Source organism: Bos mutus, chromosome 8, assembly GCF_027580195.1.
Source record: "Bos mutus isolate GX-2022 chromosome 8, NWIPB_WYAK_1.1, whole genome shotgun sequence".
Taxonomy (NCBI): Eukaryota; Metazoa; Chordata; class Mammalia; order Artiodactyla; family Bovidae; genus Bos; species Bos mutus.
This window is the reverse complement of record NC_091624.1, coordinates 82,842,033-83,130,390: the sequence shown is the minus strand read 5'-3', so window position 1 is coordinate 83,130,390 and position 288,358 is coordinate 82,842,033. Positions and strand designations below refer to the sequence as shown.

Sequence of the window (288,358 nt, the reverse complement as noted above, 5' to 3'; positions counted from 1 at the left end):
TGTTTCCATGCAGACAGATTGAGAGCTGGAGCAGCCCCGCGGGGACAGGCGCGGAGCCGGAGGGGCTGTTTCCAGGCCCTCAAAATAACTACGCTGTCACGCAGGGAGGCGTGGGCTCCGAATGACCTAGGTGAAAGAGAAGTGCTAGCCGGAGCTGACTCGCGAGTACACGGGAGATGCTGTCTGGAGAACGGCAGAAAGAATTGCAAGGAACTTTGCAAAGGACTAGATTCTGTTTGAGCAATGTGGCTAGGCATTTCGCCATCCACACTGCGGTACCGCAGGCCCTCTTGCCCTCCATATATGCAGGTCCAGCCTCCTGGAATTCAGGCAACTGGGAATGGAAAATATTAAGGGGGAAAAAGAAAAAGCTCTAGAAAGGTTAAAAAAGCAAAACTTGAGCTTACCAGATGCCAGCAACTATTTATTCCCCTTGTAGGAGATATTCTAAGTAATCTAGAGATGATTTTGGGTATGCGGAGGAGGTATGTAGTTTATATGCAAAGAGTATGCCATTTTATATAAAGGACTTGAGCACCCTGCAGAGTTTGGTATGTGAGGGAGTCCTGGATCCATTTCCCCCATTGATACCAAAGGATGACTATGTTGGTGCTGATGAGACCTTGGGTGTGTCCATAGGCTGATGAGGTTGGGGCTCATTCAGGTGCTTCTGGGAGCCTTCTTTCCTCCTAGCACTTTCAGCTCACTCATTCAACAGGCAAGCTTCACAGTAGATGTTAGATGCACAGTTGAAGATTCCAAGTGCCTTACCTTTAAATTACTCCTGAGTCCATGGGAGGAGCTGTGTGTGTAAGACCGTGCAGTGGGGTCACCAGCAGGGTGGCTCCTAACACTGCCTGATGAGGGGAATGGTGGTCAAGGAGGGCTTCCAAGAGGAGTTTTGAGTTGGGTTTTAAAGGAAGGACAGGAGTTCAGCAGGTTCGTGGTTGGAACAAGTGCTCAGGAGCACAGTTTCCTCTAAACAACAAATACAGTAACAATCTGAAACTAATACAATGTTATAAATCAATTATATGTTGTTATTGAGTTCTTAAGTTGGTTCTGACTTTTTTGTCCCATGTCCCTGCCAGGCTCCTCTGTTCGTGGGATTTCCCAGGTAAGAATACTGCAGTGAGTTGCTATTTCCTTCTCCAAGGGATCTTCTTTTAAATTTATTTATTTTTTAATTGAAGGATAATTGCTTTACAGAATTTTGTTGTTTTCTGTCAAATCTCAACATGAATCAGCCATAGGTATACATATATCCCCTCCCTCTTGAACCTCCCTCCCATCTCCCTCCCCATCTCACCCCTCTAGGTTGATACAGAGCCCCTGTTTGAGTTTCCTGAGCCATACAGCAAATTCCCGTTGGCCATCTATTTTACATATGGTAATGTAAGTTTCCGGAGAAGGTAATGGCATCCCACTCCAGTACTCCTGCCTGGAAAATCCCATGGACGGGGAGCCTGGCAGGCTGCCGTCTATGGGGTCGCATGGAGTTGGACACGACTGAGCGCCTTCACTTTCACTTTTCACTTTCATGCATTGGAGAAGGAAATGGCAACCCACTCCAGTGTTCTTGCCTGGAGAATCCCAGGCACGGGGGAGCCTGCTAGACTGCCGTCTATGGGGTCGCACAGAGTTGGACACGACTGAGGCGACTTAGCAGCAGCAGCAATGTAAGTTTCCATGTTACTCTCTCTAAACATCTCACCCTCTCCTCCCCTCTCCCCATGTCCATAAGTCTGTTCTCTGTGTCTGTTTCTCCGTTGCTGCCCTGCAAATCAATCTTCTTGATCCAGGGATAGAACTGGTGTCTCCCACATTGGCAGGCAGATTCTTTACCTCTGAGTCACCTTAGAAGCCCCAGCTATATATCAGTTTAAAACAAGTGTGTTGAAAGTTTCAGCAGGTGCCTGGCATTTTTCTAAACACTTTACAGACATTATCTCACTTTATCAGAACCCATAGACTAGAAGCTGCTTGGAAGTAAATGTTGAGTGGAACTGTATTTTGGTGTTTACCCTAGCTTTTTTCTTGGACCCTTTTATTTTTTACTTTATTTATTTATGTTTGTTTTTAAAATTGAAGTATAGCTGATTTACAATGTTGTGTTCATTTCTGGTGTATAACCAAGTGATTCAGTTAAACACACACATACACACCTATATATATATATTCTTTTCCATTAGAGTTTATTATAAGATATTGAATACAGTTCTCTGTGCTATACAGTAGGGCCTTATTGTTTATTTTATATATATGTGTGTGTGTGTGTGTATCTGTTAACCCTAAACTACTAATTTCTCCTCCCCTACTGCCCCTCTTTCCCTTTGGTAACCATGAAAGTGAAAGTGGCTCAGTCGTGTCCAGCTCTTTGTGACCCCATGTACTATACAGTCAATGGAATTCTCCATGCCAGAACACTAGAGTGGGTAGCCTTTCCTTTCTCCAAGGGATAATCCCAACTCAGGAGTCAAACCGGGGTCTTCCTGCATTGCAGGCGGATTCTTTACCAACTGAGCTATGAGGGAAGCCATAAGTTTGTTTTTTATGTAGATGAGTCTGCTTCTATTTTAAAATACGTTCACTTGTATCGTATTTTTGGATTCCATGTAAGTGACATATATGATATTTGCTTTCTCTGTCTGATTTATAGTATGATAGTCTCTAGGTCCATCCATGTTGCTGCAAATGGCATTATTTCATTCTTTTTTTAGGGCTGAGTAATATTTCATTGTACACATGTACCATGTGCTTTTTTATTCACTCATTCATTCATGGGACACTTAGGTTGCTACCATGTCTTGGCTATTGTAACTAGTGTTGCTATGAACATTGGGGGGGCATGTATCTTTTCAAATTAGAGTTTTTCCTGATATTCCCATGAGTAAGATTGTTGGACCATATGGTAATTCTATTTTAAGTTTAAGAGACTTCCATACTGCTCTTCATAGTAGCTGTACCAGTTAACATTCCCACCAACAGTTTAGGAGGATTCCCTTTTCCCCATACCCTCTCTGGCATTTATTATGTATAGACTTTTTTGGTGGCAGCCATTCACTGTACTTTTGATTTGTATCCTCCTGATAATTAGTGATGTGGAACATCTTCTCATGTGCCTATTGGCCATCTGTATCTCTTCTTTGGATAGATTCTATTTAGGTCTTCTGCCCATTTTTTTGATAAGGTTGTTTGATTTTTTGTTATTGAGTTGTATGAACTGTTTGCACATTTTGGAAATTAAACCCTTATTGGTTGCAAATGTATTCTCCCAGTTGGACACTTATATTAATGGTTTAATGAAGGCATTACTTTTCCTATTAATTGCCCACTGTGTGACATTTTATACCTCTTGGCACTTACATACACATCTGTTTTATCAGTTACCATCTAGCCCACGCTTTGGACAATTAACCACACTCCCAGAACATCTCTTGAATGATGGAATTTTTCAAGTTTGTATCTTTTCCCTCCAGTAAGAATATAGCCCCGCCTTTTTTCCCCTGTGATCCCAACTCAGGGTGCGTGATCCCAACGCACCCAGGGTATGTTGCTTTCTTAGTACTTCTTAGCATTTTGTCAAATGTCTAAAAACTGTGGAGCAAAGGAGTGTGATGTTTTTCGAGGCTCAGAACAAAAACTTCACGTGTCTTACACAGCAGCCATGTGGTATACGTCAAGTGCCCAGTTTACAAACTCTAATATAGAACATATTTGAAAAGACTCCCAGCTAATCCACACTGAGAATATCTATGCGCTTTTGGGGGGATTTTGGCATGAGTGTTTCTTTTCCGGAACAGGTGGTGAAGCTAAATTTGTTTGGTGTGCTTGACATACTTGGAGCCTGATATTAAAAGACTTCAGTGGCTGCAATAAACAGTTCTTCCTTTCTTTGTTTACAGGGAATTGGGACTTTCTCTGGGGTGTTGGGTTTCTGCTGCTGCCCGCAGGCAGGCTGGAAAGTGTCCTCAGCATGTTCTTCCACAGGGACGAGCAGCTGGGCTGACTTGGTTTGGAAGCCTTGTTGCTTGGCTCTGAGACGTGGCCCCAAGTCCTGACATTTGGGGAATAACTAGTTTGAGTGATTCCTTCAGGTTCGCAGAAACTAAAGAAATGTATACCATTTCTTCATAATGCCCATATTTGCATATACATGCTTCCTCACAGAGTTTCTAGGTTACAAGATGGTGGGGAGGGGATGTGGGTGCAGGAAGAGACATTGGTATAAAAACATGGGAAGATTTGCTAGTTGCTGGATTTGAGAACCTTTCAGGTCTAAAAGCAGATGATTCAGTTTTTGTTTGTTTTGGCTAAATCAGATGACTGTCCCCGAATCAGCTATGTGATGAAAAGCAAGGCTTCCTGCTGAAGAGGAAGGTGGCTTGCTCAGTTATGTCCTTGAGGCAGGGCAGCCCTGATTCTTTCAAAGCATATGGTTTGGATGGACAGCTCTTCAGTTTAAAGTTCCAGGCTGCTACCGGGATTGGCTGTTAGAAACACTTTTGTTGAGTGGGGTAAGCAGAGGCCACAACCAAAGTACCTTCGCTCTACCACATGCGACTTCAGCTGGGAAGTGTCACTGACACTGTGTTATCTCTATGGATTGTTTATGATGATTGCTTTCTATAGCAAACCTCAGTCCAACTGTCAAAACTATCTTATCTGCCATGGTCAAAACTAGTGCTTGCATAGTCAAGGTTGGTGGAAAGCCTTCCATCCTCCCAGCTGTTTATTGGTGTTTTCTTTCAAGATCCAGAAGCCTGACCTTTCAGTGTGTGGTCGTTCAGGCTTGTTGCAGGCATCAAAGAGCTAAACTGAGTTTGCATTTAGAATCTGCTCCAGGTGCAAGTTTGAACTCCTTCTGGTACACTTTCCCCTTTTGCTTTTTGCAGGTGCTACCATATGGTCTGTAAGAAAATGAGCTTTAAATTCTCAGGTTTGGGTTCAGATAACAAACTGTTATTTACTGAGACTGTGACCTGGATAATGAATTACTTACGACATAGGTACTGCTGTGGTAGTGGAGGACAAAGTACAGTGGCTTCACTAGGAGAGAAGCTTCTAGCTCTCTCACATAACAGAGTCCATGCTTTAGAGTTGATGTGACAACTTCATGGTATCTGGTTTCTTGTCCTACCATCGTCAGCACACAGCTTCTGGATGATTGCTTCAGCTCCCAAGGTCAAATCTGTATCCCAGCCAGTGGGAAGAAAAGAAGAGAAGTGTGTGTGGAAGGTGTCCCTTTTAAGGGAACGACCTAGAAATTACACACGTCACTTTCACTCAGAGCCTGTTGTCCAAGAGTTAATGGTATGGCCGTTGTGCTATGTTTATATCCATCCAAAATTCGTTTGTTAAGCCATAACTCCCAATGGCAGTTAGTGAGGTTAATTCTCATTAATTAGTTAATCAGGTTAATTTCTTTGGGAATTAATTAGGTTTGATGAGGTCATGAAGATGGGATTCTCATGATGGAATTAGCACCCTTAAAAAAGAAGAGACCAGAGAGCTTGTTTTTTCTCTTTTTCTGTGAGGATACAATTCAGCAGTCTACAAGCCAGGAAGAGGGCTCTCGCCAGGAACAGAGTCAGTGAGTACCTTGATCTTGGACTTCTTAGTTTCCAGAACCATGAGAAAGAAATTTCTGTGGTTTAAACCAATCAGTCCATGGTATTTTGCTAAAGCGATCCGAGTGAAGACAGTAGCCATGCAAAGGAGTTGGGAAATGTTGTCTTTAGTCAGGTGACTATGTGCCCAGCTATATTTGGATGTTTATTTCTAAAACAAGAAGAGGATAATGGGTGTTTGGGACAAATCACCTATTCCAAGGACAAACTATTTACATTTGCTGTATCTAATCTTCTTCATCTGGAAAGTGAGATCAACCGCATAGAATTGGGAGACTTAAATGAGATGATGCTTAAAAAGCTTTTAATATGGTATCTGGGACAGGATAACTGTTTAGCTGCTGCTGCTGCTGCATCATTTCAGTCGTGTCTGACTGCGACCCCATAGACGTCAGCCCACCAGGCTATGAGTAAAAGAAAACATGTGGGTTTAGTTGGATTCTTGCCTTTTGTTAGGGTAGCTTTTATTAAACTTTTTTTTTTGGCTTTTATATTTATCTTAAAGCTTTATCCCCAGAAGAAGATTCACTGTATCACAATGGCAAAGTGATGACTTCTTCTTTTGCATCACTTTAGAGCTTTATCTGGACTTCTCTTGTGGCTCAGTCAGTAAAGAATCTTCCTGCTTTAGGAGACCAGGGTTCGACCCCTAGGTTGGGAAGATCCCCTGGAGAAGAAAATGGCAGCCCGTTCCAGTATTTTTGCCTGGAGAATTGCATGGACCGAGGAGCCCTGTGGGCTACAGTCCATGGGGTTGCACAGAGTCAGACACAACTTGGTGACTAAATCACCACCACAGAGCTCTATCTAGTGGCAAAAGAGCAAGATTTGAGGTGTTTGTGAAGGAGACCTTGTATCATTATGAGTGTTTACCACTTCCCCTTCTATTTCATCAAGAATTGCCTCATTTGCAGCCTTCATCAGAAATGCCATAATTTGGAGCTCTAGTTTCTGAAAATGAGAAGAGAGGTTGATTGCTTATGAATCTCAGAGAATAGTTGCTAGAGCTTCTAAGAGAGAGGCAATTCCTGGAACCCATCGAAGGGTACCAAGGCCTTTGTCCACTTGTGATGGACACTGACACTTGGTATCTAATAAAGCTTGGATCTCATATTTCTGAGTTGCTCTAGAGTGAACTAATTAGCTGAATTTGAGGTTTTGATGTAAAATTTATACCTCTTCCCTAAGGTTTTCATCATTTCAGCTGATTTTAAATTGTCATCCATGCTTATTACACAAATTTTGCATTTAACAATTAAAGACTTACTGTCATTGGACTGCTTTGAGGCACAAACCAGATTACAACGTTAGCACAGATTACCAACTGGTTTCTGAGTCTGTGGTCTGAGGAGACAAGGGCACAGCATTGGGACCACACAGGGTGGAGGCAACCTCCACAGACTTGCTCATGTGGGAAGGAGCAGTGGAAGGTCAAGGAAGTTCTCCCTAGCCCTGAAAGGTACGGAAGCTGACAGCCTCCAAGGCTGCAATGCAACTGGTAGCTACTTTTAAAAAATATATATAAATATCTTATTTATTTATTACTGTGCTGGGTCTTTGTTGCTGCTCAGGCTTTTCTCCAGTTGGGGTGAGCAGGGGCTTCTGTCTAGCTGTGATGTGCAGGCTTCTTTTTCTGGTGGCTTCTCGTGCTGCAGAGCACAGGTTCTAGGTCACCTGGGCTTCAGCATTTGCAGCAGGTGGGCTCAGCCTGGGCTCTAGAGCAAGGCTCAATAGTTGTGGTGCATGGGCTCAGTTGCTCCATGGCATGTGGGAGCTTCCCAGAACAGGGATCGAACCTGTGTCTCCTGCATTGGCAGGTGGATTCTTTACCACTGAGCCAACAGGGAAGTCCTGGTAGACACTTCTGATCTTACTCTACTGAATTGTGTTACAAACTGCAATTGTGAAATAATTTGGTAAGCTATGATAATTATTCTTTAAAAATTGAAATAGAATAGAAAATACCAGAGTGTATCACAGGTTAACAAAAGAAGTATGCAATATTTATTTTAATTATCTATATCTACATGTGCATGTTTTTGCTGTTGTTAGCCATGGGCAAAGACGTTTGAAAGCTATTGTTCTAGCGTAAAATGCACCAGTACTATCACTGTAGAGCTGATTTTCTGTGGTTGTTTTTATTCCTCTGATAGAGTCAGACTATGGTGATGGGGATATAGGCTTTTCTAGGTTTTGTGATCTGTAGCTCCCCCTTTCACAAGATGGGCTGAAATCATCATAAAGGCTAGATAGCTCAATCAGTTCCATTCCACAAATCATTGTTGATCATAAACTGTACAGACACTGTGCTAGGTGGTGTGAGAGGTACATAAAACCCTTTATTGCCCTCCAGGGGCTCATAAACTAGTAGTGGTGGCAAAAGATAAACGAATATACAGATAATCCAACCACAAGACTGATTGTAATAGCAAATATAATTAACTTTGATCCAAATATTATGAATTAACTCTCACAATTTAATTTAGATAATTAAAATAGTCTTATTACCCAAGAATCAATTATTTTGTATTAATACTCTTTCAGTTTTAGAAGTTTTGAAATTCAGTATATGCAAGGGTTTGGTAAGGTGGATACTCATGCATTGCCAGCCAGAATGGAAGTTGGTATTTTTGTGGAAAGCAATTGAGGAACAATAATTGGCTTAAAAATACAGTATTTTTAGTAATTCCACTTCTGCTGCTGCTAAGTCGCTTCAGTCATGTCCGACTCTGTGTGACCCCATAGATGGCAGCCCACCAGGCTCCCCCGTCCCTGGGATTCTCCAGGCAAGAACACTGGAGTGGGTTGCCGTTTCCTTCTCCACTGCATGAAAGTGAAAAGTGAAAGTGAAGTCGCTCAGTTGTGTCTGACCCTCAGAGACTTTTAGGTATCCTTTAAAAAATCAGAGACTTGGACAGAGATTTTGTCCAAAGATGTTTATTGTAACTTCATTTTTTTTAAAGTAAAGATTAAGAACTTAAAATTTATAGGAGGAATCTATACAACCTGGGTCTCCTGCATTGCAGGTAGATTCTTTACTGTCTGAGCCAATAGGGAAGCCCAAGGAAGTGTTTGTCATGTTTGACTCTGAGATTTCATGGACTGTGGCCTGCCAGGCTCCTCTGTTCATGGAATTCTCCAGGCAAAAATACTAGAGTGCGTAGCCATTCCCTTCTTCAGGGGATCTTCCCAATACAGGGATTGAACCCAGGTCTCCTGCATTGCGGACAGGTTATTTACCATCTGAGCCATGAGGGAAGTCCAAGAATATATTACATATTGTTAAAAGTCACACTTTCAAGAAATAGATAAAAATACTGGAAAGTGTTTACATGAATTAGTAAATGAAAAAAGCAAGAGTCAAATACTGAGAAGTATGACCATAATTCTAAAAAACTGTGCATTGGTGGAAAAAAAAAAAAACAACCAAAAGGAAACCCATCAATATGTTAAGTATTCAGTCTTTAAATTGTAGCATTTGGGTGACTTTTATTATCTTCCTCAAAAGTTTAATGTCTTTTCTACAGTATGTAATTTTCTGTTTTATAATCATAAATAAAAATACCATTTCATAAAAACTGTAAAAATTACATCAATTCTAACATGCTAAATTGAATATATTATTTTTAGAAGAGCCTTTCTTGGACTATAATGACATCTTTTTGAATTTAGTGTGTAGTCCTAATCTTTGCCTCCTTCCCTCACTTTGCCGGTTGGGGAGATGTTTGCTATGGCAACAGAAATGATTAAACAGTCTTAACTTTTAAGAAGATTAGAATGTAAAATGTATTCTAAGCAGTTGGCCCCATCTATATACCCATTTCTATTTCCTGGGGTCCCTTTAAATTTAGCCTCCTGCTGCTACTGCTCTTAAGTCACTAGCTTAGGGATAACCCTGAAGACCTTTACACTCAGTCACGGGACAAAAATGAGTGGCTGGACATATCTATGCTGCTGCTAAGTCGCTTCAGTCGTGTCCGACTCTGTGTGACCCCATAGATGGCAGCCCACCAGGCTCCCCCGTCCCTGGAATTCTCCAGGCAAGAACACTGGAGTGGGTTGCCATTTCCTTCTCCAATGCAGGAAAGTGAAAAGTGAAAGTGAAGTTGCTCAGTTGTGTCTGACTCCTAGCAACCCCATGGACTGCAGCCTACCAGGTTCCTCCATCCATGGGATTTTCCAGGCAAGAGCACTGGAGTGGGGTGCCATTGCCTTCTCCGGACATATCTATGGATGTATTTAATTCATCCATGCTATACCTAGTTTTCCTCTACCATGGGCAATTTTGACCCAAGAGAGATTAAACTGCCTTTGAAAGAATATTTTGTATTAGAATCTTTTGGTAAACTCTCTAAAGACAGGAAATAATAAGTACTAACAATTACTAAGTGATTCTTTTAAGTGTCGTGCCTTAACAGTCCAATGTAACTTAACTTGCGTTATCTCATTTAATTTTAACAATAACCCATCAAGTAGTTTGTTTTATTACCCCTGTTTTATACATAAGGCATCTGATCTCTAAAAGCATTAAATAACATGTCTAGAGTCATATTAGCACTTGTACAGAGCTGGGTCCAAGCCTATGGGGTGGGGCAGAATCGATGTTCTTAGATTCTATGCCATTCAGTGTTCCATGCATTCCCTTTTCTGCCCTCTGAGATCCATATTTCTACATAGGCTAGGTGATTTTAAAGAATCCCAATGTCAGAAGAGACGTTCTATCAGGACTATTACTGTAATGGCAAAATTATTCTGAATTGATTTTGTCATGCCAGCTGCCTTTAGGTTCATTCTATTAAAATTAGCTTTGCATATTTCTGCCCTACACTCGGTGAGACTCATGTTTTAATCTCCTTGCAAATCCAGAAAGAAAAAAAAAAAAAGTAAAGTCATTTTCTTGCCAGTAAAAATCTTTTAGGTTTAGTCAAAGCAAGTTATAATTTCTGGCACTCCTTGGCTCATTAGCTCTTCCAGATGGTGCGTGTAAACATGGCAGGAGCCGCAAATTGTGTGAAGGCCGGTGCGTAAATCAAGAAATAAGTATTCATTATAATTTGTATGACAAATGGAAAGCCTATAAAGCGAAACAGTGCATTGCTCAATCAATTTCATCCCATTACTTTTGGGATTCCCCAGGGACTATTTTCAGAAAAGGACTTCCCTGATTTTGTCAAGGTCAGTTGTCATTCCAGTGTTTAGAGGAGGAGGCCTTAGCTTGTATATGTTTGGGAGCATCGCAGCTGCATTCTTCTCTTGAAGATCTATGGGCTGATTTTAGTTATTTAAGAAAAACTAGAGAGAGAGAGAGAGAGAAAATGGAACCTTAAAAATTTGAGGGTCATATGAGAAGGAAAAGGAGGCTGGTTGCAAGTGTTCTCATGCCCACTGTAGTGGATGTGGTGCTGCCTGGTCCAGGTTCCTCCCCTCTCAAGGACAAAGGTACTCATTCCACTATATGCTGCTGGAAGAGTTCGTGGCAGATGACTCTCAACTGAGATTCTGAAGAGATCTTCCTGGTCCAAGGTCACATGCCTTCTGCGCAGTCCACATCTATGGGCTGGTTAGTGTCGCCATGTAAAGATTCAGTTTCCCCTCCAGCCCCCCGATTCCACCCTCCATCTCCCTCCTCAACTCAGAACAACTACGAATGGCCCCCCAGCACCCAAGATCCTCATAGGATTGGCTGAGGACTTTCTTGCTACTGAATTGCAATCCCACTTTCTGTGACATTTTAAAATATATTTTTATTTGTAAATTTTTTCTGTGAAAGTTTTAGTAATAGTTTTGCACCCAACATAAGAAGCAACAGCATGAGGTGGTAGAGAGGGCACAAGACTAGGAATCAGGAAACCTCGGGTCTAATGAAAGTGGTGCCACTATTAAGCTCTGAGATATCAGACAAGTGATTTATCTTCTATGTTCCTTATTTTTCTTATGTTTCCAATGTAAAGCCTGTATGGGATTCAGCAATTCTTCCCCAAGACTCTCCCCAAGGGAGTGTCCTTTCACTCCAAAATTCTGAAATTGTATGTGATGTCTATGCATTTTTTGTAGCAAGAGGGGCCATAACTTTCATCAGGTTCTCAAAGTGCTCCACAGAAGTTCAAAAATCAAAGCACCAGGTGATTAGCAAGTCATCTGCCTAACTCAGGCTAAAAACTGATGCTTCTGTGAATACTGTATGAATTAAGATGAAAACAATAGAATCTATAGTGAAGAGGCATCTTTACTGACTCTAGCTCCTAGAATTTGGGACTAAATAGGGAGATAAGAAACTTCAATCTAGTGAGAGAAGTTACAAAAATAGGCAAACTTTGCAGCAGTTCACAGTGGGAATTTCTTGAGAAAGCCACAAAGAACCCTGGTTCATGTGATCCTTGGGAAGTGGAGACTCTGAGAGATCACCTTCAGCAATCTGAGGGCATCTGGCTGCATATTTAAAGTTATGGGCTTCCCTGGTGCTTCAGACAGTAAAGAATCAGCCTGCTATGCAGGAGACCCAGGTTGGATCCCTGGGTCAGAAAGATTCCCTGGAGAAGGAAATGGCTAGCCACTTCAGTGTTCTTACCTGGAGAATCTGCTGGACAGAGGAGCTTGATGGGCTATACATTCCCTGAGGTATTCAGCTGCATATTGAAAGTTATACCTGTGACAAAGGCAAGCTGACCTCTGTGCTGGGGGAGATTTGAAGAGCACTCTTTATGCAGCAGCTTATGGGAAAGGATGACAGAAGTACCCAAGATACTTGCTTCCTAGGAAGAAGAGATGAAGCTTATTCTACAGAAGGGAAAATGTAAAGTAAGCATCAAAATATAGCACAGCTGGGAGGGTTTTCTTCTTTGCCAGTGTTTAAACAAGGCAGAGAAATCTCTCTTGACATCAATGGGGAAGGATTCCTATCCTAGAAGGAAGACTGGACTAAGCTGTCTGGATCAGGGTTTTTATGAACTTGGTGAAGGATTCTGATTCATGATTGCTGCATGTGGAAGATACAGTTAGTAGAATATCATGTAATGATGAAAAAGAAATAATGAAACCAATCAAGAGATAATCCAAAATTTCCCCAAGTGGAAATATTGTCTGTATAATTCAAACCTGATGGATCCGGCTGAGGCTCAGAGTTGCTTTTGTTTGTTTGTAAAACATTTGTAGAATTTTAAACACACTTTCAGTTAAGAGAGATTACTATGCATATCTAGAAGGTGGCTGACAGTATCTTAACAGAGGATGGATCAGACAAAATAGATGAGAAGAATAGCTTCTTCTGGGCTTTCCTGCATACGTCACATCAAACGCTCCATGTTGTTGATCACGGACCATCATGGAGGTGTCTTGGCTGATGCTGAGAAAACATCTGCTCTACCGTGCTGCAGTGCGTCACCGTCCCTGTCGGACTCATTGAGTCTTGACTTTTCTTGAACGACAGTTCAAGAGAGTTGAGCTTGTGGAAACTTTTTATTTAAAACTGAAGGTGTGGTTTTCCAGGCTCCAATTTGGTGCCTTGGTGAACCATCTTAAATCTCTTGGGGGCACTCTGAGTTGTCTTTTTTTCTTATTTTAAATAGTTTGCATTTGTATTGAAATTGGCATTAATGAAAATTATTGGAGGTACGGAGATAATGCCTTTCCACGCACTTGGGTCCACAATAGTTAGTAGTTTAAACAATGCGGTATGCTTGTGTATATTATGTGTTTTGGAAAAAAAGAAAATTCCTTATACAGGATTCCTCTGACAGTGGAAATTTGATTCTCACACTACCCATTATTATTGCCAAGAACTGACATGCCTCAGAACACAACCCTGGAAGTGGTGGTTTAATCTCACTGCTGTATTTATGTAACTGTTGAAAAAAAGTAACAAAATATGCTACTAGCACATTTCCCACTACCCGTGGATAGAGCTAAGGGCCCTTCACTATCGTCTTTGTCATTAATTGCGCATGTTTCTGGATCACCAAATTTACCCAAATGTTTTTGTCTTTCTAGCTGTGTCTGTCATTGCTTGTGTTTCACTGAAATAGACTTCTTTGAACACCTCAAAAATTTAAATTGCCTATTCCCACAGCAGGCTGGTCTTTCTTCTTTATAATTTTCAGTATTGCTTAATTTTCTCTTTGTAAGTTCATCTTAAGACAGACAGGAATGGTCTTTTTCTTTTTAAAATTAAATCTACAAGAATTCCTAGAAATACATCATTTATTTTTATCAAACTTGATTCTTTTATCCTTGGATATTACATTACGAGTTAAGTTTAAATTATTAAAAAACTGTTCATCAATATAAAATTTTTGCTTTAAGCTATGAAATAATTTTTAATATTTTTTCACAATCTGTAGTGACATGATCTTACTGGTAGATATGAAAAAAAAAGTGTTTCTCCCTGAAAAGTTCATTAGCTGAATTCCTATTTCATTGTCTTTTTTTTTGTTTTTTTGCAATATGCCTCAAAAATGCATCATATGATACTTGAATAAAAAAATGACTGGAAAACTGCCTGCAGAACCAAAGACACCAACAATATATCTATCATAACTCAAGTTATCATTTACATTTATCATGATTACTAGTGACTGTGGAAGCATATTCTTTATATATATGGGCTTGTTAAGTCCTTCCTCATGAGGCATCATCCCATTTTATATACAGTAAGCATGAAAGGAACATTTGCATAAATCCATCACATCTTGTTTCTTTCACCATTAATCAACCCCCAGACATCATGGTGAGGCAGTTCTGTTCCTGCTACCCCTTCTCTCTCTCATCACATCCTCACCATTCCCACACCTAGCTGAGCTCTTGGTTATTTCTCACCCCTAGATTACTCTAGTATCCTCTGAGCTGGTATGTCATTCACTGTGCAGCTGTCTTCTTTTAAAATACAAGAGTGCTCTTGTATTAGTCAGGTATTTTGCTTGCAAGTGAGTGAAACTCAATTCAAACTGTATTAAGCAGGGCTTCACTGGTGGTCAAGTGGTTAAGAATCTGCCTTGCAATTAAGAAGATACCGATTTGATCCCTGATCCAGGAAGATCCCACATGCTGAGGGGCAACTAAACTGTGTATCACAACTCCTGAGCCCATGTGCCACAACTCCTGATGCGAACTCTAGAGCCTGTGCTCTGCAACAGGAGAAGCCACTGCGATGAGAAGCCCATACTCTGCAACTAGTAGCCTTCTGCTTGCTGTAACTAAAGAAAGTCTCCATGCAGCAAGAAAGACCCAGCACAGCCAAAAATAAAAGTAAGTAAATATTCTGTTTGGAGAAGGCAATGGCACCCCACTCCGGTACTCTTGCCTGGAAAATCCCATGGACAGAGGAGCCTGGTAGGCTGTAGACCATGGGGTCGCAAAGAGTCGGACACGACTGAGTGACTTCACTTTCACTTTTCACTTTCATGCATTGGAGAAGGAAATGGCAACCCACTCCAGTGTTCTTGCCTGGAGAATCCCAGGGACGGGGGAGCCTGGTAGGCTGCCCTCTATGGGGTTGCACAGAGTCGGACACAACTGAAGCGACTTAGCAGCAGCAGCAGCAGCAAATATTCTGTTAAAAAACTATATTAAGCAAAAGATGTGGGATTTATTGGCCTGTATCATGGGGAAATCCAGGAGATGGGTCTGATTAAAGGCCCAGCATGGTGTAGGGTTTCGAATATACACAATGTGTATGTTGGTCACTGGCAGCCCAGGACTCAGATTCTACCAGCTGCATAGTCCTGCAAAAGCAGGTCATCTTCCCACATGGTTTTGGCAGGATGCTCCCAAGGAGGGTCACAGGTCTATGAAGCTCGAGCCACGCACATCTTTCTTTGGGCGGGAGCTGGACTTGGAGGACAGAGTCAGCCCCACCATAAACCCATGAATAGCTTCTATTATTGCTAGAGGGGAGAAGAGAGACTTAGTAGGTGAACACAACAGATGTACAATGACATTCCATGTTGAAAGTCTTGCTACCACTCCCAACTGCCTTTGAGTAATTGGCAGACTCCTTAACATGTTATATATGTCTTGTCTACCTGTATGGTTTTATTTATGCTTCTCTTTGTTTTTGACTGACAACTTGTCTAAGGTTCGATTTGGATAGCACATCATAACTTCCTTCTAACTGTCAAGTTGGGTTGGGGAGTCCTTACCTGATTCCAGAGCACCCTAAACCCTGAACACATTTTTTTTTTTTTTGGTAATTAGTGCTTATTATGGGGAAGGCAATGGCAACCCACTCCAGTGCTCTTGCCTGGCAAATCCCATGGATGGAGGAGCCTGGTGGGCTGCAGTCCATGGGGTCGCTGGGAGTCGGACACGACTGAGCGACTTCCCTTTCACTTTTCACTTTCATGCACTGGAGAAGGAAATGGCAACCCACTCCAGTGTTCTTGCCTGGAGAGTCCCAGGGACGGGGGAGCCTGGTGGGCTGCCGTCTCTGGGCTCGCACAGAGTCAGACACGACTGAAACGACTTAGCAGCAGCAGCAGCAGTGCTTATTAACCCTGAAATTACTAGAGAAGCCTCTGCTCAGGAGCTTAAAATATACCTATGCCTTACCCCTGTGTGTGTGTGCTCGGTTGCTCAGTTGTGTCTGACTCTTTGCAACCCTATGGATTGTAGCCTACCATGCTCCTCTGTCCGTGGAATTTTCCTGGCAAGAATACTGGAGTGTGTTGCCATTTCCTTCTCCAGGGGATCTTCCCGATCCAGGGATTGAACCTGCATCTCTTGTGCTTCCTGCATTTAGGCATGTTCTTTACCACTGAGCCACCTGGGAAGCCCCATGCCTTAGCCCTTCCCTACCTCAAATCCATCAGAATTTTGTGATGGGAAATGGCGGGGGGCTGGGGTGGGTAGCCTGTCTCTCTATCCTCCCCATCATCAGCACCGTCATTTATCTATCCATCTATCATCAGTCTACTTATATACCTGTTACATATCTATCTATCTCATTTTTTCTTAAGCTCTGTAGGTGATTCTGAGGTACAGTAGACTTAAGGACAATAAGGATGACTGGGCTCCATCATTAATGCTCCATCCAGATCTAAAATTCTGTAATTCTAAGTCAGATTGACTATATTCTTTGCAGCCAAAGATGGAGAAGCTCTATACAGTCAGCAAAAACAAGACCAGGAGCTGACTATGGCTCAGATCATGAACTCCTTATTACCAACGTCAGACTTAAATTTAAGAAAGTGGGGAAAACCACTAGACCATTCAGGTATGACCTAAATTAAATCCCTTCTGATTATACAGTGGGAGTGAGAAATAGATTTAAGGGACTAGATCTGATAGACAGAGTACCTGATGAACTATGAACAGAGGTTTGTGACATTGTACAGGAGACAGGGATCAAGACCATCCCTAAGAAAAAGAAATGCAAAAAGGCAATATGGCTGTCTGAGGAGGCCTTACAAATAGCTGTGAAAAGAAGAGAAGCAAAAAGCAAAGGAGAAAAGGAAAGATATACCCATTTGAATGCAGAGTTCCAGAGAACAGCAAAGAGAGATAAGAAAGCCTTCCTCAGTGATCAGTGCAAAGAAAGAGAGGAAAACAATAGAATGGGAAATACTAAAGATCTCTTCAAGAAAATGAGAGATACCAAGGGAAGGTTTCATGCAAAGATGGGCTCAATGAAGGACAGAAATGGTGTGGACCTAACAGAAGCAGAAGATATTAAGAAGAGTGGCAAGAATACACAGAAAAACTGTACAAAAAAGATCTTCATGACCCAGATAACCACGATGGTGTGATCATTCACCTAGAACCAGACATCCTGGAATGTGAAGTCAAGTGGGCCTAGGAAGCATCACTATGAACAAAGCTAGTGGTTGATGGAATTCCAGTTGAGCTATTCCAAATCCTGAAAGATGATGCTGTGAAAGTGCTGCACTCAATATGCCAGCAAATTTGGAAAACTCAGCAGTGGCCACAGGACTGGAAAAGGTCAGTTTTCATTCTAATCCCAAAGAAAGGCAATGCCAAAGAATGCCAAACTACCACACAATTGCACTCATCTCACACGCTAGTAAAGTAATGCTCAAAATTCTCCAAGCCAGGCTTCAGCAATACGTGACCATGAACTTCCAGATGTTCATGCTGGTTTTAGGAAAGGCAGAGGAACCAGAGATCAAATTGCTAACATCTGCTGGATCATGGAAAAAGCAAGAGAGTTCCAGAAAAACATCTATTTCTGCTTTATTGACTATGCCAAAGCCTTTGACTGTGTGGATCACAATAAACTGTGGAAAATTCTGCAAGAGATGGGAACACCAGACCACCTGACCTGCCTCTTGAGAAATTTGTATGCAGGTCAGGAAGCAACAGTTAGAACTGGACATGGAACAACAGACTGGTTCCAAATAGGAAAAGGAGTATGTCAAGGCTGTGTATTGTCACCCTGTTTATTTAACTTATATGCAGAGTATATCATGAGAAACGCTGGACTGAAGAAAGCACAAGCTGGAATCAAGATTGCCGGGAGAAATATCAATCACCTCAGATATGCAGATGACACCACCCTTATGGCAGAAAGTGAAGAGGAACTAAAGAGCCTCTTAATGAAAATGAAAGAGGAGAGTGAAAAAGTTGGCTTAAAGCTCAACATTCAGAAAATGAAGATCATGGCATCTGGTCCCATCATTTCATGGGAAATAGATGGGGAAACAGTGGAAACAGTAGCTGACTTTATTTTTCTGGGCTCCAAAATCACTGCAGATAGTGATTGCAGCTATGAAATTTAAAGACACTTACTCCTTGAAAGGAAAGTTATGACCAACCTAGATAGCATATTCAAAAGCAGAGACATTATTTTGCCAACAAAGGTCCGTCTAGTCAAGGCTATGGTTTTTCCTGTGGTCATGTATGGATGTGAGAGTTGGACTGTGAAGAAATCTGAGTGCCGAAGAATTGATGCTTTTGAACTGTGGTGTTGGAGAAGACTCTTGAGAGTCCCTTGGACTGCAAGGAGGTCCAACCAGTCCATCCTAAGGGAAATCAGTCCCGGGTGTTCATTGGAATTACTGATGTTGAAGCTGAAGCTCTAATACTTTGGCCACCTGATGCAAAGAACTGACTCATTTGAAAAGACCCTGATGCTGTGAAAGATTGAGGGCAGGAGGAGAAGGGGATGACAGAGGATGATATGGTTGGATGGCATCACCGACTCAATGGACACAAGTTTGGGTAAACTCTGGGAGTTGGTGATGGACAGGGAGGCCTGGCATGCTGTGGTTCAGGGGGTCGCAAAGAGTTGGACATGATTGAGCGACTGAACTGAACTGAACTGATCCCAAGATTCGATAGGATGATGACCTACTCTTCTTTACCCCTTCTTTTTCTCTTTCCTGTATTCCCCTTCTCTCCTTCTATATCTGCCTTTTGCCTACAAGATATCAAAGCTCGAGTTTTATTAAAAAAAAAATACAAAGTGTTTTCTCTTTATTTTAATTTTAATTGCCCTTAGATGCTTGGAGGCCATCTCAGTGATGCTGAGATTATCTGAATTATTAAAAAATGAGTTACTTTGTCTGTTGCCTCTCTATCCTAGCTCAACCCAGGGTCTCCTCCTAATGGGGCCAGCTCTGGAGCTGTGCCTGTGGGCCCCTTATAATTATGTCTCAACAGCACGGCCAGTCAGGCCTACAGTGAACAGAGTCATTTGAGGCTCTTTCTGTAGTGTTTCAAACTGTTGTGTTGTTGACATTCAGTGCATGTGTTTGTCATTGACACACAGGCTCCCATTCCAGCTGGAAAGCTTTTCCTTTCATGTTGAAACTCTTTTAAGGAAATGTCCCTACTTATCTCCAAGCCAGAGAGTGGATGGGAGGGAGGCGTGTGTTTAAACGCCCTGCATTTCGGGGATGCCAACAGGACTGTTTTCATTTGCTCCCCACAATGGGAGATCTCTGCTGCTCTTCCTGAGATCCTGACAGAAGCGTGTTTGTCTTTAATGTCGTGAGGTGAGATAGAGCAGCTGTGTTTATGGTGGGAGTTACCTGTAATTTATGTTCTAACTTAAACATCTGGGAAGATTAGCTGTTTCCTTTAATTTAAAGACCTGAACTCTTTCTTTCTTTTTTTTTTTTAAAGCTCAACTCCTCAAAAATTTTTTAAGCACCAGGAAGGCAGTTGAAAAATCAGACTTTTGGTGTCTAGTACAGAGTTGGTAGCATTTTAGATGTGAACATATACTTAATTTCAATCCAGAAAAGCATCTGCAAATGAGGAAAAACTCAACTGGTTGTCTGTGTAAGAGCAGGACATTTCTTAGGGGCTTTGTGAGACCCAAGCTGATCATATTGTGTGCTTCCTTTCTCACTAGTCAGCTCCCTTACTTTTTTTATGTCATTCAAATCATGCTAAATTTTATTATCCTGGGAAATTGGCTTCCAGGGACATTGGGGAAAGTGAGGTGGGTCAACACAACTCATGTCTGGGGACTGGGAAGACGAGTGCGGGGGATAGTCACTGCGAACTGATCATCTAATGGAATCCCAAGTGTTTGTTTTATAAACACCAACAGATGGATTCCTCCCCTTGCCTGACCCAGTGAAATATGGTTTGCTCTCATCTGGGACCTTGAAAGGAAAAATCTATTTGTTTCTCCTCTGCTAAGGGAAATCAGATGATTTGTTCACACTTATCTTTAGGACTATTTCTCTAAAAGCTAACCTGAAAAGTTTACCAGAATCTCCAAAGAAAATTAAAATGTAGCATCATTTATTTACCAACTCAGCAAACACCAAGTACCCACTCTATGTAGGCATTATGGAAGGAATAAAAAGACATCTGCATCTATATAAATACATCGAATAAGTTACGATAAGTGCTTTAATTATCCCAGGATAATTAAAATGCTTTAATAAGTGCTTTAACAAGTCATTAGACAGAACTGCTACAGGTCACAGACGCTAGAAAAGACATAAAGTACTTGAATGAGATCTAGGCTTAGTCTATGATGTTTTCGTGTTCTGTGAATCTTGGGACCCCTTGACAAGAGTCAAAGGGAGTAATCTGACCAAATTCATTTTTGTGAGCCTTCATTGTCTCATGGTGTTGCTGATTTCTTTACTAAAATTTTCTAAATTCTGATTAGCAATCAGTTATAGAATTTTTCTGAGAGTTGACTGCCACTGGTTTGTACTTTTAAAAATTTCTTTCTATCTGAATATTATTTCAATCTTTTATGTTTCTCTAACTTTCCTCTACAGGTAGTACCATCCACAGGGAATGGAGAATTAGTATTGCAATCTGTAATCAAGGTATCAGCCTGGTCAAAGTCAACATGACTTTGAGTTTCTGAGATTGCACAGAATTGTACCTAGTCCACATTCTCCCCACAAAAGACTTTCAGAATTGGTCGACAAATTCCCCTAGCTACTCAGAAAGCACCCACCAGGTTTTATGAATTCAGTTTGAATTTGTTCCAAAGTTATTATAAAGATCTCTTTGCACTGCCAAACACCTTTTAGTAAGTCTAAAATTATTTTAAAATAAAGTTAAAAATAATATAGTTTATTTAACTAATTATTGATTGTGATCCCTTTAGATTGTTTTCTTTTTTTGAATAATTTTATAGTGAATATGTGTCATAAATTTTGGTGTATAATCTATTTCCTTATAATACGTTCCTAGAAGTGCAGATGTTGGGTGAAAGTATACATGTATATTTTCTCTCTTTTTTCCCTTTCAATTTTATTGAGATACGATTGACATATAGCATTGTATGTTTAAGGTGCACAGCATAATGATTTGACTCAAATACTTCATGAAATGATTATCATAGTGAAATTTAGTGATCATTTGTCATTTCATATAGATACAAAATTAGAGAAATAGGAAAAAAAACTGTTTTCTTATGATGAAAACCCTTAGAATTTGCTCTTAATTTTCATATATAACATATATGAAAGCAGTGTTAATTATGTTTATCATGTTATACATTACATTCCTAGTACTTACTTATCTTATAACTGGAAATTTGTTCCTTTTGATTGCCTTCATCCAATTTTTCCTCTCTCAACCCCTCACTTTCTGGTAACCACAAATCTGATCTCTATTTCTATATATTTTTTTAAAATAATTTTATTATTTATGTAGATTGTGCTGGGTCTCCATCACTGCACAGGCTTTTCTCTAGTTGTGGTGAGTGGGGGTCTCCTCTCCACATGTGGTGCGCGGGCTTCTCGTCCGACAGCTTCTCTTGTTGCGGAGCAGGGGCTCTAGGGCATGGGGGCTTCAGTAGTTGCTGTTCCTGGGGTCTACGGCACAGGCTCAATAGTTGTGGTATATGAGCTTAGTTGCTCTGAAGCCTGTGGCATTTTCCTGGATCAGGGAGCAAACCCATGTCTCCTGCATTGGCCGGCAGATTCTTTACCACTGAACCACCAGGGAAGCCCTCTGTAATTTGATTTTGAAATATAGTTGACCTGCAACATGGTGTTAGTTCCTGTTATATAATACAGTGATTTGATATTTCTAATGATCAAATTTCAAAATGGTAACTGTGAAATTCTAGTTACAATGCATTGCCATAGAAAGATACTATATTCCCCATAAAATATAACTCATTTATATTTTATGATTGGAATTTTGTACTTCCTAATCTACCTCACCTTTCTTTTCTCCCCTCACTTCCCTTCCCTCTGGCAACCAACTGTTTGTTTAAAGTGTATTTATATTTTTGATACATATTATCACATTGTTCTGTAATGTTTTTCAACACTGTGATTGGCTGTTTTAATTTTTAAAGTACTTTTTAGTTTGATAGAAAGCAATGATACTTCATTGTTGCTTTAATTTTCATTGCTTCTATTCCTGAGGAGAGTAGCAATCTTTTTATGTTTATTACCCATTTGTACTTTGTGTGTGTGCGTAAATTACCTGCTTATGATTTCTATGAATTTTATTTTTGGCAGTGCTCCCATTTATCTTAGTGATTTGTTATCAGGTCTTTAATGCGGTTCCAAGTCTTGTCCCTTTGCGTTGAGATTCTTTTCTCAGTTGACAACTTTGGAGTTTTATGTTTAATTTGTTAAAGTATGAAAAATTTATTTAAAAAATATTCTCTCTTCAAGAATTGGAAGCATAATGGTATATAAGCAGCAGCATCTAAGTAACATCCAAATTGGTAACTCCACAGGTAATCAATCTTTATCCTTAGACTTAGCTCAGGCACTCCAACTCTTTCTAACCAGATGAGTTTCTGATTAATCCTGTCTCTTGGAGCATGGTACAAAGAAGGCAATGGCACCCCACTCCAATGTTCTTGCCTGGAGAATCCCATGGATGGAGGAGCCTGGTAGGCTACAGTCCATGGGGTCGCTAAGAGTCGGACACGACTGAGTGACTTTACTTTCACTTTTCACTTTCATGCATTGGAGAAGGAAATGGCAACCCACTCCAGTGTTCTTGCCTGGAGAATCCCAGGGACGGGGAAGCCTGGTTGGGCTGCCATCTATGGGGTCGCACAGAGTCGGACACGACTGAAGCGACTTAGCAGCAGCAGCAGCAGCAGCAGGGCCATGGTAAGGGCATGAAAATGAAATACATAATCTTTGTTCTATCAGCTCATTGGTGCAAAATTCAACACAGGACTCTCCTCTCTTTCCAAACCCTACTTTCTCTCACTAGTGGTTTTCTGAGAATTTAAATAAGACCTATTATTTAATTTTCCACCAGCCCTGCTCATGGATGGACACCTCCTGTGAGTCAGACTTCTTTTCCCCCGAATCTTTTTTTTAATAGCTTCATGTCATTGCTCCCATCTTCAGTCAGTTTGTCCAGAAAAGTCCCCTCCACTCCCAGCCCCACTTATCCTCTTGGAAAGTCTCTATACATTCTTAGGCCCTCAGCTAAAGGCTCATATGTAACCCTGATGCACCATGGAGTTCTTAAATATGATAAGTCTGACATCCCAGATGAACAGCAACTTGACATGGCTTAACAATTTATGAAGGTGATTTCATTGCTGACATTTCTATCATACTATACATATAATTTATTTATTTATTTTCCTCTGAGAAGTTGGAGGACACGTTTCCTGAGCCCTGGGGACTCAGACTGCTGTTCCCTTCAGTGGAGCCTTCTCTTGCTTCCTGGGCAGGTTCCCAGCCTCTGCTGGGCTTGTAGTGTTGTGCGTGTGTCTTTCTTAAAATAACTGCCTGTTGTCCTGACAGTTCCCCTTCTATACTTTCTTTTTTGGCCTATTCTGCTGCAAGCTGAGTCAGAGTGCCCTTGGGGTCTTATTCCTTTTTGTTTATTTATTTATTTTTACCCCCAGTGATGCCTTATATATAGAATGTACTTGATAAAAGCTTAGCGTTGTTGGTCGTCTCTTTATAGAAATTATACTTGTAGCATGCTACAATTGAGAAATACAAATTTTACTTTATAGCCAATAGTTTGTTAATCACACAGTACATATATATTAGAAAAAAGTAGAAAATATTGTTAAATAAAAGGAAGATGTTCTGTAGTTACCCTTCTCAGAAGTTGCCACTGTTGATATTTGGGTATATATTCTTCCAGAATTTGAAGAAGATGGTGAAGAAACACATTTATTGAGTTTTTATTGAGTCCTACTGTGTGCCGGGCACTGTGCTAAGCAGGCCGTGTAGACGTTCTCACACCATCCACATGTTCACACTGTGAGAGGGCAACTCTTACTTTCTCCATTTCAGAATGGGAGACACTGAGGTTTAGGGAGGTTAAATAACTTACTCAAGGTCACGTGACTGACAAGTGGCTTAGCCTGGATTTGAACCCACACAGTGTGAGCCCAAGCACATATGAGTCAACAGAGCATGGTGACGAAAGTGCATGTATCCAGAGCCAGGCTAACTGGGTTAAAACCCAAGTTCCTCACTAACAAGCTGTGTGACTACAGGCAAGCTAATTAGTCTTTTTGTGCCTCAATCCCTATTCCTTTATCTTTAAAATGGGGTTAATACTGATATTAACCCCAAACTCTGCACAGAATTGTAAACAGGATAAAATGAAATAATTTATGTGAAGTACTTAGAACAGTGCCCACCTATATATAGTAAAATCCGAATTGTTAGCTTTATAATACTATGTTCATTGAATAAAAGTCACCATACTATAATCTTCTTTGTAAACTTTTTATTTATTATACTGTGAGCATCATTTTAGTTCTAAATATACTTGTACCACATGATTTATGGGACCATACAATAATCTAGTTCTTTGAATGCACCATAATTTACATAACAAATTTCCTGTTTCTCTAGGATATGGGCATCACAAGATGCGGATGGTTGCAAGAACTGTGGCAAGGTTAACGTAAGGTAGATCCTCAATAGAGATTTGTTGACTGATTGAATGCATGCATATTGTTGAAGTTATTTCCAGTTTTTCACTATTAATCATGTTTCTAAGAATTCTTTTATTTGTAGGAGGGTTTGATGTTTAAAAATTTCCCTCTGCAGTAATACATCACCTTCTAATCATTGTTTAAGAACCAAAATGTAACTCTTACCCTGATGTAAAGACCCATTGAGTCTAAGGGTACCCATTTGGTCCAAGAGAAAGAAAATACTTATGCTAAAGTAAAGGTACATGGTTACATTTAAAATAATAACTTTAAAGAGTCTCTTTCAGGAAATTGTTTTCAAAGAGTGCTTTACTATGTGGGTAAATTTTAACGAAAATTGCTCCAATTAACTCCAAGTACAGTGACACACATATGCTTTGATTACACATGTGAAACTCATTTAGTCAAGAGACTTCGAGTAGGAAAAAATGCAACTTTGTGGAAAAAAAATCTCCATTCCAATAACAACAGAGCAGTTTCCCAAGATCTAATCACACGCACATTCAGAAGAAAGCATTTCAGGGTCTGTGCCACAGCAATGTCTGCTGGCTTCCTGACTTCTCTCAAACAGCTTCCCTCTGCCTTCGGAATTCCATCTTGTGTTACACGGATCTGTGAAGTTGCCTGTGGAGACTTAGGAACCTTGGAACATTTTCAGTTTCACTTGAAAAATGTGCTACTATTCTTCAATCCATTGACCTACGGAGGAAAGTAGTGATGAATGGAGAGGCAAGATGAATGAGGTGAGGAGGACCACTTCACCTGCTGTTCGGATGCAATAAACAACTCGGAGAATGCCTTTAAGGAGATGATGAGCCTGGCCAACAGAACGTATTGACCAGAAGGAAGATAAATAGTTATGACTAGCTTGAGGAACAGCTGTAGCAAAAGATTACTCCAGAAAGGGAGGAGATCTAGAATGCAGCCAAGGATATCCTTTTTTTCAGTTGAGACTGTGTCACTTCTAGATAGATTTTTGTTTTTTGGCCTTGAACTGAAGTGTAAACCATATAGTCCAGCTTGTTTTGAGGGATAAGCATGGAAGTTGCTTCAGATTTGAGTGTCAGTTTCACTTTCGTTTTGGTCTTGTTCAGTCTGAAAATGATAGTAGCTGGCTGCCTGCTACTCTAGTTACATCACTTGGAGCCTAGACTGGAAATGTAGTGGGAGACTGCAGATCTGTGAATGACAGTGGAACAGTTCACTAGGCATCGTAAAAGGAGATAATTTTTGGATAGTTTGGCCTAAACTCCACTCACAGCCTAACCAAATAGGAGTGTGATGTAAAAATAATCTTCCCAGGGTTACGTTCCCCTGATTTTCTCTTTTTATCTGCTTCTCAGTTTTTGCTTCTCCTGTTCTCTACTTTTGATTCTTCCTCTTCTATTCTCCTTTCCCCCCGCCTTTAAATGTGTTTCTCCTACATCTTCTCCCCCGCCCGCACGGCTACCCCTCTTTTCCTCTCTCTCTTGTTCCCCTTTCCTCCCCACGCCTCGCAGGTTTTAAACGGCCAACTTCTAAACTGCGTGGAGCTGCAGTATTAGTTTGATGGCAATTGTGAAAAAATTTTACTGCTTGTAATTTAAAAATAGGTTGAGGACAGTATTTATTTTTCCAAGGAAAAACTTGGACTCCACTTTTTCTGATTTTAGTTTTATTACCTAATATAAAGCACTTCAGTAAGGTCTGGCACAGGATAAGTACTACATGAAATCTTAGCGATTAGTATTCCCTTGATTCAGTTTTTCCCTCTGGAACAGTTGACCTTGAAAGAAAAAAAGATTTCCTCTGTTTTCCCTAAACAATTCAAGATGGCCAGTTGCTGTTGTCCTTACTGATGCTGTTAAGGATGGAGTGTTCACTCTTTTTCCAGCCCCTGTTTTAGTAGATCATTGTTAAATTGTCTACCCAAACTTTATTTCTGTGTAATTTAAGCTCACTTAGCAGAAAGAACAAATAAACAATGCTTCCTTGAGGTAACAGTTCAAATTCTAGGAAATGCCTCTTTGAACCTTTTATAGCATACTCCATGGACAGAGGATGGGCTTGGGGCCCAGGCCCACGAGCAAAGCATTTACACTGTTTCAGCATCTGATTCTTCATCTATCAGGAAAGACTACGAGGACTGTTGTGAAAATTAAAGAAATCCAAGCTGACAGAACACCTAGAGCCCGTGTTTGGTGAGAGCCTGATAAATGGCAGCATAAACCTCTGGAGCTCCCATTGTGCAATATTCTTCTCATGGAAATGCTACTAATTCTCCCTCCTACCTCTCCATGATCTGTAAATAATGAGTGTGGTTTGGGAGTATTAAAATCAGAGAGATCAGAGATCACTAGGTATGGACAGAGAGGGAGAAACAGGGACAGCCTATCAGTCTATGTACCTTGTGCCCAAGGGCACAGAGACTGCCTCTTTGGCAGCTGAGTGCCTAAACCTGGGAACTTCCCAATATAGAGCTAGGAGAAGTAGTGGGAGTATCACATGCTGAGTTAACTTCTTGCAAAAAACTTTTGTAGGAGGACCTGCCTCTGGGATTACCCCTCCTCTGCCTCCCCACAGGCATTGCACAAGTATCTGGTTGGTGTAGAAGCCAAGCAAATGTGATAAAGGTCTCTCTTTCAAGTGTAAGAGTTATACAAGACCAGTGTCATGTGTGTGTGTGTGTGTGTGTGTGTGTGAGACGGAGAGATGGAGAGACAAAGTAATGGAATTAAACCCTTCTCATAGCAGTACTCAAAGTGCTCCTAGAACTTGAACAATTTCATGTACAGTTTCTTGGTACTTTCCCCAAATTAACCTAAAAATGCTGAAACCAAAACTAATCCAGTCGAGAAATGTTTTTATGAAAATTCACATTGGATGCATTCTTAAGGTTTCAGAGGTTCTGACTTGCAGGTCATTGTTTACTGATGTGCTGTCTGTGGTCATCTGTGAGCTGGACACCAGCCATTTAATTGTAACATTAGTAGTTACAATTAGTAGTATCATTAGTAGATAAAGTGATCCAGCTTGCAAGTGATTTACTTTCTGACCAAATAGATAAAAATGAATTCAAAATTTCCTCTACAATGACATCTCTTTGACTTGCTTTCGTTATGCCTTTCTGGATGAAGAAAAAGAGGGTGGCAAGATGACTGGGAGGTGGAATCTTCTTTGACCCAAGATGTAAACATCACTGGTCATGGCTGTTGTGACTAGTTATATAGAGGTAAACCTTGCAGAAAATGGGATGTGTTGAATCACTATTGATTCTGAAGTGCAGCCACAATGCTTTAATAATTCAATATTTTGCTTGCTCAAATTCATCTTTCTCAGGTATGCCTATAGATAGTACCTTGCTGATGAGTGAGAGTCTGAGAAAATCCATCTCTTGGAGAATCTGTATATGGAGGTGTAAGATGTTTCTAGTGCTATTAGGAGAGAGATGAAAATTGGACAAGAGGGGAACAGGTTAAATCTGTGGGCATCTAGTGTTTAAGAAGAAGGAAGGACAGCCACCTTTCCTCCTGGGTGACCATAGAAGAGATCCTGTGAATGAGGACACTTATTTCTCAGAATCTGAAATCGTATGACAATCTCTGAGGCTGTGGGACTCTTCTCAGGCCACAGACCTCAAAGATGTGGGAAGATAGGCTGGGAGGGGTCTGAGTCTATCCAATAGTTTCCTTTTTCCTACAGTTTCAGGAGACAGAGGACGATTGGGTAAGAGAATGGAATAGTGGGAGGAAATAATGGGAGAGACAGACTTCTGTAGGCATTCTATGCATCTTGATGAGCATGCCGAGAATACAAGGCAACATCACTTTACACCTAGACCGTTGCTCAGGACGGTGCTCACTCAAGCAGCGAGCAAGCTTGAGGCATGAAGTAAAGTCTCCCTTTGGGACAACACAGACTTGATTATGCTTCCTATGACATGGTGAGTTCCCAGTGCTTTGTGTTTGTCTCTTGTAGAGGAGTGCCTCCCACCCACTGTGTGTGGGCATCTGTCTGGACCTACACGTAGCCTCTACTAGAAGGCCAAGTGGAGCTGATGGAAACATACTAATGCTCACGGTGCTTACTGTGCCATGAGTCCCACATCTCTAACCAGATACCGCATGTCTTCTGCTAGCATCCATGAAAATGGTAGCAGGGTAACAAGTTAAAATCAAATCTCAGACCTAACAGAAAAGGAATAAAAGTTTGCCGAAATGTGTCAAAAAGTACTTGAACCTTTACTGAAGCACTTTTTTTTTTTACCTCTGTCTTTCATAAAGTTGCTCACCCATCCTTAAAAACCAACAATAAACTCCGAGGTTCTTGGCAAAACTGTAGAATTCTTGGACTCCTTAAATTTGACCTCGAGAGTCACTGAACTTCCTGAATTCTTCCTTCAGCACAAGAAAGAGGCCGTGAGAGCACTGATGCGGTGTGTTTGATAGTGGGCAACTGCGGTCTTGGAGAGGTCAGCCAGCCATTCTCGCCCTAAGGCTATATACTTAAGGCAGTCCAATTTTCAAACATCTCCAGAGACTAAGTGAATTTAGCCATATTCCCTCAGGAGCCCATTGTAACATTTCACCTTTTCCCTTTTAGGATGTTTTTCTGCTTTATAATTTAAATAGAATGAAAAGGCTTATCATGAAAGTCTTTCCTTTTTCCTTTTGTGGACTTCATGGATATTTAGAAAACTGATCAGAGATTGAAAAACAAAGCAGCGTGAAGTTCATTGTCATTTTCTTTTCTCAAGGTTGGCTGAATGGTGTTTCAATTTTATTTAAAAATCTTTCTCTGTGAGTATCATTCCCATAACTGTCCTCTGATGATTTCTCCAAGGAAAATAGGAAATAAACTCTATTTATGCTGTCTCAAGATTGTCTTTCCACCCTGATAACCCTTGCATATACTTTTCTTTGTCTGCCAGAGACTTCCATGAACACCATCTCCTAGGGATTGTATTAAGTGGATCCTTTAATTGGAACACTGGAATGATTAAGTTCTAAGACCATTTCCAATATAAGTTTTATATTATTGGGTGAATCCTGTGTCCCTAGTTTATGCACATCTGTGTAAAGTAGCAACGATTTAATCCATTATTGCTTGAGATAGCATGAAAAATTGTCGTTATTTGTCTAACAGAGCATGTGTTTCCAAGGATGCATTCAACAAGAGACATCATCATTTCTATATGCTTCCTTATAAATATGTTTTGTCCTTGTATTTCAATTTTTAGTAGGCTCATTTCTATTGATATTAACCAGTATCTTACAATTAAAAATCAATCTCTGTTTTAAAAGTCAAATGGAGATATAAATAATTTCCCATGTGCTAACTTTCCTTCATAGTCTGATAAAGAAATATTGAAACTGTATCATTTTTTTCCTTTTCCCTTGAATTTTTCAAGTTCACCCAAAAGCAGGTTATTGTTTTCCTTCTTGACTTCCTCAACCATTCACTTCTCATTCACCACATGTTTATTTGGGCCTTACCTTGTGCAAGCAGCTGAGATTTAATTACCTAATTGAGTGTAGTAATTTAGTATGTAGCTGTTTGCATAAATTCTTTATTTTTTTCCTGGTTAATTCCTTAGTGACATTTCTCTGGCATGGGATTTCCTTGATTAGGCGTGGAGTTAACATGAGTGGGGAAGATTGTGCAAAGGCGGTCTTGGAGAAGATCCTGAGAAGTCATTAAGATTCTGCTTGATTAGGTACTTAGAAGAATTTTATTTCTGCTCTTAGAAGTATTACTTTGCCTGTTACTATAATCAACCATTTTGAGTGGTGTTCCTATTAGAACACTGACCATTAAAATAACATATTCTGCCTGTGAATTTAGTCAAATTTTAATAGTGTAAATAAAGTCAGAAAAAAGATGTTGTAGAATAACTTTTGTTGATATAAAAATGTTTATAAAATGATAAAAATCATCACTTGATGATTTAAATTTTTTTCATTTTGCTCATAGTCATTTTCCAATTTTTCTATTATTATTATTTCTATTATTTCTATTATTATACCTGTATAACTGATGTGGGACCTGTTGTCCAGAGTTGTATTTTTCAATTGTTCAAAGGGTCAGTAAAACCCATTAGGGCTTATGGTGATTTTGCCATATTGTGGAAAACAGTACCATACTGTTTTGATTACTGCGCTTTGTAGTATAATCTGAAGTCAGAGAGCCTGATTCCTCCCCCTCTGTTTTTCCTTTTCAGGATTGCTTTGGCTATTCAGGGTCTTTTGTGTTTCCATACAGATTAAAAAAATTTTTTTTCTAGTTCTGGGAAAATGCCACTGGTAATCTGATAAGAGACTGCATTGAATCTATAATTGCCTTCAGTCCACATCCTCATTTTAAATCTGTTTGGCCAATGCTACATATAGAAGGATTTTAGAGATTAACAATGGATTTTCTTAATCTTAATTAAGAGATGACTTCAGCTGCATCCTGAATGTAGTTTCCTTACCTGGAACAAATTGATCCTGCTTGGCTACTGGAGTTAACAGCTGAACTGGCATTTCTCTCCAGTACTCCATTAGTAGAAAATATCAGCAAACTTTCACTTTCAACTGGAACAAGCATAAACTTTGGCTAAATTGCCTCTGATAATACCAACATCATGACTTTATGCCACCCCATGGTCTCCTTGGGACCTTGGCCATTCCCACTCTTCACCAAGAGATTATATAGGTTTAGTAGGCGATGGCACCCCACTCCAGTACTCTTGCCTGGAAAATCCCATGGATGGAGGAGCCTGGTAGGCTGCAGTCCATGGGGTTGCTAAGAGTCGGACACGACTGAGCGACTTCACTTTCACTTTTCACTTTCATGCATTGGAGAAGGAAATGGCAACCCACTCCAGTGTTCTTGCCTAGAGAATCCCAGGGATGGTGGAGCCTGATGGGCTGCTGTCTATGGGGTCGCACAGAGTCGGACACAACTGAAGCGACTTAGCAGCAGCAGCAGCAGTACATTGATGACATCATACTGGTAAAATCAGAGGAGTGGGAAGTAGTGAGCATCATAATGCTTTGGTAAGATAGTTAACATGTTGGTCATGAGACACTTGTGTATCAAAGAGTGGGAAACAAAGTCCTAAAATATGCAAGGCTTTCTTATTTATACTTTAAGTCCTTTTGGCCTCATTGGCCACTGTAGAATAAGATCACCAGATGTGTGTGGGCAATGACCAGCATCATGCAGATACAACCTGACAATGCCTCATCCTGGGCCTATGGCTCCTGTCTTTTCCTCCCCACCTTGGAGATTCTGACACTGTTGCCTGGGACACCTGCAGGTACCACCTTGACGTCCATGCATATATAAGCTATTAAGGTGGGGGAGTGATGGCTCCATAGAAATGTGACCCTGGATTAACCTAGTTGGGTACCCTTGCCTAGAACTTTGACTCTTAAAGGCCTGACGCAGAGATGCAGGGACAGCCAGAGATTACTTATATGGTAGTGGAAGTAAGAGTCCAGGAGTGTAATGATGGGTGTCCAGTGTTGGTATGTCCACTGGTAGTCCAGAACAGTTCTTGTGGGATGATTTTGGCTGTCCTACTTGGCTACCTTCTTTGGTTCCTGACCATTTTTTCAACATTGTTTTTGAGTCTTCATGTTGATTCTCTGAGCTACTCAATAGCTTTCCAACAAGTAACTTTTCTGCTTAAGTAGTTTCTACTGATGGCCACACTGAACCCTGACTCTAAAATAAGAGTTATACTAAATGACTTCTATAGGGATTACCTCATCTTTTTTCACTCTATTATTATATTGCTTCCATTGCATCAATGTGTATGCTTTTGTGAAGTTTTTGTAAATCAACAATATTTTGATGATAATTAAGAAAACTCCAGGAGTTGGTGATGAACAGGGAGGCCTGGCGTGCTGCAATTCATGGGGTCGCAGAGTCGGACATGACTGAGCGACTGAATTGAACTGAACTGAACTGAAGAATGAAATAAAAATTATGCTCTGTTGGGCTTCCCTGGTGGCTCAGTTGGTAGAGAACCCGCCTGCAATGTGGGAGACCTGGGTTTGATCCCTGGATTGGGATGATCCCCTGGAGGAGGGCACGGCAACCCACTCCAGTATTCTTGCCTGGAGAATCCCCATGGACAGAGGAGCCTGGTGGGCTGCAGTCCATGGGGTCACAAAGAGTTGGACATGACTGAGTGACTAAGCACACACATTAGACTTAAGTTTTTAGTTTTTCTTAGGGTCCTCTTGAGAAGATGAGTGTAAAGAGCAGAGAATTGAGTAAATATCAGTATGATTCTTAACCCTTATTGGGCTTTCTTACTGAATGTTTTGAAATAATTTTATTAAGACCCAACTGGGTGATTTATTGTAAAGTTAATGATATGACTTTTTATTGGATAGGCTAGTTCTATATGTTAATGAGCACAAAGGCATAATGTAAAAATTTCCACAAAAAAGTTTTGTGAACAAGAAAAATGTAAGGTTTTGTTACTGTTACTTTTGTTATATACTGTGAACTCAGTTTAACACAGGGTGACTGAAGCATCTGATGTTTGCTGGTCATTTCTTATATGAAGGTGGGATGGATCTAAACTGCTCTAGCTGAAACAGAAGAGAGATTAAAGGAGACCCAGAGGAGAGATCCACAGCCAGGTACTGTAGCTGGAGAAGATGCAAAGTCTATGTGGGGAAAGGTAGAGAGAAAGGTGGCCCTGTGGATATAGAAGAATATGTTTTGGAGAAATGGAGATGTGTCATGGAGATTTTGGAGGAAAATACTTTGTGGGTGATATGAGCAGTCTGTCTCCCATGAGAAAGCATGAAATCCATATTGCATACTGATGCTTGTGGATGGAAGTCTTCATTTTAAAGGAGATGAAGTATAGGGTAAAAGTAGAAACAATGTGCCAAGGGAAATCACTTTTGTAAAATCCTCTATATACCATTTTTCACTGTCTTTAACTAAGGCTCAGTGGAGCTACGGTAAGATTTTGCTCAGGAGGTTCTTTTCTTTTTTCCCCCAAATTTTAAACTTTTTATTTTGTATCTGGGTATAGCCTATTAACAGTGTTGTGGTAGTTTCAGGAAAAGAGCAAATGGGCTCAGCCATACATATACATGCATACATTTCCCCCTAAACTCCCCTCCTATCCAGGCTGGCATTTAACATTAAGAAGAGTTCCATGTGCTGTACAATAAGTCCTTTTTTGTTATCCATTTTGAATATAACAGTGTGTACATAACCTTCCCAAATTCCCTAACTATCCCTTCCCCTCGGAAACCGTAAGTTCTTTTTCTAGGTCTGTGAGTAAGAGGCACTTTTTAAAAAATTATATCTGTTTTCACACAGATTTAGCCTATTTCCACCAACCAGAGACTAGCATTTCCTGAGGTTCTACTATATACCAGCCACTAAGCCAGTTGTGTATCAAGGTTGGGGAGCAGCTCAGTGGGAGTTGCCTGCCTGGGTGAGAAGAAGCCAATTACCGGTTTGTCTAGGATTGTCTGTGAGTTGTAACAACAAAAAACAAGTCCAATTTTATTATTGCTTTGAAATTCTCTACAAATAGCTGTGAAAAGAAGAGAAGCAAAAAGCAAAGGAGAAAATGAAAGATATACCAGTTTGAACGCAGAGTTCCAAAGAATAGCAAGGAGAGATAAGAAAGCCTTCCTCAGTGATCAGTGCAAAGAAATAGAGGAAAACAATAGAATGGGAAAGACTAGAGATCTCTTCAAGAAAATTAGAGATACCACAGGAATATTTCATGCAAAGATGGGCTCAATAAAGGACAGAAATGGTGCAGACCTAACAGAAGCAGAAAATATTAAGAAGAGGTGGCAAGAATATACAGAAGAACTGTACAAAAAAGATCTTCACGACCCAGATAACCATAATGGTGTGATCACTGACCTAGAGCCAGACATCCTGGAATGTGAAGTCAAGTGGGCCTTAGGAAGCATCACTATGAACAAAGCTAGTGGAGGTGATGGAATTCTAGTTCAGCTATTTCAAATCCTAAAAGATGATGCTGTGAAAGTGCTGCACTCAATATGCCAACAAATTTGGAAAGCTCAGCAGTGGCCACAGGACTGGGAAAGGTCAGTTTTCATTCCAGTCCCTCAGAAAGGCAATGCAAAAGAATGCTCAAACTACCTCACAATTGCATTCATCTCACACGCTAGTAAGGTAATGCTCAAAATTCTCCAAGACAGGCTTCAACAATATGTGAACCATGAACTTCCAGATGTTCAGGCTGGATTTAGAAAAGGCAGAGGAATCAGAGATCAAATTGCTAACATCTGCTGGATCATCGAAAAAGCAAGAGAGTTCCAGAAAAACATCTATTTCTGCTTTATTGACTATGCCAAAGCCTTTGACTGTGTGGATCAAAACAAACTGGAAAATTCTGAAAGAGATGGGAATACCAGACCACCTGACCTGCCTCTTGAGAAATCTGTGTGCAGGTCAGGAAGCAATGGTTAGAACTGGACATGGAACAACAGACTGTTTCCAAATAGGGAAAGGATGCATCAAGGCTGTATATTGTCACCCTGCTTATTTAACTTATATGCAGAGTCCCTTGGACTGCAAGGAGATCCAACCAGTCCATCCTAAAGGAAATCAGTCCTGAATATTCACTGAAGGAAGGGTGTTGAAGCTAAAACTCCAATATTTTGACTACCTGATGCAAAGAGCTGCTGTTTGAAAAGATCCTGATGCTGGGAAAGATTGAAAGCAGGAGGAGAAGGGGACGACAGAGGATGAGATGGTTGAATGGAATCACTGACTCAATGGACATGAGTTTAAGCAAACTCTGGGAGTTGGTGATGGACAGGGAAGCCTGGCGTGCTGCAGTCCATGGGGTTGCAAAGAGTCGGACATGACTGAGCGACTGAACTGAACTGACAGATAATATTATCTCCTTTTTACTTGCACCTGGGTGTATATCTCCTCTCAGTATCCCTTTTGTAATGCCACAACTTTCAGAAAATTAATATCATGGCATCCGGTCCCATCACTTCATGGCAAATAGATGGGGAAACGGTGGAAACAGTGGGCTCCAAAATCACTGCAGATGGTGATTGCATCCATGAAATTAAAAAACGCTTACTCCTTGGAAGGAAAGTTATGATCAACCTAGATAGCATATTCAAAAGCAGAGACATTACTTTGCCAACAAAGGTCCGTCTAGTCAAGGCTATGGTTTTTCCAGTGGTCATGTATGGATATGAGGGTTGGACTATAAAGAAAGCTGAGCACCGAAGAATTGATGCTTTTGAACTGTGGTGTTGGAGAAGACTCTTGAGAGTCCCTTGGACTGCAAGGAGATCCAACCAGTCCATCCTAAAGGAGATCAGTCCTGGGTGTTCATCGAAAGGACTGATGTTGAGGCTGAAACTCCAGTACTTTGGCACCTGATGCAAAGAGCTGACTCATTTGAAAAGACCCTGATGCTGTGAAAGATTGAGGGCAGGAGGAGAAGGGGATGACAGAGGATGGGATGGTTGGATGGCATCACCGACTCGATGGACATGGGTTTGGGTGAACTCCGGGAGTTGGTGACGGACAGGGAGGCCTGGCATGCTGCGATTCATGGGGTTGCAAAGAGTCGGACACGACTGAGTGACTGAACTGAACTGAATGCCACTACTGTAAGTGCTACATATGTTATCTGTTTTACCACTTAGAATAACTCTGCAAGGTGTTGTTACCCCTTGTTATAGATGAGACTTGAGGCGATTAAGACCTTCACTGGAGACAAGAGCAGAGTCAAGATTCCAACCCAGCACTTCAGTCCTGCAAACCTTCTCTATCCTGACTACATCACCCTGCCTCCTCAAGTCAGCCTGGACAGTGTACTGGGGCCAGGTTTTCTCTAGTCAGGGATTTGGTAGAGTCTCACTGCGATCTCTTCTGCTTCTACCCTCATGGAGGGTACAGGGCCACTCTGGGCAATGGATGGATACCCATTCTGTCCCTGGTGACAAAAATAGTTTGGTTGTCTTTGGTCTATCAAGTTCTTAGCAAGTGGGCTTTGGTTGTGAAAAGGACTATATAAAAGCAGTGACTAAATTTGGACCTACAGGACAGGAAAGCTGTCCTGCTTTCTAATGCACTTGGCTCATTCTCAAGAAATAAACATAAATAGCACTGTAGCTTGTTTGTGATTAAATGCCAATTTCTTGCATGAAAAAGTTGACCTTTAAAAAAATAGCTTAAAGTAAGCCAAGTATCATGATGAACTATCAAAATTACTTCACCCTTGGTTAAAATGTGCCTTTTCTGTATGCCCCCAGTAAAAGGATGGATCCACGAAAGCAGTAAATTAAGAGTTCAAAGCACTTGGGAATGCTGGCTTTGAACGGAACTAAACATTAAGCAGCAGCAGAAAAATGCTTCTTAACTGATTTTGAATTGCAGCCTTCTTTTTCCTATTTCCCCCATTTTAGGCCTCCTGTCTTCAATTCTGAATATTTACTGTTAAAATATACTTACCAAAGGTAGGTTAGTTCTTCTTTGTGGCTTTCATGATAAAGAGTTTCTCTTGCTTATAAATTGACACCCCAAATATCAAGTCAAGTCTTATTTAGACTTGACTCGTCTGAACAAGACAAGCATATGGATTATATTTGTTTTGAAATAAACATGGCTTTAAGGCTTGTCTGTGGTAGAAATAGCACACAGAGAGAGAAAAATACAGTTTGGCCTTTTCTAACATCAAAACACTTGGAAATGTTTGGGGTCAGTTACAACCCCAGCAAAACAGATGGGGTTGAATTCTTCATTCTTTGAATTATCCTGACATTCAGCTAGAATCCTACACCTCTAGTCAGTTGCAGAGGGGGCTGGCTGGAAACTTTCCTGCTAACTTTCCATCTGCCTCCCACCCCCTGGCCCTTATTTTATGGTGGAAGTTGACTGTAGAGCTATCAACCTCTTAATCTAATTTTTCAGATTAAATTATGTTTTTGCCCTTGGTATCAGTTTTGTCCATGTGTGATCCATAGACCCAAGGAGTGTGTTAGAAATGCAGAGATCCAGGCTCCATGCTAGTCCTAATGAATCCACACCTTTGGGTAGAGCTTAGGGATCTGCATTTTAACCAGATTCCCAAACACACCAAAGTTCCAATCACTTCGTGTTAGCTAAAGGTTTAGTCTTTCAAATTGTTAGCCTATGCATCCTTGGGCTATATCTAGGTAATAGTAATTTTAGTACTGCTTAAGGTTTTAATTCCACTAGTGTTTATTGATCTCCTACATTTGTGCCAGGCTTTTTCACAATCACAATTTCAGGTAATGATAAATTATCTAGTGAAGTATTTTATCTCATAATAAAGATGAGAAAGCTGAGGCACCCAGATGTTCGGTGACTTGTTCATACAGGTTTACACAAATAGTTAATAGTGGAAGTAAGATTGAATCAGGTTTCTGACTTCATACCCCAACTTATATTTCTGCTATTGTTGTTCTTTTGCCTAAATATAAGACCCTGATGCTGGGAAAGATTGAAGGCAAAAGGAGAAGGGGACGGGAGAGGATGAGATGGTTATGTAGCATCAGTGACTCGATAGACATGAATTTGGGCAGACACTGGGAGATAGTGAAGGACTGGGGATCCTGGCATGCTACAGTCTATGAGGTCACAAAGTGTCCGACACCACGTAGCAACCGAGCAGCAACAATTGAGTTTCTACCACAATCAGGTACTGTTCTTAGTGCAGGAGATGAATTAAGAGAAGATGAGACCCCTTCCCATGAGACCCCATTCTCATGGGAGAAGACAGATAGTAAACAGCTCAAATCCACATAAGCACCCCATTAAAGAGCATGTGATGAATGGAGAGTCTAATTTAGAATCTCCAGATTCTAATTCAGAAAAATTATTCTTATCTTTATTGTCACATAAAACTAAAGACACGGTTAGTCTTTAGGTCTAATAAAGTTCTTAGTTTTTATATCTAGCAGATGATGTAAGAATAGCCAATAAATGTTAATTAATGAGAGTTGTTACCAAGGAAATATATAATCTAGAAATTCACTTCTGTGTCATCAACAATCTTAGCTATGATCCACCGGTCAGACAGGAAAGAAATTTTTAAGCTATTTAAGCACTTAACTAGGTGACACGTCAGGTGTACATTCTTTCCTATTACCTTGAGCATCTTGGCCTCCAGATAACTGGAAATGGATTTGAAAAAGAACAGAAGTAAGTATCTCCACTCTTGAGTTAGTCATGGAGTCACGTGGGCCCTATGCTTATTATATTTTGAAACAAGCTTGAACAAATGCCTTTCTGGCACTACCAGAAAGCACTTTTATTTACTTCTTCTACCTCAATTGTGGTTCTGCATTTCCTGAAAGGAAAATTAAAATGAGTGACTAATGTGACATAGAGAGAGAGGGAGGGAAGGAGACAGAGAGAGAAGCCTCCCATGTCTTTTCCTGAATCCAGTGAGGTTGCCTGACAACAAAGCTCTTAAATTCCTTTTGCCTATTTCCCTGTTGAAGTAACTTCTTTGAGTTTTACTTCTCCAGGCTCTTGAGGGAGGTTATGAAAGGAATAATCACTGAGGACTCTTTCTGTCTCCTCTCAAAATGGCTTTTGAGACATTGCTACTTCTGTTTTCCTAAGCTATTTTGAGGATTCATGTAAAGAGTTATTGGAACTAAATGCTCAGAGCAATTTTGTTCTCCTGACCAACCCTACCTGAGATGTCCTTCTTTCTGTGAATGCCTGGCTGAAGCTCCATTGATTCAGCTCAGTCCCTTCTTACTCGCTGTCCCCCTTCTGAGGAGCTATCCCATCGTCTACCCAAGCTCTGCATCTTGAACTTGGCTTCTGCGGCTGAGTTTTTCTCAGTTTCCTTGTCTGTCTTCCTCAGTGTTACCCTGAGTTACCCTGAGGGTAATAATCATGACTTAGCCATCTCTGAGTCCTTTCCATTCATCACAGTGGGCACCATATGTAACATTTTCTTAATTCAATCTAATTGGTATAAGTTTGAGAATATACTAAGTTTTGAATACTGAAGTTGTTCTGATAACTGAAAGTGACCAGGAAGTCATAGAATCTGTCCCAGATGTCACCAAGGGATGTACAACTTGGTGGAAAAGGAGGCACAACACAATCAGGGGTGTTATAATGAAAGAAATTAATCTCTTTCCTATGAATAGTGCTAGACTGTTGAGACTGCTCAACAAACTGGTTGCAGTTGGGGTGGCTGTAAGGACTGCCTTTGCAGTTGTAACCCAGAATCCAGTCTCCCTCTTTTTGGTGATAGGTGGGTTATTTTGCTTTAGAGAATTCTCTCTCTCCTGTCATATATCTCTTGTGGACTGCCAGTTAAGGCACCAGCTCTTTTAGCCCAAAAGGGGGACATGTGGTGTGATGTAAGACCAATCTCTCATGAGAAACTGAATCTTGAAAACACAGACCAAAACCTAATAATGTAGGTGCTCATTCATGTGCGGGTCCTAACCTGAAGAGACTGTCCCTTAGTTTCTGTTCCAGACTCTCAGTGGTATTTGTTCCTGTCTCCCCTGATTTATTCATTCATTCACTCAATGAATATTTATTGTATATTTTTTGAGGTCCCAGGGATTTTGTAGGTAAGTCCCTTATCTGTCAGATGGGGCCGACATTCTATGGTGGTTCTTTACTTTTCCTCTTCTTAGAACTACCTCATATCTTTCTAATGCATTCTTTTTCTGCTGTGTGAGCTGAGCTGGTTTCTGTTGCTTGCAACCACAACCATGGCTGATCCCCTGATCATGTCCACTGTCCTTACCTTCCCTATCTGATCCAGGTCAGGTTCATTTCACCACACTGCCAAACATACCCAAAGCCCAGTTATATCACATTGTAACAGACCCTGGGCATTGGCTGATTGTTTTCAGATTTGACTATTTGATAAGGATGCAGAGGTCTCTGTAAGGACTCTTGGAGGATTCCAAGGCACGGTTGTTTTTGTTTTGTTTTGTTTTCTCCTTGGTTTGTGACTCAGGGTACTTTCTAATGGCTTTGTACACATTGTTTCTTCATATTAGAACGCTCCTCTTTTTCTACCACTGCCTACCCAGGAAAATTCCATCTTTGAGATTCAGTTCAAAGATCACCATTATTTTCAACCTCTGCCTCAATAGTTTATTCTGTACTAGGAACAGGGGCATGGACTTTAGAACCAGTTTGATTCATTCACTAGTTCTGTATCCTTGGGTATGTGACTTAAACTCTTTGAGCCTCAGTTTGTTCGTATGTGAAATGGGGATAATAACACCTGCCTCTCTTTGGGCTGTTGTGGAGATGGAATGAGATGGTACATGTAAACTGCATAACACAGAGCCACTGCTTAAAGTGTTTTAGTTTCTTTTGTATCAGTTTACCTTTCAGCAAGAAATGACACTGAAATTAGGATGATTTACAAAGTTGGGAAGAATACAAGAGAATTAAAAGGGGTAGTGCAGTTCTGTAGGATTAATAAGAGTGGAGGAAGAGCTGACACCAAGCCTGAAGGGACAGGGGAGGGAGAGGTTTGTCTAGAATGTGACCTTGAGAAAATCAGAGAGCTGGAGTGGAGGGACACAACCAAGTGACACTGCAGAAAGGGGGAGGGGAGTAAGTACTGTCCCCTCGTTCTCCTCTCGTCTCCTCTCAGTGTTTCCAACAGGAAGCCAGGGGCCAGGAGCCTGTTTATCAAGCCCACACAGGTCAGCTTTCCAGTCTATGGAGCAGGGGGAAGAGAATGGAAAGTAGGTTGGGAGAAGTGGACCAAAGGAGCAGGGTTAATCATTTAATCTCACTATATTCAAGTACAGAAAAAGAAAAGAAAATTAGTTTGGGTGGCTCCATGTCATTCTTTCAGGTAAAATCATATAAAATTACTGTTTTGCAGGTAAAAAAAAGTGTGGTGTTATAGTACTTTCTCATGGCCAACACAATAGTCATTCAGCCTGGTATAATTTAAGGTCTCTTTATGGCTTTAACCTCCTACTGATAACCCCAGCCAAGGCCCCCACTTTTTCCTACACTGTAAGAATGCTCAAACTACCACACAATTGCACTCATCTCACACGCTACTAAAGTAACGCTCAAAATTCTCCAAGCCAGGCTTCAGCAATATGTGAACTGTGAACTCCCAGATGTTCAAGCTGGTTTTAGAAAAGGCAGAGGAACCAGAGATCAAATTGCCAACATCTGATGGATCATCGAAAAAAGCAAGGGAGTTCTACAAAAACATCCTTTTCTGCTTTATTGACTATGCCAAAGCCTTTGACTGTGTGGATCAAAATAAACTGTGGAAAATTCTTAAAGAGATGGAAATACCAGACCACCTGACCTGCCTCTTGAGAAACCTATATGCAGGTCAGGAAGCAATGGTTAGAACTGGACATGGAACAACAGACTGGTTCCAAATAGGAAAAGGATTACATCAAGGCTGTATATTGTCACCCTGCTTATTTAACTTATATACAGAGTACATCATGAGAATTGCTGGGCTGAAAGAAGCACAAGCTGGAATCAAGATTGCTGGGAGAAATATCAATAACCTCAGATATGCAGATGATACCACCCTTATGGCAGAAAGTGAAGAGGAACTAAAGAGCCTCTTGATGAAAGTGAAAGAGGAGAATGAAAAAGTTGGCTTAAAGTTCAACATTGAGAAAACGAAGATCATGGCATCTGGTCCCATCACTTCATGGCAAATAGATGGGGAAAGAGTGGAAACAGTGCCAAACTATATTTTTGGGGGCTCCAAAATCACTGCAGATGGTGACTGCAGCCATGAAATTAAAAGACACTTACTCCTTGGAAGGAAAGTTATGACCAACCTAGATAGCATATTCAAAAGCAGAGACATTACTTTGCCAACAAAGGTCCGTCTAGTCAAGGCTATGGTTTTTCCTGTGGTCGTGTATAGATGTGAGAGTTGGACTGTGAAGAAAGCTGAGCACCGAAGAATTGATGCTTTTGAACTGTAGTGTTGGAGAAGACTCTTGAGAGTCCCTTGGACTGCAAGGAGATACAACCAGTCCATTCTAAAGGAGATCAGCCCTGGGTGTTCCTTGGGAGGAATTATGCTAAAGCTGAAACTCCAGTACTTTGGCCACCTCATGCGAAGAGTTGACTCATTGGAAAAGAGTCTGATGCTGGGAGGGATTGGGAGCAGGAGGAAAAGGGGATGACAGAGGATGAGATGGCTGGATGGCATCACCGACTCGATGGACGTGAGTTTGAGTGAACTCCGGGAGATGGTGATGGACGGGGAGGCTTGGCGTGCTGCGATTCATGGGGTCGCAAAGAATCAGACACGACTGAGCAACTGAACTGAACTGAATGTGTTTTATGCATAGCTGAAAGCTAAGGTTCATCTCTTGACTATGGCCTCCCCAACACAGTGCCTGAGTAAGATGGGCCAACAGCCCCAGTGTTCTGGATGTTTCTAGGGTAGCTGGTGGAAGAGGAAAAATTATCTGGAGCTTAATTTTCTTGATTTACCTCCATTTCCCTCTATATTCCATCTACTCCTTGATCTAGGAAGAATAGATATTTTAGTGCCTCTCCTCTCTGACAGGCTGGAATGTTGCCTCTCATTGTCTCCTCTTTCCTAGCCTTGTGACGTATTTAGCCTCTGTGATAAAAGGGATCAGGAAGAAAAGCTAGCTTCTCCATAAAGGAACAAAATTAGGAAGCAATTAAAAATATTTGTTATTTTTGTCCCTGATTATAATTCAGAAGCCCCTAGAATAGTGTGATGAGTTATACCATTAATTTTTTTCATTCTTTTTTTAATTTATTTTTTTAAGGATAATTACTTTACAGAATTTTGCTGTTTTCTGTCAAACCTCAATATGAATCAGCCATAGGTATACATATATCCCCTCCCTTTTGAACCTCCATCCCATCTCCCTCCCCATCCCACCCCTCTAGGTTGATAGAGAGCCCCTGTTTGAGTTTCCTGAGCCATACAGCAAATTCCCATTGGCTATCTATTTTACATATGGCAATGTAAGTTTCCATGTTACTCTTTTCCATACATCTCACCCTCTCCTCCCCTCTCCCCATGTCCATAAATCTATTCTCTATGTCTGTTTCTCCATTGCTGCCCTGTAAATAAATTCTTCAGAACCATTTTTCTAGATTCCATATATGTGCATTAGCATACAGTATTTATCTTTCTCTTTCTGACTCACTTCACTCTGTATAATAGGTTCTAGGTTCATCCACCTCATTAGAACTGACTCAAATGCATTCCTTTTTATGGCTGAGTAATATTCAATTGTGTATATGTACCACATCTTCTTTATCCATTCATCTATTGATGGGCATCTAGGTTGCTTCCATGTTTTAGCTATTGTAAATAGTGCTGCAATGAACAATGGGATACATGTGTCTTTTTCAACCCTGGTTTCCCCAGGGTATATGCCTTGGAGTGGGATTGCTGGGTCATATGGTGGTTTTATTCCTAGTTTTTTAAGGAATTTCCATACTGTCTTCCATAGTGGGTGTATCAATTTACATTCCCACCAACAGTGTAAGACCTTTCCCTTTTCCCCACACCCTCTCCAGCATTTATTGTTTGTAGACTTTTTGAGGATGGCCATTCTGACCAGTGTGGTGATATCTCATTGTGGTTTTGATTTGCATTTCTCTAATAATGAGTGATGTTGAGCATCTTTTCATGTGTTAGCCATCTGTGTGTCTTCTTTGGAGAAATGTCTGTTTAGGTCTTTTTCCTGCTTTTTGATTGGGTTGTTTGTTTTTCTGGCATTGAGTTGTATGAGCTGCTTGTATATTTTGGAAATTATTCCTTTGTCAGTTGTTTCATTTGCTATTATTTTCTCTCATTCTGAGAGTTGTCTTTTCACCTTGTTTATAGTTTCATTTGCCATGCAAAAGCTTTTAAGTTTAATCAGGTCCCACTTGTTTACCTTTGTTTTTATTTCCATTACTCTAGGAGGTGGGTCATAGAGGATCTTGCTTTGATTTATGTCACTGAGTGTTCTGCCTATGTCTCTGAGTGTTTTCCTCTAAGAGTTTTATAGTTTCTGGTCTTACATTTAGGTATTTAATCCATTTTGAATTTATCTTTGTGTATAGTGTTATGAAATGTTCTAATTTCATTCTTTTACATGTAGTTGTCCAGTTTTCCCAGCACCATTTATTGAAGAGGCTGTCTTTGCCCCATTGTATATTCTTGCCTCCTTTGTCAAAAACAAGGTACCAGTAGGTGCATGGGTTTATTTCTGGGCTTTCTATCTTGTCCCATTGGTCTATATTTCTGTTTTTGTGCCAGTACCATACTGTCTTGATGGTTGTAGTTTTGTAGTATAATCTGAAGTCAGGAAGGTTGATTCCTCCAGCTCCATTCTTCTTTCTCAAGACTGCTTTGGCTACTTGGGGTCTTTTGTGTTTCCATATGAGCTGTGAAATTTTTGTTCTAGTTCTGTGAAAAATGCCATTGGTAATTTGATAGGGATCGCATTGAATCTGTAGATTGCATTTGGTAGTATAGTCATTTTCACAATACTGATTCTTCCTACCCAGGAACATGGAATATATCTCCATCTGTTTATGTCATCTTTGATTTCTTTCATCAGTGTCTTATAATTTTCTATGTATAGTTCTTTTATCTCTTTAGGTTAGTTTATTCCTAGATATTTAATTTTTTTTGTTGCAATGGTGAATGGGACTGATTCCTTAATTTCTCTTTCTGATTTTTTATTGTTAGTATATAGAAATGCAAGTGATTTCTGGGTATTGATTTTGTATCCTGCAACTTTGCTAAATTCACTGATTAGCTCTAGTAATTTTCTGATACTATCTTTAGGGTTTTCTAAGTACAGTATCATGTCATCTGCAAACAGTGAGAGCTTTACTTCTTCTTTTCTGATCTGGGTTCCTTTAATTTCTTTTTCTTTCCTGCTTGCTGTAGCTAGGATTTCCAGAACTATGTTGAATAATAGTGGTGAAAGTGGACATCCTTGTCTTGTTCCTGATCTTAGGGGGAATGCTTTCTGTTTCTCACCATTGAGAATAATGTTTGCTGTAGGCTTATCATACATGGCCTTTACTATGTTGAGGTAGGTTCCTTCTATGTCCATTTTTGAAGAGTTTTAATCATAAATGGGTGCTGAATTTTGTCAAAGGCTTTTTCTGCATCTATTGAGATTATCCTATGGTTTTTATCTTTCAATTTGTTAATATGGTATATCACATTGATTGATTTGCTTATATTGAAGAATCCTTGCATCCCTGGAATAAACACCACTTGATCATGGTTTATGAGCTTTTTGATGTGTTGATGAATTCATTTACTAAAATTTTGTTGAGGATTTTTACATCTATGTTCATCAGTGATATTGGCCTGTAGTTTTCTTTTTTTGTGTTGTCTTTGTCTGGTTTTGGTATCAGGGTGATGGTGGCCTCGTAGAATGAATTTGGAAGTGTTCCTTCCCCTGCAATTTTTTGAAAGAGTTTTAGAAGAATAGGCATTAGCTCTTCTCTAAATGTTTGATAGAATTCTCCTGTGAAGCCATCTGGTCCTGGGCTTTTGTTTTTTCAGAGATTTTAAATCACAGCTTCAATTTCAGTGCTTGTAATTAAGTTATACCATTAATTTTTTACCTTACTGGGAACAAATTAACAAAGATCCTTTCTTTGAGAGCTGGTTTTGTTAGAAGTGGGGAGGAAAGAAATCTTATAGTTAAAAGCATTCATGACCAAAAAAAAAAAAAATTGCAAATGAAATATTAGGGAGATAAACTTCAACCACTTCCTCTTGAAAGATATCAAACGGACCTGACCCTACTGGCAGAATTGTTTTCCTCCCTAGATTCAGATGTGGGACCAGCCTCATTTATTTATTGATTTACAACAGTGCTTTAGGCTGGGTTGTTTCAGAGTCCAGTTGTGTTTTATTTTCTGGTATTTTGAGCTAAGTCAGGAGTTTTCATCCCCAAACATTTCAGTGATAAGAACACTTTATTTTCCAGACCCTGGGTTTTACAGGCATTTCCATTCTGTGAATTGCCTGGTCTGGCTTTTGTCTAGAAAAGATGTCCATTCTAGCCTTTGCCAAATGAGAGATAGGATGCATGAATTTCATTATTCCCCTGGGGGTAGCAGTTTCAGAAGATCTCATGTGCCTATGTATATGTAGGGTCTTTGGTTTCTCCATTCTTTAAATCTCATTTAATATTAATACTTTCATTGGGGAGTAAACATGAGAATTTCCTGGTTTACCCACAGAAAGGATAAGAAGCCTAGGAAAGTAGAGTTTAGGGATAAGTGAAATCCCAATAGCAGTTCATTACATTAGTGGTGGGTTATTTTCCCTGATAGAGAACAAATGATTTCACTGCTGGTGCAAATAACAGTGTAGAGAGAAGTCTGGCTTCCAGTGGAATTCCTGCTTCACTCCATCTTTATCTAGGAGTGAAAGGGAATAATCGATTGCTTTGGAGAATGTGTGGTCATGGCCATTATGTGGTAGATAAGAAAGGCATGGTCTTCAGGTTCAGATGGTAAAGAATCTGCATACAATGTAGGAGACCTGGGTTGATCCCTGAACTTGGAAAATTCCCTGGAGAAGGAAATGACAACCCACTCCTGTATCCTTGCCTGGAGAATCCCAAGGATGAGAAGCTTGGCAGGTTATACATAGGCCATGGGGTCACAAAGAGTCAGACACGACTGAATGACTAACACACTTTGGGTTTGACCTGGGTTCCAATCCAAGCTCCATTACACACTAGCTGAGTGACATTGGGCGAGTTTCTCAGAGCTTCAGTTTTTTCATGACTGCAAAGGCAGCAGTAGTACACACCTGAGAGAGCTTAAAAAGGGGATAGTTTCAGAGCCTTGTTCCTAAAAAGATTTCAAGGATCATCCTTTCTGCTGTAGATGTTGCTTTTCTTTGCAAAGATGGAAAGCTAACATCCATAAAATTAGTGAAGACAAACTAAGAAGAGATGATTTTGTCTTAATAATTGTCCACAGTAAATGGCAGTTGGCTATTTTCTCAATGCAGGGAGCTTCATTCTGTGAACTCCCCTCCTAAATAGTCTTAAAGTAGTCTTTCTGATAATTTGGTGAGTCATGTCTCATAGAAACTAGTTTTAACAAAATGCTAAAGTTTCCAATTGTGCTTAAGGGAAAGACAATGAGGAACACTGGGCATGTGCATGATAAATGGTTTCTTAGTTCAGGCTGTTAGGACAAAGTACCATGGACTGAATGGCTTCTAAATGGCAGAAATTTATTTCTCACAGTTTTGAAGGCTGGAAGTTTATCAGGGGGTCAGTGTGGTTGGGTTTTGATGAGAGCCATCTTTCAGGTTGCAGTCTGTGATTTTTCAGTCATATCTCACATGATGCAAGAGAGCCAGTGAGCTTTCTGGGGTTCCTTTTCCATTCATGAGGGTGTTGCTCTCATGATCCCATTTCTTCCCAAAGGCCCCCACCTCCTAACAACATCACACTGGCATTTAGGATTTTAACAATGAATTTTGTGGGGAAACAGGGTGGACGCAAACATTCAGTCCACAACAAATGGTAATTTTGTAACTGATTTGCCTGCATATGGTAGTTTCTCCCTGGAAAGGAAATCACCTATAATAACAGGCCATCTACTGCCTGCTAGATATTTTCATTATATATACCCTTTTCTGATCTGTGAAATACATACAAAAATTAATTCTAAACATTTGCCTGTGACCATTAGCAAGAAATACATTTTAATAAGGTGTGTGTGGCCAGGGGTGGCAAGCGGGAGGAGCTACCCCACGCCCCCACGCCCCCACGCCCGAGGCCAGGGGCAGAGGCCGGGAGGAGCAACCCACGCCCGAGGCCAGGGGCAGTGGCCGGGAGGACCAACCCCACGTCCAAGGAGCCGTGGCTGCGCGGGCCCAGGAGGGCCTAGAGGAGCTATCCCACACTGAAGGTCAGGAAGGGCGGCAGTGAGGAGATAGCCCTCGTCCAAGATAAGGAGCAATGGCTGTGCTTTGCTGGAGCAGCCGTGAAGAGATACCCCACCCCAAGGTAAGAGAAACCCAAGTAAGATGGTAGGTGTTGCAAGAGGGCGTCCGAGGGCAAACACACTGAAACCATACTCACAGAAAACTAGTCAATCTAATCACACTAGGACCACAGCCTTGCCTAACTCAATGAAACTAAGCCATGCCCGTGGGGCAACCCAACATGGGCGGGTCATGGTGGAGAGATCTGACAGGATGTGGTCCACTGGAGAAGGGAATGGCAAACCACTTCAGTATTCTTGCCTTGAGAACCACATGAACAGTATGAAAAGGCAAAATGGTAGGATACTGAAAGAGAAACTTCCCAGGTCAGTAGGTGCCCAATATGCTACTGGAGATCAGTGGAGAAATAACTCCAGAAAGAATGAAGGGATGGAGCCAAAGCAAAAAGAATACCCAGCTGTGGATGTGACTGGTGATAGAAGCAACGTCCGATGCTGTAAAGAGCAATATTGCATAGGAACCTGGAATGTCAGGTCCATGAATCAAGGCAAATTGGAAGTGGTCAAACAAGAGATGGCAAGAGTGAATGTTGACATTTTAGGAATCAGTGAACTGAAATGGACTGGAATGGGTGAATTTAACTCAGATGACCATTATATCTACTACTGCAGGCAGGAATCCCTCAGAAGAAATGGAGTAGCCATCATGGTCAACAAAAGAGTCCAGAATGCAGTACTTGGATGCAATCTCAAAACGACAGAATGATCTCTGTTCGTTTCCAAGGCAAACCATTCAATATCACAGTAATCCAAGTCTATGCCCCAACCAGTAATGCTGAAGAAGCGGAAGTTGAACGGTTCTATGAAGACCTACAAGACCTTTTAGAACTAACACCCAAAAAAGATGTCCTTTTCATTATAGGGGACTGGAATGCAAAAGTAGGAAGTCAAGAAACACCTGGAGTAACAGGCAAATTTGGCCTTGGAATACGGAATGAAGCAGGGCAAAGACTAATAGAGTTTTGCCAAGAAAATGCACTGGTCATAACAAACACCCACTTCCAACAACACAAGAGAAGACTCTACACATGGACATCACCAGATGGTCAACACCAAAATCAGATTGATTATATTCTTTGCAGCCAAAGATGGAGAAGCTCTATACAGTCAGCAAAAACAAGACCAGGAGCTGACTGTGGCTCAGACCATGAACTCCTTATTGCCAAAGTCAGACTTAAAATGAAGAAAGTAGGGAAAACCACTAGACCATTCAGGTATGACCTGAATCAAATCCCTTATGATTATACAGTGGAAGTGAGAAATAGATTTAAGGGCCTAGATCTGATAGATAGAGTGCCTGATGAACTATGGAATGAGGTTTGTGACATTGTACAGGAGACAGGGATCAAGACCATCCCCATGGAAAAGAAATGCAAAAAAGCAAAATGGCTGTCTGGGGAGGCCTTACAAATAGCTGTGAAAAGAAGAGAAGTGAAAAGCAAAGGAGAAAAGGAAAGATATAAACATCTGAATGCAGAGTTCCAAAGAATAGCAAGAAGAGATTAGAAAGCCTTCTTCAGTGATCAATGCAAAGAAATAGAGGAAAACAACAGAATGGGAAAGACTAGAGATCTCTTCAAGAAAATTAGAGATACCAAAGGAACACTTAATGCAAAGATGGGCTCGATAAAGGACAGAAATGGTATGGACCTAACAGAAGCAGAAGATATTAAGAAGAGATGGCAAGAATACACAGAAGAACTGTACAAAAAAATTCTTGACAACCCAGATAATCACGATGGTGTGATCACTGACATAGAGCCAGACATCCTGGAATGTGAAGTCAAGTGGGCCTTAGAAAGCATCACTACAAACAAAGCTAGTGGAGGTAACGGAATTCCAGTTGAGCTATTCCAAATCCTGAAAGATGATGCTGTGAAAGTGCTGCACTCAATATGCCAGCAAATTTGGAAAACTCAGCAGTGGCCACAGGACTGGAAAAGGTCAGTTTTCATTCCAATCCTAAAGAAAGGCAGTGCCAAAGAATGTTCAAACTACCACACAATTGCACTCATCTCGCATGCTAGTAAAGTAATGCTCAAGGTTCTCCAAGCCAGGCTTCAGCAGTACGTGAACTGTGAACTTCTTGGTGTTCAAGCTGGTTTTAGAAAAGGCAGAGGAACCAGAGATCATATTGCCAACATCTGCTGGATCATGGAAAAAGCAAGAGAGTTCCAGAAAAACATCTATTTCTGCTTTATTGACTATGCCAAAGCCTTTGACTGTGTGGATCACAATAAAATGTGGAAAATTCTGAAAGAGATGGGAATACCAGACCACCTGATCTGCCTCTTGAGAAATTTGTATGCAGGTCAAGAAGCAACAGTTAGAACTGGACATGGAACAACAGACTGGTTCCAAATAGGAAAAGGAGTACGTCAAGGCTGTATATTGTCACCCTGCTTATTTAACTTCTATGCAGAGTACATCATGAGAAACCCTGGACTGGAAGAAACACAAGCTGGAATCAAGATTGCCAGGAGAAATATCAATAACCTCAGATATGCAGATGACACCATCCTTATGGCAGAAAGTGAAGAGGAACTAAAGAGCCTCTTGATGAAAGTGAAAGTGGAGAGTGAAAAAGTTGGCTTAAAGCTCAACATTCAGAAAACGAAGATCATGGCATCTGGTCCCATCACTTCATGGGAAATAGATGGGGAAACAGTAGAAACAGTGTCAGACTTTATTTTTCTGGGCTCCAAAATCACTGCAGATAGTGATTACAGCCATGAAATTAAAAGACACTTACTCCTTGGAAGGAAAGTTCTGTCCAACCTAGATAGCATATTCAAAAGCAGAGACATTACTTTGCCAACAAAGATTCATCTAGTCAAGGCTCTGGTTTTTCCTGTGGTCATGTATGGATGTGAGAGTTGGACTGTGAAGAAGGCTAAGTGCCGAAGAATTGATGCTTTTGAACTGTGGTGTTGGAGAAGACTCTTGAGAGTCCCTTGGTTGCAAGGAGATCCAACCAGTCCATTCTGAAGGACATCAGCCCTGGGATTTCTTTGGAAGGAATGATGCTAAAGCTGAAACTCCAGTACTTTGGCCACCTCATGCGAAGAGTTTGACTCATTGGAAAAGACTCTGATGCTGGAAGGGATTGGGGGCAAGAGGAGAAGTGGATGACAGAGGATGAGATGGCTGGATGGCATCACTGACTTGATGGACGTGAGTCTGAGTAAACTCTGGGAGTTGGTGATGGACAGGGAGGCCTGGCGTGCTGCGATTCATGGGGTTGCAAAGAGTCGGACATGACTGAGCGACTGATCTGATCTGTGTGCATATACAACATAATTATATACTTATATATAAAATTAAAATGAAACTTTCAGGAAATAATGCTTAGCCTTATGCCATGAAATTCACCCTTGATATTTTCTATCCTGTACCATTTCATTTGATTAAAATGTTGATAGTAACTCAAATGGTGTTATAACGTTCTCTGTGTACATGCATGCTCAGTCAGTAAGTCATAGCCAACTCTTTGTGACCCTATGGTAGCCCACCAGGCTCCTCTGTCCATGGGATTTCTCAGGCAAGAATACTGGAGTGGGTTGCCATTTCCTTCTCCAGGGTATCTTCCCAACCCAGGGATCGAACCTGTGTCTCCTGCATTGGCAGGCAGATTCTTTACCACTGAGCCACGAGGGAATCTATGACTTGCTGCTGCTGCTAAGTCGCTTCAGTCGTGTCTGACTCTGTGCGGCCCCAAAGACCACAGCCCATCAGGCTCCACCTTCCCTGGGATTCTCCAGGCAAGAACACTGGAGTGGGTTGCCATTTCCTTCTCCAATGTATGAAAGTGAAAAGTGAAACTGAAGTGTGTAGCAAATTGCATTTTGAAAAATTCTGCCCTGCATTCTAGGCACTGGTATCTAAGTTTGTTTTTTATAGCAGAAAAGACATTCCAAGAGTATGTGAGACTTACCCAAGGCCACATGGCCAGGAAGTGTCAGAGTATGGGTTTAAATCCAGAATTTTGAATTTCATGTTGTTTATACCATACTACACTGCCTTTTGTGGAATTTTTCCTCTCTTCTTCTGTGTATGTATGTATATTTGTCTCCCAAACACACTTAGCTCTTCAGAGATCTTGAAACCATTTGTTAAGTCAGTACTGGAAGCAATTAAAATAATTCCACTAGACATGAAAAGTACAGCCTCTAGAAATTTTCTCCTTTGCAGGGTTCTCACTGAGCATGCTCTACACATAGAAGACCTGGTCTCTGTTCATGTGTTTAAAAATATTTTATTTTTCTCTTCCAAAGTGAGGCACAAATTGCTGGTTGAAACTGAAAAGGAAAATATCTACTTCGTGTTTGCCTTTTATTTTGCACCCACTTGGCCTAGAAAATGAATAAAACCAAGACACTAACGTCAAGAGGGCAATGTTGCACTCCTGGATTCATTATGATGACGTTTTACTGACACCTTAAAGCAAATCAGAGAATAAGACACAGACACATTTTATTGCCTATGATGTTATTCCAGTGATGTTATTTTTTGGAATTCTTAAAAATAAGTTTGCAAATCCCATGTAAAAATGCCTACTGTGTTTATTAAAAAATGTTTGAGGAATCTGAAAAGACTGTTAAATGGCCTTTCCCCACTTGCGGTTAGATGGAGGGATTTACCTTATCTGTGAGATTTTCCATTGAAGAGTTCCAAGAGTCTGACAAGTTAAAGCCCACCAATGCCTCACAGACAGCAACTACCTTGATAACTCTGCTATGTTCAGCCTGGAGCTAAGCCTTCGAAGTCAGGTATATATTTTAAAATTCTAATTCTAATTCAAGTTGCCAGAATGTATAAGTGATTACTGCAAAGAACTGCAATTTGTTTTAGGAAAAAAAAAAAAAGAACAAAAAAGAAACAGAGACTACAGCCTAGATAAAAAAACCTCCATTATGACTGGTTATCCAATCAATCACTGAATAAGTATAAGGTGTTTACAATCGGCTCTTCATAGTCCCAGGTCCTGCATCCATGGATTCAATAAAATACGGATAGAAAATATTTGGAAAAAAATTGCAGAAAATTCCAAAAAGCAGACCTTGAATTTACTGCATGCTGATAACTATTTACATACTATTTTCATAACATTTACATTGTGCTTAGTATAATGAATAATCTAGAGATGATTCAAAGTATACAGGAGGATGTGCCTAGGTTATTATGCAAATATTATGCCATTTTATATGAGGAACTTGAGATACCAAAATCTGTGGATTTCGGTATCCATGGGAGTCCTAGGATCAGTCTCCCATGGATACTGAGGGATGACTATGTTTTTGTTGGTGTTTAGTTGCTAAGTCATATCCAACTCTTTTGTGGCATCATGGACTGTAGCCCACCAGGCTCCTCTGTCCACAGGATTTTCCCAGGCAAGAATACTGTGGGTTGCCGTTTCCTTCTCAGGGGATCTTCCCAACCCAGGGATCAAACCTGCATCCCCTGCATTGCAGGCAGATTCTTTACCACTGAGCCTCCAGGGAAGCCCAAGGGATGACTGTACTATGAGCTGAATTCTGAGGCAGGCTGTTTATTATTAAAGGAGTACATTCATTGCAAAAGTAATTTCTTTATGCCTCCTCTATTCAGAAAGCATTTTGGGTGATTGGGAGCTTGCTCTGAGTCAAGTTTCTGCTTCTGAGACTTGATCAGTGCCTCTCAGAAGATCACTGGAGGCAGAATTGAGGATACAGTAGAAGTTGATTTCCTTGCGTCTCATCTTGTTCAGTGAGTGGTTCCCTGTATGTGTGAGGATGAGAATAATGACTATAAAAATTCACTTTGCTCTGTAGAGTAAGATCCCTTTTCTTAAATCACTAAAGTTCAGAGAAATTTGGGATTGTAGTTATAAACCAAAGTGATCCTAATTACATATAGTCTTTGGGGTCTGTTTATGTGTGTATTTTTGTTCCTTCATTTATTTTTAAAATAGAGACAAATAAAATTAAAAGCTGAAAAAAAAAAATCCCTGCCCTCAGGAGCATCTGTTTACTTTTGACATAGTAGTGCTTAATTCAGGGACCAGGTTTCTGGGGAAAACTAATTGTTTCATAGGCTTCTTCACAGAGGTCCCTCTGGAATAAGGAATTCCAGGAAACAATGGGCTACATGTCACAGAGCCCAACAGGGATTTTTATAGGTCCATTGAACCAACCATTATGTTGCAGTTGAGTTTTAGGAACAGGATTAAGAGATCTTTTTTAAAATAAAATTTTGTTGAACATCTGCTTTGTCTGAAATAGACCCTATGAGGGCATAATACCTGGAACACAATAGAAGCCTAATAAATAAGCTTAAAAAATTTTTTTTTCATTTATTTTATTTTCGGTTGTGCTGGGTCTTCATTGCTTTGTACGGTTTTCTCTAGCTGCAGTGAGCTGGGTAGCTTCTTTGCTGCAGTGCGCAGACTTCTCATTGCGGTGTCTTCTCTTATGGTGGAGCATGGGCTCTATGTGCGTGGGCTTCAGTGGTTGTAGCATGTAGGCTCAGTAGTTGTGGCCCACGGGCTTTGTTGCTCCAAGGCATGTGGAATCTTCCCAAGGCAGGGATAAAATTGTGTCTCCCGCATAGGCAGGTGGATTCTTACCCACTGTGCCAATAAATATGTTTTGAAAAAATGGATGGTTAATTCTTGATCCTAATCTCAATGAAGCTTGAAGTCTAGTGTTATAAACAGACACTGATTTTGAGTGAATCATTTGTTCAATAAGTATTTATTAAATGTCTACTACTGATTGATACTTTTCTGAGTTCTAGACAATAAGATTGTGTAAACAATGACAAAAATATTACCTTTGGGACCATTAATCAGCCTTGAAATTGTGAGTTGACACCTCAGAGTCATAGTAATGTCAGTAATCAATAGCTCTTGTTCAGTGATTATTATGTACCAGCTACCATACTAAATGTTTTACAAAATTATCTTATGTAATCCTCATGACCCTCCTGGGTGGTACTGTTCAGTTCATTTCAGTTGCTCAGTCGTGTCCGACTCTTTGCGACCCCATGAACCACAGCACGCCAAGCCTCCCTGTCCATCACCAACTCCCAGAGTCTACCCAAACCCATGTCCATCGAGCCAGTGATGCCATTCAACCATCTCATCCTCTGTCGTCCCCTTCTCCTCCCACCTTCAATCTTTCCCAGCATCAGGGTCTTTTCAAATGAGTCAGCTCTTCACATCAGGTGGCCAAAGTACTGGAGTTTCAGCTTCAACATCAGTCCTTCCAGTGAACACCCAGGACTGATCTTCCTTAGGATGGACTGGTTGGATCTTCTTGCAGTCCAAGGGACTCTTAAGAGTCTTCTCCAACACCACACTTCAAAAGTATCAATTCTTTGGTGCTCAGCTTTCTTTATAGTCCAACTCTCACATCCATACATGACCACTGGAAAAACCATAGCCTTGACTAGATGGACCTTTGTTGGCAAAGTAATGTCTCTGCTTTTTAATATGCTGTCTAGGTTGGTCATAACTTTCCTTCCAAGGAGTAAGTGTCTTTTAATTTCATGGCTGCAATCACTATCTGCAGTGATTTTGGAGCCCAGAAAAATAAAGTCAGCCATTGTTTCCACTGTTTCCCCATCTATTTGACATGAAGTGATGGGACCAGATGCCATGATCTTCGTTTTTTGAATGTTGAGCTTTAAGCCAACTTTTTCACTCTCCTCTTTCACTTTCATCAAGAGGCTTTTTAGTTCTTCTTCACTTTCTGCTGTTATACTGTTTTAATTGTTATGTCATTTTGTTGTTGAGAAAACTGAGGCTTAGAGAGGTGAGGTAGGTAATATACCCACAGTCATAAAGTGAAGAAGCAGTGAAACTAGGGTTTTAATCTTTGTGTTTTTTTTCCCCATTCCTAATTATTTTTTAACCTATAATCTAACAGTAACTCTTTGCAATTAAAAAAGTAGTCTCAGAAAAAAAAACAAAACCTAAGAAAAAAGGAGTCTCATATTTCTTCTCTGAATTCACACTGTAGGTGAGAAAGCAACACTTTAGTGGATGGTTGATTCTGATCCCCCTTATGGACACCATATTCTAGGCCAATGCCTGTGTTTAGAGACCTTGGATAATATAGCGTGAGGTTTTTTTTTTTTATTACTTGAGTTTAATTAATGACTGCTCTTTGGTTAAACCTTAAGAGTCTGTGTAAATCTCATCACAAATGAGACTGAACCTTGTTTTGAAATATTTCTTTTTTTTTTCAAGTACTTAAAGGCTTCTCCTGCCAACTAGAGCCTTTAATTAAAAGTGCAGTGCCCTGGAAAGGATGAATTCTCTCCTGGGCTCTGCTCAGGACCTACTTTTTATAGTCTTGTTGGAGGAGAGAGAGGTTTGTGCAGAGGTTTACTCCGATCCTCAAACACCCACACCACTTGCGAGGGTGGCTGCGGTGTGCTGTTGGGGGTTGAAGTTCAATCAGATCACAGGCTGAAAAAGTTATGGTGCAACTACTGGGAGAGACTATTTGTGACTTTCAATAGTCTTGCTTCACGAGAAACAGAGAGAGTAGATTAATAATATTTATCATCCTCAGTGCTGGGCTGATAATTATTTCCTTGGGTTTACACAATCTGAAACCATTTACTCTACCTCAATCCCTCTTCCCCTATCAAAGGTCAAAAAAAAGAAAGGTCCAGCTGAGTTATATTTTCTTAGTATATTTAAAATGGAAGTATAGTTAATGTACAGTATTATTTAAGTTACAAGTATACAATACAGTGATTCACAATTTTTAAAGGTTATATACTCCATTTATAGTTGTTATAAAATATTGGCTACCTTCCCTGTGCTGTACAATATATCCTTGTAGTTTATACCATACATAATAGTTTGGACCTCTGCCTTTGTGTTGCCCACCCCTCCTTGGGGATTGGTCAGAGTGGTACAGGTATCTCTGGCTCCGCCTCTCCATCCTTTTTCTCTCTTCCTCTTCCGGGCCTTCTGTTAGTCCCTTTCCACTATTCACGTAGAGCAAGAACTTTCTTTGTTTGATGCATAAATGTCTAGTTTGTGTAAGTATCTACCTCATGCAATCTTGAGAGTATGGTGAAATAAAAGAAATAATCAAAAACTTAAGAGTTCTGAAGATGTCAATCACAGGATTGACTTTGTGGATGGACAGCCTGTGAATCTGACCAGAAACCTGAACTTAATTTAATGCTGTGTTGTCGCTGTCTTGAAATTATTAATATTTTTGAACTAGGGAACCCACATTTTCATTTTTAACTGCATCCCACACATCCTGGAATTGGTCCTGGTTAGTGGTTAAAGAGGCAAGACCATGCTTTTCCCAAGAGCTGTCCTTTAATGCAATGACTGTTGCTGACAATAACATGACTTAATATCCTAAAGATTTACCTTCGTGAATGTGTGTTAGCACACCAAACTTCCTTTCTCTCTGACCACTACAAGAGAGCTAAAAAGTGATTGCCTTGTGATATGTTTGACATACCTGGCTTTTACATACCACAGAGAAATTTGAGCTCCTTTAAAATCAAAGGATCAGTGTTGTTTGAGGATTTACAGCATTTTCAAAAAAACATGCCCTCAGGTTCACCTGCTTTTCTGATCCCCAGGACAGAGGAAATTCTGGGCAGAAGCACTATGAAAATATGAAACGAAGCACCATGGAAATATTATTCATGAATCCATAAATCCCACAAATATCTCGGATGCCTATGAGGTAGGTGCCAGACATTCGCTTGCCCACTGGGGTTCTAATCATGAACAAGACGCACCTGGCCCCTGCCCTCCCGTAGCCCCAGTCTAGTAGAAGGGATCCGATGTTACAGGAGGTGCTGTGAAGAAGAGGTATTAAGGGCTACTGTTGCCAAACCAAGCTTGGGTTTGCTCACCCACGTGCGGTTGAGTCCATCTACTGACACCAGGGTGTGGTGAAGGAAAGTGCAGCTTTTATAGCAAGTGCCAAGCAAGGAGTCCAGGGCAGCTAGTGTGGTTTCAGAAGAGCATTTTTAAAGACTAGGTGAGGGAGGGTGTCTCCTAGGGTAGGTGATCAACTCGCGAACATTTCTCTGATTGATGATGAGGGAATAGAGCAGTATCACAGGGGCTAACATTATCAAACCTTAGGTCTAGGAACTATGTGCCTGTGGTCATCAAGCAGTTAATTTCTTGCCTTTGGTGATGGTTTTAGCATCTGTAAAAGAACTCAGGAAATGTGCATCAGATACTATTAACTAGTGCTTCAGAGAGGAGCTACAGCAGAGGATGTGGGGGAGGGCTCTGTCCTGGAAAAGCCCCATAGGGTCCTGCTTATTTACACTGTAGGGGTACATTAGGTACCCAAAGCAAGTAGGAAATCAAGAAGACTCCTTGAGGAGGGGACTTCTAAGTTGATACCTGAAGGATGAAAGGAAAAGAGGAATATTATCTTCTTAGTGCTGACTTTAGGGGCAGCTGCCCAGAGGTGTGAAGAGACCTTGCATAGAGCTACACTAAAGATGGCTTTCAGGTCAGTTTTTCCTGAGTTTGAGTGTTCTTTTTGCTACTAACAAGCTGTGTGACCTCATAGAAGTGACTTAACTGCTCTGAGCCTGTATTTATCATCTGTGAAATGGGGATAATTATGATACCTACTTCACCTGGCTGTGATAAAGATTGAGGAGTTAATTTTCTCTGAAATCTAGCACAGTGCTTGGCAAAAGTTAAGTGTTAGATAAATATTGGCTGTATTGTTTTAAGACATATTAGCTGTTTTCCCGGCATAGCAGCTGTTATTTTTATGATTAAGACATGAAGTTCTGGAGCAGTACTGGAGAGACTGATTTACTAATAAGCTTGGTTTCTTGTCATGTATGGTTTGGGCACACACTTACTGCTTTTTAGCACCTCACCATATCTGAGCAGCCTTTCTACTGTGATGAAGGAGTTTTCCCTTCTCAGGGGGGATGTGCAGTAGCCTGGGTCCTCAGTAAGACAGTCAGTCAACATATGAGATCTGCTTTGTCCTGGGAGAGCCAGAGGTCTGAATCCCATTCATTGTGTTTAGTTGCATTGGAAACAGGAAATGATGTGGTCATTCTCATAGGATTAAAACCAGGGATCTTTATTAATATTATGGGTATTCAAGATGTTGAGGTCATAGCCCTGAGCAAGAGCTGGGAACCCTTATAATCCCTTTGAACAGCACTGGTTGTGGGCAATTTAGCTGTGGTTTTAGCCGATAGCATCTAAAGGATGCTGAAAACATAAACGTCAGTACTCAGGTCTGTCACCCGCTCTCCTAATTATTACCATCTGTCTTCACTTCATTGATTCCCTGTGACATAGTCATACCTGCTCCACCATGGCCAAACCAGGTCAGCTGGAACAACAGCAAAATCCATGACTATTGTTTGTGGCACTCGGCCTAACAGTCTGCTCATCAGAGGGTTGATTCCTTCCCAGAAACAGGATGTAAGACTGTTTGGTTTTTTTGGTCTAAAGTTTAGAAAAGTTCTGAGCATAGGGCCAGGAACCTTTGGCTGATTTGGATCATCTACTTTGCAGAATTTGTTCTGAAATATCAGTTTCAGTTTCTTGAAGCACTTTGGACTTCCTGTCTGTAGCTGGTATTTTTTTTTTTTTTTTTCCTACTCATCCACTGATACATAATAAAACTTACATCCAAAGCACTCTAGAAAAAGGAAGCTCTAGTTTCTGCAATCAAGGAGTTACACTCTGATTGCTGAGATGGAACAAGCTCGTATGATTGTTAATTTGTGCATCCGTGGCTGATATGTCAGCTCTTAAATCTCTCATTTAATATAATGGAGGGTGGAATTCATGCTGCAGCTTTGATTCATATGTAATTCAAAGGTTTCATTGGTCAAGAATCCAACGGTCTGATTGAGAAGTCTGATTTACCATCTTGCTCAGTAAAATGGAACGATTTAACAATGATGTTGCTGCTGGTGGTAATAACATCTGGGTTGTCTGTTACTTATCTGGTTACATATCTCAGTTATTATATATTTAATCTTCCCAACAACACACATACTATTATTACGTTTTCAAAGATGAGGAAGTCATCTCAGAGAGGCTGAGCAATTTACTCAAGTCCACACAGCAAAAAAGTGGCAAAGCCAGGGTTGGAACTCATGTCTACCAGTCAGTGATTTGTGAAACGTGTTGGTTCATAGCTATGTGATGCAGGGCATGGTGTGGACACCTTGAAGTCTATATTTCCTTTTCTGTAAGATGGGATACAAAGACAAGTGGGTTACTGTGAGGATTAAAATTAATATATATATATATATATATATAATATATCTAAAAGGGCTTGGAAACTTGTAGAGTGCTATCAATATGTAACTTTATATTATAAAGAAAACTTACAGATAATCTCCCAAACACATAACTGGGCTATTTTATGCCAAAGCAGGGCTTGGCTCCCTCTCTTAGAATTTATTGGTGACAGCTCTGCACACGTTCAGCAACTTCTGTGACATTTGCACCCAGATGAATGGGTCACTCACTGGTCACATTTGAGAAAGTTTTATGGAGCTCATTGGTATGTTAAGCAAAATGCTGGGTGCCGATTACTTCTGCCTTCCTGGAACTTGTGTTTCCCTGGGGGAGAGATTAGGATCGAATCCATAAGCATCCAAGAGGGAAAAGTGCCGTTTGGAGGGAAAACAGAGGATAGGCATAATTAAAAGAAAGAGGAGGTAACTTTTGAATAAGTGATGTATAAGCTGAAACTTGAAACTCATCAGTGGGAGTCAATTGAATGCAGAGCAGGCTGCACAATCTAGGCATATAAAAGAGCAAATTTGAAGCCCTCGTGTAAAGAAATACTAATAATACTTAATTATAGTCATTATAAAGCTAGCACTTAGTGAGCTCTTTGTGTGCCAACCGACTATACCAAATGCTTTACAAGTATTATCTCATCTTAACCTCAAACACTGTCTGGGATAGATGCTATTTTTATTCCTGCTCTACAAATGAGAAAACTGAGGCTAAAGAAATGAAGTAACTTATCCAAGATCATATAGTATGTAGGTCCTGGAACAAGGGTTCAGATTCAGCCAGGATGATTACAAACTCACATTCTAAGCCGTGATTTTGATTCAACCAAATAATAAAAAGTTGGTCAGTCCATCTGCTAGGGCTCAGTTGCAGACAACAGAAACCACTTCAGCTAGTTTGAGGAAGAAAAGATTTACCAGGTACTCAGGGGTTTACAAAATCACTGAAGGAGCTGGAAGGGAAGCTCTTTGGGTGAAAGTCTAGACCAAGATTCTGGAGACAACCTCTTACTCATTGAACCACGGCATTACTTCTATGACTAGGAAAACTGTTGCTGCTGCAGGAAATCAGATCTGGAAACCAGTAACTGCAGAACGGAGCTGATTCTGGCCCAGTTTTGTACCAGCAAAAGAGATGCCTCATTTTCTGCCTCTCTCCTGCTTAACTGGGCTCCCAGGTCGTCTTTTACAAGTGCTTGTGATTGGCAGAAGGAAATCACATGCTGGTTTCTAGCTGCAAGGCGATCCAGGAACTGAAGTTCTTAGCTTTCCCAACATGGGATGCAGGGAGGCATGCTAGATGGAAACGGGCAGTCAGTCCACAGGCTCCAGCTTACCCCTTGGAGTTGGAGTGCAGGAGTCAAGCAGATGATAGATGGGACCATACTACAAAGGCCTTGTGGTCATGTTAAGAAATTTGTATTCTATACAGAATGCAATGGGAAGCAGGGGAGTGGCAAAGTCAGATACATTTTTAAAAAGATAAGCCTGACTGATTTGTGAAAGGTGGATTGGATGAGACAGGACTGGATGCAGAAAGGTTATTTACAGGTTGTAAGATGGAAAGAATTGAACAGATTTGAAATAGGTTTTGGTTATTAAATCAATGTGATATGGTGTTGAGTAAGATATGGGAAGCTGAAAGAAAGGATGACTCAGTTTTCAGGCTTGAAAAACTGGGAAGATTGGGAAGAATTTGCTGAAATGAAAAAGCCTGGGGAGTGCCTTGCTTGGGCAAGTGTTGGGGGAAGAATTGGACAATCAGGAGTTCTATTTTGTATATTTCAAGTTTGAGATTTCTCCTAGACAGACCAGTGGAAATGTTAAATGACGTCTCTGGAGTCCAGAAGATCAGGACTAGAGATAGAAATTTAGGAGTCACTAGCATATTTATTTGGCCTTCCCTTGTGGCTCAGCTGGTAAAGAATCCACCTGCAATGTGGGAGCCCTGGGTTCAATCCGTGGGTTGGGAAGATCCCCTAGAGAAGGGAAAGACTATGCATTCAAGTATTCTGGCCTGGAGAATTTCATGGACTGTATAGTCCTTGGGGTCGCAAAGAGTTGGACACGACTGAGCAACTTTCACTTTCACCTTTTTCCAGCATATTTACTTAAAGTGAAGAAACTGGATGGAATCACCTGCTCATAGAGGATGGTTTTAGAGGAGAAGAGGTCAGAGGGTGGAGCCACTCCAGCAATTATAGGGTTAGGATGGAGGAGGTGGCACCAGCACAGGAGAGAGGATGAACCACAGAGGTGGGAAGAGAACAGAAGAAAGTGGGAGGAAGCAAAGGACAGTGATTCATGAAGGAAGAAGTGATCTTTTTATGAAGACAATTGTTCATTCAACTAGACAGAATGGAAAGCTTTGGTGACTTTTGCTATTTTGGGGAGGGCTAAAGAATAAGTTGAAAAGGTTTGTAGGCAACATTTCTGAGAGCCTTGACTGAGAAGGAGAACAGCTGATGTATAACCCAAACAAACTTTTTGGCTGGCCCAATACTTAGGGGACTATGTGGTTAAGGGCAGTTTGTTTCATATGTGTTTTGAACTCACTGGAGCATGTAGATGCCAATGGGAATGATCCCATAGAAAGAAAAGAGGAGTATACTGCTGGATGGGGAGCTGCAAGGTGAAAAAATGAAGTTCCCTGAGAGGGAGAGAGAGTGTGGGATCCTGGACCACCATCTGAAGTGGCCTTCAATAGTCTCTCTTAACAGGAAGCAATGACAAAGGGGGAAACACAGTCTTGAACAGGCTGGGGATTTGAGGGTAAAGGCATGTTGGAAGGTTTGTGTGTTGGTTTCTGTTTTTCAACTAAAGCAGGAGGCAAGTCTAGGATATCAGTCATTTAAGGAAAGTATAATGGTCCCTTGGTCTGAAGAGGCAGAGCTTGAGGTCTGCTGCTGCTGCTAAGTCGCTTCAGTCGTGTCCAACTCTGTGCGACCCCAGAGATGGCAGCCCACCAGGTTCCCCTGTCCCTGGGATTCTCCAGGCAAGAACACTGGAGTGGGTTGCCATGTCCTTCTCCAATGCATGAGAGTGAAAAGTGAAAGGGAAGTTGCTCAGTCGTGTCCGACTCCCAGCGACCCCATGGACTGCAGCCTACCAGGTTCCTCCGTCCATGGGATTTTCCAGGCAAGAGAACTGGAGTGGCCGTGAACATCTCTGAGCAGTCCAGTTGTGGAGTGCACATAAGGAAGTGATTACTGGCTAGCCCACTCTCTCCTCTATTGATTCCACCTCATCTCATTCGGGTCACCTCTAACTCCCTCCTCCCTCTTCTCTTCTCCATGTAATGCTGTGAACCTCTCTGGGTGACCCTCATGGTAGAGAAACTTTTCATCTTTAATGTAGATGTTTTATCAATGGTGCTGTATAGAAGGAGAAGTTTTGAAACTACTGTAAAAATAAGACCGATAACTGGAAGCAGGAGGCTTAAGTCCAAACCCTGACTCCAGGGAACTCCTGACTCCAAGGAACATTAATTGACAGGAGCTCATCAAACGCCTCCATACCTACACTGAAACCAAGCACCACACAAGGGCCAACAAGTTCCAGGGCAAGACATTCTCCAAGCAAATTCTCCAGCAACAAAGGAACACAGCCCTGAGCTCCAAGATACAGGCTACCCAAAGTCACCCCAAAACCATAGACATCTCATAACTTATTACTGGACACTTCGTTGCACTCCAGAGAAAAGAAATACAGCTCCACCACCAGAACACTGACACAAGCTTCCCTAACCAAGAAACCTTGACAAGCCACCTGTACAAACCCACACACAGCGAGGAAACGCCACAATAAAGAGAACTCCACAAACTGCCAGAATACAGAGAGGACACCCCAAACTCAGCAATTTAAATAAGATGAAGAGACAGAGGAATACCCAGCAGATAAAGGAACAGGATAAATGCCCACCAAACCAAACAAAAGAGGAAGAGATAGGGAATCTACCTGATAAAGAATTCCGAATAATGATAGTGAAATTGATCCAAAATCTTGAAATCAAAATGGAATCACAGATAAATAGCCTGGAGACAAGGATTGAGAAGATGCAAGAAAGGTTTAACAAGGACCTAGAAGAAATAAAAAAGAGTCAATATATAATGAATAATGCAATAAATGAAATTAAAAACACTCTGGAGGCAACAAATAGTAGAATAACAGAGGCAGAAGATAGGATTAGTGAATTAGAAGATAGAATGGTAGAAATAAATGAATCAGAGAGGATAAAAGAAAAATGAATTAAAAGAAATGAGGACAATCTCAGAGACCTCCAGGACAATATTAAAGGCTACAACATTGAATCATAGGGTCCCAGAAGAAGAAGACAAAAAGAAAGACCATGAGAAAATACTTGAGGAGATAATAGTTGAAAACTTCCCTAAAATGGGGAAGGAAATAATCACCCAAGTCCAAGAAACCCAGAGAGTTCCAAACAGGATAAACCCAAGGCGAAACACCCCAAGACACATGTTAATCAAATTAACAAAGATCAAACACAAAGAACAAATATTAAAAGCAGCAAGGGAAAAACAACAAATAACACACAAGGGAATTCCCATAAGGATAACAGCTTATCTTTCAATAGAAACTCTTCAAGCCAGGAGGGAATGGCAAGACACACTTAAAATGATGAAAGAAAATAACCTACAGCCCAGATTATTGTACCCAGCAAGGATCTCATTCAAATATTGAAGGAGAAATCAAAAGCTTTTCAGACAAGCAAAAGCTGAGAGAATTCAGCACCACCAAACCAGCTCTCCAACAAATACTAAAGGATATTCTCTAGACAGGAAACACAAAAATGGTGTATAAATTCGAACCCAAAACAATAAAGTAAATGGCAATGGGATCATACTTATCAGTAATTACCTTAAACGTAAATGGGTTGAATGCCCCAACCAAAAGACAAAGACTGGCTGAAAGGATACAAAAACAAGACCCCTACATATGTTGTCTACAAGAGACCGACCTCAAAACAGGGGACACATACAGACTGAAAGTGAAGGGCTGGAAAAAGATTTTCCATGCAAATAGGGACCAAAAGAAAGCAGGAGTAGCAATACTCATATCAGATAAAATAGACTTTAAAACAAAGGCTGTGAAAAGAGACAAAGATGGTCACTACATAATGATCAAAGGATCAATCCAAGAAGAAGATGTAACAATTATAAATATATATGCAGCCAACATGGGAGCACCGCAATATGTAAGACAAATGCTAACAAGTATGAAAGGAGAAATTAATAATAACACAATAATAGTGGGAGACTTTAATACCCCACTCACACCTATGGATAGGTCAACTAAACAGAAAATTAACAAGGAAACACAAACTTTAAACGATACAATAGACCAGTTAGACCTAATTGATATCTATAGGACATTTCATCCCAAAACAATGAATTTCACCTTTTTCTCAAGTGCACATGGAACCTTCTCCAGGGTAGATCACATCCTGGGCCATAAATCTAGCCTTGGTAAATTCAAAAAAATAGAAATCATTCCAAGCATCTTTTCTGACCACAATGCAGTAAGATTAGATCTCAATTACAGGAGAAAAACTATTAAAAGTTCCAACATATGGAGGCTGAACAACACGCTGCTGAATAACCAACAAATCACAGAAGAAATCAAAAAAGAAATCAAAATTTGCATAGAAATGAATGAAAATGAAAACACAACAACCCAAAACCTGTGGGACACTGTAAAAGCAGTCCTAAGGGGAAAGTTCATAGCAATATAGGCATACCTCAAGAAACAAGAAAAAAGTCAAATAAATAACTTAACTCTACACCTAAAGCAACTAGAAAAGGAAGAAATGAAGAACCCCAGGGTTAGTAGAAGGAAAGAAATCTTAAAAATTAGGGCAGAAATAAATGCAAAAGAAACAAAAGAGACCATAGCAAAAATCAACAAAGCCAAAAGCTGGTTCTTTGAAAGGATAAATAAAATTGACAAACCATTTCTCATCAAGAAACAAAGGGAGATAAATCAAATCAATAAAATAAGAAATGAAAACGGAGAGATCACAACAGACAACACAGAAATACAAAGGATCATAAGAGACTACTATCAACAATTATATGCCAATAAAATGGACAATGTGGAAGAAATGGACAAATTCTTAGAAAAGTACAACTTTCCAAAACTGGACCAGGAAGAAATAGAAAATCTTAACAGACCCATCACAAGCATGGAAATTGAAACTGTAATCAAAAATCTTCCAGCAAACAAAAGCCCAGGTCCAGACGGCTTCACAGCTGAATTCTACCAAAAATTTAGAGAAGAGCTAACACCTATCCTGCTCAAACTCTTCCAGAAAATTGTAGAGGAAGGTAAACTTCCAAACTCATTCTATGAGGCCACCATCACCCTAATACCAAAACCTGACAAAGATGCCACAAAAAAAGACAACTACAGGCCAATATCACTGATGAACATAGATGCAAAAATCCTTAACAAAATTCTAGCGATCAGAATCCAACAACACATTAAAAAGATCATACACCATGACCAAGTGGGCTTTATCCCAGGGATGCAAGGATTCTTCAATATCCTCAAATCAATCAATGTAATATACCACATTAACAAATTGAAAAAAAAAACCATATGATTATCTCAATAGATGCAGAGAAAGCCTTTGACAAAACTCAACATCCATTTATGATAAAAACTCTCCAGAAAGCAGGAATAGAAGGAACATACCTCAACATAATAAAAGCTATATATGACAAACCCACAGCAAACATTATCCTCAATGGTGAAAAATTGAAAGCATTCCCTCTAAAGTCAGGAACAAGACAAGGGTGCCCACTCTCACCATTACTATTCAACATAGTTTTGGAAGTTCTGGCCACAGCAATTAGAGCAGAAAAAGAAATAAAAGGAATCCAAATTGGAAAAGAAGTAAAACTCTCACTATTTGCAGATGACATGATCCTCTACATAGAAAACCCTAAAGACTCCACCAGAAAATTACTAGAACTAATCAATGATTATAGTAAAGTTGCAGGATATAAAATCAACACACAGAAATCCCTTGCATTCCTATACACTAATAATGAGAAAACAGAAAGAGAAATTAAGGAAACAATTCCATTCACCATTGCAACGGAAAGAATAAAATACTTAGGAATATATCTACCTAAAGAAACTAAAGACCTATATATAGAAAACTATAAAACACTGGTGAAAGAAATCAAAGAGGACACTAATAGATGGAGAAATATACCATGTTCATAGATTGGAAGAATTAATATAGTGAAAATGAGTATACTACCCAAAGCAATTTATAGATTCAGTGCAATCCCTATCAGGCTACCAACGGTATTCTTCACAGAGCTAGAACAAATAATTTCACAATTTGTATGGAAATACAAAAAACCTCGAATAGCCAAAGCTATCTTGAGGAAGAAGAATGGAACTGGAGGGATCAACCTACCTGACTTCAGGCTCTACTACAAAGCCACAGTTATCAAGACAGTATGGTACTGGCACAAAGACAGCAATATAGATCAATGGAACAAAATAGAAAGCCCAGAGATAAATCCATGCATATATGGACACCTTATCTTTGACAAAGGAGGCAAGAATATACAATGGATTAAAGACAATCTCTTTAACAAGTGGTGCTGGGAAAACTGGTCAACCACTTGTAAAAGAATGAAACTAGAACACTTTCTAACACCATACACAAAAATAAACTCAAAATGGATTAAAGATCTCAACGCAAGACCAGAAACTATAAAACTCCTAGAGGAGAACATAGGCAAAACACTCTCCGACATATATCACAACAGGATCCTCTATGACCCACCTCCCAGAATATTGGAAATAAAAGAAAAATAAACAAATGGGACCTAATTAAACTTAAAAGCTTCTGCACAACAAAGCAAACTATTAGCAAGGTGAAAAGGCAGCCTTCAGAATGGGAGAAAATAATAGCAAATGAAGCAACTGACAAACAACTAATCTCAAAAATATACAAGCAACTCCTACAGCTCAACTCCAGAAAAATAAATGACCCAATCAAAAAATGGGCCAAAGAACTAAATAGACATTTCTCCAAAGAAGACATACAGATGGCTAACAAACACATGAAAAGATGCTCAACGTCACTCATTATCAGAGAAATGCAAATCAAAACCACTATGAGGTACCATTTCACACCAGTCAGAATGGCTGCGATCCAAAAGTCTACAAATAATAAATGCTGGAGAGGGGTGGAGAAAAGGGAACCCTCTTACACTGTTGGTGGGAATGCAAACTAGTACAGCCACTATGGAGAACAGTGTGGAGATTCCTTAAAAAACTGGAAATAGAACTGCCTTATGATCCAGCAATCCCACTGCTGGGCATACACACTGAGGAAACCAGAAGGGAAAGAGACACGTGAACCCCAATGTTCATCGCAGCACTGTTTATAATAGCCAGGACATGGAAGCAACCTAGATGTCCACCAGCAGATGAATGGATAAGAAAGCCGTGGTACATATACACAATGGAGTATTACTCAGCCATTAAAAAGAATACATTTGAATCAGTTCTAATGAGGTGGATGAAACTGGAACCTATTATACAGAGAGAAGTAAGCCAGAAGGAAAAACACCAATACAGTATACTAACGCATATATATGGAATTTAGAAAGATGGTAACAATAACCCTGTGTACGAGACAGCAAAAGAGACACTGATGTATAGAACAGTCTTATGGACTCTGTGGGAGAAGGAGAGGGTGGGAAGATTTGGGAGAATGGCATTGAAACATGTATAATATCATGTAAGAAACGAGTTGCCAGTCCAGGTTCGATGCACAATACTGGATGCTTGGGGCTGGTGCACTGGGATGACCCAGAGGGATGATATGGGGAGGGAAGAGGGAGGAGGGTTCAGGATGGGGAACACATGTATACCTGTGGCGGATTCATTTCGATATTTGGCAAAACTAATACAATATTTTAAAGTTTAAAAAAAAAAAGAGAACTGGAGTGGGGTGCCATTGCCTTTTCAACTAAAGCAGGAGGCAAGTCTAGGGTATCAGTCATTTAAGGAGAGTATAGTGGTCCCTTGGTCTGAAGAGGCAGAGCTTGAGGTCTAGTTCAGTCCAAAAGGCTGCCTCCATGTTCCCAGACAGAACTCTAATGTGTCTCTTTGTTTGGGTAACCAATGGATCTTTCTGGTATCTGGCCCCGATAAAAGGATTTCTACTCCAACCTGAGTTATCCTTTCCATCTCTAGAAACCAAAACTACTTAGCAAAGCTCATACAGTCATTTCCTTGCTGTAATAAAGGAATGTTAAGTTCTCTTCATTAGGCACATCAGTGCTCATGTTACATGTATTCACTGTGGACATCGGGTACTCACATTTGGATGGAAGAAATATGAATAAATAGAACAATACAATATGGAGTGAGATGAGAAATCCTGGAATGGAAGAGGCGTGAATGCCAGATGTCTAGGGAACAAAAAGTAATCCCAACGCATTTATTTGCAGGCGTATTTTGGCCTCCAGTTTCCATGTTCTTTCCAAAATCTTCAGCCACATTATTCACAGCTTCCTTCTTTCCTGATGGGAAAACTCTTTCTCTGAGAGTGTAGAGAAACTCACTAATAAGAAATATTAGCGTATTAAGAGCAGAAGACAAGCATTTCAGAGAATCTGTTTGCAGTGGGTCCTAACAGAAGAAATGCTTTATCTCCAAGTGGAGAATGAAGATGTCACATCCCCTGAAATACTGAAAAGGAGCAAGTAGGTGGAGGAGGCGGGGTGTGGGCACCCTGCCCCTGCCCCAGGCCAGGTGAAGAAATGGCTTGCAATCAGAAGTTCCCAAGATACTATGATTTAGTGCCCATTAAGAGGCCCCTGTGAGTTGTGATTGAGTGAAATAGGACACATGTTTTGCTTTATAGTCCATCTGAAGCCCTTATAAAGGCCAAATGTTTTGGAGGATGTTTTAAGCTCTGGTGAAGGTTGTAAGGCTTTAACAGGCAGGAACTTGATTAAAATAGCAGTTCTTGTTTTGCTTCTGGAACTAGAAGAAAAGTGCAACAAAGAAGGGGGGGAGCCTAGGTAGTTATATTTCTTTTGCTTTTTCCAGTCCCTGTCTTATTTATGAGTCAGTTTTTCTTTAGAAACTGTTTCTGCTAGTATGTTTACAGTTGGCTCGTTACCTTAGCAATTCCTGGCCAGAAGACATCATCTAAAGAGATCTTTAAAACACAGTTTTACTGTGTTTCCTCCTTCCTCTCCTTCATAACATTGAACATCAACTTCTCTGCCCCTTTTCTGAAAATTTGTCATTATTTTATAGGTGGATTTGAAAAAAATCCTATATATTTTAGTGTTTTCTTCCTTCTGTCTATTTCTCTGATAATTGTTGTTGGACATCTCTCTGGGTTTTCTATTTTTTAATTTTCCCCTTTTACAATTCACTTTGAGTATGTTTCTCTTGAGCTGAAATCCGCAGAACCTGGAGACAGGTGAGCTGACGTTAGTTTAGCCTTTTATTAAGGCTAAACTCGGAACTGGGAAGCAGAGCTCATTTCCCCAGCCTCCACCAAGAATGGAAAGGGCTCCTGAGGGCAGGTGGAAGCTATTTTCCACCAGAAGACTCAAGGTCACTGGGATTTCTCCTTACCCTCTGAACCCAGGGCCTCACGACCCCCAAACATCGGGTTCAATTTTAAGAGGATATGAGGTTTCTGGAAGGCTGAATAGGTAATCCTTGGTCCTTTGACATCTGTGTAACCTTTGATGTTTGTGTAACTAAAGGCTTGGCCTTCAGTGAATTTTCTCATTGCTTAAACCTCTGGATGCTTATAAAGTGAGTGTTTGTGTGTATATATATGTTTTTATGATAGCAGTATTATACTTGCAAATCTTGAAAATTGAGTATCTTCATGGGTACAAAGGAAGGAACCCAGAATGGTGGTAGGTGAGCATTGCCACAGTCGAACTCCCTTCCTAAACTTGGTCACCTTTGAGAAGCCAAAGTTGGCTCTCAATAAGAGTTGAAGCAAAGGCCTTTGTTTTACTCTAAGCCCATTCCGGAAATTCCCTAAACGTTCCCCCAATACTCTGCATTTGGAAAAAAACAAGGTGGGTTGGGAATAAATACTGCTGGTTAGGAGAAACAGAGACCATCCTCTTCCTCATAAGGATGTGGTCATGTGAGAACTAATTCATTTTCTCTAACTGCATTTCTTTGAAGAATCTTTTGCTAGAGGTAGGGGTTGGAGGAGAATTTGCTAGTTCACCCAAGAGACGGAGTCTGGGGCTCTGGTGAACATGGCATTTGGCCTGGGCAGCCCTGGTTTAGGCTGTCGAGGCTTAGCTAGGGACACAGACTCCAGGGGAGCATGGAACAGGGTTGCTTCAAACATAGATGGTCATTCTGTGTGGTCTCTGTGACCAGCATTATCATGCTTGGAGCATTTAGACCCTTAGGCTGCAGGATGTGGTCCTCAGCCCTACCTTTGCTCCAAGAAGAAAGGAGTCCTGTCATTGCAGCAACTGGCATATTTGGCTCTGCTGGATCCTCCAGTTCACTCAAGGAGGAACTCTCTTTCCTTGAGTTAGTTTTACACCCAAGTGCCACTTTCTTCCTTAGAATGTGACCATAGATGGATGTTACCTTGGCCCATAGAAGCAACTCTAATATCTGGTAGGCCTGGGCTGGGCACAGAGGTGGCCATTGTTAATTTTTTGAGCTGTAGCTCTTCCTGTCCCTTCTCTTTCTTCCAAGGATGAAACCTCAAACAAATGCCTCCTGCTATTTTAAAATTTATTCTTTGATGGAAACTCTGGAGGATCTGACTGTCAGGTCGTGCTTTCCTTCCTACATGTCTCTCCTTGAAGCTTTCCTTCCTACAGTCTCTCCTTGAAGGGCTTTATTTTTTAAGAACAGACTCTAGAAACTGATGTTGTCAGCCATGGTAGCCCTGGGACCTCATGGAAAGAAGAGATGAAAGATAACCCTGTAACAGCTGGAGATTGAATAGTAGAAACTTACCTTCTGAAGCTCCACTTTGTTCTTCCCGCCTCTGCATTGATGCCAAAAACAAAATGAAAAACTGCGACCCAGTATTCAGTCTTCTCTTTCTAAGTAAGTAGAAGACATTCATTACAGGATGATTGATGTGATATTCATTAATGAATTATGTGACTTTCTGCATTGATTTAATTGTGCTCTGGTTCTTTCCATGCTATTCATTGCTAAAGGGATGAAAATATTTTCTACTGATCTTTCCTGGAAAATTCAAATGAAGAGCAGTTTTCTGCATGTGGTCCTGACTGATGCTTCAAACAGTGGTCCTCTACTGGAGAAAGACATATCTTCAGGAACATGTCTGTTCCTTTCTATGGGATCTCGTCCCTTAATCCAGATGGAATAGAACCTAGTCAGAGGCTCTCAGGGGCTCAGCATTGCTCACAGATCAGCTTTAACAAAACGGAGAGTCTTGGCCCACAGACACCTAAGATAGGATGATGGCCGACAAGCCATGTTGAGGACCTGTTCACCTCAGGTATTCTAAATTCTGCTAACATGCCATTCTGTGGCCCCTAAATTGTGGTGTTTGGGGTTACTCTGGATTCCTCTGCCACATACAGGTGAATGATATGCGAGCTTTGGAAAGGAACCCTGGTCCCCATTCTTCCCTTTGCCTTTTCCAAGCTATTCTCCTAGACTAGATGTCCTCATTTCTCCCTGGTGTTCCCATTCCTGATGTCATTCTGTTTCAATGATCAGAGAAATGGGAAGGAAGCGAAGAAGGGAAAAAACTGAGAACCAGTCTATTCTGTGAGCTGTACCTAGAGTTCCTCTACCTGATTGATATCATTTTTTTTTTTCAAATGCAGAATTTCACTGAATGTGGTAAAAAAGGCAGAAAAAAAAAAAAAAACCCTGACCCCATACAAAGCAAAAGTCCCAGGACTCACTGAAAGGGAGAGGAAACCAGTCAACACTTTCTTTCATCTGACATGTGTTGCTTTCTCAGGTCATGGGCCACAGGGAGTACATATTCTAGTCTGAGGTTCCAGGCCCCAATCAGAGGGCTATGGGTCAGTCACAGAGGCCTCCTGAGAGCAGATGAGAGGACAGCCCCTCTTCCCCCATCTAGCCTAGCACATCCTACCATCAGCTCGTGGCTGCTAGATATCTGCACCCTTCTCCGGTCCTTACAGTTTTCCTCAGTATATTATGTATACATATACACCCATCAACAAAAAAATTAATCACAGTCAATCTAAGAAAGAAATGGCAAATTTTATTTGTGCTAACCTGAGACTTATAATCCGGAGACAGTCTTTCAGAAAGCTCTGAGGACCATTTCACCTGTTAGAAGTCAAAGCACAGTTACGTGAGTTTTTGAGACAAAGGGGTACATATCAAAGTAATGTATTGACAGTCTGCACAGTCCTACAAGGTGAGTAGTGGGTTACTGTGACCCCTTACAGGATTGAGAAAGGAACATTATCTCCAAGGGAGTTACCCTGCTGGTGTCAGGAGGAAATTGCTTTTGTTTTTGTTGAGTAGACTTTCCTGTGTCTCCTAAGGGGATCTAGTTAATGTGTAACACAGATACACATGGCACAATAAGGGGATGCCCCAACAAACAGAGAGAGGATTTCATGTGTAAAGGTTTTCCTTGTCCTGCCTTAAAATGATTGTATTTCATCCCATCTTAGTGCATTTTTCTCTTTACTCCATCTGTAATCCATATATTATCTGATTTCCCTTTACTCCTTAGAGATACAGACTTGAACACCACCATTTCCACAGTCTTTGGAAGTCTAAGGTCTTAGAAATTTTTACTAATTCTCAGGAAACTTTTTTTAAAAAACACTTTTTTTTGGGAAAAAAGAATGTAGTTATGGTATAATCATATGTAGAATCTACCATATATTTTATTCGGAAATAGGTCCTACACATTAGATTTATAAGGATCTTGTATCCACCTTAATAATAACTGTTACTGATTTCCTGATCAAAGTCTCTTCTCACTATAGCAGCCACCATCTCCAATTCTCCCTACCTCTCCAAACTTTTCCATTCTCTGCATTTTTTTTTTTCAATTTAGAAAGACAAAATACTTTCTTCCAAAATATTGAACTTCTCAAGGATTTAGATCTTGTTGCATTTCTCTCTCTGGGTTGAGGATAAAAGTAAATATTTGCAGGTTGTGCAAAGAACTAAGAATGGCTTGCTTGGTACAGATGGAGAAATGTCAAGGATTCATTCAGTTCTTTCTAGAAGAAGGTGGAATGCATATGTACAAATAGAAATACATATTGAGTAAAATGGGGACTTCTGGTGAGTCTACATTTCCTTTTCCATATGTTTTCTAACTCTGTTAGCTTGCAGACTCTGTTTTGCAATGAAGAGTATCCACCCAAATTCCATCAAATGCTAGCCGTTCCGAGTGCCTGCAAACTCCAGTTAATATAGGAAATTGTATGGGATGGGAGAGACTCTGGATATCGCTCATTCAGGAGTTCAATTGGCGTATCTTCGTTTTGTTTTTCTTTCTTTCTTTTTTAAAGAATTTCTTCCTGAATGATAAAACAGGAGAGTACAAGCTCCTGGAAGCAATGAAACCTTGTATATCATGAAAAGGACTGTGAGCTAAGATCACATCCTTCATCATGAGTAAAAGGTCTTTGATACTCTCTGTAATTCCTTCTGTGTAATTACACACACAACTCGGGTTTATGGCATATAGAGATTGAATTTGGAGAAGGCAATGGCACCCCACTCCAGTACTCTTGCCTGGAAAATCCATGGATGGAGGAGCCTGGTAGGCTGCAGTCCATGGGGTCGCTAAGAGTCGGACACGACTGAGCACCTTCACTTTCACTTTTCACTTTCCTGCATTGGAGAAGGAAATGGCAGCCCATTCCAGTGTTCTTGCCTGGAGAATCCCAGGGACGGCGGAGCCTGGTGGGCTGCTGTCTATGGGGTCGCACAGAGTCGGACACGACTGAAGCAACTTAGCAGCAGCAGCAGCAGCAGAGATTGAATTACAATCCTTGGATACATGCTTAAGAGTTTTTGTTGTCTCTATCAGAAAGAAATTTTTAGAGCCTGTGGCTCATGAACTACAGATTTAATAAGTGCTACTAGTGATTCTTTCCATTTGTTTGTGTGCAGAAATGGCTCTGACTAAACAGATTTTTTTTCAATTTCTTTATATTTGTTGAAATAGGCAATTGTTCCTAATTTAACTATAAGAATAATTTCATTTGTATTGTATGAAAAATACATGTTTCTAGTTTTATTATAGCATGTTTCCCAATAAAAATTATTAAAACATGTAGATAATGCTTGCCAGTGGTAATTCAATAAGTTAGAAAATATTTAGGATTATCCTTAAGCTAGGATCTCTAAGTGTATTGAGCAATTTTGGAGGCTGCTCTGCTATACCCTTACCTTCTGTAATACCAGAAGCTATCTAGCGCATCGTAGGTGTCATAATAGATTTGTGGTGTAGAAAAGAGTTTGTACACAATTGTGTGATAGAATAATCTAAAGGGTAGTAAAAAGCTCAGAGAGTCAGCACAAAAATTGTATTAAACTTTTCCAGGAATTCTTCTACTGATGGCATTAAAAGAAAAAAAAGAGGGGGAGACCTGTAAGCAAAACAAACCAAAAGAATTCCTCCAAAGAAAAAAACAAAAATCACCCCATATATCCCCAGCTGCAAAGGGGGATAAGCCATCTGTTGGGTTCTGGCCACATGTTTTCAGTCTCTGCCTCTGTGGTCATGTCACCTGTCCCTCTTGGGTGTCTCTTCTTTTGCCTCTCTCTAGTAAGAACATTCATGGTTGCATTTAGGATTCATCTGGATAATCTAAATAATCCATTTCAAAATTTTGAATTGACTCACATTTGCAAAGTCTCTGTTCCCATATAAGGGAACATTCACAGACTCCAGGAATGATGATGTGGATATTTTTGTGGGTCTTTATTCAGCCGACCTCACCACTCTATCTTTGTTCTCTTTCTTGAACACTAACTAGTTGGACTGACTCTTGACTTACCTTCTCTCTCCTATTTTCCTCAGATGTCTTTGTGTTCTATCTTCTGTCTTCTCAATTATATTTTCTAAAACGTCTTTTGAAATTTTAGCTTCTCTGGTCAAGTATTTAATTTCCAAACATAACTTCTTTCTTTCCTAATACTGTTTAAAATATAGCATTGTGTTCTTATTTCATGGATATAATATTTCCTCAAATGTGTTGTGGATCTTAGCTATCAGTTTCATTCATATTTAAGAATGAGGCATCTCAAGATCATTTCTGTCTAAAGTTTGTTGACAGGCAAGAATGTGCTAAGACTTTGTGGGTAGTTACTCAGCTGTTAATTTTTCCTAGAGAAGAGACCTTTATCACACATACAAGTTTTCATCTACTTTTTAAGTCAGTTGTTATTTGTCCATTTGTTTGCCAATTTCCAGATTTTGTATTCATCTCTCATCTGGTATTGTCATCTTTAAAAGAATGAGATGAAATTCACATAACATCAAAGTAAACATTTAAATGTGGATAATTCAGTGCATTTTGTACACTAACAGTGTCGTGCAATCACCATATCCATCTGGTTCCAAAATACTTTTATGATCCCTCAAAGAAACTCCATACCAGTTCAACAGTCACTCCTCATTCCGCCCCACCCACCCCAGCCCTTGGCAACTACCAATCTGCTTCTGGTCACTATGGAGTTACCTTTTCTGAGTATTTCATATAAATGGAATCATAAAATATATGACTTCTGTGACTGCCTCCTTTCACTTATATTTAAGTTCTCAAGGGTCACCCACTTTGTAGCATTTCATTATTTTTTATTGCTGAATAATATTCAATTGCATGGATCTGACCTGTTTTGTTTATCCATTCCTCATGAGCTGAGAGACTCATCTTCTGTCATCTTACTATTCTGTTTGGCTGAGTGGACTTGTGCCACTTTATACTTTTACTGACAATTTTTTTAGGATTTGGAAAAGAAGCAGAGAAAAATATATGTTTACAATCTGCCATATTTAACTGAAAGTTATGCCATTGTTTTAAACTAACCACGCAGATATATTGTGCTTCTCTTGACTAATACATACATAAAAAATTGGGCTTGTACAAAACAAATTGGAATGGGCATTGTTCACTAACAGACCATAATTAGAATAATGTTCAGTTCAGTTCAGTTCAGTTGCTCAGTCGTGTCTGACTCTTTGCGACCGCATGAATTGCAGCACGCCAGGCCTCCCTGTCCATCACCAACTCCCAGAGTCCACTCAAACTCACGTCCATCGAGTCGGTGATGCCATCCAGCCATCCCATCCTCTGTCGTCCCCTTCTTCTCCTGCCCCCAATCCCTCCCAGCTTCAGAGTCTTTTCCAATGAGTCAACTCTTCGCATGAGGCGGCCAAAGTACTGGAGTTTCAGCTTTAGCATCATTCCTTCCAAAGAAATCCCAGGGCTGATCTCCTTCAGAATGGACTGGTTGGATCTCCTTGCAGTCCAAGGGACTCTCAAGAGTCTTCTCAAACACTACAGTTCAAAAGCATCAATTCTTTGGCACTCAGCTTTCTTCACAGTCCAACTTTCACATCCATACATGACCACAGGAAAAACCATAGCCTTGACTAGATGGACCTTTGTTGGCAGAGTAACATCTCTGCTTTTGAATATGCTATCTAGGTTGGACATAACTTTCCTTCCAAGGAGTAAGTGTCTTTTAATTTCATGGCTGCAGTCACCATCTGCAGTGATTTTGGAGCCCAGAAAAATAAAGTCTGCCACTGTTTCCACTGTTTCCCCATCTATTTCCCATGAAGTGATGGGACCGGATGCCATGATCTTAGTTTTATGAATGTTGAGCTTTAAGCCAACTTTTTCACTCTCCTCTTTCACCTTCATCAAGAGGCTCTTTAGTTCCTCTTCACTTTCTGCCATAAGGGTGGTGCATCTGCATATCTGAGGTTATTCATATTTCTCCCAGCAATCTTGATTCCAGCTTGTGCTTCTTCCAGCCCAGTGTTTCTCATGATGTGCTCTGCATATAAGTTAAATAAGCAGGGTGACAATATACAGCCTTGACGTACTCCTTTTCCTGTTTGGAACCAGTCTGTTGTTCCATGTCCAGTTCTAACTGTTGCTTCCTGACCTGCATATAGGTTTCTCAAGAGGCAGGTCAGGTGGTCTGGTAATGTTATTCCTTATCAAAAATTTATATTCATATTCTTTAACATACTTGAGTTGGCTTTTCAAATAGCCTCTTAAAAATATTTTATTCTCATTTCTTTGTTTTTACTTTTCAGTTACATGTAGTTATACATTATGTCATCATTAAGTCTTAAATTAGAGGATTGGCTCTAAAACTGGTTCAAGAAACTTCACTAACTGGAGGAATGAGAGACTAGCATAATTCTGGGTCATAATGGATTCTCGATAGAAACTGTTAGATTTGTTTAATTGGAAATATGACAATGACTTAAAAGATTTTATATATATTGAGTCTTTTATAATTCATTGTCAAAACAATATGATAACAATAATGAAAATCAAATAATCATAAATCAGCCACAGTCTCTCAATTACAACAAATTAGGAGTTTTTAATGCTCTCATTTGTGGATGTGTGTGTTCACTCACTCAGTCGTGTCCGACTCTTTGTGACCCCATGGACTGTAGCCCACCAGGCTCCTCTGCCCATGGAATTTTCCAGGCAAGAATACTGGAGTGAGTTGCCATTTCCTACGCCAAGAGATATTCCTGAATTAGGGATCAAACTCGTGTCTTTTGTTCTTCCTGCATTGATAGATGGATTCTTTTTTTTTTTTTTTTTTTTAAATTTTATTTTATTTTTAAACTTTACATAATTGTATTAGTTTTGCCAAATATCGAAATGAATCCGCCACAGGTATACATGTGTTCCCCATCCTGAACCCTCCTCCCTCCTCCCTCCCCATCCCATCCCTCTGGGTCATCCCAGTGCACTAGCCCCAAGCATCCAGTATCATGTATCGAACCTGGACTGGCAACTCGTTTCTTACATGATATTTTACATGTTTCAATGCCATTCTCCCAAATCTTCCCACCCTCTCCCTCTCCCACAGAGTCCATAAGACTGTTCTATACATCAGTGTCTCTTTTGCTGTCTCGTACACCGGGTTATTGTTACCATCTTTCTAAATTCCATATATATGCGTTAGTATACTGTATTTACGTTTTTCCTTCTGGCTTACTTCACTCTGTATAATAGGCTCCAGTTTCATCCACCTCATTAGAACTGATTCAAATGTATTCTTTTTAATGGCTGAGTAATACTCCATTGTGTATATGTACCACTGCTTTCTTATCCATTCATCTGCTGATGGACATCTAGGTTGCTTCCATGTCCTGGCTATTATAAATAGTGCTGCGATGAACATTGGGGTACACGTGTCTCTTTCCCTTCTGGTTTCATCAGTGTGTATGCCCAGCAGTGGGATCGAATAGCCAAAGTGATCTTGAGAAAGAAGAATGGAACTGGAGGAATCAACCTACCTGACTTCAGGCTCTACTACAAAGCCACAGTTATCAAGACAGTATGGTACTGGCACAAAGACAGAAATATAGATCAATGGAACAAAATAGAAAGCCCAGAGATAAATCCACGCACATATGGACACCTTATCTTTGACAAAGGAGGCAAGAATATACAATGGATTAAAGACAATCTCTTTAACAAGTGGTGCTGGGAAATCTGGTCAACCACTTGTAAAAGAATGAAACTAGACCACTTTCTAACACCATACACAAAAATAAACTCAAAATGGATTAAAGATCTCAACGTAAGACCAGAAACTATAAAACTCCTAGAGGAGAACATAGGCAAAACACTCTCTGACATACATCACAGCAGGATCCTCTATGACCCACCTCCCAGAATATTGGAAATAAAAGCAAAAATAAACAAATGGGACCTAATTAACCTTAAAAGCTTCTGCACATCAAAGGAAACTATTAGCAAGGTGAAAAGACAGCCTTCAGAATGGGAGAAAATAATAGCAAATGAAGCAACTGACAAACAACTAATCTCAAAAATATACAAGCAACTCCTACAGCTCAACTCCAGAAAAATAAATGACCCAATCAAAAAATGGGCCAAAGAACTAAATAGACATTTCTCCAAAGAAGACATACAGATGGCTAACAAACACATGAAAAGATGCTCAACATCACTCATTATCAGAGAAATGCAAATCAAAACCACTATGAGGTACCATTTCACACCAGTCAGAATGGCTGCGATCCAAAAGTCTACAAATAATAAATGCTGGAGAGGGTGTGGAGAAAAGGGAACCCTCTTACACTGTTGGTGGGAATGCAAACTAGTACAGCCACTATGGAGAACAGTGTGGAGATTCCTTAAAAAACTGGAGATAGATGGATTCTTTACCACTGTGCCATCTGGGAGGCCCAGTGCTCCCATCTAGTTCTTAGTTATTGACATCCCTAATACTTGCTTAGTTATAATCATTTAGGTAAATTACAACTCAATATTCTGTTTTATTTCATATATATATCATAAGCATTTGTTTTTATTGCTTTAAAAATCTTCATAATCATCACTTAGTGGCTGAATTGTATTTCATTATATTGGCATACCATAATGTACTTATTCATTCTCCTAAGATTAGGTATTTGGGCTGCTATTAGTTTTGTAGAATAACTGTGAGACTTGAATGGAGGCAGTTAATACACAATTAGAAGGAAAGTGGTTCTACTTATAGATCTTAGGCTTTGTCTCAGATGAGCCTGGGTTCTGTTATTTTGGTTCAGTCACTAGCTTTTATTTATTTTTTAAGTATAGTACTCAATTGAGATCTCTTTTATACACAGTAAAATGCACAAATATCAAATGCATAGCAATGAGTTTTTAGATATGTTTACACCTATGTGACCACATACACTATATCCCCTTCCCCTGAGTATAACCACTATTCTGATTTCTGGCACTATGAATTAATTTTATCTTTAAAAATTCATATAAGTGGAATCGCACAGCATGTGGGTTGTTTGTTTTTCTTCGTATGTCTTCTTCTGTTCATTGAAATGTCTTTGAAATTTGTCCGTGTTATTGTGTATATCAGTTTAGAAGTTTGTTCTTTTTAATAGCTGACTAGTTTTGCAGAGTAGATAGCCCACAATTTGTTTATTCTTTCTTCTGGTAATGGACATTTGTGTTGTTTCTACTTTGGGGCAATTATGGATAGAATTGTTCTGGTTGCTATGAATATTCTTGTAGAAGTGTTGTCTTTTAGAGACAGGCACTCAGTTCTCTTGAGCCTATCTAGGAATGGAACTGCTGTATTATAAAGTAAGCAGAGCTGGCGAAGTTCACAAGCATGAACAACATGCTGCAATCACAATACTGAGCAGGATGCAAAACACACCAAGACCTGACGAGTAAATCTTTTAATCTCTCTGAACTTTAGTTTCATCAACTTTAAAATAAAAATATCCTACCTTGCCTGAAGAGTTGCGAAGATATATACCCTTTATAAGGGTATAAAGTACCTGGCATAGAATGTGGGGTATAGTAGGGATTCACTGAATGGGAGAGGTACTGATGGTGGTGATGATGAAGAAGAAGATGATGGTAATACAGTCCCTGTATATGCGCTGATGGGTAGAGTTGTTGAGTTAAAATATAGAGCTGACCTCTTTCTCTAATCCTTGAAAGAAGTCTGAAAACTTTAAAGAAGGTCCCTTTTGACCTATGACTGGATCTATGGTTTTTAACAGGAAGCCCACATCCCATCCCTGAGATTCTAATTTATTCCTCTGAAGACGGGGCCCTGGCTCCTGTCTGTATTAAATGTTCCTCTGGTGACGTGAATCCACTGTCAGCGCTCAGATCCGCTGCTTAGCAGAAGAATTAATTCATAGCTCCCTGTGTGAGACTTTGCCATTCTTTAGTTCTTCGAGGTAACAGACTGGCTGCATTACTTTTATGTTCTTCTCTCTGCTGACTGTCACCCTAGTCGCATCTGAGACCCTGAAACCATCTTTGAGATGTGTGTCTTATTGGTGCGCTTCCTCCCCTCCTTTTCTCTTGTTTCTCTTATGAATCTCTGGCTGTTGATTGCACAAGATGTGCTTTTGTTCCCCATTTGTTGCTTGGCTTCAGTATGCCGGCTCAGTCTTCTTAAATGTCACCTTCTCAATATTTTCTTCCTATTTCTCCCAGTGTTTTTACTTTTCCATTTAAAACAAACACAAACATGGCAACTCCTGCAGCCTCTGGCAGCTGGCAGTCTGCGTGCCTGGCTGCTCCCACCTTGGAGGTACAGATTATCCTGGCAGACTGCTGAAAGCTGTTGCGGCTTAAGGAGCAGCTGGTTTTTCTTCTCTCTCTCTTTTAAAAAATGTAAACATTAGTTTACTTTCTCTTTTATTTATCAAATTAATGTATGTTTCCTATGGTAGAAAATTTGGAGAATTAAGTCTAAAGATCCAAAAAACAACTGAAATGATTTGTGCAACTTTCTCCTTTATAGTCAACAACCAATTTCAGCTCCAGCAATTCCTACTTGTATGGCCCTGGGTTACTTCTTTTCCCTGAGTCTGTAGCCTTATATGTTAAAGATGGATGATAACAAAAGCCTGATAGAAAAAATGGGAAAAGACATGAAGGATAACTCACACAAAAAATATAAAATGCCTGTTAAACATATGAAAAAGTATTCAATTTCACTCATAAGATAAATGCTGCTGCTGCTGCGTCGCTTCAGTCGTGTCCGACTCTGTGCAACCCCATAGACCGCAGCCCACCAGGCTCCTCCGTCCCTGGGATTCTCCAGGCAAGAACACTGGAGTGGGTTGCCATTTCCTTCTCCAATGCATGCAAGTGAAAAGTGAAGTCGTTCAGTCATGTCCAACTCTTCGAGACCCCATGGACTGCAGCCCACCAGGCTCCTCCGTCCATGGGATTTTCCAGGCAAGAGTACTGGAGTGGGGTGCCATTGCCTTCTCCAAGATAAATGCTAATTAATGGCAAAAATGTAAGGCTTGACAGCACACTTTGTCAGTGAGGCAGGGGACAAGTAGGTGTTCTTCAATATTACACAGCCTTATAGAGGGGAATTTGACACTTCTTACACAGACTGCATTTTGTTTACATTTTGTTCCAATAATCCTGCTGCAGAGAATTTACCCTGAAGATGTATTTTCACAATATGATATATATATGCCCAATATTACTCATTGCAACATTATTCACAATTGCAAAATATTGTAAGTAACCTAAATCCTCGAATATAGGAGATTTTTATTGAACAAAACTATGAAATATTTATATTAAGAAGACCATGCAACTTTAAGAGAGCGAGGATAAATAGCTTCATAAACAGAAGAAAAAGCAAAGGAAAACTGTATATACAGTATAACACCTTTGTATAAGAAACATAGATAATAATAAAATATACATTGTAAGAAAGATCAATCAGAAGTGGATGAGATTGATTACCTACAAGGGATGGGTAGGAACAAGGTAGAAAATATAGGAAAGTGAGTATATTCTCTCATGTAGTTTTTTGATTTTGGGCATCATGCTAATGTTATTTCACTTTCAAAAAATTTGCATCAGTGAGAATATAGTGGAAAAAAACCTTAGAATATAAATAGAAGTAGATGAACCCAACATTCAAATAAATTAACTCAGAATGGTGAAAAAGAGCTAAATTAATTATCTTTGAACATGGTAATTTTGCTATCATCAGTCAAAAGATAAATCTGAGCTATATGTATTAGGTTAGTTTTTTTGCATTATATGAATTTAGCAATTATGAAATTACTCTCTGTATATGGTAGCACTGAACAGGTGAGTAAATATTAATATACTGCTTTTGCTGGTAGCCAGAATTCTCACAGTTAGGGGAAAGGGATACAGACAATTATCTATAGATGTTACAATAGTAAGTGAAAGTTTGATGAATGATGCATTTATACATACTCTCAAAGAATCATAAAAAGGTAACTATAGGGGACAAATCTGGTTGATACTACCTGACGGCTTCAGCCTTGTTTAACATCTCCAGTTATGTGGTAAGCTGACATCATGTACCTCTTGATATGATGCACTGAGGAAGCAGTATCACATATATGGTGCTTCTGTCAAATATGAAAGAAAATCTGTGGGGAAATTTCCAAAGCATATGGCCCATGCGCTTAAAACATGTCTGTGCCATGAAAAACAAAAGTTGAGGAAATGCTTCAGATTAGAGACGACTGAAGAGACACAACATCTGAAAGCAGTGAGTGATCCTGGATTGGATCCTGGATTTGAAAAAAATTGATGTATTGGACATTATGGGAAGAAGATCTTGTATTGCGTGAGTGTGTAATTTCCTGACGTGAGCGCTCTCCTGTGGGTGTGAAACAAAATGCCTCTTCTAAGAAAATACACAATGAAGTGCTTGGGAGTAAGGGAACATGATTTATACAAGTTACTCAGCTTGTTCAGAAAATGTATGTACATGTGTGTGTGTGTGGAGAGAGATACACAAAAAGAGAGAGAGAAACATGGCAAAATATTAATTGGTAAATACAAGTGAAGGGTACAGAGGTGTTCTTTGTAGTATTCCTGCAAATTTTCTTTGTGTGAGAAGTTATTTCAAAAGAGTTATTAAAGTTAAAATAAAGACACAATAAGAGTACTTAGGGTATTGGTATAAGGACTAAATTGAATAATCTAAAAAATATTTTAACACAGGGCCTGGCATAGAGGGGAAAACTCAATTAATTGCTAGATATTATTGAACCAAAATGAATAAATCACTATAGTAATATTTTATTACTATAGAAATTAAGTCACTATCAATATATTAACATCAGCACATGCATCAAAACACTTGTTATCAATATTATATTAATATTTGATCTACATATCATTTATTGATAATAGCATTTATACTTTAATATTAATTACTACTACTATCAATATATAAATATTTATTGTTACAATAAATGATTTTATTAAAATAATATACAATAATTATACTTTTTCACTTAAATTATATCATGAGTGATTTTTAATGATATGTGATATTGTTTGTACATTTCACAATGAAAATCTTTTCTAACTTTGAGTGTTTGTTATTTCTACTTTTATTTTTTAATTCTTTTATAAGTAACATTTTACTGATAAGTTTATAAAATAACTTATAAAAACTATAAATTTCTGTCCTTTTTCCTGATTGTATAGGACAAGGAGTAATATTGCAAAGTCAAAGGGACAAACATTTAAAAAACTTTGGTTAGCGGCTAGTAGTTTTCCAGAATGATCTTCCCCTTTCTCTCTTGTACTGGCAGGCTATAAATGTATCTGTTTTATCTGTCCTCATCAATATTGCATGTTATCAGTTATTTTACTTTTTAGGAGGAGCTGATTCTTAGGAATTAAACTGGTTCTGAGTGGTAGAATTTTGTTAGTTTTTAAAACTTTCCACTTTATACTTTGTTTATGGTTTGGGGTTTCCCTAAGAAGAATTATCAAAAACATCCCAATGAAATAATTCTTTAAAAAAAAGATGAGCTTAGTTGGTCAAAGTAATAGTGCAACCAGTGTCGACTGTATGGTTTCTATATTCACTAGGAAAATCACCAGGAAAATTAGTTTCACAAGTGCTTGGACCTCAGATTTCCCAGGAGGACAGACAGACATGGATTCAAATCTTGGTTCTTTCATCTACTAGCTCCTGGCTTTGGGCAGTTTATTGGACTTTTCTAAGATTTTGTTTTCTACTGGCAAAGTAAAAACTAAACCACCTTCTTTATGGCGTTTTTGGGAGGGTTAAGAAAGGTAATACAGGAACCGTGCCTGTAACTTACTAAATGCTTTATAAATATTAGTTTTAAAAATTCTCATGCAATTGACAGTGTTTTCAGTTATAATCTTACAGGAAGTGAAGCAGTGAGTGCTGCAAGCTTATAGGTAGTTTCTCTTAATCTAAGTCAGGAGACTATTACCAAGGTGTACCTAAGAAAGGGCATTTTCTGTGAGGTTAAAAGTTGTCCTAGGATTTGGATCCATGACTCCAGTGATCTTAGTTTAATAATACATTGAACCAAAGGTCTGCAGGTCAGATGACCACATCCTAAATGCTTGATTATTATCCTGCACTTGCCCAAGAGAGAGACCACCAAAGAACAACTTTTGCTAATTTGATGCTGACCTAAGACTTTTAGAAAGGAGAACCTTTATTTGGTTTGATTCTGAAAGTAACAAAACTAACAGTTCTATTTGTATTTAAAAATGCTGTCAAACAGTACTTAGATTATTTAGGAATCAGACATGTTGGAAAAGATACGGCCACTTCCAGTTTCTTTAAATCAATTTTGACTTGAGATTAGAATGAAAAAATGTGCAATATATTCTACCACCAAAAGACCTTTTCACAGGGCAATTGTCTGTTTTTAACTGACTGGAAAGAAAATATATGTCCTCCACCACTAGGTTATCATTGTGAAACTGGATTATCAGTTGTAAAAATGCTCTTAATTTAAGGTTTAAAGGGAATGGATGTTGAAAAATTAAGTTTCTATTTATCTTTCCAGGAAGCAGTCATCATAAAATGCATTCCCTTGCCTCTTGATAGTTAGCAGATGCTTCTACACCCCCACAAAATATGCCCCCAGAGCCTTAGCCTATGAAGTAGGATCTGCCACAAATGTCTGAGGATATTTACTTGGCCAAGATTTATGTTACACATTGAAATCAAGTCTCATCTTAAAGGAAATAATCTATTTGATTAATATTTATGCATACTCGTGAATAATTTGAAAACATATGCTACGAATTTCTAGGGTAGAGTGGTGAGACAATGTGCCAAAAATATGCATTGATGCATAGGCATAGAAATGGAGCTTGTTTTGAAAAAGAAATTCCATTCCTCTTTGGATGGTGGTTTTCTTTCTGAATTCCCTTTTCAATCTGTGGAATAGGGTTCCATTAATCTACATGGATGATAACTCCTTTTAAATGTCGAGATAAATTCAGCTATACCTGAAGATACCAAGGTGAAGGGTCTTTCTTTCTGGGAACTTATGGAAAGAGATGGGAAATTTCTTAGCTACGCTGGTAAATGGCCTCCCTAACTTGTGGTCCAGAAGTGCTCCATGTGGTGGTGGTTCAGGGAATACACCAAAGTGGTGCAGGTCACATTTGCAAATCTTGCTTTATCTTCAGATTCTCCAATGATCACATGGCTCAACCTGTGACTGGTGATTGGCCTTTCAAGAAGGGAATTTATGATTATTTTTGTGAAAACCGAATTACTGCTGAAATGTTGTGACTTGCATGGAACAGAGTACCACTTGCTGTTGACTGATCATTCCCATGCAATCTAAGGGCACTTCATTAGGAGACTGAGGGATTTCTCCCTTTCTACTCTTTTGTTTTGTTCTTGGCAAGTAGAGTGTTGCAGCATTCTGTCATAGAAACAGCTCCAAAGCACCAAAATTTGGCAAATTTGTCACCTTCCATTGTAATCATGATGGGGATGGTTTGGGATTACTCTAATTGAATATAAGAAGATCGTTTTAAAACAAAAATTCTTAAATCAATCTCCATTGCAGCCCTCAAACTTTCCTGCTGCTAAGTCGCTTCAGTCGTGTCCAACTCTGTGGACTCCATAGACGGCAGCCCACGAGGCTCCCCCATCCCTGGGATTCTCCAGGCAAGAACACTGGAGTGGGTTGCTATTTCCTTCTCCAATGCATGCATGCATGCTAAGTCACTTCAGTCGTGTCCGACTCTGTGAGACCCCATGGACAGCAGTCCACTAGGCTCCTCCGTCCACAGGATTCTCTAGGCAAGAATATTGGAGTGGGTTGCCATTTCCTTCTCCAAACTTCACTACTTCTCCCTAATTCCAATTTTAATTATACTACCAAAATGACTAGTATATCTGAATATTTTCAAATTAAAAGTTGGAAATGTACACTTCACATTTGACATTTATTGGGAGAAGTCTAAAATGCTCCATGTTAGTTCAAGGCATTGACATATCTTAAAAGTGATGGATAATTAATTAATAAGTGTTAAAAATTATTTTATATTTAGGAATATTTGAAGTCTTTCTAGCAACCTTATTGTTTACCTATGTTAAAGATTCTCCTTGATCCACCTAGTCCAGTTTTTTCAATTTATTGGTATTTCTGTGAGTATAGAAATAATAGAATTTGTCTTTATTGTTTGTATCTCTTATTCCAACTACCCCCAAACTGAAGCTAAGATCCTTGTCTGCTTAAAGTCAGATCACCTTAGTCAGCAAAGAGGATTCAATTTTGTATTTATATGCCATTTTAAATCATGGCATGCCATTAATCTCAAGTAGAAATAGAAGTGTCAGTCATTACCTAATCATCCATTTAAGAAATTAATAATATTATAGGGGAAAATTCATCAAACTGTGCAGAGCATTAGAGAAAAAAGTAAAATTATCAGAATACCACAAAACAACCAATGGTTGATCTCAGAAAATGATTGTAAAATCTGACTTTTAGAATTTAAAAACTCACTTGGGTCTCATAAAGTATTTAACTGCTACCAGTTTGCTGTGTTAAAGAGATGGCTTCTATTCTTTTTACCCAATATATAAGCTTAACATATAGTTCTGCCTCAGAGGATATATGTTTGCTTCTAATCCAAATTAGACCATGCTTACTTTTGGTGAATGCAAAGACAAAATAGACGTCTGACTTTTCTTTATACCCTTGAAGGATAAAGATACTTCCAGAGAATTAGCTTCCCTTAAGAGCTGTTCAGGTTCGGTGAAAGTATGTTTTAGAGACAAGATGATCTTGGTTATTTAGAGTATTTAGATACGATTCCTTCCTTCTGCTTCATGGAAAGCGCATTAGATAGGGTACCATAAACATCTCTATTCCAATCCTAGTCCAGCCAGTTGGACACGAATTTCTCTAGGTCTGTTTGCTCTTCGGTAAAATCGGAAGGATAATGCTTTCTCTATTCACCTCAAAGTTTTGAGGATTAAATAAAATCATGAATGCAAACATGGAGTCATGAACCATAACACTATTTGTGGAGATAGGAGAAAGTATATGCTCTGTCATCTTTAATTTATCCCTTGCTTTCCAGAAGCCCTGTTTCCTTTGATTCAATCTTGGCTAATATAACCACAGCTAAAGCCAGACTACTGATCCAGGAATTGTTACATAAGGATATTGCGAATGTTTGCAAGATCAGTAGTTCTCAAACTTTTGGTCTCAGGGTTGCTTTGTACTCTCAAAATTTTATTGAACATCCTACAGAGCTTTCATTTATTTGAGTTACACCTATATTTAGTATATTAGAAATTCAAACTGAGAATATTTAACTATTTAAAGGAACAAAAGTAAATTTATTACATTACCATAAATATTCTGGTGGAAAATATCTATAATTTTGAAAGCAAGAAAACCCCCTGAGAAAGTGGTGTTTTATATTTTTCTGCAAATCACTTTAATGTCTAGAAATACAAAACAGCTGGATTTTCACAGCTGCTTCTGCATTCAATCTCTTGTAACATCACATAGCCTCTAGAAAACTAAATTTTATATCCATGAGAGAATAAGGAAGAGAATATCTTTAATATTGTAAAAATAATTGTGATCTCATGGAAGTCCTGAAACAATCTTGGGAACCCCCAGGTATTCTTGGCTACTTTTGAGAAGTGTTGGCTTAGAAGGTACTTAAAACATACATTCATCCTGCATTGTGCTGAGGGTAAAGCCTATTAGAACGATACCTTAATCTGATTTAGTAACCAAAAGTGTTTTTTTCTAGGCTACCTTTTAAAAACCTGTTACTGATAATCTCCTATGAATTTAATAATTATTCTTTTTTAAAATTGAGAGGTAGTTGAGATATAACACTATGTAAGTGTGTATATAATGTGTTGACTTGATATATTTGTATTTTGTGAAAAGATTACCACGGTAGTGTTAGCCAAACCCGTAACAGTTATTCTTATGGCTAAATATACTAATTTGTTTTCAGGGAACTGAGTTTTCTGTACTTCACTTGTGTATAAAGGGACTAAAAATAACTTTTTTTATTGTCAGAGACCTATCAGTACTTCTCTGACAATGGTTTTTTGTATATTGGTAAAATAAGATCACAGACTTATTTATTCAACCAATTTAAGAGGAACACTTTACTTTGACACAAATGTTAAATGGTATTATTATTGTGAGTGAGACCCAGGAAAGTAAGAGATTTGCCTCAAGTCACACAGCTGCCTGCTGGGAAAACAGCAAATAGAATCTGATCTTCCAACTCCTTATTTAGTGCTTATATCATAACTAGTTCTTTACTTTATTGGAACTCTTTACTTTTAGTAGAAGCCAGGAAATGCCTCCACTTTCAGACCACTCAGATTGCTTATTGTAAATGCCTGCACTTTCCCCTCTTAGTACTCATCACATTCTAATTTCTAGCTCACTGTTCATCAGCCACCAGATGGTAAGCTTAATGCAGGCAGAACTCACACCTGCCTCGTTTGCTGGTATGTTCCTGATACATAGCAGAGTCTGGACAGATTTTTATGGAGTGAATAGTGTTACAATGAATCTGCAGTGAATAATGTTGTAGAATTAGAGTTAGGCTAGGTTTGACTAGACTTGGAAGTTAATGTAATTATTTAAAATCCTGCTTTAAAAATCTTATAGCTAAAATATACTTTATAACATAGAAATTTCAGACCTGAAATATACCCAAGAGAAAAATAGTACATAGGTCCACCCAAAGGCAAATTCAAGAATGTTCACAGCAACTTTATTCAGATTGGTCCCAACCCAGAAAACCCCCCAAAAGGTAAATGTATAAATAAATTATTGAGTATTCATACAAATGGTATATTACACTATAATAAAAAAGAGAGAAAGTATTGGTGAAAAGCATGGATATATCTCACAAAACTTATGTTGAGTGAAAGACACAAGATAATATATACTGTACGACTCTATGTATATTAAGTTCAAGAACTGGCAAAACCCATCTATAGTTATTGAGACCAGAATAGTGGTCACCTTTGAGTTTCACTGAGTGAGGAAGAGGGTGTTGACTGGGCGGGGAAATGAGGGAATCATTGAAGGTGCTGAAAATATTCTCTGACTTGATCTGGGTTGTAGTTACATGAGTGGATGTGAGCATGCACATTCATCATGCTCTATACTTAAGATGAATGTACTTATATATACTTTACTATATATGGCTGGGCATTCTGGTTCTCTCCATTTCTTGGCAACTGTGAGCAATGCTGGTCTAAATGTGTCTGTGCAAATATCTCTTTGAGATCCTGCTTTCATTTCTGGGAGGGGTGTAGATCTAGAAAAAGGATTGTGGGATTATGTAAGTCTATTTTTTTTTTAAAAGAACTTCCATACTGTTTTCTATAGTGGTTCCACCATTTTATAATCACATCAACAGTGCACAAGGGGTCCAATTCCTCCATGTGGAATTCCTAAAGACCATCTTTCCTCTTTGAGAAACTCTCTGGGAATTGTGACCAGAAGTACCATTTTTTACACTTTTGAATGTTAAAAATATACTTATTAGATATAATTTTTCAGAGAAATTTTAAGTTCACAGAAATATTCAATGGAATGTATCACTCCAAGTGAAACATACAGAAATTTTTCTTATACTCACTACCCCAATACATACACAGCCTCCCCCATTCTCATATCTCCCACCAGAGGGGTATCAGTACCATCTAGATTATATAGTCTATATTAAGGTTGACTCTTGATGTTGTATGTGCTTTGGGTTTGGACAAATTGTGAGACATCTGTCTACTATACAGAATAGTTTCATTGCCTTAAAGCTTTTCTGTGCTCTATTTATCCTTCCTATCCCTTATTCCCTTATTCTTTTTTATTGTCTCCATAGTTTGGCCTTTCCCAGAAGTCATATAGTCAGAATAACCCAGTATGTAACCTTTCAGAATGGCTTCTTTCATTCAGAAGTATGCACTTAAATTTCCTCCATCTCTTTTCATGGCTTGATTGCTCCCTTCTCTTTTAAGTGCACCATGTAGTCAAAATAGAAAATAATTTTGTATTATAACTTGCTAAGAGACTCAAACTTAATTATTCCAACCACGAACAGGTAAAGATGATTATGTGATGTGATAGCAGTGCTAATTATCACTACAATGGCAATTAAATTACAGTATATAAATCTATCAAATTAACATGTTGTACACCTTGAATTGACACTGCATTTTGTGTCAAATATATTTCAAGAAAGGGTTCCCATTGCTTTAAAGATTGAAACTGACATCTCTCATGGTGCCTAACTGTCCTGCCCACTGCTTTCCCATCCTTCTTCCCTGTTCCCATTCAGAAAACCTTTCCCTACTCGACGTTGTCCTGTTGCGTCAACATTCATGGCTCCCTCTTCTTCCTTAGTTGCCCCAGGGTTCTATCTTCTGCTAAAACTAGTACAGAAGATGACTCTCTTCCTTCTGGATTGTAAGCCATAGGAACTAGGCCTGGGCTGCTGGTGGTTTTCTTTATCACAAAAAAAGCCTCTATGTACCAGGAGAAAATAAGGTTAATATGCAAATTAAAGCAGAGACGAAGTTTATCAATAGAGAAACAGAGAGCTAATGCTGGATTTGAGCCCCAAGATCCATTCAAGGTATTAGAGTTGTCTAGGTCCAATGAGCTAATAAATGCATGTAAGTAAAAATGTACATTAGGTGGTACATGTTCAATAATTGTTAGTGATCCTTAATCACATCTCAGTGTACAGGTTATTTCTGTTGTCTTGTCTTCTCCAAGTGCATTGTAAGGATTTTGAGAGCAGGCCCTAGGTCTTAGTCATCTCTGCCCTTCCAGGATCAGCACAGTGCCTGGCATATACTAAGGTTCAATAACCCCGTTGAAGATAATTTAATAGATCAGCATGTTCTGATTTCTGTCAGACACACTCATGTGTGACTTCAGCCTCAGCTTTCTAAACAAGTCTGGGGGGGATTTTTTAATAGATTTGTGCCATTTACTCCTGAGAAAAACATCTTTTGCCTATGGGTGTGTTCTGTTACTTTCAGTGTTCACTTCTTGGACTAACCTACCATGATTTTTTTTTAAATGTAGCAACTATTTTTACTTTTTTTTTGATGCAAAATACATTATCTTTTGAGAGAGTTGGATTTTTTTTTTTTTTTAATCAGTAAGCCAAGACTCCCAACTCCTTGTGTTAGGCTTGGAAAGATAAAACTGTCCTGGTGCTAAGCTTTGAAGGACCAAATCTCTCACAAAGATAGTTGAAATGTAAAACAACTCAAAACTAAATTGTTTATGTTGCCTTTGGTATATTTCCCCCTTTTCCTGTAAAAGAAGGAGATAAAAAGTATTCTTGATTTTTTTCATGTTTTTAATTAGGTACATGGAAATCCTAATGTCTGTTTACTTTAATGCTAGTGTTTGAAGCTGTGTTAATTATTAATGAGAAAAGTGCATTCATTCATGCAGTGGAATGAAATGAGTGTTTATTCTGATTTCCTGCCTCAGTGTGGTGGACAAATATGGAAATGATAATGCTAGGAGTTTCCACTTCCACAACCAATAGCTTGGAGTGTGGAGGAGGGGAACCATGTTCGCAAATAGATTCTGTGAAGCACATGTGATTTGAGCATCAGTCCTCATAAAATGAGAGAACTTGAATCTTTCATTCTTTCAGTTCTCCAGCTGGACCATTGGCTCCAAACGTAAAACAAAGCGCTGGGAGAAGGATTTCTTTTGTTATTAACAGCTGTCTTGCTGGGTGTGTATGTGTGTCTATTTAGAAAAGGCTGCCCTTTCAATGTCTCTCCTGTCAGGACACCCTCTTCTGGCACCCTTATTTGGAAGATCTCTTTAAGATATTTTACAGGGAGATTTTTAGATTTCTTTTAGAAATATTGAATATTTTTTAGATTTTTTAAAACAAAATCTTAAATAAAATCTTTTCGAGGTAAAAGTTTTATTTTCTTCCTTTCCAATCCTCATGCCTCATCATCATTATTATTTTTTTTCCTGTATTGGGTAGGGTCTTCTACAATGTTGAATTGTGGTGATTGTAGCAGGCATTTTCTTTTCTTTCTTTAGTGGTTACTAAAATTTTGCTGTTAAGGATAAGATTTCTCATAGAGGTCTTTGATTGGGTAAAAAGATTTCCATTATGGTCTTAGCTGGCTAAGAGTCTTTTATGTTTGTTTATTTAGTGAACGAGTGTTGAATTTTACTGAATACCACGTTTTGGCATTTATTAAGATGATCATATGGCTTTTTTCTGCCTTCAATATATTAAATTGCTAGATGTTTTTTTTTTGAACTGTCATTACAATCCTGAAATAAACCCTATTTGGGTATAATATCTTTAAAAATACATAGGAAGATTAGATTTGAAGGTGTGTTATTTAGAATTTTGCACTTCTGTGTAAAAAAGTGATCTTGGTCTACACTTTTAGAATTTCAAGCAGAGCACACAGCTCTTTTTTCTGCCTTGCTGGGTTTATTTCATTCCCTCTTATTCTATAGCCATCCCAAACTCCGAGGTCAGCAAGTCTCTGCCTCTACAAACTCCCACTACATTGTGTTTCTGTTCTTTTCTCATACATAAGGGTGTTAATCTTGCTTTCATTTTATTTACTTATTTGCTTTAATTTGATCTATGTAAAGTGGACCCTTCCACTCCTAGCCAATAGTCTTTTGTGTTGCAGCATCGTCTCCCGTAGCCACTGGGTTTTATAAATTCAGTGGAGGGACTTCCCTGGTGGTTCAGTGGCTAAGACTCCATGCTCCCAGTGCAGGGGGCCAGGGTTCAATCCCTGGTCAGGGCACTAGATCCTGCCTGCTGCAACTAAAGATCCTGCATGCTGCAATGAAGATCAGAGATCCCTCGTGTCGAAACTAAGACCCGATGCAGACAGATAAATAAAATAAATATGAAAAAAAAAGAATTCAGTGGAAAACTGTCTTCACAGTACGATGGATAACACTTCTGTGCTTGGTGTCGTCAGCAAAACTTAAAAGGCACACTATTTTTTTTTAATATAGGCTTTGGTGAAAGTGTTGAGAATGCTATATTCTACGGCAGTTTAACAAAATTGTACATGTTTACAATCCAAAAAGGTATGGTCATTTCCAACACATGGCATTCTGTATTTTTCATATCACATCTAATCCTAGGGTTAGAAATAGAATGACTTCTTTAAAATGCATTTTGATTCAGTACAAAGTTCAACCACACATGCTTTTAAGGGAAGAATTCTTCATTGTTCCTTTGGCTAAGTTCTTTTAAAACATTCTGGCTTTGCATTTCAACTCATTCAAAGGATACTTTATTAAAGTTGATAACTATATTATTTCAACAGCTGCTATCCACTGGTGGAAGATATGAGAAAGAAGACTCACTTATTTGTATAAGTGGGTACGTCAGATTTCAAGATATTTTGGCTAAACTATAGTTCTGTTTATTCTAATATATGTTCAGCACAAAGTTAGGCCAATCATCATTTGTATAATTAATTTAATGAAAATTACATTTCCTGAAATATGTTGCAATCTGTTTTTGTTGTTTTTTGCTTAGAATGCTGAAGGTATTTTTTTCCCTACAGAAGTGGTATAAAACATTTATTTCTGTTTCCATATGGATCCACAAGTTTTATTTAGCCCAGATATTAGGAGAAGCACATCGATGCAACTACCTACACTCATTCCTTTCTCAACTAATAGCATCTAAAATCATCTTCATTTCTTTGCAGGTGAGATTTTCATAAGCTGGAAAAGTTTTAAATTTAGTCTGAGAACAGGATTGTCTATCACACTGTGTTTCCTGTCATCATTAAGGCTTTATTTCTTGGTTTTTTAAAGATTAGTACATGAATCATACATTGTCACTAGATTTTGTTTACTAATACTTGTGGGTAGTGAACACTGTTTACTTATAGAGAGCTTAGTGGTTCTTGGAGACATTTTCATCCTTTTATTCTCAGAGCAAGAGGGAGGAATCAAGAGATGCTTGAAGATTTTAAATTTTTGGTGACTCTGAGTAAGTGTACATGTACCTTTCATTGCTAAAGTATCCATAAAGCATGTTTTAAAATGAAATAATTGTTTTTGTCTCTCTTTCTTTGTATTCTTTTTCATTTTTTATTTGCTTTATTCCTTCTTCACATACTTTTCTTCTCTTTCTTCTCCATTTTCTTCTTTCTCCCTCTCATTGCTTCCCAGAGAGAGGGTCTTATGTGGTGACCTTGTTCAGGAAAACCAGTCTTGTCTGAACTGGATTTTCAGTGCCTTGTTCTTTAGGCAAAGGTTTAGAATAACCAGACGTATCTCAATGTAAACATTTTCCCCAAAGCAAGATAACACTCTAACTTCTCTATTTATGGTCAATTTAAAAGTTAGCCCAGATACTAATGCTACTATTTTATTTTTTTCTGGTGGAGATGAAACACAGGAAAGCATTTTATCTTGCAGTTGTTAAGGAACAAAGCTTTCACCCACCCACTGAATCCCGCCCAGTTTAACTGAATGCATCTCTGTTGAGAGGACATTTCTTGACCTGTAATAGGGTGGAATCAGTGGGGTCATAAACTATATGCTAATGAGATGAGATTTACAGAATTTTTCTGGGTTTTTAAAAAAGAGCCAGACACATGAAAAGCCTTATAAACTGAAGAACTAAGGTGGTACTTAAAAACAACCCCTGGAATCTCCTCTTTTCCTTTAAAGGCTGTGACTAAAGTTCAAAGAGGCCAGGTCCTCTCCCTCTCCCTCCTCCCTTCTGAATGCAGGACATCTTGTCTGAATTTGAAAAAAAAAAAAAAAAACCTTTCAGGATGAGAATTTATTTCAGGAGAGATTCAGGAAAAAAATGTTTGAAGAGTTTGAAGGTTTAGGAAAAAAAATGTTTGAGGAGTTTGAACGTTTAGGAAAAAACTTGTGTGAGTATGAGTGTGGGTGGGTATGAGGATGTCTGTGTGTGTACCTATGCATATGTGTGTGCCTACACATATGTGTTCGCACACACATGGGTATGAGGGTGTGTAGATGTGTGTGCTTGCCTGTGAATGCCTTTGTCTGTGTGTAGGTGTGGGTACATGCACATGTGTGGGTGCCTGTGTGTAGTGTGTTGGGTGATTGTGTGGATGGGGTGTGGGTGTGTGCCATGTGTGTGTCTCTGAGCGTGTGTGCCTCTTTGCTGCAGCGGGAGAGGCAGCTTGGGCTCAGCCCGTGGTGGAGCAGTTAGTAGAGAACTAATAGTGAGAAAGGGAGCTGAGGAGAGACTAGGAAGAGACGCCACCGACCTTTAACAAAAGCTCAGTTTTGTCCCTGCGGATCCAGCCAGCAGAAGGGACTGGAGAGCTGTGGCTCTCTGCCAGGGAGGTCGGGCTCCCTGCAAACAGTTGCAGGCATCCCTCATTATGCCCTTTTCCCTGGGAGTCCTGGGCTTGGCAATCGGGAAGTTTTCAAAGCTTCAGCAGCGACTGCAGCCTCGGAGAAGACCAGCAAAGACTGTGGAGTGTGTATGTGAACTTCAATTCTATATTTTCTTATGGGGTGGGTTAATGGATTTTTACTACAAAGAGAGCTAAAACTCAGCTGACCTGAAAGACTGGAATTTCAGCTCTTCCCCTCGCTGGGCTATTTTTCCTCCCCCTTCCTCTCAAAGCCCTTTAAATCAGAGATTACCGGGTCAGTGACTCTTATCCTGCCTGCCTGCGCCAAGGGTTTCTAGCTTTTGACTTGGCAAGGAAAACCACTACCTGTAAGTATCTGCTTTATGTATTTCCTCTCCTCTTGACTGTAAACGTTCTGCTAGAATGCCCAGAGGTTATTTGTGTGGTAGCATTAACTCCGAGTAATGATACAAGAAGTAGATCAAGTCTGCTTGCAAAAGTTATCATATAAGCTCACAAGGTGGCAAATTGCAGTGCTAAAGAGCCCTATGTCCCCAATGGGAGGCTCTTTATTACATAATACAAATTTATTACTCTTCTCAATCCATCCCCAATAGCATTCACCAGTGAAAAAACATTTTTACATTCTGAATTGTCCCCTTCCTCCGCCCCCCAAATCAGAATATTTCTTTTCAGCTAAACAAAATGGCAAAGAGAAAAAATGCAAAAATTAACAAAACAGATAATATCCTCATGGTATAAAGATACAAAAGTTTGGATGAGATGATTTTTGGATAGCTTTGCTTTAGTTTAGTTATATATATATATATATTTAAAGTATGGTTTCTTTTTTTATGGAGTTGAAAGCCAGTGTTGGAGAGGCAAAGAAATCATATTGTTCTGAAGTTTCTTACTGATTTTTAATCTCTTTCTTCTCTTTATCTGGATTTGGCCTAGAGACTTTTGTGCTGTAGTAAATGATTTCTTTTAGTTGTCATCTGGATCCCAGAAATAATTTTCAAGGCATTTAAGTTTTGTTTCTCCTTTTTTTCAATGGTTGTGTGCAGTCTTGTTGTGTGGTTTGAATTACAAAGCTTAAAAAGAGCATTTCCGGGGGCTGGTTGGAGTTTATGGCCTGGGAATCTTGCTGGAGATATTAACCTCTTCAGGACTATTTTACAGACCTGAGCAGGAGATCCAAATGCTTTACAGGTTTCTGATCTGGAAAAGTGATGTCACCATATTCAGCGCTGCTTAAAGCTTGAAACTTTGCTTCTTAGTCCTCTGCTTTCCTTTGATAAAGTTGCCTTCAGAAATAACACTAGGAAAATGTTAACTACTTTCCCTCTTTCTCTTCATCAGAGATCCTCAAAACCCAGTGTCCCTAAGAATCACTTGGGGTAAGGCAGGCACCAAGGCCACTCCCCCAGAGGAGTTTAGACTTGGTGGGCCGGGGTTGGTGGGTTAGGGGAGATAGGGGGTGGGGGGGCCTCATGCAGGCAAGATCACACTTGGATGAGTGGTGCTTTACATTGTCCTTGGCAAATTAAATTCTTGTCACGTCCTCAGTTAATGTTAAACCTCACACCTAAATAATAAGCTTGAGTGTGAGCTGCTGTTGAACACAGTTACATGAAGCATGGTTTTGCATGCTTGACTGCCAAACCAGAACTTTTAACCAGCTCTCCGGCCATTACATTTCCCATGAGTAAGAAAAGCAGTCAGGGGAAGGTGCCCCGATTCCTTGTGTTGGACTGTGTGGTCTGACCTGCTCTGCATGGCCAAGCTATGTTTGTCTTGGAAACTTTAAGCCCAAGGCTATTCTTAGTTCTTTATCAACCTGCTGGGAATGCTCTGCTCGTGGGGACAGATTAGGCTGAGTGGGCTGAACTGAGTTGGATTATTTCTTGGGACCTGTTCAGTAGAAGTATAATTCCTAGAAATCTGTTTTGATTGGACAAACCCACCAGGATTGGGAGAAATAGGAAATGATTCCTCCATCATGTTGAGGTCCTCATTAGACAGCATATGAAAGGAAGATCTCAGCTTCCATCCCTGTCACCAGTGACAATGAATGACATAGTATATTTACAGTAAAAAGAAAATAGGATATGGTCATCAGTGCCCTTTTCTTTTTTTCCTCTCCTCATTCCAGATATTTGTAGGTGCCTGCTACATGCCAGGCTCTGGGCTGGTGCCAAGGATTCAGAAAATCAGTGCATATAATATGGATAGACACTTGGTCTTCATGGTGTTTCGTGTCTTAGGTGTTGCTGACCAATCTTATATGAGTCACCTATTCTTGCTAACCTTCACTTCTGCCATCAATAAAACAAAAGTGTTGCATACAATGCGCTTCCGATATCTTTCTAACTCTGATATTCTGACATTGATGGATATGCCTCAGTCTTCTAAACATAGATATAGAGGGATGAGAGCTTTTCAGTGTTTGCTTTGACCACAGGCCCAAAGATTTAGCTTACTGCTTTTCTTAAAATTTTCAAAAATACCATTTAAGTTTTCTTTCACGAAGAATCAAGACTGTTGATCTAGTGAGTTACAGACAAATGCTACCTTTTCAGAGCACACAGTCATTCTCACAATGGAAGCCTGTAACTCTCTGGAAAGGCTGTTCCCTGGGCTGGGTTACATGGGCCAGCAGCCTCTTATCTTGTCTGAATCTGGTGTTGCTCTGCCTTTGGAGAGCTGGGTGGTCTGAACAGGACTTGCTGGCTTCCATACTTGCACAGCTTGCTCCCTGACCCTTTCATTCAAGTGGTTTGATAGCTTTTGTGCTGCTAGGTGAGAGATTCAAACAGAGACCTTTGAGGGGCTGGAGGAAAAAAAAAAAACAAGTCTTTAATTAAATCTAACATTTTTTGTATACTGCAGTTTCTTTTACTGCAGCGAATGGGGCAACATTTCAAAGGGTTCTAAAACTTGCCCATCAAGATAAGAATATCAAAATATAGGCGTGATCTATGTGTTTTTCTGACAAATGTAGCCTCCAGCTGTCTGAAGATACTGCATTTGGATGGGAAAGTGCTCACTGGAGGACAGAGTATAGGGATCTTTCAAAGTTAAGATATTTTTGACAAATCGTTCTTGGCCTCTTGTTGGTAAGTTTAATGGGGAGGGCAAAATAGGCTTTGGTTTCACTTTCATCCCCCTCTTTTTCTGAGTTGTTGATAGGATGTCAGAAGACTCCTTTAGTGCATCCTCAAAGGCTGCTAAGATAGTTTGTCATTCTTTGCTCTCAACTTTGTTCCTGAAACCTTCATATCTGACTTCCTTAGAGATAGAAGCAGATAATGCTCCAGGACTTGCTGAGCTCCAAGTCCTTCCATTGACATGGCCCACCTCCCTGGGATCCTATCTCTGCATCCTGTCAAGTGTTACCAGCTGCTCAGTATTTACAGATGCTCCTTGAATTCTTCTCTTACAATAAACAAACCAGGACTTTATCTTATGAGGTTGCACTCAATACCACAGTATTTTCTTTCCAAGGTCTAAATTTCTTGTTAGCACAATTTTTTTTTTTCATTTTGTAAATTATAAGCCCAAATCAATGAGTAGTTATGAGAATTCCAGAGGAGATCAGGATTCCCAGATGATTCATCCAAATGTTCAAATGTTTTTGAGTGTTTCTTATCAAATCCTGTTTATTGCCTAGATTTGATTTTATTTGCTTCCGTAAAAGTGATTCTCCTTGAAAAAACAACACAGTAACATCCAAGAGCAGTGCTTTAGTTCTGTTTTATATAAATCTTCTTTTTTGCTATCATGTGGTAGGATGAAATATTTTGTCAGTAGGCATTAGTGGCTGTTGGGAAACCAAAACGTAGTGTTTGTAGAGAGCCCTTTTGAATATCAAATCAGAGTGGTATAGTAGAAAAAAAAGAATGGCCTTTGAATAAATTTCAATTGGGTTCCAATCCTAGGCTGTAATGTTCTTTGGTTTTATGATGTTGGCCAAGTTACTTACCAGTTTCCTTGGGAGTAAAATAAATGTGCTGATGCTTACCTTCCCAGGTATTTAGAAGGGCTAAATGACATTTGGAAAGCACCCATCATGGTGTATGACATACGATTGGTTCTCAGTAAATATTTCTTCTTCAGAAGAGGACTAACAGGTATGAAGGCTGGAAAGCATTGAATGTGTGACAAGCCACTCAATTTATAGGTCAAAGGGGAAATGGGAAATAGAGCTTTCTTCCAGGCCTCATAGACTGGGCACAACAGATATCTGTCCACCACTTCCTCAGCCTTTACCTCTGGGCAGCAGCCTGGTTCTCCCTTGATTCCTTCTTCCAGGGTAAGAAGAAGCATGAAACAGATTCATGAGCTCAGAGATCGCCAAAGGGATTCATAGGGAGAGAACAAAGGCAATGTGAAAATCATTCTGTCCTTTTCTACCAGACCCTTCAGAGTTAGGGACTTGTATAGCCATTTCAGATCCATATATAAGGAGAGGAATCATTTTGTTTCTCTGGGATTTTGTTCTACTGTAGCAGGCAGCCCAATCTCAAGGGGGAGTATTTGTTTGACATTTTGAAACTCTACAGTTGCCCTGTGGTCAGCCTATGAGCTGTCACCAAATGGAAAGTCACGGCCATTCAAACATGTGGTGTGAGTACTCTCTATCCCTCTCTGTCTTTCTTGCTCTTCTAACCAGTTTTTCTTTCAAGTCCAAAGTTTAAACTGGAATAAGTCAGTCTATGGACCTCCTCTGCGCCAAGTCCAGTGACCAAAACGAGATAATCTGAATGAGCAGAACAATCATGGTTGTCATCTTCAAAAAGCTTTCAGACTAAGGTCAAAGGCAGACATGTTTTCAGTGACTGCAAATTAACAAATGCCCGTAGATGTGCATTGTGTGGTAAGGGTATTGCGAGATTCTATGCAAGCAGTTCGGAGAAGGCGATGGTACCCCACTCCAGTACTCTTGCCTGGAAAATCCCATGGATGGAGGAGCCTGGTAGGCTGCAGTCCATGGGGTCGCAAAGAGTCGGACACGACTGAGCGACTTCACTTTCACTTTTCACTTTCATGCATTGGAGAAGGAAATGGCAACCCACTCCAGTGTTTTTGCCTGGAGAATCCCAGGGACGGGGGAGCCTGGTGGGCTGGCGTCTATGGGGTCGCACAGAGTCGGACACGACTGAAGCGACTTAGCAGCAGCACCAGCAGCAGCACGCAAGCAGTTAACCTAGTCTGGGAAGTTGAGACCTTGGAGGAGGGGTAGAATTTAGCCAAATGTAATGGTAGGCAGGAGAGGGGAAAGGGCATTCTAAGCAGAGGGGACAGCATGAACAAACCATGGAAAGGCCTGGAATGGGGCATGCCACAAGTTTAGGAAAGAAATGAAAACCTGAGTGACTAGCTTGTCAATGGCAAGGAGGAGGAGTTGTGTGAGAAGAGACGAGAGATGGCAGGGGACAACTACACAGGGAAATCCAGTCTCACAGTTAAAGGGACCCCAGAAAGTACCTAACCGACACTCTCCACTGAGAGAAAGAACCCTTCTGATGTCTGTACCTCAGCCCTTGCTGTTATTGGATGGCTTTGAAAGAAAGTTCTTTCTAAGAGGAACCCATCCTCCTGGTTCTGTGTATGGGAACCACAGAATAAAGTCATTCCTCTGGCAGGTATTTGAAGACAATTTTTTTTCATAAATTATTGCTCAAGTAAACCTCTGTCCCATACATATGCAGTTGATGTTTTGGAATGTAAATTTATATGTTTGTGTTTGTTGAAAGTGAACTTGGTGGCTTCAGTTCATCATTCCTGCCTAGGATATACTTCTTGACTATGTCCTCAGTGATAACGGTTAACCTTTCTGGATTTTTGTGAATTGGATAAGCTAATCTCTTTATCTTTGTTTAGAAATTTGGAAAATTGTTGAACCAGAGGGTGCCAAAAGTGGAGCTATGGGCACCACCCAAGATGTTTCTCACAGAAATGTCCAAGTATAAATGAGAAGAACTCAACAGTGTCAATGTGGGCTGATATTCTTGATTTGACAAGAATGCTAAATGCACAGTTCAACTATAATCACTGATTTCATTTGTCAATACATGTGTTGAGTGCATATCACACACAGCAGAGAGTTTGGTCCTCCTGCTTTGAAAAACATAGTCATACAATTGTGTAGGATGTGATACACGCCCCATGATGGGTTTAAGTAAAGTGTGACTTTTCTGCAATAGCAGAAAGAAAATCTTTCCAAATGGAATGATGAAGTCTTGGAACATCTTGAAGGAGGCAGTTCACAAGGCATTAACATGTGAGAAGGATTTTAATAAGAATGGAAGCAAAGACATTCCAGGTAGGGCAGACAACAGGAAGGGCATACAGGTGAGAATGTCCAGCAAGACCCAGTGATGTATAACTGAGGTTGCAGGAGGGGGAGGCCTGTGGTTTGGGGATACAGAAACCTAGAGGTGATGGCCAAAGACCATAGAAGCAGCAATGTAGTGGGAAGCCAGATGAGGTCACATTTTAAAGAATAGTGTATTTTCAATGATACTATATGACCAAGAGAGAACAAATCAGAGGATGGAAAGAAAAGGAAGAGAAGATAAAGGAGAAAGAAGCATTTGTGAGGTAGAAAGGGAAATGGGAAGTGTATTGAGTCACAGAAGCAATTATGCAGACCGTGTGGGTGGAGGGCATTGTTGGGCACTATAGAGATCAGAATGGACTGTCTGGAGATCGACTGTTCAGAGAAAAGTTCAGTTTGCTGTCTCCATTAGGCAGTCACTGGCAGCCTTTGAGACAGTTATTTCAGTGGACTGGTAGTAATGTCCTTTTAGGAAATACAAGGCTGGTGAAGGAGTGGGTAGAGATATGTTTATTTGGTTGTGCCAGGTCTTAGTTACGGCATGTGGGATCTTCAGTCTTTGTTGCAGCACACAGGCTTTTTCAGTTGCAGCATGTGGAATCTAGTTCCTTGACCAGGGATCGAACCTTGGCCCCCTGCGTTGGGAGTGCAGAGACTTAGCCACTGGACCACCATGGAAGTCCTGAGACAATGTTTCAAGGAGATAGTATCGTTGGTCATGATGAGGTATATAACGGGAAAGGGGAAAAGTAAATGTTTGGTGACTATTATAGCAATAGTCATAATAATAGTGGTAGTAAAAAACACTAACATTTATTGAACACCCACTATGTGCTTAGGTGTGCCCATCGTAATGACCTCATTTTATTACCTCCTTATAGACCCTTTCTCTAAATACAGTCACATTCTGAGGTCCCGGGCATTAGGATTTCAGTATATGAATTTTGGGTGAATGAAATTCAGCCCATAACACCATACCACCATATCAAGGTGTCCTCCTTGCAGTAGTTAGCTGGTCTTCCAAATTCTTCAGATATTACTGCAGCCAAAGAAAATAGAATAAAACCTGTAGTCTCATAAACCCACATTTAAAAATCAGTTTATAATGCACTCTGGATTTCGAGTTTGGCTTCAGGATGAGGTGACCGGGAAAATTCCTCAAGCAGGACTACCTTTGCATTTTCAAAAATCCCTATGGCACCCATTCTGCCTTTTCTTATTTGGCCATAAAGCCACATAGTGCTGATCTGTTTGTGTTAGGAATGAGCAGGCTGCCCTGTGTACCATTTTATATTACAGAGGCTATGTCACTTCAGTCATTGATTGTTGCTGAATCGCTGTATTGGGAACTACTGGTCTTTATTTACTTCTCATGAAGTGAAATTCCCTGGTCTGTGGCTTTATAAGTTGCTTTGATGCTAGGCCCTTATGGTGCATGTACATCACACGCTACGGGATACAAGGGTAGAGTGACTCTGGAGGTCCTCAAGTATCCCTTCCTGCACCACAGTTTGCCTACATTAAGAATGCCAATTGATGGTAACTGTGAGCTGATGGAGACATGGCCAGAGATCGTATGGCACTGCGTAGCAGCCTAGCTGTCAAGGACAGCTCCATGCTTACAGGTGCCACATCTGAATTGCTAGCTCTGTGGCTAGAGAATTCTGAAATGAGGACTTTAAAACCTAAAACTTAAGACTTCAGCTTTTCAAGATTAAGACTTCAGAATTTTTAAGACTTAGACTCAAGACATAATAACATGGTAAGGAGCACATGTACCTTTGATGTGCATGCTCAGTCATGTCCAATTCTTTGCGACCCCACCAGGCTCCTCTGTCCGTGGAATTCTCCAGGCAAGAATACTGGAGTGGGTTGCCATTTCCTCTTCCAGGGGATCTTCCTGACCCAGAGATTGAACCTACATCTCCTACACTGGCAGGCCAATTCTTTACCACTGAGCCACCAGGGAAGCACCTTTGATGTGAGGGTGGTTGAATTTCTCTATTCATTAAAAACAGCAACAAACTATCTTTACAGCAATCTTGTGAAATCAGTATAATGAATCCCTACTGTACAGATGGTGAGAGCAAGGTTGAGAAAGTTTAAGTAACCTATTTATATCACAGACTGAGGTTCTTTCTAAACACTAAAGTATTCAAAAAGTGAACAGTTTAGTCAAAATGTTTATCCTTACTTCAAAGGCTTAATTGAGGTCTGACTACAAAGAGATGGGTGAGCTGAAGAGTATGACACAAATGTCATGCAATTTTATCTGTCTTCCTCTTTATATAAGAAAGCGGATCTACTTAAAAAAAGGAATCGACTCCCTTTTCCCCTCAAAACGTAGATCTTTGTTTTTTGTTATTGAGTGAAACAGGCCAAGTGGAAGGCTGGAGAAAGTGGGATGGGTTCCACTGGACAAGATCAAGAAGTTTCATGACCATGTGAAGGGGATGGGAGTTTGGGAAGAATGGATATGTGTATATGTATGACTGAGTCCCTGTGCTGTCCACCTGAAACTATCATAACATTGTTAATCGACTGTACTCCAACAAAATAAAAAGTTTAATTTAAAAAAAGCAAAAAAAAGTGTATTAGGGGTGAGATAATGGCTCTTGTTTTATTGAAGAATTGACTAGAAATAATTGGTACTTTAGGAACACAAAGGGGAATTAGACTTTGGAGTGATGTGAGAGGTTTTTAATTTACAGACCAGAATGTTTGAGTGTTTCTGCTTTGCCTCATATGATTAAGCAGATAGCCTCCAATTCCTTCTAATCAGTAATGACTTTGCAAGTAATGATTTGGGGAAGATCTATTACTTCTTGCCTACACTCAAATGTTCTTTTCTATTACATCTTAAAATAACACACTATGGGAAAAAAAGCATGGAAAAATATTAGCCTTGTGAGCAATAAAATTTATTGCTACAGCATCTGTATTTAACTTTGTCTTTACAGATTCACAGCAAGAGATACATTAGAATGCAATGAAAACTAGTGGTAGCACAAAACTTACTAGTTAAATTTTAATTTCTTTCATTTTTGACTTTGCTTCCTTTCTAACAATTTTGCTAATTCAGGAAGTCACTCTCTTGTGTCTGTACACCTTATACATACTGGCTTCCTAGTAATGACCCTCCCAGCCAGGCTGTCAGGAATGGTACCTTCCTTTCCTCTCTGGATGTCTGGGATATCTTATCTCCCTCTCCTCTTCTCCATCCCTCCCGTCACCTCCGAACTGAGTCCTGCTTTCCAGTTCTTCCTGTTGCTGGCCTTGGAGGTGGCTCCCCAACCCTAGTCTTACTGCTTCACTCTACTGAGGTGGTTTTCAGACAAGTCAAAGAACCTAGCTTCAGTCTGGCCACAAAAGTTCCTTAGACCTCTTCTTATACTTACAGGAGAAGGAAAGAAAAGTGCAGTTGTTTCCAGCAGCGATTCTCAATCCTGGTTGCTCATTAAAGAAGTTTTGAGTTCAGGTGCCTGGACCCCACCAAGATAAATTGAATCTCAAACTCTGGGAGAGGTGCTTGAATGATGGGGAAGGGAAGTCAGTGATGGGCCTCACTAGTTTAGGGGTGATGCCAGAGGCAGCTCTTTCACTTGGTGTTTTCCATTGTCAACACTAAGGCAGACCACCTTAAACCTTCACGAGGATTGCTGCTTCCTCTGGGCCAGTGGAGTGGGGCTAAAACCAGGAGGGTGAAGTCTCCCCTGCAGCCAGTTCTTTTCCTCAGGTCCTGAGAGACCTGGACTTAACCACCACATTGCATACCTCTAGGGGGCGCCATTCACTTTGGGGAAGGCTGTGAAAACAGCACATTTGGCACTCTTGGGGCACAGTTACAACACAGACGTTGCCCTGGAATTTGGTATACTGAACTGAGTGAAACTAAGGGAAGGACTCCCAACGCCTCTGCTCAACACTTTAAACATTCATTTGGTTTCCCATGAAAATCTCTTTCACCATGATGAGTTTATGCAGTGCTGAGTGGCATCACAGTTCGAACTGCATTTGCCAGTTAGTCTGGACACCCATGCCTATGATAAATGTGTTCTTGTATGTGCATGCATGCTGAGTTGCTTCAGTCATCTCTGACTGTCTGTGACCCTATGGACTGTAGCTCGCCAGGCTCTTCTGTCCATGGGATTCTCCAGGCAAGAATATTGGAGTGGGTTGCCGTTTTAATTCTAGACAAATTATTTGAAAACCAACTTTAAAAAATAGCTTATTTGTATCTTGGAGACTCTAAGGAAGTATTTTAGCCAAGAATACTTTTGTGCTCTGTGTTTTTCTCCTTTAAAATACTTCTCTAACGTATTGGTGTTCGGTATTGTTTTATACTGCTGTTCTTATATTGTGCGTTGCTTTATTCTCCACCACAGATTTGTTCAACAGTAAGTCATCTAATCAGACTTTCAGATACTTTATTTGTAGCCTGTGATGTTTATGGAGATTTCATTTTTGAATCAGTACTTGAAGCATTTTTAGTCTCGCTGGCTGAGCGCATCTTCACACTTTCCATAGCCCACCCCAAGTTCTGCCAAAGGAAGCAGATCAAGCTTTGCTTTTGTTCATGCAGTTAAGAATCTTAAAGCAATTAAGCTCCGTGGGCCACAGAGGTATCAGGGACTCCTGCATGTGCAGAAGCTGGGTTGTGTGTTCACACGTGGAGTCTCAATGTGGGAGAGTGTCTTAGGGACCCAAGAGACTTGATGGTATCTGAGTGGCCCTTGAGAAGCTGGGGACACACAGATCCTCAGAAAGGACAGAGCTAGGCTGCCTGGAGAAAATCACACTCATTTCCAGACTTCAGAACAGGCGCAAGTGAGAAGTTGCTGTGGTTTGTCTTGTTTCCTTTTGGCTGCTTATAGCTCTACACAGCTCTATGTAAAATTTCCTACCTCTGTCTGAATGTTACTGGAGGGTCAGTTCAACCTAAATTATGGAGCATGTCCAAGGATGGCTCAACTAATAACTTTTGGAAAATTAATAAACTTTAGTTTTTGAGCAGATTTAGGTTTATAGGAAGATTGAGCAGAAAGTGCAGAGAGTTCTCACATTCCCTCCCTCCACTTTCCCCAGTTATTAACATCTTGGTTTAGTCTGGTATGTTTGCTACAACTGATGAGCCAATAACGATTATCTAAAGCTCATAGTTTATATTAGGTTCAGTATTACTGTTGTTCCTTCTGTGTGTTTTGACAAATGTTTACTGACATGCATCCACTATTACAGTGGTAACATTTTCAGTGTGTTTTAGGAAAAAACAAAACAAAAAAAAACTTTTCTTTGATTGGCCTGGGATAGAAAGGGGAAGAGAGGAAACTGGCTTTGGTTGAGCTTTGTGTGTGTGTGTGTGTGTGTGTCCTGGGGACCTCAGTTGAGCCATGATATATTTATACATTGAACTATTTAGCAATCCTGAAATGTATCAGTTATTGTATAGATGAGGAAACAGAGCCTAAGGAAGAGTGAGAACCTTGTTCAGGGAAATGATGGAACCAGGAGAGGTTTACCAGTCTGGTAGAGTTGATTCAGAATCTGTGCTGATCACCATTATATTTTCTTTCACTTCAGCTCCAATCCTGCATCAGAAAATTAAGTCCTCTATCCTTCTTCTTTTTTCAGTACTGATAAGTCAGAAAGTTGTTTACAAAGTTATTTGTAAAAAACCAAGTATTTGTTAAAAAAAAATAAAGTGAACTGTTAAGTTTAAGTATCACAATAGTTTTCTGAATCTCAGTATATAATACTGTGGTTTACTTACCACACTCTGGTTATGTTAATGAATAAAGCAGCATGCCCAAGCAATTTTTTTCAACCTTTAGCAAATCACAGCCTCTTAGGCCCCTATTTCTTCACTTTGACCTTCGGTGCTAGAGCGAACAGCGTGAATCTGGACTCTCCAGCTTGTCTGCTGGGGTTGAATTCCACCTCCATGGTTTATTAGCATTTGCCTTGAACAAAATATGTTTTCTTAGAATCCTTGGAATAGGATCTATTCCATAACTTGTTGTGAAGATTAATGAGTTAAAACAGTACCAGAGGCAAAGTAAATACATAACACATGATGCTGCTGTTGCTGAAGATGATGATATGTACAATTTGAAGGAGAAGCTCCTTCCAGTTCTATAATTCTGTAAATAGGTATAGTCAGGTATAGTGAATGTGAGTGTTTTCCATTCTAAGTTATTCAATTAAAACAAGCTATTGTGAAAATTTGTATGATGCAACCCTCTGACTAAAAGCAAAATGAAAATAAATTATGGCCATGTCCTAATGTTCAGGGAAATACCTCTGATAACTTAAGAAACTTTAATAGTCATTAAGAACAAAACTATAAGTCAAGGCACAAAGTCTTTTCCCTCTGTGATCAGTTTTCTCTACCATTGAAGGTAGTTTTAGTAGAAAGTCTTTGTAAAGAAAGGTTGAATGTCTGGTTTCCAGAGTGCCCTGGAATTCGGATTTCTGATGTAGATTCATTAAGTATGGATTTATCAAGTGCGACCAGAAACTTTGTAGATACCATGTGACCATCCTATATTTCAATCATTTTAATTCTATGACTAATGTCTCTTGAATGATTTTTCAAAGAACCTGGATTTTTAAATTAAAAATGGTTTTCTATAAGTTTGCAAACTTTGGACTTAATGATTTCTTTTTGTAGGAATTCTTAGAGCCTTTAATAAGCTCATATTATACTGTAAATCTCTAAAAGGAATTTTTGGCATTCTGTTCTTCATGTATATTTGGATATATAAGACTTCTGCGGAAAACTTTTTAACATCTCCAACATGTACATTAAAAAAAACACAACTTGCAAACTATGGCCTTTTTCAGCGAGATAGACACTGAAGTGTTGAAAAATTTAAGAAAGGGAACCATCTAATGAGTTTGTGTGATAGTCAAAGATCCATATTTGCAATCCTGTGCTTGATGGTACAGCCCAAGGGGTCTTTCTCTCCATAGTTCTCTGAGTCTGTGCTTCCTTTGACTGAGGCCGAATCTGGCCTCTGTACCCTGACATCAAATTAAATCTCAGAGGTAGACTTTTGGGTGAAGTAGAAAAGAATAGCTTAATGCTTTCCCAGGCAAAGGGGCCACAGTGGACTAATGCCCTCGAAACTAAGTGTCCCAACCTGGAGTAAGCAGTGAGGAGTTTTATAGTAATGATTCAAAGACAGCGTGACAGCTCAGGGCATTCTTCTCGTTGGTTAGTGGTGAGGTAGTGGGACTCCGCATCCTCAACCTTCTGGGTCCAACCGATCTTGGGTCTAAGTGCTTGTGGGCAGTTTATGGTTAACTTCTCCCACCTGGTGAGAGTTTCAGTATCTGCAAAACAGCTCAAAGATATTGTCATGTATGTCTCTTGAAGGGGAACCAGGACCCTGCCCCAAAGCTGCACTATTATTTCTTAACTGTTCTTCCCTTGTCTCTGCATCCTCTCCCTTCCCTAATTAGCGACTATTTGAACCTGCCGGTGGAGACTCAGGGAAGGTCACGGTGGCTGAATGAAGCCTATTTCCTGTAATCAAGAAGTGGGGGACAAAGAAAGATTTTTATGTTCAGTGGCCCCATAAGGTCCTGCTCAATTTCATGATCTGGAGTCAGTTCAGTTCAGTTGCTCAGTCATGTCCGACTCTTTGCAACTCCATGGACTGTGGCATGCCAGGCCTCCTTGTCCATCACCCACTCCTGGAGTTTACTCACACTCTTGTCCATTGAGTTGGTGATGCCATCCAACCATCTCATCCTCTTTCATCCTCTTCTTCTCCTGCCTTCAATCTTTCCTAGCATCAGGGTCTTTTCAAATGAGTCAGTTCTTCGCATCAGGTGACCAAAGTATTGGAGTTTCAGCTTCAACATCAGTCCTTCCAATGAATATTCAGGACTGATTTCTCCTAGGATTGACTGGTTTGATCTCTTTTCAGTCCAAGGGACTCTCAAGAGTATTCTCTAACACCACAGTTCAAAAGCATCAATCTTCGTCGCTCAGCTTTCTTTATAGTCCAATTCTCACATCCATACATGACTACTGGAAAAACTATAGCCTTGACTAGACAGACCTTTGTTGGCAAAGTAATGTAACTGCATTTTAATATGCTGTCTAAGTTGGTCATAGCTCTTCTTCCAAGGAGCAAGTGTCTTCTAATTTCATGGCTGTAGTCCCCATCTGCAGTGATTTTGGAGCCCCTAAAAATAAAGCATGTTACTGTTTCCACTGTTTCCCCATCTATTTGCCATGAAGTGATGGCACCAGATGCCATGATCTAAGTTTTCTGAATGTTGAGCTTTAAGCCAACTTTTTCATTCTCCTTTTTCACTTTCATCAAGAGGCTTTTGAGTTCCTCATCACTTTCTGCCATAAGGGTGGTGTCATCTGCATATCTGAGGTTATTGATATTTCTCCTGGCAATCTTGATTCCAGCTTGTGCTTCATCCAGCCCAGCATTTCTCATGATGTACTCTGCATATATGTTAAATAAGCAGGGTGACAATATACAGCCTTGACGTAGTCCTTTCCCTATTTGGAATCAGTCTGTTGTTTCATGTCCAGTTCTAACTGAAAGGAATATTGCAGGACTAAGCACCTGTGATTTAAGTGAGCTGCATGGCTTAGGAGACATTGCATGGGTCTGGATGTCAGGAGACCTTAGGTTCCAATGCAGGCTCATTTCCAGATTATGGATAATCTTGGTGTTAAAAGGTGATTAAAGATGACAATTTAGGTGATACACGCAAACTTAACACTTCATGGAGTGAATAGTCTCCTTTCAGAGAACTGCAAAATGGGCTAAAGTTGAGAAGCTTTTATAAGATAATGAATAAAAACAAATAGAAAACATCTGATTAGCTGGGACTGGGTTGACAAAGTCAACCTTCTTTAGGGTAAGAAGGCCCAGAATTGGTGTTTAGGGATTGGCTGACTAAATACACTGAGTTACTGGTCAAGCAGAACATTTACAGGGACATGAAGGTTTGGTTGGCCGACATGGCATGCTGGGAGGGAGTGGCTCCATCTTGGGCCTTAACAGTTACTTCAACATTGGGTAAAGCCACTTAACTTCCATAGGGCTTCCTTTCTTCTGTAAAATAAATGGGCTTCTACATGAGATAATCCAGTGTTCGTGGACATAAAAAAAAATAAGCCAAATCTCAAGTAAATAAAGGAATGCAAGTTAAAATAGTGACGGGCTTCAACATTTCACTTGGGAAGTGAGGAACAATTAAAGGGGATGATGTTGAATATCAGCAGGAGCAAGGCTGGTAAAGGGGTAGATTAGTGCCATCTTTCCATGTAGCATCATATCAAGAACCTGGCGTGCTGCAGTCCATGGGGTTGCAAAGAGTCAGACACGACTGAGCGACTGAACTGAAGAACCTCAAAATAAGTTGTACATCCTTTGATCTTATAATCCCACTTCCAAAGAACCATCAAAAGGAAAGACCTAGAAAAACAAGCTAATTTAATTAGGAATTTTTCAACACAATCTATTAACCTAGTAACTAGCTCAACGTAACAATGAAATGACTATAGATGCCCGTGTAGAGGATGCAGTGCACACATGGAAAGTAAGATCACAAGGAATGTTTAATAATATGGAAAATGCTTAGAAAGGAATGTTATATTACTGAAAAAGAATTACACGCAGCTCTTTTTATAGTGTGGTTCTAATTAAATTTAAAAACTGTGTACATATACATACTTAGGAAAACCTAAGGGCGTTTTCTTTGGGTGTTGGGAAAGTGTATTTTTCTTTTTCATTATGTTTTTATATTTTTATCTTTTAGTTAATGAGCGTGCATTTCTTTTATACACACAAAAGGAAGTTATTTTCAGAAAAAGCTAAATTGATAAATAAAATGAAGGATATAAACTGGTTGATTTCTGAGTGTTCTTGTAAACCACACATCTGTGATTTAGATTACATTTTAGAAAAAAATTGGCAGAATGAAGGAAGCAAAACGTTATAAACAAAATCAATACATATTTTATTGATTTAATAGAGTGGAATTTGGAAGTGGCCTGCTTGCCTTGAGGCCTTTAAACTGTGCTTGTAGTGTTAGGAGTTGGAACACTCAGATGTGGGTAGGCAGGATATCTGTGTTAATTAAATGTTCTTAAAGTAACAGCTACTTCCTTGAGAGAACATTGCCTCCAGTGAAACTTTAACTCCTGCAATAGCCAACTGTTGCTGTCTGGGACCATAAAGGAAATTGTTTAGGGTTTGCATACTGTAGGAAAAAGACCCCAGGGATGGTGAAGCAATAGCAGAGTTTAAGATTTTTGTTGTAAAGCGAAGTGGTATAATATAGCAGTTAAGTGCACAGGTCCTGGAGTCAGTAAATATGGGTTATAATTGTAAGGACACAGACTTGAGTCAAGCTCATGACCTTGGGCGAGTAACTTAACCTCTTTTACTTCATTTTCCAAATCTGTAAAATCACTGCTTTCTAAAACCACTGTCGGAGTTAAGATAATGTATACAAAGTCCTTTGAACAATGCCTAATCCATAGTAAGCACTTAATGTAAATATTGCTTTTTTATGTGATTATGAAGTCATGTCCTTAACTCATGGTTTATTTATGTATAAAATCAGCATGATAATAGTAACTGTTTGTAGGTTTGTTGTGAGAAATAAATGAAAATAAACATATAAAGAATATGTCTCAGTGCTATATATATATATATATATACACACACACACACAGTAAGCAAAAAGTACTAGTTGTTAAAAAATGAGAAAAGACATTCAGCCTTCCATATCTGTACATTTCATATGTATGAATTTAGCCAATGACTGAAAAATTAAAAAAAAAAAATTCCAGAAGTTTCCAAAAAGCAAACTTTGAATTTGCTGTGCACTAGCAACCCACTCCAGTATTCTTGCCTGGAGAATCCCATGGACGGAGGATCCTGGTAGGCTGCAGTCCATGGGGTTGCTAAGAGTCAGACACACTGAGCGACTTTACTTTCACTTTTCACTTTCATGCATTGGAGAAGGAAATGGCAACCCACTCCAGTGTTCTTGCCTGGAGAATCCCAGGGACGGGGGAGCCTGGTGGGCTGGCGTCTATGGGGTCGCACAGAGTCGGACACGACTGAAGCGACTTAGCAGCAGCAGCAACTATTTACCGGAGAAGGCAATGGCACCCCACTCCAGTACTCTTGCCTGGAAAATCCCATGGACAGAGGAGCCTGGTAGGCTGCAGTCCATGGGGTCGCTAAGAGTCGGGCAGGACTGAGCGACTTCATTTTCACTTTTCGATTTCATGCATTGGAGAAGGAAATGGCAACCCACTGCAGTGTTCTTGCCTGGAGAATCCCAGGGACAGGGGAGCCTAGTGGGCTTCCGTCTATGGGGTCGCACAGAATCGGACACGACTGAAGCAACTTAGCAGCAGCAGCAACTATTTATACAGCATTTACATAGTATTAAGGTATGATAAGTAATCTAAAGATGATTTAAAATATATGGGAGGATGTTGCATGGGTTATATGCAAATGCTATGCTTTTACTACCAAAATATTGATTTTCTCTGCCCACTGAACCTGAATAAATCCTCTGCCAACTGAGAACACAGTAGGCTAGTTCCTCAGGACTGTGCCTCTCTTCCATGGGGAACTGAGAGACTTCATTTAGCCTGGGTCTCCTGGTTTTAAGGTAAATGATAAGACTCAGACTAATAAAATTAAAGTGAAAGTCGCTCAGTCCTGTCCAACTCTTTTTGACCCCATGGACTATACAGTCCATGGAATTCTCCAAGCCAGAATTCTGGAGTGGGTAGCCTTTCCCTTCTCCAGGGGATCTTCCCAACCCAGGGATAGTCTTGCATTATTCTTCTTGCTTTGTTTCAAAACCTTCATAGCCGGCAGCAGGTAGCCAGGTGATTGGGTCCCTTTGTCTCTGGTTTATTGTGGTGTGGCCTTATTTCTGAAATGCAAAAAGAAAGAAAACTACAAGGGGTGGTCTGAGGTGAAGGTAAGCACCAGGTGATGGATGTAATTAGCATAGAATAAAAGACTAATAGGTGCAGAATGTAGCTCCTGAGGAGTGAGGGGGCCAATAGGTGCAGGATGTAGTTTACATGGGGTCAGATTTGTTGTTCAGTTGTTCAGTTATGTTTGACTATTTGAGACCCCATGGACTGCAGCAGGCCAGGTTTCCTTGTCCTTCGTTATCTCCCAGAGTTTATTCAAACTTATGTCCATTGAGTCAGCCATGCCGTCCAACCATCTCATCCTCTGTCATCCCCTTCTCCTGCTGTCTTCAGTCTCCAGCCTCAAGGTCTTTTCCAGTGAGTCAGCTCTTCGCATCAGGTGGCCAAAGTAATGGAGCTTCAGCTTCAGGGTCAGCTTAGTTTTGAGAAAAGCAAACTTTGTTGTAGACTACAGATTAGGAACACTTAAAGTAAAAAGAGTGATCAATCCTGCTCACCGTTCTCTTTATCTTCTTTGTTCTCAGGAGAGAAAAGAAAGAAAAACTTGTTCCTCTTTTTTCCTTTTCGATACAACAGTGTCACTCAGGACTTGATCATCATCCTGAAGTTTGGTGTCTGGGGGAGTGGGGGTGGGACCTGGAACCAATCTCCATGGACACAGAGGGACAACTGTACTAAAAATTGTTAAGAAAAAATGTTAGAAGTTGCAATTTATTTCTTTCTTCTCCAGTATTCTATTCTCCCTTTCTGAGAGAATTCTCTCTGGAAAATCCATGAAGGGTAAGATCGCTAAGGATCCTCTTGTAAGAGGTAAGATCTGCTAAGGATCCTTGTGGGATCACTGAACAATTAAAACTCCATCAGAGGTGATGAGCTTCTTGAAAGAGAAGAAACCAGCTTTGGTTTTGTGTATTCTCAGGACTGTTTTTTTGGGCTTCCCAGGTCGTGCTTTTGGTAATGAACCCACCTGCCAATGCAGGAGACACAGGGACTCAGGACTGATCCCTGGGGTCGGGAAGATCCCCTGGAAGAGGAAATGGCACCCCACTCAAGTATTCTTGCCTGGAAAACTCCATGGGCAGAAGAGCCTGGTGGGCTACTGTCCAGGGGGTCGCAAACAGTTGGACACCACTGAGCACAGGGCTGATTTTGTAGTGGCTCAAAAGCAGCTCTCTGATGGAGGAAGTGGAACAAGATCGTGAGGATAGAGTACGGAGCACTTTCCCAGGTTGCAGGAGCCCTGATTCTCCCAGGCTCTGCTGCCTCTGGCTGTGACCTCAGGCCAGCTTTAGATTGACTCCTAGTTGCTTGTAACAAGGAGCAATTAGACTTCTTTATCTCTCTCAGGGAAGGAAGGTCAAAGCAGGTGGTGGATCAGAAGTCCTTGGTAAAGTTTGTCTAATTCTTAATTTTCTCAACTATAATGCAAAAGAAGAGAACCACTTTCTCTGAGGTTAGACAGTTAAGTTTTTCCCTGGAGGCAGTTCTCCTGATTTCCAGTTCATTGTTCCTGGGTGAATCAATTTTTGTCACATATGATTTGGAATCATTTCAATTGTTCTATGGATAATTATATTCAGCTATGAGTTTGTGTTTTAAACTTTTATCCTTGATTCATATAAATTACTTTGAAAATTAATATGAGTAAAATCATGGTTTCAAAAATTCTTTGTAAGTTATTCCATGATGGCTTCTATGTTCCTTCTCACTGACGTCTTACAGATTTCAATGTAGAGTACAAGTCAGAAAATCTTCATTGGTTTTCTTAGCATTCTAGTCAAAGATCTCAAAATCTCTCTATGTTTTAGTGAGTGGGAATGGATTGATCATGAGTTGGCCATGTTTTACTCAAAATGCTTCTTCTCTATTAGTTTATTTTCTTTCTTAAACGCTTTAGGGTACTTGTAGGATCTGAAGCTGTGAGTCATGAGGTAATAACTTCAAGTACAGGGAAGATAAAAGGTTCGGTTGTTTATAGCATCTTTAGTTGGTTGATAATAACTATCCAGAGTGCTGAGAAGGATATCAGGCTTGCAGGAGCTCTGCAAATAGCACAGCAAGCCAGCAAAAGCTATGATAGATTATTGATGATGTTTCTGTGTTGGGCAGATATAGGAAGGCGCTTGTATTGTGTAGGTGTCATTGTAAAATTATTCAGAAGAGCAATAGTAAATATGAATCTCTTCAAGGCACATCGTTAACATTGCCCATCAAGAATTTCCATTCCAGAGAGAGCCTGAAAGGATAGCTGGGATCCAGGTTTTTCCCTTGCTGTGCACAGATTATCTCAGATACATATGATGATATCTCATATACATATGATGCCAGCATATGATATCAGCATATTTATGTCAACATGGAGCACACATTCCCCTCTGATTAGACTGAATGTGTAATTATGAAATAAACTGTTGTTGTTCAGTTGGTAAATTGTGTCTGATTCTTTGTGACCCCATGGACTGTAGCATGCTAGGCTCCTCTGTCCTCCACTGTCTCTCAGAGTTTGTTCAAATTCACATCCATTGAGTTGGTGACACCATCTAACCAGCTCATCCTCTACGCCCCTTTCTCATTTTGCCTGCAATATTTCCCAGCATCAGTCTTTCCAATTCCTCTCTACAAAATTAAGTGTTACTAAATCATTTTCTTCAGTTCAGGAAATTTACTAAGAAAGTTTGGGTAAAGAAACCTTTCTGAATTTTTATAAGGAAGAACTCAGAGCAGGGTGGTTTTTCCACTTTGCAAACGTCTTTGCACATTTTTGTTGGCTTGTATAGGTATCTTTAGAATACATGATTTTCACATGAACGAAAAAAGGCAAGAGTGGGAAATGGCTTGTAAGAGCATCATTGATTTACAGGGTAACATAGGGTTGTGAAATACTGAGAAGCAGCTGAACTGTACAAGCAAGCAAACAGAATTTGTTTCTATTGCAGCATCAAATTAAGTCCCTCTGGCGAAAAGCCAGTTAGTTTATAAGAGTCCTTATGGAATCTGGCCACCTTTCTGCTTCCTCTTACAAAAATGCTCCTAGTCATTCTGCTGACCCTGAGGTTGCCCACATCAGTGATCAGAGCAAGCTGGGGACAGATGGATTCTGAGGCTCTGACTTGGCCCTATATTGGGGGTCAAGAAATGGAGTTCTCAAGATGTGCCGTTAGGTTTCCTACTGGGGTGTTGTCCTGTAAATCTTGGCTGCCTCTGGACATTGCAGTTTTGTACCAGAGATAAAACAATACTATCATTTTATTTGGTGGAGATAAAACAAATTATCATCTCTGAAATCTTGCTTGATTCAGAATCCTAATTCCCTTTACTATTGTTCTATGGGGTTTTTTTTGTTGTTGTTATTTACTTTTTTTTTTTTTGGCCCTTTTCTTCTCTGTTCATCCAAATCTTTCTTTCTTTCCCCTCCCCTGCCACATTCTTCAAGTAAAAAATCAGAGCAATATTTTCCATGTAATACCTACATACGTGGTTTTGTCAACACCAAGAGAAAAATATAAGAGCAGAATTGGAATATGAATAATATACAAATATAGCATACTCTTTCTGATCTGTATTGCACCTAATTTGGTAGTCCAGTTGACTGAAGGATGCATTTTGTTTGATTTTTGAACTTGAAAATTATTACTCTTGCACTCTTTGTTATCCCCTAATGGTGTTACTTCGGGTTGTTTCTGAAATATTAGGATTCAGTGTTTTACGACTATCTCTGTCTTAGAACTCTGAGGAAGAAAAAGAGAAAATCTGAATGTCAATAGAATATATTTTATTTGACATATGCTGAACTTTATTCTGTTGCCTTCATCCAGGACCAAGTTCTGCCATTCTGTTTTTCTTGAGATAAGATTTGCTCTCTTATTCCTTTGACATATTTTATAATAATAGTGTTACATTTACATGGGGCTTTGTAATTAAGAAAATATTTCTGTCACATGAGTGTAGTTCCTCAGTTCTTTGTCTCGTCACAACAAAAATTGGAGTGACGGACATTAAAGCCCTCGGCGCGTCACAGCTCTTGGGTCTTGGACAAACCGTGTTATAGTTCTTAGGCAAATCAGTGTTACAGCTCTGTTTTATTTAGAAGATAGCAGGAGAATCCATCCTCAGAGTGTGAGGGCATGCCAACCCAAAGACTCGAAGAGAAGAGAGTGGAGGAGTGCACGGGAGGGAGAGAGAGTGAGAGAGAGAGAGCGCACACATACGCGGGGGAGAGAGAGAGTCCGTCAGAAAGTGCTTTGGCTCCTCCTTTTACATGTTTTTTCCTCCCCCTGGGCCTGCCCTATGCAAATTGGGCTTAGCCAGGAGTGCTGTTTGTTCTGCCTGAAGTCTTCACTCTGGTCCTCGGACCTTCCTTGGACCTTCCTTGTCTTTTAGCCACAGCCATTTTGGACTCCTTTTCCCTATTCTACCTACCTAACATTTCTAAATGGACTATTTCATTTGGCCTTTTCTGGGACACTGGAAGAGGCAAGATGGATGGCCCCATTTTTGAAAGAGGAAACACATGTTCATAAAAACCAAGGTTAGAATCCAGATCTTTGGATTCATGTCTACCCTTCTTACATCACTGTGGCACAAGGAGCCACAGAAATAGATTTACTTTTCTTTCTCCCTTTTCTCTTCCTGGTAGATGAACATTAGAATCTTGGTTTTTGACATTATTTTCTGATTAAGGACTTACTAGATAGCATATTTGGAGAAGGCAATGGCACCCCACTCCAGTACTCTTGCCTGGAAAATCCCACAGATGGAGGAGCCTGGTAGGCTGCAGTCCACGGGATCGCTAAGAATCGGACACAACTGAGCAACTTCACTTTCATGCATTGGAGAAGGAAATGGCAACCCACTCCAGTGTTCTTGCCTGGAGAATCCCAGGGATGGGGGAGCCTGGTGGGCTGCCGTTTATGGGGTCACACAGAATTGGACATGACTGAAGCAACTTAGCAGCAGCAATAGCAGCAGATAGCATACTGAAAAGCAGAGACATTACTTTGCCAACAAAGGTCCGTCTAGTCAAGGCTATGGTTTTTCCAGTGGTCATGTATGGATGTGAGAGTTGGACTGTGAAGAAAGCTGAGCACCGAAGAATTGATGCTTTTGAACTGTGGTGTTGGAGAAGACTCTTGAGAGTCCCTTGGACTGCAAGGAGATCCAACCAGTCCATTCTGAAGAAGATCAGCCCTGGGATTTCTTTGGAAGGAATGATGCTAAAGCTGAAAGTCCAGTACTTTGGCCACCTCATGCGAAGAGTTGACTCATTGGAAAAGACTCTGATGCTGGGAGGGATTGGGGGCAGGAGGAGAAGGGGATGACAGAGGATGAGATGGCTGGATGGCATCACTGACTCGATGGACGTGAGTCTGAGTGAACTCTGGGAGTTGGTGATGGACAGGGAGACCTAGTGTGCTGTGATTCATGGGGTCGCAAAGAGTCGGACATGACTGAGCAACTGAACTGAACTGAACTGATGATATAGTTAGAGAATGAGTTATTGCCCCATATGCTGTTAGCTAAGAAGTTATAATACTTAGCTGATTAGTGACTAAATGAAATTATTATAATAGAAAAACTTGAAGAATAAGGTGGTTATTAACTGTAAAAGTTCAGTCACAAATAATGAAATAAACCCCAAATAAAAGTGGGTTGCTCAGCTGGTAAAGAATCCACATGCAATCCAGGAGACCCTGGTTCAATTCCTGGGTCTGGAAGATCCATTAGAGTGGGTAACATATCCCTTCTCTAACGGATCTTCCAGACCCAGGAATTGAACCAGGGTCTCCTGGATTGCATGTGGATTCTTTACCAGCTGAGCTGGGCTTCCCTGGTGGCTTAGCTGGTAAAAAATCTGCGTGCAGTGCAGGAGACCTGGCTTCGATCCCTGGATTGGGAAGATCCCCCAAGAAGGGAACGGCTTCCCACTCCAACACTCTGGCCTGGAGAAGTCCATGGACTATTCATGGGTTCGCAGAGAGTTGGACATGACTGAGCAACTTTCACTCACTCACTCACCCAACAGTGACTTAAACCGGAAAGCAGTTCACATTCCCTGTCAAGTAAAATTCTGGAAGAATAGGCTGGTATGGAGACTTTGCCTTGCAAATACCCCGAACACCCACACTCCTTCTGGCTCTCTGCTCTGGTAGCCTGAGGTGTGGTTCTGTTTCTTATGTGCAAGGCAGCCTTCTCAATCTGGGCAACAAAAGGGAGAGAAGCATAAAGATAAACCCATGAATAAAAAGGAAGCTTTTACCTTCATGAGGGAAGTAGAAATGAACAATATAAATAAGCAAATGTATTATGTTAGTTGGTTATCACTGCTCAGGGAAAGGATCTGGGGATGGAAGCATCATAATTTTAATGAGATAGGTGTGGCCACAGCGTCAAGGTCACATTTGATGGAAAATTTGAAAGGGATGAGGTAGAAAGAGGGATGTCTAGGGGAAGAATGTTTGTGTCAGAGGGAACCACAAATGGCAAGGTTGATTTTGGTTTGTTTGAAAAAAAAAGCAAAGATGCTAGTGTGGCTGGAGAAGGGTGAGCAAAGGGAAGACAAACAGGAGATGAGAGAGGTAAGGGGGAAAACAGATTACGTGGTAAAATACCTTACTGGCCATCACAAGGCCTTCAGCGTTCACACTAAGATGAGAAGACGTTGGAGGCCTAGGGCAGAGAGGGGATGTGATATAAGTAACACCTAATAGGAACCTTGGCTCCATGCTGAGACATGCCTAAAGGGGAGGCAAGAGGAGAAGCAGGGAGGTCCGGTAGGATGCTCCTGCAGTTCAGTGGAATTGGTAGTGGCTTGGACCAGTGTGGTAGCAATGGAAACAGTGAGAAGTATTTGGATTCTTGATATGTTTTGGAAAAAAGTGAACATTAAATTTATAATGCTGTACTAACGCATTACTACAAACAGTGGTTGAAAACAACACAATTGATTATCTCACAGTTTTCACTGGTCAGAGTCCAGGCATAAATCCTGGTTCTCTGCTTCAGGTTGTCATCACACTGAAATCAAGGTGTCCACGGGGGTCCCTTCTTATTCGGAGGCTTGAGTCAGGAAGAACCTTCTCCCAAGCTCATTTAGGTTGTTGGCAGAGTTCATTGCTTTGTGACAGCAGAACTCCTAGGGGCATGCTTCTTTAAGTTCAGTCTCTAGCCCACTGGCTAAGAGAGTCTTAGTCATGAGAATGACATCCCATCACCTTTGTTTTATTCGGTTGATTGGATGTATCATTAGTTCTGGGGAGGGAGGGAACTTCTGTGTACTAGGAGGCTGGAATTATTGGAGGTCACCCTAAGGTCTGTCCACCACAATGAACAAACAGTTTTGTTTGTCTACTTAGATGTGTGAGGCAAAGAAGAGAACAAATGAAAACCTGAAGTTGCATTTACTGAGATAAAGAAGACCCAGGGAGGGGAGATCAAGAGCTCAATTTTGGCTACAGCAACAAAAACAAAATACTGAGCTGCCTGTTACACATCCACAGGTTGCTGTGTCCTTCTCCAGGGGATCTTCATGACCCAGAGATCAAACCTGTGTCTCTTAGGTCTCCTGCATTGGCAGGCAGGTTCTTTACCATTAGCACCCCTTGGGGTGTGTTCACATTCACCCACAGGGAGATATCAAATAGTTGCATGTATGATATAGAATTAAGAGAAAAGGTGAGAGATATAAATATAGGACTCATTAGCCACATTTAAAATAAGTGGTATTTAAAGCCAAGGAATGAGGTTGCTAGGGAATTGAGAATAGACAGAAAACAGGACTAGACCTGGAGGTCCCCAACATGAAAAAGCCAGAGAGTCTACGGAGAAGCAGGAAGGAAGGGAGATGAGAAGGGAGAAGAGCGGAGAAGCAGGAAGAAAGGGAGATGAGAAGGGAGAAGAGTGTCTGAGAGTATAGAGTCCTTGTAGTATCTTTATAGGTTAATTTGATTCATTTCAATCTCAGAAAGCCAAGTTTTTTTTTTTTTTGTCTCTCAGTCTGGGGAGACACCTACCCATCCCGCTAGCTCTTTCTCTCTGAATGCACTGCTTTTTTGAATGCCCTTAGATGTCAGAGGTTAATGGAAACAAGTTGTGAAAGTTCAACAAACAGTTTGCGTTCTTGCCAAACAAGCCAACCTAATTCCGCCTGAGAGTGTACAAGATGGTCAGTGGGAGGGTGGTACTATTTTATTTTGGGACCAACCAAATAGAAAGCAGGCTGCTCTGGGAAGCATGTAACCCCTGGTGTCAGGTGACACAGATCAGGCTCTACCTCAAAAGCAAAGGCTTAAAACAATAACAAGAGAATGAGCCTTCCATTAATGTCCTAGCAGTGGACAGGACAGGCCTTTCTGTCTATACCTTCCAACATTTATTTCTGTGTACAGAAATCATTAAAAGTATTAAAGCATAAGACCTTTCTATGGGCATAATGAACTACCCTTTGTTCACCTAATCATATATTGGAGTTAAAGATATGTTTCAATACCATTTACTTTGGGTTAAAATCATTTCTGTTCTTGCAGGACACAGAGAAAAAAAATCATGAAATTCTAAGTGGTTAAAATAGAAAAGAGGATTCCACTTGTGCAAATTCAGTACTTTCTTTGTAATTAGCATTGTAGATGATGTATAAATGCATGTACATCTGCCGTGTCATTAGCTGTGTTTGTTGAAGCTATGTTACTCAATTCCTAGTGCTTGTTACACCTAGAACAAAACCCTAAATGTTCACTTAGAAAAATATATCTTTTCACCAATTTCCACTCAAGCATTTCTTAGGTGTCTTCATTGCCTGGCAAAGTGTGCACAGGTGACAAGTTATTAAGCCTTTTTAAAAACAGTGGGTAGCACTGATTCAGAAATAATCATCTTTTCAAACAGTGGGCAAATAATTCTATCAGCTCTCTTGCACAAATTTGGTTACAGTCCTCATCTATCAAGTGAGGAAACAGAAGCAGAGTTTGACAGCTTTCTCTGAAAGCAGGGGGAGCAAACGCTGCCCTTGGCAGTGAGGCAGGCTGCCTCCTGTAAGACCACACAGCTGACATCCTGGTGGGGACCCGCGGAGTCCGGAAGCAGGAGTTACCGCCGGGGAATGAAATGGCTGCATTGCTTTTCACATGGGCCTGGAGGTCAACTTAGTTTATTTGTTTTTAATTTAGCTGAAATTAGAGGCTGGTTGAAAGATTCCTTTGATGGTGGGGGTCTTTTGAACGAGTCACATAAACTTTTGGTTTCTTTCTCACTTTCCTCCAACCCCTTGTCCCCTTTGCAGGATTAAAAAAGCACTTGGGAGGTATACATTAATCTTGCTGGCGTTGTCAGAAGTGATCAGCGAGTTTTATTAAAAGCTCTGGGACTGCCTGAAAGACCTCCTTGTCTGAGTTTGAAATGAAAGGGACATGTTAAGATCTTGGGGCACGTTGTCAGGACCCTTCTCCCTGCCCCTTGGACTATGAGCTGACACCCCTGGAGGAAGCTGAGAAGCCCTCCTTTGTTGAAGGGATTTCCCTGGTGAACGGAAACGACTTGGCCCCTGTTGGCATGAGCTCTCCAAGCTGGGGTGGGCTTGGTGCCCTGCTCCTGCTGCTGCTGCTCCCAGGCTGGGCCAGCCCCACCTTTGTCCGTGTTAACCAAGGGGTCAGGGTGATGAAGGGCAGTTCCGCCTTCCTGTCTCAAGATGACCTGAAGTTCACCATCCCCAAAGAGAAAGATGCCTGCAAAGTGGAAGTCGTGATGAATGAGCCAATAACCCAGAGGGTTGGGAAACTCACTCCACAGGTAGGTCATATCTGAGATTTGCTATCTAGCAGTGTGTATGAATCTGAGTGTGTGAGAATGTTAGGGAGGGAGGGCGGAGAGGAGAGAGAGAGAAAAATAAAAGGTCTTCCTTCAAGCTACCAGAGGTGAATGCTGTTAAGAAGTTCAGATTTGAAATGGTGGAGTTGCAACTGGTGGGCATAATACTGCATTGTTTTTTCTATGCAAGGTGAAACCTGTTAAAATTTTTTTGAGGTATAACTGACATTCAACATTAGTTTCAGGTGTACCAGGTAATGGTTTGATATTGGTCAAAACTATTTTTGAATGTTCTTGGCTGACTGTGAATTACAAAACCAACAGGAGTTACTCCTGTTTATGTTAATACCTGTGGTGGAAGGCTGGTTCAAACTAATGGATGGATGGATTTTTAAATGAAAAATACACAAATTGACAAGTCTTTCCAATTTATCCTCTCTATTGAAGATAATGCATGTAAATCTTACTAAGGTGAGGGAATCAAATACCACTCATTTTAGGTACATCAGCACTCTCTGAGAAACTTAGGGGGGAAACAGAGGAAAATGGGGATAGAGAGAGAAAATGAAAACAGGGCCAGCCTTCCAAGGGTTGGAGTGGGCAGTCTCCTGTGTAGTGTGATATGGTCAATCTCTATGGGACTATTACTGCCCCAGATTATCTCACCCTGGCCAGTCAAGGTGCTTTTGGATAAGATGTCAGGGTTCCAGGACAATTTTAGGACACACTTGTACTGCAGAATAGCAAAAATAAAACATGAAGACATTTTTTATCTATCACCATCACTCAAACATTCCCTTGAGTAATGGAAGAGATCTGAAAAAGACATATGAAGATACTTTAAATAGTCACTGTTCTTCAAAAATGTCCGCATACATTTTTTTTCTGTTTAATCATGGCCTTGGAGACCTTGTCATTTAAGGGTATTCTGTGCTGAATCTTTTTGTAGGGTAAAGAGTTATCCTCTAATTCACTGGATTTAGGAAAGCCCGAATTATCAAATATTTGTTTAAAGTAAAAGTTTTTCTCTATACACAGTAGAATATCACTTCCAGTTTTATTACTTGTTCTTACTGTGGTTTAACTTTCCTCTCAATGTAAACAGTTTTGAGAATATTTAACACTGGATGTGACTACTTCTTCTGGCAAAATACATCATTTCTATTTGCTGAACTGTGAGCATTCATGTTCTTTCTATTTAGCTAAAAATAAAAAATCCATCTATTCAAAAGTGATAATAGATGTTGTAAAGAAGAACTAAAGAGACAGAGATAGGGGACTTCCTTGGTGGCTCAGTGGTAAAGATTTGCTTCCAGTGCAAAGAGTGTGGGTTTGACTGATGAAAGAAATCAAAGATGACACAAATAGATGGAGAAATATACCATGTTCATAGATCAGAAGAATCACTATAGTGAAAATGAGTATACTACCCAAAGCAATCTATAGATTCAATACAATCCCTATCAAGCTACCAATGGTATTTTTCAGAGAACTAGAACAAATAATTTCACAATTTGTATGGAAATACAAAAAACCTTGAATAGTCAAAGCAATCTTGAGAAAGAAGAATGGAACTGGAGGAATCAACCTGCCTGGCTTCAGCCTCTACTACAAAGCCACAGTCATCAAGACAGTATGGTACTGGCATAAAGACAGAAATATAGATCAATGGAACAAAATAGAAAGCCCAGAGATAAATCCACACATCTATGGACACCTTATCTTTGACAAAGGAGGCAAGAATATACAATGGAGAAAAGATGATCTCTTTAACAAGTGGTGCTGGGAAAACTGGCCAACCCCTTGTAAAAGAATGAAACTAGAACACTTTCTAACACCATACACAAAAATAAACTCAAAATGGATTAAAGATCTAAATGTAAGACCAGAAACTATAAAACTCCTAGAGGAAAAATAGGCAAAACACTGTCTGACATAAATCACAGCAGGATCCTCTATGACCCACCTCTCAGAGTAATGGAATTAAAAGCAAAAATAAACAAATGAGACCTAATTAAAATTAAAAGGTTTTTCACAATGAAGGAAAGTATAAGCAAGGTGAAAAGACAGCCTTCAGAGTGGGAGAAAATAATAGCAAACAAAGCAACTGACAAAGAATTAATCTCAAAAATATACAAGCAGCTCCTGCAACTCAATTCCAGAAAAATAAATGACCCAATCAAAAAATGGCCAAAGAACTAAACAGACATTTCTCCAAAGAAGACATACAGATGGCTAACAAACACATAAAAAGATGCTCAACATCACTCATTATCAGAGAAATGCAAATCAAAACCCCGATGAGATACCGTCTCATGCTGGTCAGAATGGCTGCTATCAAAAAGTCTACAAACAATAAATGCCTGAGAGGGTGTGGAGAAAAGGGAACCCTCTTACACTGTTGCTGGGAATGCAAACTAGTACAGCCACTATGGAGAACAGTGTGGAGATTCCTTAAAAGACTGGAAATAGAACTGCCATATGACACAGCAATCCCACTGTTGGGCAAAGACACCAAGGAAACCAGAACTGAAAGAGACACGTGTACACCAATGTTCATTGCAGCACTGTTTACAATAGCTAAGACATGGAAGCAACCTAGATGTCCATCAGCAAACGAATGGATAGGAAAGCTGTGGCACATATACACAATGGAATATTACTCAGCCATTAAAAGGAATGCATTTGAATCAGTTCTAATGAGGTGGATGAAACTGGAGCCTATTATACAGAGTGAAGTAAGCCAGAAAGAAAAACACCAGTACAGTATATTAACGCATATGTATGGAATTTAGAAAGATGGTAATGATGACTCTATATGCGAGACAGCCAAAGAGACACAGATATAAAGAATAGTCTTCTGGACTCTGTGGGAGAAGGCAAGGGTGAGATGATTTGAATGAATAGCATTGAAATAATAGCAATGAAATAATAGCATTGAAACATGTATATTATCATATGTGACATAGGTCACCAGTCCAGGTTCGATCCATGAGACAGGGTGCTCAGAGCTGGTGCACTGGGATGACCCTGAGGGATGGGATCGGGAGGAAGGTGGGAGGGGGCTTCTGGATGGGGAACACATGTACACCCATGGCTGATTCATGTCAATGTATGGCAAAAACCACTACAATATTGTAAAGTAATTAGCCAATTAAAATAAATAAATTAATTAAAAAAAAGAAAACCAAAAAAGGAGTGTGGGTTTGATTCCCAGTCAGCGAGCTAAGAGCCCGCATCCCACATGCCTCATGCCCAAAAAACTAGAACATAAAAAGCAGAAGCAATATTGCAACAAATTCAATAAAGGCTTTAAAAATGGTCCACATTCGCCCCAAAAAAATCTTTTAGAAAAAGACTGATACGTACTAGCTCAAATTGACATCTCTAGATATTCCACTTACCTCCTATGGTTATATCTGATTCTGAAACACATCAGAATTCTATGGAGAGCTCTCATGTTGGGAGTATTGCTTATGATATTGTAACTAAGTGTCTCCTTCCAGTTTCCCATGAGCTTTTTCTTTTATCAGTCAGTGATCTTCAGATGGGCATCTAAACAGTGTCAGTTTGTGCTAATGGCCCCAGGTCACACTTGTATTCCCAAGGGTGTAGTAATTGCAACATCTCCCCACTTTCTCCCAACATATAACTTCTGCTGGAAGGTGTGTTTGATTGACGTCTTAAATTAGGGAAAGGTAGAGGCCTGGGATGGCTTGTGCCTGGAGCCCTGATGCACTAAATGTGATAAGTTGGTGAACATGAATAGGCTCAATAGCAGGCAGTGGAGCCCTCACTACAGGCACTGGGATCAAAAGCAAAACCTTGGGGTTCTGGGGGGCAGCAAAATATAACCCTAATCCTACATAACTGGGGTCCCTGATAGAGCAGGGACTCAGAGCTGTATGGAAAAAAGTGGATGCCTCATAAAGACTGATAATTTGATAATGCTTCCAATCAATATATTTTTTAAAAAATTGTTCAACATTTATTTAGAAGTAAAGCTGACTATTTTGTGAGGGAAGAAGAGAGGAAAAATTCCCCCTGTAGTGCAGAGATGTTAAGCTCTGGCCTCAAGCATGCAAAAACAACACCCTATTATTCCCCAGATTCTCCCTCCTTAGAAAGCATTTTGGGGAGAATCTACTGTGACTTAAACCTTTGTGGATATCCTGTCCTCTCCATTCCAAATAGCCTATGACTTCTAAACACATATAGCACTCTCTATGAGAATAATGAAAAAGTCATAATTTTTAGTGATATTTTAATGGTCCTCATCACTTGGCCAGTTCTGAGGCCCTGGAGAGCAAAAAGGGATCCATGTGACCAGAAGTAAGCAAACATTTATTTGGTCACAAGAATCAAGGATTGTAGGAGATCTCTAAGTCATCTCCTTTTCAAACTTTCTCTGATTTTAGGGCAAAAATCCATTACTAGAAAGACGATGTGGAACAAAAACAACATACCTGTCTGGTTTAGGAAAGTCAGCGTTGCAAGGCAAAGGAACAGGGCTCCATACATCCCCAAAGGGTCCCCTAGTGTGCCGTGGCTCATTAAAGGATCATGCTTCAGTGTACGCATACCCAGAGGTACCTCTGACATCTCAAACGAATTTTTCTCATCTAACAATCCACCTGCCAAGGCAGAACTGAAGACTCAAGAGAGGTAGGTTCGATCCTTGGATCAGGAAGATTCCCTGGAGTAGGAAATGGCAACCCACTTCAGTATTCTTAACCTGGAAAATTCCATGGACAGAGGAGCCTGGTGGGCTATAGTCCATGGGATCACAAAGACTCAGGCACTATTGAACATGCATACATGAAGTAAATATATTTATTTTCTTAAAATGTGGAGTTTCATTACCTTCTGGACAAATATTAGAGCTTTGTACTGTCAAGAAATTTGTCTATCTGGAAAAACTTTCTCAGATCACCAGGTGATCTTCCTATTTTCTTATTGTGATAATTTGAACAAAACCAAGATTCGTAAGTAAAAAGTGCTTTTTTGAGGAATATGTGCCTGTTTTTAATCCTGGCAGATGCAGTTCTCCCTAGGGATTTATGTCTTATGGAGTTTTTGAAATTAAGCATAACCATGTGCATGCATGCGTGCAAGTGCACGCACACACAAACACACAATGTAAGCATTACTCTTCAGTAGAGCTTACTAGTAAGGTGAAAGCAAGCTTATGTGGGCCCATTCCTAGTCAGATGACTGTATTAACAACACCCTGCTGTGTAATGAGCAGTTTCATGTGATTTGCACAGAAAATGTTTTGTTTAACATCTGTTCAATTAGTGTTTTCATTTCATTACTGAAGTTTGTCTTAGGACCAACAGGTTCATTTTCCTATTGGATATTTGGAAAGGGATTCACTTGGCGCATACCAGTACCTTCTGTCTAGATAACCCTCTTGATATAGTCAATTAGAGAAGGTCGATGGCGATATGTTTTCCTCATGTTTTAGGACAAAACTTACCCCCACACAGCATTCTCACACCTGTCCCAAAGCAAGAAATTTCCTGGGTGGAAAAGCACCACAGTTTAGTGCTGAGCTTGCTCTTTCAAATAGGAAATATAGCGGTAAGAAAATATCTCTCGTTTGAACCAGTTTACTGTCATTAAAGTGAGTAATGAGTTAGGAATGTGTGACAATTTAATTATAAATTGTAATTGAAAAGCAGTTGGAGTGGAAAAAAACAAAGCTAGACAGTAATTAGAAAAGGATTTAGCTCTCCTTTGTTTTGGTTAGTAAATTTATGGACAATTATGGTTGTCGCCTTTTATAAAAGGAAAACATATTATGAAACATAAAACAGATGTTTCTTTTAACAAAGCAGATTGTCTGTTTATTACTATGACTATTTGTCAATGATATGGGGAAGGTCTTTCCTTTATCTCCTTCCTTGTTGTCAGTTAAAAAGAAGAAGCGAAGATGTGTGTAGAACAGGAATGCAAATAAATGATCTCCTCTTCTACAGACGTCTTTGCTTCCTTTTTCTGACAGTAAGGAAGGAGATAAAGAAGAGGTCTTCTGATTAGAGTCAGAAAGGATTATGTTTTCTGTAAATGTGTGAGCCTGTACTTAGGTACAGGCTAAGTAGCATGAACTCAGCAGTGATGACATGTAAATACCTCGAGAGTATTTCTTAGTACTCTACCAAGTCAGACTGTACAGCATGAGTGTTATGGTGTGATTGGAAGAGAAAATTCTTTTAAAAATTATGACCCCAGCATATAACAATTAGCTATTTCCTTCATAGTTCTGAGTTAGTGGTACAGTTAATTATAATTCTGCATGAAGAGAGAAAATGGCCTTGACGTTGCTGTTTGTCTCATGAATCATTTCTGTTATTACATAACTAGTAACCACAGTCTTTTGCAAGTAAATGAGAAACCACTGTGGGTCTTGTTTGGCTTTGATCAAACACAACAGTGTCCATAGTAAGCAGCTTCATCTTTAAATATAAAAACACTATTTGGAAAGGAAAACAATAAAAGGAGAAGGAAAAATACACACAGAGCTAATATAGTATGTTGGTATGTGGGTTAAGACATGTCTTTTCCTGTGTACATACAGGTATACCTCCTTAATGCTATAACCCCCTGAAAGGTGTTGGAAAATAATGTTTTGAAAAATGGAACCATATTTTAAATATACTATAAAAAGATAATTATTTAGAGATCATCATTGCTTAATTTATCTGCTTCAGTTCAGTTGAGTTCAGTTGAGTTCATTCGCTCAGTCGTGTCCGACTCTTTGCAACCCCATGAATTGCAGCACGCCAGGCCTCCCAGTCCATAACCAACTCTCGGAGTTAACCCAACTCCAGTGACGCCTCGGGGCTTCAGTGGGGCTGTTGGTCTTCTGACACAGCAGATGCTCTCGCTTCGCCTTCTCGGCGTGTGCCCCACGAGTGGCCCTCCCCGCAGTGGGTGCTGTGCTGTGCACCCCATGTGGGTGCGTGAGCATGCCTCGTTTGACCCTCGGTGGTGAACCGAGGAGTCAGTGATTCCATCCATCTCATCCGCTGTCGTCCCCTTCTCCTCCTGCCCCCAATCCCTCCCAGCATTAGAGTCTTTTCCAATGAGTCAACTCTTTGCATGAGGTGGCCAAAGTACTGGAGTTTCAGTTTTAGCATCATTCCTTCCAAAGAACCAGACTTTCATAATTTAGATATTCTCAAAACAGACAACAGCTATATAAGCAGGATGGTCATGGACATGGGGCTGGGTAGAGGTGTTGGTGGTTAAAACACACACATATAGGGAATTCTCTGGTGGTCTAGTGGTTAGGACTCTGCTTCCACTGCTAGGGGTATAGGTTCTATCCCTGTTCAGGGAATTAAGATCCCACACAACAGAACATACATATACATATATAATGCTAAGAGAACATAATTTCTCCAGGCCATACTATACTGCTGGAAAAACTAAAAAGTGTACCAATGATTTTCACATATATATCCCTTTCTTCTCATGAACTAGGTCTTTGACTGCCATTTCCTTCCCAATGAAGTAAAATATACTCATAACGGTTGCCCAATTCTTGATGAAGACACAGTGAAACTTAGACTTTACAGGTAAGTGGCACAGGAGTGTTCTTCATTCTTTGTCAGATAACCATTTTGTGTGCTTCTGTTTCTTTGGATAAGATTTCAGACAAGTAAGTAATTAGTAGTAGGAACTGGAGACCTGAATGGATGAGGCAAGAATTGTAGCAACCTTTCAGTTACTTTTATTTATATCCTCTTCCTTGGGGCTTTTCTATGGCAAATTATTAGCCTTCTCCTGTTTCCCTTTAGAGTTCTTGTACAGGTATCTCTGGTCATTCAACTCTCCATTTATGATTAAAAATGGAGATTGCTGCTGCTTAGTCGCTTCAGTAGTGTCCGACTCTGTGTGACCCCATAGACGGCAGCCCACCAGGCTCCCCCGTCCCTGGGATTCTCCAGGCAAGAACACTGGAGTGGGTTGACATTTCCTTCTCCAATGCATGAAAGTGAAAAGTGAAAGTGAAGTCGCTCAGTCGTGTCTGACCCTCAGCGACCCCATGGACTGCAGCCTTCCAGGCTCCTCCATCCATGGGATTTTCCAGGCAAGAGTACTGGAGTGGGGTGTCATTGCCTTCTCAGAAAAATGGAGATTACAACCTACAAATTTTTAATGAGAATTAGGAAGAAAATATATTCCAAAAGTGAATGAAATTCTTCGTTTTGATTATCAACTGCTTAGTTTTAAGAAGTGCAATATCTTCTTCTATTTTTAAACATATTATATTTTTAAAAGGTTTAAAACAATCAATTCTGGTGTTGGACAAAGTGACCATATGACCCAGCAGTTCTACTCCTAAATACATATATGTACAAGAGAAATTAAAACATATGTTCACAAAAAATTTACACAAATGTTCACTACAGCATTTTTTGTACATGTCAAAAAGTTGAAATAATCAGTCTGATAAATGAGTAAACAAGATGTGGTATATTTATACAGTGAAATATTATTTAGCCACAAAAGGGATGAAGTACTGTTATATGCTATAACACAGATAAGCCTTGAAAATATTATGCTAAGTGAAAGAAGTCAAGGTTACACATTGTATAATTTCAGTTATATGATATGTCCAGAAAAGGCAAATTCAGAAAGGCAGAAAGTAGATTGCAGTTGCCAGCTTTTGGAGGTGGAGTGAATGGGGAGTGACTGCTCATAGGTGTAGATTTTTATGGGGGGAGGTGATAAAGTGTTCTGGAATTAGAGAGCAGGATGGTTGCATAGCTTTCTGAAAATACTAGAAACACTGAATTGTAAACTTTAAAAAGGTAAATTTTAGGATTATGTGAATTATATCTAAATAAAAAGTTAATTTAAAACTTAAGCTCATGGTTATGTTATTACTTACTTCATAGAAGCAGCTGAAAATTCAGTGTAGGTGGAGTAGGCCTTATATAGTTTTTTACTTGGCTTTTGTCACTTTAAGAGTATTTGACTAAAATACAGCAGCATGAATTTGCCTTAAGTACTAGAGGAATACTAGTCTAGAGTTTTGTAGCAGAAAGTGAATTATCCTGATCACCCACCATAGGTCAGGCTCATGCTAGGTAGGCTTAGGAAACAAAAGAATGAGGATAAATGGGCTGGGTTTCAGGGCCTGATACAAAAGATGGCTAGATAATTGTGATGCAGAATGACAAGCCAGAAGAGAGGCATGAAGCAAATGCTGTGCTCAGAAAATGAAATGGCTCCCAAGGATTCCTTGGGAACTAGGCAATCAGCATATAGGGCTGTTTGATCTTCCTAAGACTTTAAAGTTAACAAACTAATTAGCTTCAGAGAGCTTGTTGATGAATTCTGGCTGTTCCCATTTCTTTGAGTTTCTAAAGGATGAGGTGGGTGGAGCAGCACAGATGAAGTGCAGAGTTAGAGGACCTGTCAATGTTCTTGGTCTTGAGGATTTAAAGTAGAACCATTCAGAGGAATTGGAGGCAGAAAAGCAGAGAGCATGTTTATTGCCCTCTTACCTCATCTCTAGCCCTTTTGGTAAGCTACTTGACCTCTCTAAGCCTCAGTTTCCTCCTCTGTAAAATGGAGTCAACAACATTACCATAGATTCCTGTGAAGACTGAATGATAAACTTTGTAAGGAGTCTAGCATGTGCCTGGGCCATTATGAAAGCACATCAGTGGAGAATCTATCATTGATGCACGACCATCACTTTAATTTTCTCCCTTCAATAAAGAATGGCAGCCCATCAATTTGCTGTATAACTCAGGGAACTCAAAGCAGGACTCTGTAACAACATAGAAGGGTGGGATGGGGATGGAGGTGGGAGGGAGGTTTAAGAGGGAAGGGATCTAGGTACACCTGTGGCTGGTTCATGTTGATGTTTGGCAGAAACTAACACAGTACTGTAAAGCGATTATCCTTCAATTAAAAATAAATAAATTTAATCAGAAAAAGAATGACAATCCATCCCTATTAGGTTCTGCAAATATCCAGAGAATGTAATTCCTAAGGGAATGAAGGGAATGGAGGTTACAGTCACTGATCACCCTTTACATGCCACCCACTGAGCTGAGCTTCCACAGCTAGACTGCAAATAACTACTCTTGTAGTGCATTTGTGAAAAGCAAAAAGGGCTTGATGCTTCAGAAACCCCTCACCCCTTCACTCCTAAATTAATAGTCAGTGCATAAACTAAATATGCAGGATACTCTTAAATTGCACACATGCTAGAGATAAAGACTGAGCTCAGAGCAGTCATTAAATACCCGTATTGATGATAGATTTCAGAGAAGGTGTTAAAAGGAGGGCATTGGAAAGGGAAGTAACAGAAAACGGAGTTGACACTGATTTAAGGAGAAGGGAAAAGAACAGGGAGGTGGGGTGTAGAGTATAAAGTAAAATCCAAACTCTACCTGATACACAGATTGTGTGAAAGACAATCTTTAAGCTTCAAGCCAACTTAGTGCCCAAGTATAAAGAAGAACCTGTGCACCAATAATGTTGCCTTTGCTCTGTTCTGCCCTCAGGTTTACTGAGACAGACACCTTCACGGAAACCTTTATCCTGCGGGTCTACCTCCTGGAACCAGACTGTAACATCATCCGAATGAGTGATAATGCACTGGAGGTGTCTGAGTTCTATGGCCTGTCCCGAGTCATTGATAAGAACCTGCTTAGATTTGATTACGAGAGGATGGCCAGCCTGGAATGCACAGTCAGACTGGACCCTGTGGGAACTCACCTGCCAGCCCACGGCCAGTTGGTTCTGGTGGAGCCCCAGCTGGAAGAACCTCGCGGAGATCAGCCACATAGTTTCTTCCCTGAGTCTCGTATGACATGTTTTAATACTTATCTGGATGTTACCAAATCTGCCAGATCTTAAATGGTCATCTTCCATCTTGACAAAGAGTTTTACTTAATAGAATTTGTAGCTGGTTGAAAACATAGATTAGTGGCTAAGAGTGCAGACTTTGGAAACAGAAAAACTTGGGCTTGAAAACTGCCTCTGCTATTTATTTCCTGTGTGATGTTAGGTCAGTTTCTTAACCTAAGTCTCTGAAAAATGGACAAGAATAGTGGCTGTTCCATAGGGTTGTATAAAGGTGAGAGTGAATGAGATCACACACACACACACACACACACACACAAAGCAGTTCACACAGTGTCTGGCTCACAGCAAGTGCTCAGTAACTGTCAGCTGTTATTATTAATAGTAAGTAGCAATAGCAGTGATAGCCAGAGTAGCTGGGGAATTTATTAGGTGTTATTAGACTTGAAGCAGGTTTGGGGTAGAGCTGGTAGGCAGGGGATATGGTTTAAATCAGGAAGAGTTGATGGATAATGTTCCTCTTGTTATTAATTTAATTATCACATCATGGGTACCTCCTAGATGCATAATAGTGTTCCAGGCACTGTGGAAAGACCAAGAAATATAAGGGAAAGTCATGGTCATAGTCATGCCTGGAATTTGGACAGTAAATTATAGCTAAAGACATGTTTACACATATGTCATCTCATTTAGTCTTCACAGCCTTCTGGGTAAGTATAGAATACCCAGTTTTTACATCAGGGAAGTGTGCAAAAGGCCACTCACATAAGTGGCCTGTGCATATCATAGACTGCAAGAGTGAAAAATACAGTTGGCAGAGACAAAAAGACTATGTACTGGAGAGATGACTGCAGTTTTTAGTGGAGGAGATTAAGTTGGTTCAGGTGGTCAATGAATATTTGAAGAAAGGTTTAGTGAAAAGACTAAGTGGACCTGGAAAATAGGCAGAATTCAGATGTGTTTAAGTGGGGAGTGAATTTCAGTGAATAGAATATTCTAGCAGAGATTGCATGGTGGTGCTATGGAAGTGGATGCTGTAAACACAGACAAGAGCAGGATTGTAGAAGGCCTACAGTGAGCCTATTTGTCAGAGATGGTCCACCACCAGAAAATGCATTTTATATTTTTTCTCTCAAGCACTTTTTGTGGGTAAGGACCTTGTTAGATAATCAGTTGATTGTTTTTACAGTAAGGAAGTGGCAGGTTTTCAGAATAATGACAACCCAGTCAGTGAATGATTGGCGGGTACACATGAGTGTTCTTTGGTCAGTGAGAGGGAATAAGTGTCTGTGGAAGGGAGGACAGGTTTTTAAAGATAATCACTAAGGTACAAGTGCCTCTCTTAATTCCCTGCTATACATTCTAGAATTGGGAACAGAGCTGAAGTGTCCAGGCGGCAGGTGTACCCTGGGACTGAAGAAAGTCGGAAGTCTCAAAGTGAGCTGTGAGGAGTTCCTGCTGATGGGGCTTCGATACCAGCACCTGGGTTCCCCTTCTCCCAACATTGATTACTTCTCCATCCAACTGGACCTCACAGATAGCAGGAGTAAAATCTCATACAAGGTAGAGTCTATGGCCTTATGTGTCTGAGTCCCCAACTAAGAGCTGGTTCCCTGGGGACACTTGTGCTGGCTCCCGTGTCAGCGAGGGTTCCTGTATGGTTGTGGGTGGAACAGCCTAATGACTCACTGGAACTGCAGGCTTGTTCTGCTAGTAAGTGCTTAAAACAGGATTGATTTTGCACATAATATCCATGTGTAATTTCCCTTTTCTGGCAATCTTGTAGCTCTACCATTGCAACTTAGAAAGAACCAGAATCAGGTTACATGCTAACCTTTCTCTCCCTTGCCCTTCAATATTCTTCAGTTTCTCATTTTTGCTTTTGTAACTCCTACTCTTTGATTCTTCATTTACTCCTTTATTAGACCCTCTTTTCATCTGTTGGAGGAAATCAAAGGGTCCACACACCCATTCAGCAAGGCCATAGGAAACTGGGAGATAGGGAGTCCTCGTCCCACTGTTAGGGCTGTAGCAGGGCCATCTCCATCTTCCAGGCTCTTAAATTCTCCTTCCCTTTCTTCCTCTTGATCTCTTCTTATTGAAATGATGACAGAAAGTGAAGTCAATCTAAATGAAAGATTGGCATGCTTCTCTACTAACTCAGGTACTCTGTAACGTGTTTATTTGGGAAGCTGGAATGACTATGAACCTGCTAAAACAGTTCAGATCTTGTGCTGATTTAAGATGATCTGAGATGACATTTGTGAAAGACCTCCATCTTTCAGTCTCACTTCTTGCTATGATTTCTCCTAAGAGACCCAGTTGAATGTTGAACATTATTACCACTGCTGCCGCTGCTGCTGCTAAGTTGCTTCAGTCATGTCCAACTCTATGCGACCCCATAGATGGCAGCCCACCAGGCTCCCCCGTCCCTGGGATTCTCCAGACAAGAACACTGGAGTGGGTTGCCATTTCCTTCTTCAATGCATGAAAGTGAAAAGTGAAAGTGAAGTTGCTCAGTTGTGTCTGACTCTTAGCGACCCCATGGACTGCAGCCTACCCGCCTCCTCCGTCTGTGGGATTTTCCAGGCAAAAGTACTGGAGTGGGGTGCCATTGCCTTCTCTGCATTATTATCACAGGAATTAATAAAACAAAGAATGATAAATAAATGATTAAACAGGGTTGTAGTATTTTATAATTGAGAACTGGAAAAATTGTGAGGTGGTCTGGTCAAATTGATCAGGTAAATCACTTGGGGAAGTGAGATTTGAGAAGAGATTTAAGTCTGACATTAATAGTTAGCCTGCCCTTGGGCCTGGGTTGCCCGGATTCAAATGTTTACTTAACTAGCTGTGTGATTTTGTACTTTATGCCTCATTTTTAAGATCTTGCAATGGACATAGTAGTACTTCTTATTGAGAGGATTTAATGAGGTGATGCCTACAAAGCTTGGCACAAAACTGAACACATAGTAAGTTCTACACGTTTTTTTTACTAGTGAAAAAACTCATGTTTTTGGAAACAATTGGTTTAGCCCAAGCCCCTTATTTTATACTGGGGCCACAAAAATTGCATATCTTGACCATACATGCATGGATGAATCAAGACTAAACTCTCAGTCTCCTAATGTTTAGTATATGTTTTCTGTTTGTTTTGACATGAAACTTCTTTGACATTTAATGCTTCCTTATCTCTGTAAAGAACAAAGTTTAGAGCCATTTTTCTTCCTAATTGTTTTTCTTCTTTTTCCTCATGTATTGATATACAGCTTTCTTTGTTGATATTTTCAGATTAGTTTTATTAGAAGTTTCCTCTCTAAAATGACCTTCCTGTATTATTTAGAATTAACTTGTACCATAATCAGTTTGGCATGTCATAAACAAATTCTTTTATGATTATAGTAATATGCTCAATGGCAGAAGCTATTTTTAAAAAAAAATACAGAAAGAAAAAAGTAAGAAAATGGAACTAGGGTATTTCTAATATTTGTATATCTATAAATGTATGTGTATATATATGCATACTCACACACACACACATACACAGAGGGGGAGACATGCATACCAGAGTCAGTTTATGGAATTGAATTTATATTATATTTGAAGTTTTGTATCTTGTTATTTTATTATTTTTATGCTGGTATAATCCATCCTCATCAAGAGACTGACTATTCACCCATAATTTCTTATAGATTTAAAAATAGTTTCTTGTTTATGTTTAACTTTTTATTCTGCCTGAAATAAATTTTATCTTATTGTAAAACAACAGAACAGTTTTTTTCCAAGTAGCCAAAATTTTCAACACTATTTGATGAATAATGAACTTGTTTCCCATTGATGTTTTGATTGCTCTGTTGTATAGAAAGATATTATATGTCTGTTTCAAGGCTAGTTCTCTTATTCTTTAGATTTGCCCACCTATTCTTGTGCCAGTACCTTATTAGTCCAAAATAAAAGGTCTAAAATGGACTTTAATATTTTATAGGCAAGTTTCTCCTCATGGTCCTCTTCAAAATTTTCTTATCTATTTTTAGTTCTAGACAAGTAATTAATATTTACGTTATTTTTTTAAGCCCCTAATTATTTTTTATCAGGGTTGGATTAAAATTATAAATTATTTTCAGAAAAATTGGAATATTGGAACATTTACCATATTGAGTCATCTTTTCCAGGCAGAGGTTATCTCACTTCATTGAGGCAAATGACCTTTGATATGTTTCTGTTAAGTTTGCAGTTTTCTTCATGTCACTTGCGCACACTATTAAGTCCAATACTAGGCAGTTTGTTTTTGTGAAATTATTCTGACTAGTCTTCTTTTCCTCCACTATTTCTTCTTGTTGGTTAGTGATGATAAATAGGAAAGCTATTTCTTGGTCTAATTTTCTTTTGTCTGGCTTCTTTCTTGAATTCAATTATTCTAAATTTTTTTCAATTCTATAGGCTTTTAAAGACTATACTAATTACATCTTCCACTGATGATGATAATTTTTCCTTTCTTTTTCAGTAATTATTCCTCTTATTTTCTGCTGTATTCCCCACTGGCTTGTCCAGAATAATACTAAATACAGTGCTGCTTATCAGAATCATTGTCTTGTTCATTTTATCACTATTAACTGCACACACTGTCCTTTTTAATTCTTCTTTCCTTGAATTCATTTCTCTTTGAAATTCTTTTTTTTTTTTTAATTTAAATTTAACTCTTTGAAATTCTTACAGTCACATCTGCAAACTCTTTTGGATCATCATTTTACGTTTAATCTTTGTATATAATTTTAAATGCCTCTCCAGTAAGGCAGATATAATTGGATATTTAATTTCAGAATATTTGTCTTAAACAAGAGAATATAGACAATATTTCTATAATAATGGATATTTTTTTTCCTATCTTGTTTTATGCTTTCTTGCTAATTAATCAAATCATCTTGCACTCTAGGTTATATTTGTCTTTGTCTTTACTTATTTAATATCCCATTTTAAAATTTAGTTCTAAATTGAAAAAATTCTTTAACCTTTGTTTTTAACATATTAAGTAAAAAATACAGTGAAGTCTTTTGGCTCCTTCATATATATTATAAAGTCTGATCCTATTTATCCTTTCTCACTGCAATTACCCACCACCAGGCTTGGTTAACATAATCTGCCACTTTAATTCTAGCATATCATCTTTATACCTTATGATACTTAACTTCATCTTGTATTTCAAGTGTACTCTTTTGACATTTGTATCCATTTTGTTAGTGTTTCAAGTAATATTTGTTCAGCCTTAACCTCTAGGTTTAATATTTCTTATTGTTTAGCACCAATCCTTTTATACTATGATATCCTCATTCTTCATTAAATTATAAATCTTCAAATGCTTTTCAATGGCACATTAGGACTACATAGTCTAAACTCTCAGCGTTATCACTCTTGTTTTTATAAACCACCATGTGGGAGAGAGAGGAGTTGTCACCTTCTGTTTCTCTTGCTTTTCTCTCTTTCTCTGAGCCTTGCTGGCTAGTTTCTGAAATTCCAGGCTGAGGAGTGGGTGGTTTTGGAGGAATGTTGGAAAGTGAGGTCTTATTTGACCAGGCATCGATGGAATATGGCTTTGTGCTCTCTGAGTTGGGTGGATGTTTCAAGCTTCTTAGTCTCGGGGCCATTTCATTGTTCTCCTGGAGATTCCCCTCTGCAAAGGCCTCTCGTCTTTCCTAGCCTGATTAGTCATTTGCAGTTCCTCCCAGGGCTCCTAAGATATGACCTCCACCTCCAGCTTCTTTCTGTGGAGATTTTTGGCTTCTCACAGACGCATCTAAACATCAGGGACCCAGGTGACCCTAGATCAACCCTCTGTCCCACTTGCTCCATGTCTGAGAGCACTCACATGTTCCCTCCTGCTGCAAACAAGGACTAGAGACTGATCCCAGCACAGATACCACGTTTCTTCTGCCTCTGGCCACTTAGCTTCCTTAGGGATGAGCCCAACATCAATCCCCTGAGTGCTCCACTGGTAAAAGGCACATGTAAGGCTGGTGTGATAGAAGCTTCCCTCCTGACACTTGGGACAAGGAATGCAGCATTGCCCCCGCGCCCCCTCCTCTTCACAGAGGGCGTACAGTGAGAGGCATCCAGGCAGTGACTCAGCACAACACAAGGCAACTTCTGTCTGTAAATAAATCTTTCTCTTACTTCTCTCAACCTTTTTATATTTTTAGAGTGGGTGGAAGGTTCTAGAGTCTGGAACTGGTTCCAGACAATTTGTTTTGTAAATTCTGCCTATAGTATCTGTCTCACATTGTCTTTGAAATGCTCTCTCTTGGAACTTCAATTGAGACTAAGCCCATAAGAACTTCATTACTAATTAAATAATTTTCTATTAAAGAAAAAAAAAAAAAAGAACTTCATTTTAAACATTTCGTTATGTTCCCATCCCGAACACATGTATACCTGTATGGATTCATTTTGATATATGGCAAAACCAATACAATGTTGTAAAGTTAAAAAAATAAAATAAATTTTTAAAAATAAATAAATTAAAAAAAAATAAAATAGACATTCCGTTATGTAAGTATCCAGTGTTCAGCAGTATTGCACTCATGTGGCTCTGATCATTAAGCCTGGTCTCCCAATAACGGCGGACATAAAATTCTGTGATGACCAGTTATCTTCTGCTGAGGATCCTTTCTGCCCATAGCACTTGTTGGGACCTCAGATCCCAGGATGCAAGTTCATGATTTCTCTGGAGAGCCCCACAATGATAGGCTCTTCCTCATAGCTCTCTTACTTGGGGAAGGTGTATTTCTAGCCTGAAGAGTTACTTGCAATTTTGATGACTTACTCCTCACTTGGAGACTCAGGGTCCTAACTAATACATGACCAAGCAAACGTCCTTCAGTTTCACGAGCAGCTATTATAAGGACGGGTTCCTTCATCCTGCCATTGTCACCTTTGAAACCTACAAGAGGTGGATGGGGTGGCCAGGGGAGGTTGGTTGTGTGTGCCAGACACTGCTAGTGCTTTACTTTGTTTTTTCTTAAGATTAAAAAAAAATTATTTATTTATTTGGCTTTGCCAGATCTTAGTTGTGGCATGCAAGCTCTTAATTGTGGCTTGTGGGATCTAGTTCCCCAACCAGGGATCGAACCTTGGCCTTTTGCATTGAGAATGCAGTGTCTTAGCCACTGGACTGCTAGGCAAGTCCTTGTGCTTTACTTTGGCTATCTCTTGTAATCCTCACGCAGTACTCAGGACCTCTAGGCAGTCCATGTTATAGGTGGGGGAAATCAAGATTTAGAAGTTAAGAAACTTGTCCAAAGTCATATAAACCATATGTGTTGGACATGGAATCAAAAGAATAGTTCCTTCTAATGACAAAATTGGTGCTCTACCTCAACCCTGGCTAAATATTGGAGTCACCAGAGAACTTTAAGAATACCAAGTTGTTTTTTTTTTTTGTCTCCTCCTTAGGAAAGTTAAATTAGAACATCTGGAAATGGAATTTGGGCATCAGTATGTGATTAAAATCTCTCTAAATGATTCAGATCACTGCTGGATGCACCGTCTAGGCTGTGGCTTTGTGTTAAATATCGTGTGATTTACCCTGCTATTGTATCAATAGCTTCATTTATAGTTTTCCCCTTTATCTTTTCTTTCTTCTTCCAAAGTCAGAGAGTGTGTGGTTGCCTGTCTATATCAGACCTGGAATTCCCAATCAGATTCCAAGAGCTGCATTTATGGCCATGTTTATTCTGGAAGTGGATCAGTTCATCCTGACCTCATTGACTACATCGGTTCTGGACTGTGAAGAGGATGAGACCCCCAAACCCTTGCTGGTGTTCAACATTACTAAAGCCCCGCTCCAGGGCTATGTGACTCACCTGTGGGATCACACCAGACCAGTGTCCTCCTTCACCTGGAAGGATCTAAGGGATATGCAGATTGCCTATCAGCCACCAAACAGCAGCCATTCTGAGAGGAGACTTTATGAGGTGAGAGGGAAGAGAGACAAAGCTGCTAGACTCTTTGGTATTCAGAGAGTCATTGAAGAGGCCACTTCTCTTTAGCCTGTAGTTTCCTTGTATGGTCACTGCCTCAGAAGAGAATCAATCACTGCAAATCAGGATGCAAACCAGGCAGGTGATGCAAATGAACAAACCCATCTGGAGGGAGACTGCGGGGAAGTGAGGAAGGAGCTGGCAATTTAGGAAGCAGATGCAACTCAGCTACAGCTGACTGCTGCATGTGAGAATATGGATGGACCCAGTGTTGCTGTAGCTTTCCTTTTTCAAGAAAAGTTGGAAAGCTCTACTTTTTTTTGGTAAAAATATTTCAAGTTTCATAATACGAGTGAATGTTTATGCAAAACTGAAACAGACTCAGACCTAGAAAACAAACTTGTAGTTACTAAAGGGGATAGGGGAGGGGGAGGGACAAAGTAGGGGTATGGGATTAATTGATAAAAACTACTGTGTATAAAGTAGATAAGCAACAAAGATATACTGGATAGTATAGGGAATTGTAGCCCTTTTCTTGTAATAATTTATAATGAAGTATCACCTGCCAAAATACTGAATCACCATGCTATATACCTGAAACTAATATAACATTGTTAATCAACTATACTTCAGTTAAAATTTTCAACTTTTAAACATAGAAGACATTGTAAATTTAAAACATAAAATACCAGCTGCAAAACATTTCTGAGGCCACATTTGGCCCCCAGGTTCACCAATTTGAGAACTCCAGGGCCTCCAACAGCCTTCTTGCATTACATAGATCATTGAAGTTAGAGATGGTCTAACTTCTATTTGTTTATAATTCTTTCATTAATAAATTATTTTATATTATTTTCCATCAAGGTTTTCTACTGGAGTCCTTAATTTTAAGTAATAATTCTTACTCAGGGTAGGAGATTCCATATTCTCATTAAAATGACTCATTTCACTATCACTTTTCATCAGGAATGTTCTCTATCTAATCTAAATCATTTCTGCTATTTCTGCCTCTCTCCTCTTGTTTTGTATTCAATGAGAGTAGAGAACAGCTGGTTACAGACTTGTGCATTACAACCCTTCACAAACTTGTAGACCTACCAGCAAGTTGATTCAAAAATGATGGAAAATTTAAATAAACAGGTTAACACAGACTTGAGTTCAGGTCTATTAAGGAAAATTTGTGTCTCTGGGGTTACCAAATTGCCCTCTGTCTAGTTTAGGCATTTTTAGCATTTAGTCTCAAGGGCAGACTATAAATGCCATGCTTTGCCCTTTACTTTTATTTTCTTCACTTCATAATAGTAAGTGGCAACTGGTTTTTTCTTTCCTGTCTTCACTTCTCATTTCTTCCACAGCATGAGGTAATTTCTCTTTAGATGTCCAGTTTTATCTCGCGTTCACAAATAAAGCACTGCTACTCGGTCTGCTTTGTATGTGTTACGTCCAGCATTGTACAATGTAATACTAAAGCAGAACGTGTCCAGATGTGTGCTTTTTTTTGGTTTGTTTTGTTAGAAGGTGACTTTCAATTTTCTCAGTGGAGATTTTGCACTTTTCAATTATTTTGGCCGGAAGCCCCCTGGGGTGGGATTTCTGAGAGCAGAGCAATGGCCGGTGCGCTTTAAGCTAGCTGATCCTCCCCTCAGCTGTTACACCAGGTAGTCTGTTCTTATAGACATGAAAATCCAACTTCACTCCGGTAGGTACTACATTTATCTTAGAGGAAAGCTCCTTAGTGATAGGGCTCAACCTAATATATGTTTATATTAGACCTCCAAAATGATGTCCCCCATATCGGTATAGTTTCATTGTCAATGTGTGTATTTGTCACTCTTGAATCTCTTTTTTTATGTAGTGTTTGCTGATACGGTACCATCTGATTGTCTCTTTTATCCTCTCAAATAGACCAAACATTCTTCAAAAGTAGGTAGCCTGCCTTCCTTTACAGTATTATACCTCATCCTTCTCTTCAGCACCTGGTGTAATTCACACACAGCATGTAATAAAGCTCAAAATGTATAAGCCTACTTATGAGCTATGGAATTCAAGGGAGCAAATAAATATATATTTAATAATACATCTAGTGGGATAGCTGCCTGTAGATTGGGATCTCTGCAACATTGTTGGCATTTTGAATTGGCTAATTTCTTTGTTGTAAGGACTGACCTGGTCATGGTGGGATGTTATTAATAGTAGCCTCCCTGACTTCTATCCACTAGATGCCTGCAGCACCTCCATGGGCATACCTATCTGTGAGACCAAAAATGTTTTCAGATATTCCTGAATGTCCCCTGGGGGGTGAAATCACAGGGGAGAAACACTGCTCTAGATCCCACATCTTTGCGAGAAGCTGAAGTGGTCTGATGCTGGACTGATGTAGTCTCCTGAACAAATGCAGGGACTCATTGCTAGCACATTTGCTTATTTCAGGTTAAGAACTTCATTCATAGAAAAAAAAAATTTTAAAACACTGATAAATTAAGGAATAAGACATAGAGCTGGAAAAAGTGACATTACGTTGTCAAAAATGAGGTCAGGCAACAACAGAAACCTGAATTAGTTTGCCTCCATCTGCGGTATATATCCAAGAATTAATGGTATTTTATATTATAAATTGTCGATATATTCATATTCAACTGTTTGTTTACAGGTGGAGTTGGAGGTCTATGACTTCTTCTTTGAGAAGAGTGCACCTATTACAGTCCACATTTCCATCAGAACAACAGATACAAATGCCCCGCGAGTGTCCTGGAACACAGGTGAAGTGCAATATAGGAGTCAAACAAAATAGGGAAGGGAAGACAGGAAGGTACTCTGGTCAGTAAAAAAAAAAAAGGTAGCTTTATTCCCATTTTGGAGAAGGCAATGGCACCCCACTTCAGTATTCTTGTCTGGAAAATCCCATGGACAGAGGAGCCTGGTGGGCTGCAGTCCATGGGGTCGCTAAGAGTCGGACATGACTGAGCGACTTCACTTTCATGTTTCTGTATCATGCATTGGAGAAGGAAATGGCAACCCACTCCAGTATTCTTGCCTGGAGAATCCTAGGGATGGGGGAGCCTGGTGGGCTGCCATCTATGGGGTCGCACAGAGTCGGACACGACTGAAGCGACTTATCAGCAGCAGCATTCCCATTTTACACACAAAGCAACCGAAACCAGACAGGCTATGGGTATCTAGTTGGTTTTCTGGGGTTTTTTTTCCTACTGTCAGGGTGAGAAATTTAAATTGAGGATTCTCGTGTCCTGAAATTAAGTTCTTTCCTCTATAGGAGATAAGCCAAATGGTCCCTTTCAGCTGATTGAGGCAAAAAAGTGACTGTGATACTGAGCATAGTTGGACTGAGAGAGAAAAGGTCTCTAACTCAAAATTGTTCAAAGGAATCAAAGAAAGACATAGACTATAATCCATTATCTTATTTTTAAGTTGGGTTGCATGGACATGAAAATACATAATTAAGAGTTTAAACTGCTTTGTCTTCTTATTTTTAATATATAACTGACTTACAATGTTACATTAGTTGTAGGTATACAATATACTGATTCAATATTTTTATATATTATACTCCATTTAAAGTTATAAAATATTGGCTATATTCCCAGTATTGTACAATATATCCTTGTGGATTATTTATTTTATACTTAGTAGTTTGTACCTCTTAATTCCTTCTCCCTATATTGCACCTCCCCACTTCCTTTTTCCCACTGGTAATCACTAGTTCTCTGTATCTGTGAGCCTGTTTCCGTTTTCTCATAGTCATTCGTTTTATTTTTCAGACTCCACACTTAAGTGATAAAATAGAGTGTTTGTCTCTCTGATTTATTTCGCTAAGCACAATATGCTCTATGTGCATCCAGATGGTTGCAAATGGCAAACTTTCATTCTTTATTATGGCTTAGTAATAGTCCATTGTATGTATAAACCATATCTTCTTTATCCTTTCATCTGTTAATGGACACTTGGGTTGTTTTCGTATGGTGGCTATGGTAAATAATACTGATACGAACATTGGAGTGTAACTATCTTTTCCAATTAGTGTTTTTGTTTTATTCCAGTATACTCTGCAGTGTAATTGCTGGGTCATATGGCAGTTTTATTTCTAGTTTTTTGAGAAAGCTCTCTGCTCTTTTCCACAGTGGCTACACCAGTTTTGTTTTTGTTGTTCAGTCGCTCAGTTGTGTCTGTCTCTTTGTGACCCCATGGACTGCAGCATGCCAGGCTTCACCATCTCCTGGAGTTTGCTCAAACTCGAGTGCATTGATTTGATGCTGCCATCCAACCATCTCATCCTCTGTCGCCCTCTTCTCCTGTTCTTAATCTTTCCCAGCATTAGGGTCAGTGTATGAGGTTCCCTTTTCTCTATATCTTTGCCAGCGTTTGTTATTTGTGTTCTTTTGATGACAGTCATTCTGAGAGGTGTGAAGTAATATCTCACTCTGCTCTTGATTTGCATTTTTCTGATGACTAGCGATGTTGAGCATCTTTTCCTGTGCCTGTTTGCCATCTATGTATCCCTTTGTGAAAATGTCTATTCAAATCTTCTGACCATTTTTAAATTGGATTATTATTATTTGCTGTTGAGTTGTGTGAGTTGTTTATGTGCTTGTATAGTCACTAAGTTGTCTTTTCATTTTGTTTATGGTGTCTTTTACTGTGCAAGTTTCCTTTACTATATATTTGCCTTTACTAGTGGATTTTTCTTTTCCTATAGATTCTTACTTCTTGTTGTAGCCCATTCATTCCTTTTCCACTTAGAGAAGAGCCTTTAACATTTCTTTAAGAATTGGTTTAATGTTGATGTACTCTTTCAGTTTTTGCTTATAAGTTTTTTATCTCTCCTTTCATTCTGAAGGATAATCTTTCTGGATAGAATATCCTTGGTTGTAGGTTTTTCCCCTTTAGCACTTTAAATATATCATGCCATTCCCTTTTAACCTGCAAAGTTTCTGCAGAAAAATCCATTAATAGCCTTGGGGGAGGAGGGTTCCCTTGTATGTGATTCTTTGTTTTTCTCCTGCTGCCTTTAGAATTCTCTCTTTAACTTTTGCCATTTTAATTATGACATGTTTTGGTGTGGTTCTCTTTGGTTTCATCTTGTTTCGGACCCTCTATGCTTCCTTTACCCGGAAATCTGTTTCCTTCTTCAGGTTCAGGAAGTTTTTAGCCATAATTTCATCAAATATCCTTTGACCTCTTTTGTTCTCTCTTCTCCTTCTGCTGCTGCTGCTGCGTCGCTTCAGTCGTGTCCGACTCTGTGCGACCCCATAGATGGCAGCCCACCAGGCTCTCCTGTCCCTGGGATTCTCCAGGCAAGAACACTGGAGTGGGTTGCCATTTCCTTCTCCAATGCATGAAAGTGAAAAGTGAAAGTGAAGTCGCTCAGTCGGGTCTGACTCTAGTGACCCCATGAACTGCAGCCCACCAGGCTCCTCCGTCCATGGGATTTTCCAGGCAACAGTACTGGAGTTGGGTGCCATTGCCTTTTCCGCTTCTCCTTCTAGGACCTCTGTAATGTAAATGTTATTATGCTTGATGTTGTTTCAGAGGTCCCTTAAACTGTTTTCAGTTTTTAAAATTTGTTTCTCTTTTTGTTGCTCTGACTGGATATTTTCCATTATTCTATCTTCCAGAACACTATGTCCTTTGTGTCACTTAGTCTGTTAATTATTTCTAGTGCATTTTTCATTTCAGTTATTGTATACTTCAGTTTTGACTTTTTCAAATTTTCTAGTTCATGTATTCTTTCCTCTCAGTTACCATTTTTATTACTAATCTTTAAATTCTTTATCTGGTAACTCATTTATCTCTGTTTCACTGGATGGTTTTATAGGTTTCTTTTTTTATTTCTTTCATTTCAAATAAAATTCTCCATCTTCCCACTTTGGTTAACTTTTTCTGTCTCTATAAAATGAGATAAGAGTTACCCATCATGGTCTTAAATGTATGTCCTTGTGTGTGAACATTCCTGCACAGTCTGCGCATGTTCCCCATGGATTTCATGGGAGTGCTGGATCTGATATGAACATAACTCGTGTCTTTCCTCAGACTGTAGTGGCCTCTATCAACTTGGTAGGTGTTGTGGCCAGAGACCGAGGAGCTAGAGCAAGAGCCAGGTGTGAGCCAGGGCTTCTCTGCTCAGTTGCCAACACCACCACCCTATTGGGGTAGGGCCATGTCCCAAGGTACTGGAGCAATGGCCGTGAGGGTGGGGCCCAAGCCAGCTCTATCCCCCACAACTGGGCGCTCTCCTCAGCTATGGCAGCTCTCCTCAGCTCATTCTAGTGGGGACCTGTGCCTCTGAGCAAGTGGGGCTGGGAAGGGTACTCAGCACAGGCCAGGGCATGCACTGAGGCAGTTGTGAGAAGCCAGCCAGTGTCCTGAGGAATTTCAATCTTTCTCTATCTTGTATTGGGAGCAAACAAGAATGTGTGGGTTCTTCATGAGTAGAGTCTAGCTCTCTTACAGCCCTGTTGTCAGTCCACTGGTTTTCAAACCAGTTTTCCCACCGTTTGACCCCAGGGCTGGTGCACCCAGTGTATGGGTCAAGCCACTCACTCCGCAGGGATATCTTCATCCTTGTAGTGCCCCTCCTGTCCTGTGGCCCCTCCTAGGGTGCAGGCCCCCACGTGATTACTTCTATTCCCTTCCTGCACAACTTCTTTTAGCCTTGGTTGCATAAGGATCTTTCTGTCAGTCTTCAGTCCATTTCCAGTGAGAATTGCTCCACGTGTAGATGTATTATTGATGTGTTCATAAGGTGGGAGGGAGAGGGGAGGTAAATTCTGCATCCTCCTACTCTGCCATGTCAATTTCCTCTTGCTTTACCAATGCAGTGTATATATTTAGATCAGATGTAAATGTGAAATGTAAGTGAAGATTTTTTCCTTTCCACTGTTACCATCAATGGCATTCAAGCAGTGTTGGTAGGTTCATTTAACACAGAAAATATCTCTGTCTGATTTAAGTCCTCAGGTGGCAGCTTATATGGATTATCTTTTGTGTGTGTGTGTGTGTATGTGTATGTGTGTGCTTGCACATGGATAACACACCATGTGTGTGTTTATATATATGTGAGTTTCAGTAGGGATGAACAATATCAGTTGGGCATCCTTGATTTACAATCTGGTTTTCTGTCCTGCTCTACCTATATTTGGGGGATAAAGAGAGAAAAGAAGGACTTGGTGATCTAAAGTTTGATGCTTTCGAATTGTGGTGTTGGAGAAGACTCTTGAGAGTCCCTTGGACTGCAAGGAGATCATACCAGTCAATCCTAAAGGAAATCAACCCTGACTATTCATTGGAAGGACTGATGCTGAAACTCCAATACTTTGGCCACCTGATGTGAAAAGCCAACTCACTGGAAAAGACCCTAATGGGGGGAAAGATTGAGGGCAGGAGGGGAAGGGGACGACAGAGGATGAGACGGTTGGATGGTGTCACCGACTCAATACTCAATAAATATGAGTTTGAGCAGACTCCAAGAGATAATGAAGGAAACTTGGTGTGCTATAGTTCATGGGGTTGCAAAGAGCTGGACGTGACTTAGCAACTGAATAACAGCAAAGTTTAGTATATAGCATGGAGACTTAATGGTCTGCATGTATATGTGTGATTTGAGAAACCTAGGCTTGTTAAGAGCTCCGGATCTGGTTTTCACTACTTTGGATATCAGATTCTTTTTAGAATAAAATTTTATTTATTATGAACTTAACATAAGATCATTGAAAACTTGGAAAGCACAATGAGTTAATGAATAAATGAATGAAATAATAGTAGTTGGATAAAATTATTCATTACTCCACCACAAAACATAATCACCATCAATATCTTGATACATAAATTTCTAGTGTTCTTGCTTGCTCCTCTGCTGCATCCCATGATGCCTTGTTCTGTGCTTTACTTTGCACTCTTGACTTCAAAATCCTTATTACCAGCCATTGTCCTCCCTTCATCCCTCCTTCCCTGCCTTCTTTCCTTCTACTCTCTTCTTCTCCCTCACTTCTCTCGCTTTCCTTCCTCTCTCTCTCTCTCTTTCAGTATTCCTGTATGTCTTAACTCAGGTTCCCTAGCAAAGAGCCCCTGAGGCAGATTATATGCACTAACCCTGTACTGAAATCTGGGGTAAGGGGAAGGGAAGTTGGGAGTTTGGAGGGTAGCAAATAAAAAGATGGTTTGACTGAGCTGGTTGTAGCTTTACAAGAAAATAAAGCTTATAGCTCAATAGTGCTGATGTCTCCAGGAGGAGATGGAAACATTCTGTGTGGGAAGAGTCAGGGAGGGGGTTGGGAAGGGGTGAAGAACCACATGTCAGCATCTTCCATCTCTTCTTTCATCTCAGACAGTTTGCCTCACTGGGGTTAACTTCCCACATGCCTGGGGTTGTGTCACTTGGCTCTTCTTAGCAGTCACTGTACAAATTCCTTGAGTCCCATGGTGTGAGACCTGGCCATGGTCACAAGGAAGGTCATGCCAAAACTTGGTCTGGTGGGCAGTTGAGGGCAGTGACATCAGAAGATGAAGCAATGATGGCGGCCAGGGCTTTAGTGTGTGGGGATTGTGGGAAATTTGTTGGAGCTGCCAGGCTAGAAAGCGGGCAATTGATCAACACTGGGGAACGGAAGCCAGGCAGATTTGAGGGGAAGCATTAACGCATTAACTGTGTCTACCAGTACACAGTCTTTAAATTTCATCCACTCGTTTCTTTTTTTTTTTTTGTAATTGGAGGAAAACTTTTCAAGGTTGTGGTGGTTTCTGCTGTATAACAATGTGAATCAGCCTTAAGTATATATATATACCCTTCTTCTTAATCCCTCCCATCCCACCCGCCACATCCCACCCCCTAGGTTATGACAGAGCCCCAGGCTGAGCTCCCTGTGTTACACAGCAACTTCCCACTCAGTTCAGTTTAGTTCAGTCTCTCAGTCGTGTCCGACTCTTTGCGACCCCATGAATCGCACCACGCCAGGCCTCCCTGTCCATCACCAACTCCCAGAGTTCACTCAGACTCACGTCCATCGAGTCAGTGATGCCATCCAGCCGTCTCATCCTCTGTCATCCCCTTCTCCTCCTGCCCCCAGTCCCTCCTAGCATCAGACTCTTTTCCAATGAGTCAACTCTTTGCATAAGGTGGCCAAAGTACTGGAGTTTCAGCTTTAGCATCATTCCTTCCAAAGAAATCTCAGGGCTGATCTCCTTTAGAATGGACTGGTTGGATCTCCTTGCAGTCCAAGGGACTCTCAAGAGTCTTCTCCAACACCACAGTTCAAAAGCATCAATTCTTCAGTGCTCAGCCTTCTTCACAGTCCAACTCTCACATCCATACATGACCACAGGAAAAACCATAGCCTTGACTAGATGGACCTTTGTTGGCAGAGTAATGTCTCTGCTTTTGAATATGCTATCTAGGTTGGACATAACTTTCCTTCCAAGGAGTAAGCGTCTTTTAATTTCATGGCTGCAGTCACCATCTGCAGTGATTTTGGAGCCCAGAAAAATAAAGTCTGACACTGTTTCCACTGTTTCCCCATCTATTTCCCATGAAATGATGGGACCAGATGCCATGATCTTCGTTTTCTGAATGTTGAGCTTTAAGCCAACTTTTTCACTCTCCACTTTCACTTTCATCAAAAGGCTTTTGAGTTCCTCTTAACTTTCTGCCATAAGGGTGGTGTCATCTGCATATCTGAGGTTATTGATATTTCTCCCAGCAATCTTGATTCCAGCCTGTGCTTCTTCCATCCCAGCGTTTCTCATGATGTACTCTGCATATAAGTTACATAATCAGGGTGACAATATCCAGCCTTGACGTACTCCTTTTCCTATTTGGAACCAGTCTGTTGTTCCATGTCCAGTTCTAACTGTTGCTTCCTGACCTGCATATAGGTTTCTCAAGAGTCAGGTCAGTTGGTCTGGTATTCCCATCTCTTTCAGAATTTTCCACAGTTTATTGTGATCCACACAAAGGCTTTGGCATAGTCAATAAAGCAGAAATAGATGTTTTTCTGGAACTCTCTTACTTTTTCGATGATCCAGTGGATGTTGGCAATTTGATCTCTGGTTCCTTTTCTAAAACCAGCTTGAACATCTGGAAGTTCTTGGTTCACGTATTGCTGAAGCCTGGCTTGGAGAATTTTGAGTATTACTTTACTAGCGTGTAACATGAGTGCAATAGTGTGGTAGTTTGAGCATTCTTTGGCATTGTCTTTCTTTGGGATTGGAATGAAAACTGACCTTTTCCAGTCCTGTGGCCACTGCTGAGTTTTCCAAATTTGCTGGCATGTTGAGTGCAGCACTTTCACAGCATCATCTTTCAGAATTTGAAATAGCTCAACTGGAATTCCATCACCTCCTCTAGCTTTGTTTGTAGTGATGCTTTCTAAGGCCCACTTGACTTCACATTCCAGAATGTCTGGCTCTAGGTGATTGGTCACACCATCGTGATTATCTTAATATGTGTGTTAGTATATGATATTTGTTTTTCTCTTTCTGACTTACTTCACTCTGTATAACAGGCTCTAGGTTCACCTTCCTCAGTTCAACTGACTCTAATTCGTTCCTTTTTACAGCTGAGTAATATTCCATTGAATATATGCACCACAACTTCTTTATCCATTTACTGGTTGATGAGCATTTTGGTTGCTTCCATGTCCTAGCTATTGTAAATTGTGCTGCAGTAAACTTTAAGGAAAATGGATATAGCCACTATGGAGAATAGTATGGAGATTCCTTAAAAAACTAGAAATAAAACTACCATATGACCCAGCAATCCCACTACTGGGCTTACACCATGAGAAATCCATAATTCATAAAGACACTTATTTCTTTGAAAGGCTTTGCCCCCTTTCAAGATTCTCTTCAGTCTGTTGACCCTCCAGCTCTACTGGGTAATGGGATTGGGTGATGGTACTACAGCTCCCTGTCTCTAACCACAGTGTTAGTCTGGATTCTGTCTTCTTGGCTCTGAGCAGCACTTCCCTTTCTCCCCAGATTCCCTTCAGCATGCTGGGTCCAAGGAGAAGCTTTTATTGTTAAATTCCTTTAGTTACAAAAGTCCCTTCCTTATTAGCGTCTAGACTAAAACGCAACCCTCATTACAAAGTGTTAGACTTTTCCTGTCTAACACCATTAAACACTCCCCTAGCACAGTAGCTCTGTATTTGTACATTTAATGAATATTTAACCACTTTAATACTCTATCCTGTGGGCTACTTATGCTCTTAGAATTCATGTGTGAAAGCGCTTCTAACTCTTGCCCACTTAAAATATGTGAACACAGCCTTTGAAAAATTCTTTGTGTACATTTTTGAACTAGAGACCGCTGTGAACGTAACATCTGTTATTTCTTTCTAGTATTTATTTTTGGCACCATTGTGCTTCTAAAGGATAGATCATAAGGAACCAGTCATCAGGTTAGAGTTAATATTACTAATAGGAAAAATGTTATTTAAAAGCTAAATTACAGTTTCTTGAGAAGCTTTTGAAGATACAATTTTTACCTAGTTTTGTGAGTGGTAATTTATTACTCTTGTCTTAAAGTAGTCATCTTGGCATGCTGTAGAACTTTCCAGGACATTTTTGTCTGTTTGTTTGTTTTCTCTTGTAGGTCTGAATCTCCTGGAGGGACAGTCTAGGGCCATCACATGGGAACAGTTTCAGATTGTGGACAATGATGACATTCATGCTGTCCAGGTAGTCACTGTGGATGGCCTGCAGCATGGACGGCTTACTGTGAGAGGTGAAGGAACCAACTTTTTAACTTAGAATCAAACCCAACAATTATTTTCTCCAAAAGCAAATCATATTTAACAGGATATATATGGTATTTCTTGGGCTCCATTTCTCAATGAATTATCATATTCCCTAGGTCCAGAGATTTTGAAACCATTGACTTTTGTAGTAGATGCTCAAATCAATGGGTGACCATTTACGAATGATATTTTATGTTTGAGCCATTATTTAAATCTCAGATTTGCTTTTTGAACCCTTCTAAATATACTCCTTAACTGATGATTTTAGCCCAGTTTAAATGCCAACACCCGCTGGATCATGGAAAAAGCAAGAGAGTTCCAGAAAAACATCTATTTCTGCTTTATTGACTATGCCAAAACCTTTGACTGTGTGGATCACAATAAACTGTGGAAAATTCTTCAAGAGATGGGAATACCAGACCACGTGACCTGCCTCTTGAGAAATCTGTATGCAGGTCAGGAAGCAACAGCTCAAACTGGACATGGAACAACAGACTGGTTCCAAATAGGAAAAGGAGTACGTCAAGGCTGGATATTGTCACCCTGCTTATGTAACTTATATGCAGAGTACATCATGAGAAATGCTGGACTGGAAGAAACACAAGCTGGAATCAAGATTGCTGGGAGAAATATCAATAACCTCAGATATGCAGATGACACCACCCTTATGGAAGAAAGTGAAGAGGAACTCAAAAGCCTCTTGATGAAAGTGAAAGTGGAGAGTGAAAAAGTTGGCTTAAAGCTCAACATTCAGAAAACGAAGATCATGGCATCTGGTCCCATCACTTCATGGGAAATGGATGGGGAAACAGTGGAAACAGTGTCAGACTTTATTTTTCTGGGCTCCAAAATCACTGCAGATGGTGACTGCAGCCATGAAATTAAAAGACGCTTACTCCTTGGAAGGAAAGTTATGTCCAACCTAGATAGCATATTCAAAAGCAGAGACATTACTCTGCCAACAAAGGTCCATCTAGTCAAGGCTATGGTTTTTCCTGTGGTCATGTATGGTTGTGAGAGTTGGACTGTGAAGAAGGCTGAGCACCGAAGAATTGATGCTTTTGAACTGTGGTGTTGGAGAAGACTCTTGAGAGTCCCTTGGACTGCAAGGAGATCCAACCAGTGCATTCTGAAGGAGATCAGCCCTGGGATTTCTTTGGAAGGAATGATGCTAAAGCTGAAACTCCAGTACTTTGGCCACCTCATGCGAAGAGTTGACTCATTGGAAAAGAGTCTGATGCTGGGAGGGATTGGGGGCGGGAGGAGAAGGGGATGACAGAGGATGAGATGGCTGGATGGCATCACTGACTCGATGGACCTGAGTCTGAGTGAACTCCCGGATTTGGTGATAGACAGGGAGGTCTGGCGTGCTGCAGTTCATGGGGTCGCAAAGAGTCGGACATGACTGAGCAACTGAACTGAACTGAACTGAAAGACAAAATATGTCCTTTTCAATTCTCTGGTTCAGAGAAATGCAGTGAAAAACAGAAAAACATGTTGTTAATACTTTAGTAGTAATTATGCTCTTATGTTATTAGTAGCAGCTACCTTAGTTTAAAAGAAATGGTTTTATAATTATAAGGGTGGTAGTTAACAAAGTAATGGCCCTAATAAAAATATCCATAGTTAATAGTAATATAGTCTATTCCTTGTAATGAGCTCAGAGGAATTAATTGTTATCATCTTAGTTTACCTATTTGTAAAGCAGAAAGAGAACTCTTGTTTACCACTATATGTGATTAGGAATTCTGAAAAAAATGAAATAGAAATAAAAATGATAAATTCTTTTGCCTAATCCTAGGACAATGGGATCTTAGCTCAAGCTGGATGTATAAATTAGGATGGGTATTCAGTTGCATGTAAGAAAACTCCAACTATAGCAACTTTAACCTCAAGAGTTGCTTTCTTCTTGTGACAAGTTACATAGAGGTGGATATTCTGTATTTATGATGCCAGCAGCTCTTTTCTGCCCTGTCAGTGGTCACAGAATGGTACCTACACATCTAGGCTTCTAATGAGCATTAGGGGAAGGAGCAAAGAAAAAGAAGAATAAAAAAAAGCTATGCCACCCAAGCTTGCTCTGTTTAACAACTTTTCCCAGGAGCCTGAAGAAATGAAGTCTAGTTATATCTCTTACCTAGTTACATACTATCCCCTAGGTGCAACAGAGTCTGGGAACCTGAGTATTTTTAAATGGTTATGTCGCCATTCCAAATGAGACTAGGATTCTGGTACTGAGAAGGAGGAGAAAGTGGCTGATGGGCAAGTAACCCATAGTGTTCACTATACTCATGTTTAATCTACAAAACCGTCTGGAGTGGGAAAAGCTATGGGCCATCTGCAGAAAGAATTGAAATATTAGTAGTTTGTGCAGAGTGAAGCAATGTTTATCAATATTATAGAAATGAAGCGGAGAGTCATACCCCATAATGATATTCTGGCTCAGAGGAGGCAGAAAATAGTACAAACATTTATTAAGCATTTACTTTGTGCCCAGTTGTGCAAAGCATTCTACATACTTTATCGCACATCCACTTTATGAAGCAAGGTACTATTATTCTTACTTTGCAAATGAGAACCTGAGACTAAGAGAAATTGACTTGTCTAAGGTCTAGAAAGTGGCTCAGCTGGCATGTGAACTCAAGCCATTTGCCACCACAACTCAAGCTCTTGGTCATTAAGCCAGTGATTCACAAACATTAGCACACATTAGACTCCTGGAGGGCTTGATAAAACATGAATTGCTGAGTTCCAGTAGCAGAATTTCTGATTCAGTAGGTTTGGGGTAGGGCCTGAGAACTTGCATTTATAATGACTTCCCAAATGGTGCTGATGTTGCTAGTTTGAAGCCACTACTCTAAGAAGTGCTGTCGGCTGATAACAATGAATTGAAGAACAATGAATACTTATTGTAGATACACAATATTTGAGCTCTCTCATTCTTAAGGGGGAATGTTAGGTAGGTATTATTATCTCTGTTTTATATATGGGTCTCAAATAAATTAAATACCTTGCCTAAGCCCACCCTGCTAATAAGTGTTACAACTAGCTAGTATTCAAAACTGGGTCTTTGGAGCCCCAGAGCCCACTAAGCAATCTATGGTTTTTTCCAGGTGAGGAAAGTATTGGCTGCCCTACTTTCCATTTCACACCTGCTCCTGTAGTGCTGCTTTTACTAACCTGCTGCCTCCATATCTTTCTCATTCGCCTCATCTCTGTTCTTTCCATCAGGGGGGAAGGGGTTTCTCTTCACCGTGGCTGACCTTCAGGCTGGAGTCGTTCGATATCATCATGATGACAGTGACTCCACCAAAGACTTTGTGGTCTTCAGGATATTTGACAGCCAGCACAGCATCCAACATAAGTTTCCCATCAACATCTTGCCCAAAGATGACAGTCCTCCATTTCTCATAACAAATGTTGTGATTGAACTGGAGGAGGGGCAGACCATACTAATCCAGGGTTCCATGCTGAGAGCTTCAGACATGGACTCCAGTGATGACTACATCTTCTTTAATATCACGAAACCCCCACAAGCTGGAGAGATCATGAAGAAACCAGCACCAGGACTGATAGGTGAGTGTTGGGCAGTTAAAATCATTTGTGTCAGAATTTGTGCTAAGAGAGACATCAAGTTTATGGGGTAAGATTCTATTATTATTATTATTCCCATTTCACAGATGGGAAGACTGAGACTTAGGTTAAGTTGATCTATCCATCTGGAATCTAGAAAGTTCCAGAACTGGGCCTCAAGGTAACCATTACACTATGAAATATTAAGTCTGAAATGCAAGGTGATAGGACAAATAATGTTGAAGAGATATTTTAACCTATTCTAGATTATTCATAAAACTTTCATGAATAACTTTTATTTACATTTTGTTAGAATAATTTCACAACTACTTTTTGAAGTAGATAGGTAAGGAGCTTGACAAAATAGGTGTCAAGCAGTTTTATCTAAGACTATTTGTCTTTTAAGCATACTTGATTTTATTTTTAATAGATTACTTAAAAATTGGTATAGTTGATGTACAGTATTTTTTTTTTGATTGAAAGAAGATTTTATTCAATTCCATTAATTCAATCAACAGTTACATCTACATACGAGATAACTGTGCTAGAGTTCTTGATACAACAATGAGCAGAGAGCTCAGTCTTACTGGATTTGGCCATTTCTCTAGTCAGACAAGAGCAAAATTTGTGTGTCTCAAGATTATTTTTAACGTATATTCACCATCCCTCCTAGCTTTTGACATTAACATTGACAAGTCGCTCAGTTGTGCCCAACTCTTTGAGACCCTATGGACTGTAGCCTACCAGGCTCTTCTGTCCATGGGATTTTCCAGGCAAGAGTACTGGATTGGGTTGCCATTTCCTTCTCCATGATGTACAGTATTATATAAGTTTTAGGTGTACAGCATAGTGATCTACAATTTTTGAATGTTATACTCCATTTATTGTTATTATAAGATATGGTTCTATTCCCTGTGTTGTATAATGTATTTTGAAGCTGATTTATTTTATGCATAGTAGTTGACATAGCAGTTAGTCCCTCTTAATCCCGTACCCCTATATTGCCCCTCTCCCTTCACTCTCTGCACAGGTAGTCACTCATTTGTTCTCTATATCTGTGGGTCTCTTTCTTTTTTTGTTACATTCACTAGTTTGTTTTACTTTTTAGATTCCACATGTAAGTGATATCATATAGTATTTGTCTTTCTCTGGTTGACATTTCATTTATCATAATACCTTTCACGTTCATCTATGTTGTTTTAAGTGGCATAATTTCATTCTTTTTAACAGCTGAGTCGTATTCCACTATGTGTGTTTGTGTGTGTGAATGGCGCATCTTCTTTGTCCATTCGTTTATTAATGTCCACTTGGGTTGCTTCCATATCAAGGCAATTGTAAATAGTGCTGCAATATACATTGGAGTGCACATATCTTTTCAAATTAGTGTTTTCATTTTTTTCAAGTATATATCTAGGAGTGGAGTTGCTGGGATATATGGTAAATTCTATGTCTAGTTTTTTAAGAAACTTTCATACTGCTTACCACAGTAGCTATATCAATTTACATCCCACCAATGGTGTACAAGATTTCCTTTCCTCCACATTCTTGCCAGCATTTCTTATTTGTGTTAGCCATTTCTTAGTTGTGATGGCCATTCTGACAGGTGTGAAATGATATCTCATTTGCATTTCTTTGATGATTAGTGGTATTGAGCATCTTTTCATATGCTTGTTGGCAATCTGTAAGTCTTCTGTGGGAAAATGTCTATTCCAGTCTTCTGCCATTTTTAATTGGGTTTTTGTTACTTTGCAGTTGAGTTATATGAGCTGTTTGTGTATTTTGGATTTTAATCCCTTAAATGTCATATTATTTGCAAATATTTTCTCCCATTCAGGAGATTGTTTTTTTGTTGTGGTGATAGTTTCTTTCACTGCACTTTTAAGTTGAACTAGGTCCCATTTGTTTATTTTTGCTTTAGGAGACACATCCAAAAAAAAACCATCAGTATAGTTTATGTCAAGGAGTGTTCTGCCTTAGTTTTCTTCCAGGGGTTTTATGGTTTCAGGTCTTACATTTAGATCTATAGTCCATTTTGAGCTTATTTTTGTCTATGGTATTAGTTCAAAGCACAGTTGTGTCCAATTCTTTGTGACCCCATGAACTGTAGCCCACCAGATTCCTCTGTCCATGGGATTTTCCAGGCAAGAATTCTCTAGGGGATCTTCCTGACCCAGGGATCAAACCTGGTTGTCCTGCACTGCAGGAAGACTATTTACCATCTGAGCCACCAGGAAAGCCATATGGTGTTAGAGAATGGTCTAATTTCATGGTCTAATTTCATGGTTTTACACGTAACTGTCCAGTTTTCCCAGCACCACTTATTGAAGAGACTGTCTTTTCTCTACTGTATAGTGTTGCCTCCTTTGTTGTAGATTAATTGCGTATAAGTGCGTGGGTTTATCTCTGGGCTCTCTATTTTGTTCCATTGATCTGTGTGTCTGCTGTGTGCCAGTGTCATACTGTTTTGATTACTGTAGCTTTGTAGTATAGTCTGAAGTCACTGTGTGTCTCCTCCAGCTCTGTTCTTCTTTCTCAAGATTGCTTTGACAATCTGGGGTTTGGTGTTTCCATACAAATTATACAATTATTTGTTTTAGTTATGTGTCTTAATTTCAGATACATTTTAATAACCCTGTACTCTTCTCTCCTCACTGCTTTCGATGTCATGGTGGTGGTGGTTTAGTTGCTAAGTTGTGTCCAGCCCTTGCAACCCCATGGACTCCTCTGTCCATAGGATTTCCAAGGCAAGAATAATGGAGTGGGTTTCCATTTCCTTCTCCAGAGGATTTTCTGACCCAGGGATTGGACCTGTGTTTCCTGTGTTGGCAGGCAGATTCTTTACTGCTAAGCCACCAGGGAAGCCCTTTTGATGTCATATATTACATCTAATTGTTTTATGAATCCCTTAACTGCTTATTGTGGATATAGATGATTTTACCACTTTTGGTTTTTAATCTTCCTCATATCTTTGTGTGTGAATGATTTATTAACTTTGTTCTCCATCACATCTGAACAAGAGTCTTGCTGGGGTAGAATATTCTTGGTTGTAGGTTTTTCTGTTTCATCACTTTAAATATATTGTGCCACTCTCTTTTTGCCTGCAGAATTTTCGTTGAAATTCACCTGATAGCTTTATGTGGGGTTCCTTTATAAATTATTTGTTGCTTTTCCCTTGCTGCTTTTAATATTGTCTTTATATTTAATTTTGCCATTATAATTATAATGTGTCTTGTTGTGTTCCTCTTTGAGTGAATCCTGTATAGGACTCCCTGTACTCCCTAAACTTAGACAGCTATTTTCTTTACCAGGTTAGGGAAGTTTTTGACTTATGTTTTCAAATATGTTGAAAGGTTCTCTCTCTCTTCTCCTTCTGCAACTCCTATAATGTGAATATTAGGGTGGTTGATGTTGTCCCAGAGGTCTCTCAAACTGTCCTCATTTCTTTTCATTCTTTTTTCTTTTGTTTACTTAGCAGCAGTGATTTCTACTACTCTGTCTTCCAGCATGCTGATCAGTTCCTCTGTATCATTTAGTCTACTCTTGATTCCTTCTAGGATATTTTTCACTTCAGTTATTGTATTCTTCATCTCTGTCTGGATGTCCTTCATATTTTTTAACTTTTCATTAAAAAAAAATTTCTCACTCTGTGCATCCATTTTTCTCTTGGGTTATTTCATCATCTTTATAATCACTACCTTGAACTCTTTCTCGGGTAGATTGCCTATCTCTACTTTGGTTAGTTATTCTTATGGGGTTTTATCTCATTTGTTTGAAACACGTTCCTTTGTTGCGTCCTTTTACCTAGATTGCTGTCTTTATTTTTATGTGTCTGGTAGGTTAGTTATGCTTTCTGACCTTGGAGAAGCAGCCCTTTGTAGGAGACATCATATGTGTCCTAGCAACACATCCCCCTCTCATTACCCAAGTGATATGCTCTAGGGGATGTGTGTGTCTTCCTATCGTGCTGGGCTGACTATGTAGGCAGTCTTATATGCTTGGTTTATTCCCTGTCCAGTTGGTTGCCAGGCCCTGCGTTGTGTGGAGGTTGCTGGCTGCTGGTTGGTGGGACTGGGTCACAAGGTGGCACTGTTGGGTCAAGATCCAGGAGACTCTGGGGCTGTTACCACCCAATGGTGGGTAGAACCAGGTCTTAGGGCTAGTGTGGCCCACTGGCAAGCAGAGTCAGATACTCGAGTCTAGTTACAGGACCTAGGGGTCCTAGAGCTGGTTTTGCATCACTGGTGCACGGGACTACTTCCTAATGCTGTTGAATGCAGGGTCTGGGGAGTCCTGAAGCTTGTGTTGGTTTGCTAGTGGACAGGACCATGGTCCAGTTGGTCAGGATGTGTTTGCAGGCTGCATATTTGTGGTTTTATGCAGTTATTACCTGTCCAGTGGTGGATACAACTACTTCAGAGGCTACAGTAGGCTCCCTGGAGATTGGGTCTGGGGTCCAGGCTATTCTGGAGTTGGTGTCTACCCAGAGATGGCTGGTGCTGGGTCCTGCACTCTCTGGTGGGCATAGCTGTGTCCAGAGGCAACTGTTGGCTCAGGAGGTCTTAAGACAGCCTGAGTGAGGTTGTGTCCCTACCCAGTTAGTTGCTTGGCCTGAGGCATCCCAGCACTGGAGCCCCCAGGCCTATGGGCTGGAATGGGGCTTGGTTTTAGCCCTAATAAGCTAGAGGGAGGATTCCACAATGGTGCTTGCTAGAGCCAGTGTCTGTGTGGTAGAACAGGTTCTCCAAAATGACTGCTGCCAGTATCTGTGTCCCCCAGAGTGAACTGTGGTTAACTCCTGTCTCTCCAGAAGGTTCTCCTGGACAAGCAAGTGGTTCTGACCCAGTTCAGTCCACTTCAGTTCAGTCCAGTCCAGTTCAGTTCAGTCCAGCATAGTCAAGTTCAGTCCAGTTCAGTTCAGTTCAGTTCAATCTCTCAGTCGTGTCCAACTCTTTGTGACCCCATGGACTGTAGCACGCCAGGGTTCCCTATGTATCATCAACTCCCAAACCTTGCTCAAACTCGTTCATCAAACCGGTGATGCCATCCACCAATCTCATCCTCTGCCATCCTCTTCTGCCTTCAGTCTTTGCCAGGATCAGGGTCTTTTTCAGTGAGTTGGCTCTTTGCATCACATTGCCAAAGTATTGGAATTTCAGCTTCAACATCAGTCCTTCCAGTGAATATTCAGGACTGATTTCCTTTAGGATGGAGTGGTTTGCTCTCCTTGCAGTCCAAGGGACTCTCAAGAGTCTTCACCAGCACCACAGTTCAAAAGCATCAGTTCTTTGGCGCTCAGCTTTCTTCATGGTCCAACTCTCACATCCATACATGACTATTGGAAAAACCGTAGCTTTGACTAGATGGACCTTTGTCAGCAAAGTCATGTCTCTGCTTTTTAATATGCTGTCTAGATTTTTCATAGCTTTTCTTCCAAGGAGCAAGTGTCTTTTAATTTCTGACCTAGACTTCTGTCAAATTACTGCTTCTTTCCTGTGTCCTGAGGCATGTGAGATTCTTGGTGTGCCTTTTAAGAGTGATATCTGTATTTCCTCCATGTCCCAGTTGGTGCAATGGTAAAGAATCTGCCTGTCAATGCAGGAGATGTAGGAGACCCACGGATCATGGGTCAGGAAGATCCCCTGGAAGACGAAACGGCAACCCCCTCCAGTAGTTTTACCTGGAGAATCCCATGGACAGAGGAACCTGGCAGTCTACACAGTCCTGGGGTTTACAAAGAGTCAGTCATGACTGAGCATGCATGCACACACTCTATTTCTCCCAGCTGTCTGGGACTATCAAAAATAACCCTATAGGTCCTCAAAGTCAAATACCCTGGAAACTCCTCTTCCCAAGTGCAAGATCCCTGGGCTTAGACTTGGAACTCTTAGTCCTTTGAGAGAAACTTTGTACTTGTAATTATTCTCCTGTATGTGTATTGCCCACCCTGGGGTATGAAACTTGACCATATTGTGACTTTACTCCTTCTACCAACCTTATTGTGGTTTCTTCTTTATAACTTCAATTGTAGAAGATCTCCTCTGTTTATGTTCTGGACTTTTTCACTGACGGGTGTTCTGAAGATAGTTGTAATTTTGGTATGCCCATGAGAGGAAGTGAGCTCAGGGTCTTTCCTCTGCCATCTTGGCTGACTTTAAGACTGTTTCTTGAAAATATTTTTCTGATGCTAATTTTTCTATATACTAAGGCAGAAGTAGTAACTTTAATTTTTATGCTTTATTATTTATAAGCTTTGATTTTTGTTGTTCAGTCACTAAGTTGTGTCTGACTCTTTGAGACTGACCCCATGAACTGCAGCACATCAGGCTTCCCTTCTTTCTCTATCTCCCAGAATTCGCTCAAACTAATGTCCATTGAGTCAGTGATGCCATCTAATCGTCTAAGCTGTCACCTCCTTCTCCTCCTGCTTTGATAAGAACATTTAATAATGATTCCTCAAACAAACTACTATACACAAAATTGATAAGCAAAAAGGATTTACTGTATAGCACAAGGAACTATATTCAGTATCTTCTAATAATCTATAATAGAAAAGAATCTGGAAAAAAATGAATTACTTTGCTATATACCTGAAGCTAACACAATATTGTAAATCAGCTATACTTAAAAAAATATTCCTTGGGTACATGCAACATACTAGGCAGAAAAAACTTGTAGATAAATCCAAAATTATTTTACCCCAACACCTGGCAGATGGTTACAAAAGTATGTGGTATTTTGTGGACTCCATAGGCTATCCAGTCCCTGGCTTCATTCAGAGGGATCTGTTCAATGGCATCATTTACTACCGTCACTTTGGTGGAGAAATCTTTGAAGATTCATTTGAATTTGTCCTGTGGGACAGCCACGAACCTCCAAATCTCTCAGTGCCACAGGTAAGAGTCCATCTCTGGACACTTTCTCAAAATCTTGTCCACAGATATCAGTTCTGGAAGATATTATTAGGAACTCTGTGAAAACAGACTCCAAAGTTTGAGGAGCAAAGGAAGAAGCAAAATTAAGTCAATTTCCTTGCAACATAACTGCTTTTTAGTATTTACTTTCCCCCAGACTTACGTGAACAGCTTATGTTCACATTGTTCAAACTTGTGAGAAAGTGAAAGTCACTCAGTCATGTCCTACTCTTTGCAACCCCATGGACTATACAGTCCATGGAATTCTTCAGGCCAGAATACTGGAGTGGGCAGCTGTTCTCTTCTCCATGGGATCTTCCCAACCCAGGCATCAAACCCATGTCTACCTCATTACAGGTGGATTCTTTACCAGCTGAGCCACAAGGGAAGCCCAAAAATACTGAAGTGGATTATGTAAATTTCCATGTATGCTGTGTTTCCAAAGTTAGTTAACTATGGGACCCTTTTATGAAGAGTATCTTTAAAAAAATTTTTTTTTAATATAAATTTATGTATTTCAACTGGAGGCTAATTACTTTATAATATTGTATTGGTTTTGCCATACATTGACATGAATCTGCCACGGGTGTACACATGTTCCCCATCCTGAACCCCCCTCCCATATGAAGAGTATCTTATGAGATTTGCTTGCTTCATAACACTCAAAAAAAAAAAAAGAAAGAAAAACCACTGCTTTATTTTATGTGTAGTGGTTAAAATATAGGCTTTGTAGTTAGACTGTCTTTTTCTCCTGTTCTTGGCATTAACTGACCTGTGCCTCAGTTTCCTTATCTGTAAAACAGATAAAACAACTTACTTATGATGTAATACATATGAGTATGCAAACCTTCTGGCACCTAGTAAGTACTCAGTGAATATATTTGCTTTTATTTATTGTTGCTTTTAAACTACTAAGAGTTTTATTAACACTCAAGGATTTTATTTAAATATACAGAATATAAAAATAGGCTTAAGGAGCCATCATCCTACAGAAATTACAGAAAAAGAAGGGTCTGGACAGCTATAAAGGGGTAGATTTCTTGTGAGGAGAGGGCAGTTGGTGGTAGGGATGGACAAATGTCTTCTGAAAATAACTGACACACACTGTATACAGTTCTTTTTGCAGGCCTTTTATACCTCTTATTTTAGAAGTTAGCATATGTAGGGGTCTAAGCAAATTTTGAACCTGATCCCTATTGGTTATATAATATCATCTCATAGTGTCACCGTCATTGACATTAGCCAATACGTAGATGATTGCGTTATTTATCTGTCTGCCAGGATAAAGGCAACAAAAGGGGATGATCAGGAGGAATGATATGGATGGCTCAGAAACTGAAGAAGGTAGATGCTTCTTGCTAAAAGAAGTAATGGAAAAATGAATGAGGAAATTCTCAATTCATCTGCTTATTGACTAAAAAAAAATTCCTTTTCATAGAACAAATTCCTCTTTTCATCAATGTATATAACTGTGCCACTTATTGATTCCTTTTTTCTTGAAATCTTACTTGATCTGATAGTCCAAAATGAAAACTATTGATAGGATTTATTTCTGCATCTTCTGTTATATCCATTCCACTGTGCTATGTTTCTGACTAGAACACCATATCACTTTTAGCAAACTATAGGCCTTTTTGAAAATAGGAAATTCAGGACTACTTTTTACTTTTTGGCTATTGTATATTTTACAGATCATATTTTTCATACTCACAAATATAGATGTCAGTTTTCTCTAGTAAAGACCACAGTCATGAAAATTGTACTGAAATAAAATTATTTGTAAATCTTGACAAATGAGTCAGATTAAATTCTATAGATCCAGTCATGTTTATTCCCCATTATGGTTGTGCTTCTAAGAAAATCATATCATATTTTTCTCTGCTTTTATTTATCTTCTTAATCTATGTTGAGTGGGGAGGGAGAAAAGAAAGAAGGGAAGGGTTGGAAAAAGAGAGAAAGAAAAATAAGGCATGAGGAGGGAGGGAGGGAGAAAGAGAGAAATGGGGAGAAAAAGAATTTTGCTGTTTTCATGTACCACCAACTTTCTGACTCCTAAATATCCTCCAGCTTAGACTTGTGTACCTACATCTCTACCTGACATCTCTACATTTATTTTAAACTCAACATGTTCACAAGACCTTTAGCCTATTTCACTAAAGTTGTGCAAAGCCACTGTAACTGGAATTTCTGTAGTCACCCCTACCCTCTTTCTGTTGAGTTATCTGTATAACTAATCAGTCAGCTAGTACTTAATAAAAATTTATCTATCCCTTGAGGAAATTTCTCTCATCTATCTCTACTTACCCCACCCCACTGTCATTGCTTTTGTTTCAACCTTCATCTTTTTTGAACTAGAATTCAAAATTATTCTCTGAATCTCTCACATGGTCTCTTAAGAATAGAAGCAATTAACCACATCCTTTGAGGAAAATTATTTGAGGACAAATAAAATTTGGATGGATTTCCCTGGTAGCCGGTAGTAAAGAATCTGCCTGCCAATGCAGGAGACAAGGGTTTGATCCCTGGGTCAGGAAGATCCCCTGGAGAAGGAAATGATAACCCACCCCAGTGTTCTTGTTTGGGAAATCCCATGAACAGAGGAGTCTAGTGGGCTGCAGTCCATGGGGTCGCAAAGAGTGGAACATAGCTAAGTGACTAAACAACAAAAACAAATTCATTGATACAGAAGCAATATGTTGAGTAGGATTCATCTAGTTGTTTTTTTTTTTCCCCAACTCTCCCTCTTCTGGTCTTTAGCAGTTTTAGCTTCTCTAGATATGGACCAGCTCTCAGCTATAACATCATCTGCTCCAGGAATCCTTCTCTGATCCTCTTATTTCCATTTTCCCAGGTTTGGCTATCTGGTCCTTTTACATGATCTGATACCAAGTTACTATAATGTGAGACCATTACTTATTTTATTGGATCAATGGTGAGCTCATTAATGACAGGGATTCTGATATATTTATCTCTGTGTCTTCAGATCTTGGTACCTGCCTCAGAGTAGAACCCCAAGAATTGTATGTTGATTTAAAAACTAACTGATTCTTTCAACTTGTAATGAAACTGGGAGGAAATAAGAAGACCCAACCATTTGGCAGGGACTGGGGAAGAAGTGAGATAGGGAGGTAATAAGTGTAAAGCTTTAGTTTTCAACATTTTCAGGAATTAGTGTGGTGTATAAAAACAAAACAATTATTTTGTATATGTGTGTGCTGGTAAGAGTTTCTATGTTATAATTATATCATCACTGAAACTCTGATTCTTAAGGAATGCAAATAATTACCTGGTCTGTTTGATGATTGCATCTTCCAATTTGTACAAGTATCTAGTCATGTCCAATAGATAAAAATGTATTTCAAATATTCAACAAAATGTAACTTTCAGCTGTTCAACTACAAGACCAGATGAAATGGTTACTTGATTGGAACTTTTGTGATCAGAAGGTTCCTGGGTCACTGAAGATTAAACTCAAGCCCTGGATTTTTTCAGCCATACTGTTAGAATTCTTCCTTTCAAAGGGGCAGGGACCAAAGATTTTCTCATGTAAATTTCTGGTCAAAGCAGGGAGGAAGTTGCATAAGCGGAGATGCCCCTTACCTCCTCTCATCCTTCCCATGTGGATAGTCCTACTGAGCAATCTACCTACCCATCAACAAAGTGTTAGCCAGGAGCCCCTCTCTCTTTCCATCTTGGTTATAATGACTGTTGCCAAATAAAGCCTCACTTACTCAATTTGCTTGTGAAAAATATTTTCTTAGATTATTAAGTGTAGAGTTGCTTGTATCAGTATCCAAAATACTCATCAGCAGAAGACTGGTTTAAAAGACTATGGTATATCTATACAATGAAATACCATCAAACCAACCAACCAACCAAGAAAAAGAGCAAATCCATAGGAGTTATTATGTATCTTAATTGCGGTGGTGATTTCACAGGTATATGTGATTGTCAAAACTCATCAGATTATAGACTTAAATTGAATGCAGTTCATTGTATGTAGAGTAGTCCTCAATAAAGCAGACCATAAAAGGAAAATATTTTCTTCTTTATTCTTCTCAGTAGAGAGCTTTATAAAGCTTAGACTTGAGGTCTTAGTCTAGGAGAGCATAATGTTAGCAGTAAAATAGAGAGCCAAACATAAGAATAGAAGAAAGAGAACTAAGAAACTGAAAGAAAGGAAGCAGATGCCACAAAGGCCTGTGTGTGAAGTGGGAGGAAGGAAACGTAATGTGACCAGTGGAGAGAACAGGCAGCTGGGATGGGCATTTATCAGAAGTCAGATCGGAGAGTGGAGTGCACAAAACTAGCATTGGATATAATTCCAGTGCCAGAATTTATTTGGTATAATTGTTCTGCTGTTGTGGGTCGTCTGCTCGGTGGCTCTACGGTGGGGTTAATGGTGACCTCCTCCAAGAGGGCTTATGCCACACGCTCTGTGACCCAGGTCTGCTGGAATCAAGATTGCTGGGAGGAATATCAATAACCTCAGATACACAGATGACACTGCCCTTATGGCAGAAAACGAAGAAGAACTAAAGAGCCTCTTAACGAAAGTGAAAGAGGAAGGTGAAAAAGTTGGCTTAAAACTCAACATTCAAAAAACTAAGATCGGGGCATCTGGTCTCATCACTCCATGGCAAATAGATGGGGAAACAATGGAAACAGGGACAGACTTTATTTTATGGGGCTCCAAAATCACTGCAGATGGTGACTGCAGCCATGACATTAGAAGATACTTTGTCCTTGGAAGAAAAGCTATCACCAACCTAGAGAGCATATCAAAAAGCACAGGTATTACTTTGCTGACAAAGCTATGATTTTTCCAGTAGTTATGTATAGATGTGAGAGTTGGACTATAAAGAAAGCTGAGTGCCCAAGAATTGATGCTTTTGAACTGGTGTTGGAGAAGACTCTTGAGAGTCCCTTGGACAGCAATGAGATCTAACCAGTCAATCCTAAAGGAAATCAGTCCTGAATATTCATTGGAAGGACTGATGCTGAAACTCCAATACCATGGCCTTCTGATGCAAAGAAATAACTCATTTGGAAAGACCCTGATGCTGGGAAAGATTGAAGGCAGGAGAAGAAGGGGACAACAGAGGATTAGATGGTTGGATGGCATCACTGACACAATGGACATGAGTTTGAGCAAGCTCTGGGGGTTGGTGATGTATAGTGAAGCCTGGCCTTCTACAGTCCATGCGGTCACAAAGAGTCAGACACAACTGAGTGAGTGAATTGAATTGAACCGAAGTGATAATTGTTGTGGGTGAAAAATTGCATTGAAAATCTCAAAGGATCGGCTTCCCAGGTGGTGCTAGTGGTAAAGAACTTACCTACCAATACAGGAGACATAGAGATGCAGATTTGATTCCTGGGTCAGGAACATCCCCTGGAGGGGAGGGTGTGGCATCCTCCTCCAGTATTCTTGCCTAGAGAATCCCATGGACAGAGGAGCCTGGAGGGCTATAGTCCATAGGTTCGCAAGGAGTCAGACACGACTGAGGTAACTTAGCTTGCACACACACAATCTCAAAGGAAGATGAAGAAGAAGGAATCAGATAGGAATCAAACCTCAGAGCAGAGAAGGGATCAAAAATCCAGGTCCACAAGAAAGGTAGATACTAGCTGGTGGAGTGTCATATTGTGACGTGTATTCTGAGGGTCAAGGTTAGTCACTGTCATTTTATATACTGATTTATTTCTTTATGTTCTGATTTCCCACCAGTCTGTCTGTGGGTGCTTGTGGCCTTAAGTAGACTGGAGGCATGTGAGGAAGGCAGCAGGCAAGAGCCCAGTGACCGGTATGGACTCTAGTTTTCCACTGTGTGGGAATGGCTATTTAATTAGGTCTTTTTTACAACCAGATTTCAGTAAGAATGAGAACAGTTTATTTCTCTATGGAGTTTGTTAAAATTGGATTTTTTCTCACCCACAGAATACACACAGACAGTAATTATTTGGACATGCATAAATATGTAAAGATACATCAACTTAGGCAATCATAAAGCATGTTGAAAAATGGGCCCACCAAGAATTACTACCGGGGTATAAAAAAGCATTGCTTGTACATTCTTTTTGTACAAAGAGCACACTAGAGAATAAATTTGCATAGAAAATGGTCTCTTTGAATGTACAATAAGTATTGTTTCCTTATTAAATCCAGTTTTTCAATTATGTGGAGCCTCACTGATCCACACCATGACTGGGAGGTCCCATAGAGAATTTCTGAACTTTGTAGATTAGCAAAAAACTATAATTGGAAAAAAAAAAAATTATGACGTAGATTCCAGGAAACTAGAGAAATGACTGTCATTGTGTGCCATTATTTTGATAACTGGGTTTAGTTTTTAATTATTGAAGTACTTCATAATGGAGTAGTAAATATGCTATGAAGTGAAGTGAAGTGAAGTGGCTCAGTCGTGTCCGACTCTTTGCGACCCCATGGGCTGTAGCCTACCAGGCTCCTCCATCCCTGGGATTCTCCAGGCAAGAATACTGGAGTGGGTTGCCATTTCCTTCTCCAGGAGATCTTCCCAACCCGGGGATTGAACCCAGGTCTCCCTCATTGCAGGCAGACGCTTTACCATCTGAGCCACCAGGGAAGCTGACTTCTCTGACTTCCCTGGTGGCTCAGACGGTAAAGTGTTTGCAGGAGACCTGGATGCAATCCCTGGGTTGAGAAGATCTCCTGGAGAAGGGGATGGCAACTCACTCCAGTATTCTTGCCTTCCCCCCCACCCCAAAAAAAAGGGGCTCAAAGAAATATGCTATATGCTTTTCTAAAAGTGATGAAGAATGGAGATAGGGAATTGATTTATTGAGCACCTACCATCAGGTACTTTCTGTGATGTCAGATATCTTGTTTGATCCTAACAACACTTCATTGTAGTAGCCATTCTTATTATTCCCAATGGGCAGACAGAAAAACTGAGCCCCAAAGGGGTTAAATGATTTGCCCCAGGCAGCAAAAGCTTGTAGGTGGCTGAGCTGATGTTCCAGTCTTTTTTATATTATAGCAAAAGCTTAAACTATGTTTTAATTTTTGCTTTGTATGTTAATTTTAAAAAGGAATTCTCTTCATTTTCAAATTGGTTCTTGTGAACACCACTTTCTTAGAAAAAATTGGCATTGCTGATCTGTGTTTCAGTGACAATATTAAATAATCAAAACCAGGAGACGAATATTAATGCTTTCATGCGTAAGGCTTTCATGATGCCAAGCAAATGTTCCGTTTCGAGGGAGAGTAATTGCTTTCTTCCAACCAGGCATGGATTATTCTAAAAAAAGAAAAAAGTGATGATAAAAACTGTTTGGCAAAATCTCCTTGCCCTCCTTGCAAGATCTAAAGCTGTGAATGTTTGATAAAACTCGTAACATCACAAACAGGACATGTAGACTCATTCAGTGAGAAAACGTGATAAAGTGCCTCCTACCTACAAAATACCATGCTAGATGTGGTGGAGCTGATATTATGCCTAATTTATAGATAAGAAAATGGACAATCAAAAAAGTTGAATGACTTGTTCAAGATAGTAATTACCAAGTGGAATACTCAGGACTGTCCATTCACTGGCACATTCCATGTGGACTATACTGTGATCCTCCTCTTGTGGAACTTACAGTCTAGGAGAGACCACTTGTAAACTACAAACTAATAATGCAAGACAATGAAATTATAGTGTTTGTCAAGGGATAATGAAAATTTGAGAAAATGAAATCCAACTGAGAAACTGGAAAACATTTCAAGAAGAACCTTCAAGAGTACGAAAGAATCGAGTTGCTAGAGAAAACAGGAGAAGAGCATTCCAGAGTGAAGAAACAGCATGGTCCAGAGCATAGAGGTGTGTCTGGGAACCAGGACTGGGTCTGCTTTGTGCAAGCAGGGTGCTAGATTAATGTTAAAAGGTAGCAGAAGACAAAGTTAAAAAGTGTGTCCAAACTGTGAAGGGTCTTGAATACCATGCTAGGGAGTTTGAGTAATTCTATCCTTCCTGGGTGGTTGTTTAAGATTTCCTTTTTACTTTCTTGTTTTAAAAATTTTTTACTGAAGTATAGTTAAAGTGTTGTTTTAATTTCAGGTATACAGCAAGTGATTCAGTTACACATATTTATGTATATATATTCTTTTTCAGGGGCTTCCCAGGTGGCTCAGGGGTAAAGAATCCACCTGCCAATGCATAAGATACAGGAGACGTGGGTTCAGTCCCTGGGTTGGGAAGACCCCTTCGTGGAGGAAATGGCAAACCACTCCAGTATCCTTGCTGGGAGAAACCTGTGGACAGGGGAGTCTGGCAGGCTATAGTCCATAGGGTCACACACAGTCAGACATGACTGAGCACACACATGTATTCTTTTTCAGATTCTTTTCCTGGATAGATTAAAAACTACTGAGAATAGTTCCCGGTGCTATACAGTAGGTTCTTGGTGGTTATCTATTTTACATATAGTAGTGTATATATGTTCATCCCAGCCTCCTAATTTATCCCTCCCTCGCCTTTCCCCTTTGGTAACCATATATTTGTTTTATATGTCTGTGGGTCTATTTCTGTTTTGTAGATAACTTCATTTGTATCTTTTTTTAGATCTTTAAGGACGTGAATAACCTGATTTTGCTTGTGTTTTTTTAAAGATAAGACTAGAGGTATGGAAAGTCAAGATTCGTTATTGAAATTAGGGCTGATGGAAAGCTGTTACGATGATACAAGGAAGAAATTATGCAAGCTGGAGCAAGATCAGGAATAGTGGGGCTTACAGCTGGGGAGGAGGATGTGGTTACTGTTTCGAAAAATTTATAAATACAAACTCTAGGACTTAGTGATGTGTTCTGTGTGGGTAGAAAAAGAGGAACCAAAAGTTATGTCAAGGTTTCAAGGAATTATGACAGAGTGGAAGGAGGAAGAGAAAGACCAGGCTGTTGGTAAAGAGAGATGTAAAAGTAAAACCTGATGCTTTCAAACTGTGGTGCTGGAGGAGACTCTTGAGAGTCCCTTGGTCTGCAAGGAGATCAAACCAGTGAATCCTAAAGGACATCAACCCTGAATATTTATTGGAAGGTCTGTTACTGAAGTTGAAGGCCCACTACTTTGGCCACCTGATAAGAACTGACTCATTGGAAAAGACCCTGATTCTGGGAAAGACTGAAGGCAAAAGGAAAAGAGGGTGGCATAGGATGAGATGGTTAGATGGCATCACAGACTCAGTGGACATGAATCTGAGCAAATTCCTGGAGACAGTGGAGGATAGAGGAGCCTGGCATGCTATAGTCATTGGGGTCACAAAGAGTTAGAAAAGACAGTGGCTGAACAGCAACAACAAAAAATAAAACCAGGAATGTATTTTGTGCATTGTATGCCCATTTGATAGTACTCAGGACTGCATTAAATGTAATTGTGATAATTGTATTCTTAAGATACAGTGAAACATGGATGGAGAATGATCCATTTTTAGCTCATGCTCTTAATAGCTCCTGAACTTTTTCACTGGAAGTGTATTATAAAATTTTTGAAAATCATAGTTGATCGGATGATAGTGGAGTGTCTTTTTTCTGGTGTCCTTTTGGTATTTCAAATTAATGATACAGATAATTTCTCTCCAGGTGGTGACAATCCATGTCACTCCAGTAAATGACCAGCTTCCAAAAGAGGCTCCTGGAGTTTCTCGGCATTTAGTTGTCAAGGAAACGGAGGTGGCCTACATCACTAAGAAACATCTACATTTTATAGATACAGAATCACAAGACAGGGAGCTGCTCTATACAGTAACCACTCCTCCATTTTTCTCCTCCAGCCGCAGGTATCTCTATGAAAAGTCATCACTTGGGCTATTAGTTGAAAGTTGTGTTCTAGGATTGAGTTGAAAGTGTCACTGTGTAGTCTTTAGTTCACTTGCTTTGTTAGTCAGACATGAACTTATATTCAGTTCAGCATTAATTCTAATCTCAAACTTGTCTCTGCCTTCCTCAAAGGCTGTGTTAATACGTAAATGGCCTGCAACTTGTAGTGTCTTTAGCTAAAGTAGGCTGAAAACAGTCTTTAATCCCTTTTTCTAAAGAGAATGCTTTTTTCTTTTAGGTACAATTTACTGAGTCTTCATAGCTTTATTTTTAGATATCTCAGGCTACAAAAATGGTCATATTCTATGATTCCAATCCAGAAAGTGCCATGAATATACCTTAGGCTTTAATTATGTACTAAATGATAGTGAGTAAATGTTTTTAGGATGAGTATCTAACAGCATTTCATTGTAGTTAGATTCCCTTTCATCATGTCAGAGCAGAAATTTTGTACATACTTTTTATAGTTAGGATGAGAATGGCATTCATGATACTAGACTTAAGGCTAGTAAGTCTTAAGTCCCTGCCCCTGATATAAAGAGAGAATATAAAGATGGAACATTTGATTTCTTCTGACAATGAGCACTTTTAGCTTTAGAAAATGTGGTTGCAGGCTAATGTGTGACTTAATTTTTACCTGGAAAATTAGCTTATGTGTTCTTTTGTATTTTTCTTTAGACACTTAGATGCTGGGAAATTGTTCATGGTGGACAGCATACCAAGGCTAACCAAGACTCCTGCAGCTCCAGGGTTAAAGTATTTCACTCAGGTATGATGCTATGCTCAAATGTTGACAAACACATGAAAGTGTCCTCTGAGAAGGTCTGGTGCTCCTAGCATTTTTCTTGAGGATTTTGGCCTTTGACATCCGCCACAAGCAATAAATACCTGATGTCTATATTCTTTCTGCTTGCACATTCCCATTAAGCAAGTGACATGTATTTGAAAATGCTTGATCCAGTTGAATATGTTTGTATAATAAAATCTCATTATAATTCAATACAGCCTTTTGCATCAACTTAGGTTCCTGGTTTAGGGCTCTGATATAGGGACCTGATGCATATGTTTTCATTCTATCAATTTCAGTTCATCTAATAACCTACATATTAGTTTCCTAGGGCTGCTATGGCAAAGACCACAGACTAGGTGGCTTTAAAGGACTGAGATGTACAGTCTTATAGTTCTGGAGGCGAGAAGTCTGAAGTCAGGGTGTCAGCAGGGATACCATCCTCCAAAACCTTGTTCATGGGTGGGGTGGGAGTGTCTTCCCTTTTCTCTTCCCAGCAACTAGTGGTTTGCTGGGAATCTTACATTCCTTGGCTTGTAGATGATCACTCCACTCTCTGCTTCTGTCACCCCGTGGCTGTGTTCTCCCTTGTCTCTTCTTATGAGGACACAAGTTATGTAGGATTAAGGGCCACTTTATTCCAGTACAGCCTTATCTTAACTAATTGTATGGGGGACATAATTCAACCCATAATATACTGCTTTCCAAAATCCTTCCTTAACCTTCTCCCTATTCCTATGGTTCTATATTCTGAAGACCTGAGTGGGGTGACAGTAATAATGAGTGCTTAGGCAGCAGCTACGCCTCAGGTTCAAGGTTCAATATGTTTAAGGTTTAAGGTTCAATATGTTAAATCTCACTGCAGTTTATTGTTCAGTCTCTAAATCATATCTAACTCTTTGTGACATGGTAGTTAGAAGTGGGAAATGAATATGCCAACCCTCATGATGAGTTCTATTATTTTATTACCTTATTTATTTTATAGATAAGGAAACAGGGGCCTCATAACTTTATTTATTTAATTATTTACTCTTGGCTGTGCTGGAACTTCATGGCTGCACAGGCTTTTCTCTATTTGTGGTGAGCAGGGGCTGCTCTCTACTTGGGGTGCATAGGCTTCTCATTGCAGTGGCTTCTCTTGTGGAGCTCGGGCTCCAGGGTGCGTGGGCCTCAGAAGTTTAAGTAGCTTGATCAATATCACACAGCTCCTTCATGGTGGAATAGGGCTGGAATTCAAGGTTCCTGTCTTTTATAGAGTTGGCTGACTTTAAGCCCTTGCCATAGTTTTTCTTAATTTCTTTGTTCTTTTTCCTCCCATTTTTAGAAAATGTGATTTGTAAGATAGAGCTTTGTATTGATGATGGAAGTGTTTGCAATCTTCCATATTAAGTTAACCCGATGGGTCTCTTAGCCCCAGGTCTTTAAATGTCTCTGATCCTGGCAGTCGGTACCCACATGTCTGTCTTGATTTGCTTTGCAGCACGCTGTGAACCATATGAAAGTGGCCTACATGCCACCCATGCAAGATGTAGGTCCGCATCCAAGACACGTCCAGTTTGCCTTTTCCGTCAGTAACCAGCACGGTGGGACGCTATATGGGATCTGCTTTAACATCACGATTCTTCCGGTGGACAATCAGGCCCCAAAGGTAGATATCGTGGTTGATACGAAGGATGAAGAGGAGGGAGGACCTAAGGAGAAAAAGATTTTTAAAGACTTACTCGAAATGCTCACTTCTCTTTAGGCTGTTTCCAAGGACTTTTCTATTTTCCAACTACAGTGTAGGGAATACAAGCGTGGGGAGGGGAGTTGTTCACCTCCTATGGGACTTTCTATCTAAAAGGTGAGATTTTCCAGTTGCTTTATTTGGCATGAAAATCATTTGGCATGATTTTCAAAGTTTTATTAAAATCTCTTTCATTCCCTTTCCTTTTATACTGAGTTTCACGTGTTGATTAGGGAAGGAGATTAAATTAGGAGTCTCTTAGCAACCAGAGAGGCTTATTTGCTCTCCCCACAGACTAGCTATGCTGCTCTGTCATCTAAATAAGCACTTTAATTTTCCAAAATGAATTAAGATGGACCCTTGCATCCTATCCTGTTCCACTCCCTCATGTTTGTTGGGTCTCTCATTAAAACCAGACCACAAAGGCGATGCTACCTTGCACATTCTAGCTTCAGGGCTAGGATTCATCATGAGAGTTTGTTCCCCACCTGCCCCTGCCCCATCAGAGTGCTACGGTTAATGAGTGTGGCTATTCCTAGGATTGTTTTTCTTCCCTCATAAGTGGAAAGACAAAGTGTGATTACCCATTCGTTAGGAACCACCGGGGACTAGAACCCACCCATGTCACATCCCTAAGGAGAGAGGCCACCTTCTCAGGCCCCCACCTGAAATGAAACCAGGAAAGCCTGGATGCTCCCTTTCCTGTGCTCTCCCCATCATCTCTGCACTTGCCCGAAGTTGTGGGGCAGAAGTCTCATGCTGAGGGACTGAGGCACTTATCCAACCTGCACAACTGTTCTGATGAGTCTAAATGATACTTGAAAATAATGAATTGCCCAAATTTCTGTTAGCTGCTGAATGGATAGATGAAATGTGGCAATCCATACACTGAAATATCAATCCTCAACGTAAAGAAATAAAGTACTAATATGTGCTACCAATTGGTTGAACTTGGAAAACATTATTTCAAAGATAAGTACCCAGTCACAGAAGACCACATATTGTACAAATCCATTTATATGAAAGATCCAGGATAGGCAAGTCTATAGGAAAAGAAAGTAGATTAGTGGTTGCTTAGGACTGCATGGGGGCTTTCCAGGTAGCTCAGCTGGTAAAGAATCCACCTGTAATGCAAGAGACCCTGGCTCGATTCCTGGGTCAGTAAGTTCCCCTGGAGAAGGAATAGGCTACCCTCTCCAGTATTCTTGGGTTTCCTGGTGGCTCAGATGGTGAAAAATCTGCCTATAATTTGGGAGACCTGTGTTTGATCCCTGGGTTGGGAAGATTCCCTCGAGGAGGGCATGGCAACCCACTCTACCATTCTTGCCTGGAGAATCCCATGGGCAGAGACACAGCACAGCATAGGAGAAGGTGGGGAAATGGGAGGGTGGGAGAGGGAAGGATTGTGGGGAAATAGGGAGTAATTGCTAATAAAGACAGGGTATTTGTTTTTGTGTGTGAAAAATATTCTAAACTTGATAATAATGGTTACGTAACTTTGAATATGTGAAAATACTAAAAGACATTGTCTTTTACACCTTCAAGGGGTAAATTGTATGGTGTGTGAATTATCTCGATAAAATTGTTCTGTGTTTGTTTCTGGATTTCTGACTTCTGTAGCCTACCCCACCCCCACTCTGCAGCAGCTGGACAGGGCATGTTCCCCAGTCACCAAAGTATCCATCCAGCTCAGGACACTCATTTACCTCACCGGCCTGACCCCTCAGGCCTCTGAGCTTGCAAGTTTTGGTAGAAGATGGCCCCCCAAGAGGTCACACAAAATAATCTAAACTGGATTCTTTGTCTCCTTCCCTGCTGGGGACCAGATCATGTTCCATGTTGAAAATACAGTTTTGAATGTCTGTGAATTTGATTAGATATTATTCAGATCATCCTTTTCTGTGTATGAAATGCATGTACTGAAATAGCACAGCATCCAAAGAAGCTACCGTGTTTTCCAGAACAATCACAGAGAAGTTGTTTTTTTTATGTAAAATATCCAAACCTCTTGCTAGAGAAAGATGATCCGTTGGGAGGAGGGGGGAAACCAACAGAAAGAGTGAAGTGAATAGTTACCTCTGTCATTTGAAGGTAAATGGAATTGTTATGAGGACTTGGGACTCAAGAGGCATAGGGGCTTCTGTATTTTTTCTACAGTGTATGAGACAAATGAAATAGTACCATAGTAACTGAGAATAATAAAATAAAAGTCAATTAAATGAGTCTCCTCCTTGAAAATGGTCGTGGGAGCTGTTCCCTGATGTTAAAAATCCACAGACCGCTAGGTTGAGTGAAACCATGAGAGAATCTTGATGCCATACTGACCTGAAGTTCCAGAAACCTAAACACTGGGTTAAGGAAGGGACTGGAAGGTGAATGATGAAAAAGTGAGAGTAAGTTAGCCTTATGCTTTTAGTCTTCTAAAGTTGTTCTAAAACCCTGTATATTTAAAAATCACTGAATGAGGCAAAGTATATTCCTTGAAATTTAGCATCTTGGGATCTTAATTAGTGTAACTCAGGACAAAACTAGGCTGGCACACATGAACCATGTTTCAGTGATAATAGTCTTCTGTAAATGTGAGCTCCCTTTATTTCTTTCTCCTGCTGCTGCAGCTGCTGCTGCTGTCGCTTCAGTCGTGTCCGACTCTGTGCGACCCCATAGACGGCAGCCCACCAGGCTCCCCCATCCCTGGGATTCTCCAGGCAAGAACACTGGAGTGGGTTGCCATTTCCTTCTCCAATGCATGAATGTGAAAAGTGAAAGTGAAGTCGCTCAGTCGTGCCCGACTCTTAGCGACCCCATGGACTGGAACCTACCAGGCTCCTCCATCCATGGGATTTTCCAGGCAAGAGTACTGGAGTGGGGTGCCATTGCCTTCTCCGATTTCTTTCTCCTACAATCAGTGAAAATGTAGGTGTGGCAAATGAGAGTAAGACTCTTGGGAAAGGTGGGAGTGCATGGTTGTAGGGAGAAAAGGCACTTACTTTATGTTTTGCTTTGCTGAAAGAAGTTCGTCTGTTAAAGAATACAAGGTAGCCGTCCCAGGGAGCTTGGTGTCATCATTTCTATGACCCAAGGGCTGCCCTTGGGGTAGCTGTGGGTGCCTGGGAGGATGGAGCAGGGTTGTACATGGACGCTGTGGTTTCCTGCTCACTTCCCTTTCCTCTGCCCATTTCTTGCCCCCTCACTCCCAATCCCCTTTTCGAGATCTCTCCTTGGGGAGATCTCTCTGCTCTGAAGAGAGTGCTGCTTCCCTGGAGAATATTGTGTCCTTACATTAGCAGAGCAGTCATCCCAGACTGTTCGTGAGGAGCCTTCAAAGCCCGTGACTTGTAGCCCAGCTGTATCAACTTGTTTTTGATTCTGTGTAGTAATACAAATTTGAGAAAATAGTAGGTTAAATAAAGTTAACAGATTTTCCTACTCTAGGATCTCAGAGCATGAATATGATTATGAGTCTTATAAACCTCCAAGGTGAAGATATTATATTAATATGTGACTCTTTTCAGGTTGTGTTTGACCATGGAACACTTCTTGCCAATTCCCAAAGTAATGATAAATATCCCCAGTTGTTCAAATTTGCTTTTTACTTTCAAATGAATTTTTATTGAGCAGTGGGTTTTTTCTATTATAGAAAATTATCTTTATGGCTTTAATATTTAAGTCTAATGTTTGAATGAATCTATTTCCTGTGAATTCTTCAGTTTCCAGTCTTCAGTTTCCCTGTTCGACTCCCATCTCTAAAATGCTCACTACCCTAACGCTTAAATGCTCCAATCAGTTACTTAAGTCTTTAAGAATTTTTAGGGTGTAAGAAAACATGGGTTCTTTCCCTCAGGAAATTTAATATAGGTTTTGTTCATTTTGTAAATTAAGGTATATATGTGCCAAGCAATGATAGATATGGACATGATGAGGAATGTTATTTTCTGAGTTTAGATACATAGTTTAGATATCATACACTGATGATAAATCTGATTGCTGCTGATAGATCTGATTGCTCAGATCTATTCAGGATCTGAGATCAATGAAATGTAGATGCTTTCAGGTTTCTAGATCCGCCTTGTTTCTTTGTGTCCATCAATGTTTAGAACTGAAAGCATTTAGCAAAAAATATTTTTTAGCCAAGATGTTCATCTATGAGTCTGTCCCCTTTAGAACATTCTTGAAAGTTGGATTGACGTGTAAAGACGATGCTAGAAGTTGTCTGTTGCTTTCATGAGTTCTGTTTTCAGGTACACCTCGTGAACAAGGCTTTAAATGTTTCCTCCTTCTTTCTAGGTGTTTACCAAACCTCTGAGAGTGGCTGAGGGAGGTCAATGTGTCATCAGCACACAGCATGTCCTGGTTTCTGACGAGGACACCAAACTGGACAACATCTACCTCTCCTTGCAGAGTCCACCTCAGCATGGAATGGTGGAGCTAAATGGATTCCCTCTAAACAAAGGGACCACGTTTCCTTGGGGAGACCTCCAGGCCTTAAAACTTAGGTTAGAACATTTCCTGGATTCTTTGTTTTATATGCTTTGGCTCCCATTTGAATCAATTGTGAGGCAGTGTAAGAAGTTTATTCAATTCTTGCAGGAGTAGCAACACGCCACCTAATACACTCAAGGGGCAGTTGAACATTAGAAACAACAACCCTATAATTTTCCTTCCAGACATTTTCTTCCCCTCCGGCTTGCTGTACTGATGGGAATGATATTGTGAATATTTGAACAGCAAAAATTGAGTTTCCATGAATATTAATTTTGCTGCAACAGCACATATCACAAAGGGTAGCAGTCAAACTAGATGAATTGAGTCTGAGCTAATCTATAAGGCTAATCTACATAATTGAATTTGGCTTTCAGAAAACCCAACTTCATAACCCTGGAAATTCTGGGATAGAATTCTGTTGATTGATGTCTTTAGTGTGACTTTTTAATCCATTCTACTGGGGAGGTGATTTGCAGGCAAATAAGTAGGGTAGATTAGGCAGGACACAGACTAGTGCTTGGGCCTCTTATTGTCAGGGACGGAGTAATCCCTGCTTCATAGTTCTGTAGTGGGCCTATAGTATTAATAGTTCCCGTCACCTTGAGGATGTTCCTTTCCTCTGCCTAATGTCATTATGTAAGACACTTAAAAAAGAAAAAAATCTAGTAAAACTCTTTCTCTGCAAAATAATGCAAGATACTCAAACGCAGTTGTCAGGTAGACAGACATACTGGTTAATTTCTTACTTGTACAAATTCAAGTTGCAAACTAGAATTTTGGTCTTTTTGATAAAGTATAGGCCTCAAATGCTTAGTTTTGCATTTGAAAATTGACAAAGAAGGGGGATTTGTGTACAGGAAGAGCATTTTCATCCAGAAGTTTAATAACACTGTTTTATTTACAGCTTCCAATATCTTAAGCTCTTTTCACTACTCTTATTTTCATTAAAATTTTCTCTCCCCGCCACCCCAAGATCTCAGCTCTTTCCTACCCATTAGAAAGAGAGCTCTGTTTAGGTAATTCTTTCTAGGGAATGAATGATGGATAGAAAAAAGGTACCAATTTTGCCAGCACATAGTTCAAGCATTCTTGAGCTATAGTTCAAGCATTCTTCTGCTGCTGCTGCTAAGTCACTTCAGTCGTGTCCAACTCCATGCGACCCCATAGACGGCAGCCCACCAGGCTCCCCGTCCCTGGGATTCTCCAGGCAAGAATACTGGAGTGGGTTGCCATTGCCTTCTCCATGGCTTGCAATTATGTCTTGTTCATTAAACTTCACAGCAACCAAACCTGATAAGGTAGATGGTTCTGTTCTCATATTACAGTTGAGTTAACTAAGGCATAAAGAGGTTAACTAAGGTCACTTAGCAAGTTTGTGGAAGAGTCTGGTTTTAAAAGAAGTTCTGTTTGATTCCATTGCCGTACTTTGGAATGTGTATTCTTAGACCTATTTGGCCCTTTTAAGGATAATAGCATGGTTAAATTTATTTGAATTAGCACATTATCACATGTCAGTCTACTTTTGATCAGGGAGTGTGACAAAATAAAGCATAGAAGGCAGTGTTGGGAGGGAAACTGGAGGTTGGAGGTGGGCTTTCTCCACCACTGGAATTGAATCCCTAACTGGTGCATGAATGAGTCAGTATCAAACATTTGGCTCAGTTCAACAATTATTTAAAACTTACAGTGTATCACTACAGTAGACTGGAGAGTGAATTGAAAGTCTACAATTAGACAGTTCCTTTAAGAAACTTGACTGGAGAATGAAAAGAAAATAGTGTCAAGAATAGATCAAGAAAAAAATATTTTTAAGTCTGAAGAGATTCAAGAATCTTCTTAGGTTGAGAGGGAAAGACCTAGTCATTGGCAAGAGGGAAATGGCAGGAGAGAGGTAGTGAGTAATCCATAGATGAGGCTTCAGGGCAGAGCTAAACTGATTTGTGTAACAGTGTAACTAAAGGGAAGGATTAGCCCTAAAAGTCAGGGAGGAGGGAGAATCACCAGAATCCACTCATCGTCCCACTTCTGTCTGTCACTGCTCAGTGTCAGGGTCCCCTTGGCCCCAGGCAGTGTTTTCTGTATGTAGGCAGAGCTGCATTCACTGCTTCCCATTTTTACAGTGACAACTTAAAGGGCTGCTTTTTGATTTGGGGACAAGTTATGAATGCACAGAACACATTTTTCTTGGGTGGAGCAATTTTACCATCAAGGATGCTTGAATATTTATGTAAGTGACTTCAAGATTATACTGGCATTTTGGTTATATATTTATTTGATTGAACATAGGGCCAAAACAATGGAAAAGCTCTTGTGACAGGAATCTCAGTGCACTCACTGTGGCCTTGAGAGATTAGTGACAACTATCATCCCCACAGATATCAGCATGATGGATCCGAGGAACTTCAGGATGACATAGTACTGCAGGTCACAGATGGCACAAATGCAGCTGAATATGTCCTACATGTTGAGGTACGTAGTAAGTTTCCTCCTTGGTTCCTATAGAAACAAAGTTTTGGGTTTGGAATCTTCTTGGGGTCTCTGATAGAAATGAAGATACATGGTCACCAAAGCAAGAAAGTGCCTGTTTATGTCTTGGAATGTGTCAGGACAGGCAATAGAAAGCAAAAATATCTTGGTGAAATGGGCATACTGTTTTCTCACTCCAGTCCATTTAAAGATAGGAATGCTCTTCCCTCAAACTCAGAGACTTAATTGAAGAAGCAATTGGTTCCTTGTATAAATTATTTCTAATATTTCTGAGCTGTAACATTCAAAACTATTTGTTTAGCAGTTGGATGGGTTAGGCTAGCATCATGGGGGTTTTTCCTGTTGTGTGCAAGGAGCCATATCTGTATGCACAATGTGAGTTTTTGTGAATTCCTGTACTGTACATTCCCCTGGCCTGTTTGAGATGATTAATTTCCCCCTTTTGACAAATGAAGGAAAATCTGCACATAAAGGTTGAGTACATGCTCAAAGGCCTGATGGGAACCCCCAAGTTTCTTTGTTGAGTGACTATCCATGTCCACAAGCATAACTCACAGGATTTGCAGATACTTATAGTTAGTGACAAAGGAAAGTCTGCAGAAGACTTACCATGCTTCTTAAAGACCCTCTAATTATTCTTAATGTACCAAATTCTATTTCTGTTACAGTTGGTCAGATCTTCATGCTATGAAATTATTGTTAAAGGTCATAATAATGTATTTGCAAGATATTTTACAGTTAATAATTAATTTAGAATGATGACACCCATCTAGTGTTTTTAAAAGTACACAGGAAAGGAATTATCTTTATTTTATAGCAAAGGTCTGAAAAAGTTCAATGACTTGTCGAAAGCCATTAACTTGACCATGTAGACCTGGGCTGACCTCTGCACTCTGGTCATCAGGCCAGCATTCTTTCTTCTTCACGACTGCCACAGAGCTCAGTTCACAGGTGATTGTAATTCAGGAGCACTTACGCATGCCAGGTTCAATGCATAGTCCCTTCCTTTCATTTTCCCACTTAGTTCTCATGATGGTCTTAAACCTACATGAAAAGAAGTATGTCATTTAAGCTTCATAAAGGTGAGTTTTCTTTATTGGTGGACGTTTACATATCAAGAAAGCTTACATTTTTTTCCTGAAAAGAAAATTTCTGGTGAAAATCCCAACTCTATCTTCTGTCCGTGACTATCTTTTATCAATGACAATAAGCTGTGCCTTTGAGGAAAAGAATCTGTTTGTGTTACTTTTTAGAGAAAAGAGCATGTCCTTTGAAAGCCAATCAGAAGTTTGGGCAATTTGGGGACAATTATGCATGATTTTTTTTTTTTTTTTATCCAGGAGCAATGTTTTTAATTCTATCACCTTTAGACTTTTATGCATTTGAAAGCGGAGGCTATTTTGTGAACTGCTGCAAGGTGATTATCATGAATGTGTTAGTGAGATTAATCAGATGGGGTCAAGAACGATAATAAAGAGGGTCTTCACTCAATCTACTTTGAGGACTTAAACAGAGATATTGTCCCTTAATAAGCCAATAGTAAATGGGATAGAATGCTGTTAAGTTGCTTCAGTCGTGTCCGACCCTGTGCGACCCCATAGATGGCAGCCCACCAGGCTCCCCCATCCCTGGGATTCTCCAGGCAAGAACACTGGAGTGGGTTGCCATTGCCTTCTCCAATGCATGAAAGTGAAAAGTGAAAAGTGAAAGTGAAGTCGCTCAGTCGTGTCCGACTCTTAGAGACCCCATGGACTGCAGCCTACTGGGCTCCTCCGCCCATGGGATTTTTCAGGCAAGAGTACTGGAGTGGGTTGCCATTGCCTTCTCCCAACTGCATGCTTTTTCTACCTTTAATTAAATAAATAAGCCTGGGCTTATCACCCTATTCTCTACCTGTTAAAGGAAAGTGTAAACATAATTTCATGTATATCTGTTGTAGAGTTTTCAGCCTGTTTAAATAGCAGAGTGACCAGGGCATACAAACATAGTTACGTTCGTACATTCATTTATCCCATTAATGCCTAATAAGTGCCTTCTATATGCCAGGTCCTATGCTAAATGCTTGGGCTATGATGATGAACAAGACAAATATACTTCCTCTTCTTATGGAGTTTATGGGCAAGGGAGGAAGGCAGCCTTTAAACAGATTATCACTGAAATAATTAGTTAAAATATGGATATGTTCTACAAGTCAACAGGGTACTGCTACTGCTGCTGCTGCTAAGTTGCTTCAGTCGTGTCCAACTCTGTGTGACTCCAGAGATGGCAGCCCACCAGGCTCCTCTGTCCCTGGGATTCTCCAGGCAAGAACACTGGAGTGGGTTGCCATTTCCTTCTCCAATGAATGAAAGTGAAAAGTGAAAGTGAAGTCGCTCAGTAGTGTTCAACTCTTCGAGACCCCATGGACTGCAGCCCACCAGGCTCCTCCGTCCATGGGATTTTCCAGGCAAGAGTACTGGAGTGGGGTGCCATTGCCTTCTCTAAACAGGGTACTAAAAGGGGGTAAATGAAGAAAGTTTCTAAGTGAGTCTCAGTTGTCAAGAAGTTTTCCTGGAGGAGTCCATATGTAACCTAAACATAGAGGAAGCCGGATGGGGAGCGCATGTATACCTGTGGTGGATTCATTTTGCTATTTGGCAAAACTAATACAATTATGTAAAGTTTAAAAAAAAAAAAAAAAAGCTAGAGGAGAACATACCAGGCAAGGGACAGGATGAGGATGCAAAGATGGTACAAAGACCTGATGTGTGTGGAACACAGTGTCTTGGGGATAACAGTGGAGTGGAATGGAGTGACAAAGGCACCCCATTGTATGAGATAAGGTCAGATACCCCAGGAAAGTCCCTAGGAAGCCAGTGAAGCTTCAGTGATAAAGAATCTGCCTGGGGACATCTCTGGTGGTCTAGTGCCCCCTTCCAATGCAGGGGGCATGAGTTCAATCCCTGGTCAGGGTGCTAAGATCCCATATGCCTCCTGTCCAAAAAAACAAAACATGAAATATAAGCAATATTGTAACAAATTAAATAAAGACTTAAGAAAAGAGAGAGAGAATCTACCTGCAATGCAGGAGACTCAGATACCATCCCTGGATTAGGAAGATACCCTGGAGAGGGAATGTCAATCCAGTCTAGTATTTTTGCCTGGAAAATTCCATGGACAGAGGAGCCATGGACTGTTGCCATGTGGGCAACAGTCCACGGGGTTACAAAGAATCAGACATGACTAACCATGCACAGGCACCCATGCACACAATGGTGACTTGATGAAAGCCACATTTTAAAAAGATCACATTGGGGACTTCTGTGGTAGTCCAGTGGTTAAGAATCTTCCTTGCAATGCAGAGGACATGGTTAGGGAGCTAAGATCCCACATCAGTTCAGTTCAGTTCAGTTGCTCAGCCCTGTCCAACTCTTTGTGACCCCGTGGACTGCAGCACACCAGGTTTCCCTGTCCATCACCAACTCCCAGAGCTTACTCAAACTCGTGTCCATCGAGTTGGTGATGCTATCCAACCATCTCATCCTCTGTTGTCCCCTTCTCCTCCAGCCTTCAATCTTTCCCAGCATCAGAGTCTTTTCAAATGAGTCAGTTCTTCGCATCAGGTGGCCATTGTATTTTGGAGTTTCAGCTTCAGCATCAGTCCTTCCAATGAATATTCAGGACTGATTTCTTTTAGGATTGACTGGTTGGATCTCCTTGCTGTCCAAGGGACTCTCAAGAGTCTTCTCCAACACCACAGTTCAAAAGCATCTATTCTTCAGCACTCAGCTTTCTTTATGGTGCAACTCTCACATCCATACATAACTACTGGAAAAATCATAGCTTTGACTAGATGGACCTTTGTCAGCAAATTAATGTCTCTGCTTTTTGATATGCTGTCTAGTTTGGTCATTGCTTTTCTTCCAAGGAGCAAGCGTCTTTTAATTTCATGGCTGCAAGTCACCATCTTCAGTGACTTTGGAGCCCCTAAAAATAAAGTCTTTCACTGTTCACATTGTTTGCCCATCTATTTGCCATGAAGGGATGGGACCAGATGCCATGATCTTAGTTTTCTGAATGTTGAGTTTAAAGCCAAGTTTTTCACTCTCCTCTTTCACTTTCATCAAGAGTCTCTTTAGTTCTTCACTTTTTGCCAAAAGGGTGGTGTCAAAGTAGAGAGAATATCATAATAAAGTCCCATATATCAATCACCTGTTCTTAATAATTGCTATCATTTTACCATATTTCCTTCATTTATTTTCTCTTTGCTGAATTATTTTAATGTAAGCCCCAGGTATCATGACTTTAGCCTCTAAATGTTCCAGTATACATCTGAAATTAAAGATGTTTTCACTCTAGCTTTGTCTTGTCATTCACCTATCAACTCAGATTTTCTCACTTTGAACTTGGACTACACTCCTTTTCCTGTCTTACTTCCTTACTGTGTGTCAGCAGAAGAAATTCATTGAATAAGCTGAATATTGTAGGCACTGTGCTCAGCCTGGGAATATAGAAATGAATAACATAATATCTCTACTCCAAAAAAGTTGGGGCCTAATGGCTCTCAGAGAAGTCCTCCATGATCTGCCAGCTTCTCATAATATAATACCTGTATGCCATCTTTGGATAGCCATTTACTTGGTCTGTTCCTTTTGGCTTTACTGACTATGCCAAAGTCTTTGTGTGGATCACAACAAACTGTGGAAAATTCTTAAAGAGATGGGAATAATAGACCACCTTTCCTGCCTCCTGAGAAGTCTGTATGCAGGTCAGGAAGCAATAGTTAGAACCGGACCTGGAAAAATGGACTAGTTCCAAACTGGGAAAAGAGTATATCAAGGCTGTATATTGTCACCTTGCTTATTTAACTTTAATGCAGAGTACATCATGTGAAATGCTGGGCTGGATGAAGCACAAGCTGGAATGAAGATTGCTGGGAGAAATATCAATAACCTCAGATATGCAAATGACACCACCCTTATGACAGAAAGCGAGGAACTAAAGAGCCTCTTGATGAAAGTAAAAGAGGAAAGGGAAAAGATCCCACGTGCAGTGGGGCAACTAGGCTCACACACTGCAACCACTGAAGCCCATGTGCTGCAGCAAAAACCCAGCATAGCCAAAATAAAAAATAATAATTTTTTAAAAAGATCATATTGGTTGAAGTATGAGGGAAGGAAATACAGGGTTGAGGGTATTCACAGGCCAAACTTGATAAATAAATGTGCAGCATACACCAAGTTGTGGTTGTGAACTCAGAGGCGGACTGTCCTTTATTCCTATTTAGAAAACATACTTTTTCAAATTATACAAAATCTTTTAAAATTTTGGACAGTCACTGCAATCTCATGTTGCTTGTCTTTCCTTTCTACTTAAGGGTTTTATTTTAATGACAGTGAGAGAAAAATGTACTACCACGTTGAAAACTGGTACTGATTTAACAGTTATGGAGTTTCAGAATTAACTCAAAATGTTTGAAATGCATCTGCTACTTATTATATGTCCAGAGAAACTTCCTGGGTGGCAGGAAGTTGACAGGAAGGAGAGTTTTGTAATCACCAAGTAATTTGAAATATAAATAACTTTGATGTAGTAAATATAAATGCTCAGACCACAAGGACTAGGTTTCCTCCAGAATATGCATAGATTGGACGAAGGAGGATAGGGGCTTGGGTGACAGACGCTTTATATTACATTTATTTTTTGTCTGTCTAGAAACAAACGAGAGCTTTGGGTCCCAAACCATAACCATACTCCCCCATTCCTACCTTAAATGTCTCTCATATGGGTCATTTCTTCCAAGATGGTTCATATGGGGAAAGTTAAAAGATACAAACAGCTTGGCCAAATTCCATAGCTATTGTTTTGCGTGTCTGGAAGACTAAAAAAGTCTGTTATTCCAATTATGAGCAATGAGTTACCAGTTGGACAATTTGTCATTGCTTTCTTTTCTCAAAAACATGCATTTTTCACCCCCTCTGCTTAGGTGTTCCCTGTAAATGACGAGCCACCAGTGCTAAAGGCGGACCTCATTCCCATGATGCATTGCTCTGAGGGGGAAGAGGTTGTCATCACTTCTGAATACATTTTTGCTACTGATGTGGACAGTGATGATTTAAAGCTGATGTTCATGATTGTTGGAGAACCTCAGCATGGGACCGTGAGGAGAGCTGGGGTCACAGTACATCAGTTCTCTCAGGAAGATGTTGTCGCAGGGGCTGTGACGTACAAGCACACAGGTAAGTGACAGCATTGTGGTGAGTCTGGGCGTGGGGATGCAACAACATTACAGAGTCTTAGCTCACTTCTTGCTGTGGGCTCTGATAATCTCAGTCTTAATGTTTGTTTCCATTAAAACCAGAGAAGCTGCAGCGGGAGCCCATATCCTATTTTTCAAATATTATCACGATATTCAGCAGTATTTCTAGATCTCTCAGTAATACAGTGAATTTCACAGAAAGAACAAATGTTATTGCTGCTATGTTCCTGATGCTTCCATAGACTTTCGATTCACTCTGGCTTGTCCCCATCCCTATTTTGGTCAATTTGAAGAAGGCTGTTTGGCCATCCCACTCTGGTTCCATATATCATACCAAAAATGCCTGAAGTAGGCTCCCTAAGGTAATTATATTATTAACTTGAGAAGTTTTCTGATTATCAGCTAGTTCATAAGAAGTAACTGGTCTGCCCCTTTGGTTTCTTGAAGAGCAAAGATGATGTTTTATGCTTTGTGTAACTTGCCCATAGCACCTGACAGTCATGAACACAGATTGAAAATACAGTAAATGCTTGTTTGTTAGCATTGTAGTTACATTTCTGGCATTGCATTGTATTGCTATCTAGGTGGCATTTGTTCCTTATGTAAAATATTCACATAAAAAATGTTGTCAACATCTGTAATCTACAGATCACAATAGTAGGCATAGTAGGCTCAAAGGAGTATAATCCAGACCCTAAGATGAACCCCATTCCCATGGAATAATGATAGTAACACCTCTGTCCTTCATGACATCACTAGCCCTGCCAAATTTGATTTCTGGGTTGGAGGCACTTCCTCAGTAATAATGCCATGGACTTCCTCTAACTAACTTTTATCATACTCCATTACTGTTTCATGATTACTCATCCATATGCCTCTCTAACCTAGATTCCAGGGGGAAGTATGACTGAGTGTGTCAGGCCAGGTGAGTGGTACAGGAAATAAGAGGTGTCAGAATTCAAATCTTTTTATTTGAAAAAACAGAGAAAGAGAATACAAGCAGTGATGTGGGAGGGAATTCAAGGAGGGGAACTGAGATAGCTCAAGTTTAATTTGGACATGGGGAAAACGTTTTGAAATAATATTTTTAAATGCACTTTGGAAAAAAACAACTTATTAGGATACCAGTTGCCTCAAGGCCAATTAGTATGACATACTTTGATCACTCCACTAGACATCTTTTTTCTTGAAATAATATCTCTTTATCCTCACTCTGTTAAGTCTTCAATTGGTAAGTCATGTCTTAATCTTTGCGACCCCATGAACGGCAGCATGCCAGGCTTCTGTGTCCTTCACTTCCTCCCAGAGTTTGTGCCAATTCCTGTCCCTTGAGTTGGTGATGCCATCCAACCATCTCATCCTCTGTCACCCTCTTCTTCTCCTGCCTTCAATCTTTCCCAGCATCAGGGTCTTTTCCAGTAAGTCGGCTCTTTTCATCAGGTGGCCCAAGTATTGGAGCTTCAGCATCAGTCCTTCCAATGAATATTCAGGGTTGATTTCCTTTAGGATTGACTAGTTGATCTCCTTGCTGTCCAAGGCACTCTGAAGAGTCTTCTCCAGCACCATAGTTGGAAAGCATCAATTCTTCCATGCTCAGCCTTTTTTGTGGTCCAACTCTCACATCTGTACATGACTTAGAAAAAGTTTTGCTGGCTCTTTCCTTTTCCTGAGAAGTATAGTCCACTTACTCAATGTCTCTCAATGTCAGAGTTCACAAATAGGTGCTTCTTTTTGATTTACCCAAACAGACTATCAGAAAAGTGATCTAGAGACCAATATTATGGTTTGTTACATAACTTTAACATCTTTGAAAGGCTCATTTGCCATAGATACATTATGGGTGAGATGAAGCCATCTTCTCTTCAAGCCTGTGCCTTGTTCCAGGTACTAAACAACAAGTAGAGATACGTATAACTCTCGTTTAATGTGATGGCCATATAAGGGAGTGTTAACACATTTTTTTTTTCTTCAAAGACTTAGTAGGACTCTGGTACAAATTCTTTCAGATAGACATTTTTGTTATGTTAATAAATTAACAGAAATACTGTATTCAAAAAATATTTTATTTGAATGATACTTTTGCTTGTAATGTTCACTCGGTTACTAGGTAGTGATTAGCACTGTTCTAGAATGAATAAAGAGAAACTCAGAATAGGAGCTAAAATTTCAGTGGCCCTGTGCTTACCTCCATACATTGGTTATCAAGATGACCAAAGAACAATTGTTGTTATTGTAGTTTTAGTCGCTTAGTTGTGTCCAACTCTTTTGCAACCCCATGGACTGTAGCCTGCCATGCGCCTCTTGTCCATGGGATTGTCCACGCAAGAACACTGGAGTGGGTTGCCTTTTCCTTCTCTAGGAGATCTTCCTGGCTAGGGATTGAACCTGCATCTCCTGCATTGTAGGTGAATTCTCTACTGCTGAGTCACCAGGGAAGCCTGATAACAATTGTATCACCATTATTTTATTTGCTTATTTATTTTTGTGATTATGAAAATAATATATACTCATTACAGAAAGCTTAGAAAATTATGATAAAATTTTGAAAAATCACCTTATTTACCTCAGAAAGATAATCACTGTTAACATTTCAGTATTACAATGTTTTCTTTTCCTTTTTCTAATTGTAATTTTTAACATAGTTGCAATCATGTTGTATGCGCAGTTCCTTTTTTCATTTAGATTCTCATCTAAAAATGTTTATTAAAATATTATTAAATGTTACAAAGTTATTGTAACCATGTTTTAATCATTGAATAATATTTTATGATATAAAATTATTACTAATTTGCTATTCTCCAATCATTAAATATGAGGCCATTCAAAAATTATTTAATAAATACCAGTCAACTGTTTTCAGTATAAATTATATCTTTAGACTGTATCTCATTTCAAGGTAAAGAATTCTTCGACCCATTTTGTAGCTGTTTTTTTTGTGGCTTAACACTCAGCCAACTTTTCCAGCTCTTTCTATGAATGTTTCACATGTTTTTCTTATATTGAAATTACAGTTACTGAATGTACTCTGTTCGGGTTTTTGGTTAAGCTGTTTTCATTTCGTAGAATTATTTTTCCATCTCTCTTCCCCACTCCCTCTTCCTACACATCTTCTCTCCCATCTCCCAGTTCTCTGCCTTATTTGCCTTATAAACCATTCATTATTTAATGCTCAGTACAAAGTGAGCAAGGCCATCTGGAAAGATTTCTCTGACTTTCCCTGCCATGAACATTCTGCCCCCCATGCCATCATCAGCCTATGCGCTCATCCTTCTTCACCCTCAGCACCTAATGCATAATAAGCAGGCTGAGATAGATGAATGTTCCATTTAATAGGTTAAAAATGGCTTTGAGTAGCAATTTCATATGGTTCCACTTAATATATACACACATCTGTGCTAATCTAACCAGACTGCATTTCTTTCCCTCCCATTAGACTGTGTCCCCTCCTGACATGTAGTAGGTCTTTGAACATTTGGTATTTTTTTGAACTGTCTCGACATTTTCACCATGTCTGTCTTTCCCTCCGCTGGAGCACACAGAACGCTAATCTTCATACAACAAGCATTAAATAAGTATTTATCAAGTGAGTATTACATAAAAAAGCTTTATGCCAATTAACTTTTTTATAAATATGAATAGATGAGTGGTGTCTTTCCCCCACTTTTCCTAAAGTAGAAGGCTGATTGTTTGATTTTAATGTCTCAACTTTATTCTTTTTTAAAAAATAAGCCCAGTCTTCTCATTCTTTAATCCTTTGGTTACTCAGTAATATCATTTTGAATATTTCCTTGTCTGCCATTTTTTTATTGGAATAATTGGTTTATAATGTTTGTTAATCTCTGCTGTACAGTGAAGTGAATCATCCCCTCCCTCTTGAGCTTCCCTCCCACTGCAGCCCCCGATCCCACCTCTCTAGCTCATCGCAGAGCACCAAGCTGGGCTCTCTATGCTATACAGAAGCTTCCTACTAGCTATCTGTTTTACACATGTAGTGTATGAATGTCAATGCTGCTTTCTCAATAGGCCCCACCTTCTCTTTCCCCTTCTGTGTCCACAAGTCTGTTCTGTACATCTGCATTTCTATTCCTGCCCTGCAAATACTTTCATAAGTACCACTTTTCTAGATTCCCTATATATGCATTGGTGGTGGTGTTCAATTGCCCAGTCGTGTCTGACTCTTTGCATCTCCATGGACTGCAGCACGCCAGGCCTCCCTGTCCCTCACCATCTCCCGAAGTTTGCCCAAGTTCATGTCCATTGCATCGGTGATGTCATCCAGCCATCTTATCCTCTGACTCCCTCTTCTTCTGCCCTCAGTCTTTCCCAGCATCAGGGACTTTTCCAATGAGTCAGCTGTTCATGTCAGGTGACCAAAATATTGGCGCTTCAGCAAAAGTCCTTTCAATGAGTATTCAGGGATGATGTCCCTTAAGATTGACTGGTTTGACCTCCTTGCTGTCCAAGGGACAGTTAAGAGTCTTCTTCAGCACCACAGTTCGAAGGCAATAATTCTTTGATGATCTGCCTTCTTTACGGTCCTGCTCTCACAACTGCGCATGACCACTGGGAAGATCATAGTCTTGACTGTATGGATCTTTGTTGGCAGAGTAATGTCTGCTTTTCAACACACTGTCTAGGTTTGCCATAGCTTTCCTGCCAAGAAGCGATTGTCTTCTTATTTCATGGCTGCAGTCACCATCTCCAGTGATTTTAGAGCCCAAGAAGATGAAATCTGGCACTACTTCCACCTTTCCCTCCTTCTCTTTGCCATGAAGTAATGGGGCCAGATGCCATGATCTTAATTTTTTTAATATTTAGTTTTAAGTAGGCTCATCACTCTCCCTCTTTACCCTCATCAAAAGGCTCTTTACTTCCTCTTTGCTTTCTGCCATTAGAGTGGTATCAGTTGTATATCTGAGGTTATTGATGTTTCTCCTATCTGTCTTGATTCCAGCATATAACTCATCCAGCCTGGAATTTCTTATGATGTGCTCAGCATATAGTTAAACACAGTGACAGCAGACAGCCCTGTTGTACTGCTTTCTCAATCCCAAACCACTCAGTTGTTCATTCAGGGTTCTAACTGTTGCTTCTTGACATGCATACAGGTTTCTCAGGAGACAGGTAAGATGGTCTGGTATTCCCATCTCTTTAAGAGCTTTCCACAGTTTGTTATGATCCACACAGTCAAAGGCTTTGGCGTAGTCAATGAAACAGAAGTAGATGTTTTTCTGGAATTCCCTTGCTTTCTCTATGATCCAGTGAATGTTGACAATTTGATCTCTGGTTCCTCTTCCTTTTCTAAACCCAGCTTGGATGTCTGGAAGTTCTTGGTTCATGTAGTGCTGAAGCCTGGCATGTGACATTTTAAGCATGACCTTACTAACATGGAAATACATGCATTAATATTTGTTTTTTTCTTTCTGATTTACTATACTCTGTATGACAGACTCTAGGTTCATCTACATCTCTACAGATGACCCAGTTTTGTTCCTTTTTATGTTCTGTGTCATTTTTTTAAACAGGTGCAATAATTCCAAGTACAGTGCTCTATAGATTTGACCAATGTGTCTTGTGAAAAGCGAAGTTGTTCCTGATCTCGTGTGCCCTAGTCTCATGGAAACTTCAAACATAATTGCTTCCCTCTTGACACTTTTAGAGAAATGTATGAAAATTATCAAAAGCATGTCTACATAACTTTTCTGCCTCCCTGGATAGTAAGCATTCTTACTTCTGTGCTGTTCATTAGTAATCCAAGAATAGATTGTCCTATTTACTGATAAAGTATCTAGTCCTCATATTTTCTTCCTTCTTCCTCTCACAACTTAAGTTGGGACCATTTTGAATCCCATAGATGGAAGCTCTCAAGAGTAAAAAGAAGATGAAAATTAGGGTCTCTTCTTATCCAGGTGCTGTTGCTATTTTGCTAACATCTTGACTATATGTAATGAAGAAAATGCTGAAGCAAGTGACAAAGATGTGGGTTATCTTTGTATTTCACCTATTCAGCTTCTTCTGCAGTGAGTGGTTGTTCAATTAAGGTGGTTAATGCAAATGTGAAGACAATGACCGGAGGGACAGGGTGCCTTCTGTTTTCCCTGTGGTTGGTCCTAACACTAATAATATGGGAGAAGAGTGAAGCCATCCTGAGTCCAGCTTTGTGTCTCCCTTGTTCATTTGTGAACTGTCAGACCCTTGTTAGCCCTGTTTTGCCCCTCCATATGGTGATAGATGGCTGGCAGGGTTTTCACCAGAGGCAACAGATGGGCAAGCATTTCTGCATTATTTTCATGACTCTATTTAATTTCATAGTAATAAAATTGAGTTTCACATTTTAACCACGTAAGTTCCTTTCCTTGCCATTCTATGCGTGTATAGGAAGTCTAAGGCGATTTCATCTTGGTATTCTGCATTTTTTATAAGTCATCTTTCAGCTGTAGTTGTGTCTTCCAGGTGGTGAGATTGGCCTGATGCCTTGTTTCGACACCATTACATTGGTGGTTTCGGACAGAGAAGCTGGTCCTTTTGTGAATGGCTGCTGTTACAATGGACCTCATCCATCTGTTCCTCTTCATGAGTCCTTTCCAATGTATGATCTCAACATCACAGTGTATCCAGTGGATAACCAACCGCCTTCAGTTGCCATAGGTGGCCATATTTTTTTCTCTTACGTTTCTATTATCTCACCTAGTCATACCCGTGGTCCAGTGAAATAATGCCCTTTATTACAGTCAAAATAGAAAACCACCATACAAAATTGTCTCTAATAATTGTCTCAAAACAAACTTGTGGAAACCTCAGATCTGTGAAAGATTATAGGGAAAAAGAAAGAACTTGTTTAAAAATTTAGATAAATCCATATGGAGAGAGAATGCAAGTGTGTGTGTGTGTGTGTGTGTGTGTGTTTTAAAGTGAAGACAACATTGTAATCCTCAGATACTCTGTTTTTGTTTCACATGGGAAAGTATCATTTACCTGGTAGAGACAGTAATTTATTTTATCCATAATAATTTCTATTGGAATAGAATGAGGATACCAGTGGGACTATTTATATATACGTAACCTTATTTGCTTTTTAGGAAGTCATCTCTTCGTAGGCACAATGTACATGTTCTGACTCTCAGAAAAGAAATGCAAGCATATGTATGAATGTTATTGTAATTTGCAAACTGTCTCCCAAGCAGTGTTCTGGAAAGGAAGCATTATCCCCACAGAATAATTAAGCACTACAGCATTAAAAAATGCTCGTTATGAGCAATTCATAATAGTTCTCAGGCAATTAACGCTCTGACAAACAGAGGTAACAACTGATCTTGAAGAGTATATAAACCACATTCAGTGGCTTATCATTAAAACATTTTGGCAATTCTTATTTTCATTTGTCACTTCTATAGAGACACAGGGGAAATCAGAGTTCCTTGAGAATGACTAAAGGGCTGTACTGGAGCATTTAGTATTTCTTCTATCTTTCTGTAATAGTCTGGCTTTCTTAGACAAGAAAAAAATATAATTCCATAAGTCAAATTAAATTCCACCGATTACCTCTGAATATTTTCACCATAAGGAGAATTATACTAAAGGAAATGAACATCTCCCATGGAAGTACATTTGTGTATAGGAGGCATCTCTGAATTGGAGTTTCAATCACTCCCTTTTGTCCTCACTATTCTGATTAGAGGATTTCACAGTAAGTCATAATTGTGTTATTGTTTGTATGCAGGTACCACATTCGTTGTAGATGAGGGCTTCTCAGCAGCCCTTACTGTTAACCATCTGTCTGCCACTGATCCTGACACTGCAGCAGATAACTTGGAATTTGTTTTGGTTTCTCCTCCCCAGTTTGGCTACCTTGAAAACACACTCCCTTCTGCAGGTTTTGAAAAGAGCAATATGGGCATCAGCATAGGTAAGTCATGGTTTTATGTCCAGCAATAATCAGCCTTTGTTTGAGACTCTCATTGATTAGGTTGTGTTTAATAACTGGGTTAGGACTTAAAAAATGTTCAAAGTACTACACTTGAGGAATTATTATTATCACTGATACTTTCAAATACTGTTGTTTTTCATTCTAATTTTTCATTTAAAATTTACCATGTATGGGAGTTTCAGTTCAGTTCAGTTACTCAGTCATGTCTGACTCTTTACTACCCCATGAATTGCAGCACACCAGGCCTCTTTGTCCATCACCAACTCCTGGAGTTCACTCAAATTCATGTCCATCAAGTCGGTGGTGCCATCCAGCCATCTCATCCTCTGTCATCCCCTTCTCCTCCTGCCCCCAATCCCTCCCAGCATCAGAGTCTTTTCCAATAAGTCAACTCTTCGTGTGAGGTGGCCAAAGTATTGGAGTTTCAGCTTTAGCATCAGTTCTTCCAAAGAACACCTAGGAGTTTACTTCAAAATAAATGGAAATTACACTTGTGGAAAATTTAAGGATAAATATTGAAGAAATAATGTTTTAAAAGGCCCCCATAGAGAAAATGACAGCAAACAAAGCAATGGACAAAGAATTAATATCAAAAATATACAAGCAACTCCTGCAGCTCAATTCCAGAAAAGTAAAAAACCCAATCAAAAAGTGGGCCAAACAACTAAACAGACATTTCTCCAAACAAGACATACAGATGACTAAAAAACACATGAAAAGTGGCTCAACGTCACTCATTATCAGAGAAATGCAAATCAAAACCACAATGAGGTACCATTTCACGCCAGTCAGAATAGCTGCTATCCAAAAGTCTACAAGCAATAAATGCTGGAGAGGGTGTGGAGAAAAGGGAACCCTCTTACACTGTTGGTGGGAATGCAAACTAGTACAGCCACTATGGAGAACAGTGTGGAGATTCCTTAAAAACTGGAAATAGAACTGCCATATGACCCAGTAATCCCACTGCTGGGCATACACACTGAGGAAACCAGACTCGAAAGAGACACGTGTACCCCAATGTTCATCGCAGCACTGTTTATAATAGCCAGGACATGGAAGCAACCTAGATGTCCATCAGCAGATGAATGGATAAGAAAGCTGTGGTACATATACACAATGGAGTATTACTCAGCCATTAAAAAGAAGACATTTGAATCAGTTCTAATGAGGTGGATGAAACTGGAGCCTATTATACAGAGTGAAGTAAGCCAGAAAGAAAAACACCAATGCAGTATACTAACGCATATATATGGAATTTAGAAAGATGGTAACAATAACCCTGTGTACGAGACAGCAAAAGAGACACTGATGTATAGAACAGTCTTATGGGCATATCCATTTTCAATATGAGAGAAACTGGGTTTACAATTAGTTGTGTTAGTAGAATGAATAGGAAAAATAAGACACCACTCAATGCTGCCTACAAGAAACTCACTTCAGCTTCAAGGACAGACACAGGCTTAAAATGAAGGGATGGTAAAAGATATTCCTTGCAAATGGAAACCGAAAGAGAGCAAGGGTAGATATACATAAACTAGACAAAATAGTCTCTTAAGTCAAAAGTATAACAGGACACAAAGAAGGTCATTATATAATGATAAAGTGTTAATTCATTGAGAGGATATAATGGTGGTAAATGTATATGCATACAATATTGAAACACTTAAATATATTAAGCAAATACTAATAGAACTGAAGAGGGTAATACTCAACAATACAATAATAGTAGGGACTTCAGTGTCCCATTTTCAACAGTGGATGAATCATTTGGATGGAAAATCAGTAAGAAAACATTAGACTTGAACTATATATTAAACCAAATGAACCCAACAGACATACATATATTCCATTCAACAAAAGTAGAATGCACATTCTTCTCAAATGCATAGGAAACAGTCTCTGGGATAGACCATATGATGAGTCACTAAGGAAGTCTTAACAATTTAAAAAGATCAAAATTGTACCAAGTATCTTTTTTTTTTTTTAACCACAATGCCATGAAGTTAAAGTCAATAACTAGAGATAACTAAAAAATTGCCAAATATGTGAAAATTAACACATTCTTGAATAACCAATGGATCAAAGATTAAGTATAAGAAAGAAATTTTAAAATCTTAAATGAAAATATAAACACAACATAGCAAAATATATGGAATGCAGCAAAAGCAGTGCCAAGAGGAAAGTTTTATAATGATAAGTGCTGCATTAAAAAAGTAAATAACCTATAACTAGCAAAGCAAGAACAAATTAGGCCCATATTTAGCAGAAGGAAGGATATAATAAAGACCAGAGCAGAAACAAACAAAGAACAGATAAACAATGGGGAATGTTAATGAAACTGAGTTGATAATTTTTAAAAGATAAAGGAAAGTGGCAAATTTTAGCGAGACTTAACAGTGAAAGTTTGAAAAATTTCCCTCTAAGAACAGGAACAAGACAAAAGTTCCCACCTGCATCACTCCTATTCAATATAGTACTGAAACATCATAGCCAGAGAAGGAAATAAAGGGTATCCAAACCAGAAAGGAAGAAGTAAAGTGTTTCTATTTGCTGATAATGGGATATTATATATAGAAATTCCCAATGACTTCACCAAAAACCATTAGAACTAATGAACAGATTCAGTAGTTTCAGGGTACAAAATCAACACGCAAAACTCAGTTGTATTCCTATACATGGACAATAAACTTTCTGAAGAAGAAGCAGAGAAAGCAATCTCATTTGTAATAGCATAAAAAACAGTAAAATATATAGGAGTAATTTTAACCAAGGTAGTGAAAAATTTATATACCAAGTATAAGACATAGAATTGGTGTCTTGATGAAAGAAATTGAAGAGGACACAAACAAATGGAAAGACATCCATGTTCATGGGTTGAAAGTGTTAATATAGTTAAAATGTCCTTATTGCCCAAGGCTATCTGTAGATTCAGTGCAATACCTATCAAAATTCCAATGACTCTTTTTTTTTTTTTTAACAGAAATAGAACAGATTATCCTAACGTTTGTATGGAACCACAAAAGACCTCAGATAACCAAAGAAATCTTGAGAAAAAAGAGCAAAGTTGGAAGCATCCTACCTGCTAATTTCAAACTATTATGGCAAAGCTATCATAATCAAAGCAGAAAAAAAATAACAAGCACATAGATCAACATAACCAAGTAGTGAGCCCAGAAATAAAGCCATACATATATGGTCAACTAATTTTTAATGAGGGAACCAAGAAAATACAATAGGCAAAGCATTCTTTAAGAAGTGATTTTGGGGAAAATGGACAGACACATTCAAAAGAATGAAACTGGACCATTATCTTACAACACAAAAATTAATAACTCAAAATGGATTAAGGTCTTGCATATGAGACATGAAACCATAAAGCTCCTAGAAGAAAGCATAGGCAGTAAGTTCCCTAACGTGGGTCTGGTGACGATTTTTTTAATTTGACACCAAAAGCAAAGGTGAAAAAGCAAAATATCAATAAGTGGGACTACATTAAAATACTTCTGCAGAGGAAGAGAAACAATCAATAAAATGAAAAGAGTATCTTTAGAATGGGAGAAAGTATCTACAAACCACATATCTGTTAGGAGATAAAATCTAAAATATATAAGTTACTCATACAACTCAAAACAAAAAGCTAAACAAACTGATTAAAAAATGAGCAGAGGACTTGAATAGACCTTTTTTTCAGAGAAGACATACATGCTTGTATCAAATCAACATGTCTTACACCTTAAACTCACACAGTGATATGTGAATTATGTCTCAATGGAGTTGGAAGAAAGATTAATGTATTAAAGATTAATTGCATTAATTGCAGTTTCTCCTGTGGGGAGACTTAGGGTGGGGGCCTTAGTTAGCTCAGTTGGTAAAGAATCCGCCTGCAATGCAGGAGACCAGGATTCAGTCCCCGGGTAAAAAAGATCTCCCGGAGGAGGTCATGGCAACCCACTCCAGTATTCTTGCCTGGAAAATCCCATGGACAGAGGAGCCTGGCAGACTACAGCCCATGGGGTTGCAAGAGTCAGACATGACTTAGCGACTAAACCACCACCTGTGACTTAATACACAACACAGAGCGTTTTTGTCTTTTGATTTAAGTCAATATCAGAATACCGTAATAGCAGGTCAGTTAATTTCACTCATTCCTTCCAGTTGCTTGCTATGCAGTCAAGTAGGCTGACAATAGACTACCATCCTGGTGGCTCAGATGGTAAAGAATCTGCCTGCCATGCAGGAGACTGGGGTTCGATCCCTAGATGGGGGAGATCCCCTGGAGAAAAATGACAACCCACTCCAGTATTCTTGCCTGAAGAATTCCACGGACAGAGGAGCCTGGTGGGCTACAGCCCATGGGGTTGCAAAGAGCTGGAGACAACTTAGCGATTAACAGGCAGACGATTGATGAACTCTTGATTTGCCTTTATATGAAAGAGATAGTTCCTTTCTTGTTCAAATATGACAAGAACTGCTCAGTCTGGAGCACTGATTTTAATCAAGGGAAGGTCTAAAGTCCCTACATCCTAGTTAGCAGTTACAGCCCTTCTGTTCTCCATGCAAATTTTAATTCTTCCTTATAATTGATGGATATGTTTTTATGTTGATGGGTATAGTCATTATAGAAGTCCCTGATGACCGATCCTTAGGTCAACTGCTATGATCTCTTATTTGCTCTGCTGAGAAATAGGCTATTGGGTTAAGGATTAAGGACCAGTAGCATGGAAAATATGTTTTTCTTATTTACCTGCTCCATTTTGGTGTGCTCTAGCTTCGTTTCAGTGGAAAGACATGAAGGCTTTACATATTAACTATGTGCAGTCCAGGCATCTGGGGATGGAACCAACGGCTGACAAGTTTGTGTTGTATGTCACCGATGGGAAGCGACGCTCCATGGAGATTCCATTTTACATTATAATCAACGCTACAAATGATGAAGCTCCTGATTTTATAGTGCAGAATATTACTGTAAGAAAGAAATTTGAATTTTCAGTCTCTCTTTATCATTTTCTGATTTTTATTTTCACCTAGTCTATTTACATTGATCTTTGTGCACTTAACACATCAAGTTAATGAGTGAAGAGGGCAGGAACCTATGTTATGTAATGCAGTCACTTGATAAATATTTTTCTAATAGTAACGATGATGGTCATGATAATAATAATGGCTAACAGATAGTAACTGCATAGTTTAAATTATAGTTGTCTGTATATAGAATGCAGTACTTGAGTAGGTCCTGTTCCAAATCCTTTACATGTGTTCATACTGAATCCTCATAATAGGCTTTTAAAGTGATGGCATTATTATTGCCATGTAATAACTGCAATAAATGAGACTAAAAAGGTTAAGTTAGTGTCCCCAGATCACAGAGCTTGGCAGTAAGTAAAAAGTAGGGGATTTGCACCCTGGTGCTCTGATTCCATAGCATGCTACCTTAACCAGTGCTACAATAGCAAGGACTCTTAATTCACAAACTACTGGCATCTTTTTTATACAGCTGTTTATAAAGATATATGACAGGAAAACAATACAATTTCAACCATTATTTTTGTGCAGTTTAAAAATGTCATTATATTATATATTTGTTAGTTTTATTTAAAAATTTAGACATAGCTAAAATAGCCTAGCATATCACTGCTGAGACAACTGTTGTCTTAAAAAAATAATATATGTGGTTAAACAAGTTAGAATGTTGTGAAACTTACACAGTGAACTATGAAATTCTCCCTCTTTAACAGTCCCTATGCATGGTCACTCCCCATCAGTTGAGTTTTCAGTAATTTCCACAGAAGTAATTTGTGTCCATGCCAATGATATGTATGTATGTATGCATATGGCTTTTCTGTATGTTTTCACCTACAAATCAGAGATCATTAATATAACCTCAGTTCAGTTCAGTTGCTCAGTCATGTCTGACTCTTTGCAACCCCATGAATTGCAGCACACCAGGCCTCCCTGTCCATCACCAACTCCCGGAGTTCACTCAAACTCACGTCCATCGAGTCATGATGCCATCCAGCCATCTCATCCTCTGTCGTCCCCTTCTCCTCCCACCCGCAATCCCTCCCAGCATCAGAGTCTTTTCCAATGAGTCAACTCTTCGCATGAGGTGGCCAAAGTACTCGAGTTTCAGCTTTAGCATCATTCCTTCCAAAGAACACCCAGGACTGATCTCCTTCAGAATGGACTGGTTGGATCTCCTTGCAGTCCAAGGGACTCTCAAGAGTCTTCTCCAACACCACAGTTCAAAAGCATCAATTCCTTGATGCTCAGCCTTCTTCACAGTCCAACTCTCACATCCATACATGACCACGGGAAAAACGTAGCCTTGACTAGACGACCCTTTGTTGGCAAAGTACTGTCTCTGCTTTTGAATATGCTATCTAGGCTGGTCATAATTTTCCTTCCAAGGAGTAAGCGTCTTTTAATTTCATGGATACCCTACTTTCTACTTAAAAAAACCTTTGATTACTATATTTTCATCTTTTCATATAAGCATATCATTCTTTTTAACCAATCCTAATTTTTATACAATTACTTAATCCAGATTTACTCATAACATTCTGATTAAATGAATGAGTACTGGCTTTGGAATATGAGGGACTTGGTGTTGTTGTTTAGTGGTCATAGGGTTCTAGGTAAGTTATTTCTCTCTGTGTTTTTGTTTCCTCATCTGAAAAATGTGTATCAGATCTTCCTTTAGGGTAGCCATGACTATCATGATGGTCAGGCACATTTTGCTATTGTTCAGTTGCTAAGTCATGTCTTACTCTTTGCAACCCCATGGACTGTAGCACCCCAGGCTCCTCTGTCCTCCACTGTCTCCTACTGCTGCTAAGTCACTTCAGTCATGTCCGACTCTGTGCAACCCCATAGATGGCAGCCCACCAGGCTCCCCCGTCTCTGGGGTTCTCCAGGCAAGAACACTGGAGTGGGTTGCCATTTCCTTCTCCAATGCATGAAAATGAAAAGTGAAAGTGAAGTCGCTCAGTCGTGTCCGACTCTTAGCGACCCCATGGACTGCAGCCTACCAGGCTCCTCCGTCCATGGGATCTTCCAGGCAGAGTATTGGAGTGGGGTGCCATCACCTTCTCCTGGAGTTTGCTTAAATTCATGTCCATTGAGTTGGTGATGCTATCTAACCATCTCCTTAGAAAATTTTTATTAAATAGGTGTCATTCATGTTAGTCTTGTTAGGTCTGTCATCTTTTTCCAGACATTGATCAAAGTTGCTTTGAAACCATTATTTTGCCTTATTTTTCACTAAAAATCATCAAATTCTAAGTGCAAAAGTCTTTATTTGATTTTAATTTTCTGCCAAGTCTTAATGGTATATAAGACTTAAAAGGATGAGACTTAAAAGTCTCGGGATGAGACTTAAAAGCCAGCTCCTGCCATTCCTCTTCTGTTGGCACGTGGATTTCTCCAGAGAGCACTTCAGTAATTATGAGAGAGAGAAGAAATTACAAATGACTCCTTCTATACCTACCTCTATTGTCTTGTATCTATCTTGGGTTGGAGTTTCTGAAATAATTAGGCCACTGGGAATTTGTCTCTTGCTCTTCTCTGAAAGTAATCATGCCTTTTTTCTCTCCTGTGAATTGCTTACAGAGGCTGTTGAAGAGTAACAAATATGGAGCCCCATGTGTTATTGGCAGAGCTGGCTTTAAGCTTCAAGTGATTTTTTAAAATAGTCATATGTATTTTGCTTTCTTGTGGAAAAGTGTATTTATTTTATAGCTAGCTGGGCTTCCATCACATTGTGCTGCAACTTGTAGCACAAAAAATTGAGATTTTAAAGTTATTATAATCTATTTCAAAGCTGTCTACTAGTGAGTTACTGTGTTTTATGTCTATTTATCTAAACCTTTTTATTTATAATCTCAATACATTATTGAATGTGCAAAGAAGAATCTCACATCTTTTGGATAAAATTTCCAAGTCATCTTGTGAATGAATTTACCATTTTGTAAATGGGAAAGGCTGCCATACCATGAGTCCAGGAGTCCCGAGGTTTATAAAGAAAGATGATTAGAACATCTTTTTTAGGTTGCTTTATTAAAGTTTTTGGAGAAAAATGCAAGTTACTATCAAAGATGATTCCCTACTTCTATCACCGTGCATTAAATTATTATGCCATCTCAGTTTTTAAAATGTAGGCCAGATAAAAGGGAACCAGCATAATTTTAGCCTAAATGTCAGATATTATGATTCTTGTTATGTACATCCAAGTAGTTGTAGGAAGGCTCTTTTCAAAGTCCTTAAGAGAGGCTGAAGAGAGAGTATTTTCACAAGTCTAAAGCCCATGTCTTCTTCAAACGTAAAATGTCCACTTAGCCACAAAGGCATTCTTGGATTCCTCCACCCTTTCCTACTTCTTGTTTATCTGTATTTAGTAGTGCTATATATTTTTTCCTTGTCTTATAATTGATGATGAACAGGCCATCATGTCTCATTTGGACTTTCATTCTTTAGAATATTCATATTCTTACAGTGATTCTGTACGTGCCCAATAAGCACATGCTAAACTTATATACTAATATTATTTAGATCTTGCTGTATTTCACAGTAGGAAGCAGAAATACTTTTTTGTTCCCTTGCTATGAGAAAAAGAAGATGAAGATGACTAAGTACCATGTTAATGGTATAAATGTTTCTAAATAACTAGATCCTACAGGAAATAAAAAGCATTCAGTTCTCTTTATGCTTAAAGGATTCTGAAACTTGAAGTGGGAAGGGGGGTTGTTCAGGCAAATTAGTGGTGTGAGGACAGAGAAGAGATCAGGGACCCAGCATTAAAATACATACTGTTGTGTATCCAGGAGCATCCTCTCAACTGTGGTTGACTGTAATCGAGATATAGCAGTGTTTGCTGCAATGACAAAAATTAAAAACACCTAACATCCTCCAGTGTGTATAGCAGATATTTATGCCATTTGTAAAGCAGAAAAAAAGAACTGTGAGAGCAACAAGGTTCAGAGGTTAAAATGGCAGGTGAGGACAGCCAGGGTCTACACCCAGTTTTACAACTGAACTCTTTGACTTCAAGAAAGCAAGCATCCTTTTGGTTGCTTTAGTCCTTAATCTTTGAATTATGAATCATATATATGAGATTATATATAATATATATATATGTTTATATATATATATCCTTAGTCCTTCATGGAAATGGATAAAGTACTTTGAAATCTTCAGAAAAACACTTGAGAAAGATGAGTAGATTTCTTATTGTCTTCTAAGGTCATGTTAAACTAGCAATTTCTTTTTAGGACTCATTACAGACAAACCTCATGGAAAATTTGTGATGATCTCTTAACATTATTATAGGATATTTTAAAAATATTTTTTGAGCTTTTTGCCAAAAGAAAGACAGGTCTCATTTCACATGCCGCTGACTTCTCTTGTCTTTGTTTAGGTGTGTGAGGGTCAGATGAGAGAGCTGGATTCTTCCATCATCAGTGCTACTGACCGGGACATTCCCAAGAACCCCTTGCTGTTCAGTATCACTCACAAACCGCGTCATGGCCTCCTCATCAACAGGGCATTTAGCAGAAACTTTTTTCAATATAAGCAATTAGCCAACCCTGGCCAGAAGCATGAACTTGTCTACAACTTTTCCATGGAACTTCTCAAGAATGGTATATCGTGTTTCATTTCAATTTGTTTGTTGTTGTTGATTTAATAATTTAACCCAGAAAAGATAGTAATAAATCACAGAAAGAGGAATTGAAGAAATGGCCTTCGCCTGTATTCATTTATCCCTCAAGGGTTTTCTCTGGGCTCTGGATTAATGCAGAACCTGAAGTCGCAGCTAGACAGAGTGGGTAATTGAAAAAGAAATAATATCTTTTCTTTCACCTTAAGAGCATCAGTAAAAATAATATTTGTGAATTTTGGTATTTTACCCCAAGGTTTTAATCACATAATAAAAAATTCCTTTTTAAAACAATCGAGATTATGGAACTAAATTTGAAGAGATTTGTCTGTCAAAATCTCCACATTTGAAACAAATATAGAACAACCTATAATAACTCATTATTCTCTGAGGTGATAATGTGCTCTTTAAGGAAATGACGCATTGAAATAGCAGCCTAAAGGATTTTTTCATTACTCTTTTTGAAAAATTGATCTTATCCCATTTGCTCATGTGCTCAGATGTATCCAACTCTTTGTGACCCTATGAGGTGTAGCCTGCCAGGCTCCTCCGTCCATGTGATTTTTCAGGCAAGAATACTGGAGTGTATTGCTGTTTCCTTCTCCAGGGGATCTTCCTGACCCAGGGATCAAACCTAAAACTCTGTCAAACTGTTTTCCAAAAGTAGCTGCATCATTTTACTTTTCTACCAGCTGCATATGAAAGTTCCATTTTTTCCATGTGAATGTTATATAGGCTTTAAAAATAGTTTTTTATTTAAGTTTTGATTCACCTAAAATTTATTTGATTGTTGGCTTGAGGTAGGGATCTAAATACAAATTCCCCTAAGTAATGAACTAATTTTTTGTTTCATTTAAATACCCTGTCACCATTGTTCTCTTCAGTGTATTGAATAATATATTTTTTCTCAATGACTTTAAGTAAGACCTTTATCAAATACTAACTTATTTAAATAGGAACTTTTAATGAACTAGGAGGGTACTCTTACTTTATAAAATAGTTTGATTTTACCTTATTGTGCTGATTAATGAGCTCATGATAATAGCAATGCCTTGGAAATTAAAACAAATTATTGTGACAGATTTTGAAATGGTTTAATCATAAGAAAGATTTACTTTCTCTTTTTTCCCTTTGTCCAGGAATGAGGTTGATGTATGTGCATGATGATTCAGAGAGTCTTGCTGATGACTTTACAATCCAGGTGTCAGATGGGAAACATAAGATACTTAAAACCATTTTTGTAGAGGTCACCCCAGTTAATGATGAGAAACCAATGCTGAGCAAGTAAGTTACCTGAAAAGAGTCCATTTGAGATTCTATAGGAAGTTCTAAGGTCTGGAATACTAGATGCAAGTGTAATGTGTTTCCTCCAGAGAGAAGTCTTTAACAACTCCTGCCTGTTGCAACTTTCCCATGGACTTAAGCACCTAGAACCTTCCGTGCAAATGTTAGTTAACATAGCTCCTCCTTAAAATTTCTCAAATTAGCCTTTAATTATTTGGTTTTCCTCTAAAAGTTCTATTTAGTTGTCAGTAATTCAAAATGACTATACATACAATACAGAATGAACAGTGTACTAAATATTTAAGCACATGCACGTGTACACGTACATACAAACAAGAGAGTAATTAATAAATAAATTCAACTAAAGTGTGATCATACAACTGAAGACAGTCCTTACTGTGGGTTTGGTTAAGCTTTGAGCTAAGAGTGGCTGAGGGAAATATATTGCCGTGATTTTTTTCACCTTCATATTTCATTGTCCTCCAGTCCTCTTCTGTGTTCCGTAGGGATCAATACCCTGTTGCCACCTGAGGTCAAGATGATTACCTTTTAAAAATTCTGTACTGATATTATTCATTGCAAACTTTCTCAGGAGCTGATCAGTTTGATCATAGCTACAGAATCTTCATCTGTTATATTTCTTTAGTTCCAGCCATTTCTCTTATCATTGGCAACTGTAGAGAACTGTCCAAGGTCAAAACTTTAGGAAGCTCAACTTTCTAAGGTCCTGGATCGAGGGAGTTGTGTGCGTCTTGGTACCTCTTTGACCATGTCAATGGTGTAGCATGATGGGCATTGAGTAGATAGTCTAAGTTTTTATTAGGAAGTGAACAACTTCTTGATAGTGTGTAAACTCTCAAAGTCTCCTCACTTTACAGAAAAGAAACAAATCGTTTCCCTATCTTGCTGTTTCCTTATGGCCACTGAGGTCCTTGGAAAGCATTATGGGAAATGCTGGAGATAATTTTTTGAGAGTTTCATCTCAGACATCAGATTGACTAAGAGTATTCAATAAGAAATTTTTGTGTGTATGTCCTTAGGATTTGTGTATTTATAAAAATTAAAAATTTTTTCAAATCGTGTTGATTTCTGGGCTTATAACTCATCTTCCTTTTGAAACGTTTTCCTTTTTTAAGGAATAATTATTTGTTTAAATTTATTTTCATTGGATTATAGTTCCTTTACACTGTTGTGTTCCCTGGTGGCCCAGATGGTAAAGAATCTGCCTACAGGAGACCCAGGTTTGCTTCCTGGGTTGAGAAGATCCCCTGGAGAAGAGAATGACTACCCACTCCAATATTCTTAACTGGAGAATACCATGGACAAACGAGCCTGGCAGTCTGTAGTCCATGGGGTCACAAAGCGTCAAATATGACTGAGTGACTAAAACTACTTTCTACTGTACAGCAAAATGAATCAGTGATACACATACTATTTCTGTATTTTCTAGCTGGAATTTTGGATTAGTATAATCTTGATTTATAAAATTGAATATTTGAAAGATATTTTGGTAGTAAAAGCCTCCTTTCTGATGACCTCACTTTATCTAAGAAAGAGGGAGAGAGATGAAAAATGATGTTTATTAAATGCTTTCTATACAACAGTGTGCTGGATTTGTTCACATATATTTATTTAAATCCCCACCAAAATTGTGTCAAGTAGCTATTGTTTTCTTCACTAAGATAACTGAGCCCAGAAAAGTAAATGACTTAAGGCACTCATTCAGTCTTATCTGATTTGCTATTTCTTGCTAGATTCTTGCCATTAAACCTCCTGGCATAGCTTCATCTACAGAATCACCAAAGTTCCTTCAGCCCTGCTTTGAAGTTTCTCCTTTTTTCCCTTCTGTTCTTTTCCCTTCCATATGTGTCCTTGAGCATATCGCCTCTTGCCTTCTCTCAGAACATGCGCCATTATTTTTTCTCAACTGCATCTTCCATCTCTTCCCTTTTCATTCCTTCTGCTAACAAGACATGAGGATATAGTTAATAGTGAAGGGAGAAAATTGTGGAGCCAAACTGTCTTGATTCAGCCACTTACGGGTAGTGTGATCTTGGGGGAAAAAGAATGTGAAAGTTCTGGTCCTTCAGTCGTGTTCAACTCTATGGACTGTAGCCCGCCAGGATCCTCTGTTCATGGAATTCTCCAGGCAAGAATACTGGAGAGGGTAACCATTCTCCTCTCCAGGGGATCTTCCTGACCCAGTGATCAAGCTCAGGTCTCCCATACTACAGGCAGATTCTTTACCATTTAAGCCACCAGGGAAGCCCTGATTTGATATTGAATGTATTATTTAACCTCTTGCTACCTCTTTGTCAACCTCTTTGTAAATGAGGGTAATAACAGTATCCTTTTCATGTGGTTGTTGAAGGGGTTCAATGAATTAAAATATGTAAAAGTATTTGTAAGGCTGGTTAGTACCTAGTAAGTTCTCATAAATGTCAGTTATTATCATTATTGCTAGCAGGTATCTTCATTTTAGACTGCATTGATGACCCAGTCCCTCATTCATTTCAGTGCCAAACTGTTTGAAGAAATAGCTTGTGCTTGCTTCTTCCATTTCTGCCCACTGTCTCCAAATCTAATGGCTTTCCCACCAAATCTAATGGCTTTTCTCATCTGGCTGGACCTTGTTAGTGCATTTGACACCATTTCTTTGGTATTCTTTTTAGATGCTATAGTCGGTGGTTTTGACTTGTGGGGTTGAACCCCCTTAGCCTACATTTGATTCTAGTGATGGAATATGCCCTACACCTGTCCATACCCTCCTGAAGTACCTGTTGCTGCTGCTAAGTCGCGTCCGACTGTGCGCCCCCATAGACGGCAGCCCACCAGGCTCCCCCGTCCCTGGGATTCTCCAGGCAAGAACACTGGAGTGGGTTGCCATTTCCTTCTCCAGTGCATGAAAGTGAGAAGTGAAAGTGAAGTCGCTCAGTCGTGTCCGACTCTTAGCGACCCCATGGACTGCAGCCCACCAGGCTCCTCCATCCATGGGGTTCTCCAGGCAAGAGTACTGGAGTGGGGTGTCATTGCCTTCTCCGAAAGTACCTCTGGGCAGCAGTGGCTCGTTCAGCCCCTGTCCTGGCACAGGGGAAAACACTCTGAGGACATTCTCCACCTATGAGAGGTAGTAGATAATGTAAGGGTCCCAGCCTCCCATCCTTCAGAGGTAAAATTTGTGGCATTTTCGACGTGGCTCTTCAACAAATCCCCAGTAGGACTGAGTCCCATAGCAATCTTAACTGCTGTGTTGTTGCCCTTTCCTCCTCCCCTCCCTCTCACTTGTTCTGAGGTCACTTCCCAAATAAATTACCTACACTGAGCCTTTGTCCCTTTCAGGGTAACACACTGTGACACACTTTCTTCTCTCTTGAACACTCATTTTCTTGCCATTTCTTTCTACCAGACTCTTTATCATCTTCATTGTATTGGGTTCCTGTTTCAGTTCATCTATTTCTATTAAAAACACCACTGGGAATTCCCTGGTGGTCCAACGGTTAGGACTCCATGCACTCACTGCCAGAGGCTGCAATTCAATACCTGGTCAGGGAACTAAGACCCACAAGACGTGAGGTCAAAAATAAATAAATAAATAAAATCACCACTAATCTCCATGAGTCCCAAACCACCATTCTAATCTCCTAGAATGATGTTGATCTTGGAGAGACAGCAATGAGTGTTCCTGAAGAAAGATCTTAGTCTCTTGCCCCAGAATTGAACCTGGGTAGCCTGGATGAAAATGAGGAATCCTCCCCACTAGACAAGGGTCTAGAGGCTAGAAGCAAAGTGACTCTGGCTCTTATCCTCAGTGAAAAATGCATTTCTCAAGGAGGCCAAAACTGTAAAAACAGGTACAAAGTTTATTATCAGAGACACAGTATAGCATGTGGGAGAGCACATAGAGAATCGTTTTGTGTGTTTAAGAGTGAAGCAAGGCAGAAATACACACCTGTAGAGAAAGAGTGTGTGTCCACCCTAATGAGGAGGAGTGCAGTAAGGGGGTGATTTTAAATCACTAATATAGGACAGTACTTCCAGATCTTTGTTTACCTTTGGCTAATTATCTTGTTTCTTTTCCCATATGTGACCTGTTCAAGGATTCTCCCCAACATGTGTGCGCACCTTTTTACTAAGATGGATTCACTGCAGATGCTTGTGGGTACATGTTCACACAGTTGGTGCCCCCTGCCTTTTGACCACCAAGGAGTCTTCCTGCATTTGTGCAGAGAAGTTTTCCTTGACCTCAGGATTGGTCCTCTTGTCTCTTTACTTCAGCAGAGCTCAGCTTCTGCCACTAGCTTTGTCCTTGGAGTGTCTGGGTGAGAACAAAGCTGCAATTTTACTCCAGTTGACAAACAGCAGCTGTTCAGCCCAGGGGCCTATCTATCTCCTAACTCAATGGTATTATAGTCTCTTATAAAGAGGAAAGCAAAAGTTGCCTCCTACTACCAGGGAAGATGTCAGTTCCGAGGAGGCAAGAGAAACCTAGTAAGGTTAGAACTATGGTGTTTGGGCTTTGACTTCTCAGCAGAGGACTGGAAAGCTGTTGAGAATGGTCAGTTTGCTACAAAAATGTCCTTGGTCTTAATCCCAAGGAAACTTCCCAGTTTTTCTCAGAAACAGAGTGTCACAGTTAGTTCTTGTGTGATGACCAAAACCAAGAACAAAAAACAACAGGTGGAAAGAAATCCCTTCTTTACTTTGGTGAGACCAGGGAAAATGGCAATATTGGCTGTGAAGGTGGTCACCCTTTACAGGACACATGAAACCACAGTAGCGGTTTCTATGGTAGAAGTAACAGCTGCTCCCTGCCCCGGCCTTCTCTCCAAGATGCCAGGAGTTGACCAGGCAGCTGTGGCACTTGGAAAAGATGAATTGCTGTGAAAACAATGCTAGTTACCCAGAAGATTGTCAAGGAGAAAGAGTAATGTAGAGGGCTACAGATTGCCGAAATATCACCAAATTCATAATGGTCTATCATAAAGGGTACTAGAATACCTGTGAGGAAGTCATTTCATCTTTTTAAGTTTCTATCTATAAAATTAGAAGGAGAATACCTAGCCCACTAACTTCATGGAGCTGTTGTTATATTCATATCAAATAAAATTTTGGAAAAATAACAGTTTATAAAATAAGTTTTAATATAAAATTATAAAGTTCTATACATGTAAAGAGGAGTAGGTAATTACCTCGTGCCATATTCATCAATCCTGGCTAAATATTTTCAGGACTTCCACAGGTAAGGTGAAATGAGAGCTTGTTTCACAAGACTGACTCACCATTTTTAGTACTTTGGAGACTGAAAATCATTCCCTAATTTTTGAAGGTTGAACACTGTAATAGTCATTATGAGTGTCCCCTGTTAAAGCAATGTCTGCTGTTTCGGTATCAACCCAGATATCTTCTTTTTTTACAGGAAGGCTGAAATTACAATAAATATGGGCGAAACTCGTATTATTTCTAGTGCTGTTCTCTCAGCCATAGATGAAGACTCACCCAGGGAGAAGATTTACTATATATTTGAAAGAATTCCCCAAAATGGGCAACTTCAACTTAAGGTTGGTCGCCTTTTTTTATTTTTCAGATTGACTGTTAACAGGTTTAAATTTTTTCAATGCACAGATTTGCATAACTTAATTTATTCTGTCATAATCATATTTCGCCCAAAAGTAGAAATTTTAATTTTCCTATTTTGGAGTGAACTCACACTATTCTAAATTTACTTACTCATTTCAGGGTAAATTCTACCAAAATCAAGGTTTTTCACTGCTCATTTCTCCTTAGGATTGTACCTAAATTGGAGGATAGGAACTTACTGGGGAAAGCAAGTTGTCTAGTTTCTGATGAGAATCAGGCATACTTTGAGATATCTTTATTTCCATCAGATTTTTATTTTAAAAAATAGGCTTTATTTTTTAGAGCAGTTGTGAATATCAACAAACTGATTCTAAAGCTTATCTGCAGAGGCAAAATATCCAGGATAGCTGACACAATATAGAAAAATGAAATTGAAGGACTGACACTACCTGATTTCAAGACTGACTTTATAACTACAGTAATCCAGACAGCGTATGTTTGGTACAGGAATAAACAAATAGATCAATGGAACAGAATGAAAGTAAAAGTGAAGTCGCTCAGTTGTGTCCAACTGTTCTGACCCTATGAACTACATGTAGCCTGCCAGGCCCCTCCATCCAATGGAATTCTCCAGGCAAGAATACTGGAGTGGGTTGTTATTTCCTTCTCCAGGGGATCTTTGCGACCCAGGGATCGAACTCGGTCTGCCACACTGCAGGCAGACTCTTTACCATCTGAGCCACCAAGGCATCAGAAATCTCTATTTCTGAGAGTTCAGAAATAGACCCACACAAGTATGGCAAACCAATTTTGACCAAGCAGTGGAGAAAAATAGTCTTTTAACAAATGGTGCTCACCAGACTAGTTCAGACTTTGTATGTGATGCCCAAGGATCAACTCAATACAAATTACAGATCTGTCACTTGAGAAGGTCACTCAAGTAACTCATCAAAATGTCTATGTGATTATTTGAATGCTTAATTTTTAATAAAATGTAGACACAACCTGAGAATAGCAGCAAGGATTTATTCTGTGGGTAACAGCTTGATTGTCTTAGATTGTGGGCACCATAGAGAATCGAAGTGAAGAGAAATCACTGATTTAAACTGAGGTGCAGCTGTGGCCTTATTTCATTTCAGAGAGTAATGAAGCAGAAATGCAGTAAGAGCTCACACATTTGGGTGGCATGGGAGCGAAAGTGTTTTTGGTTATGTAAAAATCCAGATGGGTCCAGGTTCCCAATATGGCACCATAGAGAGCTCTCCCAGCTCCCTAGGGGTTCTCCAAGTCTCTCCAAGACCAGGGACCCGGCCTCCTGGACTTTCTCGTGCATCTTTGTTTTCTTGTTGACTTTCTTGCGTTTTACCCCCCTTGAGTCCAACTCTTATTTTCTTCCTCTTTGGGGGCTTGCAGATGGATTTTGTCAAGTCAAAGCTCACACTTGGGAATGCAAGTAGGGAATTAGATGGAGATGAGGGAAAGCAAAAGGTATCTTCTTCTGTATTTACTTTCTGGGAAAAGACAATAAAGAAAAAAGTTACATAGATTACAGGCTGTCTGGTTTAAAACCTGAAAGAGTGTCTGCTTTAAAAATTAAATTTTCAAATAAACCTTATAATACAGACAAACAATGAACCTAATTATTAGAATATAATTAACTTTCACCCAGTGAGAACTGGGGCAGAGCATACCCATGTGTGAACATCAGCTGGGCATAACCATTAAAGAGGAGGGAACTTTATCAAATAGAGTGACAAAAGGAAGTGGTAACATGGTGATGGGGAGAGGAGGGCATGTGAAATAATGTGTCAAAGGAAATAAAAAAATGTTTAAATTTCTGTTATTGTCTCTTAAAACATAGGAAAAGCACTTGATAATATCATACAGTAAATTTCTAAGATGACGGTTTTCTTGAATTATGTCAGATGACTTTTATAAGCCACTCTTAGGGAAAGCTATACATCTTAAGAGAATAACAACAGAATTATTAATCAGAGACAGATTTATTATTACTGTATTTTCTAATACTCTCAGTTGTTCTCCCTCAGCATAAAGACCTCTTTTCATTGAAAATGCCACAATTTCTGCACTGAGTTCTGTATAGAATATATGCTTAACTAATGCTGGGTTATTTTTAGAAGAGTATAATTAACAGTAAATATATGATATTTGTAGTTATTTTTGTGCTGACTCAGGATATAAATGTAGGGAATAATAGAAGTTTTGATCATTTTCTTTGGTCTTTAGGAAACCTGAAAAACATAGGGACATTAAATACACCCATTCTATTTTGTTTTATCTACTTCAGATAACTCCAGTGACAAACTGGTTTGAAATACAGGTTTTATTAATTGAACAATGGTATGATCTAAATGATCTAAAAAGAAAAAAGGAAATCCCAAGTGAAACACATTTAATTTTTAAAGAATTAATTCCAACAGCTCAATTACCCACCTGCTCTCATCAATTGAAATATTTAATCAGCTATGATGGCTTATGATAAATACCTTAGTAGCACTGCAGTTGAATTACCACATGACTTTGCCAAAAATTCTTTGCTTAGAGCTAGTTTTTTCCCCAAGGTCTGAAATTATTTTAATACATTTATTTCAATGGAAAATATGAGGTAGAATGGCAAAATAATGGAATATGGGGTTTCCCTGAAAAATCGTTTATATTGGAAGTTTTCAGAGGATACGGAAGATGTCCACTAACACGCCTTGGGAGGCGGGGGAAACCTGGGCCGCTGACTAATTCTGGCATCTTTCAGATAGGGAGGGACTGGGTCCCTCTGTACCCTGGCATGAAATGCACTCAGGAAGAAGTGGATTTGAACTTGCTGAGATATACACACACCGGGGCCATGGACTCCAAGAACCAAGACAGCTTCACCTTCCGCCTCTGGGATGGTGACAACAGGTCACCGGCATTTGACTGCCACATCACCATCAAGAACATGGGGAAAGGTAGAGCACTTCTGTCAGGCTTTATCGGGACGAACTCGTACAGCTGACGTGCGCTGCTGTAAACCTCTGCCATCTTCTCTCCCTCTCTTCCTCCTTCCCTCCTTTCCTTTCTCCCTTCATCTTCAGACTTGAAATTCCATCAGTTATGATTTGATCCGTGGGCTCCTCACTTGTTTTCCCTGGTTTACAAGAGTAGCCAATTCATGTGTTAGTTTCAGTATTTCAAAAAGCCCATTAAAAATCCGGCCTTGTCTGCAATATGGCTGCACAGGTTACTTTAATTGTCAAGGTTTTATGCTTTAAGGAAAATTTTACAAATCAATGCGCCAACCCTAGTTTTATCTTCAGGAATTGAATGATTACTTAAAAACAGAATTTGAAAGGGAAAAGATTTCCAATACAGTAATGATAAAGGAAATATAAATGAATGTATTTTTAAAAAATTTAAAATAATACAAAGAAATTTTGTTGTTGAAAAGGTTGAAAGTTGTTACACTTTTCACTTTGGAAGTGCTAACACATACTCTTTAGGGATGAGGGAGAATGCTGTAAGATAATAAGCTTTTCTGTTTTAAAAAAAATGTATTTTGTATTTATTTGGCTGCACCAGGTCGTTGTTGGAACACACAGGCAGGATCTTTAGTTGTGGAGAGAACTCTCAGATGCAGCATGTGGGATCTAGTTCCTTGATCAAGGATTGAATCCAGGTCCCCTGAATTGGGAGTACAGAGTCTTAGCCACTGGGCCAGCAGGGAAGTCCTGATAGTAAGCTTCTCTTGAATTAATTAAGCAGACCATTTGCATGATGGGACTCAACAGCACATAAATGGCAGAAGGAGGAGAGCAAAAAAAGTACTGAAAGCTCAGCAAGGGAGCGAGTAGGTCTTTGATTCTCAACTGTTACTACTGCACACTTTCGCTTAGAGCTTGTGTGAGGAGAATAAAGATCCTACCTCATTCATCTGTATAGTCTAAGATCTATACATTCTCAGGACCAAGCGAAGTCTTAGATCCTTAGTACATGCTTGATTGATAGATTAACAGAATGCTTTTTTTTTTTTTTTTGCCTTGGCTGCCAGAAAGCTCAGAGCTAAATTAAATTGGATGCTTAGGTACAGTAAGTTTTACTTCATGTATGTGGTAAAATTACAGCTGTCCTGAATTTTTTAAAACAAATTTTAATCCAGATTGACTGATTTGGTTATTTTTTTTGAAGGAGAAGACTATATATTTTATTTACTTATTTTATTGATGATACATAATAAGTTCATGTACTGTACACATTTATTTCTCTTTGCAAAAGTAAGACTACATTCTTCATAAATACTTGTCCAGGCAAAATGTAATGCAAGTGAAGTATCTGGGCAGACAACATATGTATTTGGGCAGCAGACTGTCCTGTCATTCTTAGCATGGTGCATTCCCTGGGGAGCACAGAAGTATTCTGTTCCATGCACCCACCTGGGGATTCGTTCTACCCAGGGGCTTCTTTGTCTCTGAAAGGCTCGGAGTCACTTTGAGAATGAGATGTGGATGACAATGGACTTCCCACACGGTGCAGTTGTAAAGAATCCTGCTGCCAGTGCAGGAGATGCAAGAGACATGGGTTTGGCCCCTGGATCAGGAAGATCCCTTGGAGGAAGAAATGGCAACGCACTCCAGTATTCTTGCCAGGAGAATCCCATGGACAGTGGAGCCTAGTGGGCTACAGTCCATGGGGTTTCAAAGAGTTGGACATGGCTGTGCATGCACACATGGGTATGTGAAGGAAAATGGGAGAATTTCACGGGCTAGGCTTGGAGGTAGGGTACTTGCCCTTTGTACATCCTGGTGGCTGAATCACCTTAAGGAGTCTGGGCAGTGGAAACTGGAACAGTACATCCAGAAGAAAAAGTACTGAGGCTGGTGAGGTCCTCCCTAGTCTCTGCTACAAGTGGCATGTGATTATTTTCTAAAAGGATTTGTGAAAATTTAATCAAGTAGATACAGTAACCTGTTGAAACTTTCAGTAGTTCAGAAGCTTTTTTTAAAATTTGGTGGTATTTTTTAATCTCTGTACAGAATCCTATCCTTCCTTCTTTCCTCCTCCTCCTTCACTGCTTTGGTTTTTTCCTTCCTTCCTTCTTTTGGAGGAAATTTTCTTAGGTTGCAGTATAACTTTATAATCAGAATTGTTCATCTCTAAATGAAATTATACTGAATTGTTAGACTAAATCAGACCCTAACATTAGCATATTTGAACACTTTTTGGGAGCCATTATAAATAACATTATGCTTTCCCGTTGTGCCATGACTTCTGATTTGCACGGTGGCAGAAATGACTCGGACATCTTTGAGAGACGTTTAGAAGGACATTGCCTATAGTTGACCCTCATCCATACTCTGACTAATGTGAAAAACAGTGCTGAAAAACTGGGTTCAGGCCAAACCTAGATATTTTTCCTCCTCTCAGCTCTATCTTCTGCTCTTCATCCTGTGGGTGAATTTTATTTCCTGGCTTTGTTCATTCCTCTTTCTTCTTTGATGTATTCATCTTAACTCCCTCAGAAGCATCTGCGGCTCAGGTTTTGATGTAGAATTAGGTTGACTGTTGATTCTACATTGAACTTAAGTTGCATTTTGAGTTAAAAAGCATAATATATAGAAAAGACTAATTTGATCATCTAAAACAGCATTTCCCAGTCATGGCAATATCAATATTTTGGGATACCTAAGTCTTTGTTGTACACTATAGAATTTTTAGCAGCAGAAAACAAAGAAGAACTAAAGAGTCTCTTGATGGAAGTAAAAGAGGAGAGTGAAAAAGTTGGCTTAAAACTCAACATTTAGAAAACTAAGATCATGGCATCTGGTCCCATCGCTTCATGGCAAATAGATGGGGAAACAATGGAAGCAGTGAGAGACTTTTTTGAGGGGGTGGGCTCCAAAATCACTGCAGATGGTGACTGTAGCCATGAAATTAGAAGACGGTTGCTTCTTGGAAGAAGAGCTACTAACCTAGACAGCATATTAAAAAGGAGAGACATTACTTTGTCAACAAATGTCTGTCTAATCAAAGCTGTGGTTTTTCCAATAGTCATGTATAGATATGAGAGTTGGACTATAAAGAAAGCTGAGCACCACAGAATTGATGCTTTTGAACTGTGATGTTGCAGAAGACTCTTGAGACTCCCTTGGACTGCAAGGAGATCCAACCAGTCCATCCTAAAGAAATCAGTCTTGAATATTCATTGGAAGGACTGATGCTGAAGCTGAAACTCCAATACTTTGGCCAACTGACATGAAGAACTGACTCATTGAAAAAGACCCTGATTCTGGGAAAGACTGAAGGCGGGAGGAGAAGGGGACAACAGAGGATGAGATGGTTCGATGGCATCCTGATTCAATGGACATGAGTTTGAGTAAGCTCCAGGAGTTGGTGATGGACAGGGAAGCCTGGCATGCTGCGGCCCATGGGGTCGCAAAGAGTTGGACACAACTGAGAGACTGAACTGGTCTTTACCTATTAGAAGTTAGTCATTGTTCAGTTGCCGAATTGTGTCCAACTCTTTGCGACCCCATGGACTACAGCATGCCAGGCTTCTCTGTCCATCAACAACTCCCAGAGCTTGCTCAAACTTATGTCCTTTGAGTCGGTAATGCCACTGAACCATTTCATCCTCTGCCATCTCCTTCTCCTGCCTTCAGTCTTTCCCAGCATCAGGGTCTTTTCCAGTATTAAAGAGAGTAAACAAAAACAGTGAAATGTTTGAGTGTGTGCTCTTGGGTCAGATGGCTTGGGTATAAATTCTAGCTCTATCTTTCCTCATTGTATAATCATTTCCAAGTTGGTAACATTTGTACACCTTAGTTTCCTCATTTATAGCCTAGACGCATGGCAATGGCTAATCACAGTGTTGGTGTAAAGTTTTAAGAGTCTTTCTCCCTTACTTAGCACAAAGTTGAAACTCAAGGGTATTTTAATTATGATAATTTTTTTATGAACCTCAGGTGAACAAAATTTGATATAACCTTTAGTTTATGAAGCTCTGTATCCTTTGTGTGTGATCAACTTCTTTGCTCATTCAGACACTCACTCATACAGTCTTTTAAATACACATAACAGCACCTGTGCAGCCACCATACATACAAGAACTGGAATATTAACAGTATCAGAATCTACCTATCTACCCGTTCCATCCTCCAGAGAAAACCACCATCCTGAATTTTGCGTTAAGTTTATTACTTTGGTTTGTAGTTCTCTGGGACTTGCTCACTCAACTGATACATGTTAATAAGCTACATCTGTGTGACTGCGTGTAGCTGTAGTGCATTCATTTTGCTACTTTGCAAAATTCAGCTGTGTGAATAGGCCACAGCTTGTTTATCCATTCACCTTCTGAAAAGGCATCTGGGTTGTCTCCAGTGTTTTCAGTTCCAAACAGAGCTGCTGTGACCTTTCTAGCACAGACCTCCTGGGTACAAGTGCACATGTTTCTCTCCAGCACACCACTGGAGTGGCATCACTGGGTCTAGGCATATGTGAGTATCCAACTCTTTACAGAATAATTCTAGGCTGTGTACCAGTTTACGCTCTAACTAGAACTGTATGCAAGATTCTACATCCTCTTCAACACTTGCCGTCTTCAGCTGTCCACATCTTGCCCTATCAGAGTGATATGAGATGGCAATTTATTGTGATCTTGATCTGTAGTTCCCTGACTATTCATGAGAATGAGCATATCTTGCATCTTTATTGGCCTTATGTCTTGCCCCTTCTCTGTGATATCTGCTCATGTCTTTGGCCAAATTCTTTGATTAGTGCCAGTCATAGAAACCTTACTATATCATATTAGGGTTTTTTTTTTTTTTTGGTCACTTCTTAAGTATTTTTTTATTGGAGTATAATTGCTTTACAATGTTGTGTTAGTTTCTGCTGTACAACAGTGTGAACCCCCTCTATGTGTACATGTGTACATATATCCTGTCCCTCTTGGACCTCCTTCCCAGCAACAACCCCTCCATCCCACCCATCTAGGTCACCACAGAGCACCGAGATAAGTTCCCTGTGCCATTCAACAGCTTCCCCACTAGCTATGTTTTACACATGGTAGTGTATGGGCTTTCCAGGTAGCTCAGTGGTAAAGAATCCACCTGCCAGTGCAGGAGACACAGGAGATGCAGGTTCAGTCCTTGGGTTGGGAAGACCCCTGAAGGAGGAAATGGCAACCCACTCCAGTATTCTTGCCTGGAGAATCCCATAGACAGTGGAGCCTGGCAGGCTACAGTCCATAGTGTTGCACAAAGTCAGACACTGCTGAGCACCTGAGCACACATGCCTATGCATGTTTGTATGTCAAACCTAATCTCCCAGTTCATCTCTCTCTCCGCTGCCCCTCATGTCAGCACATCCGTTCTCTACACCTCTGTCTCTATTCTTACTTATCCTAGAATTGAGATTTTGATTTCTGCAGTTTGGCCTTTGCTTTTTAGCTTCACTATGGATGTTTTATTTTTCAAATTTTGACCACCATCTCTTCTGCCACACAGGTGATATTGTCATCCTGGCAAAACCACTTGTGGTGTCTAAAGGTGACAGGGGTTTCCTGACGACCACCACTCTCCTTGCTGTGGATGGAACAGACAAGCCCGAGGAACTTCTCTACGTCATCACCTCCCCGCCGCAATTTGGCCAGGTTGAGTACGTCCGCTATCCTGGGGTCCCCATTACAAGCTTCAGCCAAATGGATATAGCAGGACAGACAGTCTGCTATGTAGATAAGAGCACGACAGCTGTCCACAGAGACACGTTCAGGTGAGCCCTGAGGAAACTTTTCAGAACACCTTCTTTGAATGAATGCTTAGAAAGACAAAGGCAGGGAAAAATATGTCCTTTTCCAGCTCGGGTATAAATCTGCTCTTCATCCATTGCCTCGATGGATGAGAGAGAAGGGTGCATAATTAAATTAACAGTAGTAGCCAGGCAAGAAAGCAGGGCTTGTTTTTAAAAATAAACACCTAAGCAAATCTCCATGCAAGCTGTTCAGTGAAGAGACATGTGAAGACCTGAGGATCTCCAGTAATGAGAGATGTGGCAAAGTAATTTACCTCTTCATTTGAGTCTGTTTTTCTATCCAAGGAAAAGAAATTTGCTAGTAAACATTTGGCATAAGCAAACAGTGCCTTTTGATACAATGTGTTTGGGTAACTATATCATAAATCATGTTGTCATAAAGTGGATCATATTTCCCCATAGAAACAGTGTTATAATTGGGGGCTGTGCACCTGTTCAAGGATTCTGTATCAAATAAATCGCTGGGAGGAATAATAATCTGTTGAAAAGGCAAAGATACAACATTAATGAAAGTCTACATTCATTTAAAATACTGAAATCTGTTTCCAGTCACATAAAGCAAGAAAAACTCTAGAGGGTTTATCCTTTAGCAGTTATCAAAACTGGCTGAACTTGGGGTTCTTGATAGAAATACAGATTCCCAGGGCTGGGTTGAGAACCCAGAAATCCTGGACCAGCCTTTGGGGGACCTTGGTACACATCTAACCCTGAATTCTCCAATTAAGAAAGAGGCTCTGAGAGCGTTGATTTATCTTCCATACACACAGGGCTTCTGTCCTCCACTATGATTTTTGTCATGTCAGAATGCAACCTTCAAAAGAATGCTATAAAATAACACAACTGTAGCAGACTCCTATGTTATTTGACAGGCTCCCATAAACTATCAAGTACACGGATAACCCGTGTCCAAATGCCACTCTCCTCTATCGTATATCTTATCTAATTCAGTATGTCTGCCATGATAAACAATGTTTAAATGTCAATAAAGATTATTTTGCTTGCCTTTTTGGTATTTGGAATGATGATTTGAAAAGATGAGTTGTATAGTTAGGTAAAAAAAATCCAGGGAAGTGTAGACTAATACCTCCTTTTTTTCTTTAGACAAATGTTCTTAACAAGCAGATGATCATTTGGTGGCTCACTATCTTAATACCAATTCAGTGCTTGAGTGTTGCTAGGTGTCAACTAAAACATCAGAAGTGGGGATTACTTTTCACACCGATTCCTTGGCTTGGAATACGGTACAGTCACGAAAGCACAAAACTGGGGTCAGTTCTGTCTTTCATGACCCACATCTCTGGTTTTCCTCAAGTCATTCCTTCTCCTGTGCTCCTATAAACCCTTCTGTGAAAAGGAATGAAGCTCATAGTAGCTATGTCACAGTTGTTGAGAGCTTTAAATGAGCTTATGTATAATGTTCTTAATATGGAATCTAGAAAAATGATACTGACGAACCTATCTGCAGGGTAGGAATAGATGAGCAGACATAGAGAATGATTTTGTGGACACAGTGGGGAAGGGGATGGGGGACAGACTGAGAGAGTAGCATTGTCATACATACACTACCGTACAGAAAATAGATAGCTGGCAGGACGCTGCTGTATAGCACAGGGAGCTCAGCTGGATACTCTGCGACAACCTAGAGAGGTCGGACGGGAGAAGGGGTGGGAGGGAGGCTCAAGAGGGAGCAGGTACATGTATATATATATATGGCCAATTCATGGTGTTGTACGGAGGAGACTAACACAACGTTGTAAAGCTATTATATTCCAATAAAAACCCAAAACACGGCACATAGGAAGAACAAGATAAGTATTGGTTTCTATTATGAATATTAGATTTCAATGTTTATTTTAATGTTAATAATAATGTTTCTATCGTTTTTGTTATTCTTGTAGTTATTGTTTACCATATTCTTGACTTGGCCCCCTTTTTTTGTTCTCCAATCTTTACAATACCAAGATTAATCTTGAAGGAAGGAAGAAGTTATAAAGAGCAATATGATTCCTTTTTTCCTGCTTATTAATGGAGGGTGGATGCTTATTAGCTTAGCGCAGGTATATCAGATTCAGGGTTTTTCATTTGACACCCATTTCTGGAACTTCTTTTTCCTGTCCATTCCTATTTGCTTCCATCCATGCCTATGGGAGAGTCTGCTGAAGACATTCATGACTGTATTGGAGAAACCAGAGATTCTGCTGGTGAAGCCAAAGAATGAACACATAAAGATGTTGAGAAATAATGATTAGGCCTTAATTAGATGGTAGTGATGAGCTGAGAATAAAAAACGGTATCTCTCTCTAATTCACATCCATAGAGAATCATACTTGAGGGTGTTTATAAAATCATTCATCCCAGGAGTTTCTAAGTCTCTAGATTCTCAGGAGAGTTACCTGAGAGATTTACAAAATTTAAATTCTTGGGCCTCACTGCAGAGAGACAGCCTTAGTAAGTCCAGTTTCAGGCCTAGGAATCTGTATTTTCAAAGCTCTCCAGGTGCTTCCGATGCCGCTGGGACTAGCCATGTCCAATCCAGTCCAGTGCATTGTTCCCAGTGTGTTCTGAGGCATCTGAGGGTTTACAGGAGCCTCTGAGGTCCTCTCCCAGACAGCACATGAAGGGGCTGAATTGATGGTGTTCTGCAGCTCACATCTCGAGTTACTAAGATAACTTTGTTTTGTTTGTTGGTGGTTTGACTTTTAGTTTGTTTTGCATAGAGAGCTTCTGGGCAAGGTTTTCATTTAGCAGAAACTCTGTGACTCAATTTTGTAAAATGAGTGATTAGTACCACCAATGCTACAAAGATGCAAAATGATGTCGGCTGGTACAGAAAGGAGACATTAAGTAATAGAGATTCGAGAGTGAGAAACTCCTTTTTAATACTCTCAATCCTTCTGTTTGTAGAAGGAAGTCTCAGGCGGCCTGTGCTCATATGTCCTTAACAGCTCTTCAGTATGGACTGTTTTTCCCTTTTTAGCAAAGAGCGTACAGGCCTCAGGCTCCAAGCCATTGGCCAACAACATCTAGCGTGAATGAAAAACAGTTGGTTTCTTGTATTTATTTTTGTGGTGTTTATGGTGATTTCGTTTTTATGAGTGAAAACTTTGGTCTTTTAGTCGTTAAAAGGTTTCTTTTCAAGTACATTTATTTAAGAAGAACAATGAGTTGATATAAAGCATAATAAGAGTACAAGTAGTACCAGAAAATGGCAAAAATTGTGAAGGTGGTGTTTGAATGACTCAAGATTAGGAAACAGGTTCATTGAGACAATAAACAGCAAGGGTAGGAAAACACTGATTTAATCCAGCCCCTTCATTTATGTGTAAGAAAGCTACTCTTGATACACCTGTAATGGATCAAGCAGTGTGTGCGTGCATGCTAAGTCGCTTCAGTCATGTCTGACTCTGTACGACCCTGTGCACTGTAGCCTGCCAGGCTCCTCTGTCCATGGGATTCTCCAGGCAAGAATACTGGAGTGGGTTGCCGTGCCTTCCTCCAGGGGATCTTCCCGACTCAGGGATCGAACCCTCGTCTCTTATGTCTCCTGCCTTGGCAGGTGGGTTTTTTACCACTAGTGCCACCTGAGAAGCCCCATCAAGCAGTGTCCTAGACCCTTTTTACTCTGAAGCCTTACACCACCACCTTGAGAGAGATGTCTTGTTCCCATTTTATGGGTGAGAAAAGTGAGTCTCGAAGAGGCAAGAAGTCACCTAAATTGACATAGCTGAGTATCAGAGCTAAATTTGGGCTGAGATCTCATTGTGGAGAGATCTGACTGCACTAAAAACCTTGTGGAGAATCTTTTCTTGTGGGAAGGACCCTTCTCCATGTGCGTCATTCTGATGTTTGGCCAGCAGTTTTGCATATTTATAATGGAAGAGCCTCACGCCTGCTGAAGACCCTTGTTTTAATCTTGTCGTTTCACTAACCCAACCATTGTGTTGTTTGTCAGGTGGCGTTCAACCAAAGCTGAAAGGCTGTTTTTTTAATGAAAGTGTGATCATGGTGCTTTTTAAAAATTAAATATATGCAACCAATCTAATCACCTAAATTTATGTTGCTTGCTGTTAAATCTGGCAAGGAATTTGGCTGGGGAGAAGAGATAAATTCTGTGGCAGAGAGCTTCCCTCCTCCCTTCACTTTTTAATGTAAGCTCTGGCAGCATTAATTAAACGGGGGAGTTTAATGGTCAGATTTTACCTTCTGCAAAAATATTTTGTGAATCATAAATTTCTCCTGTATTGTTTGGTGCTGCTGGCCTGGAAGAAGGATTTGGCAGCACATTCTGGGACAGCTGACACCAAGTGATTAGCAAGCTGACTTCAGCTGCTGGCAGCCGGGTTCTAAAAGAACATGCTAATGTCCTCCATTTTGACATGCCGGTTGGACTTTTTTTTTTTTTTTTTCCTGAAGAACTGGCTCTATTTATGATTCCATTTTTATCTTTTAAATGCCATGACAGATGGCAGATTCTTCAGCCAACTCTATTGCCAGGAAATGCAGAAAGCTTGAAAGCACCATGGTAATGGTGAAATCAGGCCGGGCAGGCACCCCACACAGATCTGAGAGTCATTCCCCAAATTTCATGAGACAGTGGTCATCTTGGCTGCATTTCCTCTCAGGGGGGGCATAATAAAGGGAATTAAACAAAATGGACCCACAGAAGGACCTGCCACCTCAACACCACTGGCTTCTTAAGCTTGACTGGATGCCATAATAGCAATGGCACTATTGTTATAAATCTTGGAAATCTATTTGGAAGGTTTCTTCTGAGGGGGATGGTGTGGGCCATTTGCAAGATCATCTGGTCAACGTTTACAGGCACAAAGCGTTGACCTTGTTGCACTGGTTCTGCTAGGCTTTTTTTTCTTTTGACTGGGAATCCAACCAGGGCCAATTCACCCCGTCTCTCACTCTCTCTGATAATATTCTCTGCTTGTGAATACTTTGCACTGTTACTTGTGAATGTGGAAAGATGTACTTGATCCAGTCATGTTGGGACATTGCATCCTTTTGGCCACTGGCTTGTTAGCTTTCTGTCCATGCAGACAGCTGCCTGAGCGTCCCAGCTGGGAACACCGGACTCAGGAAACATGTTTCTTATCTTAAATGGTCCCTAACCCACTCACCCTCATTCCCCTCTGACTGAGGGCAGACTGCTGATTTTCATTGTGGTCAGATGCCCGTCAGAGGCAGAGAGGAGTCTAAGATGGACTGCCTAGATCATGAGAAAACTTCAGTGGCCTCGGACAGGTCACATGTATGTGGATAATGCAGCCACTTTGAGACTGAGCTTGGGGCACCCAGTTGGGCATTTTTGGAATTTAGTCTCCAGAGGAGAAAGTCAGAATCAGATACTCAACATGGCCACCTCTGATGCGCCCCTGGCAGCTTCACCTCCTTGCTCCTGATGGCTGTCCCTCCCCTTCTCTCCTATTTTCTTTTTCTTCCTTCTCCACGGTATTTGACATGCCTACATGTTCTCTGGCTTAAGTCTGTACTCAACTATAAATTGCTAATTTAAAACTCTCCAAAGAGCATGTTTTTATATAGATAGCCATTTTATATTGTGAAAGAGGGCAAAGTTGAAGGCATGAAGTGTGTTTCTGGAGAGGTTGCATGAAAATGGAGGCCCTGAGAGGATGCCTAGTCTCCAATTTTTACCTCTGCTCAGATAGACTCCAGGGAGGAAACATGACAGAGTTAACCAGAAAACAATAGAGTAAGGGCATAATTCCATGAAAAGCATCCCCTGAGAAACAGACTATGATTTTTGTACCTAAAAATGTGTATCACCTGATCTTTGATATTGTCAAGGTGACTAATAACTTAAAAGGTGAAGAGCATACACAAATATTTTTTTCTCAGGTGTGATTTTTTTTTCTTCTTAAAAAATAATAGATTTTGCAAACACTCCATGATCCAGCAATGAAATTACCTATTTGCTTAGGATATATTTATCCAAACATATTGTTTTGTTTTAAGGAAACTATGATTTTGTTCCATCTACATTTCTAAAGTTGATTCCATATTCTTGTTTGAGCTATGGGGGAGAAAGAAACCAAACAGGTTGTGTTCTTTACAAATCAAGGTATGTGACATGTCCAAAAATGTGTTTTATTTTGAGTATTTCACTTAGCAGTTTTAACTTTTTGGACAAGGATTCCTTTTCCATGCATCGCATCCTATTTTCCTAGTAGGCAGTCTTACCAGCTTGATAATTAGAAAGCTCAAAAATGTTAGCCTAGCCTTCAAAGCAAAATCTGTATCTGCCAAACTCATCTCCCTGTAACTTCTGGTCCAGCTGCTCTTGTCCCTGAGTCCTTTGCCTCAGGCAGGCTGGCAGACTCATCACGCTCACACAACCTGGTTTCATATTCCTTCATGTTCAACAGCAAAGCATCAACCTTCTATCCCTGAGAGATAAGATATCTTTTGTAGAGAATAAAAAACTTGGTAGTCACATTTGTCAAATTTATAAAATAAATATAAACCCCATATCTTCTCTAATTTTAAAAAAGAACCTCCAAAGAAAATTCTTTTATCATTCAGTGTTATACACACTACAGTGTTTTAGGAGATTTTTACATCTGTGGAACATAAGAGTGTTTCTATCCCCCATGACTGTTTCAGAACTGGTACGTGGGAAAAAAACAAATAGACACAATTCCATGATTGTTTTGAAGTGCATTTCTTTGGCCAGTGGTGAATGTGTCAATTCCATTTGAGATTAGTGATTTCCTAACTTTTTGGAGTTTCAATAGCAGATTTTGTTGGCTTAATTTCATCATAGTCTCAATTGTCCTTTGTATAGAAATTACACATTGAAATGTTCTAAGGGTGATTTTTGTTAGTTTAATTTTGAGATTGTCGGTGTGGGTGGAATGTGATTTAGTGATCAATGTAATCAGAAGCATGCCGTGGTGTCACAGAGCTTCAAGTGTAAGAAACACCTTGCTCAGCTTGGATTTGTGTCATTTCAGTTTTCTCTTCTAGGTCTGCAGTGATACTTAGGCACCATGACTCTTTCTTAGTGGATTGTTAAACCAGCAGTCACTAAAATGGCAAGAACAGAAGGTGTGGAGTCAGAGGACCTGGGTGTTGGTCCCAGTTCTGTCTCCGAACTGCCTTATGATCTGCCATGTTTCTGAATCTTTCCACTCTAATTTTCTTTTCTTTAAAGCAGGGCAATAATCTTTGTCCAACACAACTCCCCCATATCTTGTCATGGGCAAATGAGGAAACAAACAAAAAAATATGTGAATTGAGTGAATTAGCCAAATTCAGCCTACTCAGTACTTTATTGGATGGGCTTCCAATGATCAGCCTTAAGAACTGAGCCTATTAAAATCTCACAAAGAAAATACAACTGCAAAAGAGTCTGGGCTATGAAATTCCTATTTGGGGCAAGAAACGACACTAAGTATTGACAAGCCTGAGAAATATCATTGGCACAGCTAACCTGCCCCATCCCGGGAATCTACCATCCATGCTGCTGAGTAATACTTGGGGGGTTAGAATGGTCCATGTACGCATTGTCTAGTGACTGGTTTAATGGACAGAATGGTGTCCTCCTGAAAGATCCGCTCTTGAGCTTTCCTTCACATCCCAACACAATATGTCCTTGAGTAAAGGTGTGTATTGTTATCATTTCATTCCAATAGATGGTGACACAAGAATCCATGTTGAAGGCTGCCTTGCCTCTCTTTGCCAGATTCATCGTCAGCAATGGACTTCAGACCAAGCCTGGGGTTTTTGAGATCACACTGGAGACTGTGGACACAGCCTTACCCGTGGTGACCAGGAACAAGGGGTTGAGACTGGTTGAAGGGGCCACGGGCCTGCTCTCCCCTGACCTCCTGCAGTTGACTGACCCTGACACTCCAGCCGAGAAGCTCACCTTTCTTCTGGCCCAGCTCCCACGGCATGGCCAGCTCTACCTGCGGGGGATGGCGCTGATCCCACACAATTTCACTCAGCTGGACGTGGACAGTGGGCATGTGGCCTATCGGCACTTGGGAGGGGATTCTTGGACTGACCACTTCACTTTTGTGGCCACGGATGGGACGAACCATGGCTTTCTTGTGGATGGGAGAGTGTGGCAAGAACCTGTATCATTCACCATCCAGGCAAGTATAACAAATACGCAGTTCATGGCCAGAGATAAGGAGAACACGACTTCCGGGAGAACTGTTTCCTTTCCTTCCTTCTTTCATTCAAATGTATAAAGTGTGTCCACAGCATGCCAGGCACTAAGCAAAGCACCAAGCATGTTAATATGAACACAAAACAGATGTGCTGCCTGTGTGCAAGATAATGATTGACCTTTGGAGTCAGTGGTAATACACAAAGGACCAAAATACATTTGGAGACAGACACCTAGGTTGGAATTTCTGCTTTCAGTGTTTTCAAAGCTGTGTGAACTAAAAAGAGTTTTTTGACTCTTCTGATTCTACAAAAAAACATGCCTTACAGCATTGTGGTAAGACTTACACAAGATAAGGTATCTAAGGTACTAGCATGTTGCCTGAAGTATATTAGGTATTCAGTCTCTTATAATTGCTTTTATAATATCTAACTATACTTTTATAATGATGCTTATTGGCCTATGTTATCTACTGGCGTTGTTGTCGTTCAGTTGCTAAGTCTTGTCCGACTTTTTGTGACCCCATGGACTGCAGCATGCCAGGCTCTTCTGTCCTCCACTATCTCCCGAAGTTTGCTCAAATTCATGTCCATTGAGTCAGTGATGTTATCTAACCGTCTCATCCTCTGCCGTCCCCTTCTCCTCTTGCCCTCAGTCTTTCGCTGCATTAGGGTCTTTTCCACTGAGTTGGTTCTTCACATCAGGCTGCCAAAGTATAGAACTTCAGCTTCAGCATCTGTCTTTCCACTGAATAGTCAGGGTTGATTTCCTTTAGGATTGAGTGGTTTGATCTCCTTGCAGTCCAAGAGCATTTTAATGGTTAACTATAATTTTAATGGTTTTCAATTAAACACCCGAAAACTTATGAAGCTACATCAGTATTACCCATGTATTGATGAGAAAAATAATTATAGAATCTACAATTTTAAAGTGTTAACTGTAGGTCAGACCCACTGTATATAAATCTCATTTAATATTCATAAAAATCCAATGAACTGAGTTTTATTGTCTCCATTTTATAGATGTTCATAAGTTCAAAAATTAAACAATTTGGTCAAACGCACATAAAGAGCTCCAGTCTTCCTGATCCCCATGCTGTGTCCTTTCTGTGGTACTGTGCTGTCACAGTTATGTTGACTGTTAAGATGATTCTTGGAGGGCATAACGTGTTTTTCTTTTTTTAGTCAAAACACATCAAGTATATTCTGGCTCTCAAATCCTTGAATCCACTCTCCTTGGATACAGTTCACCCTTTTCTACATACTTCCACCAATAACATAAAAGATGTAAATCTGTCTTAATGCAGAATACATTCTGATTATGTAAAATAATAATAATTTTCCCTTGCTCTTTCATCTCTGTCTTAGTCAGGGATCTCCAGAGAAACAATCAATAGGATTATATAATTTATACACATATAAATGATAAGAGAGAGAGGAAGAGAGAAAGACTGATTTCTGTTTAGGAATTGGCTCATGCAATTGTGGGGTCTGACACATTCCAAAATCTACGAGGCAGGCCAGCAGCCTGAAGATTATGGAAGGAGTTGATGTTACAGTCTTGAGTCCAAAGGCAGTTTGGAGGCAGAATTCCTTCCTCTTCAAGAGACTTCAGTCTTTTTTTTTTTTTTTTTTTAAGGCCTTTAAATGATTGGATGAGGCCCACCCACATTATGGAGGGTAATCTGCTTTACTCAAAGTCTATTCTTTGAAATACTCATCAATCTAAAAACAAATGCCTTCACAGGAACATCTAGCTTGACCAAACATCCTGGCTAAATTGGCATGTAGAATTAACCATCACAGTCTTTATGTAAAGTGAGATCTGAGGATGAAAGTGGGGAGTTATGATAACACGGAGTGGATACAAGATGAATCTTTGACTAAAAGGAAGTCTAGAAAGTGGAATGAGATTATGATACACTGGGAGAAGAGAGAAGGTGTTGATATTATTGGTAGAGTATGTAAGAAATACCTTGTGCGTAGTAAAGTTAATTTCTTTTTTTATTACGTTTTAATTGTTGTTAGTTCTCTCCCACTTTTCAGTCAGTTCATATTTTTCTTGACTCCTGACTACCCCCAACCCCGTGCTATGTAGAGAAATGTCATAGTACTACCCAACCTGGAATAATGTTCTGGTCTATCTGGAGAAGGAAATAGCAACCCACTCCAGTACTCTTGCCTGGAAAATCCCATGGATGGAGGAGCCTGGTGGGCTACAGTCCATGGGGTGGCAAAGATTCAGACACGGCTGAGCGACTTCTCTTCACTTCGCTTCTATTTGGTTACAAATATGTAGGAATTGTCAGTTCTGAATGCCAGTGTAAGAGTTCCCATCTACACTCCAGAACAGGGAGGGAAAAGGGGTTAGAGTTTGAAGAGAGTACCAGAACTTCAATCAAGTTTCTCCCAACAGCAAAAGTATCTTATAGAGTGTGGTTATTGCAAGAGCCTTATCTCTTGAAGTTGTAGACTTAACTGATAGGGAATTATTGAATACATGTTGCAAAAGTTTTTCATCAAAGTACAAGGTTTTTCTTGCCTTTTGTGTAAACAAAACAAATAAAAAAACCTCAGAAGGAAGGCCTCAAACTTTCTCCCATAATTTCCCTGAACTTCCTGATGTCTCTGAGCTGAGAAGTAAAATAATTCAGGAACTGACTGTAATGTAGTCATTACCATCTGTAATGCAGAAGAGGTGACCTCCTCAGTCTCTTGCTTTTAAGAGCTCTTTCTGGCAAGAAAATATGACATTGGCCACCACTGAGTGATGAATTAGGCCAAATGGTCAATACCAAAATCAGATTGATTATATTCTTTGCAGCCAAAGATGGAGAAACTCTATAGTGTCAGTAAAAACAAGACTGGGAACTGACTGTGGCTCAGATCATGAACTCCTTATTGCCAAATTCAGACTTAAATTGAAGAAAGTAGGGAAAACCACTGGAGAAGGCAATGGCACCTCACTCCAGTACTCTTGCCTGGAAAATCCCATGGATGGAGGAGTCTGGTGGGCTACAGTCCATGGGGTTGCTGGGAGTTGGACACTACTGAGCGACTTCATTTTCACTTTTCATTTTCATGCATTGGAGAAAGAAATGGCAACCCACTCCAGTGTTCTTGCCTGGAGAATCCCAGGGACGGGAGAGCCTGGTGGGCTGCCGTCTATAGGGTCGCACAGAGTCGGACACGACTGAAGCAACTTAGCAGCAGTAGCAGCAGCAGGGAAAACCACTAGATCGTTTGATTTAGGTATGACTTAAATCAAATCCCTTATGATTATACAGTAGAAGTGACAAATAGATTCAAAAGACTAGATCTGATAGACAGAGTGCCTGAAGAACTATGGACAGAGGTTTGTGACATTGTATATGAGGCAGTGATCAAGACTATCCCCAACAAAAACAAATACAAAAAGGCAAAATTGCTCTCTGAGGAGGCCTTGTAAATAGCTGAGAAAAGAAAAGACACAAAAGGCAAAGTAGAAAAGGAAAGATATACCTATTTGAATGCAGAGTTTCAAAGAATAGCAAGGAGAGATAAGAAAGCCTTCCTCAGTGATCAATGCAAAGAAATAAAGGAAAACAATAGAATGGGAAAGACTAGAGATCTATTCAAGAAAATTAGAGGTACCAAGGGAACATTTCATGCAAAGATGGGTGCAATAAAGGACAGAAATGGTATGGACCTAACAGAAGCAAAAGATGTTAAGAAGAGGTGGCAAGAATACACAGAAGAGCTATACAAAAATATCTTCATGACCCAGATAATCAGGGTGGTGTGATCACTCACCTGGAGCCAGACATCCTGGAATGTGAAGTCAAGTGGGCCTTAGTGGGCATCACTACAAACAAAGCTAGTGGAGGTGATGGAATTCCAGTTGAGCTATTTCAAATCCTAAAAGCTGATGCTGCAAAAGTGCTGCACTCAATATGCCAGCAAATTTGGAAAACTCAGCAGTGGCCACAAGACTGGAAAAGGTCAGATTTCATTCCAATCCCAAAGAAAGGCAATGCCAAAGAATGCTCAAACAACTGCACAATTGCACTCATCTCACACACTAGCAAAGTAATGCTCAAAATTCTCCAAGCCAGGTTTCAACAGTACATGAACTATGAACTTCCAGATGTTCAAGCTGGATTTAGAAAAGGCAGAGGAACTGGAGATCAAATTGCCAACATCCTCTGGATCATCAAAAAAGCAAGAGAGTTCCAGAAAAACATCTACTTCTGCTTTATTGACTACACCAAAGCCTTTGACTGTGTGGATCACAATAAACTGTGGAAACTTCTGAAAGAGATGGGAATACCAGACCACATTACCTGCCTCCTGAGAAATCCTGCCTCCTTTATGTAGGTCAGGAAGCAACAGTTATAGCTGGACATGGAAAAACAAACTGGTTCCAAATTGAGAAAGGAGTACATCAAGGCTGTATATTGTCACCCTGCTTATTTAACTTATACGCAGAGTACATCATGAGAAACGCTGGGCTGGATGAAGCACAAGCTGGAATCGAGATTGTGGGGAGAAATATCAATCAATAACCTCAGAGATGCAGATGACACCACCCTTATGGCAAAAAGTGAAGAAGATGATGAAAGTGAAAGAGGAGAGTGAAAAAGTTGGCTTAAAGCTCAACATTTAGAAAACTAAGATCATGGCATCTGGTCCCATTGCTTCATGGCAAATAGATGGGGAAACAACGGAAGCAGTGAGAGACTTTCTTGGGTTGGGGAGGCTCCAAAATCACTGCAGATGGTGACTGTAGCCATGAAATTAGAAGACGCTTGCTCCTTGGAAGAAGATCTACTAACCTAGACAGCATATTAAAAAGGAGAGACATTACTTTGCCAACAAATGTCTGTCTAATTAAAACTGTGGTTTTTCCGTAGTCATGTATGTATGTGAGAGTTGGACTATAAAGAAAGCTGAGTGCCGAAGAATTGATGCTTTTGAACTGTTGTGTTGGAGAATACTCTTGAGATTCCCTTGGATTGTAAGGAGATCCAGCCAGTCCATCCTAAAGGAAATTAGTCCTGAATATTCATGGGAAGGACTGATACTGAAGCTGAAACTCTGATATTTTGGCCACCTGATGGGAAAAAACTGACCCATTGAAAAAGACCCTGATTCTGGGAAAGATTGAAGGTGGGAAGAGAAGGGGACAACAGAGGATGAGATGGTTGGATGGCATCACTGACTCAATGGACATGAGTTTGAGTGAACTCCGGGAGTTGGTGATGGGCAGGGAGGCCTCGCATGCTGCATTCCATGGGGTCGCAAAGAGTCAGACACGACTGAGCAACTGAACTGAACTGAAGTGAACTGAATCTCCTAAACGTAGGTGTACCACTTATGTTCCCAAACTGAGTAACTGAGGGCAAAGCTACAAGACCTGAACACAAAACACAGTTGTATTTTATTGACACCAACAGGCACTGATCTGACATTTATTTTGTGGGAAATCATGTCTGTCTGTCTAAGACTCTGCATCTTTTTTTAATTGAAGATTTACAATGTGTTAGTCACTGTTGTACAGCAAAATGATTCAGCTATACATATATTTACATTCCTTCTTTCTTAAGGTATTGTTTTCCATTACGATTTATTGTAGGATATTGAATATAGTTCTTTATACTATATAGTAGGTCTTTGTTGTTTATCCTTTCTATTAATATATATTAAAGCTTACATCTGCTAACCCCAACCTCCCACTCCATCCCTCCCCCAACCCCTTCCACCAGTCTGTTCTCTATGTCTGTGATTCTGTTCCATAGATAGGTTCATTTGTGTGATCTTTAGATACCACATATAAGTGATACTACATGATATTTGTCTTTCTCATTCTGACTTACTTCACTCAGTATGATTTCCAGGTCCGTCCGTGTTGCTGCAAATGGCATTATTTCATTAATTTTTATGACTGAGTAGTGTTCCATTGTGTGCCACATCTTCTTTATCCATTCATCTATTGATGGACGTTTAGGTCTTGGCTATTGTGAACAATGCTGCTATGAACATGGGGCACGTGTATCTTTTTGAGTTATGGTTTTTTGTGTGTTGCTGACCAAAATTCTGCAATCTCGGTGCGATGGTTTCTGAAGTCTTTCTTAGAAGAAGATGGGGGTGGGGGTGAGGGACAGAGGACCAGTGTCACTGCTTCCTATGGTTTAGGCAAGTGTGACATAAGTTTTAGTAAATCCAACACAAATGGTTATAAGGATATAGCCTTTTTTTAAAAAAAAGTCTGTACTCTAATATTTTAAAATGCTTCTGGTATCCTGAGCCAAAAGACCTGCTTTTGAAGAAGAAACTAGAAATTTAGGATGGATTTTAACAGAGTAGGACCAAAGACCCAGCAGGGGCCCCAAAGACCAAAGTGTAGATATTAACATTTTTAAAAGCAAATGATTACGGCAGGCATTTATTCCTTTTATAATACTTCTATATTTAAGGAAAATATAACTTAAAAACCCCGTACACTCAGTGTATTTACCAACTTTGAGGATTACTCACATGTCTTAAAATATCTTTATTTTTCTTCTCTTGCCACTGACTGTACTTCCTACTAGTCACCCTGGAGCTTCTTCCCCAAAAGGCCATGATAACTGCCTCCCCATCTCACAGCTCTGAGGGCACCATCCTCACTTTTTTAGGAAAGGAGAATGACTATAACCTTTGAAACTGTGTTGCTACTTCAGCTTACAAAATAATTGTTGTTAAAAACTTCATAAACTACAGAAAAGGTCTAGACAATAATTCATTATCCCACTGTGATCAGTGGCTTGCTTGCAGTCTTTTATTGAAATAAAAAAGAGATAATATTATATGTACTATTAAGCATATTACCTGTTTCCAATCATAAAAATTTCCACGTCATTAAATCTTCCTTGATAACATAATTGATAAAGGCTGCATGGCACTCAATCTCAGGCAGAGATAATTTATAATTCCCCTGTAGGACTTCCAAGTTTTATGGAATTTTTTATTATTTGCTATTACAAATTATATTTTAATTAATAGTCATATATATATTCTTTGTCTATACATCTATTTCTGTAGGGTATACTAAAAAGTAGAAATTTTGAATCACAGTATATGCACATTATTAATATATATATATATATATCAAGTTTATCTCAAAAGATTTTCACTAATTGGCATTCCTTCCAACAAAATATAAAAATGTCTATTTCTTCAAACATTTACCAATGTGAGGTGTGATTGCTTTTTTATTTAAAAAAGCAGATTGCCAACTTAACAGAAAAGTATTTCATTGTTAAAAAAGTCCATATATAGAAATACTCAAAGTTATTTTTCCCCATCTGAAGATAAATGAACATGTTTGTACACATGCTCCCAAAATTTTGTCTGTGTCTGTGTGAACATATATATGTATTTGTTTTGAACAAAAATGGTAGTTGTCTCCTATTCTGAAACTTTCTGATGTTTATTTTTTATTGGTTAACACTGAATTGTGGGACTTTATTTTGTTACTAGTTTATCCTTTTTCTTATCAACAGATGACTGGTAGTTTATTATATAAACACACACAAAATATATGGTCTTATTGTGAACACTCATTTTTTACTTTGCTAGAATTACAATAGTTTCATTTGGGGATAAAGTTAAGATTTGTGTGATTAGAAATGAAGGGAACAAAGACTGTGTTCTTGTACCTGTTTTGTGGTACCAGTGATGAATTATGCTAATTCTGCCAAAAATGTTCCCTCCGTAACCGATGAGTCATTTCTAATGACGCCATACCATATGCGAACGAGGTCCTTTGTAGTGTCTGAACTTCTGTCCCTCTTTCACGCATGAGTAATTGCCCATCACAGCCTTTACAAATTGAGTCTACCTGTTTGGTTACCTGGTTCTGTCTATCAATAAAACAAATACTCAATACCTATAGCTAAGCACCTTCCACTTTTTTTTACTGAAGTATTTGTATTGCTATTCAATATTTTTGCTATTTAAACCAAGACATGACAAAGAAAGTTTCAGTGTATTTGTAGACCTTTATAGCATTGTTTCTGTAAATTATCAAACACTGGGAGAAGGGGGAAATGCTTTTGTAGAACTAATATTAAGTTTGCAATACAGTTCAGTTTTAATGTATTCATCCAACAAGTATTTCTTGAGCTCCTGTAATGGTTGGGCATTTTGCCAGGTGCGGGGACTAGTTGAGGGGAAAAAAAGACACGGTGTCTGCCCTCAGGAAGCTTAGGTCTAATGGGGGAGCCAGGCAGTGGGCAAATAAATAAAGCTGAGTCAAAGCTTCCAACAGAAAGTTAACCTCTCTTCTGGGCTCTATGGTATTTGCTGAAGATATTGTGAACGAGGTAGCTTTTAACAGAAGTTAACCAGTGAGGAGGATAAGGAATCTGAAATTCAGGAGAGTTTGTCATTGTTGAACTATTTAAACCCCGGTGTTGCTTGGGAATGAGAAGGCTTTGCTTAATTTAACATTGTGTGTGATTATTGATCATTCAGGTGGACCAGTTGGACAAAGCGGCCCCCCGCGTCACACACTTGCATTCCCCTTCTCAAGTAGGGCTCTTGAAAAATGGTTGTTACGGGATTTACATCACCTCCCGCGTGTTGAAGGCATCAGACCCTGACACTGATGATAATCAGATCATCTTTAAGATTTTACGAGGCCCCCAACATGGGCATCTGGAGAACTCAACGACAGGTACTGCCTTCCTTAATCCTTGCTCATTTTAAAATACTCAGTGGTTGGCAATCTAGAAGGTAATTTGTAATTAAGTTCAGGCCCATTTGGTAAATACTCCCCAAGGCTTACTGACAGATGCAGTTTATAAATCAGTATCCATGCTAAAGAGGATTTAAAGCTGAATTTTCCTAAATTCATCTTGAGTGGGAGAACTGGATACTGATACACAACTGTTTATTATGTATAACTTTTTTTCAATAGCTAGATTGTAAAGTATTCACAGGAATACATTGTCAGGACCAAATCCGAATTTGTGACCCATTTTCTTATATCATGAATTTCTGAGCTATGTAAGTTCATTAAAAACAATTTTTTGATGTAAGTTTTCTCTGAATTGTATGTTATTTCTACTTTATGAAGATAATGATCACAGGATGGCACAGAATTTTAGATTTTATTGCTAGATTTTCCTATTCACTCTCTGTTTTCATATTTAAGGTACAATGTTTGAAACAAAGTAATTTAAGTTAATTGACTTTGAGTTTTAAGATGGTTACATTTTATTAATTTCTTTAAAAGATTTACTTTAAATATTTTAAAAGAAGAGTTTAAAAATAAAACAGCCATAAATATTGTATCAGCTCTTATCTAATATTTTATTTGATTACTGATGAAAATCATTTACTTCTTTTTTGTAGGTGAATTTATCCATGAGAAATTTAGCCAGAAGGATTTAAACAGTAAGACCATTCTTTACATCATAAACCCATCTTTGGAAGTAAATTCAGATACCATGGAATTTCAAGTCATGGATCCCACAGGGAACTCTGCCACTCCTCAAAGGTAAATTCTTTTGCTTATTTAATACTCCTGCATATAATGTCCAGAATGTATCTGATGAGGAAAGTAAAATGTTCTTTTTTAAACAGAATCTAAGAGGACAAATTGATAGATGATTTCCCACGCTCATAGAATTTATTTTGGAAAGAGAAACTTCTATTGTCGCTGTTTAGTCACTAAGTCGTGTCCAACTCCTGCTTCCCCATGGACTGTAGCCCTCCAGGCTCCTTTGTCTGTGGAATTTCCAGGCTAGCATACTGGAGTGGATTTCCATTTTCTTCTCCAGGGGATCTTCCTGGATCAGGGATCAAACCTGTGTCTCCTGCATTGGCAGGCAGATTCACTACCACTGAGCCACTGGGGAAGTTTAAACTTCTGTTGCTGATAATCACAGAATATGGGAGTGTTAAAAAGTTTAGTTCTTTGGGGCTGGGTCATTCATTTTATGCATGCGTTTACAAATGCACATCCTTTCACACCCACAGAGGTTTCTGTCTTGACAATTCACTGGTATCCAGGACTGGGCTTGTAGGCTCATGTACAAATTATGCAGCAAGAGGTCACTCTAGGACTGTGTTATGACCCACCATTTCCTAAATCTACATTTCTAAAATATCTAGAGAATGAGGGAGTCAGGAAAGTTTAGCAAAATATCTTCTCTTCCCCCCAAACCCAAGCAATTACTAGCGACTCCTTTTGTAAGTTATAAACCTAACATGGGTAAGGTGAAGACAGTGTAGTGTAAAAGAGGAAAAAAGACTTGGGGGAGGTATTAAGTAATACTTTGAACTTGTGTCAAATATAGGACCCTCAGAAAAACCAGAGTATCAAATCCTCAAAATTAACCATATTAACAGACCATAATTTCACTTACCAGGTCACTATTCTAGATTTTTTTAAGGTACACCTTGAATAACAGCTATTAAATGATTGCAGAAATCACAATCCAGTTCTCCATGTTTTTTTTTTTTTTTTTCAAGTTTGATGCCCTTCCCACTCACCTCAGAGAAAAGTTGTTCATTTATTCTAGTTTTAGTATTGACTCTATCAAACCACACACCATAATGAGCACAGCTTCTTATGGGGCTTTTGTGACAGAGTATGGACAAAGAAAGACAAGAAAATTGAGAAATTCACCTCTGATCTCTTCATTTTTGCTTTTTCTTTCTGATCCTGGATTGTAGTCCCAGTATCTGCCAGCAGAGGTCTCTGTGGTCATTGCTAGAAAAATGCATCTTTACCAAAACCTGTTCTCAGAATTGCACCTCTATTGCCTGTAATATTAAAAAAAAATCTGGTCCAGATTTTTATTGAGTGGCTACTATAGGCCAGGTGCACAGTATAAGCATCTGGGAAATAGGTGTGAGCAAGGAAGAACTGGACCCTGACATGAAAATTCAATCATGACACTTTAAAATTAAAACAGATGCCCACTTGCCATTAAAATGCTCTTGCCTCAGAAAAATGGCTCTTGGGATTATAATCTTTATGGAAAATAAGTTACCTACTTGCAATTTCAGACAAATGTATTCAATTCTCAAGAATTTTTTAAAAAAATCCTACTCAAAAATATTAATAACTTGATTTCACTGCTTTTTAATAGTTCAACGTATAAACATAAAAATATTGATCAGACTTGCTACTGAACTAATGCTGACCACATGGGAACACAGAAATAGAACTAGATAGATATTGCTTCACCCACAAATTTCCTTTTTTCATTGGCCACATCTTGCAGTATGTAGAATCTTAGTTCCCCAACCAGGGGTCAAACCTATGCCCCCTGCTTTGGGAGCACAGCATTTAACCACCGTATCACCAGGGAAGTTTCTACATATACCCCACCTCCCCCTCCCGCCACCAGTTCCTCATTGTAACCAAGGACACTGCTTTTGAAGATAATTTATGATTTTGAATAATTTTCAAGTTTATTTCAGAACCTCAGAATTTATAACTTTACTTGAGACTTTTAAAATAGACTCCTACTTCTACTAGATACCTATTTTCAGGTACCTATGCTGAAGATGTTTCTAATTCAGCTTGTAATGATTGGAGTCAGTGGAATATAATGCAAAATATGTCCACTGAGAGTTAATTCCCAAATAACTTTGATTTGATCCAACATATGTTAAGTTGTTTTCTCTAGAGTGGGTAGAGGGAAAAGCAGGTAGAAGTTACTAAGCACTTATCTTTATAGGTTTTGAAGGATATAGTTGTCTCTAACCTCATTTGTAAGTAGTTACTTTGTGGAACAAGAAGAACTTTTTTTTTCCAGTAGGAAACAATGTTATGAATAATGATCTGTCTTCCCAGGGCTAGCAGGAACCTAGCTGCCTGTATAGAATAAATCACAGGCATTTACACTATAGCTTTCTGCTCTACTTCATTGCTCTTCATTTAATCATCACAACAACCTTTAAGTTAGGTACCATCATAATCCAGAATTTACAGGTAAGGAGACTGAGGCAAGGAGATAGGAAGTGACTTTTCCAAGCTCATATAGCTCATCAGAGAAGGAGCTAAGATTTTGGTACAGAAGTTATGACTCTCAAATCCGTGGTTTTCCTCACTGCATTAAAGGAGTTCTTGCCCACTCTTAATGAGTGTGCTCAACTGGCCTAAGGGGAAAGAAGCAACAGACTCAGCTCCATATTTTTCTCCAATCTTTGGCCATCAAAGCAACAAGAAAGGAAGAATACTTACTCCTCAAGGAGCTTAAATGTAAATTACAGGTCTCAATATGAGTGTGTACTCCATGGCTAATGAACTGGGGATAATGGGATAGATAATGTACGGTAAACCACTGGACTCAGAGCCAAAGAACAGGTTTGGGCTTTGACTTTGCCACTGACCTAGGTCAAGTGTTTAGTTATCTTAGTTATCTCATCTGTAAATTAGGGGCAGTATTACAATTTATTTAGAGGAACAAATGAGGTAAAACACGTGGGAGCATCTATTTGAAGTCCTTGACAAACATGACCTGCGGTGGTGATTACTACTGTTGTGCATTCATGTGGGGGACAATGATTGACTGAATAGTATTCCAGAGGCCTTTGGTAGCCAGCTAAAGCCCATAAGTTAGAAATGGACTCTGAGATGTTCACAAAGTGAACAATCCATATTCTTGTTAATAATCTGAATGCAGTGAACTTTGTGTTCTGGTTTGGTTTAGGATTAATAGGTTAATAGTCTGTATATTTCAAGGGGTGAAAACATTCTGCAATGAAGCTAAAGGGACTGGTGGATGCAATCAGGAGCAGAAAGGAGGCTCTTTATAGAATAAGGAGGACTCATGTTCAGTGAGAATTGTCCCGGAGTCTTGATTGCTCATACGTTTTTGCTTATGGCAGCATTTCTGTAGTGCATCAGTCCTAAAGGGTCAATAGACTTTCCATTAGAAATGGTGTTGGGAAATCTTGATGTGATCAAGTTATTATGACTCACTAATGCATCACATTGCCAAAGTCACAAAGATGCGTGTGTGCATTGGGAATCTTCAAGAGAGGGATATAATATGCAACATATCGCAATATGATTTGATTATAAAACCAAGACCACCCTGCCCCAGAATAGCTCATGGCACAAGCTTTTCATGCAATACGTTTAGGAGACATTTGTAAATAGAAGTTACTATAGAATGTTGAAATCCATGGGAATTTGCATCAAAATTTAGATTTGGTTAAGTGCCTAAATTTCAGGCACTGTGCTAGGTGCTTTCACATATGTTTTCCGTTTTAATCTGCAAAGCAGTTCTCTGAGGGTGATAAGGAAATCAGGCTCAAAGCATTTAAGTAATTGGCCAGCAGCCACTAAGTGAATAAATGGCAGAGCCCACAGTGCACCATGACCTCCTGACCTCAGTGTGAGTGCTCATCTTCTCGGCCCATGCCTTAGCATGCCGTTCTCATGTCCAGTGTGAATCTCAAGACGGTCTGCCTCCCACCCAAACTCTGTCACATAGGACCACATCATTCATCAAAAACACCTTTGTAGACCACAGAATGTAGCTGACGTCTGACCAAGGCAGTCTCTTAACATGCATTCAGTGTTGACCTCTTTCTTGCACCCACTGCAGAAAAGGTGAGCTTCAAAACGAAAGCTGACCCCTGCTGAAGTTCTTCATAATTCAGTGGCTGCTTCCCCAGCTGCTCCATGATTCCAAGCACCTTGACCCTTCTCCTCCCTAGCAGGCGAACTTAGAAATGCTTTAACAACTTTTATGAAACACGTTATAGGGAAAGAGGTTGAAACTCTTGGTTAGGTAAAGCTTTCACGTTACTTGCAAGCCAGAAGTTAAAGTATTTGTCTCTAGATTAGATCTAAGAAACCACAGAGGAAGGAAAGGGAAATAGGCCTTATTAAGTACCCACTGTGTACAGGTGCTTTATACGTATTAACAAATTTTAATTTGACATGAATGTAATTTCCCTCATTTTACAGATGATGAAAATTGTGGTCCAGAGAGACTGAGTAACTGACCATAATCACACACTAATAAGTGGTTATGAGATGTGTCTGACTCCAAAGCACTTGTTTGGGGTACTCACTATGCTGCTTCCTGACTAAGCACCGTTTCCCCATTATCATGAGAGAAAGACAGAAAGGCAAACACAGGTGTTCATAGCATTTTTATGGAGCTTAATAGCATCCTCTTTGAACTGATAAGTCTTGGATTGAATACTTAGAAAATATTTTTTAACATTTTGATTTTCTTAAGTCATATGCTACTTGATTATAAGTGAAGATCTAGTTATAAGAATAATTTAATCACCATTTTAGCTACTATAAAATCTTTCACTGAGAAGCTCAGAGTACTTAATGAGTGTTCATTAAGGTTCATTCAACCTCTTTGAAGTACAGACTCATTATTATTGTACTTGGGGAAGTGAGGAAACTGAGGCAGAGAGCAGCCAAGTACCTTTTTTACATTTGCTTGTTAACCTGGATTAATGTCCCAAATCCCAAAATAAAGTTTGATTCCAAATGATTCTTTTGGTTCATTGTTCCTTCATATAAATGAACCAAGTAGACACAAAATTGTTAGATAGCATCACCGACTCAATAGACATGAATCTGAGCAAACTCTGGAAGACGGTGAAGGACAGGAGAGCCTGGCGTGCTGCAGTCATTGGGGTTGCAAAGAGTCAGACACGACTTAGTGACTGAGCAACAACAGCCACAAAATAGAATATCAGAAAGTGTATATTTTTGACTCTGCTTCAACACTCTTGACTATTTGGTCCAGACAATTCTTTGTCGTGGGGCTTGGGTGGAGGGTGAGTTGGGCGTCCTGTACATTGAAGGGTATTTAGCAACACCCCTGGACGACACCTACTAAACACCAGTATCCCCTTCCTCCCATTGTGAAAAATAAAGCTATTTCTAGATACTGTCAAATGTTGAGAAGCATGAATGTGCCTTAGAAAATAAGACATCATGCTTTATGATAGAATGGTCGTTTACCAATGCCTTCTTTCTCTCAAGCTAATACAATCCAATATGACCTAAAGAATCCAGAATAAGTCAGGGCTAGAAAAAAACATGTGAAAACATCTGGCCTAGAGATTTTCTTTTCAAATTGTGTGAAATATGTGAATAGGCTGGGAAGGAAAAACGTTTCAGTGGTCAATTTAGCTTTTCAAATAGTAGGTTAAACGAAGTTCATTATTTCCTTGAGCAAATATTTATTGAGCACTTACTATGTCCCAGTCACCCTACAAGGCACTTGGTGATACCTCAATGAACTGCAGACCTTTAGTACCTAAGTGAATTAAATAGTATGTTATATGTACTTTGGAAATGAGAGTTAATCAGATTAAAGTGGATCACACATGCTGGACTTTGGAGGTGGATCGCTAAATTGGGTAATTAAACAGTTTGTCTTGTCTTTGACTGAAAGAAGAACTGGAAGTCTCATCCCATTTAATTTCTTTTTCATGTGAGATGTTATATCTTTTTATTACATATGCTGGGTACTGTTGCCTTTATTTTTTAATTTTTATTTTAATTAGAGGATAATTACAGTATTGTGATGGTTTCAGCCCTACATCATGAAAGACATAGGATGGAGGAATAGAAATTAAATAGTCTGGGCATACCCCGCAGACTATGTCTTTCATTCATGACAGTTGTTGAGAACCAAAACTTGGCTTATAGATTAAATAGACTTTTCCATTGTGATGAGTCTGTGAAATCACTTCAGGAAGGTTTCCCGCCTGGGGATGACTTTCCCCGTGCCGGACATTTGGAAATGTCTGGAAACAGTTTGATTGTTGTAACTGGAATGGAATGGCATGACTGCCTCTAATGGATCTAGTGAGTAGAAGCCAGGGATGTTACTAAACTTTTTTTTTTTTTTTTGCCTGCACCCCATAGCATGTGGAATCTTAATTCCCTGACCAGAGATAGAACCTGTGCCCCCTGCATCAGAAGGCAGAATCTTGACCACTAGATCAGTGAGGAAGTCCCCACTGGGAGACATCCTACGGTGCACAGGACAGCCTCCCACCACAAAGAAACCTGGTCCGAAATGTCAGTAGTTCCCAGGCCAAGAAATCCTGACCTCAGGGCTTGAGGAGTTTTTGCATCCTGCTGACTCACAATGATTGCCATGTGGGTTTCACAGAAAGTGTGTCTGTAAACTTCAGAACGAGAAGAGGGGGTCATTAAAATGTGAAGATGTGAACCGACCCCCATCTGCTTGACACCTCCCAATCCAGAGCTTTCCACAGTTCTCTAATGGGCTTCTGCATCTGGTTATCTGCATGATAGCAAACATCTATCTGTATGGCTTCTTGTAGGGAGAATTCCCAGGTGACTGACTACATCTCTAACTTTTCTTTCAAGTGTTTGTGTTGACTTTAAGCAACTGTAGGCTCAGTGTAGAAAGGCCTTCTTAAATACAATACTGCAGAAAACAAAAAAACACTTTCAAAGCATGTGTCACACATATCCTCTGGGTATGCAAGTGCCTCATGATTTAAATATTTTTCTGAAAAATATATAGCCTGGCTTAAATTTCATAGCTTTCAAATAGGCATTTATTATTTGTAGGGAATAGTTATAAGAAAGTAAAATAGAACATTGTGTAATTATAACCTTAACCTCTAAGCATCATGCAGCATTCCAATGATGTATCAGGGTGATGTGTGCAGGTTCCCAAACACCAAAACCCTTAATGCTTTGAAACTGAATGTCACTCTGCATGATCCCCTTATGGATCTAGATCAGCAATCAAATCACACTTCATTTTAGGCCTCAAGGTCATCTGGACCTGCAGAGTGACACTGATGAATTTTTGCTGGTCGTGGTTAGCATTAGCAATACATAGATTCTTAGAAGATTGAAACTTGAAACTCATTTGAACCTTACACAGACTTAGTTGAAATCCATCTCTGTGTATTTATTTCACTGGTTCCCACTGCTCCCTTTTCCTTCCTGTTTTATCTTTCTGTTTTCTCTTCCAATCATTCTTGTTGATTTTGTTCCCCTTTCTTATCTGGCTGGATCCTTGAGGAATTCTTTGCAACATGTTATTTCTATTGGCATTTATAACATCCATGTTGCTTGTTATCTTGTGATTCTTTAAGCATTGCCATTTCTTTCTTTCTTGATCTGTCTCCTGTCAGATTTGAAATCGATTTCATCAAGGCCCATGAGGTTCCCAATATTATTTCATATAAGTATCCTATTTTCATGTCAAAATTTTGTGAAGCCCAGCATGCCAATAACAATAAATGTCACGTCTATTGATTGAATAAACATATATGAATACAAATTCTTGAAGCTCTAGAATAAGTCCATGCTTCCACACTACCATTGTCTCACTGGCTGCTGGTCGGTAGAGTAGAACACAGTGCTGTTGAGTTTGTTTTGCTAGTGAACTTAATATATAGGATGTGGCTGTGACACATGATTGGTGCAAGGACATAAAGGGTTGATTAGAGGACAAACTTATTACTCTCTGTTAGGAATAATCTCCAGGAATGTGTGGCGTGTTCTTTGAAATTTGTGAACTCCACGGTCTACTCGGTAGCACCCAGAATTTCTAGCTCTGCAAAGAAAAACACTGTAAGAAGTAAATTTAAAAGTCTAGAGGAAAGACCTGAATCTAAGTGGAAGTTTGGGAATACAGTAAGGCAAACTCTGAGGGTTTTATGAATGGAGAGTGAAAGGAAAATGAATAAAACCAAAAAAAATGGAAGTGACTTAAATGATCATAGTGAAGACCGTTCATGTCTTTTATGTTGCTGCCGGTTACAGCGCGTAAAAATATGTAAGAAAATCTTTGAAGAGAACTGTTCAGGTGAACCATTTCAAGTTTTCTCACCTCAAAAAGGGAAATATTTCAGGATAAAGATAAAATTGTAGCCCACTGCTTGAGCTCAGATCACAAGAGTCATGGAGAACTTTAGTTGGGAAGAAGAATGGTAGAGAAGGAACAAAACATTTGGTTTCAGATTTATGCTAAGGACTCTATCTCTGCTGTCTGTTAGCTTTGTCATAGCATTTTGCCTTCAAGCTAGTTATTTAACCTCTCTAAGCTCAGTGTTGGAGAAGGCAATGGCAACCCACTCCAGTACTCTTACCTGGAAAATCCCATGGACGGAGGAGCCTGGTAGGCTGCAGTCCATGGGGTCGCTAAGAGTCAGGCACGACTAAGCGACTTCACTTTCACTTTTCACTTTCATGCATTGGAGAAGGAAATGGCAACCCACTCCAGTATTCTTGCCTGGAGAATCCCAGGGACGGAGGAGCCTAGTGGCCTGCCATCTGTGGGGTCGCACAGAGTCGAACACGACTGAAGCGACTTAGCAGCAGCAGCAGCAGCAAGCTCAATGTTCTTTTCTGAAGAGAAGGAAAAAGACAAAAAAATACCTCTTTGTATTATGAGGATTAAAGAAGTCAGTTTCTATCAAATTTCGGACTCACTAGACATAGTGTGGAAAAAAAGACCATTCTGTCTTCATCAGGTTTATTCAGTTGTATCGCTGCAATCAAGCTATATGTTAGTATAGTCCTTGCACATACACAGAGGAGGGATGGGTAAACCTGTAAAATACATGCACATTCTAATTCCTAAACATTCCTCAAAGACGTCTTGTTATTAAACTGAACCTGAGTTTAGAGAAGATCTGTGCCTGGAAATGATCTTGTTGTACCATTGAAGGAGGCCAAAATATAGGAGAGAAGTTTCATATCAATGTCCTTTCCAAAAATGAACGTCTCCTTGAACTTAACCACCTGCTCCTTTCCCTTCCAAACACTCTCAAATTTGAGTCCCTTCCTTTATCATGGATAACCGCACACCTTGGATAGACTTTTAATCTTATTTCTACATTCATAAAATAAAATTCTAATACATGCTCTGTCTACCTCACAGCAGCATTGAGAGTAACGAATGAGATAATGCTAGTAGATGTTCTTTGTGAACTAAAAGGTACCAAACATATGCAAGGAGTTTGCAGCACTGGTGTAGGTTGATGAACCACTTTTTTCTCCCAGTTTGGACCAGTGGTTGCTTTATACCCAGCAGAGGAGCCCCACAGGCTTCCACTTTGCATTTCTCATGATTTTCTTTTTTCTTTTCTTACATGCCTAGTTTGGAACTGAATTGGTCTCATATTGAGTGGTCGCGGACTGAATATGAGGTCTGTGAGAATATGGGCATGCTACCCTTGGAGATTACCAGAAGGGGATATTCCATGGATTCAGCCTTTGTGACTGTACAGGTAACAACTCTAAACTATCATCTTTCAAGCTAAAGCCTAGGTTGCTGGTTGGTGCCTTTGACTATTTCCTTAAAGAAACTCAGAGTAACTAAGGAAACTTCAAATTGCAGGAGTGTTGCTCTGTTCCAGAAAGTCTAAGTACAAAACCTCTTTGTCCCTCCATCATTTATCAAGATACATTAGCTCCTACATATGCTATTTCTAACCCATCTTTAGTTTTAAAATCTGGTCTTTAACTCTTGAAGTTTGATTTCATAAGATCTACCCAACTTAGTGAACTTGGGCCAAACTCTGCTTTGGAAAGGAAAGTTGTCTGCAAACTTCAGTCCCTGTATGGCTTTCTCTTAGCATGCACCAAGATCACCTATGGTCTCAGTGGATGAGAAAAATCAGGGATTACACCTATCTTAAGCATCACCCAAGTCATGCAAAATTAAGAGGCTATGTAGCAATAGAGGCAGCCTGAAATATAAGAAATTTTCAATAATTAATTTTGGACTAGTCACCTGCTATTTCTTTCCACTGACATGGAACATGGAGCACAACCATGGCTTCTAGAATGGAAAGGTTTTTAAGAAGTCTCTAGAAAAACTGCACATTGGGAGAATGAGAGCATGAAAAGCCTGTACATACTAATGCTGGTAAAGACTTCCTCCTCAATCTAAAGGGGGAAAAAAAGCAGTGATATTAGGTTCTGGGGGGAAATGCCATCTCAGTGAAGTCTCAGTTACAATAAGTTCAAATCACCTTCAGAACCTTGTGCACGTAGATTATACTATATACCAGACTCAGCATTTATCTTTCCAGTGGGCATAGGTTCTGTTTTCCTGACCTATGGGTGCTTTATGATTGTTAAAGGATCAGATAACTTGATGTCCCCTATAACTTCCCAGTACATTGGTTATGGAAAAAGAAAGACTGCGTGGTGGTTTCCTAATAATCTGGGCCTCCAGAGAAAGCACCATATGCTCTAGGCTGGAGTTTTGGGCTACAGAACTGTTCACCTTGCCAGGCAGGAAGAAAAGACCTGGTGTGACAGGGAATCTTTTGTCTGCTGAAGCTGAGCACGCACAGTAAAGCTGCCAGCTGTGTCTGCAGGCCTTTCTCAAACAGCCTGAGTCTTTCAGGGACCACTCTGCCCACAGCACAGCCTGCCACTTTAGACCAGAGCTGATTGGCTGCTTAACCTGAGTCTTTCAGGGACCACTCTGCCCACAGCACAGCCTGCCACTTTAGACCAGAGCTGATTGGCTGCTTAAGAAAGTGCTTCTACCCTCTGTTGTTGCCTTGGTTTGAATCACCAGCCTGCACCTGACTGGCTGCTGCAACCACTTCACCTTAGCCCATTTCTTTTCCCACGTAGGATTCTGTGAACTCAGTGGTGGTAAATACTAGGTAATTGCACGTGCAAGAACCACACGGGGAAGTGTAACTCCCAGCATATGGTGGGTACAGGTGTACAATGGGCTGCCTTTCCACAGGGAAAGGTTGTTCGGGAGGAGCCTTGGCATCATAGAGAAAGGGCAAATAGGGGCTTAGGAGGCAGTGCTCTTCTTTTTTTTTTTTTTTATTGGAGTATAATTGTTTTACAATGTTGCATTAGTTTCTGCTGTATAACAAAGTGAATAAACTTTATGTATACATATATCCCCTCCCTCTTAAGCCTTCCTCCCTCCCACCTGCAGCCCACTCATCTAGGTCATAGCAGCAGCAAGTTGAGCATGGTATGCTATATAGCAGCTGTCTGTTTCACACGTGGTAGCTATCTATTTTACACACGTTAGTGTATATATCTCCATGTATCACTATATCTAGCTGGTTTACACTGGTAGTGTATATATGTCAAAGCTACTCTCCCAGTTCGTCCCACCCTCTCCTCCCCGCACTGTGTCCACATGTTGGGTCTCTACATGTGCATCTTTATTCACCTGGCAGTACTCTTCTTGAGCAAAGCATTTCCACTGCAGACCACTGGCAGATGTTAGGGGCTTTGGTAGAAATGGAGATCACATCTGAGGCCCAAGAAATAGCAATTTGTGCATTTTGAATTGTGCCCTTCGTCCCTTGTAAGAAAGTGAAGGAATGAGTAACCCACTTTCCCAAACATCTCATTCAATGACCTCTTTTTCAAACCAGCCGAAGCCTCTTTTTCGAACTCTTTTCAACCATGTTTCAAACTAAATATGTGTTCTTCACATATATTTAGGCTCCTTGGGGGAAGTTAAGGGCACGATGTCAGAGTCCTTAAATCATCTCTGTCCTTCAGCCCCAGGAAAGGGGAACAGGGGAGCAGCCAGTAGTCTCTTTAGATTAGAGCAATTTTTTTTTAACAACTTACTTGAAGGAACTTCTAAAGCCCTGAGTTCAGGGTTTGGTGGCCTCTGTGTGGCTGTTCCCCAGGTCCATCATCCCCACAGAGCGCTCATTCCTGTCTGTGAAGGGGAATGGCTTCCTCCAGACAGGAGAATGGACCAGACTTGTTTTCATTCATTTGGTCCGAAGGCTGCGCTCTGAGCTTGCGGGATCCCTCCAAGTGACTGACAGAGCAGCCTTCTATTTGTTAGGAGAGCCCACTTTTTCTTCTCTCCTCTGTCCCCTTCCTTTCCTCCAAGGCGTGATTTTAGGACCATGTTGGGGTAGAGGGAAGGCTATGGAATAAAATGGTATCTGTAGCAAAGAGAAAAATATTGTTTAAAATTCACATTACTTTCTCCAACAACTGAATTATTTATAAAGGAGAAGCCAAAAAATAAAAAGTTTTATGTGTCTTTCCATTGATATTAGTCTAGGGAAAAAGGTAACTTTAAGGAAGATGGATCCAAAATGATGTATTATAATAAAAGATAGTTTATGTTAGGAACAGATTTAAGAACATGAGTTAGTCTAGTATGAGATTAGACTCAGCATTTCTCTATCACAGCATATTTTTGTTAAAAGAATGTCTTCTCTTTTTTCCCTCTTGAGGTCAACCAAGTGTCAGCCACAGTTGGAAAGGATTTCACCATGACTCCATCTAAGCTGGTGCAGTTTGACCCAGGTACGCTGTGTGTCTACAGTTTGTTTCATGTTTTTGTAAGACAGTCTAGAGATTGTGGAAAAGACAGACTATTATGCAACTTCAGCCAACTAGAACTCCTCAAGGAACAGTATTACCTCGCTTCCAGAGAGATCAGTTTGGCCTTGAGGTTTTGTGCTTTGTATTTTATTTTATTACTAGTAGATATTTATTTTAAATGAGATGAAAGATCATAACAAATAAAATGTTTAAAATATTAAAGCAAACATCCAAAAATCCAGAAGAAAGGCCATTTAAAAACATGATTTAAAGGTCTGACACAAAGCCGAAATAATGTAATTGCCTCATATTTTGATGGAAAATTTCAGAATGTTATAGTCATGTGGATTCCTAAAGGGCATTTCTAAATTATCTGTCTTGGAATAGCTTGATACGAGCAGCTTTCAGGGAAAACTAGTATTTAATTAGATAGCACCTATTTTGCTTTAGGCCTTTGGAAGAATTTTGCTTGGTGCAAAGTGAGTATAAAAGCATGGAGCCTACTCTCGTAGATGTTCTATGCTGTGCTGTGTTTTGTTGCTCAGTCATGTCTGACTGTTTGTGATCCCGTGGACCGTAACCCGCCAGGCTCCTTTGTCCATGGAGATTGTCCAGGCAAGAATTCTGGAGTGGGTAGCCATTCCCCTCTTCAGGGGATCTTCCTAACCCAAGGATTAAACCCATGTCTCCTGCATTGCAGGTGGATTCTTTACCATCTGAGCCTCCTCAGGGAAGCCTGAGAATACTGGAGTGGGTAGCAGGGGAACTTCCCTACCCAGAAATTGAACTGGGGTCTCCTGCATAGCAGATGGATTCTTTACCAGCTGAGCTACCAGGGAAGCCCCCACAGATGTTCTAAACTTTGGGAAATACAGACATGAGAACAACTCATTGATAGAGTGCATTGAGACCCCAAGGATGAGCCACTGTTCTGGCTGAGGAAAATCCTGGAAGACTTCTTAGAGGAGATAGCAGCAGAAGAAGGGGATTTAGCCCAAAAGACATACTTTTGGCAACTGTGCCTGGCGGGAGCACCAAGGTAGAAGCCATGCCCCCTTTCCCTGGCTGCTAAAGATGGGGGCTGGTAGCTCTCCCTCACTGTACTGCATGGTTCTCTCTCTTACCGTCTGTGTGGGATAGACCTCGATCACCTGCCCGGGGGTGAATGGAAAGGCTGTGAGAGGCAGCCAGGGCTTGAACCTTTGCGCTCTTCTGCAGAGGATGTGTTCTGTACTCTGAGAGTCGGCCACCTGATCAAAACTTTTGCCATTGTCTGCCACTGACCCATGACGTTTTGGCAAAGGCAAAACAAAATTGCCTGAATACCACCGCCACTCCAAAACTGATAACTTACTATTAAACATAGAAAAGAATGCCTTTCTGCAGTTCAGGCTTCCCTGGTGGCTCAGTCAGTAAAGAATCTGCCTGCAGTGTGGAAGAACCGGGTTTAATTCTGATGTTGGAAAGATTCCCTGGAGAAGGGTTATGGCCGCCCCCTCCAGTATTCTTGCCTGGAGAATTCCATGGACAGAGGAGCCTGGCGGGCTACAATCCATGGGATCACAAAGAGTCGGACATGGCTGCAAGTTGTATGATGTTAGGTGACTATATTTGCTTGCTGGGGCTGTCTTAACAAAGTATCACAAACCTGGTAGCTTAAAAACAGGAATTTGTTTTCTTACAGTTCTGGAGGCTAGAAATTCAAGATCATGATGTGGGCAGGGTTGATTCCTTCTGAGGGCTGAGAGGGAGTCTGCTCTATCCTCATTTCCATGATCTGATGCTCTGCTGGAATCCCTGGGCTTTCTTGGCTTCTGCTGTATCACCCGATCTCTGCCTTTGTCTCAATCGGGTGTTCTTGTGTGTGTCTGTGTCCAGATTCCCACTTTTCATAACAACACTAGTCATAATAGATTAGGAGTCCACTCCACTCTAGTATGACTTCATGTGAATTGCATCTGTAATGCCTTTATTTCCAAATAAGTTTAGGACTCCAATGTAGCGATTTCTGAGTGACACAACCTATTAAAAAAGAGCCTCACATTTCACATGCAGCAATCTCTGATGCTGGAAAGGATTGAGGGCAGGAGAAAAAGGTGTCAGAGGATGAGATGGCTGGTTGGCATCACTGATACAATGGACATGAACTTGGGCAAACTCTGGGAGAAGGTGGGGGACAGGGAGGCCTGGCATGCTGCAGTCCATGAGGTCGCAAAGGGTCAGACACAACTGGGCGACTGAACAACAACAACCCCAATATTGCTATTGGCCTCCTTCCTATGATGCTTAAGTTTCTGATTTGCCTCAGTGTGTTCCTCAGCCTGACCACCCTTGGTGAGAAGAACTATTCCTATTACGTATTGAAGTTTACCCTTGAGTTGCCACAGGCACTGGTTCTGATAAACCTCAAGGCAAAAGGACGTGATACATTTGCATTGTGACTTGTATGTACTCAGATTAAGGCAGGTTCGGTCTTTCCACTTTTTGAGAGGCAAGAGTCTTTGTTGTTTGTCATCTTTATTACTCGAGGTCTGTTTGTGACAAGATCAGGAGTGATTTGGGCTTTGGGTGGATTTTGAGCAGTCCCCTTGCAGGTTCCTCCGGGTAAGAGAAATACCCATTTTTCTGGAAGAGTTTGCATGCTGTTTTGAGTAGATACTAAAGACCTCTGGAGGCTCTAAATAGTTAAAAGTTTAGAGATTATTTAAACATTTGAAGAAAATAAGTAAATACAGTTTATAAATGAAACAGCACTTGGCTGCTCATTGTTTTGGAGCTCATTAGCCAGAAACTTTCATAAACTGATATCTTCCTTTAGAAAATGTTACATTTCCCCCTGTCCACTGATCCTGCAAATACTTACTTACTCCCATGTTGTTAATCCTTACCTCTTTCAGATCTGATGTCTTCATCCCCATTCCCACCCCTTTTACCCAAAGTAATCTGTTCATTTCTTTAAAAGCAGCAGTTTCTATGATTGGGGAAGAAACAGAGATTGAGAAATCAGAGTGAATATTTTAAGGGTGGCGAGCTCTTGGAGGAAGCTGAAGAGAAAATGAGGGACTTTTTAAAGCCCTAGTGATCTATACTCGCCTTGCGGTTTTGCGCCATATCGAAAACAAACCCTGACTACTTGGCATCCTGTGACTGGGTCTAATCTTGAGTCAAAGTGCAAATATTCTTAAGAAAATGATTGTTTTCCTTTAAAATAGGTGTTCTTGAAGGCTTTGCTGCATTCTTAATTGAGACTTCACTGTGCCTAAGAGTCAAAATGTTTTCCAAAGGAACAGCTCTCTCATGTGGCATTTGCAAAAAAAAAACATTGAGAAAATGTCTTTCAATAGTGAAATCTGTTTTACAGGAAAATATCCAGGAATTAACTCACTCTGTAAAGTGGGCTCTGTCTGCATAACCTGACACTTCTCTTTCCTCTTCAGCACCTTTTGTTTATGGGAACAGGGGGCCAGTTCAAGCCTTCTGAAATTGTTTATAATCACTGTGCTTTCACAAATACTTTGCACCTTGAAGGTGGGAGAGGAAGGAAAAAGAAAGACTAAGAAAATTCTTATTTCTAACCTCATTAACTAAAAAAAAGTAGTTCCTATGTGCACACCTGGTAGACATAGAAACAGAGTTGAAATGCAGGCAAACAAATCAAAAGTACTTCAATGAAACTTTGAATAGCTTTTCTCTAATTATATGGTTCTACTCCATAAAGGTTTTAAAAAAAACTTTAAGGGGTTTTCTTTAAAGGTGGGAGGATGGGGCTACTATAATTTTTAAAAAAATTCTTAAAATAAGAGGGCAAATGGTTGAGACTTGGAAAAACACTTTTTTGTATTGGATTTTTATTTGACCACTGCTTAACTTTATGGGCTTTGAGAGTCAAAACAGCTCTCTAATTATTAAAAGTCCTAGTATTCATATGCTTTCTTCATCGTCAAGTCTTTTCTCTTCATGCCAGTTTATTACAACAGCGACCTATGTGGACTCCCAACTTCTAGCTTCTTTGCTCGCCTGCCTGGGCCCCTAAATCTTCCCACGTAACACTTTTCAGTTTCAGTTTTCTAAGACACCCATTTTCAAGAGCCTTCCTTGTTGCCTGTGGTTTAAAGTCTGAATCTGACCACTTAGGGTCCAGGGCTGTCTGCAGTCTGGCTACAAGATGTCAGTGCTGCCTTATCACCTCTCTTCCCTGGCAAGACTCCTCTACTCCAGCCAGCTATTCTGCTCAGCCCTCCTGATTAAGGCCTCTGCTTTGCTCTCTGACTTTGCTCATGTTGTTTTCCCATTCCACCCTCCTGGTCTTTCCAACTCTGGAGCCCACATACGTGTAGTATTTACTGTCTGTTCTGTATCTGTTGGCAGATGAAAACAATGAGAAAAGAATTCAGATTTTTAGATGAGAATGCTAGAAAAAACATGTTTAACTATTTATGTAGATGAGTTCATGGGAGTGCCAATGCAGGAGATGCTGGTTTGATCCTTGGGTCAGGAAGATCCCCTGGAGGAGGGCATGACAATCCACTCCAGTATTCTTGCCTGGAGAATCCCATGGACAGAGGAGCCTGGCAGGCTACAGTCCAGGGGTTCGCAAAGAGTCGGACACAACTGAAAGACACGGCACATAGAAATACAAGCACTTGAATAGCTGATGAGTAAATGACCCAGAATAAAGTTTCAAAACTTAGCTCTTGAATCTTACACCATAAGTTTATTTTTCCCCCTTAAAATTGAGCCATCTTTTTCCACTAAACAATACTTTCTTTTCTTCCTGCCAACTCTTTTTCTTCTAAATAAATCCTTGGGGTGGATGTCCGGCTATTCATGTCATGGAAAATGGTCAAGATTCGACAATCTCTGAAGTTTCTTCCAACATTAATTATGTGTTTCCGGGGTTGCTTTGCATCCCATCTGAGTGGTGACAGGATGGCTGGAGATACATTTGTAACATCAAAACTGTTTTGTATTAAGTTCGCAAAGTTACTGTGATCCAAGCTTGATTGTAACTCCATGAACAGAGGCAGACAGAAAGAGAGAGAGAAAAAAATTTGGCTCCATCTATTTCTAGAACCCCTCAGCCTATAAATTCTCCACAGGAGGATATCAAACTCTGGAGTATTACATCATCAGAAAAAGCGTTTGTGGGCTACAAGTATCTCAGGAAGTAGGGCAGCCGATGGAAGCAGCTGTCGTTAGAAATCAATCATTTCAAGGGTTCCATGAATAGCGTGGAGTACCATCCAATAATCACTTCTGACTGCATCAACATCTTAAGATTTTTCAAACTATTAAGATTTTAAGATTGCAGTACTTGTTTATTCTTAAGATGAGAAGGGGCAGGTCAGGAAAAAATTCTCAAAGAAAAAAAAAGTCTTGGGGTCTCAACAGCTCACCATTTTTTGTTCATCCCTTCCCTAATGCAGCTTGCTTTTTTTTGTTACAGTGTTTGCATTTAAACGGAATCATCATTGTCCAGGAACAAATGTGGTCTTTTAATATTATTTGGGAGAACAGCACGACTTCAGCAAGTTGGTTGCTGTACAATGGCTCACTCAGGCTACTGCAGTCTGGCTGCAGACATGTTAATTAATATATTTCGCTGACACCTAGTTGATTGAAATAGCAATTAAAGAGTAATTAAAATGTTTACTTCTTGTAGGAATGTCAACTAAGATGTGGAATATAGCAATTACCTATGACGGATTAGACGAAGATGATGAGGTCTTTGAAGTAATTCTGAACTCCCCCGTGAATGCGGTTCTTGGCACAAAGACAAAAACTGCAGTGAAAATTTTGGACTCAAAAGGAGGTATTCTTTTGATCCTCATCTTGAAATCACGAGCAGTCTTGGCACTGTAGCTGCTTACTTTCAACAGCCAGCGTGCTGGATAACGCTTTCAAATCAAAATGCTTCATTTCTTGTCAAGAAAGCAACCTCAGTCATGATGTAGGCCCTTTATTCTGCTTTCTGCTTCATGTGGCTTTCCTCCTGCTAAGAACGATCGTTTGAGAAAAGCAACAAGTCAGTGCCTCATTGTTTTTTTTCCCCTACCCGTTTGTTGTTCTCACCAAGGGGGAAACAATGTTGGTGAGAATCTATCGACAATTATTTCCCTGCCCCGAGTTTGTAGGGCTGTAATTACCTTCCTCTGTGGAAGAGAGCTCTTAATGCCTAAAATCTGAGCCCTCGCTGTAGTGTGACCACGAAAATTCTGAGGGAGGAAGGAATGGGAGGAAAATAGATGTGAAAGGTGCAGCTGGCGTGGGGCTTCAGGAGCAGCTGGAGAATATTAATGAATAACCTTGGGTTGCAGAGCCAAACAGGTCCTGGATGGTATATGCGAAAGAACAACCTGTGAACTAAATAAAGATCAGCCAAAGTCCTTGGTACGCTGACTTTTTCCTGCCAAATACCCTCTACTTATTCGTCTTTTTAGCATTTGACAAGTGTCCAGTTACAATGCTTAGTCTTACACTCCAGTTTTTATACACGGTCATGCCCTATGGGCCATATATTTTTCTTTGCTTAGTTATCTCCACTTCTCTTTCTCATTCTATAATAAATATAGACACTTTCCTCTTTCCTTTACCATACTCATATTTCCACATCTCTTCGCACCACCTTGCCTCACCAAATTCTTTTTTTTTTTTCCAGTAGACTTTTCTGGTCACAGTAAGTACATACATAGATGAAGTACACACTTGACAGATGAAGTATAAGGTATCCAAACGTGCTTCTGGGTTTAGACGTTTTTCATACTAATTGGCAATATTTTTAATCAAAGGAGAGCCATTAAGATTGACTGAGTCTTTGCTCTAACAGTTGAAGTCTCATCTGAATAACTGTTATCTGGTTTCACTAACATCTTCCAACAATTCCAGTTTCTACCTATGGAGACTGGGGAGAGGGTGAACAAGTAAAAATGTTTGTGGAATGATACTTGATCAGGGAATAAACCCAATAACACAGAGGAGTTCTGTTGATATGAAATGAAGGCAGTCTATTTCCCAAGTAGATGGGATGATTATAAAGTCACCACAGTGATTTTCATCTGTGGCTTGTGAATGAATTTCATGACTCATAATCACGCTGTAGATGTGCAGAAGGGCATAGCTTTCCTGTATGGAAACTGATGAAGAGAAAAGGGGTTTCTGGCAAATGGCAGCAAGACAACATCTGGTGGGAAAATCATCCATCTGAATTTAATGACAAGCTTCGTCGATGTGATCACTTATCTGTTTGTGTAAAATGGACTGACCTGCCGTTTTGTGTGCCACCAGGGCAGTGCCATCCTTCATATGCCTTCAATTCAAACATGCCCAGTGCATGGGAGAAGGGCATTTGGCACCTGCTCTCCCCAGGGGCTTCCTCACCCACCACTTCTGATTCCTTTCATCTGGAAAGAAGACCCCTTCCAACTTCCAAGCAGCTAGCAGTCACCAGGGGTGACGCCCTGCGGGACTTTGGTTCTGAAGATCTTTCTCCAGTGAAGCTTAGGACCCGAGGGGATGGCAAAACAGTAAGGATGGGGACCTCCTGGGTTTTGATGTGTGGAGTGCATATGAAAGGGATCAAAGGATCTTAGTAAGTAATCTGGAATGCTGAGGAAGCTGTTTTGCTTCTTACAGTGAATGGGGGCCATAGACATTCTCATGGTTCCTTGGACCATCGTGAAGTGGCTTTTACATACAAACATCAGCATAGTTCATTAATTGTACTGGCTGAAGTGATAGATATTCTGACTCATCCCTATGATTTCTGCTTTGGTTCCTTTTGTGATCAAGACAGATAGGGAATGACTCGTGGTCCTGAAAAAGAATGAGATTATTTGGGTGTAGAAACCATGGCTTTGAATTTACTAGCATAGCATTCTCACCAGGCATACACTCATGAGTAAGTGTGTGTGTGTGTGTGTGTGTGTGTGTGTGTGGTGTTTCTTGGACCTCTGTGCACTATAGATGTACCAAAAAAACAAGGATGTCTTTTCTAACTGGGACGAAGAATAGATGAGTCAACACTGATAAGTTGTGATTAGTCCAGTGACTTTTTAAAAATTCCCATTATTTGGGCTTGGAAACTCTTTTAAAAATATGTTTAGAAATTTTTAGTTACTAAAAAATCTTATTGGAAGGGTTTTGCCCTATTATGAATTATTATTCAAGCCAATTTTGTTCCTGTTTATTTCCTCTGTTGATTTCAGGTTCCTCCATCCTCTGTTTATAAAAATAGAACAGACATCATCTATAACGTAAGCGTATATACTGTGTAAGCAATGCATGTGATCAGTCCCTCAGTCATGTCCAATTCTTTGCAACCCCCAGGCCTGCCAGGCTCCTCTGTCTGAGTCTGAGAGGATTGCTAAATTTTTTGTATTTTATGGATGCAAAATATCTAGTGAAACTACCTTTCATAACTATTATATTTATATATTTTCCTTACAATCCTGTTTGAATTTTGTTTAGAGGCTTGGGTGGTCAGGAAAACATCCTTTTATCTCTTTATCTTGATCCAGTGTTTGGATTGCCTGTTTTTACAACAAATGTTTTTGTTTTCTGTCTTGTTGTTTGTTTTGTCTTCACTGTTGTTTGCTGATTTCCTCAAGTATCATGGGGTGATTTCCCTGAAACTGGAAGATGACGGCTCCCCAGCTCGCAGAAGGAAGGCCAACGTATCCTTTATTAGTGAGCCCCAAAAGACAACCAAAGTGGCAGAACCGCCTCAAGCCGATAAGGAGGAATCCACAACCGGCTCACACTTCCCCAGACAGGTATGAAAATCTCTTCACTTCCTACTCTCCTTACAATAAGCTGTTTCCTGAGCTGAAAAACAGCCTTCAAGTTTGGGGATAGTTTTCTCAGTTCAAACACTATTCAGCAAATGATGACCTAAAAGAGGTAACAGTGTGATCGGTTTACAGGGTGTCAGATCTAAATTACCTTTCCTTCCCATAGGACCCGTTGCCCTCATTCCCAAAGAACTGCACACTGGAATTAAAGGGACTCTTCCACTTTGAAGAAAGCCTCCAAAAATTGTACAAGTGCGATGGAATTGCCTGGAGATCCTGGAGCCCCCACACCAAGGTGGGACACAGGCCGAGCAGCCACATCCCTTTTCTTGTAGCAAGTCCCATCATAACCCAGGAGGGAGAGGAGGCGCCCTGTCTACTGCTGTTTCCTCTGCCTGCTGTGTTATGCTTTGAGGGGGGAAGAGGAAAAGATGGCCAGTTGATGCTTTAAAAATCACAAAACACAGTAGTTAAGCACTACAATTTAAAAAGAGGCTTACTTATTTTATTCAATTATTATAACGTTAAAGGTGTAAAACTAAAACATGGCTGACTTTACCGTGTCCCATAAGAAGCCATTGTGTTTCTCAAAGTGGAGAACGGGGATTAGGGCTGACCTCCTTTCTAGTGACAAAGTTATTTTCGTTAGAGGACTCACAGGATTCTCTATGTTGAGAATAGACTCTAGGTTGTAAAGACCATTATGATGTGAGCATGGACAACTATTTTTCAGGAGGTGGAAGATAAATCCTGCCCAGCTGGGTGGCACCATCATTCAGGCTACTGCCACTCCTTGATCACAGAGCAGAAAGGCACGTGGACTACAGCTGCCCAAGCTTGCAGGGAACAGTAAGAAGCCCCATTTCTCATTTGGCTGATGCTTCTTTGTTAATGTTTCTGTTTTCCTCATGGAACTCTAGTGTTTCTTCATTCATTCAAGTGTTGAGTGTCTAACATCTACCTGGCTTTGTTTTAGGAGCTTGGAGGGAGTTCTGTAGTTCAGAACAGATTTGGGCTGACCTTAATGATGTTTCATAGCTCTTTTATGATAAACTGTGCCTATGTCACAGTTTTATTTTTTAGCCTCTCCATCTCAAACTTTTGAAGAAAGTCAGGAGATTGTCTGAGTCAGCAGCATGGCAGAGTCTATCATTTATTAATTAAATAGGAATCCCAGCCCACTGATTTGGAAATATATAACAATGAAAGATCTCATAGCACCAAGCCTATAACAATATAAGAGGCATTGATGGTTATGAAACCAGACAGGTTGGACAAAGTGCGATTAGATAACAGAACAGAACACTCAATGAAAGATAACTTGTGGTCAGATATTGACAAAATTTATCCATTTACTCTGCAACATCGTCAGTCTCTGTGATTTTAGCCATTCTAGTGGGTGTAAGTGGATGTTTTATTATGGTTTTAATAGATACTAATGCTACTCCAAAATTGCTGCTTTATCCCTCTCCCTTTGATGCTTTGATAACCATGAGTTTGTTTTCTGTGTCTGTGACTCTATTTCTGTTTTATAAATAAGTTCATTTGTATTATTTTTTAAATTCCATATATAAGTGTCTTTCCTTGACTTACTTCACTCAGTATGATAATCTCTAGGTCCATCCATGTTGTGACAATTGGCATTATTTCATTCCTCTGTATGGCTGAGTAATGTTCTATTGTGTGTATGTTTTCTTTATTGAAGAGACTATCTTTTCTCCATTGTATATTCTTGTCTCATTTGTCATAGATTTAATTGACCATAAGTGTGTGGGTTTATTTCTGGGTATTCTATACTGTTGCATTGATCTATGTATCTGTTTTTGTGCCAGTACCATACTCTTTTGATTTCTGTAGCTTTATATTATAGTCTGAAGTTAGGGTGTATCATTCCTCAAACTCCAGTCTTCTTTCTCAGGATTGTTTTGGGTACTTGGAGTTTTTGTGTCTCCATACATATTTAATTTTTTTTGGTTCCAGTTCTATGAAAGATGCCACTGGTAATTTGATAGAGGTTGCACTGAATCTGTAGATTGCCTTGGGTAGTATGGTCATTTTAACAATATTGATTCTTCCAACCTAAGAACACAGTATATCTTTCTACCTGTCATCTTCAGTTTCTTTCAACACCTTATAGTTTTCTAAGTACAGGTCTTTTGCTTCATTAGGTATCCCTAGGTATTTTATTCTTTCTGATGCACTAGTAAATGAGATTATTGCCTCAAATTCTCTTTCTGATATTTTGTTGTTAGTGTACAGAAATATAACAGATTTGGGCAATTAGATGGATCAATAAAATAAAAAATATATCAGGAGACTAATGCAGGGTTAGCAAAATGATGACATCAATAGGATTACCTTAAATTGCCATGGTTTCATAACAAATGTTTTTTGACACCAAAAATCTGGAAGATCATAATCTCAGAATAATGATATTAAGAAATACATACATAGGTATTTTGTTCTGCAGTAAACTATTATAAAATCTAGTATAAGAGTGATGGAAATTTTCTATCTCCCCTATTAATTTAGGGGGATTGGCGACCATATTTAGCAAATCAAACATTATGTAATAAGCAGTTTCAGAATTAATTTTTTCATATCTTTGTGAAATTAATTTGTAAACTGGTTTCAGGGAATTGCTTTAGACTATTGTACTGAGACCTTTTTTTAGATGTACAACTGAAAAAATTTTCAGAACAAGATAAAGTTTTTAGGGGGCAACTGGAGATTTTCCATCATATTTTAGAAAGTGACTCATTATCTATCAGTAATATAAACTATTTTGAAGTGTATGTTATGTATGTACCATATTGCTCCAGAAATTAGGTATCTATCAAATACCACTTCTGATGGTATTCCAAGGTGTATAAGAGGTAAAGAAAAAATATGTGCTATGAGATTTTTTAAATATCATAAAAATGCTTCAAATTTTCTAATTTTAAGTGAAGAATAGGTATAAATATTTGACCTGATGACTTTTGTATGATGCTTCAATATGCATTTTATTTCAAAAGGACAAGAAAAATGATTATCCTAAGAACAGTTAAAAATAGAGGCATTTCAGAAAATATCTAGCAGCAGGTTAAAAACAAACTAAAAGATTTGGATCAGTCACTTTAAAAGGAACATTTTTGAATGGCAAGCCTACCTCCTTAGTATAATTTTCCTCTGAACCCCAAGACCTCCTCTATCATTCAACATGTTTTCATTCATTCTATGGGCCTCTGCTTCCCTTCACCCATTACTTTTCAGGTTCATTTGATCCTCTTCTTCTCTAACCTCTTTGCCCTGAACAATGAATATTCCCCTGGGAATTATCAATTCTTTCTATGATATAAAAATAATAGTTGCAACATTTTATAACTTGGCTATTTACTTTCTCATGAATACTTATAGGAGATGGTTTTAGAGTCTATAATTAGAATTAATACATATCTAGTGTGTTTTTTAGATCTCAGGGAGCATTTTTCAATTCTGATTTATATTTCCTCAGGCTCTCTTGCTACCTGATGGTCCTTTACAGATGGTCATTTACAGCATGCATGTTTCGAGAAGCACAGCAAATTTTACTTTATCCTTTGCCCCTAATCAGATTGCTAACTCAACTCAATCTTTATCTCCTTTCTCCTTTCCTCCCCATTGGTGTTTTATTATTTTTTTAGCCCAGAGGAACCAGACTCCGAGATTAGGTATTTCTTGAATTTGCATATCATAATCTCATCTGCTCACTTCCTTAGGCAGTCACTGTACATTTGGTAATTCTATTATTATAGATCATTATCTCTGAAACCATTTTGGTTTCCCACAGGAGTGTCTGGAACCCCTGCTGACCTGTCCTTAAAGAGTTGGTCTAAAATATATCTATATTTAATCAAAAAGTTCTAACGAAGTAGATGTTTACTTCTAAAACTGGAAAAATTCAGGGTTATGTTTTTAATTCTACACTTTGAATGTCTTCAGATTTCAGAGATGTCAAAAGATTTTTATTTGTATGTTTCTCTATATTTTACTTTTATATCTGTATAGTATATCTGTATCTATATGGTTAATTTTCTCTCTTTTATTTGTATATATATGGGAATAAAAGGAAATGATAGGCATTTTTATAAAATGAAAATGCCTAAATATTTATTTTTGTAAATAACTGTGGCCTAACATTTTACCTATTCTAAACATAGCTCTCTTCTCCTCTTGCTCTTGCTCTTCTCAGAGCATCAATAAAGAAATCAAACTTACACTTAAGCAGCTAAAATGGATTTTGCAAAGTCTTATTTTAAAGATAGTTTCAAGGATCTTAAAGCAGAAGTAGGTGTTAAATGTCCTTGAATAAAATCTATTCCTTCCTGATAAAGACTCTGAGGCTGAAGTTACATCCATAAGGAAATTGGGGACAGAGCAGGAAGTAGAACCCAGGTCTCCCACACTCTAATATGTCACATTAATTGAAACAGCCCCTCGAACCCTCCCTTGGGCTATTTTTAATACACATTTCATATTCTGTGTTTTAAACCCTCAGCACATCAGAATTGCCATATTGGATCTGAGGGAGAGGGAAGAGAACTGGCTATCATGTCTGTTGTAACTGTCAGACAGAAGCCACAGTAAATAGAAACGTCGGAACCAAGTCACATGACCTGAATCCAGCACCATGAGGACATTCAGAGAAGTAGAAAAGTGCCTACATATCTCAGAAGGCCTAGGAGTCATCACTGCATTATACCATACGAAAGGACGGTATTAGTAGGAAAAATATCATTAAGAGAGAGATTAGATTATGTTCACCATACATGATCTGGAAAAGCATTCAGAAATGAATCTAAAGCTTGGATAGTTGTAGGTAAAATGAAAAAAAAATTCAGTTCAGCAATGTAAACTTGTGACAAGTATGTATTACTAATCATGGTTCTTGACTTTTAAAACAGCAATAGATATTAACTAGGCAAGAAGCGTGTGGTGATTTTTTCCCCTTTTTTGTTGTTGAAACTTTTTGTATCAAAAAAGAAAAGAAAAAGAATATATCTATTGGCTTTTTGCTTAGAGTATTTTAGAGTTTTAAATGAACACTGTTGGAGAATTGGGATCAAATATTGCTTATAGGAATAACTTAGCTAGCTGCAAAAATAACTCATAAAGAATTCTTACGCCTGTTAGTGTCGGTCACGAAAAAGACAAGATATAACAAATGCTGGCAAGGATGTGGAGAGAAGGAATCCCTTATTGTTGGTAGGATTGTAAAATGGTACAGCCACCATGGAAGAGTATTGAGGCCCCTCAAAAGTTAAAAATTGAATTACGGTATGATCCAGCAATTCCGCTTCTGGGAATATGTCTAAAGGAAACGACAGTACTCTGTTGAAAAGGTGAAAAGGTATCTGCACCCATGTTTATAACAGTATTTTTTTTTTTACAAAGTGAAGACATGGAAGCAATGTAAGTGTCCATCAACAGATGAATCAAGTTTGTGGTTTTAAGAAGTGAGGAATTTGGGGTGGGAGAGTTGGATGAAGGTAATCAAAAGATATAAACTGCCAGTTATAAGATAAAGAATATGGCTGTGATGTGTAACAGGATTATTGTGTGATAGATGTGAAAGGTGTTAAGAGTAAATTCTAAGAATTCTCATCATAAGGAAAAAACATTTTTTGTTTTTTTGGTAACTATATGAAATGGGTACTAACTAAACTTACTGTGGTAATCAAATTTCACAGTTTATGTAAGTCAAGGCACTACGCTGTAAACTTTAAACATATAAAAAATACAACTATATTTTGGAGAAAACGTTTATATGTATTTGTAAGAACAGGTGCTTTAATTTCTTCATAACATACAAAGGTTTGCCAGTGAGGCTGACCTCCTTTCCCTGAGCAGGATGAAAAAGAGTCACATATATTTGGGGATTTGACTAAACACATCAAGCTCAAAATGTTGGCCTCCAGTAATTTTATCTGGTAGCTTGGGTTACTTTACTAATCAAATTAACCAGGTAATTGCCAAATTTATGCAATTTAGAGATAAACTTCCCATGAGAGGGGTCATTTTTTGACATTAAGTAATTAATCTATATAAGTAAACAGCTGCTGATCTTCTGAAAAGGATTTGTGCTTTAAAGCCCAGATATTATAATACAGTATCACTTCTTTACTGTTATCTACCCCACCCTGTGACTTAGCATGGATGCAAGCACCCCCTTCCCCACAGATATTCATTAATATAAAAAAATGAGTATTAAAATCTTGGAAGGTTCTTTCTACATATATACCAGTTTTCTAGATGAACTAGCTTTGATTTCCATTATGCATCTCACATCATCTGAAATGCTGAACTCCGTGTCACTGACGCTCTGATTTTTCTGTTTGCATGTAGTCACCAAGGCAGCCTTGTAACTGTCATCTCCAGGCAGCACATGAGATGGCTTTGGGACATCAGTGGAAGAAAGCCGTTTTGGATAGGCAAGTATCTGTGTTACCCTGAGGAGGGAGGCAAGACCACAAAGAGAAGGTCTCCCTTCCATGGGTCAAATAATTGTTGTCTATGATAATAAGCAATGGTTAGATGGTTAGACAGTCTACCTTTTAAAACTCATAAATGTTATTTCTAAAGGCAAAAAATTTAAAATAGTTGTAAATAGGGAATGGTTTAATAAATTATAATATAGCCATATGAAAGAATATTAAAGATATAACAATGCCTTATGTTTATAGATTCATTCAACAATGGATGCATATTATATATAAAATATGTAATGTACTGCATTTGTGGCAAGGTGCTAAGTGAAAAACACAGTCTACAGTCATATGAAGCATGAAATAATTTAGAATAAAAAAGTATATATACAAGTGATATATATACACATAATATATACTTATCAGTTCAGTTCAGTTGCTAAGTCGTGTCTGACTCTTTGCAACCCCATGAACCGCAATACGCCAGGCCTCCCTGTCCATCACCAACTCCTGGAGTCCACCCAAACCCATGTCCATTGAGTCGATGGTGCCATCCAACCATCTCATCCTCTGTCATCCCCTTCTCCTCCTGCCTCAATCTTTCCCAGCATCAGGGTCTTTTCCAATGAGTCAGCTCTTCACATCCGGTGGCCAAAGTATTGGAGTTTTAGCCTCAACATCAGTCCTTCCAATGAACACCCAGGACTGATCTCCTTTAGGATGGACTGGTTGGATTTCCTTGCAGTCCAAGGGACTCTCAGGAGTCTTCTCCAACACCACAGTTCAAAAGCATCAATTCTTTGGTGCTCAGCTTTCTTTATAGTCCAACTCTCACATCCATACATGACCACTGGAAAAATCATAGCCTTGACTAGACGGACCTTGTTGACAAAGTAATGTCTCTGCTTTTTAATATGCTGTCTAGATTGGTCATAACATTCCTTCCAAGGAATAATCGTCTTTTAATTTCATGGCTGCAATCGCCATCTGCAGTGATTTTGGAGCCCAGAAAAATAAATCAGCCACTGTTTCCGCTGTTTCCCCATCTATCTGCCATGAAGTGGCATTCTTTTATTGACATAAAAAGAAATAAGCCAAAGAGTTAGAAATATTTTTTTATCTCTGGTTAAGAATTATAGCTAATCCTAATTTTATCCTTTTTTTCTAAAGTTTTAATATTTTCTACAATTTTAACAGTAGTCACAAATCTTTTCAAGCCACTTTAGAAACAGAATTCTCAGGATGTACTAAAGTAAATATTCTCACCATCTCTTCAAGATACTGTATTTAAGGAAATAATAATAAACCCACTCGGCTTCTTAAAATCTCTGTGATACTCAGTGAGTGTGTAATTCTGAAGTCATCTGAGAGTATTATGTGAAGTCTGGAAGATAAATTTTCTCTATGTCCACAATGACTGATGTCAACTTTCTAATCCCACAAAGTTTTGGGGCGTAGCATCACCTGATCAGTAATTCACAGAAACAATCCAGAAGGAAACAAGTCATTCCCAATCAAGAGTACTTCATTTTATTCTACCCCAAAATATCAAATGAGAACCAGTGGGGAGAAGGTTACATGCTGCATAACAAAGACCATTTTCACAGTCAAATTTGGTTTGTGAGCTGCCAGGTAATCCTATTGCACAGGATTCTTTTTGTTTTTTATTATTCTATTATTTTAATCTCTATTCTAAAAGAGAGTGACGAGGGGAAAATTTTTTTTATTATTTTTAAATTGGAGTGTAATTGCTTTACAATGTTGTGTTAGTTTCTATTGTACAACAGCATGAATCAGCTGTGTGTATACATGCCCTCCCTCTTGAGGGACCCCCATTTCACCCATCTAGATCATCACAGAGCATTGGGCTGAGCTCCCTGTATTATAGCAGCTCCCCACTAGCTAGCTATTTTAAACATGGTAGTATTGGCACCCCACTCTAGTACTCTTGCCTGGAAAATCCCATGGACGGACGAGCCTGGTGGGCTGCAGTCCATGGGGTCACTAAGAGTCAGACGCGACTTAGCGACTTCACTTTTACTTTTCACTTTTCTGCATTGGAGAAGGAAATGGCAACCCACTCCAGTGTTCTTGCCTGGAGAATCCCAGGGACAGGGTAGCCTGTTGGGTGGCTGTCTATGGGGTCGCACAGAGTCCAAGATAAATAAAGACACGACTGAAGTGACTTAGCAGCAGCAGTATGTATATGGGGGCTTCCCTAATAGCTCAGTGGTAAAGAATTTACCTGTAATGCAGGAGACCCAGGTTTGATCCCTGGGTTGGGACAATCCCCTGCAGGAGGGCATGGCAGCCCACTCCAGTACTCTTGCCTGGAGAATTCCATGGCCAGAGGAGCCTGGCAGGCTACAGTCCCATAGGATCACAAAGAGCTGGACACGACTGAGCAACTAAGCATAGCACAGAACACAGCACAGTATATATACATCAAATGCTACTCTCTCAATTCATCCCAGGAATGCTTCCTTAAGAAAAAATTTAAGAGCTTTGTAACACTGAAGTGTAATTAAAAAAAAAAAAATTGCCAGTGGGAGTAGAGAGGCAAATTGAGAAAATCTGCTTTTTATTAGAACTGTAGCAGATTAAAAAAATCTTAAGCTCCAGACTAAAAATAATACTTAATAAGCTACTTTCAAATATGATACCCAAGAATCACAAGGCAGATAAATAGACAGGAGTATATCTGTTTCCCTGTGACAGGTATTCTGCCTGTAGGAAGTATGAATAATAAGTGCCATTTATTAACACTTCTATGTCATGAGCTTTATGTGCATTATCTTATTTAATCCTCAACATAGAGCTAGTTCTACTTAGATATACATTTCTGAGATGAGAAAACTAATACTTGGAGAACTCAGAGAGGTTAAATAACCTGCCCAGATATGTTCACCTAGCAAGTGGTGAAACTAGGATTTGGATTCCTACCTGGCCTTACACCAAAGCCTCATAGTCTCAGGGTGTCTTAGAGGATTCCCAGGTCCTAGTCCACGCTTTAGAATGTAGGCTCACAATTGCATGTGATTACTGAGCTTAGAACAGTGGGTTGATATGACATCCAGTTGTAAAAGTAATAAAAATCATTTGGCACCCTTCTTTGGTTCATGTCAGGTTTGAATGACCAAGTGCGTGCTGGCCACTGGGAGTGGATTGGCGGTGAACCTGTGACCTTCACCAACTGGAGGAGAGGGCCCCCGCAACGTTCAAGGCATGGCAAGGACTGTGTTTTGGTTCAAAGGCCAGGAAAATGGCACACAAAGGACTGTAGGAAGGGAAAATCTCACAGTTATGTGTGCTCTAGGAAACTCTAACTGGCCCTACAAGTATCCACTTGGAATGTTTTTATCTATTTATTTCCAGGATTTGTGCATAGTACTCAATAGAAAACAGAGTGTCATGACTGATGAGGTACATTTCTTCTATCCAAGTGTTTGAAGGATTCTATCTAGTAAAGAAAAACAATAGTTCGAGGAAGATTGATAAATGAATGTTTCTTAGAGGAAAAGTTAAATTTTTTGCATCTCAGTACATTTTGAAATAAATCCTCAAGGTATTATGTGGTATAAATTTGGTTATTCTGGAGACTTCATATTTCAGTCAACAGTAATTTCATGGTCCTTGGATTTTTTTCCCCAATACTTCAAATGAACACATTCTGAAATCTATATTGCAGGTGCTTCCACCACTTCCATCTGAGTGAGGCTTACCCTGCCAGTTCATTAAATCAAGGTTGAACTGCAAAGGGTTGCTTTGTCCCTTTGGAGTCCTTTCAAATGTGAAAGCTGAGAGGCTGTGGATAAAAAGGAGAATTCTCTGTGGTGAAAAAGGAAGGCTTTAGATGGAAGAATCTGGCAGATGGAAGTTCATCTGCAAAGCTGTAGTTCAGGTAAGAATTCAGGGGTTACCTGTCCTTCAGAAGTCTACCCATCACTTCCCACAAGACAGAGCTCCTTTTCCAGTAAGATGGTTGTGCCATTCTGAAGCGAACAATTGGATTTCCCCAGCTTTACAGATTCAGGAGACATTTGAAGCAACATGAGCCTCTGTTCATCCATGCTTGTAGCACTGAGTAGCATTTCTCAAGGACATTTGGAATAAAAAGCATATATGGATGATGGTTAACATATGGAAGAAAAATATGGCTTCCTCAAAAGTGTCCCAATGAACTTTGCAGATGAATAAAGAAAAATAGTACTAAAAACAGAGTCCTTGAAAGCCTATATTCTCAGAAAGGATTTTGATATAATTTTGAGTCCTTAAATATTTAATATGTGTAGAATTGCCATGTTAACCTGATCTTCTAATGAAAAGGTACCTTATTAATTTATAATGGCAGCTGAATGAAACATTTTTGTAGCAGTAAAGCATGTTTCAGCCTTACAAGAACTCCCTTCTGAAATCAAAACTTAATTACAGGAAATTAGAAATTTATTTCTGAAACATTTACTCACAATTTTCCTCTTTTCATAACCCCTGAAAAATATGGTTGTGTCCCATGTAACTTGCTATTATGAGTACCAGAGTCACTTCAGAATCAAAACAGAGCTACCAAGCAGATCAAAGTTTTGGTGTGTATTTTATTATAATAATACCTTGAGAGAAACTAAAAGTGACTAAAGAAATTCAGTCTCATTTTTTGGATATAAAAAACAAGCTTGTTTTATTTGTACTTATTTATCAAGATTTTGGTTAAAATAAATATTTACAAAGACAGATTGGAATGAGATTTAGACATTCTACTTCTTATAAAATTCCAACATCAGTGTGGAGTCAGGAGGCTCCTTACCTTAGGTATCACAAGTAGAATCTGAATTGCTCTGATATAGAGGTCTTCCATATGACACAAGCAGTTTCTGGTGTTGAATCAGAAGGTGTAAACCCATTTTCTGTATTAGTTGATGGCCCTTCTAATCCATGGGCCTCTGCAATGTTGAAAGATGGGATGCTGAATAAAGAAATAAGGAGTTGTTTACCTGAAGGATTGTGTCCTAGGACGCAAAGTAAATGGTCAAGGAATGAGGAATTCCTAGATCTGTATTGACTGGAAATCCAGAACCATGGCAACTGTGTAAACCTAGTCAGCGTGGTAGGTTTTATTATACATTTCTGCCATGTCAGTGATATTAAAATGTAATTGCAAATGTTAGCACAAAGAGAGAATGCTTTGATTTTTATAGCAACTGAAAGAAATACTAGAAGAATGTTTAAATCATTCCTGGTCATGAAAACATTAATCAAGTGGTAAAATCCAACTAACTGGAAGAAGGTACAAATAAAAATTCAAGCAAGTGTGGGTGCTAAGCAATATGTGGGTGCATGACCTTCATCTCCTTCTCATGACTGGGCTTTGACTGGTGGGGGAGTAGTAGTAAATGATCATCATGGTTCTCTCCACCTTGATTGATTATTGTCATCCTTTAGGTTACGGTGGGAGTGGGAAGGAAGGAAATGGAGTAATGGTAATGATAGAATGGGAAAGGGAGATGATAGATAAGGGGAGAGTGGAGAGAAGGATTGAGTAGGAAGAGATGGGAGTTGATTGGTAGCTAAGAAAGACAGAATCAGAAAGAAAGACTTGAATGTCACCCAGTTCTTCTCTCCAGATTTGAATACTGACTCAGGAAAAGTCCCATATAATCCAAGGGCATTAACCTAGCTCAATAATGTATAGCTCTTCAGAATCTTGTGACTGTTGGTCTTTAAAAAAACATACATATATGTAGTATAAATCTGCTAAACATAAACTCAAAAACATATGACAATTATTCCATCTTCTTCCAAGGGGTGGTAAAAATGAACCAGGTGGTATTTATTTACATTTTTGGGGTTTATTTTTAAGACAGCCAAAAAGAATATGCACATATTTAACAGTATGGTTCTGTATAATTTAAACCATATACTAGTGCTGATTAATTTCTGTGACAAAGCAGCATATTAATTGTACTGTACCTAGTGTTATACCAAAATTAATAAAATAAGCTATTTCTAGTTCTGAATTACTATTCCTTTAGTGTTTAACATTTTATATTTATTTTACCCATTGAAGAAGAAATGGAGAAAAAACTAAACATGTATTTTTCATCCTTACTATTTGGATCAGCCTTTCATTTTATAGCTTCCATCCATTTATCCATCCATCCAGTCATCCATCCACCATCCATTCAACAAATATTGACTGTGAAGTGCCTGATACTGTTGTAGATACTGGATATATGTAGTGGATGAGATAGAAAGTATAAAATCATGGTATGTATATATAAATTTCTAATAGTTGTTTTTAAGCATGGAGCTTTTTTAAAAAAAATATATATATATATATCAAGGAGAAAGTCACAGTGGAAGTCATTGATTGCATTATCCCTTTTCAGAATCGGAGGGAAAGCCACACTGATACAAAGAGCTCAGACCATCTTTTGTTTTATTTCTCAACTGATTAAGAAATTGGTGTGAACTTCCTGAATTTATAATCAGGTCAAGGTGTTATTGATAACAACTGTTTCAAATTTCCTATCTCCAGATCAGGTTAGGAGTGAAAGATTTCAAATCTAGCTAATTAATTTTGTTACAATTATTTTTTCCAAATAGACAAGCAATGTGTGTCTCTGTGTCTTTGAGATTTCTGGAGTAACAGGAATAAGGAAGAGAGATCTTTGATGCCATCTCCTCTAATATTATACGGCAGAAAGGACCGAAGTCCTCAGAAGTTAAAGTGAGAAGAAATCAGCACCAGAGAGCTACAGTCTTCCAGATTGTAGGCTGGGTCTCTTCTAATTATTCCATGTGTTTGTTATCACTCTGAGCAAATGGTTTATTATATTCCAGTAAAATACCTTTCAATGGTGAGTTCACCATATACCTGAAAACATTATTCTAAGTAAAAGAAGATGGACACAAAAGGCCACGTATTGAGTGATTCCCTTTATATGAAACATCCAGCTTAGGCAGAGGATTGGTGGAAGGGGAAATTGGAACTAACTGCTTATGGGAACAGGGTTCCTTTCCGAGGGAATGGAAGTGCTCTGGAATTAGACGATGGTGATGGTTGCACAACACAGTGAATACGCTAAAAACCACCGAAGTGCACACTTTAAAATGGTGCATTGTATGTTATAGGAAGTATATCTCAATAAAAAATGCTATTAAAAATCACCACATAAAAATGTATTTTAGAAAACTATAAATGGGTTGAGGTATTAGCTGTATGTTTATGCAATTCATCCAAGATACTTTTTCCAGTCTTTGCCCCAGGTCTCTCTCAGGTTTTTGTTTATTTGTTAATACAGTTGGTTAAGGGAAAGAAAATGCTGATTTGACAGAGTTTTAAATTTACAGTGCTGCTTTATTGATCTTCCTCCTCTTTCCCCCCATTAATCATGGGAGAACAGTTATTGATGGCGGCATGTGTCTGGACGCCTGTAATATCCAGAATGCCTTGATTTTCTTAAAAGTAATTTTATAAGTCTTTAGAACAGGATTGTGCAGGAAATGAATATACTGTCCTCATAACTTACACTGTTCGTTTTGAGCAGTTTTTATGGGTCTTATATATTCTGCTAGGCAATAAAATTTAGTTTATCTTAAGACAGAAAGGAACAAAAATCAACTGACACTTCCATTAAAGGCCTTATGGTAACCTGCAATACTTTTTCCGAGCAATGAAGTATATGAGTTCACCTTTTGCTTCTATTCCCATCTGTATTTTTGCTTCCCAAAGGCGATCAATCCCAACTTACCCTACAGAAGAAAAATGGAAAAAAAAAGATACATTGTCCTAAAACTAGTCAAAGGAAAGCTGGAGTGGCTATGTTATCAGAGTAAATTTTAGAGCAAAGTATATTATCAAGGATAAAAACTTACCATTTGAAGGAGTCAATAAATCAAGAAGACATATTTATGTATCTAATAACTAAGTTTAAAAATACATGAAGCAAAAACTGAGAGAAATGTAAGGAGGAATAGACAAAATCTCTAATTATAGTCAGTAATGTTAATACCCCTCTCTCAAGGATCAATAGAACAAGTAGGCAGGAAATCAGTAAGGTTATAAAAGTATGGACACTGTTAACCAAATTAACCTCATAGACATTTATCGAACACTCCACCCCAAAACAGCAGAATATACGTTCTTTTCAAGTTCTCAGGGAACATATACCAGGGCAGGCCATATTCTGGGACATAAAATGAGTCTCAATAAATTTTTAAAAATTCAAGTCAACAGCAAAATTCTGTAACGCAATTATCCTTCAATAATAAATAAATTAATTAAAAAAATTCAAGTCATACAAAGTATGTTCACTGGCGACAATGGAATTAAATGAGAAATCAATAACAGAAATATCTCTGGAAGACCCTTAAGTGTTTGGAAACTAAATTATAGACTTCTTTAATGCAGGAAGTAAAGAAGAAATCAAAGAGGAAATTAAAAAATATGGTAAACTGAATGAAAATGGAAACACATCAAAGTTTGTAGGCTACTATTAAAGCAGTACTTATGGGGAATTTTATAGCACTAAATGCCTATATTAGAAAGGAAGAAAGTATTAGCCTCAGCTTCCACTTCAAGAAGAGAGAAGACATGAGTAAGGAAATGAAAAATATCAGAACAGAAGCCAGTGAATAGAAAACAAAAATCAGTAGGGGAAAATCAGTGAAACCAAAAGCTGCTTTTCTGAGAATATTGATGAAGTTGGTGAATCTCTAACCAGACTGATGAGGAAAAGATGAGAAGAGGACACAGATGGCTAATGTCAGGAATGAAAAGTAACACCAGGTGACAGCACTATGTATTCTATAGCTACTAAAAGAAAAATAAGGGACTGTCATGAACAACTTGTATCAACAGACAACTTACATGGTCAAATTCCATGAAAGAGAGAAACTCTGAAATCTCAATCAAGAAAAAATAGGTAACCTGAAAAAACTCTAAAACTATTGCAGAAGTTGAATTTGTAGTTTCTTACAAAGAAAATTCCAGGCTCAGATAGTTTTACTATTGAATTCTACAAATATTTAAGAAAGAAATAGTTCCAAATCTACAAAAGTCAGAAATTCACAGAGTAAAGAATATTTTCTGACTCCTTCTCTAAGGCCAGTGCTACTCTGACAAGCAAATGACAACAATATTATAAGAAAAGAAAACTACAGATCAATATCCCTCATGAATATAGATGGAAAAATTCCAAAAAAATTTTTTTGCCAATTAAAATCCAACAATGCATATAAAAGGATAATACATCCTACCCAAAACACTGTTTAAAAAAAAATGATAGGCTATGGACTTGGAGAAAATATTTACTATGCATAAATCTGATAAAGACTTGTGTGCAAACTTTATTTTTTAAAATTCCAATATATAAAATATAAGAATAAAGAGGTAGAATATTTGAACAGATACTTTACCAAAGAGAATATATAGATGAAAAATTACATGAAAATATGTTTTCCTATTAATTAGTCATGAGCACAGAAGAATTGATGCTTTTGAACTGTGGTATTGAAGAAGACTCTTGAGAGTCCCTTGGACTGCAAGGAGATCCAACCAGTCCATCCTAAAGGAGATCAGTCCTGGGTGTTCATTGGAAGGACTGATGCTGAAGCTAAAACTCCAATACTTTGGCCACCTCATGCGAAGAGTTGACTCATTGGAAAAGACTCTGATGCTGGGAGGGATTGGGGGCATGAGGAGAAGGGGATGACAAAGGATGAGATGGCTGGATGGCATCACCGACTCGATGGACGTGAGTTTGGGTGAACTCCAGGAGTTGGTGATGGACAGGGAGGCCTGGCGTGCTGCGATTCATGGGGTCGCAAAGAGTCAGACATGACTGAGCGACTGAACTGAACTGAAGGAATTATAAACTACAGTTGCAATAAGATAGTACTACTCTCTACTAGAATAGCTAAAATTAAAGAGGCTGACTGTACTATGTGTTGAAGGAACTAGAGCTCTCATACATTGCTGGTGGAAATATAAAATAGCCCAACGACATTGGAAAGAAATTTGGTGGTTTCTTCAAAAGTTAAACATGTATATGATCCAACCAATCCACTCTTAGGTATTTATCCAAGAGAGAAAAATGCATATCTCCACTGAAAGACTTGTACATAAACATTCAAAGTAGCTTTATTTGTAACAGCCAGAATTGTCAACAACCATCTATTATCATATGAATGGATAAATAAATTATAGCATATCCCTATAATGAAATACTATGCAGGAGTAAAGCAAATGAGAACTTTCTACAACATGGATAATTGTTCAAATATTTATGCTGAGTGAAAGAAGCCTGACAATAAGAGAATACATAGTGTATATGTACTCCACTAACAGAAAATTCTGGAACATGCAACATAATCTATGTTGACAAAAAGGAAGTGAGGTGTTATCTGGAAATGACCGAGGAAGACAGGAAAAGACAGAGGAAGGGATTGCCAAGGGGCCCATAGAAAGTTTAGCAGGGGATGGATGTGTTCAGTATTTTGATTGTAGTGATAGTTTCACAGATGCACACATATATACATATCCAGCCTGCCAGTTTGGGAGATGTAAGAGACACGAGTTCGATCCCTAGGTCGGGAAGGTCCCTTGGAAGAGGGCATGGCAACCCAGTCCAGTATTCTTGCCTGGAGAATCCCATGGACAGAGGAGTCTGGTAGACTCTGTGTGACATAGCGTTGCACAGAGTCAGACACAACTGAAGTGACTTAGCACATATGCACCCACACATATATGTATGTATGTGTCAAAATCTGTCCAGCCATATACTTTAAATGCATGTTGTTTATTGTATCTCATTTATCCTTCAATAAAACTGTTTAGAGAAATAAAACAATGAAATAATGTCTGCAACATCATGGAAAAGTTTCAAAAGAAAAGGAAAGCTATATGAACTGTTGTTGTTCAGTAGCAAAGTTGTGTCCAACTCTTTGTGACCCCATGAACTGCAGCATGCCAGGCTTCCCTGTCCTTCACTATCTCCCAAAGATATCTATTTCAGGGCAATACAAATTGGAACAAATTTATATGATTTAAATGTCCAACAACAGAAGAATGCTTAATGGAATATTCTGTTGCTCCATTAAAATAATTCTATTGTACAAAGTTAATTTTAAATAGCAGAGTTTAAAATACTGTGTGTACAAGTTTAATAGCCATATTACAATAGGCAAGCTGACAAGGGCGAAAAGCTTGATATAGTTTTACATCTCAATCCCACCACTGCCTAGCTATGTATTCTAACCTTAGGTTTCTTATCTAGAAAGTGGAGGTAATAATAACTTTCTAAAGAAATTGTTGAGTGAATTAAGTGTGAAACTATGAAGAATATGCCTGGATCATACTAGGCATTCAATAAAACACATCTTTGTAAAAGTTGAAGAGCTATAAGTATGTGTGTGTGTGTGTGTGTGTGTGTGTGTGTGTGATGCACAGTACTTGGAAGAGGGTGACAATTTCAAACAGTAAACAGGGGAAGAGAAGCAGGGTGGGACAGCTGGGGTTTTGAAGTTCCATGTTACCAGTGAGAACATTCCCATGTTTTAGGACACTTTGTTGAACATAGAGGTGTTTCCAGCTGTTGGAAGAACCTAGAAGACTGATTTCTTTCTTTTTAAAACTCCGGTGTGCCTTGCTTTCATGCATGATCTTTTTTAAAAAATTGGAATATAATTACTTTGCAGTGTTGTGCTAGTTTCTGCTGCACAATGAAGTACCCATATGTATACATATACCCCCACCCTCCAGGACCTCCCTTCTACCCCGCAATCCCACCCCTCTAAGTCATCACGGAGCACTGAGCTGAGCTCCCTGTGCTATAGGGCAGCTTCCTACTAGCTATTTATTGTACACGTGGCAGTGTATTGAGGTCAAATCTGATCTCCCAATTCATCCCACCCTTCACTTTCCCTGACTGTGTCCAGCCTCCTTGTCCACCCACATCTCTACAAATGCAGATCTATTATACCCAAATCTAATTATAAAGAAAGAAAAGTTAGGAAATAGCTTTTCCACTGACAGAAACGATTGTTTTGCTAAAAGATTGTTTACTGGAAAGACTTGGGTGATAGTTATTTTCTAGGAATGGTTCCCCAGTGAGGCCGTATTCTCAAAATTCCCTTTTATATTCAGTAGGTGACACACTTGCTACATATATTGAGGATTCATCAGGGCCCGAAAGAACACGTGTGTTGGTTGTTCGTGCATGCGTGCTTAGTCACTCAGTCGTGTCTGACTCTTTGTGATCCCATGGACAGTAGCCCACCAGGCTCCTCTGTCCATGGGGATTCTTTAGGCAAGAACACTGGAGTGTGTTTCTATGCCCTCCTCCAGGAGATCTTCTCAACCCTGTGTCTCCTGCATTGGCAGACAGATTCTTTACTGTCTGAGCCACGAGGGAATGTCCCACTAAATGGAGACAATGGTCGTTTGAAGTGTATGGGAGTCAAGACAGATTCGCCTAGAAGCTGAAGGACAGAGAAGTTCAGCTGAGACTGACATCCGGGAAGTCACCTTCTTGCCTAAGATTTCCCACTGAGCAGAATCCTTAGGTCATGTGGGTGACTAGCCATGGATAGCAGGCCTCTAAGAGTTTCAGATTTGAGTCAAGAGTTGAACTTTTGCAAACGTGACGAAGGCCTGCCCGACTTCATAGCAAACTCAGGCCCAGGGTCAGGTACACAACAGAAGGCAAGCCTTACTGGAAAGTTCTGCTTTGCTTTAGCACTTTATTCTCATGATTTTTCAGTTTGTCTCATGCCACCTTATTACTTAATTCCCACACCTCGGAGGGAAAAATGTGTAATATTTTAATATTTATGTTACAGATACTTAACATTATGGTTCTGCATAGGTGTTGCCAAGATGGCAAAGCCAACCTTTATTTATAGAGGGTAGAAAATATAAATCTGTCTAAAGTCTTTCATGAAAGGAAGGTCTTAATATTTCCAGGGTTGGTTTTGGTGCCTACTCTTGGAGAGGTTTAGAGAAGCCTTGTCAGCACAAGGTGCCATTGTTTTAGCTTTCCTATCCATGGCTTGCCTTTTTTTTCCCCAAAACTTCCCTCTCTTTTGGCAACTTCTCTTTACATTCTGTCCTACATTTGGCCTCGAGACAGTTGAAAGCTTTGCAAGTTGATTTTCCGTTCCCATCTGAATTTTAGCTTAGCCGTGGAACTGTTTTCCATGTGTTTTTAATCATTTGTCCATGTGTTATGAGCTTATAGGGACAATATGGTTCCCTCAATCTGCCTGCATTGTAAAAGCAGAAACTGGCAAGGTGGCCAGTGGGGGAACAGTTTTCAGACAGATGCCCCCTACACTCATTTCTGTTGGTGATACACCATCCCCATCTTCCAACTAGAGGAAAGCAATTTATGAGCTGTGTAAAGTTCCCTAACACAAGAGTTTGCTGGCCTGAAGTTGCCTTTTCTGGGAGTATAATCATCTTTCAGAAGAGATTTGCCTGGGACCTGTGGCTGGTATGACAATGTTCAAAGACCTATTCTGAGACTGTGGCCAGGTTGGAAAATAAAGTTTTACTTTGAGTCTTCCCAGATCTAGTGGAAATTTGATTTTAAAATAAAGTCTAAACACAGAGAATTAAAGATAAGCTCTCTAGGACAAAGTGATACCTCTTAGAAAGTAAAGCATGACAAGGACCCATGGCAGAAATTGCTGTCCAAAATTTTTCCTGGATTTGATGTGTTGAAGCCAACATTCATTAACCTAAGTGTAGAGTGAGGCGCCAGGAAGGGGAAAGAAGCAGAAAAACGCATCCAGCAAAATTCCTGTTCTCCAAGTTGCTGACTGTGCAGTCTCCAGCAAACATCGACCTCGCCTCTGAGGAGCCTCTGAGGAAGACACACATGCGTTCAAATGGAGCCAACGCCGAGGAATCACTAAATGGCAGGGTAAAGAAGGAGCTGCAAATAAATCCTGGTGTTCTGGGTGAGGTGAAAGTGAAGTGAAAGTGTTAGTTGCTTTCATGTCCCACTCTTTGCTATCCCATGGACTGTGGTCCACTAGGCTCCTCTGTCCATGGGATTCTCTAGGTGAAAATACAGAGTGGACTGCCATTCCCCTTTCCAGGGAATCTTTCCAATCCAAGGCTCAAACCTGGGTCTCCTGCACTGCAGGCAGATTCTTCTCCATCTGAGGTACCAGGGAAACCCTATGGGTGAGGTGACTCTTAGTAAAACTTCTATTCACCAGAAAGCTGGTTCAATGACAGGTCAGCTCCTGGAGGTTAAGATTTCAGGTTTCTCATAGCTCTTTTGCCCACTCTAACCTCCCATTCTTTCACCATTTTATTTAGGACCAAGTTCCTAAGAAATGAGTTTAATGTTGCAGAGCATTCCAGTAGCTACACGGAGTCATGGGTGATCCTGGGAAGAAAGATTTAAAGGAGTGCTGGAGCAAAAAGCTAGACTTCAGTGGGTTGATATGTCCGCGGAAGTGAGGAAGTGGAGTTTGGGCTTGGACAATTTTTTTCCAATATTTGCCTGGGAAGGCAGAAGACACCACTGAAGAATAGAACCTGGAAATTGCTGTGAAATCAAAGAGGCATTTTTAAAAGCTTCAAAACAAGCACACATTATATAAATGCTGATAGGCAACCGGGGGAGTGAAGGGAGTTGAATGATATGGGGTGGGAGAGACTATTAATGAAGGAGGTGGGAAAGGATGAATTCCAAGAACAGAGTGGAAAGGAGAAAAGAATTGTTGTGGTCTGACGGTCAAGTAAAGGAAATGCTCCCATCTGATCGCTTCTGTCTTTCTCTGTGGAAGAAGGGGGTGTGGTCATTTGCTGAAAATGTCGAGGAGAAATGAAAATGAAAGGCAGAGAAGTCAGAGGTTCAAGATTATTAGAGAAGACTTTTAAATGATCTACCTGGAAATTGAAGAGAGAGCTGACTAGAGTAATAAGAAAGATTGCTGGGTGGAACTGACAGTTCAGTTAAAATGGGAGATAATTTATATAGAGTCAATTTTCACCATTTTGTCATTGTCTCTGCCAGTATTCTGTGTCAAAGTAGCCCAGGGAAGAGGGAGTGTGGTGTTTCCAGGTTTGGAATTCTACTAGATCATGGAAGAGAAAAGGGAGCAAGGAAGTTGGGAATATTGTAAAAATTTGAAATGATGGGTTATGGATCCAAGCTGGATAGGGAAGAAAATGAAGACTAGAGAATTATAGATATTCATTCATTCATTCATTCATTTTAAACAAGTATTTTTGAACATCTACTACAAGAAAGACCTGAGATGGTGACTAATAAAGGCAGAACCCCTGCTTTTGTGGACTTCAAAATCCAAACTGGAGACAAATATTAAATGTTCACACAAGTAATTATTCAACTGCAGTTCTGCTGGCACCATTATAAGGATGAAGCAGAAAACAAATGCTGTGGAAACAATTGAGAGAATAGAAGCCACAGAAAGTTGGCCTGAGAAAGTGGAATCTGACATTCAGTCTAGAGGTGGAGCAATTCCTGGGGATAAGAGGGGTCAGAATGTAAAGGGGGTGGAGAGGCCTGTTGAGTGGAAGTTACCAGGCTGCAGTCAGGGTGTTGAATAGGACATCATGTAACACTGAGGGCAGGTTATTTGTTCAGACCCGTCCTGAATTTACCCAGGATGCTGAAGTGCATCCTGAAGTCACCCAGGCTGACAATAGGATTTGGGGTGAAGAGAAAGGCAATGAGCCAGATGAGGAAGGCAGGACAGGCAGGATTGTTTCTGGCAAGGTTTAGGGACATGAAGTCAAGTCCCTGAGATCATGTTGCTTATAAACTGTAAGGGCAGAGCCAGGAATCAGATAAAGTTTTTCTGGCTTCAAATCTGAAGCCACTTCCACTTATGTTACTCTCTCTCAGCTTTCTGCAGTGGAAGTTGATGAGGGTAAATTTTAAGAAATAGCAAGAAGGTGATGACAGAGGTTTAGGATCAGTGAAGACATCCTGGACTGACTATAACTAGAGGCTGTGGGTGGTGAGGGATGGATGGATGGTGGAGGGTGGGGTGCAGGGGGGCCTCGGCCGCCTCGGCCTACTTTTC

At 39.7% G+C, this 288,358-nt stretch overlaps 1 protein-coding gene across 6 annotated transcripts; it reads left to right on the top strand.

The window, feature by feature from the left end:
- The first annotated feature begins 59,304 nt into the window (after positions 1–59,304).
- Positions 59,305–278,296, top strand: FREM1 (FRAS1 related extracellular matrix 1). 6 transcript variants are annotated; one of them, XM_070375913.1, is made up of 37 exons: positions 59,305–59,456; positions 126,250–126,755; positions 134,262–134,356; positions 137,306–137,607; positions 138,973–139,169; positions 145,250–145,573; positions 148,230–148,338; positions 157,182–157,313; positions 160,558–160,902; positions 167,650–167,792; positions 177,412–177,608; positions 178,327–178,417; positions 179,916–180,083; positions 184,446–184,654; positions 187,019–187,112; positions 193,096–193,348; positions 199,822–200,016; positions 201,089–201,274; positions 206,064–206,260; positions 210,708–210,930; positions 212,087–212,231; positions 217,648–217,789; positions 220,579–220,774; positions 226,304–226,568; positions 234,322–234,736; positions 243,249–243,450; positions 244,131–244,275; positions 253,874–254,003; positions 256,968–257,040; positions 262,721–262,870; positions 264,343–264,581; positions 265,263–265,310; positions 265,665–265,829; positions 266,014–266,142; positions 266,581–266,696; positions 272,214–272,299; positions 275,420–278,296. In XM_070375913.1, the coding sequence occupies exons 2-37, from the start codon at positions 126,519–126,521 to the stop codon at positions 275,617–275,619; spliced, it is 6,543 nt and encodes a 2,180-aa protein (XP_070232014.1). In that variant the 5' UTR covers positions 59,305–59,456; positions 126,250–126,518; the 3' UTR covers positions 275,620–278,296. The 6 variants fall into 6 exon arrangements, with proteins under 6 accessions (XP_070232014.1, XP_070232013.1, XP_014331809.2 ...); XM_070375912.1 differs by lacking the exon at positions 59,305–59,456 and adding an exon at positions 98,619–98,811; XM_014476323.2 differs by lacking the exon at positions 59,305–59,456 and adding an exon at positions 98,827–99,053.
- The last annotated feature ends 10,062 nt before the right edge of the window (positions 278,297–288,358 follow it).

Bases quoted from the DNA above. Each gene is read 5' to 3' on its own strand.
- FREM1 (XM_070375913.1), top strand. From the start codon at position 126,519: ATGAGCTCTCCAAGCTGGGGTGGGCTTGGTGCCCTGCTCCTGCTGCTG. The intron at 137,608-138,972 runs GTATGACATGTT...TATACATTCTAG, and splicing joins TAGTTTCTTCCCTGAGTCTC to AATTGGGAACAGAGCTGAAG. The intron at 184,655-187,018 runs GTTAGAACATTT...TCATCCCCACAG, and splicing joins CTCCAGGCCTTAAAACTTAG to ATATCAGCATGATGGATCCG.